The 239,577-nt window shown below is 48.3% G+C and overlaps 7 protein-coding genes and 2 long non-coding RNA genes across 17 annotated transcripts; 6 read left to right on the forward strand and 3 right to left on the reverse strand.

Moving 5' to 3' along the window:
• The first annotated feature begins 1,831 nt into the window (after positions 1-1,831).
• On the forward strand, positions 1,832-4,683 carry LYRM2 (LYR motif containing 2). The gene is made up of 3 exons (XM_064169436.1): positions 1,832-1,939; positions 2,323-2,463; positions 4,278-4,683. Exons 1-3 carry the CDS (start codon positions 1,895-1,897, stop codon positions 4,356-4,358), a joined length of 267 nt encoding a protein of 88 aa, XP_064025506.1. The 5' UTR covers positions 1,832-1,894; the 3' UTR covers positions 4,359-4,683.
• A 2,289-nt stretch (positions 4,684-6,972) lies between these two features.
• Positions 6,973-103,922, reverse strand: ANKRD6 (ankyrin repeat domain 6). Of its 5 annotated transcripts, XM_064169432.1 has the most exons (19): positions 103,837-103,922; positions 103,259-103,389; positions 68,060-68,133; positions 62,380-62,516; positions 49,287-49,548; positions 38,644-38,742; positions 30,150-30,248; positions 28,753-28,851; positions 24,046-24,144; positions 21,716-21,814; positions 19,302-19,400; positions 18,996-19,073; positions 18,098-18,202; positions 17,749-17,886; positions 16,908-17,084; positions 13,672-13,824; positions 13,008-13,121; positions 10,367-10,709; positions 6,973-9,218 (listed from the first exon to the last, which is right to left on the reverse strand). In XM_064169432.1, exons 5-19 carry the CDS (start codon positions 49,404-49,406, stop codon positions 8,647-8,649), a joined length of 2,394 nt encoding a protein of 797 aa, XP_064025502.1. In that variant the 5' UTR covers positions 49,407-49,548; positions 62,380-62,516; positions 68,060-68,133; positions 103,259-103,389; positions 103,837-103,922; the 3' UTR covers positions 6,973-8,646. The 5 variants fall into 5 exon arrangements, with proteins under 5 accessions (XP_064025502.1, XP_064025503.1, XP_064025504.1 ...); XM_064169433.1 differs by lacking the exon at positions 62,380-62,516; XM_064169434.1 differs by lacking the exons at positions 62,380-62,516; positions 68,060-68,133; positions 103,259-103,389; positions 103,837-103,922 and adding an exon at positions 54,881-55,244.
• On the forward strand, positions 21,242-28,980 carry LOC135189270 (uncharacterized). The gene is made up of 2 exons (XR_010308004.1): positions 21,242-21,419; positions 28,453-28,980. It is a non-coding gene; the product is annotated as an uncharacterized LOC135189270 (long non-coding RNA).
• A 2,804-nt stretch (positions 103,923-106,726) lies between the features above and the next one.
• On the forward strand, positions 106,727-128,167 carry RRAGD (Ras related GTP binding D). Its single transcript, XM_064169451.1, has 7 exons — positions 106,727-107,024; positions 113,416-113,711; positions 114,313-114,512; positions 115,482-115,596; positions 122,610-122,752; positions 124,526-124,674; positions 127,178-128,167. Exons 1-7 carry the CDS (start codon positions 106,880-106,882, stop codon positions 127,327-127,329), a joined length of 1,200 nt encoding a protein of 399 aa, XP_064025521.1. The 5' UTR covers positions 106,727-106,879; the 3' UTR covers positions 127,330-128,167.
• A 1,128-nt stretch (positions 128,168-129,295) lies between these two features.
• LOC135189277 (uncharacterized) lies at positions 129,296-137,550 on the reverse strand. Its single transcript, XR_010308006.1, has 3 exons — positions 137,374-137,550; positions 134,665-134,818; positions 129,296-130,085 (listed from the first exon to the last, which is right to left on the reverse strand). It is a non-coding gene; the product is annotated as an uncharacterized LOC135189277 (long non-coding RNA).
• On the forward strand, positions 136,695-153,808 carry UBE2J1 (ubiquitin conjugating enzyme E2 J1). The gene is made up of 8 exons (XM_064169452.1): positions 136,695-136,870; positions 141,960-142,033; positions 144,364-144,495; positions 145,225-145,309; positions 146,607-146,712; positions 147,067-147,196; positions 148,198-148,329; positions 152,729-153,808. The coding sequence occupies exons 1-8, from the start codon at positions 136,840-136,842 to the stop codon at positions 152,996-152,998; spliced, it is 960 nt and encodes a 319-aa protein (XP_064025522.1). The 5' UTR covers positions 136,695-136,839; the 3' UTR covers positions 152,999-153,808.
• A 1,384-nt stretch (positions 153,809-155,192) lies between these two features.
• Positions 155,193-178,679, forward strand: GABRR2 (gamma-aminobutyric acid type A receptor subunit rho2). 4 transcript variants are annotated; one of them, XM_064169332.1, is made up of 9 exons: positions 155,193-155,320; positions 162,247-162,353; positions 166,396-166,463; positions 168,682-168,905; positions 172,243-172,325; positions 173,755-173,895; positions 174,143-174,295; positions 174,963-175,159; positions 175,975-176,520. In XM_064169332.1, exons 1-9 carry the CDS (start codon positions 155,208-155,210, stop codon positions 176,281-176,283), a joined length of 1,395 nt encoding a protein of 464 aa, XP_064025402.1. In that variant the 5' UTR covers positions 155,193-155,207; the 3' UTR covers positions 176,284-176,520. The 4 variants fall into 4 exon arrangements, with proteins under 4 accessions (XP_064025402.1, XP_064025406.1, XP_064025405.1 ...); XM_064169336.1 differs by lacking the exon at positions 155,193-155,320 and adding an exon at positions 160,046-160,100; XM_064169335.1 differs by lacking the exon at positions 155,193-155,320 and adding an exon at positions 178,429-178,679 and having other exon boundaries at positions 162,256-162,353; positions 175,975-176,222.
• Positions 178,680-193,044: 14,365 nt separating this feature from the next.
• LOC135189292 (gamma-aminobutyric acid receptor subunit rho-1) lies at positions 193,045-222,044 on the forward strand. Its single transcript, XM_064169487.1, has 10 exons — positions 193,045-193,281; positions 205,485-205,538; positions 207,153-207,259; positions 209,852-209,919; positions 211,703-211,926; positions 213,877-213,959; positions 214,640-214,780; positions 215,920-216,072; positions 216,866-217,062; positions 218,414-222,044. Exons 1-10 carry the CDS (start codon positions 193,160-193,162, stop codon positions 218,699-218,701), a joined length of 1,437 nt encoding a protein of 478 aa, XP_064025557.1. The 5' UTR covers positions 193,045-193,159; the 3' UTR covers positions 218,702-222,044.
• Positions 222,045-223,182: 1,138 nt separating this feature from the next.
• PM20D2 (peptidase M20 domain containing 2) lies at positions 223,183-235,194 on the reverse strand. 2 transcript variants are annotated; one of them, XM_064169488.1, is made up of 7 exons: positions 234,658-235,193; positions 234,426-234,574; positions 231,245-231,387; positions 227,567-227,721; positions 226,890-227,025; positions 225,140-225,247; positions 223,183-223,657 (listed from the first exon to the last, which is right to left on the reverse strand). In XM_064169488.1, exons 1-7 carry the CDS (start codon positions 235,099-235,101, stop codon positions 223,455-223,457), a joined length of 1,338 nt encoding a protein of 445 aa, XP_064025558.1. In that variant the 5' UTR covers positions 235,102-235,193; the 3' UTR covers positions 223,183-223,454. The 2 variants fall into 2 exon arrangements, with proteins under 2 accessions (XP_064025558.1, XP_064025559.1); XM_064169489.1 differs by lacking the exon at positions 225,140-225,247 and having other exon boundaries at positions 234,658-235,194.
• Positions 235,195-239,577: the final 4,383 nt, after the last annotated feature.

Raw genomic sequence — 239,577 nt, forward strand, 5'->3', positions numbered from 1 at the left:
TAAAGGAATGAATTGCCCATAAGCATCCTAGTGAAGATTTTCCCAACTGATTTAGAGCCCAAACTGAACTGATTTGTATGTAGTTGTGGGTGGGGCTTCCCAGAAACAAAATCAACTACATCTTTTATAATTCCTGCCTTGTTAATTACAACTAAATCAGATTCACTGCAATTTATGTCACTTCAGCACCTAGCCTCCTTTTAGGAGAACATGCCAGCACAGGGCTTGGATCAGTGGCCCAGTCTTTTGACTACTGTGTCCAGTTCTGGGCCCCTCAATCCAAGAGGGGTGCTGGAACATGTCCAGAGAAGGGTGACAAAGCAGGTGAGGGGCCTGGAACACAAACCCTATGAGGAGAGGCTGAGGGAGCTGGGGGTGTGCAGCCTGGAGAAGAGGAGGCTCAGGGGGGACCTCATTGCTGTCTACAACTACCTGAAGGGAGGTTGTAGCCAGGTGGGGGGTGGCCTCTTCTCCCAGGCAACCAGCAACAGAACAAGGGGACACAGTCTCAAGTTGTGCCAGAGAAAGTATAGGCTGGATGTTAGGAGTGATTGGCATTGGAATGGGCTGCCCAGGGAGGTGGTGGAGTCACCAGCCCTGGAGGTGTTGAAGCCAAGCCTGGCTGGGGCACTTAGTCCCATGGTCTGGTTGACTGGCTAGGGCTGGGTGCTAGGTTGGACTGGATGAGCTTGGAGGTCTCTTCCAACCTGGCTGATTCTATGATTCTGTACTCAAGTGAAAATCTGAGGGGAAACTTTGTTTAAATGCCCCTGGGAGAGACTCTCTTTAAAGATGTCTTTTTTTTTTCCTTTGCATACCAGAATCGAAGGTGTCTCAAAGTGTGGTGCTGGAGTCAAACAGAAAATGGCTGGAAGTGTTTTTTTTTCCTTGGTGATGGAGTTGTTCTCTTTGGCTTCTCGTTAGAAAAGCCTTACTGGAGGTGCAGCAGTGGCAGGATTCAGAGATGCAGACGTGGATGTTAGAACAAGTTCTTTACAAGGAGGGTGGCTGAGCACTGCACAGGTTGTGCAGAGGTGGTTGAGGCCCCAGCCCTGCAGTTACTCAGGGTGAGGCTGGAGAGGGCTCTGCGTGCCCTGCTCTAGCTGAGGCTGCCCCAGCTGAGTGCAGCGGGGTTGGACTGCATGACCTTGGGAGTCTCTTCCAACCCAGGTAATTCTATCACAGTATCACAGTATCATCAGGGTTGGAAGAGACCTCACAGATCATCAAGTCCAACCCTTTACCACAGAGCTCAAGGCCAGACCATGGCACCAAGTGCCAGGTCCAATCCTGCCTTGAACAGCTCCAGGGACGGCGACTCCACCACCTCCCCGGGCAGCCCATTCCAGTGTCCAATGACTCTCTCAGGGAAGAACTTTCTCCTCACCTCCAGCCTAAATTTCCCCTGGTGCAGCCTGAGGCTGTGTCCTCTTGTTCTGGTGCTGGCCACCTGGCCATTCTGTGTACAACAAAGCCAGGAAGGGACTTTTCACAAGAGCTTGTAGCTCTAGTACATAGGATGAGAAAGAATTAATTGAGGTTCGAGGAGGGCACATTTAGACTGGCTGTTAGGAAGAGATGATTTACAGTTGCGGGGTGGTAGAGGCTGGGAGGGGATCTGCTGGAGAGCAGCTCCGTGGGGAAGGGCCTGGGAGTGCTGGTGGACAGCAAGTTCCGCATGGGACAGCGATGTGCCCTTGTGGCCAAGAAGGCAAGCGGGGTGCTGGGGTGCACAGGAGGAGCGTGTCCAGCACACTGAGGGAGTTCTCTGCCCACCGCAGGCTGCCGGCACGGAGGCCTCGGCCGCCGCCACGGGCACGGCAAGTGGCCGCCGCCGGCGCGCGCCTGTGGCGCAGCCTGTGCGGCAGCGGCGGCAGGGGCGGAGCCGCGCGACATGGCCGCCGGGCGGCTGCCGCCGGGAGCCCTCACGCTGAAACAGGTAGGGGCGGGCGGCGGTGGCGCTGCGCTCTCCCGCGGGCTGCCGCCGCCTCGGCCGTGCCTCCTCCGCAGCCCCCGCCGGCCTCGGTGCCGAATGGCGGCAGGGAAGCGGGCGGGCGGAGCCGTGCGGCGGGCGGGCCTGCGGGCAGGGGGGATCGGGAAGGTGCAGTAGCGCTCGCCGTGGTCGTGCTGCCGTTCGTGAGTACCAGGCCTCGGGCACCGTAACGCGGCCCGCACTTGCAGGGTGCCGTTGTGGGAAATGTAGGAGTCTGGGACTGGGCTCTGGGGCAGTGCTGGGACTTGGCGTTTGTTCAAGTGTCCCTCGGAGCACACAGCCCCGCAGCGGTGTCCTGGGACGGCGCCTTGACTGCCCTCTCTCCTCAGTTCCTGAGGCGGCAGCAGGTGCTTCAGCTCTACAGGAAGATCCTGCGAGCTCTTCGAGAGGTCCCTGCCGAAACAGATCGCCAATATTTGAGGGACTGGGCCAGGGAGGAGTTCAAGAGAAACAAGGATGCTACAGAAGAGGTGAGGCTCAGGAATGCTTCGAGCACTTGCCCTGTGCTCTGTCACTCGGGTTCGTTCTGTGGGTGCCACTGCCAGCCTGGTGAGAACTCTCACGATAACTATTTTCTCCCAAGGAGCAGTTGTAGAATCATAGAATGGTTTGGGCTGGAAGGGACCTCCATAGGTCATCCAGCCCAGCCCTGCTGCAGTCAGCTTGGTTTTAACAATTCACCTCTAAATCTTATTCTCACTGTTGGTGCTTGTAATGTTTCTCTGATTTGCAGAGAATGTAGAAGCTAAAAAAGTAAATTTTGGTTACCCAAACCATAAATCAGAAAAAATACATGGAAGAATGCCATAACTAACATAAACCTTAGCTGTCCAGCTTCCTTCTAGCTTCTCTTTTCATCTTTAGATTCAGTTACATTGAAGCTGGAAACAGTCAAACTGGCTGATAGTGGCTATGAAGCATGTCTGAAAGGCAGAACCATTTACATTGCATGTGTGTCACCTGCCCTTTGCATTCTAGTTTGTTTCTTTCTCTAGTCACTGCTTAAGGAACTGGTGGCTGAATTATGCAGAGAGGTCATTACAGCACATAGATATAGAATCATAGAATTACTCTGGTTGGAAGAGACCTTAGAGATATTTACTCCAACCTCCCCACCATGGTCAGGGATGCCTCTCAACTAGACTCATCTGCTCAAGGCCTCATCCAGCCTGGTCTTGAACACCTCCAGAGGGAAGGCATCCACAGCCTCCCTGGTAAACTTAATTGCAGAGTCTTACCACCCTTGTACTGAAGAACTTCTTCCTAAGATCCAGTATAACCCTACTCTGCCACAGCATCCAACCATTTCCCCTTGTACGGTCGCTAGACACTCTGATACTGGAAGGTGTCCAGAGAAGGGCGACAAAGCTGGTGAGGGGCCTGGAACACAGCTCTGAGGAGAGGCTGAGGGAGCTGGGGGTGTGCAGCCTGGAGAAGATGAGGCTGAGGGGTGACCTCATTGCTGTCTACAACTACCTGAAGGGAGGCCGTAGCCAAGTGGAGGTCAGTCCCTTCTGCCAGGCAAGCAGCAACAGAACAAGGGGACACAGTCTCAAGTTATGCCAGGGGAGATCTAGGCTGGATGTTAGGAGGAAGGTGTTGGCAGAGAGAGTGATTGGCATTGGAATGGGCTGCCCAGGGAGGTGGTGGAGTTGCCATCTGTGGAGATGTTCAAGAAAAGAGCGGACGAGGCACTTAGTGCCATGGTCTAGTTGATTGGCCAGGGCTGGGTGCTAGGTTGGACTGGGTGAGCTTGGAGGTGTCTTCCAACCTGGTTGATTCTATGAAAAGTCCCTCTCCAGCCTTCCCATAGGATCCCTTCAGGTGTTAGAAAGCAGCTGTAAGGTTCCCCTCCATGGTCTTCTCAAGACTGAACAAGCCCAGCTCCCTCAGCTTGTCCTCAGAGCAGAGGGACTCCAGCCTTTGTGGCCTCCTCTAGGCTCACTCCAACACCTCTGTGCATTTGCTCTGTTCATCACCTGTCTTCACGTGCAGTTGTCACTCCTTACTTGCAAAACAATACACACAGAGGCATAAAGAAAACATTATTAGGGGGTCGAGTTTAAAGCAAAGCTATGGCCAGCTCCCCCAGAACATCATTAAGGAACTGGATAAAATTAATTAATTCATTATCCTGTTTTTTAACCATGTCAGTGACAGTAGCATGATTGCACATAAGCAAAGAGGTAAGAGAATTGTGTGCTTTTAGTGTGTTAAAATCTGTGTGCTTGTGTACAACCTGTGCTGCATGCAGCTGTTCAGTAGCTTCCCTTTTGCTTTCCAGGATGCGATCAGGATGATGATTACTCAAGGCAACATGCAACTCCAGGAACTTCAGAGAACACTGAAGCTGGCAAAATCCTGATCTTGATTCCATGGCCACCTGGACTTTCTGCTGTGAAGGAGCAAGAGCGTGGTTACATTTAACAGCCTTTGCTGACAACCTGGTAATGTTTGGCAGTGGAATCAACCACAGTGGGGGTTTTTGTTTGGGTTTTGGTCTTTCCCCTTTCACTTCTTGGTTTGGTTATTCTCCCATGTTGGAGTCACTCCCTGACAAAGGGCTTTAAAGAACTGAGTGTGTGATATAGCTTATGCCATGGGAAAAGCAGAAAGCAGCAACAATTACAACAGCCAAGCTGTGACAGGGAAATGGCAAATAAATAAAAGCCACATTATTTTGTCTTCTATTATGGCAGCTCCTAAGTGCTAACATTCATAGTGGTAGTAGCTCTTTCTGTACTGTGCCAAGGACTTTTAGCAAATACAGGATTATAGCATAATGCAGGATTATAAGAGCAGCTCAGTCTAACTGAGAGGCATCTGTGCCCATGGTGGGGATGTGGGAGTAGGTAATCTCTAAGGTCCCCTCCAACCTAAGCCATTCTATGACCTAAAAAAGACCTAAAATACATAAACATGATAAACATTAAGAAAATGTTTTGTGCATAGATACTGATTTTCAGTTATGGATGAGTGAAACTTAGAAAGAGGTTTACTGCTGAGTAAAACTTGGAAGGAGAGGTCTTTGTGTATGAAAACAAGAGATTTTAGGCCCAGGAATGATTATTGGCAGGTTAACAGGATCTACCTTCAAGTTAATATTTACAAGTATCACAGAATCACACAAAATGGTTTGAGTTGAAAGGACCATAAAGTTTCAGCTCCCCTGCCATGGGGGCAAGGACACCTTCTAATAGACCAGATTGCTCAAGGCTCCATCCAGCTTGGCTTTAGAAACTTTTAGTGTTGATGACCCTCCACAAAGTCTCTGGGCAACCTGTTCCAGTGCCACACCACCCTCGTGTGAAGAATTTTTCCCTCACCTGAATTCCTTCCTCATCCAAATCAATCCTCCTCCAGTTTGAAGCCACTACTCCTGTCTGTTAAAAATCGTGGCCCAGCTGCCCTGTAGGCCTAATTCAAATACCAGAAGGCTGCCATTAAGGTCTCCTCAGACCCTTCTTTTTTGCAGGCTGAACAATCCCAACTCTGCCAGCCTGTCTGGAGGCTGCAAGCGTCAGCTGACAAAAGGCAGCGCGTCCCTGCAGCCAGACCCAGTTTTGATGTTTCGTAGCTACACATAAAAAAGCTTAGAAGCTGAAGTCCTGTTTTCTGTTCCCCTGAGTCAAGTGAGGCAATTGTGTCCATTTTCATAGGTTCCCTGAATGGTTTAGGTTGGAAGGGATCTTAAAGATCACCTAGTTCTAAATCCTCCCTGCTGTGGGCAGAGACAGTTTCCACTGGACCAGGCTGCTGAAGGCCTCATTCAACCTGGCCTTGAACACTTGTAAGGAGGGGGCGTCCATGACCTCCCTGGGCAACCTGTTGCAGTGTCTCAGCACCCTCACTAAAGAACTTCTTCTACTATCCAGTCTAAAGCTGTCTTCCTCAAGCTTAAAGCCATTCTTGTCCTATCACGACAAGCCCTTATAAAAAGTCCCCTCACAGCTTTCTTGAAGGCCCCTTTAAGTACTGGAAGGTCTCCAGGCTGAACAGCCTCAACTCTTGCAGCCTATCCCCACAGGAAAGGTGCTCCAACTCTCTGGTCATCTTCATGGCCCTCCTCTGCACGGACTCCAGCAGTTCAATGTCCTGCTTAGGCTCGGACACCAGAACAGCTGGGATCTCACAAGAGCAGACAGGAGGGGCAGAACCACCTCCCTCATCCACTTCTTTTGACATGGCCCAGGACACAGTTGGCTTTCTGGTCTGCAAGTGCATGTTGCCCACTCATGTTGAGATTTTCATCAGGTGACACACTCAAGTCCTTCTTGAGGCTGCTCTCAAGCCACTCCTCATTGGGATTGTGCCAACCCAGGTGTAGGACCTTACACTTAACCTTGTTGAACTTCATCAGGTTGGCTCAGGCCCACCTCTCCAGCCTGTCCAAGTCCCTCTGGATGGATCCCCTCCCTCCAGCATGTTAACCAGACTGCACAGCTTGATGTCATCTGCAAGCTTGCTCCAGGTCAGGGTTGGAAGGGACCCCAAGAATCATCTAGTTTCAACTGGCCTGCCATGGGCAGGGACACCTCACACTAGATCAGGTTGCCCAGAGCCATATCCAGCCTGACCTTCCAGGAATGAGGCTTCTGCCACCTCCCTGGGCAACCTGTCCCAGCATCTTACCACCCTCATGGTTAAGAACGGCTTCCTAACATCTACTCTAAATCTACTCTAGCTTGGATCTATTCCCCATAGTCCTATCCTTACTTGACACCCTCAAAAGTCCCTCATCAGCTTTCTTGTAGGCCACTTCAGATACTGGAAAGCCACAAGAAGGTCTCCTTGGAGCTTTCTCTTCTCCAAACTGAACAACCCCAACTCTCAGCCTGTCCTCAGAGGAGAGGAGCTCCAGCCCTCCAGTCCCACTGTCCATCTCTCTGACAAGGACGTCCAGCAGCCCTGGTGCCCTGAAGGCCACCGCTTGTCACTGGTCTCCATTTCTCTTGTCTAGAAAGGATTACAACACAGACTTCTGAGCAACACTTAACTTTAATTGCTTGGCAAAACGTTCACTTTATCAAGATGATACAAAACTTGAGTAGCATGCTTCTGCATTCCTACAGTAGCTGAAACAAACCTGTAAACATACCAAAGTGTCTAGATTAGACTATGGAAGGCAGAGCCATAAAACTAGGATAGCTGCAGGTACACTTTTCTGGTCGTGACAGTGCATTAATAGGGACTTCAAAAATATATAATAATACAATTTGCTTTGCTTTATACATCTGCTAAGAAGATGAAAACTTTAATTAGTCAGCAGTGCCTTCAATACTGGAAAAGTCTTTTGTATTGATTTTAGGGCTCTTCAGTACAGGAAAAAAATCTCCTTGGCATAAGAGCACTGCATTGTGTTTGAGTTCTTTTTGAACAGTTAGTTCTACTATCATCATCAGTTCAGTAAACATTTTTCTAGCAGAATCTGATGGAGCCTCCTCAGAGGCATAAGGAGGAAACTTTCAAGGGGGTGCAGAGGCAACAATTTACATTGCCTCAACCTGGACAACAATTGGTCATTGTGAGCTGCAATATGACAACAAAATAAATCTCTAGAACTCAACATCATTTTCCTTTGTGGGACTGTTGGTGAAACCAGTCCTGAGAAGTGCAGACTCACCAGACCTGGCCTCTCTTGCAGAGTTAATTACACAGGAAAAAAAAAGAGAGGAATCCTTCAGAGGAACAAAAGACACTGGTCTGGACAAGGTGTCTGGGAGAAAATCCTGACTCTGCAGAAGAACCATTTGAGTGCTGGGAACCAAGCTCCCACTTGTATAGGGGAAGGGCTTTGTCAAGATTCTTCACTCATCTGTTGCTTGGAGGAAAAGAAAATAATATTCCATTTGTCTCTAACAAGTAGAACATGGTTATGGTGAAATATTTGGCATCCACAACCTGAAGAAAAACCTTCTCAGTCAGATTACTGGAGTACAGCCCCACCACAAGCAGCTTTGCAACCAGGACACCATTAAAACTCAAGACAATCCAAATTTAGTGTTTGTTTTAATCATGTAAAACCAACACAAAAGCAAAGTGGCAACTGAAGCCCCTGTACCTAACGGGATGACTCACCATGGGAACCTGACCTCTCCCAGCTGGAAGCCTGAACTTGTCACCAGCATGGGCCTGTAGTTTGAGTTGGTTCTGTAGCTTCTCTGCACTGAACAGAAAGAGCCCGTGGGGAGTAGCTAAGAGTGTTGATAGCCCTTCATCACTAAGGAATTTCTGTCAAAAGCCCTCCAGCACCCTGCATCTATTCCAGTATTGGTGTGGCCATGTGCTGGCCTGGAGCACTCACTGACATGCTCCAGCCACACAGGAGCTGTGTGGAAACGTGGAAATTCCCTTTTCAGAAAGCAGGTTTGGTTTCTAATGCAGTCTGGTTTCGAGCAGCACCTGGAAATTGAGAGTGCAATATTGAATGGACACTGGGAAGGATCTAATCTGCAGCATCTCATTGTCCTCAGGACAGTCTGCATATGAATTCTCCTCGGTTCTGGAGTTCCCAAAGTTGTTACTACTCCAGAAACAGAGTTCAGTGTGGATGTAACAGGCACTGCAAATACATCTCTGTGTCACCATTTCAGTTTCCCAGACAGCAGGTTCCAGAGTGAGTCCTGGTGCTTGTCTTTACTGCTTGGCAGGTGCTAGCTCTCCTTCTGCACCTTAGTCCTTAGTTTGCTGAGCTCTTCTTCCAAGCTTTTGATATGCTCCTTGAGTGCAGCTTTGTCCTGCTGGGCTTTCTGGTTGGCTTGGCACCGAGCCTCCTCTATCTTCCGTTCATACCACTTCTCCATCTGCGTGGAGACAGCCTCAAAGAAGTACTGCGTTATCTCCAGGGCCTGGGAGGTGTCTCTGGCTGGGGCTGGGGGCTGACCTGCAGGCAGGGCAGAGGGCTGCTGCTCCTGGCTCTGATGTGCCCCACCGTGGTGCAGAGCTTTGTGCCTCGACTGCCCACTCTTGCTGGACTTCTTTGTCTGAGTTCCTTTGTTGATGAAGCAGCCGCTCTGTGGTTCAGCCTTTGCAGGTTCAGTCAAGGGCTGCAAAGCAGCTTGCACCTTAACATGTCTTAATTTGGAGCCCAAAGGCTCAGAGGAGGACAGCTCCTGTTGGCACCTGTGGAAGGTGCTGGCACCAACAGCTTTGTCCTTTGGCCTGACATCTTGAGCAGGGGCAGAGGAGGAGGCTGCTCTGCCGACAGCTAACTGTTGCTCTGTACCTACAGAATAAAACAGACACAGATATATTGAGAAAAGCTCTGGGCATTTATCTGAGCATTCAGAGGGCCTCACTGTTAGGCGGACAAGGTGGTATCTGGTGTACCATGTTGCAGGTACATGGCAGAGGCTTCTACTGGTTCATCACATCTTCACCCTCAGGAGATACAACACAGAGTCATGAAAACAGAAAAGCTGGCACAGGCAGGGAGGCACTGCAGTGCAGCTGCAGCACTACAGACTGACAGCAGCCAAGGGACCTCCTCAGAAGGACACGTAACAAACACCAGGCTGGATTCCCAAAGTCTCCTGGGATTTATGACCACTGCTGTGAGCACTGAAGCCCTGTTAGTTTTGCAGAGGTAACACTTTAGTGCTGCTGAACTGTTCAATGTAGTGTAGTTCACACTCACTACCACAAGATCTCCTGTGTGCTCTTCAGCCTTTCTAGTCTGACAAGGTACCCATGCCCACATCTGTTCACTCTGCACAGTGCTTTGGAGGGCACACAGAAGGTATTGTCCAGAAGCCCTTGGCTTTGCTAGCACTTTCTCTGGATGTGGAGACCTGACCATTCTGCCTGCCTCTTTTTTTAACTCAGAAGTTCCCCTAGCCAAGCACAGAGAGGTGGCTTGAACCCTACTTGTGGGTGGCTTTGATCCCTGAAAGAGCTTGTCAGATGCATTAATTAAACAGACTCTGCTTCAAGGAAAGAGGGAAAAGTGAGAGGTTTATTCTCAGTCTGAGTATTAACAAGTGAAACTAATTCATGTTCTTGCACCCTGCTATGATAGATCCCCTGCATCTGAAGAGCACTAAACACACTTCCTTCAGTAGATTTTGGATAATCTGCACACCTCCCTGACAGGCAACAGGGTGGGAGCAATTTCAGCTGGGAAAGAGGGAAAAATGTCAGCAGAGTTATTCTGAGCATCAAAGGACTTTGCTGAAAGACAGTGACAAGGAAGCACCAGGGAGAGTCAGTGGAACTCCACCCAAACACACCTTAAATTATTCCCAGTGGCTGCCTTGAAGTCTCTTCTAATCCCAAGACATTAGCCATACAGATGGGGGAGAACACTCAGCCAGAATTAGTATCTGTGGTATTCCTCAGTTAATTAGCTGCCTTTGAAAATGACATCTAAGTTACCTGATGAGGTTGTACCCGATGCACCATCTTGCTGAGTGCAAAAGTGCTGCCCAAAGCTCTGCTCTGGCATCTGGACTCTGCTTCTTCCCCCATCTTCTGAGAGGCTATTTGGAAGTGTGATGTAGGAATGCTGGTGGGAGCCCTCTGACTGCAGCCTGGGCTGGTTGGCTTTACAGTCCTTGGCACTGTGGGGGTTGTTCTCAGTATCCAGGGTCTCAGTGAGAGACTCACAAGTGGACAGTGTTGATTTTGGTCTTGATGACCTGGAATCTCCAGAAAGCTTGAGCTCCAGATTCTGAATCTTCAGCATGCACCAAGTCTTCAGCTCATCAACCAAGGAAATCTAGGAGAAAGAGACTGTAAATTACAGGACCCTCTTATGTGTTTAACTCCTATGGTTCCTGGGCCACTGAGGACAGGTGGTGGGGACAGAGAGAAGCAAGCTGGGTATCTGGAGGCATAGACTCTGTACATGCTGCCATGGGAGTATTTAAAGGACTGCAAATCAGAAAAGCTTGAAAAACTATGCATTAGCTTTAGTCCAAGCTACCCCCTCTCAGATTTGAATGTGCTGCTTCAAACAGAACCCTGAACTCCTCTGATCAGGGGTGACTTGGTCAATCATACAGCCAATGGCACTTTGGAAGTGCAGGGAACATCCCATGTGGTCAAAGCTGCCATTTCCTACGAGTGAAATTCAAAGCAGACACTTCTGGGGCACAGCTTTTATACCATCCCCAAGCTCTGTGCCTGTTCATTCTGTGATAAAGGTGAGTGCTGCACTAAATGATGTATCACTGACAGTTTCCAAATTGCAAAGGTGCTTAATAGAAGTCAGCTGCAGAGGCTCTGCCAGTAGCCATTTTGAACACAAGTAGCTCTTTCACTGTCCTGAGATGACATCATGATTTTAGCAAGATAGATTTGGAAACCAACAGAATACTTATGTTCTCTTACTGTGATATTTCAGTATCTGAAGGGGGCCTACAATAAAGCTGGGGGGGACTTTTCAGGATGTCAGGTAGTGACAGGACATGGGGGAATGGTACAAAGCTAGAAATGGGTAGATTCAGACTGGATGTTAGGAAGTTCTTCACCATGAGGGTGGTGAGACCTTGGAATGGGTTGCCCAGGATGGTGGGTGGTAGAAGCCTCATCCCTGAAGGTGTTTAAGGACAGGCTGGATGAGGCTCTGGACAGCCTGATCTAGTGTGAGGTGTCCCTGCCCATGACAGGGAAGTTGGATCTAGATGATCCTTGTGGTCCCTTCCAACCCTAACTGATTGTATGATTCTATGAACTAAAGACCAAAGCTGTCTTACTTTTGCAAGTACTTTTCTTTAGAGAAAAGTGTTCTGTGGCTGTCAGACTACAGTCTGCTGAGCTTAGCACAGCTGCCAGTCTTTTAACACCCATTTGAAACAGCCTTATCAAATATCATGATATGTTACTGCACAAAGTGCACCTCTGAATTCTTAGAATCCCAATAATGAGAACATTGATTGCATTTTTTTACCTGCCTGAGTAGAGAAACACAGATTTCTTAGCATGTTATAAAGGTGAGTCTGCAGAAGCTAGATAGGCAAGAGCTGGATCTCTATGGGAACAGTTATTCCTGGGATGATGGAAACCTACCAGGAGTAATACACAGCTTGGTGATGGTGCACTGCTGCTAAAGGCAGAGGGAAGAACTGAAGCCTTTTAATACATGGGATTAAAAAAAGGTCAGACAGAGGTGAAGGAAGAGATTCCCAGGGCACACAACCAAATGGAGAAGTGAAAGGAGTAACACAGACCTTAGCCTTCATTATTATTTGCAGATATCAGAATCATAGAATGGTCTGGGTTGGAAAGGACCTCTGAAGGTCATCCAGTCCAACCGCCTCTGCAGTCACCAGGGACATCTTCCACTAGATCAGGTTGCCCACAGCCCTGTCCAGCCTCACGTTGAGTATCTCCAGCAATGGGTCCCAACCACCTCCTTGGGCAACCTCTTCCAGTGTTCCACCACCCTCCTGGTGCAGAACCTGTTCCTAACATCCAATCTCAATCTGCTCTGCTCTAGTTTGAAGCCATTGCCCTCGTCCTGTCCCTGCAGGCCTTTGCAATCTCTCTGCAGCCTTCTGGTAGCCCCCTTCAGGCATTGGCAGGCTGCTGTTAGGTCTCCCTAGAGCCTCCTCTTCTGCAGGCTGCACACCCCCAGCTCCCTCAGCCTGGCTTTGTAGCAGAGCTGCTCCAACCCACTGAGCATTTTTGTGGCCCTCCTTCTGGACCCACTCCATCAGCTCCATGTCCTGCTTATATTCCTGTCTTTAAGGCAGCAAAAGCTGAAAGCACAAGTGGTGAAAGTCTAGCAGTAAGAATGTTTGGGGAGCACTACGGTAGAAAGAATCTCTTCTGTTACAGGCCACACACTTCAAACCATGACAGTGGGACTGGAATTTGCATTCCCTGTTCCCAATGCAACAGCTTTGTAAGTCTGGGTTAGAGATTAAGGTGGTGGGTAGGAATCATTTGGTCTTTGAAGCTGTTTTGCCCATTTCACCGGATGAGATCAGTCTCCAGTATTCTCCCTGCCTGTTGGAATGAAACTCTTGAGCTGATCCATCTGGGCTAACAGAGCGGCTGCTCCAAGCCCTACCTGCCGCTTCTCGCCCTGGCTCTTCTCCAGCTCGGCGTGCTGCTGCAGGCGCTGCAGGCACTCTGCTCGCTCTGCCGACAGCCGCTCTGCCATCAGCTTGTCTAAGACGCGGAGCTGTGGAAAAGAAACACCACTCAGCCGAGACAGCCAAGTGAAGGAGCAAGCAAAGCCCCCAGCTGTGAGCCACGCAAGCCAAAGTACCCTCTGCCTTTCGGTCTCCGTTGCTAGCAACCTTCTCGACTACAGGTAAAAAAGGTTTGCTCACAAAATTGCCAATGAACAATTCAAACCAAAAAGTACTGCAGAGGATCTTGGACCTCAGTGCAAACAATTCAGCAAGAGGGATTTCCACAGTTACGAACTGGGCAGCTGCGGGACTGCTTTCTGCCTTCTGGCTTTCCCTCCTGGGGCCTCAAGGCATTCCGATTTATTGTCTAAAGAAGCACTGGAAGGCACTTAACACATTAAGTGTGTTTTTCTCCAGGCCCTGGTTTGCAACATTAGATGGCTGTGGAATGTCACAGTTGGCTAGCCTCGAGCATTAGATTTCAGGCTGGTTGTCACAAGGCCAGAAGCAATAAATGAATCACGACAATGAAAATAGTCATTAAGCTTCACATCTCACAGTCACGTGGGCAAGCACACCTCCGGGTCAGATTCTTACTTGGTGTTGGGTTTTGCTTTCCATCTGGCCCAGCTTAACGTTCATCTTATCTTGTACCGTCCCAAACTCAGCTTTTATCTCCTCCACTGTTGCCTCCAGCTGGTTCTCCAGTTTGTTTATCAGGGGCTCACAACGACATCCATTTATCGGTGCCTGAAAGGAGCAAACATTTACTTGCTGTGCCACGGTGTCCTCCTGGGGCACTCTGAACATTATCACAGCCTCCCTGGGTTGGTCTGGGGCTCTTCCACACCGTGTACTGTACCTCAGCCTTCTGACAACATCTTCCAGTAGCTCAGCAAACAGGCTAATAGTTGGAGAAGCACTAACTAGGAAAGAATTATGGACTCCCTTTGGTTGGAAAAGATGATTACAGATCATCGAGCACAACCATTCTCTAACTGCACCCAGGCTGGTGCTAAACCACGTGCCTCAGCACCACAGCTCTGTTTTAAACACCTCCAGGGATAGGGGTTTCTGTGTCTGTTTTAAACACCTGCCGGGATGGGAGTTCAGCCACCTTCCTGGTGAGCCTATTCTAGTTTTCAGTAACCCCTTCAGTGAAGAATGCACCATGGTCAGAGTGGCAGGTCTGTCATTCCCTAGATCCTCCTGTTGGGTATCACATTTGCCCATCTCCAGTCAACTGGAGTAGCCAAGACTGGCAAAGAATGATGTAAGGTTGTTTGCTGAGCACTTCTGCCAGCTCCTTCAGTACATCCTGAGTGTAAGCCATCCATTCCCACAGACTTGTGTATGTCTAAGTGGTGCAGTAAGACACTAACCATCTCCTCTTGGATTGTGGGGGCTTCCTTCTGGACCCCATCCCTATCTTCCAGTTGAGGGGGCTGGGTATCCAGAGAGCAGCTGGCCCTGCTGCTGAAGACTTGCTTGATCTGATTCCACGGACACACAGTGACAGCAGTGCTGACTTCTGAGCAGCCAAGAGCTCAGCTCACGTGTGCCATGGTGCTGGGTGAGGGGTACCACATCACAGGCCTGTGCCCTGTGTCTCAGTGCTGGAGTTCTGAATCGTACAGAATCACTACACCTTGTGCATGTGTGGGTTTGTGGGAATTGTTGGTTTTTTTAACCTAATGCCAACAATTTGCTCTTTCAGGTTTTTTTTGTGGCAAGGTCTCAGACCTCACATCTGCCTCCACCCTGCATTCAGCACAGGCCACCTGCCTTTGACTCCCGTGACACCATCCCAAGGCTCCTTTGCAAGGGGAGCTGCACTGACCACATGGACATCTCTTGGGGAGGTGGTCAGAAAAAAGCTTGGAGCTGCAGCTAATGAGGATTATCTGTCCTCTGCAGCCCACAGGCAGAAACTGGCTCTGGAGCCCAAAGCAGCCGCTCTGAATCGGTCTGCTGAGGAGCCTCCCTCCCTCCTCTGGCCCTGCAGTGCTGTGCCACAAACTGGAGGTTAGTCCCTTAGGCTGGGGAGGGTGGGTAGTTTGTGGAGCACTTTAGAGAGCCTCAGAAATACAGCTGATTTTAAAATTCTGTGTGATATTCAGGGCCTGAAGGCATCAAAGCAGAGAGCTGAGCAAAAAAAGCAGGGGAGAGGACTGCCATGCATTTCAGGGAATACAGGAAGGGAATCTGGCTCTATTAAGCTCATCTTTGTAAACAAATCCTATCTGCTCCCTCCACCTTTGTTCCTGTTCCCCAGGTCATCCTTACTGGCCCATCCTCCTACCACCTGATCCCAGGGGCAGGGAGATACTGCTTTTAACATATCAAAGGTCCTCCATCCTTTCCTGAAGCCTGCTCTTAGGATAATCCCATAATGCCCCTGTCTGGAAATTCCTCAAGCATCACACAGCAAGATGTTGGAAAATATGGCCAGTAGAACCTTTGAAGTGTGGCCTGAGTGACCTTCAGAACCTGCTGAATTTCTTAACTCCAGCAAGGGACTGAGCAGAACTGGTGGATGGATGTGAGAGGCTAAGGGTTGAACTCCCTGAGGTACAGGAGGGAATTGCAGACATTTGCAGCCTGCACAGGGTAATCTGCTTTTCTGTAAACATGGAATGGTAAATAGCTGCATGGAAAAAAGGACTAAACCACCAGGCCCTGCTGGAATAAAGGATCACAGAGATTTAGGGGTTGGAAGGGAACTCCAGAGATCATAAAGTCCAACCCCACTGCTGAAAGCAGGATTACCTAGGACTGGCCACACAGGAACACATCCAGGTGGGCTTTGAAAGTCTCCTCTCTGGAAATGGGAGACTTCACAACCTCTCTGGGTAGCCTGTTCCAGTGCTCCATCACAAGAAAGTGTCTCCTCATGTTGAGGTGAAGCCTCCTGTTGTTCCTTGTCCTATCACTGGGCATCACCAAAAAGAGCCTGGCACCTTCATCTCGACACCCACCGCTCAGGTATTGATGGACATTGCTCAGATGCCCTCTCAGCCTTCTCTTCTCCAGACTAAACAGCCCCAGGGCTCTCAGTCTTTCTCCATGGAAGAGATGCTCAAGTCCCCCAATCATCCTCGTGGCGCTCCACTGGACTCTCTCCAGCAGGTCCCTGTCTCTCCTGAATTGGAGAGCCTGAAACTGGACACAGTGTTCCAGGTGTGGTCTCAGCAGGGCAGAGTAGAGGGGGAGAAGAACCTCCCTAGCCCTGCTGGCCACACTTTTCCTGATGCCCCCCAGGATGCCATTGGCTCTCTTGGCCACAAGGGCACACTGCTGTCCCATGCAGAACTTGCTGCCCACCAGGTTGGATTTGAGGATCTCCAAGCTGTTTTCCAACCGAAATGATTCTGTGACTCTGCAGCTCTATGAAATGCACATGAGCTGGTAACTCCAGGTTTACTCTCAGTTTCTGTGAGGCAGCTCCTGCCTCCAGTAACCCCAGAATCCCCAAAGACAGTTGCACTAAAGAATCAGACCGGAACGTAACCAGGCTCTCGGCTTGGGTAGCAGCCTCAGTGCTCACACACTGCTCTCTTTCTTTTCCTTGGAAATGTTCTTTGCATTTCCTCCTGAAAGTCACAGGATTTCCAGTGCCACTCCCAATCACTGTCCATGCCTCACCTCCAAACAGGAAGCACTCTGTACACCGGAACTGCTTAAGGTTGCCTCCTTGGCGCACACAAACCCAGCTTGTTGCTCACCAGACCTCAGCCTAAAATGCTGCTGAAACCCAGACAAGGAAAACAGATCCGCAGCCCTGGGAGCACAGGTAACGTTAGCTAACTGTGCCTCACCTCCAGAGGACTCACCTGCATCACCTTCCCATCCTTCCCTCGGTAGAGAGTGTAGAGCTGGTAGGCTCGGACCTCGTGGGGCGGGGGAGGAGAGGAGCAGTGGTGCTTACTCCTGCGCTTAGGCAGGTTCTGCTGGGGCCGAGGGAGTGTCTGCTGATCCGCTGGGGAGATGGGGTCCGAGTGCGCCGACACCTGCAAGACACACCCAGTGCTTTCCCTGTTCATGGGCCCCGGCAAGCTGCTCCTGCTGGGAGCAGGGCAGAGCTGGTGTGACAGTTACAGCAGAGAAGTGATGAAAGCACCCATCCGGCTGCAGCAGGCGGCCACAGCCCTGGGGCGTGCCAGCACAGTCACAGAGTGGTTCAGGTTGGAAGGGACATCACAGATCATGCAGTTCCAAACCCCTGCCACAGGCAGAGACACCTTCTACTAGAACAAGTCACTCAAGGCCTCATCCAACCTGGCCCTGAACAATTCCAGGGAGGGAGCAGCCACAACCTCCCTGGGCAACCTGTGCCAGTGTCTCACCACTGTCACTGCAAAGAACTTCCTAACATCCAGTTTAAATCTCCTCTCTGCCAGTTCAAACCCATTCCTCCTCATCCTGTCATTACAAGACCTTGTCAATAGTCCCTCCCCAGGCTTCCTGTAGGCCCCCTTCAGATACTGGAAGTCACCAGATTGGCACACAAAGCTGCTTTGTGTGACCCTTGGCAGCAGAATGTCCCCACCAGAAATCCATCTTGTCTGAAGACTACCTCTGCCCCAGCCTGCCTTGGCAACACATCGTTGGCACACATGTGCTACTGTTCAGCAACCACCCCTGCTCTATCTGCTGTCTTAAAGCTCCTGATACCTTCTCCTTTGGCTTCTTCTTTTTGCTCTTCTTCCCTTTGGGGTCTGGTGAGGTGGAGTGAGGTTCATCCTTGGGGTTGCTCTTCTGCTGCGGTGGCTGGTCACTGCTGGGCGTGTCGTCAGCAGCTGAGATGCTGCCCTGCTCCAAGCAAAGACAGGGAGCTGAGGGTAGCTGCAGAGTGTGGGAGGGAAGAGCCTTTCCTTCCCTTTGCCAGGTTTAAGCTGCTCTGCACACCTGAGCAAAGCGTGCCTCAGACAGCCATGCACAAGTGATGGCTCCCAAGAGGCCTGATGGGTTTTCTTTACAGACCCTTCTCACTGCAGATGCAGTTGGCAATGCCAGGTTGTACCTTGCTCTGTACCACTTCATCCCGTGGCACAGACTGAGCTCTCCTTTCCTCCTTCAGCCTCTCTCTCTTCTTCCTCAGGCTTCTCCCACGGTTAAAGCGCGAGACCTGACGGCAGAGCACACTGTTACTCAGTGATGTCATGCTCTTGCCTACCACAGAAGCCAAGTACCAGGGCAGAGCTTTCTCACCTTTGTCTAAAAGGCAGTGGGTACAGGAGAGTGCACTGCCAGATGGGTGCTGGTGGGCCAAGCAGTGTTTATAGCCATGACAACACAGCACCGCTGAGCTAAGTCTGCCAGGGCTCTTTGCTGTTTCCCTGGAGGGATGAGCACCAACTCCTGTGTCCTCAGGCTGGTTTCCACACCAAGCCAGCCCTTATCACACACAGGTGGCAAGGAGGAGCTGGGTAGGGATGGCACCTGATCTCACACCAGAATACAGAGCTCTCCCAGGTGCCTTCTGGCCTGAGGAGAGGTGTAGCATTTCACACCCAGCAGCAGGTTACGGATAGGACATTTTGTCCCCATTATCAAAGCATCTGCCAATGTGAGCAACCATACTGGGGACAGGACATGTCTGAGGCAGGCAGCAGAGTGACACAACCCAGGAGCTCGCAGGTACAGAGCAGCTTTCTAATACCAGGGCCAGGTATTGCTGCTTCTGGCTGCTCCAGCCTCACTGGGACCACCAACAGCACTTCAGGCTGAGGCTTAGTCTGCACACCTGGCTGGACTGAGGGCATGAAGGGCTCCATGTCACCAGACCAGAAGCCAGCACACAAAGCAGACACCTTTCAGAGCAGACAATTAAGGACCAGGGCATGTGGTTTCTCAGGGTTAACTGACCTCAGTTCCACATGCATGTGTGTGTGTGTTGGAGAGAGAGACTTGTAACGTACCTGTGATGCTTTAGTGAGGAGAAGTGCAACCTCAGGGTTGTTGTGCTGCCTGGCAAGCTCTAGAGGGGTCTGACCTGCCTGAGAGGAAAACAAAACCAGTATTTCCTTCAAAACATAAGCCACTGGGAACATGGAATTTCTCCACCCGAGGTCAGTGCATGCTCTGTGCACAAGAGTAATGTGACTAACTGCTTTCCTTCACCCAGATTTGACTCAGGTCTAACAGCCAAACATTTCCTGCCAACACTACGGAGAGTGTTGAAGGGAGTCTGCATTAACACCAAGGAAACTCCACATCCTGCTTACATTGTTGACAGCAGATGCATCAGCTCCTGCTTCCAGCAGCAGCTTAACCACCTTCTTGTGGTTGAGAGCAGCAGCCACGTGGAGAGCAGTATCCCCTGCCTGCAAGTTAGAAAGCAGAAACAACCATGTTACACAAAGGCCCTGGGTCTCACCCTGCAGAAACCACCCTTTCCTTTCCTAAAAGATGCTCAGAGGTCAGAAGACCTACACCTACTCATGCAGCATCTGAGCTTAAATGAGGCCTGGTCAATAAACCAGCGTTGGGAGGAAGGGGACAGGAGGGGCCAAGGAGCTATTTCAGCCTGGCTTTGAGAAGCGCAGCTGAGGCCCTGGTGACCTGGCTTAACTAAACCAGGTGACACATGACACAGCTTGGAGACAGCCCAGCTCCACTGCCAGCAAACAGATAGAAGCTCTGGGGGCAGAACTGGTTTCCCCACCACAGCCTTCTCTCTTCCTTTGTCTTTCCCCCCCTGCAGGCTCAGGTCTTTGGCGTGCAGGTGCTCATGGATCACATTACTCAAGAACAAGCAGAGAGCTCGCAGCAGCCAGACACACCAGGTTCTCTTAATGAAATTCCTCAAGCAAAACAGCTTTGGGCCCAAAGCCAGGGGGCAACCTGGGTCCAGCACCAACACACTGCCCCGCCCTTGTCCCACGGCAGGAGGGTGAGGACAGTTGTGATCAGATTTGGGCACCGGTAACAAAGCCAGCAGCTGTTTGAGGCAGAATGGACACGTGCATACGCTGCCCTCCAGGCCCCTTGGCCTTGCATTTTGCCTTCAGAAGATTGCATCTCCCTGAGCCTAGTGGAAATCTATCCCCTGTTCTGGTGTTCAGAATCTATCCCCTGTTCTGGTGTTCAGAATCTATCCCCTGTTCTGGTGTTCAGAATCTATCCCCTGTTCTGAGTGTTCAGAATCTATCCCCTGTTCTGAGTGTTCAGAGTCTATCCCCTGTTCTGGTGTTCAGAATCTATCTCCTGTTCTGGTGTTCAGAGTCTATCCCCTGTTCTGGTGTTCAGAATCTATCTCCTGTTCTGGTGTTCAGAATCTATCCCCTGTTCTGAGTGTTCAGAGTCTATCTCCTGTTCTGAGTGTTCAGAATCTATCCCCTGTTCTGAGTGTTCAGAATCTATCCCCTGTTCTGAGTGTTCAGAATCTATCCCCTGTTCTGAGTGTTCAGAATCTATCCCCTGTTCTGGTGTTCAGAATCTATCCCCTGTTCTGAGTGTTCAGAATCTATCCCCTGTTCTGAGTGTTCAGAATCTATCCCCTGTTCTGAGTGTTCAGAGTCTATCCCCTGTTCTGAGTGTTCAGAATCTATCCCCTGTTCTGAGTGTTCAGAATCTATCCCCTGTTCTGAGTGTTCAGAATCTATCCCCTGTTCTGGTGTTCAGAGTCTATCTCCTGTTCTGAGTGTTCAGGAACCAAGTCATTAGCTGTGCAGGTCTGCAATAACGTTGGGTGGTGCTGGGGAGCAAAGGGAAGCGGTGCCTCTCTGGGCCACATTCACGCTAGTTAATACTCAGTAACCCGTTTTGCAAGTTAAAAAGTCTCATTTCCACATGAAATGAGATAGTCAGTTTGATGTGCTGAAGCCTGTTTTGTCTGCTGCAGTGTCTTACATCTAAGAAATGAGGTTAACTGTGCAGAAAACGTCCTGATGCTGCCCAACAACACATGGACCATTTCCCAGGACCACAAGATGATGCTGTTAAGCACCACAGGATCTGTTTACTGAGCAGGTTTAACACATTTCAATGTGATAAATCAAATCCCTTCTATCACCCAACCAGGCTATGCTGCAAGGACAGCAATCAATGGCTCCCCTATAAGCTAATTAGGGATGATGAATCAAAGGTTAGACTGGTCATTACTTTGGATTTAAACCGTTTTTGAACCTGCTTTCTCCTGTCTTTTTAATTCCCCCTGCAGCACAATGCAGGAAGGAGAAGTATTCCTGAAGAACCTGCACTTCTGGAGAACCTGAAGGTTAGCTCTGCTTCAAAATGTCTCTGTAATGGCCACAGGATCATTAAATCCTGGCTACAAAGGGGAAAATGGGCCCCCATCAAACCAGTGGGTTTCTTGTCCAGCACCATTCTGTACTGAACTGGTAAGGACCTAGGAGCACCAACTCTGACCCCTATGTCCCTAACCCTCTTTCTACCCCAACACACAACTGCAGAACCCCAGAAACAGGCAATGCTTTACAGAAATGATGCAAATGGGATGGCAAAATGACAAAGCACTGATATGTGTCATTACTCTCAGGCTCTCCTCAGAAGCTCAGGCATTTGGTGGTACACTGAAAGACAAGAGTACAATGGGATTGCTTGGGCAGGAATCCCTCTTCCCAACAACTCTCCATCTGCACAGGGCACAGAGTCACAACGAGCTTCATGCACTGACCTGGTTCTTTTCATGGACAGAACAGAAAGCAGTGAGCAGCACCCTAATGATGGGCAAGTGATTATAACGAGCAGCCACATGCAGACAGGTATCTCCTGCCTGCAAACAGAAACAAAGCTCTGAGCATGTAACCACAGTAAGAAAGCTTGTGCTTGTCATGGTGTTCAGGGCTGAAACCAATCCTGCTAAACCAAAAAGAGCAGTAAATGCCACACACATCCACCAAACAGGGAGTGATGCTCTCGTCTCTGCAGGGCAAAACCTGCTCTCAGGGGTGGGAAACGTTAGCAAGAGCTGGGGCCTGGCTAGGTGATGGGAATCATAGAATCAGCCAGGGTTGGAAGGGACCACAAGGGTCCAACTCCCCTGCCATGGGCAGGGACACCTCACACTAGATCAAGCTGTCTAGAGCCTCATTCAGCCTGGCTTTAAACAACAACAGGGATGAGGCTTCTACTACGTCCCTGGGCAACCTGTTTCTAACTTCTTCCTAACATCCAGTCTGAACCTACCCATTTCTAGCTTTGTTCCATTCCCCCCAGTCCTATCACTACCTGAGCCTAAAAATTCCCTCCCCAGCTTTCTTGTAGCCCCCTTCAGATACTGAAAGGTCACAGTAAGTTCACCTTGGAGCCTTTTCCTCTCCAGACTGAAGAGCCCCAACGCCCCAAGTGTCTCCTCATACTGCACTGATCAAATGCTGCTTTACTGCACTGATCAAATGCTGCTTTACTGCACTACCAAACCTAACTTGTATGTTTACATCTGTTACTCTGATCTGCAAACCAAACTGGAAGCTCAACTGAGCATTGCACATAATGAAGCAAAGTGGAGGTGTGGAGGCCAGAGCATCGCCCCCACAAGTGGCAGCACATGTGCAGCTTGGACACTGCAGTGGGCTGCCCAGGGAGGTAGTGGAGTCACCAACCCTGGATGTGTTTAAAGGTTATCTGGATGTGGTGCTTGGGGCTATGGTTTAAGGTGAACCTTGTAGAGTAGGGTTCTGGGTTGGACTTGGTGATCCTAAGGAGCTTTTCCAACCTGGATGTCTCTGTGATCCTGTGACCCCATGGGTTTCCACTCCTGGGGGCATCTGCCCACCTTGACATCAAGTGTGCACAAAAGCATCTTTCTTCCTTCCCTTTTCTCTCCCTTCTGTCATGCCAGATCCATTATGTCCAGAACTGTCTGAAATTGAAGTCACCTTGAAACTCCCTCATTTGACAGACTGACACAGGGTATATGTTATGTCTCAGTGAGGGCAGGGCTGGAGAATTTAACCACTCTGGCGTAAAATCCCTTTAAGAGTTCCATCTTTTGGGGAGAGGAACCCTGTTGCAGAACTGCCCAATGGTGTATGGACCCTGAGAAGCAGCAAAGGACCAGCTGCCTCAGTCTGTGCAAGGGCAAAATCCTCTTTGGCTCCCTCCATCTTCACTCAGCCACAGAATCACAGAGTGTCAGGGGCTGGAAGCGACCTCAAAAGCTCATCCAGTCCAACCCCACTGCCAGAGCAGCATCCCCTAGAGCAGATCACACAGGAACACATCCAGCTCTTGACTGTCTCCAGAGAGGGAGACTCCACAACCTCCTTGGGCAGCCTGTTCCAGGGCTCTGTCACCCTCACAGGGAAAAAAATCCTCATGTTTAAATGAAACTTATGCCTCAGCTTCCATCCATTGCCCCTTGTTCTGTCATCAGGCATCATCCATCAGAGCCTGGCTCCAGCCTCCTGGCTCTCACCTTTACATCCTTATAAACACTGATGAGGTCCCCCCTCAGTCTCCTCCTTTCCAAGCAGCACAGCCCCAGCTCCCTCAGGCTCTCCTCATAACAAATGTTCCATGCCCTTAATCATCTTTGTGGCTCTACACTGGACTCCCTCCAGCAGTTCTATGTCCCTCTTGAACTAGGGGGCCCAGAACTGGACACAGTACTCCAGATGGCAGAGTAGAGGGGCAAGAGTACCTCCCTGACCTACTAGCCACAGCCATTCTAATACCCCCCAGAATGGCATTGGCCCTCCTGGCCACCAGAGCACATTGCTGGCTCATGGTCAACCTCCCAGCCACTAGGACCCCCAAACCCTTATCCCCTTTGCTGCCTCCCAAGAGGTGAGGTACAAGCAGTGCATCACTCAGTCTTACCCAAAGCATTCCTATGGACACATCAGGACATGGATACATGCCTGTGGTTTGTTAGAGGGTGTTTTTCAACAGCATTTATAATCAAAATCACAGCTTAAAGCATTTCTGAGCAATGCTGACAACTGAAAGCAGCACAGCTGGAACAGAGGCAGAGGGAAATGAAAAGTTGTGTTCAAAACTCACATTGTTTTTGAGGTCTGCTCGAGATCCTCCAAGCAGCAGAACACGAGTGCTCTGGGAATGGCTGTTCTGGCAAGCCAGGTGAAGAGGTGTGTTACCTGCCTTAGAGAAACACAGCAGACCAGAAAACAGTCAGAAATGGGATACAGGCATTCACAAATGAAAACCTCACAGGTCTTGCCACAAGGAGATCCACCCCGGGGTGGGAAATGTTGCTGTTATTTTCCCAAAGATATAAGCTGAATGAACCTGGACACTGAAAGCCCTTTTTCATCCTGGAAGTTATTGACCTGGGATATAGGCAAGGCAGAAATGGGACAGTCTAATGATATCTGCACTGGGGAAATGAGTTTGCAGGAAGCAAAGGCTCTAGAAACTGTCTGGTTATAGAACCATAGAATGGTCTGGGTTGGAAGGGACCTCCAAATGTCATCCAGTCCAGTCCTCGTGCAGTCAGCAAGGACATCCTCAACTAGATCAGGTCACCCACAGCTCTGTCCAGCCTCACCTTGACTATCTCCAGGGATGGGGCCACAACCACCTCCTTGGGCAACCTGTTCCAGTGTTCCACCACCCTCCTGGTGCAGAACCTGTTCCTAACATCCAATCTCTGTCTGCTCTGCTCTAGTTTGAAGCCATTGCCCTGCCCTGTCCCTGCAGGCCTTTGCAAACAGTCTCTCTGCAGCCTTCTTGTGGCCCCCTTCAGATACTGGGGGGCTGCTATTAAGTCTGCCCAGAGCCTCCTCTTCTCCAGGCTGCGCTCCCTCAGCCTGGCTTTGTAGCAGAGCTGCTCCAACCCCCTGAGCATTTTCATGGCCCTGCTATGCACCTGCTCCATCAGCTCCATGTCCTTCCTGTATTGAGGGCTTCAGAGCTGGATGCAGCACTGCAGGTGTGGTCTGAGTGTTGGTTGATTGCTATCAAACTGCTCTGTCAAGCAGCTAATTTGAAGAAATGGAATTGTGGTGGTTTAAGTTTCCCTCATGCACACACAAAAAGAAATGTGCTGCCATGGGGCAGCATCTCTGACCTCAAGCAAAGCAGACCACAACTGCTGAAGGGTTGGGCAGAAAAGGCTCACAATGATGAATTAGTTTCTTTATGATCATAACAAAATCCTGCTCCAAGCCTGGCTGGGTCTGTAGGTGCTCTCACAGGGCAGGATATAGATTTTATGCTATCAGGAAGCTTCAACTCTCAAAAAGCCTGCCAGTCCCAGCCGAGATGAGGAGGAGAAAAAACAGCCACCCAAACCCCAGAGAACAGCATCCTAAGGTTCCTGAAAGAAGCAAACCTGCCATTTTTATGGACAGAAATCAAAGGAGAGCTTCCTTGGGCACTGCCTCTCTAAGATTATGAAGGGGTTTATTGGTCTGACAAGTTCTCCTGGCAGCATTTGACTTTCCTTGCCTTGAAAATCTTTGGAGGATTTCAGTTTGTGTGAGCTAGAAATTAAATCACCTCAGGTAAAAAAGGTTTCCCAGGCTCACTGGGCTCTCTGTTCACCTTGATTATGTCCTTTAATTAGTCCCTTGTGCTCTCCAGACAAAGATCAAAGCTGCAGGGTTTGAATTACGAAAAGACAGCTCTTAGATATGGTCTTAGGTCTTGGTTCCAGTCTCCAGACTGGTAGTCTCTAAGATGTAGCAGACATGGACATTTTCTTTCTCATCTAAATTGCATTCAAGGGTTATTTTTTTCCCCTCCTGGGTTTCTCTCTGAAAAGCCTCTGCAATGTCTTTATCATTTGCTGTTTGCAAGGTTGACCTTGGTGAGAAGTCTGAGAGGTCCTCTGCAGGAGGTGATGGGTGAGGACCTCAGTGCTGGGAGGTGTCAAGGTGCTGGTGATGATGCAAAACCTGGGGAGGTGGCTGACACCTGTCAGGCTGTGCTGTCATCCAATTAGATCTGGACAGGCTGGAGAGCAGTGAAGGCAAACCTCATGAAGTTCAACAAGGACAAGTGCAGAGTCCTGCACCTGGGGAGGAATAACAACAGGCACTAGTACAGGTTAGAGGTTGCCCTGCTGGAGAGCACCTCTGTGGAGCAAGACCTTGGGGTGCTGGTGGGCAGCAAGTCCTGCATGGGCCAGCAATGTGCCCTTGTGGGCAAGAGAGCCCACAGGCATCCCCTAAGCAATCCCAGGAGATACTAAGCAGGACTCACAGAAAATGGGACAGCAGTGTTCCCTTGTGGCCCAGGAGGTTTGGGGTGCATCAAGAGGAGTGTGGCCAGCAGATCCAGAGAGATTCTTCCCCTCTACTCTGCCCTGGTGAGACCTCACCTGGAATATTGCATCCAGTTTTGGGCTCCCCAGTTCAGCAGGGACAGGGATCTACTGGAAAGAGTACAACAGAGAGCTATGAAGATGATGAAGGGGCTGGAGCACTGCCTGATGAAGAGAGGCTGAGGGACCTGGGGCTGTTTGGTCTGGTGAAGAGGAGACTTAGAGGGGATCTAATCAATGTTTACAAATATCTGAGGGCTGGGGGTCAAGAGGGAGGGGACAAACTCTGCTCAGTTGTGCCCTGTTACAGGACAAGGGCAATGGATGTAAGCTGCAGCACAGGAAGTTCCACCTCAACATGAGCAAGAACTTCTTTACTGTAAGAGTCCCAGAGCCCTGGCACAGGCTGCCCAGAGAGGCTGTGGAGTCTCCTTCTCTGGAGCCTTTCCAGCCCTGTCTGGATGTGTTCCTGTGTGCCCTGAGCTAGATTGTGTGGTCCTGCTCTGGCAAAGGGCTTGGACTCGATGATCTCAGGAGGTCACTTCCACCCCCTGACATCTTATGATCCTGTGAAAATAGAGTTAAATTCCTTCCATCTGCTGCTGCTTAGCAGGGCTTGGCAAATCGAGCAGCCTGTGTCTGGCCCAATGGCCAGGTGTAAGGCGACAGCCTGCGGAGTACTTCTGCACATGGCACTCAGCCCTGGCAGCCAGAAAAGCTGCCACAGATTTTGCTTTGTTGTCTGCCACATAAAAAGCTGAGAGACCAGAGAAAGCATTTTGGGATTAAGGAGATTTAAGCTCTTCATTTTTCTGGAAATCAAAAGGGTAAAAGCATGTCTCTGTGTGTGTGTGTGTCTGTAATTCTATTTTTCAGCAGGTCCTGAGAAAAGAATCCTGCCCTTTAAAAACCACCCTGACAGTGAAATGCAAAGGGAGAGAGGACTGTGTTGGTAGCACATCAAAGAGCAGCACAGGAGATGCTCATGCAGTATTAAAGTCTGCCAATCATCTTTCAGACGTCAACCCTGCTGAGCTATTCTCAGCAGCTGCTTTCCAGGAGAGGCTGTCTCCAGTTGACAGCCGCTGGATTGTGAGCTAAACCTCCTAATGCCCTGAGGCACCCGAGCATGCAGGGCAACCAGACTTGCATCTTAAGCCCACACCTTTGTACAGAGGCACAGCCACAGACAAGCCTGTCCAGAGACAGCAGTGTAATGGTTCACAGGAGCAGAAAGATGAGCGTGGGAAGTTGTCTAAAGCACCTTCAGTACAGACCCAGGTCAAATGCACAGCAAAAGCAATCACAGACAAGAAAAACTGCAACTTGGAACTAAAAGAAGAGATGATGTCATTCCTGAGCACAGTGACCATCACTGTGCCAAGGGAGGTCTGGGCTGGATGTTAGGAGGAAGTTGTTGGCAGAGAGAGTGATTGGCATTGGAATGGGCTGCCCAGGGAGGTGGTGGAGTCACCATCCCTGGAGGTGTTGAAGCAAAGCCTGGATGAGGCACTTAGTGCCATGGTCTGGTTGATTGGCCAGGGCTGGGTGCTAGGTTGGACTGGATGATCTTGGAGGTATCTTCCAACCTGCTGATTCTCTGGAGGTATTCCAATCCTGCCTGGATGTGTTCCTGCATGATCTGCTCTAGGTGATGCTGCTCTATCAAGGGGGTTGAAATGGATGAGCTTATGGTGAATCCCAGGTGGGGGAAGACAAGGAGCTGCAATAAGAGCCTGTGCTCCTATAGTTAGGCAGAACTTTCTACTGTGAGATAGACTTTTTCCACTCTCTGTGACTTTTTGTTGCTTAATTGCAAGAAAGAAAAGAAAAGGGGGGGAAAGGAAGAAAAAAAAAGGGAAGGAAGAAGGGAAGGAAGAAGGGAAGGAAGAAGGGAAGGAAGAAGGGAAGGAAGAAGGGAAGGAAGAAGGGAAGGAAGAAGGGAAGGAAGAAGGGAAGGAAGAAGGGAAGGAAGAAGGGAAGGAAGAAGGGAAGGAAGAAGGGAAGGAAGAAGGGAAGGAAGAAGGGAAGGAAGAAGGGAAGGAAGAAGGGAAGGAAGAAGGGAAGGAAGAAGGGAAGAAAAAAAAAAGGGGAAAACTGGTGAAAAAAATGAAATAAAAGAGGGGGGAAAAGGAGGGCTTTGGATGCTATTTTCTCATTAATACAATTAATTTTCACCTTAGATCACACCAGCCACCATGAACCTGCTTGGTATAAACGAGAGCACCGTGGAGCTTTGCACAGGAACACCAGGGTTCCTCAGCTGTAATTCCTGTATCATTCCATGTGCTCCTGAGCTCCTCCTGCATCAGCTGTCAACACATGAAGTTCCTAATGCCTGGGGAGCAATCATCCAGGCATAATAAAAGGAAGATAAAAAGACCCACTAGGAGCTGGTCCCCCACCCACTGAGAGATGCCACGGCCAGAAATCTCCAGCCACCTTAACACCATCACTGAGAGCTTCTCCTGCATGGGTCTCACCTTGTTCTTGGCCAGCACATTGGCTCCTGCTTTAACGAGCACTTTGGCAGACTGGCTGAATCCATGCCAGCAAGCTTCATGGAGAGCAGTGTTCCCATCCTGAGGAGCACACACACGTAGGAGGAGGGGGTTAGAGCTGTGTCCACACGCACAGGAATGTCACATTCAGAATGCAGCAGCTGCAGGCCCCACTTGCCCACTTCAAAAATAAAACCTTTTCTCTTCCTATTTGTTTTCTACTTTGTTTTGGGGAGTGGGGAAAGACATTGTTATTCCTTTTGCTTGGAACTTGGAATTCCAGTTACATTTACAGCCTGAGAGTCTCCAGTTCTGGGATAATCAAGGGAAACTGCTCAGCATCTTCTGTAGAGTACAGCATGCTTATAAATGCCTTCATTTTTAACTTTCATAGACTGAGAGCAGACTCCTCAAGGTTTGGAACTGTTACCCTGATATACAAACAAGCAAACAAATAATGATAACATTGACTACAACTACAACACAAATGATAATGCTGATACTAACAAGAATGCTAATAATGCTAATGATGGTGGTTGGTGGTGCTATTGTTATTGTTATTACTTCACACCTTTTTTTTCCAGTGTAATTGTTCCAGTAACTTTCCAAACATCAGGCACTCAGGCCTGTAAGATATCATTTATCTCTGAGACCTTAACACAAAGGGACCTGGGGGTAGTGCTCGACAGCAGCTAAAGATGAACCAGCAGTATGCCCAGGTGGCCAAGAAGGCCAGTGGCATCCTGGTCTGTGTCAGGAACAGTGTGGCCAGCAGGAACAGGGAAGTCCTTCTGCCCCAGTACTCAGCACTGGTTAGGCCACACCTTGAGTCCTGTGTCCAGTTCTGGGCTCCTCAGTTTAAGAAAGATGTTGAGGTGCTGGAAGGTGTCCAGAGAAGGGCAGCAAGGCTGGGGAGGGGCCTGGAGCACAGCCCTGTGAGTAGAGGCTGAGGGAGCTGGGGGTGTGCAGCCTGCAGCAGAGGAGGCTCAGGGCAGAGTTCACTGCTCTCTATGACTACCTGAAGGGAGGCTGTAGCCAGGTGGGGGTTGGTGTCTTCTCCCAGGCAACCAGTGACAGAAGGAGGGGACACAGTGTCAAGCTGCACCAGGGCAGGTTTAGGCTGGATGTTAGGAAGGTCTTCACAGAGTGATTGGAATTGGAATGGGCTGCCCAGGGAGGTGGTGGAGTCACTGTCTCTGGAGGTGTTCAAAAGGAGCCGGGATGAGGCACTTGGTGCCATGGCTTAGCTGATTAGATGGTGTTTGGTGATAGGTTGCACTTGATCTTGAAGGTTTTTTCCAACCTGATGGATTCTATGGGCTTCTGTGCCTATGGCTACCAAGGCTGCCACCCCACAGGGCACTGGTGCTGCCTGTTACCTTGTCTTGCCTGTCCAAGGCACAGCCCTCCTGAATCAGCGTGGCTATGACATCGGTGTTGCCTACAACGGCTGCCCGGTGCAGCGCTGTCTGATCGCCCTGCAAGAGAGAAGCAGAGTTGTGCTCAGTGCCATTCCCCCTCACTGTGACTCCATGCAAATGCATATGACACACAGGCACTGCATCTCCACCACACCTACTGTTTAAATCCTACCTTGTTAATAACTACCTCCCTCTCTTGGAGATATTCCAGACCTGCCTGCATGTGCTCCTGTGTGATCTGCTCTAGGTGATCCTGCTCTGGCAGGGGTTTGCACTGGTTGATCTTCCAAGGTCCCTTCCAGCCCCTAACATTCTGTGTCTCTGTGATTTTGCAGAGGCCCTGGCCCTTAAGATACTCAAGGTCAGGCTGGACTAGGCTCTGAACAACAGTGGAGGACATCCCTGCTGACTGCAGGGAGGTTGGACTAGGTGACCTTTGGAGGTCCCTTCCAACCCAGACTATTCTATAACTCTATCATTAAAAGTTCAAGACTAATGAAGATACTGAGAGTATCAGAGAACTACAAACCAACTCTACAGAAGCTTGCAAGTCATCACAACCCCAGAAGCATCACTGAAGCATTCTGAAAACATAGTGAGAGTAGAGTGCTGGGAATGTAACCCATTGGACACTGTGTCCGATCCTCAACAGTATCTGTAAGGAATTGAAGGGAATTACAGGCTGTTGTAACTCATCACAATGATCCTCCAGTACTTAACACTAACTGGATGAGGCTGTTCTGGCTCGAATTGCTCCATCAGCCCTGCGAGATCACAGAATCACACTGGCTGGAAAAGACCTCTAAGATGATCAAGTCATCACCATCTCTAATGAATCTACCAACTAGTGCTAAGAGTGGGGGCAATTTTGTGATGAGGAACACAACAGTAAGACCATCAGCTTCTTTCAGTTAAGCAACTGAGCAATCTTGGGGTCAAAACAAGTGTTCATTTCCAACTGACCTGCCACACAGCACCAATAAGCAAGTTTCTTACCCTGATTTATTTCCCTTATGAACAAGTTTGCCAGAGAAAGGCTGCTGCTGAAGTCATCTTGTCTGACTGCCCTCGAACAAGTGTTGAACTCATTTGCTGAACTGGAGAGCCCAAGATTAATTTTCTGCAAGCCTTCCAGAAACTGAAGACTAGGGAATCATAGAATCATAGAATCAACCAGGTTGGAAGAGACCTCCAAGATCATCCAGTCCAACCTAGCACCCAGCCCTAGCCAGTCAACTAGACCATGGCACCAAGTGCCTCATCCAGGCTTTGCTTGAACACCTCCAGGGATGGCAACTCCACCACCTCCCTGGGCAGCCCATTCCAATGCCAATCACTCTCTCTGGGAAGAACTTCCTAACAACATCCAGCCTAGACCTCCCTGGGCACAACTTGAGACTGTGTCACCTTCTTCTCTTGCTGCTTGCCTGGCAGAAGAGATCAATCCCACCTGGCTATAGCCTCCCTTCAGGCAGCTGCAGACAGCAATGAGCTCTGCCCTGAGCCTCCTCTGCTGCAGGCTGCACACCCCCAGCTCCCTCAGTCTTTCCTCATAGGGTTTGTGTTCCAGGCCCCTCACCAGCTTTGTTGCCCTTCTCTGGACACCTTCCAGCACCTCAACATCTCTCTTGAATTGAGGAGCCCAGAACTGGACACAGCACTCAAGGTGTGGCCTGACCAGTGCTGAGTACAGGGGCAGAATAACCTCCCTTGTCCTGCTGGCCACACTGTTCCTGATGCAGGCCAGGATGCCATTGGCTCTCTTGGCCACCTGGGCCCTGCTCATAAGGGAGGTTCTGTACATTTCTATGTGTCAGTGAGACTGTGACAAAAGAGGAGGAAGGTTTATGCAGTAGTCTGTAGGCTGTAAGACTCCAACTGAAGGGAAAATTGGCTGCAGTAGCTCCACTGCTGCCACAGCTCACCTTGGTTTTCCTTTGACCTCGTACACGTGCAGCCCAGAAAGCCAACTCTATCTTGGGCTGCATCGGGAGAAGTGTGGCCAGCAGGTGGAGGGCAGTGACTCTGCCCCTCTGCACCACTCTGGTGAGAGCCCACCTGGAGCACTGTGGCCAGTTCTGGAGCCACTATTAGGGGAAAGATCTGGAGGTGCTGGAATGTGTCCAGCAAAGGGCCATGAGGATGACTAGAGGGCTGGAGCTGCTACTTTACAGCCTGGAAAATTGATCATGGAGAAGAACAAATTGGACACAGGACTGCATTGTATTGGACTTAGTCTGCAATTAAAGGCCTGCTGAAATCAAGGCTGTTGTTGCCATTAGCCCAACCCCATCACAGTAATTACAGCAAGGTGAGAGGTGATTTAGCTTCTCTGGATTTGTCAGTGTGACAGCTACTCCTACTGGCACCCCAGTTAAATTAAGAGCAAGCACACATGAGGGATGCACACCTCACTGCTGCAGGAGCAGCTCTCTCCCTCAGGGAGCCCAGCCCATGTGGTAGAAGACCATTCATCAGGACTGCAGGGAGGCACCAGGACAGCTCTAGCCATGTCTGGGCTTTGTCCCATACTATACTGAGGTCTTCAGAATGGAAGCTTGGAAAGGTAAAGGAGCATTAGGCTTAGAGATGGCAGGTTCAGGTACCTCCTGCCCAAGGTATGGGCTTTGGTGTTGGCATATTCCCCACACAGCACAGGGAGAGCCACGTATCTAAGAGTAAGGTCCAGCCAGCACCCTGACCAGGTGAATAAATACTTCATCGTGTAACAGGGAGTGCCAAAGAGCCTCTCAAACCCTGCCTCAACTGGACTCAGGCACTTTCCAGTGAAGAGGTGCTAGGTACCAATATCCTGGTGAAGGTCACTACCACCCACAGGCTTCTCAACCAGCATGGCAGGACCTGATCATTCCCTTAGCCCTTGAACCTTACCTGTCTTAGGGTGCCGTGGAAGCTGGACCACCAGATGGTGATGGCCTCTACACAGGAGTCACCCAACAACCAAGCCACAGTGACATGGCCACCACACTGCCTGCACTGCTGTGTCTCTAAGCTGTCTTGCCTTGCCATCAGCAGAGGAGCCTCTCATGGAGTCAGACAAAACAGGTGAGATGTATTTTTTTCCCAGTGTAATCACCAACTCCTTTATCTTATTAATTGCTAAAATCACTGTCTCTGAAAGCACTCTGCATTAAGGGGGCTGCTCCAGAGGCTTGGAGAGCAATTACATACTGGCAAATGCACATTAACTGCTTGGACTATTATGTTGGGCACAGTTTATGATCCTATTTGTAAGTGATTTATGCCTTAAGAACAGGCCACAGATCAGCAGCAATGAAGAAGGAGAACTCCAGCGCTGTGTCACTCAAACTGACCTCTACAGAAACCACAGCTTACCTAAATGCAGATGTGGGCTTGAAGCCAGAAAGACACTTAGCTGCTCGAGTGGGGCTTGGTAGAATCATAGAATCATTGAATCATAGAATGGTTTAGTTGGAAGTGACCTCAAAGCTCATCCCCTTCCAACCCCCCTCTATAGGCAGGGACCTCCCCCACTAGAACAGGTCGCTCAAGGCCTCATCCAACCTGGCCATCAGGGCCAGCAGCCACAACCTCCCTGAGCAACCTGTGCCAGTCTCTCACCACCCTCACTGAAAAGAACTTCTTCCTAACATCCAGTTTAAATCTCCCCTCTGCCAGTTTAAACCCACTCCTCCTCATCCTGTCATGACAAGACCCTGCCAATAGTCCCTTCCCAGCCCTCCTGTAGCCCCCTTCAGATCCTGGAAGGCCACTCCAAGGTCTCCTGGAAGCCTTCTCTTCTCCAGGCTGCACAGCCCCAACTCTCTCAGCCTGTCCTCATAGCAGAGCTGCTGCAGCCCTCTGAGCATCTTTGTGGCCCCCTCTGGACTGGCTCAAACAGTTCCATGTCCTGCTTGTGCTGGGGGCTCCAGAACTGTACACAGTAGAAACAAGGCACTTGTCTGCACCACTGTGTCTTCAATCCCCTTTCTCAGCTGCTGAGAAGCAACTCAAACCCAGGCATTGCCACTCCAGTGCCCCAGGCATCTCAGCCTGCACACTGCCACAGTGCACTGCAGTCATGCTGGCACTGAGGTCACGCAGCTCCCACTACAGCCATCTCCTCCCTTGCCCTGCAAGTGCAGTTGTCACATGCTTGCTATAGGTGTGCCCTACAGCACTTGAAAGGAGGCTGGTGAAGGAGGTGGCCACTGGCTCTTCTGCAGCAGCCCCATGGTTCTGGTACTCTTCCAGCCTGTCCTGCCATGAGGATACTGCTGTGCTGAAAGTGCTCCATGCTTAAGGAAAAGCTCATCATTCACTGGGCTAGACAGATGGAGCAAAGCTGGAGGTGAGGAAATTCAGACTGGACGTGAGGAGGAAGTTCTTCACCATGAGAGTGGCGAGAGCCTGGAATGAGTTGCCCAGAGAGGTGGTTGAGGCCCCATCCCTGGAATTGTTTAAGGCCAGGCTGGATGAGGCTGTGGACAGCCTGATCTAGTGTGAGGTGTCCCTGCCCATGGCAGGGGGGTTGGAACTAGATGATCCTTATGGTCCCTTCCAACCCTGACTGATTCTATGATTCTGTGAGATGCTAGTGCAGAGGATGCAGGACTGCACGTCCTGACAGATCTACCCATAATGAGACTATTCCTTAGCAAGGCCCAGCACTAGCAGGTAATACATTTCCAAAGGGAGAAACCATGCTTTGGAGAGCTTAAACATCTGCTTTCAGATGAAGGTTACAGATTGGTAGCCTTGAAGAAAGGCATATACCAAAATCTTTAGTACTTCTGCACTGCCTAGGCCAGTGGCACTTGATGAGCATCTTGATGCTTGCAGTTTCCTCCTTTGCTGAGCAAGCAGTTGATGTGGCCACTGGGACCAGGCACCCAGGCACCACATAGGGCATCTATTCCACACCTGAAGTTCACCCCAAGGGAAGGGAAGGGTTTCAGGTAGGTATTGGTACTAGTGCCAGCTCCCCTGGGTTACTGGAGTCTCTGTTACAGACTGCTGCTCCAGTGCAATAAGATGTGGTTTTCACTAACTGTCACACATGCTACCCTTTTAAAAAAGTACTATAACCACTGTACTTTGGCTTCCTGTTCCCCAAAGCATCCACCAGCTGTGCAGACTCCTTTGCAGCCTCTTCCCAACGGCATGGCATTGCCTCCTCGCTGTCTTTCCATGTGTGCAGGAATCACCAAACAAACTGCCTCGCTGCGGGAGAACTGCACCAAAATAACCAGCAAAGCCTCATGCCCACAACGTGCTGGGCAGCAACTGTAGTCATACTATGAAAACACCCTCCTAAATTCACAGCAGAAAGTTCACAAAGCTTTAAACCATAACCACATGCTAAATACTTGCAGGAGTGTACGAGCACACAAGGATATCTTCAAGCAGCTGTACACAAAAGATACTGAATTGTTACTGTGCTGCTCTCCTCCTCTCTGCTAAAGAAGGGCACAGATCATCATACACAGCAAGAAGAACTTCCCTCTGAACAATGAGGATGCATGACCAGCAGCAGTGAACAAGGCATGAAGAACAAAACAATCACGAATTCAACAAACCAGATCCCAAATAAGCCTGAAATGGGAATGCAGGAAGAAGCTGCTTTGCATACTGACATTCAGCTAGAGGTTATGATGGGATCTGGGTTATTGTTCTATTGGAAATTTACTCTCTGCTTCTTAAATTTCCAGAAAGGAAGCCCTGGGTCTTTGGTGTTGTTTTCCCAGTTATGCTTTCAGAGCAGACATCCAAGCAGAGCCCCCAGCGCCAAGCCTGCCATGCAGTCATGCAGCACAGCTCGGTCACACCAGCCTGTTAGGTCAAGGTTTTGCAGCATGCAGCTGTGGGGGGCAGGGTGATGCACAAGATTTCTAACCTCCTTCTCTCTTTCTGATCTTCTAGGTTCCTTCCTAGCCTTTCTCTTCTGGTTTCTCTTATCTTTTTCGTCCTTGATTTCCTTCATGGGGATAACCTTCTCCTTGACTAGCTCTGAGGTATGAGCCGTGTGGATGCTCATTGACCACTCAGAGATGGCATTGGGATCCCAGTAAGAGTTGTCAGTGTTGGCAGGGAGAAGGAAAGAGTTAGCTCCCGGGGTGGCGTACTCTACAGAGCTGGACTCCATCGGTTGAAACTCATAATAATCCCACTCCAGGCCACTGGAGGTCATTCTTCAACTAGTTCCTAGTGTGTTTTACAGAACGCATCTGCAGAACATGAAGTGAGCCTTTTAAATCTCTTCACAGCATTCAGCAGCTTCTCAGTTCCGACAGCGTGCGGCAGATGAAAAGTTAAGCCTCGCATTGGTTCATCAGCTCAACAGCTAATTAACTAATGAGTTGTACTTGGAGCTGAGAGATAAAATGCATTTAGATTTCTCTTGGTATTTAGAAAACAGAGAGAGAGAGAGAGTAATATTTTTTAGAACCTGGAGACAGAACAAATAAGCTAAGTCATTTACTTTCCCCATTCAATATGATGCCCACCGCTCTCACAAGCGATTTGCTCTCTGAAGCTAAAGCTGCGTTCCTGAAAGCCAGCAATAAAACATACAGGTGTAAATCACCACTTGAAACTAAGAGGCCTCCACTGCCAAAGGAGCACACAGTGAAAGTCAGCACACAGCAAAGGCACAATCAATAGATTGCGACTCAGAGAACGTGAAGATATTGTGGAGCATAAATAAAGCGTAAAAATGAATTACACAAGGAGAAAGCCTAAACAGAGAAACTTCTTTGAAGACCTATGTAAAAGGAAAACAGAAATATTTTTAGTTAATACCTTTCACAAGCAAAAATCTTCACCTGGAATTTTAGCATTCCTTCTCCTCTGAGACAAATCCAAACGCACCCTCCGAGACTCGCAATTCCCGAGGCTCTCCTCAAGCCCAACCAAGTTACCAGCACTGAATGCAGAGCTCAGATCAAAATCCATTTTAAAGACACAGCATCTGTGAACCTGTTCAGCTCAGTCCCCGTGTTTCGAATCCAGCTGCTGTGCACACAGCCCCTGACAAGCTTGCAAGGCAAGTGAAACTGCTCTTCTGTGAGCTGAATACTTCCCTGGTGCAGGAGCCTTTGCTGAACTGAAATGAGACCAAAGGACTGTTGCCAATTTGCCATTATGGCTTTCATGTTCACACACCAACAGCCTAGATTTCAGTCCCCCGGGATTTCAAGAGCCCCAGATTTACTCCAAAGCCAGTTTTCAGAGAAACCCAATGTGACCATCTCAGAAGGTCTTGCATTCCCAGAGCAGTGACCTGCTTTGCCCAGGCAAACTGACTGCACCCGTAACCTACCTGCGATTTAGCCTGAAATACCTGGGGAATCATTTCTGCTGGGAGAAGTCAAAAACCACATGCAGGATAGCTCTGCATAAAGTGGCACTGCCAAGACACCTGCAAATCTGCTCCATTTCACAGGTGGGCTTAGGGAAAGAATCAAGAGCAGAAAAAAGGCAGAGTTTCTCCCTAGGAAAAGGTTCCCAGCAGGAAGCTGGCTGCAGCGGTGCTCCAGTCCTAGGCTTGTCAGACAGACTGCTCGTGTCTCACAGGGAAGCAGCTCCTCATGCAGAGAAGGAAACCAGTTTTCCAGTTTCTGTAGGTGTTTAAGACTCTCTAGATGCAAACAAATGCCTAAAGGGATTCTCAGAAGGCACCTAGACATTTCCAGTGTGCTTTTAATAGTCATACAGGTGCCTCTATTAATCACCTTTGGACCTCAAGGTCCTTTGAAGAATCTTCACCTTATTTATTAGAGGGGGAAGCAACAAAAGCAGCCTTTCCTCACACTTGTTCCAGCATGCAATCAGCAGTCAGCAATGAACCCACAGAAGCTGTGGGTATCCAATGAACTCACAGAAGCTGTGGGTATCCAATTGCTGCTGCACATTTCAGCCTTACACCTGTGTTCACCAGAGTGAGGTACCTCAGACTGTCACTCCAACATTAGAAAGGAGAGGAATTCCAAGCTCTCTATTTTACCAAATGCAATCAAACTGCCATTTGCTAAATTCAGACCTGCTGATGCTTCACCAGATTGCCTCACAGATTCAACCACCCCACACCAAATGCAGCTGCCAACAGGAGGGTTTCCCTCTGATGCTGCAGGTTGCCCCAGAAAGTTGCTGCACGTCTACATGAGCAGCAAACATCGCAGTGGATTGTGTCCAGACGGTTCCCATAGAGCACAGCAAACTCTTGTGCCATTTCTACACCCAGTGGCAGGCAACAGCTCTCACTGCTCCTCTCACTTGCCTGGTGCAAGCAGAGCTCTTTTTAAAGCAACCAAGCTATCTCTTAAAAGTCACCACATTTTCCATTGTCTCCTATGCAGTTTTGCATCTCCAAATTAGAAAAGAGCATAACTGATTTTAATTTAATCCTGAAGGGCTACTGCTACTTGCAAATTACCTTCCCCCCCCAAGCAAAAAGGTTGTATCTACTTACATCATCCTGAATATCCAGGTCACAACCTGCCTTCAGCAAAACCTGGACAACGTGGAGGTGACCCTTGTGGGCAGCAAGATGCAGGGGGGTCCGGCCATGCTGTAAAGGAGAGCAGTAATACCTTCAGGTTCATTCTATGCATGAGAGTTAAACAGAACTTTAGCTGGTTTTCACAGGGTCACAGGATGTTGGGGGTTGGAAGGGACCTCTGGAGATCTTCCAGTCCAACCCCCCTGCCAGAGCAGGACCTAGCACAGGTCGCACAGGAACTCATCCAGACAGGGCTGGAAAGGCTCTAGAGAAGGAGACTCCACAACCTCTCTGGGCAGCCTGTGCCAGGGCTGTGGAACGCTTACAGTAAAGAAGTTCTTCTTCATGGTGAGGTGAAACTTCTGGTGCTGTAGTTTACATCTATTGCCCCTTATTCTGCCACGGGGTACAAGTGAGCAGAGGCTGTCCCTGTCCCTTCCCTCCTGGCCCCCAGCCCTCAGATATTGATAGACATTGGTTAGATTTCCCCTCAGTCTTCTCTTCAGACTAAACAGCCCCAGGGCTCATTCTTTATCCATGCCTTGCTCTATGAAGCCTTCAGTAGCAGCAAGTGACACATATTAGTGTTACACAGCTTCTGCCTTAGATGTGCATATGCTGAATCCTCCTCCTCCTCCTTCTGCAACATTTCAGCTTACCCCAATGAGTCTATGAAAGGGTTGATACATTCACATAAGGATTCACTCCCTTACAAATTCAGGTCCAGCTTTGTGTCCTCACCTAGAGAGAATTCATGACCTTTTTGTTTCTATCCCTCTGGAGCACAGAGCTGACAACCACTTTGAGCTTCACCCCGTGTGACAAGGTGACAACAGAAAGCTAATGCAGTGTCCTGGGTAGGGACCACTTTTGCAACAGAAGAATTACTGCACTGCTGGGGATGACAAATGCTCCCCTTAAAAGGAATGCAAGGCTTGTAATCAGTCCAAGTGACTTAATGTGTACGACAACCAACCTCACTTTGCCAAAGATCTGTCAGGATTCTTCAGGCACTACTTATTTTTAAACATTACCAAGCTCTAATGCACATGGAAGTAAGAGTATAAAACACTCATTAGACACCCAATCTATTGTGTAATCAAGGACAGTTCCCCAGGCAGAAGAATCATAGAATCAGAGAATCAACCAGGTTGGAAGAGACCTCCAAGATCATCCAGGCCAACCTAGCACCCAGCCCTAGCCAGTCAACCAGACCATGGCACTAAGTGCCTCATCCAGGCTTGTCTTGAGCACCTCCAGGGACAGTGACTCCACCACCTCCCTGGGCAGCCCATTCCAATGCCAATCACTCTCTCTGACAACAACTTCCTCCTAACATCCAGCCTAGACCTTCCCTGGCACAACTTGAGACTGTGTCCCCTTGTTCTGTTGCTGCTTGCCTGGCAGAAGAGATCAACCTCACCTGGCTACAGCCTCCCTTCAGGTAGTTGTAGACAGCAATGAGGTCTACCCTGAGCCTCCTCTTTACCAGGCTAAAAAACCTCAACTCCCTCAGCCTCTCCTCACAGGGCTGTGTTCCAGGCCCCTCACCAGCTTCATTGCCCTTCTCTGGAAGGACAGAAGTTGTACTTAGTGAGGTGGATACCTAATCTGTGGTTTAGGAGAAAGAAATTGAATTTTTAGTCTTTTTAACTCCATCAAAAAGGCTCCAACAAGTTCTTTACTATGAGGGTGGTGGAATGCTGGAATGGATTGCCCAGGGAAGTGGTTGTGGCCTCATGCCTGGAGATATTCCAAGTGAGGCTGGACAGAGCTCTGGGGCAGCCTGATGTAGTTGAGGATGTCCCTGCTGGCTGCAGAGGGGGTAGGACTTGATGATCTTCAGAGGTCTCTTCCAACCCAGACCAGTCTATGATTCTTTATCTAAGTGAAACGACAAGAGGAAAACAATAGTGACCTGTAACTGAGCCACACACATCATCCTTACACAGAATTTAAAATGAAACATTGAAGGAAAAGGGGAAGAAGCTGCTTCTAAAAGAGACACCAGAATCAACATAAAAAGGTCAGAAAGGGAAGAGATTGAACTCTTGCTCTAGAAAGTCTGTGTGTGTACACATACATATATATAAAACACATATGAAATCTCAAAGCATCAACAAGAAAAGCAAGTGAAACACCTCAAGAACTGTGACTAGTTATGCTGTGCTTCAGAATGGTTCAACTCCAGTTGGAGGTCTCTTCCAACCTGGTTTAAACCCTGACTAATTATCCTACACCATTCATCTTGAAGGGCCAGATCTAAGGAAGAAGTCCTCACCCACTCTGACACAGGGATTTCTGAAAACAGCTCCTTCCCACACTGGGAAACATCCCATAGTGACCCACTGAAGGCAGGGGAAGGGCTGACTTTCAGCTGTCACTGCTGCCCGTGGGAGCCATCCAGCCTGCTTACCCGGGCACTTCTTTCTCATCCCTAAACGCCTGCCCCTACAGCGAAGGGCACTCAGCTGCACTGAACATCACACAGACTCACAGAAGCTGAGGGGCTGCAAAGGACCTCACAAGCTCATCCAGTCCAACCCCCCTGCCAGAGCAGCAGCACCCAGAGCAGATCACACAGGAACACATCCAGGCAGCTCTGCAATATCTCCAGAGAAGGAGACTTCATAACCCACCCTGGGCAGCCTCTTCCAGGCTTCTCTCACCCTCACACTGAAAAATCTCCTTCTCCTGTTTCCATGGAACTTCCTAGGCCTCAGCTTCCACCCACTGCCCCTTGTCCTGTCATTGGGCATGACCAGGCAGAGCCTGGCTCCATCCTCCTGGCACTCACCCTGCACATCTTTATAACCATGCATGAGGTCACCCCTCAGGCTCCTCTCCAAGCAGCAGAGCCCCAGCTCCCTCAGGCTCTCCTCATAAGAGAGGTGTTCCACTCCATCATTTTTGTGGCTCTGCACTGGACTATTTCAAGCAGCTCCCTGAGGTTCTTCTTGAACTGAGGAGCCCAGAACTGGACACAATATTCCAAATACTTCCTTATCATCAGCCTGGAGGACAGCCAGGCCAATGTTGCTGTTCCAGGTAACTCAATAGCAGGAGGCATAAAAGTCTCCAGGCAACACAGAAAGAAAAACAAATAGAAAGAAGAAGAAAAAGCAAACCAACAAGGTAAGAAGACAAAGAAGCCAGATTGATAAATCACACCTGGCTATGAATGATGTCTGCATCATGAGTATGTGCTTCAGCATGCTCAGGTTTATGGGTTCCTTCTACATTACTTCATGGCAATATATAAATCACCCACTCTGGCCACCTCACTTCCCGGCAGGTTACTACACTATCAGCAAAACAATTTATTGCAGTCTTTGCATGGAGCAGGAAAAACAAATCCCCAACTCAACCTGAAGCCAGCTTGTGGACTTCAAAAGGAAAACAGCATCTGGTTGGATATATCCCAGCAGGGCAACTTTCTGATAAGATAGCCATATCTAACCGCTGAAAAAAGGCTGAGCTGCAGCCAAAGGTGCTGTGTGGAAAGTGAACTGCCAGAGTATGAGCTTACTGCAACACAAGGGATGTGTTTTCCTCAGCCATGGCCACACAGAGTATGCCCAGGGCCTCCTCTTGCAGGTCTGTACTCCATGGTCCTTAAAGACATACAGCTCAACCCAGGACACTGTGGAAGACTTCACTAATTCAAAATGGGATAGTGTAGGAAATGGAGGTAGCAGCTTATGGAGTGAGCCGAGGCAGGGTTTGGAGCTCTGTACTGATGGAATGGTCACAGAGCCACAGAAGGTGAGGGGCTGGAAAGGACCTCAAAAGCTCATCCAGTTCAACCCCCCTGCCAGAGCAGCAGTACCTAGAGCACATCATGCAGGAACACATCCAGGCAGGTCTGGAATACCTCCAGAGAGGGAGGCTCCACACCCACCCTGGGCAGCCTCTTCCAGGCTTCTCTCACCCTCACACTATAAACATTTTCCTCCTGTTTCCATGGAACTTCCTATGCCTCAATTCCCACCCATTGCCCTTTGGCCTGTTGTTGGGCATCACCCAGCAGAGCCTGGCTCCAGCCTCTTGGCACTCACCTTTACAAGCATTCACAAGGTCCCCCCTCAGGTTCCTCCTCTCCAAGTAGCACAGCCCCAGCTCCCTCAGGCTCTCCTCATAAGGAAGATGTTCCACCTCCTTCATCATTTTTATGGCTCCCTTAGTAATTTTCTGTTCTCAGTAGCTAGGCAGGCTCTCAGTGCTCCCAGCCAGCCTGCTCACAGGCAGAGGGCACTCTCTGGAAGGGGCACTGTGGGGCCAGGAAGAGCTGTCAGCAAGGGTCTCCTGGCTCTCCCTGTCACTCAGGGAACACAGATTCACACTAACTGTGCATTGCTCTCCTACCATCATCTCCTAGCATGCAAAATTTTCAGCCAGGTCCTGAAAACTCAGGGTTTTGTTTAAAACTAAAATTAACAAATGGATAAACATGGAGTTACTGATATGGAAGATGAGAGGATTCCCTTTGGTTTAGAAGGTTTGTGTCTTCTGAGATTTTTCTATCCCATTTTCCTCCTAACATCCACTCTGAATCTACTCATTTCTAGCTTTGTTCCATTCCTCCCAGTCCTATCACTTCCTGACAGCCTAAAAATTCCCTCCCCAGCTTTCTTCTAGACTCCCTTAAGAAGGTTTGGGTTCAGAGACATCCTTAGAGACGGACTGAGGGATCTGGGGCTGTTTAGTTTGAAACAGAGGAGGGTGAGGGGTGACCTCACTGCTGTCTACAGCTACCTGAAGAGACATTGTGGAGAGGCTGCTGCTGGTCTCTTCTCACAGGTAGCTGGAGGCAGAACAAGGAGGAATGGCCTCAAGCTGAGACTGGGTAGGTTTAGATTGGACAGTAGGAAAAGGTTTTTCATGGAGAGAGTGGTCAGGGATTGGCATGAGCTGCCCAGGGAGGTGGTGGAGTCAACCAGCCTGGATGTGTTTAAGGGTGGTTTGGATGTGGTGCCTGGGGATATGGTTTAAGGTGAATCTTGTAGAGTAAGGTTATAGGTTGGACTTGGTGATCCTGAGGAGCTTTTCCAACCTGGATGTATCTGTGATTCAGAAAGCAGAGCTACTGCATGCATGCAGTTGTTGAGTTCTTCCTACAACAAAGAGACACTATAAATGAAAACCAAGATGGGAAAGTGGGAAGGAGGATCAGCTCCTGTACATTAAACTGATTAGAGGGTAGGGCTTCTGGAAGCCCCAGGTGATCATCTCAAGACGAATCATGATGCTGCAAGAAGTGGCAATGCCAGATTTTCTTCTTCTTCCCAGTAACACCAAAAGGAGAGCGGAGCTGGGCGATACAGCTGGACAGTGTTCCGGCGTGGGAGCACAAGCACTGGAAAAGCACTCCCACTCAGCTCCCCACACAAGTATGTGCCTGCATATGCATGCACACACCAACCCAGAACAGACTGGCAGGGGGAGAGGAGGCAATTTGTGTTCCACTCATTCTGTGATGACAAACTTGGAGCGCAGCAAGATACTGCAAAGAAGCAGAAGGCTCCGAGGTGACCTTGTTGTGGCCTCTCCGTATCTGAAGGGGGCTACAAGAAAGCTGAGGAGGGACTTTTTAGGATGTCAGTGATAGGACTGGGGGGAATGGAACAAAGCTAGAAATGGGTAGAGTCAGACTGGATGTTTGGAAGAAGTTCTTCACCACGAGGGTGGTGAGAGCCTGGAACAGGTTTCCCAGGGTGGTAGTGGAAGCCCCATCCCTGGAGGTGTTTAAGGCCAGGCTGGATGAGGCTCTGGACAGCCTGATCTAATGTGAGGTGTCCCTGCCCATGGCAGGGGGATTGGAACTGGATGATCCTTGTGGTCCCTTCCAACCCTGACTGATTCTATGATTCTATGATCCAAGAGGGTCCATGCCACAGCAGAAGCCCCAGCAGCAACACTCAGAGCTGCTCTTGCCTTTTGTTTTTAGAATCAACCAGTTTGGAAGAGACCTCCAAGCTCATCCAGCCCAACCTAGCACCCAGTCCTGGCCAATCAACCAGACCATGGCACTAAGTGCCTCATCCAGGCTTTGCTTCAACACCTCCAGAGGTGGCAACTCCACCACCTCCCTGGGCAGCCCATTCCAATGCCAATCACTCTCTGGCAACAACTTCCTCCTAACACACTACCCTGGGTGATCCTGCTTGGCAGGAGGGTTGGACTGGCTGATCTACGGAGGTCCCTTCAAAGCTCTAAGGTTCTGTGATTTTGGTTGTCCACTTCACCTTGCTCTTGTGCTGTGCAAGCACTGTTAGTTTATCCATGCCCTCTGCACCTCACACAAACCCAGGCCTATTTACCTGTTATTAGAGAGCTTGAAAACAAAGCCCAAGCCTTGTCTGTGCTGCTTTAAGGCTCATGGAATATTCTAACATGAGAAATTAGTTCATTGGTTGCAAAAAGCAAATAAAGTCTCTATCATTCTTTGGTTTGATTAAAGGTCTAAAAAGCCAAAGTATAAAGAGTTGTTTCCTCTTTGCTTTTGGGCACAGGATCACTTCGCTTCTCTCTCTAATCTCTTCCTTAGCTAACCTTAGCCTTGCTGGCTGTTTTCTGTCTGGGGAGAGAAGGAGGGTGGCATGGGTCCTTTCTGGGCTTTGTCCAGGAGGAAAGTTTGGATTTCTGTATCGTTTCTAAATTGTATATAATTGTAAGTACAAGGAAATATATCTTGTCTATAGGCTTGTAAATTTAGCTTTGCTGTAAACGGAGTTTCATCTTACTTCCAATCCATCTGAGCTGCTCTGGTAAATTTCAGTTGAGGGAGGGGAGGAAACTTCTCAACTCGTTCCATTGTCACATTGTTCACACTGATGATTTGTTAAAGACTGTTCTCCATGAATAACCTGCTCACTCAAGTCAGCAGAATGCTTCTGATTGACCTCAATAGTCACTCAGCAAATCCTCCAGTGTTTGCCAGCCCTCTTTATTTTCATTTATTGCTTAAAAACTGACACGGAGTTTCAAACTGAAGGAGCACAAAAATGTGACAGTACCAACATTTTGTTTGCTTGTTTCTCTCCTGCCCAGAGAATCAGAGAATCAGCCAGGTTGGAAGAGACCTCCAAGCTCACCCAGTCCAATCTAGCACCCTGCCCTGTCCAATCCACTAGACCATGGCACTAAGTGCCTGAAACCTAAAAAGCAAGAAAAAAATAAGTTGGTTTTAAAGAACTCAACGTGCTCTGAAGTTGAAATGACAGAATGGTTTAGGTTGGAAGGGACCTCAAAGATCAGCCAGTTCCAACCCCCCACCACAGGCAGGGACACCTCTCACTAGAACAGGTTGCTCAAGGCCTCATCCAACCTGGCTTTGAACACCTCCAAGCAGGGAGCAGCCACAACGTCCCTGGGCAACCTGTGCCAGTGTCTCACCACCCTCGCTGCAAAGAACTTCTTCCTAACATCCACTTTCAATCTCCCCTCTCCCAGTTTAAACCCAATGCTCCTCACCCTGTCATTACAAGACCTTGTCAATAGTCCCTCCTCAGACTTCCTGTAGGCCCCCTTCAGACACTGGAAAGCTATTCCAAGGTCTCCTTGAAGCCTCTTCTCCAGGCTGATCCTGATGCAACTGCAAGTATCCCAGCATTAAAAAGTGTTACCATCTGGCAGGTGTATAACACAACTAGTTAAAAAAAAGATCACAGGATCACAGAAACATTCAAGTTGGAAAAGACCCTCAGGATCACCAAGTCCAACCCATAACCAGGCTCTACAAGGTGCACCCTAAACCCCAAGCACCACATCCAAATAACTTTTAAACACATCCAGGGCTGGTGACTCCACCACCTCCCTGGGCAGCTCATTCCACTCTTCCTATGGGAAAAAAAAAATCCTACTGTCTAATCTAAATCTTCCCAGTTGCAGCTTGAATTGAATCAAACTCAGGGGAATTACTGAATCAGACCAGGAGGATTGCCTCTTGCATCTCTCTGTGTTTTCAGCAAATGCCCTCCCTTCTCTGCAGAATTCAATTGTATATCCATGATTCCATCGTTACGCTCTGCAGAGATCCTGCTGCATTCTGCATCCCTTGGAAAAACACATCCACAGAGCCCATGGTGCTACACAGACTGCTTTAAAGCTGCCCATGCTACCTTCATGACTTCCTCTGGCAATCTGTGGTGGTTTTGCACCTCAACTCCCTCAGCCTCTCCTCACAGGGCTGTGCTCCAGGCCCCTCACCAGCTTCATTGCCCTTCTCTGGACACATTCCAGCACCTCAACATCTCTCTTGAATTGAGGAGCCCAGAACTGGACGCAGCACTCAAGGTGTGGCCTGACCAGTGCTGAGCACAGGGGCAGAATAACCTCCCTTGTCCTGCTGCCCACACTCTTCCTGATCCAGGCCAGGATGCCATTGGCTCTCCTGCCCACCTGGGCACACTCCTGGCTCATGTTCAGCTACTATCTACCAGCACCCCCAGGTCCCTCTCTGCGTGGCTGCTCTCAGCCGCTCTGTCCCCAGCCTGTAGCACTGCTTGGGGTTGTTGTGGCCAAAGTGCAGAACCCTGCCCTTGGCTTTGTCCAATCTCATCCCAGTGGCCTCTGCCCACCCATCCAGCCTGTCAAGGTCCCTCTGCAGGGCTCTCCTACCCTCCAACAGATCAACACCTGCTCCTAGCTTGGTGCCACCTGCAAACTTACTGATGCTGGACTCAATCCCCTCATCTAGATCATCCATAAAGATATTGAACAGCTCCTGGTCTCAAAACAACAACAACAACAAAAAACCCTAAGGTACATCTCTGCAAGTCAGTGTTCCCTGATCTGTTCCTGACCACCTTTAGCAGCTGTTCATCAGGCACAGAGCTGCTTGGCAAACAGAGCCAAACAGGCACCCTTCTGAGGCCAGTCACATTTATTACATCTGTGCTTTGTATCCACCCACAAGAGTCCACTTAGTTTTGGCAAACAAAACTCACAAATACAGGTTGTCCTTGGCTCACTCCAACTTTCAAAATAAGCACTCAAACACAGCAAAGGGACTGAAAACAACTGTCCCTGACAGATAAAAACAGGGCAAAGCAGATTGCTTATCAAATGTATTCACCTTTGCTTTCTATCTGTAAATATTAGCTCTGACACATGTGGTGCTCCAAACAGAAATGGAAACATCAGTAAAACTAGATATGGTGGAGAGCAATAATTCATCTACACAGGACATCACAAATGTTATGTCACAGCTCTTAACCTAGTTCTTTTTAAAGGTTTCTGCTGATCAAACCTTCTCTGCAACAGCCAATTCTAGCTCCTCTTTGATATGCTAGTACTACTTATGACATCTTGAGAGTTAGGAGAAGGTGAGTATCAGTTTAAACTCTCTTAATATCTAGGCAGAAATGTTTCAATGCTGACATTAGTTCAAGGTTCAGGGAATAAAGTTTGCCACCCCCAAGTTTAGAACTGACTGGGGACTGCACAGCACAAATCAATGAGGATGTTGAGTGTAAGTGAGGCAGCTGTCGCAAGGGACTTCAGTGACAGAAGACACTTTCAGTGTGCTTTTAGCCTACCGCAACAGGTGGCCTTCCCCTATGTGCTCACCCAGAAAGATGGGCACTCTGAACCGCCTTCCCTCGACAGCCATGAATGGCTCCGTTCATTGCTTCCCAGCCTTCGGAAGGCAGCGCACACCGAGAACTGCAAGTGCCCCCAGGCAGCCACACTGCGCTGCACAGGCACCGCGGCTGCCTCCGCCGGCACGGGCAGGCGCACAAGACATGCACTACACCCCAGGCACAGAATGGCAGCGGCTGGAAGGGACCTCGACAGCTCATCCAGCCCCACTCCCCTGCCAGAGCAGCAGCACCTAGAGCAGAACACACAGGAACGCACCCAGGCAGGTCTGCAATACCTCCAGAGAGGGAGACTCACAACCTCCCTGGGCAGCCTCTTACAGGCTTCTGTCACCCTCACTCCTGTTTCCATGGAACTTCCTCTGCCTCAACTCCCACCTGTTGCCTCTTGTCCTGGCACTGGGCATCACCCAGCAGAGCCTGGCTCCATCTTCTTGCCACTCACCCTGCACATCTTTATAACCATCCATGAGGTCTTCCCTCAGGCTCCTCCTCCCCAAGCAGCACAGCCACAGCTCCCTCAGGCTCTCCTCATGAGGAAGATCTTCCACTCCCTTCAGCCTTTTTATGGCTCTGCCCTGGACTCTCTCAAGCAGTTCTATGTCCTTCTTGAACTGGGGGGCCCAGAACTGGACACAGTACTCCACATACAGCCTCCTCATGGCAGAGCAGAGGAGGAGAACCTCTCTCCACCTACTAACTACAGCCCTTCTAATCCACCCCAGAAAGGCAATGGCCTTCCTGGTCATAAGAGCACATTGCCAGCTCAAGCCAAGCCTCCCACCCACTTGGACCCCCAGGTCCTTTTCCCCTTTACTGTCCCCAGCTTACACTGATAGCCCAACCTATGGTGTAAATTCACACGAGCTGCTAAGCACAAACTTCACAGCAACGTAACCACTAAGCTCAGCTATCCCCAGGCTGGTAAAGGCACAAGGATAATTTCCCAGGCAGTGCCCTAGGAGTCCTGTTAGTTCGCAGGGGTTGCACAAAGCGTTTCTCTTGCGTTACCTTGGTAACTGCTACCTTGGCACCCCTGTTGATAAGCTGCACCACATTCTCCACTTGGCCTTTGTAGGCCGCTACGAGCAGGCGTTCTGAAAGCACGGCGACCACATCCTGCTGGCTCATGAATTAGGGAAGGAAGGTTTTCAGGGTCCTTCAGTCCAAAATCAAAAGGCTCGGGACGGGTTCAAGCAGCAGGCAGGGAGGCAGGCGAGGAAGGACCCCAGCTCCCCGGACGGTGACGTTGCTGCTATGCCATCCTCTGGACCTGTGGATCACAAAACAACGCTGCCGTCAGCGAGGTGTCAGAGACCGAAGCACTGCAGCAGCTCCTCCCCGAGCGTTTGTCTTCACATCGCTTTGGGAGGTGGTCACAAAACACCCTCGGAGCCTCCCGAAGACGTTGCACTTCTGTTGCAATGCAGAGGGATACAGACAGCAGCACAGTTTCAATGCACCCTCATTCCCTTGCTCTGGGACAAAACCCTTTAAACTTTCTGAGGGCTTAACTCTCTTCTGGACTAATCTGTGTTTGTGTGGCCCCTTTTCATTCCCTTCTTCTCCCCAGGTTTCCTGAACTTCAGTCCACAAAGGAGGGGTTAACCACCTCCACTGCTAACAGTAGCTCAGCCTGTGTTGGCCAAGGGAACAAGGATAGGTTGTAGTTACAGAGCTCTGCCCTGGGAGGACTGAGGGCAGTCAGCAGTTAAAGGCACCTGACTGTTTCCTCACAAGTATACACTCTGGATGCTTCACAGCCTCCCCAGACGTGCCAAGGACACCTCTGGAGTGGATCACAACCTACAACGGGGAACACTCATCTCTGCTGTCAGTGAGAAACGATGTTCCCCTCACAGTGCTGACATCACAGCTCACTGACCCCAGAAACAATTCAGGCTCACCACTTCTCATCCAAACCTGTGAGCATATTCTCCTTCCTAGGCTTCAATGAGCCACTGGAGCTGAAGAGATTTCTGACATAATTCCAGGAAATGTAGTTGCAAATCACAGAACCACAGAAACACTCAGGTTGGAAAAAACCCTCAGGATCACCAAGTCCAACCCAGAACCCTACTCTACAAGGTGCACCCTAAACCGTATCCTCAAGCACCACATACAAACGACTTCTAAATGCATCCAGGGTTGGTGACTCCACCACCTCCCTGGGCAGCTCATTCCAGTGCCTGACCACTCTTGCCCTGAAAAAAAATCTCCTCATGTCCAGTGGCAGCTTGAGGCCATTCCCTCTTGTTCTATCACTATTTACCTGTAAGAAGAGACCAGCACCAACCTCTCTGCAACCTCCTTGCAGGTAGCTGTAGACAGCCATGAAATTCTCTCAGCCTCCTCTTCCTCAGACTAACCATCCTCAGCTCCTTGAGTCATTCCTCATCAGATTTATTCTCCAGGCCCTTCCCCAGCTTCCTTGCCCTCTTCTGCACTGGCTCCAGCACCTCCACATCTCTCTTGTATTGAGGTACCCAAAATTGAACACAGTATTCAAGTGTGGCCTTGCTCCTACTGGCCAAAGCATTTCTAATCCCAGTCAGGATGCCACTGGTTTCTTGGCCACCTAGGCAGACAGTGTTGTGTTGACAAATCAGTTGTTAAACATAAACCCAATGTGAATCTCCTGGATTTAGAAGACTGAAAACTAAGAGTTACAGCATCAGTTATCAACATTGCCTACCCTTACCAGTCTTTGCTTTATAACTCACTGTATTTGCCAATACCACTTACAATACCTGTGGCCTGTGAACAAGTTAATTGATGAAGCTCAACATTAGTATTTCAAAGGTAGTGTTTTGCACTTTATCAACTGGATAGATAGATAGATAGATGGATGGATGGATGGATAGACAGGTGGATGGATGGATGGATGGATAGACATTGGCTTTCTTGGCCACCTGGGCACACCTTATATTCAGCTGTTTGTCGATTAGAACCCCTTTCTGCCTTGAGCTGTTGGATCCAGAACCTCTCTGCTTCCAGAGGACATTGGCTTTACCTGTACTTTCCACACGTTGGTATTTAATTGGTTCAATGCAGAAAAGCACCTTCAGGGATCCAGCGTGTATAGAGGTGATTTATCTTTTCTCTCTCTGCACTGCTCCTTATCAGCTACCAGTATGGAAGGCTTTGCATAGTCTAAGGGTGATTGGTATGTGGTCTAGACGATCTTGGAGATCGATAGTGGAATACACTGCCTTTCACCCTTACCTTATCCCTTTGAATCCACCTCAGAACAGCAGTAACTAAAAGCTATTAGTGCTTAATGGCTTTGCTGACCTCTGAATGGATTCGTCTGTTTAGCTGATAGTAGAAAACCCTCCCCATCATAATCCCACCGCACACAGTACTGACATTTTTGCTAACAGCTTCGACAGGCAGATTTAATTTCCATCCTCGTTCCAAGAGGACACTCTCAGCAACAAGGAGAAAATGCATGGGTGGTTTTGGCACATGAACTTTCTGTCTTCTAAATTCTAGGGGCAACACCTTTGGATGAGTACCAGCCCAGTGTTAAAAAATTGTATCCCCTGGTACACCTCTGCAACAAAAAGATGCTGTAGTCCAGTATAATTAAGTGACTAATAAGAGCACTGTGATCTCCTGTGTCACCAAAGAGATACCCAAAGTCCCTGGATACTGTTTTGGGTTTTTTTATATTAAAGCCACGTTGGTTAATTTGTAGCAAAGATGATCCAAGACGATTTGTAGCAAAGATGATGCCACAGCGAAGATGATCCAAGCAGAATTTAATCTGTGCTCCTACGGTCATTTGTATTAATGAATCTTAAAACACTTTTTGGGCATTAATTCTTCTACCAGCCTCAAGAATTTTACATTCAGGTAATAAAATGGACCTTGAAATCACAGGAAAGTTACTGGTTTATCTAAGGCTAAAACAGAATCAGAGAGTGATGTCAAAACCAGGAGGTTATCTCCAGGACTCTTTGATTTCTAAGCATAAAGTCATACTGTTTCCAGGTAAAATATTCCAGTCAGCATTTCCTCACCTTCCTCTTGCTTTCTAAATGCAAACATGTATGAAGCAACATGGAAATAGCTGCACATGGATTCAGAGAAACAAGAAAAATCCTTCTGGGTCTCAAAGGGAGCACAAGGGACAATAGAGAAGCAGCAGTGTACCCTGTGCCACTGGGGTTTTCTCACCCACACTCTGAAGGTGCTGGGGGCACTTGGACATCTCAGTTACACAGAAAAGACAGAAGAAAAACTCCTTTGTGTCCTTCAACAGCACTGTACACATCACACCCTGCTCCTCCAGCAGAGTGATGTGTACAGTATAGTGCAAACCACACAAAAAGGCCAAGAAACACAGATGGTCTACACTTAGTAATTTGCTGTGCACAGAACTGCAAAGCAACACGTTTCAATCACAGTATCAGCAAGGCTGGAAGAGACCTCATAGATCATCAAGTCCAACCCTTTACCACACAGCTCAAGGCTAGACCATGGCACCAAGTGCCACGTCCAATCCTGCCTTGAACAGCTCCAGGGACGGCGACTCCACCACCTCCCCGGGCAGCCCATTCCAGTGTCCAATGACTCTCTCAGTGAAGAACTTTCTCCTCACCTCGAGCCTAAATTTCCCCTGGTGTAGCTTGAGGCTGTGTCCTCTCGTTCTGGTGCTGGCCACCTGAGAGAAGAGAGCAACCTCCTCCTGGATCCCCCTGAGTACTTTCTTTCCAGTGATTTGTGCTGCTGGAGCAAGCTGAATCCCCTGAGCCAGACCTCGCTGCTCCCAGCACATCCCTGACACTCCCATCACACCCCAAAGCAGCACTTCTGTAACCCATGAGCTGCACTTTCGACTCCTTCCCTCTGTCACCAGTACATAGTGCAGGGCAAGTCCTTCTCTAGGAGCTTTTCAGGTCACTGGGTGGTTTTCTTCTGTGCCAGCCCTTGCCTGCGCAGCAGTGGCTTTCAGGTGTACTCCACTGTCACTTGTTTGTCCCCATCCTTACATCTGGTCTCATTGCACAGGTAATTAGTGACAGAACAAGAGGGAATGGCCTCCAGCTGCCACTGAGTAGGGTTAGACTGGACATGAGGAAATTTCTTTTCATGGAAAGAGTGGTCAGGCATTGGAATGAGCTGCCCAGGGAGGTGGTGGAGTCATCAACCTTGGATGTGTTCAAAGGTCGTTTGTATGTGGTGCTGGGGGCTACGGTTTAGTGTGACCCTTGTGGAGCAGGGCTATGAGTTGGACTTGGTGATCCTGAGAGGCTTTTCCAACCTGAACGTTTCTGTGACTCTGACCTTATCTGTCTGCCTCTACTTTAGATACAGTCACACACGAAACACTGACAACTCGGCACACCTTAAAACAGCTGTGGTCAGACTCTGTTTGGCTTTCTCACCCCTTAAATTGAAAAGCAAGCAGTCACATCACTGGCAGAGAAACATTTTCATGTGCACTGCAAGAAGCTGAATGCAAACATTTTCCTGACAGGCTGTCCCTTCTGAGCAAATTCCCAGAAGCTGTGGATGCTGGCTACGTCTCAGCTGCACCACTGCTGACACACAGCAGCACCTCAAAGGACTCGTGACAATGCAGAGTTCAGGGGTGCCAAGGAAAAGTCTGGTTAACAAGTAGTATCTACATAAAGTACGTGCTGGAAACAGTGCTCTCTAGTTTGGTTTTGCTCTCTCTCTCTCTCGCTGCCTTCCCCTTACTGCAGAAGACCTTGCGCCTGCTCAGCCTGCCATGTCCTGCCATGCTGGAGTGACAGACTGAGGTGGCATCGCTGTTATCTTGTCTCTTCCACTGCTTGGATCAGGTATAAAAAGCATGGCAAGGAGCTGATTCAGCTATCAGTCTTTCATGGGTGTCTCCCGTGCTGCCCAAGCCTCCAGCAGCCGCTGGTCGCCCTTCCCGGAGGGCAGTGAGGCTGGTTCCAGCTGCAGGCTGTTTCACAGAGGAGCATTCACTCAACAGGTCACATTCCCGGTGTCGGCTGCTTTACATCTCCCCAGCTAGCATTATTTGCAACTCAAAAAAGCGCATCTGATCAGGAAAGAAAGCCCAGACATCTGAAAGCCCAACTCCCCTTTTCTGCCGAGCTGGTAGGAAAAGGCGATGGGTGACCAGAGGCAGCACAAAGGGGAACAACCTTACTCCTCTCCCCACAAACTCCTCAACCGGCAGTGGCACCGCTCCCTGCCGCCTTTAACCCTCTGTGTACCTCAGGTACACAAAGCAGCTTTCCTTGAGCACGTCTGCACCCGCAGCAGGAGGAGGAGGAGGAGGAGGAAGGTAGCAGATGCCCAAGGACTACAATTAGAGGCTTGACCGCCCCTTTCGCACCCAGATGGTGCAAAATGAACACGACAAGGCGATTACAGGCGCTGCATTGCATCCCTGCTGCCAGCACCTGCTGCCCGGAATCAAATCCCTCATTATTATCCTCCAAACCCAAGATCTCGGGGGAAGCACAGAGTAGAGGAACACTCAAACCTTCTGCCTCCGAAGCAAACAAAAGCCGCCAACAAATCAGCTCTACTTTGAGGTATTTTTAAACCAGAAGCAGCTCCCTCTCTGTGTTTCTTTGTTTAAAAATCAGGTTACTTACTTGGGGCAGGCTGGGAAAGCAACACTTACTTCCCAAGCATCTCCAGGGAAGCTGGCCGGGTGTGATGCCCACAGGTTCAGCGGCTCTGTCGCTGGACAATCCCTTCCAAGGATAACCTGCTCGCCCCATCGGCAAAGCACGGAAAAGGGCCAGGCTGGCCGTGGATTAGCATCCCCACTCGGCAGCGGTGAGGCACCGTCCCCAGGCGCCGAGGTCCAGCTGCATCCCGCCGGATGATGCTCGTGGCTCAGTATGTCACACTGCCCCAAGGATGCTCTAGGAGATGTCTGGGCAGGACAGCACGGCGCGGGTGGGCAGCTGGCTGCTCGGTGCAGGGTCATAGAGCTCGCAGCTCCGGCAGCTGGTGGAGTGGGTGAAAAACACTCCAGGCACCTTCCCCTCCCAAGCTCCCTCCCCTCCGAGCTGCTGCCAGCCTGCTCTAGAGGCTGCAGCTCCTACGCTTCAGTAACAGAAAAGTGGAGGAATTAGGAGTTTTGTAAGTCCAGGACACACCAAACGTCACAGCTACTAAAGGGCCAGGCAGTAGCCTCCCCTGAATTCACAGAAAGGATTTAAAGCAAGCAGCTTCTTCTCTGAGCGAAGGGAAACAGCTGAAGGCTGTGGAAGGTCTAAGAGCGATGGACTAAGCAACTTTATAGTCACTCATGCTAAAGAGATGCGGCACCAGGGCAGAGCTCACTCCCAGTACAATCACCAAGTGACATTAGGAGCTGAATGGAATGCTCACGTAGCTAGCAAAAGGCTTCTGTGTGTGCCAGAGAAAAGGAGGAGAGGGGAAAAGCGGGGGGGGGGGGAGGAAAGGAGGAGAGAGGGGGGGTGGAAAGGAGGAGAGAGGGGGGGGAAAAGGAGGAGGGGGGGGGGAAAGGAGGAGAGAGGGGGGGGAAAAGGAGGGGGGGGGGAAAGGAGGAGAGAGGGGGGAAAAGGGGGAGGGGGGAAAGGAGAAGGGGGGGGAAAGGAGGAGAGGGGGGAAAGGAGGAGAGGGGGAGAAAGGAGGAGAGGGGGGGAAAGGAGGAGAGGGGGAGAAAGGAGGAGAGGGGGAGAAAGGAGGAGAGGGGGGGAAAAGGAGGAGAGGGGGGGAAAAGGAGGAGAGGGGGGGAAAGGAGGAGAGGGGGGGAAAGGAGGAGAGGGGGGAAAGGAGAAGGGGGGGGAAAGGAGGAGAGGGGGGAAAGGAGGAGAGAGGGGGGAAAAGGAGGAGGGTGGGGAAGGGAGAAGAAGAGGGAAAGGAAGGAGGGGGGAAGGGAGGAGAGAGAGACAAAGAGTCATTGATAAATAAAAAGGAAAAGAAAACAGCAACAAAAAAGTGAAACGCGGAAACAGCAAAAGAAAACAAACCCAAAGTTTACTGCAAGGAATTCTCTTTTCTAATTTATCACCAGAATTTATGGTGAATAGCCCAAGAAAAACTCTCAGCACCTGGGAGCCTCATTTTATGCATCACGAGAAATGAATAAAATCATGCTAGATGACATTTGGAACAGCCCAGTGCTAAGACATGAAGTCAGACCATTTTGTTATGGAACATAACAGCTATCAAAAAGAAACCATCTTTCTAAGAAAACTTCCCATGCCTAAACACTGCCCATCTCTGCTTGGCTCTCAGAGCAGAAGGTGTTTCTTTGCTTTGGCAGCCTGTTCCAGTGCTCAATCAACCTCAAAGTGTTTTTTCCTTGGGGTTTAAGTGAAACCTTCTGTGTTCTGGTTTGCACACATTGCCTCCTGTCCCATCGCTGGGCACCACTGAAAAGAGGCCAGCCCCAGCCATTTCCATCCAGAAGTTTAACAGCTTTCCTTTGCAAAGGAAAGAACTGAAGTAGTCGTGAGCAATTGTTTCAATACTTAGTCTCAAGCTATTGTGCAGTTGTCTGCTTAGGAGGGGCACTGCCAAAGTATTTGAATCAACTAAATGAGTTGCTGCTACTGGAAAATCATCTCTGTGTGCTGGGAAAAACACACACCAACATAGTTAGTTACTCCTTCTCAGGTATTGGAATGGGAGGTGGATGTGTTTAAAAGTCATTTGGATGTGGTGCTTGGGGCTATGGTTTGGTGTGAACCTTGTAGAGCAGGGTTATGGGTTGGACTTGGTGATCCTGAGGGCCTTTTCCAACCTGTGTGTGTTTCTGTGATTCTGCTTATTAGTATCACAGAATGTTAGGGGTTGGAAGGGACCTCCAAAGCTCATCCAGTCCAACCCTCCTGCCAGAGCAGGATCACCTAGAGCAGATCACACAGGAACACATCCAGGCAGCTCTTGAGTATCTCCAGAGAGGGAGACTCCACAACCCCCCTGGGCAGCCTCTGCCAGGCTTCTGTCACCCTCACAGGGAAAACATTTTCCTCCTGTCTCCATGGAACTTCCTCTGCCTCAACTCTCACCCCTTGCCCCTCATTCTATCACTGGGCATCACCAAGCAGAGCCTGGTTGCATCCTCTTGGCACTCACACTTTACATCTATATAAACATAACAGCATACTAACAGCTAAAAACTGCTCATTTTCTAGTCCAGCTGCTATGTGAGCAGCCTGTCATATTTAAAAGATGACATAAACACAAAGATTGTACTCCAGGATAACAACATTTCTCAGCAGAGTGGATTACTGCATTAGAAGGAGTGAGTTTCCTGGCACTCAGGTTCTCATTCACTGCAGGCTGCAGATGTATCTGTCGTTTCTCTCCAATGACTTTAAGAGGTATTGTCACAGAAGCATAGAATGTGTTGGGCTGGAAGGGACCTCCAAAGGTCATCCAGTCCAACCTCCCCTACAGTCAGCAGGGATATCCTCAACTAGATCAGGCTGCCCACAGCCCTGTCCAGCCTCACTTTGAGTATCTCCAGCAATGGGTCCCAAGCACCCCTTGGGCAACCTCTTCCAGTGTTCCACCACCCTCCTGGTGCAGAACCTGTTCCTAACATCCAATTTCAATCTGCTCTGCTCTAGTTTGAAGCCATTGCCCTCGTCCTGTCCCTGCAGCCCTTTGCAAACAGTCTCTCTGCAGCCTTCTTGTAGCCCCCTTCAGGTACTGGCAGGCTGCTGTTAGGTCTGCCCAGAGCCTCCTCTTCTGCAGGCTGAACAATCCTAGCTCCCCTAGCCTGTCATTTTCCAGATCTGCAGCACTGCTTTCCTTCAAGTGATTTTTCTCCATTGCCAGCATAGATCCAGTATAAAATACTTAGGAAAAACGAATATGTTTTGCTAAAGGGAGGGAGGACTCTGCTCTCACCCCCTTCTGCCTCTAAAGGCAGTTACAAATCTGCCAAAGGTGGCATGAAAACCACAGCAGAGGCAATTTCTGGGAAGCAGCAAAGCCCTATCAAGCCATGAACAATGAGCTTTTGATTCTTAGTTTTCTTCACAACGACATCCACACAACTATTTTTGGAGTTCTAGCAGTCCATATTTTGAACTGGATGCTGGCAGAGGTGTCTGGTGGCTCAAATGTTGGCCTCTCCTTTGTTCCCTGTTGTCCTCATTGCTTATTTTATTGTACTGAATAAAAATATTCCCTATTCACATGGGCAGTAGTGGAATTCATCACCCTAAAAATCAGCAGGGTCTGGGACATCTGAAAATGTTTCATCAGCCTTTTTTTAACTTGTTGATATTAATTACTCTAACAATGACTATTTAGCAGCCTCCCAGGGAGGGAGGAGGACAGCTGCTCGTCACACATCCCACCACAATCGGATTGGACTGACTGATGGCCCTGGAGCACTGCAGCTGGTGGCCACCTGCAGCCAGACCAACAGCCAAGCCCACATGGCAAAGAACATGGGGAGCTTCCCCAGCTGCTTTTCTTGAGTGCAGCTCTGTCAGCCGACCTCCACCATCAGCTTCACTGAATGCAAACCCTCAGCAGCTCTTGGATGATGTCTTGTTACGACCAAGGCTAACCTCCAAAATTGCATCTGCTGTGCAGAATGATGTTGGAGAGAGGCAGAGATGCATGGAGACTAATGGTGAGGGTCAAAGAGGCAATTTCAAGGCACTAGTTAGACATCACTCATCTCCTCATGGGAAGACAACTGTTTTTCTTCCCCTCCTAGTTTATCTCTTTGCCATGTAACCCAGACCTCTTCTGATTCAATAAGCACTTTTCCTACAACACCATTTGGAGTTTTTATTTGGCTTATCTCATGGAAGCTTCACAAAACTCTCCCAGGCCTCTCTTGCCACACCTGCACTCACATACATGTGTCAAAAACACTCAGCGCCAGCAGGCTAAACAACTCTCAGCAAGCCTTTTGGCAGTTGAGCACTATTTGCATAACAAAACAATATCCATTGTTTGATAGGGGACAGTGTCTGTCTGCAAACACACAGGCAGGAGATGTCCTGCTGCCATTTGCATAAAACCAGTTAGGAGGTCTTTCCAGCTCACTGCTGCTTAACAGAAGTGCTAGAGCCCAACCTTGGGAACCAAGCAGGCAAAGCGCTGCACTCGTGGGAGAGCAGGGGTTTATGCTGTGCTCACACACAGTGGGGCTTCTGGATGAGAGAACTGTTCCTCACCATCATCTTCTGTGCAGAAGCCACCTGCCAATCAATTAAAAGGTGGCACAGATCCCCCCCAGGCTGACTGAAGAACCTCACTGGGAGCCAAAATCCTTTCCATAGCTCTGTTTCATCTTCCACCGCTCTTTCCTCCTTTCTTATCCCCAAAGGTATGTTCTCCACTGCCAGGAAAGGCCTTCCAAATTCCCAGCTCCTCCTTCATAGCAGAAAGATTATTTCAGAGACATCACTTGTCAAATTCCCTACAGGAAGGGCAGAATTTGCCATTCAGTTTGGGAATCCTGTTGCCACCCAGGTCAGTGTAGCGTTGCAGAGGTGTCTGCCACCTTGTATTTGCTCTGAACCCACTTCCTTGCCAGCACAAGTAACTCCACACTCTCCCAACCAGCAGTCAATGGCAACTCAAGCACATATTGGACATGCTGGAAAATGGCAAGAAGAATTTCATTCCTACATTTCTAGACTTTTTTCAAAGCCAGAAACCACCATTATGATGGTTTGAGCTAGATCCTATCTTCTACAAACAGAAGCAAATATCTGCAGGCAGGCAGCAACCAGAAAATACCTGGACTGACAGAGCAGGGCAGAAGAAAACACACAGTTCCCAGCTGTGACATACTGTCCAAATGACAAAAGATCTTCTTCCTCTTCAAGAGAAACATGACTTAGGAGCTGCCACAGTGATGACACAATCCTTCCTGTACTGTTACACCTTGGGAGAGTACTGGGAGAGGTGGTGAGGTAGTTGGACCATAATGCAGAATCACAGGAGCATCCAGGTTGGAAAAGCCCCTCAGGATCACCAAGTCCAACCCAGAACCCTACTCTACAAGGTTCACCTCAGACTATACCCCTAAGCACCACATCCAAACGACCAAACATCCAAACGGCAGGGGGGTTGGACTGGATGATATCTGGAGGTCCCTCCTCCTGTTTCCATGGAACTCCCTATGCCTCAATTTCCACCCACTGCCCCTTGTCCTGTCACTGGGCATTACCAAGAAGAGGCTGGGCTCACCTTCCTGGTGCTCACCCTTTACATATTTATAACCATGAATGAGGTCAGCCCTCAGGCTCCTCCTCTGCCAGCAGCACAGTCCCAGCTCCCTCAGGCTCTCCTCATAAGGAAGAAGTTCAACTTCCTTAATCATTTTTGTGGCTCTGCGCTGGACTCTCTCAAGCAGCTCCCTGTCCTCCTTGAGCTGGGGAGCCCAGAACTGGACACACTATTTCAGATGAGGCCTCACAGGGCAGAGCAGAGGGGAAAGAGAACCTCCCTCGACCTACTAACTACAGCCCTTCTAATACACCCCAGAATGGCATTGGCCTTCCTTGCCACCAGAGCACACTGCTGGCTCATGGCCATCCTTCCATCCACCAGGACTCCCAAGTCCCTCTCCCCTTCACTGCTCTCCAGCAGGTCAGTCCCCAGAAATAATCAGGTTCACTCTAGCTACAGGGAAGTCTGAAACATCTCCACAGAAGGATTAAAGCCAGAAACATTGGAATTCATCCCAAAAGAGCTGTATCTTCATAATATCCAAGTTGTGTTTGGCACTACGTCTGCTCTGCCTGCTCTGACCACAGATGACTGAATGCAAAATTTCCAGACTCCAACAGCCAAAGGCTCCCCGGAGAGCACTCTGACATCAGAGGTAATGAAAAAGGTTCACTGGCCAGTGGAGACATCTACCACTGATTTACTCAGCTGGGCTCTCTTTATGGTCAACAAAGGGCACAATCCATGTCAACCAAAAGTACATTTCAACCATTAGATGAATTGCACTCTGAAATGACTTATCTCATTAAGCATCATCTCAGATGCTGCACACTAAACATCCACAGCTGGATTATATGAATCCTACCCACAGCAGCTGTGAGAAACACTCCATTTCTGCAGTTTGCTGGGGGACTTTTATCTGCCTGACTTCACCAGGACATTTCCTGCCCATGGCAAATCACTGTGATTTATTCAGAATTGAAACACACAGGTTGGAAAAGAAATGCAGAAAACAAGTGGTGCAGAAAGTATCACAGTAATGACTTGTCTTCTGCAGGGGCTTTAGGAATCAAATCATGCTCTCAGGTTTTATTTTCTAAGCCCTAAGCTGCTTCTGGCCATGATCCCACAACCCTGGCTCATCCTCCAAGATCAGGACCTCCTTCTTTTTCCTCAGAAACAATAAAACAGCTTGACACATGGGAATTACTTCCCTCTGTAGAGGTTGGAGCTTTCTAGGGGCACAGTCTCTGACTTTCTCTTGGAAAACCCACAAATACCATAAACTGGCACTGCAGGTAAAACTCTGAGCTCTTCTCATTGCTATTCACCCAGGAACATTTCCAAATGCATTTCATGGAATCATAGACTGGTTTAGGTTGGAATGGACCTCAAAAATCATCCAGTTCCAACCCTCTGCCATAGGCAGGGACACCTCCCATCAGAACAGGTTGCTCAAGGTCTCATCCTTGTAGCCAGGTGGGGGTTGGTCTCTTCTCCCAGACAACCAGCAATAGGACAAGGGGACACAGTCTCAAGTTGTGCCAGGGCAGGTCTAGGCTGGATGTTAGGAGGACGTTGTTGGCAGAGAGAGTGATTGGCATTGGAATGGGCTGCCCAGGGAGGTGGTGGAGTCGCCATCCCTGGAGGTGTTGAAGCAAAGCTTGGATGAGGCACTTAGTGCCATGGTCTGGTTGACTGGATTGGGCTGGGTGCTAGGTTGAACTGGGTGAGCTTAGAGGTCTCTTCCAACCTGGTTGATTCTATGATTTTATCCAGCCTGGCCTTGAACACCTCCAGGGAGGGAGCATCCACAGCATCCCTGGGCAACCTGTGCCAGTGTTTCCCCACCCTCACTGTAAAGAACTTCTTCCTAATATCTAGTTCCAATCTCAGCACATTATTTTTATACATTTTAGACAAAGGGAAAAAATTAAGTCAGACTTTTTTTTTTTTTACTCACTCTTAAGGATCTACCATTCAGTGTCTTCTGCTGAACATTTTACAGCTGTGTCTTGTCGTCCTCTGGCTGAGGACAGCAGCGATGCCAACTTCAGCCTTGCCCAGTACTGATAGCAACAAGAAGTCTCTGTACTGCTCCTGCATGAGAAGAAACACCAGAAATAGGAGTCTAAAGCAGACTGAAGGGTACAGAAATTTAAGACTGGTGTTTCCTGCAGCATTCAGCTGCCTGAATACACCTGGGCAAACCCAGCCACTTCCTCCAGAGGTTTTCACACCCACTTCCCACCACAAACAAAGCAAGTTCAAATCGTGGCTCACTGGTTTGTTTCCCACTAACTGAAAATACAAAGCAGTGAGAGCTGCACAGTTACACAAGCAAGGGCAGTAAGACAGAAACTTTTGTATCTTCCCACAAATCACTCCACAAGTCGACAAAATCAAGAAGAGGACTTGTTCTGCTTCCCTCTCTGCTACCTTCCCCCTCACATCTTGCTGTCACCACAGCCCAGGGTTCCCCTTTCAGCCGTGGAACTTAGGTGGACAGGAGGGAATAGATTTTTCTCTGGCCATGGCGACTTCTTAGATTTCCATTTTAAGTCTGTATCATAGAATCAAGCAGGTTGGAAGAGACCTCCAAGCTCATCCAGTCCAACCCAGCCCCATCCAATCAACCAGATCATGGCACTAAGTGCCTCATCCAGGCTTTTTTGGGGGAGGTTTTGTAGTTGTTTGGAGGGGAGGTTTGGTTGGTTGGTTGGGGGGGTTGTGTGTTGTTGGGGTGGGGTTTTTTTTTGGTTAGTTTTGTTTTTTAAGTATGATGCCTTTTCAAATGAACTTTTTCATTGAACAGAAGTGGTGAAGTGGCCACTCCCAATCTCATCTCTTCCCTTCACACTGAGAGAAGACAGCAAACAGTCTGCCCAGCAGTGCCTGACTGCACAGGCTAGAAATGCATCCCCCAGGCTTGATGCAGTGTCACTGCTGGTTCAAGGCTGTTCCCAAGTGATGAAAGTCACTTGGCCTGCTTGAACTTTTGAGAGCTGCAGACAGAAAACTGCCAAGAATACATAATCTCTCTTGATCTCTGAAGCAGAAATCATTGCTGAAATGCCACTTCAGTGACTTCAATTAGAAAATGCTGTTGGAAGACCTTACCATCCTTCTTTCCTTACTAATTAACACCTCTGCATAATTCATCTGCTTTCCCTATCCCATTTCCTAATGCATTCAGGTCAGCAGATGTGCCTATGTCCAAAAAAACCTGACAATATAGAAAGGCATTGGAAAACTAATCACCAGTTATGCCTGTGTCCTGACCTTTGGGTACTGCTTTGCTGACTATGTGGTCAACAATAATGTCATTGGCTTGCAAATATCCCTTTCTGCTTCACTTTAATTAGGAATATCAATGGAAAGGCAAATACAAAACCAACCAAAAAACCAAATAAACCAAACTGTATCTAAAATAGAGGTCACAGAATTAGAGACTGTCAGGGGCTGGAAGGGACCTCCAAAACTCATCCAGTCCAATCCCCTTGCCAGAGCAGCATCACCTAGAGCAGATCACACAGGAACACATCCAGGCAGCTCTTGAATAGCTCCAAAGAAGGAGACTTCAACCCCTCTGAGCAGCCTCTTCCAGTGCTCTGTCAACCTCACAGGGAAAAAAATCCTCCTCATGTTAAAATGAACCTTCCAATGCTTCAAAATAGGCACAGTACAACTATGAGTCATAGAATCACAGAATCAACCAGGTTGGAAGAGACCTCCAAGATCATCCAGTCCAACCTAGCACCCAGATCTACCCAGTCAACCAGACCATGGCACTAAGTGCCTCAGCCAGGCTTCGCTTCAACACCTCCAGGGTTGATGACTCCACCACCTCCCTGGGCAGCCCATTCCAATGCCAATCACTCTCTCTGGCAAGAACTTCTAGCCTAGACCTCCTCTGGCACAACTTGAGGCTGTGTCCCCTTGTTCTGTTGCTGGTTGCCTGGGAGAACAGACTAACCCTCACCTGGCTACAGCCTCCCTTCAAGTAGTTATAGGCAGCAATGAGGTCACCCCTGAGCCTCCTCTTCTCCAGGCTAAACAACCCCAGAGTCATTATATTCAAAATGATGTGCAAAAAAAGGTAGCCTAAAGTTAGTCACAGAAGTGGAGATCAGAGAAAGATCTCTGGAGCTCATCTACTCCCTTCTCACAGCCTTAACCATAGTTATGGCTAATACAGATTCTCTAGGAATTTATTCCAGTCTCACAGCACTGAAGGCAAAACTTGAAACTGCCTTGTTTAGTTTGAAAAAGAAGAAACTGAGGGCAGAGCTCATGGCTCTCTACAGCTACTCAAAAAGGGGTTGTGGAGAGGTTGGTGCTGGTCTCTTCTCACAGAGAATTAGTGATAAGAACAAGAAGGAATAGCCTCAAGCTGCCACTGGGTAGGGTTAGACTGGATAGGAGGAAATTTTTTTCATGGAAAGAGTGGTCAGGGATTGGAATGGGTGGCTCAGGGAGGTGGTGGAGTGAACAATCCTCGATGTGTTTCAAGGCGGTTTGGATGTGGTGCTTAGGGATATGGTTTAGGGCACACCCTGTAGAGTAGGGTTTTAAGTTGGACATGGTGATCCTGAAGGGCTTTTCCAACCTGGATGTTTCTGTGATCATTATTCCTTTCTCAAAATCCTTATTAGTCCCATGGGTTATTAACACAACTTCCTTAAGTTTACTGAAATTAAGCCCTGACACTACAAGATGCAGCAACTCTGAACCCAAGCTGTAACTCCATTCATGGACCTGAAAAGAAGATTAACATAACAAGACCTGAGTTTGTCTCCTTTTAGCCTTTGCCTGGCGACTTGTCAGTACTAATTAGCCATGCCTTTAAGGAGTTCTTGCAACTAATCCAAATGTTGCTTGTTAAGTTGCTGTTTATGATTCAAGATTTAAATCATGTTTCAGTTCCCTTACCATGCTGTAAGCAGCTGTGGATTGGTTTACTGCCATAGGACTAAGTGATGGAAAGCAAAGTCCAGTCCACCTTCACACATCAAGCAGAAAAGGATTATGTCTTGTTAGGAATTTATTCCAGCTCCTTTACAGTGCAGCACATGCTATTTTAGCACAACAGGAGCTGATGCTGGCACTTTGCGAGTAGGAAAGATAAATTTTACCCTGAGGTCCCTGAATTACAATCTTAGTGTTCTGAGTTTTGGTAATCACTGTACAAAACAGTGACTGCTCTGGCAGAGCCTGCTTACCTATGCCTTGCTGAACCTGCTGCTCCTCATTAACAGAGGGAGAAGACAACCCACTGACAGATAACTCAGCCCATGGCCACATCCAGATAGCCCAAGCTATTCAGCTCCTTTCTCCATTTGGGCTCTATCTGTTGCCAGATGCCTATGCGTAGCAGCACAGTTTGGGAGGGACAGCAGTAATTAACAGCAGAGGAGCAACAGGACAAGGATTGCTTACAGAGGCTGAACTACTCAAATCTATGGGGTCAGATTCACACTGGACATTAGGAAGAAATGTCTTACTAGGAAGATAGTGCAGCAGAGGAACAGGCAACAGAGACATGTTGAAATCTCAACACTTGGAAATATCCAAGACCCATTTAGACAATGCCAGGGCAGATCCAATCTGGTACAGTGATAGGTAGGCCTGCTTCAAACAAGAGGCTGGATGAATTAAATGACCTCAGAAGGTCCTGTCCACTTAACATCCTATGAATCTACTGTAGATGAAGCCACCCTTATGAATGCAGGAACATTCTTGCAGAAGGCAATCACAAGGAGGGGGCAGCCTCTTCTCCTCGATGACAAGTGACAGGACTAGAGGAAATGCTCACAAGCTCACCAGGGGAAGTTCAGTCTGGATATTAGGAAACATTTCTTCTCTGAAAGGGTTCTCCAACACTGGAATGGTCTGCCCAGGGCAGTGGTGGAGTCACCATCCCCGGGGCTGTTCAAGCAGCCTGCGGACCTGGTGCTTAGGGATGTAGAGAGTGGTGAGAGCCTGGAATGGGTTGCCCAGGGAGGTTGTTGAGGCCCCATCCCTGAAGGTGTTTAAGGCCAGGCTGGATGAGGCTCTAGACTGTGTGATCTAGTGCAAGGTTGGAACTGAATGATCCTTGTGCTGCCTTCCAACCCTGCAGTTCTGTGATTTTGTGATGCAGTGTCTGTTCTCACAGTGCCGCTGCTGAGAGCACTGCAGCTACGCCAGCAAATAAGCTACAGGTGCACACAACAGCACTGCTTCTGCAGCACTCTGCCACAGTTAGAAAGAGTTGGAAGTTCACAGGATTTAGGGGTTGGGGGTATTTAAGTCCAACCCCCCTGACAGAGCAGGACCATATCATCTAACGCAGGTCACACAGAAAAGCATCCAGACAGGACTTGAAAGTCTTCAGAGAAGGAGACTCCACAACCTCTCAGGGCAGCCTGTGCCAGTGCTCTGGGACACCTAGAGGGAAGAAGTTCTTGTTCACGTTGTGAAACTTCCTCTGCTGTAGTTTACATCCGTTGCCCCTTGTCCTATCCCAAGGCACAATGAGCAGAGGTTGTCCCTGTCCCTTCCTGACCCCCAGCCCTCAGATATGGACCAACATCGATTAGATCCCCTCTCAGCCTTCTTCTCTGCAGAGTTAATGTCTGTCAGTAAAGTATGACCCTCACACCAGAAAGACATTAGCTCTGCAGGAGAAAAAGGATGGTACTTCTGCATTGTTTGCAGGGCAGAGCTCCACTCTATTTTTAGATGAAAAGATTCTTCAGGGATAACTGCTGAACAAAGTGCTGCAAAGAGACCCAAGGATTAGAAGTGAATAATCTCTGATACCAATAAAATGCCAGCTCTTAACTATGAGTAATGATCCCTCAGCATTATCAGGTCTCAGCACAGTCTTAAAATAACTCTGGGTTTCTACTGCAGTGTTTGCCAATGGCTACCAGCAACTGAAAACACTTAAGTGCTTCCTCAGCACAGAAACAAAGAGAAAATACTGAATCACTTCACCTGCACCCTCAACACCAGGTAAAAACTCACCATTAAAACCAGGCCTAACATGGTCACTTTTCTCAGGTACACAAAGCTGTTTGCTCCAAGCTCCTAACGGTTTCTCCTCCAAAGTCCAACCAAAGTTGCTACAAAAGCTTTGCAGCTTTTATTAAACCCATATTGGGAGCTTACACCAGGGCACAGAAAATCAAAACATGTAGTTGGCAGTTAATACTTCAGTGTCTTCTACTGGACAGTTTAACAAACACAAAGCACAAGCTGTTTGGAGGATCACCTCTAAGCTTGACTCCTACACGGACAGCTAATTATTTTGCTTCTTTAAGCACTTCAGGAGTAAGATTGAAGACATCCTAGACCTCAGGTCTTGTAATGCCAGGATGAGGAGGAATGGGTTTAAACTGGCAGAGGGGAGATTCAAACTGGATGTTAGGAAAGGATTCTTCGCAGTGAGGGTGGTGAGACACTGGCACAGGTTGCCCAGGGAGGTTGTGGCTGCTCCCTCCCTGGAATTGTGCAAGTTGAGTGGACTTGACTGTGTATAAAGCTGTAGCATCCCTCAGTAGTGGTGACCAGCTGAGAGCACAGAGAAAACTCTCTCTGGTGCTGGGGCAAAGCAGAGAGCCAGACCCTGCTCAAAGACACATGGTCATGCCTCCTACCTGTTTCCATGCAGCAGCATCCAGAGGGGGGAGATGGTAATTTGGTCTCTTTGTTCATTCAGTCCTTAATCTCTCTGTTGAGACAGACAAAGGGGGAGACCATTAGTGTCAGCTCTGCTGGGGCTTTCTGTTATTAAGGCTACTTAAGCTTTTCCAAGTAAATTGCATGTGTCAAACTAACGTCACACAGTGATGGGCGAAAAAAACCCCATTACACAACTGCCCTTCATCTCTACTGATCCCCTCAGGAGCAAAGGGGAAGGGAACAGTCACAACCCTAGAGACTGTAGCCAATTCTTTGCAGTTCTCTGTTCCTCCCATTCATTATGCTCCTATTTTACACTATTTCCAGGCAATACAATAGCCATTCCTTCAAGTTCTTTCCCTTAAACTGGAGGTTAATGACTGGGCATAGAAGTAATTTTCAAAGCTTTGCAACAGTCACCATGCTGGATACACCTCAACTTACTCACATCTTACAGAAGAGTTGATTTTGACTGTTCCCAGTTTGCTTCTAAACTCAGTGAAAACAGAGAAGCAGCTGCAATGCAGTCACAGGCTGAGCATCCCAGGTCATTTCTGGCCCCTTCCTATGAGCACAGAAGGAGCTCACCACCAATTTTCACCCACCTCTGCTTAGATTGCATGCTCCATACATTAACAACGAACTGGCCATCCTTTAAAGCACTTTGCTAAGTCAGAGCTTCCATTTTCTTAGAGAAACACCTAGGAATTGTTGCAGGCTGTCTTGTGAGCTGTAATTATAGCTGTGAGCTCCCATCCGAGGGTTAGAGGATTCCTGGCACCTTTAAACTGCTCCTCATTTCTCCATCATTTAGCCTTTTTAAGCAGCAAAGGCATTCCTTGTGCCACTTCACCTAATCTTAGAGATGCAAAAGCTTAAGTAGAAAATAAGTATGACTCTTGACCCTACTAAGTCCCAGGGAATTTGCTGTTAACTTTGACAGGGTTTGGATTTCACCGGGTTTGCATTTCACTCCAGCTCCTGCCACCCAGAGGGCTGTTAAGGCTTGTTCCTGTTTGCCAATGGATTGAAATCTTCAGGATATTTTTCTGGATCACTGTATATAGTCTATAGATCTTTTGGCTCTCAGAACACTTACTCCGTGGATCTTCTCCACACCGAAGAACTGTTACAGTTCCTGCAGGAGGATACAGCTTTATGTTTATGAACTTGCTGGCTGAGGTTATTCTCCGCTGTTTAAATTCTCGCTGATGAGCATAACTAGCTGTGTCATTCTCTCATTAAGTGCCCTGCCCTTTTAGCTAGCTGTTCCGAAGAGATTTATGCCCCTCTATCCAAAAGGGGCAAAAAGGGAGGCAAAGATGAACAAAGGGCTGTGGAGCATTATGACCGTGGGAATGAGTTGCCCTCCGGCATGAAAACAGAAGAGCTCTTTAGACAACAATGGAACGGCTACCCTGTGAGATGTCACTTGCTCGCCTTGCTCCAAAAGGTGGGGAGCTTCAGGAGCACCACGTACGGGAATTAACCCACACGAATGGGCAAGTTGCCAAATTACTCCTTAAACTACACCCCACAATTAAAGAACCTGATGTTTGCACTGCCCCAACTTCTCTCTCTTACTGCCACACCAGAGTGCAAATCACCACTCCTCAGGTATTCCAGCTTCATCCCCTTCTCTCATTGCGGATTACACCTACGGAGACAGAAGGCAACCCAGACCAGGCACTTCATCTGCAGCTCTGCAATGTTCCTCTGGAGAAAACACCTCTCTTTACCTTCACTAGAATCATGGAATGTTCTGCTTTGGAAGGGATCTCCAAAGGTTATCCAGTCCAACCGCCCCCTGCAGTCAGCAGGGACATCCTCAACTAGACCTGGTCACCCACAGCTCTGCCCAGCCTCACTTTGAGTATCTCCAGAGATAGGGCCACAATCGCCTGCCTGGGCAACCTCTTCCAGTGTTTCATAATGCAGAACCTGTTCCTAACATCCAATCTCAATCTGCTCTGCTCTAGTTTGAAGCTACTGCCCTCATCCTGTCCCTGCAGCCCTTTGCAAAGTCTCTCTGCAGCCTTCTTGCAGCCCCTTTAGCTACTGGCAGGCTGCTATTAGGTCTCCCCAGAGCCTCCTCTTCTGCAGGCTGCACACCCCCAGCTCCCTCAGCCTGTCTTTGTAGCAGAGCTGCTTCAACCCACTGAGCATTTTTGTGTTCCTCCTCTGGACCTGCTCCATCAGCTCCATGTCCTTCCTATATTGAGGGCTCCAGAGCTGGATGCAGCACTGCAGGTGAGGTCTCAGCAGAGCAGAGCAAAGTGTCAGAATCCCTTCTCTGGCCCTGCTGGCAACACTGCTATGGATGCAGCTCAGGCTTGTCCTGCTGGCCACACTCTTCCTGATCCAGGCCAGGATACCATTGGCTCTCCTGCCCACCTGGGCACACTGCTGCCTCATCTTCAGCTACTACCTACCAGTACCCCCACGGCCCTTTCTTCCTGGCTGCTCTCAGCCACTTTGACCCCATTCTCAGTAATTTGAGCAAGGAAGACCTCTGGGCTGCAGTGGGGGTGGGGAAGAAGTGCCCATCTCCCAGCGTGCCTCATCCAGCTTTAAGTATACCAACTAATCCCCTTTTGAACCACTTGAGTCCTCCAATGCAATTATTTCAGAAGATGGACAAAGACATCAGCCACAGCCAAACAGATCCTCGAGGCTCTTGGATAAACTCACAGATACTTCTTTTTATGCCCTCACCTAATGCACAGTCACATCTCGGGGGGTGCAGGGCTGCACACAGGTTTGGCCAGCACCAGCAGCAGGAGCCAGCAGTCCCTGGCTGCACCAGGCAGTTGGCACACACAGCAAGCACCCGGCACGAACAGCAACAGAGAGAAGGAAGATCACAGGGAAACATCATAAACCCAAGGAGCATTAGAGGTTCTTGATAAACATATGGCACCTCAGGAGCTGCAGAGGTGCAGATCTCTGGTGTTCCCCTTGTCAAAACCTTCAGCAGGGTCAGGCTTTTAAGACGGCAGATAAGAAATTTGCTTATAGCTGCTGTTCACCAAGCCCCAGCATCACCAACGCAGACAAAGTTCAGCCCCCCAGATTAAGTCCTGTTTTTGAATTTCAGTCCTTTTGTATAGCACAAAATCATCGGAAAAGGAGGCAAACAACTCAGTTGCCAAAGACTTGACTAATTAGCAGGAATTTGTTTGCTTCACATTTCTTGAATTCCTTTCTCTTGGCAAGACAATTGACTAAGAACTTCTCCTTTCCTCCAAAAAGCACCCAAGCAGAATAAATAGAACAACTAATATAAACTGGCAGCTGTAAATTAATCTATAGCAGGCAGTCCGGAAGGCTTTGCTCATCCCGACGGATGGAAGGAAACAAAAACAACCCCAAATACTCATTCACATCCACAAACTGTTCATTAAACGGCAGTGCTAATGCTTAATCTCACCAGATGCTGGGATGAAACAAGCAGCGCAGTCTCAGGGCACTGAAGTGGTGTTGTGCCAAACAAGAGCTGTTATTAGGCTGGCACAGTCATCTGAGAAACAAGCAGATGTGCACACAAGCAAGCAAGTCAAGTTCTTCAATGCTTAAGTTCCTTCCAAGGCTCTCATGCACTTTGAACTGGCATCACCTGAGTCTGTGGGACACAGATTGCAGACTAACTTTACATTCTGTTTCTCTGAACCGACCTCTCTGCCCCCAGGTCACACTCATGAATTCTTAACACAGAATTTTGAGTGGCTATACCTGTTTTGTCCTATTTATTCTCCACTTGCTGTCAATTTAGTCAATAGATTGTCAATTTAAACAAGAAAAAGGCGAGTTTGCAGAGCAAAATTGAGATCCTCTTTGGTTCTAACCTCCAGCCATTCTGGAACAGCTAATACAGCTCTGTGTTATCAAGTGCTTTTTTTCCCCCCTCAAGCTTATCTCCAACAAATTATTATATCTTAATCACTCTGCCAACCATAGGAAAAAAGTATTTATCAGGACCTCTGATGAATGGGTTTTTTAACTATGTCTTTAACTCTGAGCTGGGAGTGAGAATAAGCCCAAAGAAGGCTATTTCTAAATGTTGATTAGACCCAAGCGATGATATTTGCCTCACAGATCCATTAGCCAGCACAAAAATGCCTTGCTGTATTCCACACAAACAGAGCATAAATGTTCATCTGAAGCTCTTCCTGCCTTCTTCAAAGGAAATGTTCCTAAAAGCAATTTTATTATGTTTTTTTTAAAGCTCTCTCTAAATTTATGGTGTCATATGGGAGGAAAAACCCCAAACAAAAGCATTATGTAGAGCTGCTCAGTTCACACACTGCAGTATGCAAATATCATGGGAGGGGGGAAACAATCCAACAAAATCACAGCCCTCTCCTTCACTGCCATTTAAATGAACTTCATCCAGGAAAGTAACCTCTAGCTGATTACTTGCAGCAGCAGCAGCAGGAGCATGTCACAGCTCATTTGCCAGAGCTGCAGCTATGAGGCTCATTCAGTGCTGGAGATGTCCCTCCATAAACAAAGTGAACAGGTGCTTGTGGACACATCTTCTTTTTGAGATCTGACTTTCTGTTTCTTGATCTGTCTGTAGCACCACTGTCAAAGAAAGCTGCCAGGTTCAGGTACCCACAGAAAGCTGCCAGTTTCAACTTAAAGTATTAAATCACAGAATCACAGATCCAGAATCACAGAATCAGTCAGGGTTGGAAGGGACCACAAGGATCATCCAGTTCCAATCCTCCTACCATGGGCAGAGACACCTCACCCTAGATCAGGCTGGCCAGAGCCCCATCTAGCCTGGCCTTAAACATCTTCAGGGATGGTGACTCCACCACCTCCCTGGGCAGCTCATTCCAATGCCAATCACTCTCTCAGGCAAGAACTTCCTCTTAACATCCAGCCCAGGCTTCCCCTGGCACAACCTGAGACTGTGTCCCCTTCTTCTGTTGCTGGGTGCCTGACAGAAGAGCCCAACCCCACCTGGCTACAACCTCCCTTCAGGTAGCTGTAGACAGCAATGAGCTCTGCCCTGAGCCTCCTCTGCTGCAGGCTGCACACCCCCAGCTCCCTCAGCCTCTCCTCACAGGGCTGTGCTCCAGGCCCCTCAGCTTTGTCGCCCTCCTGTGGACACGTTCGGTACTGCAACATCTCTCTTGAATTGAGGAGCCCAGAACTGGACACAGCACTGAAGCTGTGGCCTGAGCAGTGTCAAGTACAGGGGAAGAATATCCTCCCTTGTCCTCCTGGCCACACTGCACTGATCCAGGCCAGGATGCCAGATGCATGAGATATAGTTCAGTATGTGTCTCAAGTATGCTTTGGTTCAGATGCCTCAGGAAGGAAAGAAGAAGAACCTGTGCATGTCCACACTGCAGCTACGTGGCCGCAAAATCCCTCGGTGCCATCACCTGGCACCACATAAAGCCAGGGTTTATTTTGCCCAGAGAATACCAAGACAGGTTCTCCCAACTGGCACCTAAAACTATGCTACTTCATTTCAAATACATCCAAGTATTACATGGCTCCTATCAACTACTTTCTTTTCTGACCCATGGACATCTGAGCTTATTCAGTACTTGCGGAAGGAAAACTCTGTCCCTTTCCTGCCAGCCTTATTCTCTTGCTGACAGCTCCCTCCTTCCTGCTGCATCCTCTGCTGCCTGGAGATAGAAAGTTCTCAATTCACCGCCACTTAGGTGAAGAGAAGACTGAGAGGGGATCTAATCAATGTTTCTAAATATCTGAGAGCTGGGGGTCAGGAAGGAGAGGACAGATTCCCAGTTGTGCCCTGTGATAGGACAAGGGGCAATAGGTATAAACTACAGTACAGAAAGTTCCACCTCAACATGAGGAAGAACTTTTTTACTGTAAAGGTCACAGAGCACTGGAACACGCTCCTGAGAGGCTGTGGAGTCTCCTTCTCTGGAGTCTTTCAAGCCCTGGATGCATTCCCGTGCAACCTGCACTAGATTCTAAGGTGCTGCTCTGACAAGGGAGTTGGACTTGGTGATCTATGGAGGTACCTTCCAACCCCTAACATCCTGTGGTCCTGTGATATCTCTCTTCAAGTTGAATTTACTCATTATGAAGCATATAAGCATGTGTATATATGTTTATATATATATGGTTTTGTTCACATTCTTTTTGCATGCTACATTATGGTTTAGAAACATCTAAGGAGAGTTTTCCCCTCTTGTGTTCTGCAATATCACCTACCACAATGGATCTGCTAACCCTGCTTCCTGCATCTCTGATCTGCACCTCTGTGGCCACTTTCTGGCTGGCTCCAGACCCTGTGACCCTAAACTCCAGCAGCTCTGTCCCCTCTGCACCTGGGGACAAGCAATCCTTGGCCACACTGTTCTCACCACCAACACATCACATAACCATCTCACTACTGAAGAAGAAAAGCTTTTGCTTCTAATCAAAAACCCTTCAGGTAAGAGCTGAGCCTGAAATGTGTCTGCTCTGAGCTGTCCCACCATTCTGTGTCTGCAAGTCCATCCACACAGCTGGACCTGAAATGTGTCTCCTCTGAGCTGTCCCACCATTCTGTGTCTGCAAGTCCATCCACACAGCTGGACCTGAAATGTGTCTCCTCTGAGCTGTCCCACCATTCTGTCTGCAAGTCCATCCACACAGCTGGACCTGAAATGTGTCTGCTCTGAGCTGTCCCACCATTCTGTGTCTGCAAGTCCATCCACACAGCTGGACCTGAAATGTGTCTCCTCTGAGCTGTCCCACCATTCTGTGTCTGCAAGTCCATCCACACAGCTGGACCTGAAATGTGTCTTCTCTGAGCTGTCCCACCATTCTGTGTCTGCAAGTCCATCCACACAACTGGACCTGAAATGTGTCTCCTCTGAGCTGTCCCACCATTCTGTGTCTGCAAGTCCATCCACGCAGCTGGACCTGAAATGTGTCTTCTCTGAGCTGTCCCACCATTCTGTGTCTGCAAGTCCATCCATGCTGCCATTGCAGCACATCAGCATGTGTCCAAGCCAGCTTGTCGGCTTGGGCTTTGCACCACAACTCTTGAACCTCTGCTCCCACTCAGGCTAAAGGGAACTGCAGCAAGCCCCAAATGCCAGCCCTGATGTGGCCATCAAGCAGCTCGGCGAGGAGGCAGCAGGGATAGGACTAGAGAACTGCACTTGAACTTTAAACCCAGGTGAACTGCTGCACAGATTGATACCATCTGTGTCTGGAAGGTCTGCATCACTAAAAAGTGGAGAAATCCCTGGATAAAAGTGCTAAAAGGGTTACAGAAAACTATCAAGTTCCTAACTCAGTAAATTGCACAATTCATTACAGGAAGGATTATGTCCCCAGGGCACTGTTCCCTGGCCAAAACACACCCACACACCCCTCCTTGCCACTCTTCTCTGGACCAACCCCAGCAAACAAATACTCCCTCCCCGCTGACACGGTGCCAGTCAAGTGCTAACGGAAACACTCAGCAGCTTGCAGGAACAAAACCATTTCCAGCCTTCAGAGGGGAAACCAAACCAACTCCAGAACACCACTCGCTTCACTGAAATGTAAACACAAGCCTAAACTACATCTAGAAGAGCAAGTGGGCCCAGTGCTTCTCTCTGCATGTGAACTGCATGCATCTGGACATATATACAAGATACAGGATGCCAAGGGTTGGAAGGGACCCAAAGAGATCATCGAGTCCCTCCCAGAGCAGGATCATACAATCTAGCTCAGGTCACACAGGAATGCATCCAGGATGTTAGGGGTTGGAAGGGAGCTTCATAGATCATCAACACCCCTGCTGGAGCAGGACTATAGACTCTAGTGCAAGTCACACAAGAACACATCCAGACAGGGCTGGAAAGTCTCCAGAGAAAGAGACTCCACAACCTCCCTAGGGAGCCTGTTCCAGTGCTCTGGGACCCTTACAAGAGGGAACCCTCTTGTGTTGAGGTGGAAACTCCTGTGCTGCCGTTTGTATACACTGCTCCTTGTCCTATCCCAGGGAGCAGTGAGCAGAGCCTGTCTCCCCCTCCTGACCCCCATCCCTCAGATAGTTATAGACATTTATTAAATCCCTTCTCAGTCTTCTCTTCTCCAGACTAAGCAGCCCCAGGTCCCTCAGCCTCTCCTCATCAGGCAGTCCTCCAGTTCTCTATCATCCTTGTAGTCCTCTGCTGGACCTTCTCTAGCAGATCCCTGTCCCTCTTGAACTGGGGAGTCCAAAACTACACTGCCTTCTGTCAGTGGCTTCTCCTAGCAGCTGCAGGAGGCAAATGCACTTCCAGCTTAATCCCCTGTCCACGTGGGAAAACAGCTCCTTTGACTAGCTGAATGCATGCTATGTATTTCCTTTATCTGCACGTATCATTAGGCATTCTTTTCTCTGTGGCATGAATGAAGAGTCACTGATTTCTAATGAGGAAGAGCAGAAAGGCAGGGTGACAATAAAGGGACTCTGCATTAATCAAAGGTCCAGTCCAGACAGCAACACCAAGGCCTTAATCTCTGCCTGGGAGAAGTGTCACTTAAAGCTTTCACTCAAGAGAGAAACAGAAAGATTTCAGATGACAGGTGCTGCACTTGCTGTAGAAGTGAAAAACTCCACAGTCCCACCTTTGGTGAGCATTAGAGGAGAAAGAGGGAAGACATGAAAGGAAACAATGCAGGCAGCAACCTCAATGCAGATGGGAGTGGGAAGGAATAAGTTGTTTTCACTGAATTCTCACATTATTATGCATTAACAAATTTAAACAGACTAAACATGGCCCAACACACTTACTCCTCACCTGCAGGCAGCTCACACGAGGCCACATTTTGTTCCAGTGCTGCTCTAATTGACTGGTGGTACCCCCACAGGATAAAGACAAGGCACATAAAACACAAACCTGTTTGTCTCTGTGGCACAGCTCAGCCTTTGCATCCCTTGTACTGGGATCCTGCTCCCATTTCTTCCCTAAAGGATGTTCCTGCCCCTTTGCTCAAGCAATACAGGCCCTTTTTTTAATCACACAAACACAGAATTAATCAGGTTGGAAAAGACCTTCAAGACCATTGAGTCCAATCTATCACCTAACACCTTCTAATTAACTAACCCATAACACTAAGGTGCTTCATTCAGCCTCTTTTTAAACACCTCCAGGGATGGTGACTTTTCACCCACCCAAAACCAAGTGAGCACTGCTGCTGCAGAACTGTTCTCTATGCTGCTCATGTCACCTGGAAAAGCCTTTACACACTTCTCTGGTGGGCTGAAAAATTACCTCCCAATAAAATCACCAGACTAGCTCAGAAGACTTGGAAGCAAATGAAGCTCTGTATTTACAGCAAGCTAAAATCTAAAAGCATATAATACAATGCAGATGCACAAAGTATATTTACAACTCTTTACAACTTTGAAATGGCACAAAAACATTTTCATCAATCACGTTCATCACCCTACAATAATGTTGCAGTTGTTCAGTTCTCATACAAGATGTTAACAGTTTGCCTTAACCATTCCCAAATCATGCCACAGTTTATGATAACAACCCCACCATTATCAGCAGCTACAGCCCTAGTTTAGATAGCCTCACAGAAGCTTAGAGGTCGGAAAGGCCCTCCAGAGGTCATCCAGTTCAATCCCCCTGCCAAAGCAGCATCACCCAGGGTAGTCAGCACAAAAATGCATTCAGGCAGGGCTTGAAAGTCTTCAGAGGAGACTCCACAACCTCTCTGGGCAGCCTGTTCTAGGGCTCTGTCACCCTCACTCTGAAGACGTTTCTCCTCTTGTGGAGATGAAACTTTCTCTGTTCCAGTTTGGAACCATTGCTCCTTGTGTTATTTCTGCACACCACCAAAAAGAGCTTGGCTGCCTACACTTGAATCCCACCCCTCAGCTATTTGTACACATTGATCAGATGTCCTCTCAGCCTTCTCTTCTCCAGACTAAGCCCCAGGGCTCTCAGTCTCTCTCCATAGGGGAGATGCTCAAGTTCCCCAATCATCCCCGTGGCTCTCCATTGGACTCTTTCCAGCAGGTCCCTGTCTCTCTTCAACTGGGAAGCCTAAAACTGGACATGGCCAGGAACAAAAAAAGTTCTGCTGAAGACATAAACAGATCTCTCCACCTCAGCAAGGGCCAAAGTGAAAGATAACCATTGACATGTATCATTTTTCATTGAAATCACTTTGCATGTGATCACCAGGCAGTATTAAATCACAGCAAACATCACCCTCTCCACACAGGCTACACAGAGAGCTGAGCAAAAGATAAGGGCTGTTTATTTAACTTCTATTCTCCAGGATTCTTCTGTTGACTGATCACAATGAATCAGGACACATGTTCTAGGAAAACAGCATATTGAAATATATATATATAAGAAATTAAGGGCAGCACTTTGGCAGCCAATTTGCTTTCTGAAGGTTTATTTAGGACACGTTATAAAATTGTTCTTGTGGCAAAGACTCCTGTTGGCTGAAAGGCATCTCCAATTTTCCCCAATGCTTCAGTTGCTTGTTTTCAGGAAGAAAGGAACACTGTGTGAACATCCTGAAAACTGGCTTTGTTGGCTCAGTCTTCTGCTGTGAATGGAGCAGAGGTTCACAGGCAAAATAATACCAGAAATGACTAATGCTACTCAAACTAACATATGCCTCTATTTTTACTCTGTCCTCTGTTGTGCCAGATGCCTCTCTTCATTTACTTCATCTCCTTAATGAAGCTGGGCTATTTAGGCCCCAGTGCTTTGATTTTAGAAAATGACATAAGATACTTCACAAAAATACATTATCATTATTATTAGAAGATGAGTGACTGACACCAGCCAGCAATGTGCACCGGCAGCCCAGAAGGCAAATCGCATCCTGGGCTGCATCAAAAGCAGTGGATCCAGAGAGGGGATTCTGCTACTCTGCTCTGGTGAGACCTCACCTGCAGTACTGTGCCCAGCTTCCATGACCTTATCATATACCCTGGTATGTGATTCATTTTTAATTTGCTTTAATTGAAACACTAAAGCAGCAATATAAAAGCCAAAAAGCAATACAAAGACAGTGTTTTGTACTCATATTTGTTACTACTCTCAAGGGCAAAAATCACCTGTCTTGAGGAAGACAGAAAAGGGTTGAAGGTCTGATTTGGATGATTTCTGGCAGAGCAAGGACCACTACGATAAAAGCAGTTCCCAAAAGTCTCTTCTTAAAATGAGATCAAACCTTGCCAAGCAATGACATGCTGGAGCATGTCCAGAGAAGGGCCACAGGATGCTCAGAGGGCTGCAAGAGCTCTGCTATGAGGACAGTCTGAAAGAGTTGGGGCTGCTCAGTCTGCAGAAGAGGAGGCTTTGAGGTGACCTTCTTGTGGCCTTCCAGGATCTGAAGGGGGCCTACAAAACAGCTGGGACTTTTTAGGCTGTCAGGGAGTGACAGGACTGGGGGAAATGGAGCAAAGCTGGAGGTGGGGAGATTCAGACTGGACGTGAGGAGGAAGTTGTTGAGCATGAGCATGAGAGTGGCGAGAGCCTGGAATGGGTTGCCCAGGGAGGTGGTTGAGGCCCCATCCCTGGAGGTGTTTCAGGCCAGGCTGGATGAGGCTGTGAACAGCCTGCTCTAGGGTAGGGTGTCCCTGGGCATGGCAGGGGGGTTGGAACTGGCTGATTCTTGCAGTCCCTTCTAACCCTGCTTGATTCTATGATTCTATGCCCTGGTGACTTTGTCCAATCACTCTCTGAATGACTGACCTCCTGACAAGAGCTCACTGCATCACCTATGAAGCTGAACACCCAACATAAATCTTTTAGTGCAAACTCCTTGCTGCCTTTTTTTGAATGGTTACATTTTCATCACTGCCATCACCTTCACCACATCCTCACTGGTCAAAAGATCAGTCAAGGGTGAAGGACAAAAACATGGCCATGATGTAAGGGCAACTCTGAAGTTTTTACTAGAGACAAAAACAACAGTGGTGTGCTACTGTTGGCAGATCAGCAATGCATCTGCAAGCACCTGAGCTGCAAGCAGTGCCACCTGCAATCAGAACAGCATGGTGCAGGATGATGTAGCTTCTTTCAGGTCTTTAAAGTGCTGTTCTAATACCCAGAGTACGAAGTTTCCACAGATTTCCAGAAGACCCTTCCAAACTCAACTACTATGTGATAAGAATGAGGTTAAATATATTAAGTACCTACACTGGTACAAGATGAAAAGACACTGCCACTTTCAAAAGAAATTAATCTGTGCAATGAGCGCGGTAAGAATTCACATCAAGGCTTATGTTACCTGTATTCTACTTGGCAGAATCATAGAATCAACCAGGTTGGAAGAGACCTCCAAGATCATCCAGGCCAACCTAGCACCCAGCCCTAGCCAGTCAACCAGACCACGTCACTTAGTGCCACATCCAGGCTTTTTTTGAGCATCTCCAAGGATGGCAACTCCACCACCTCCCTGGGCAGCCCATTCCAATGCCAATCACTCTCTCTGACAGGAACTTCCTCCTAACATCCAGCCTAGACCTGCCCTGGCACAACTTGAGACTGTGTCCCATTGTTCTGTTGCTGCTTGCCTGGCAGAAGAGACCAACCCCACCTGGCTACAACCTCCCTTCAGGTAGCTGCAGGCAGCAATGAGCTCTGCCCTGAGCCTCCTCTGCTGCAGGCTGCACACCCCCAGCTCCCTCAGCCTCTCCTCACAGGGCTGTGCTCCAGGCCCCTCACCAGCTTTGTCGCCCTCCTGTGGACATGTTCGGTACTGCAACATCTCTCTTGAACTGAGGAGCCCAGAACTGGGCACAGCACTCAAGGTGTGGCCTGACCAGTGCTGAGTACAGGGGCAGAATAACCTCCCTTGTCCTGCTGCCCACACTGTTCCTGATGCAGGCCAGGATGCCATTGGCTCTCCTGCCCACCTGGGCACACTCCTGGCTCATGTTCAGCTACTATCTACCAGCACCCCCAGGTCCCTCTCTGCCTGGTTGCCCTCCAGCCATTCTGTCCAGACCCAGCCTGTAGTGCTGCTTGGGGTTGTTATGGCCAAAGTGTACAACCCTGCACTGTTAAATCTCATCCCATTGGCCTCTGCCTACCCATCCAGAAAGAGAGGATACTAATGGGCCAAGGTGTGGTTTCATATGGGGATATAGTTACTTCCAATGATGTCTGCATTGTCCTTCAGCAAAGGAATATTTGCAATCAGGTTTTTCAAATACCTATAGATAATCTGACAGAAGGGAAAACAACCAATCACAGATATTTTCCTCTGAAAGAATGGTAGGCTGCTATTAAACTCACTTTGAGAAAGCCTTAATGGCTCAGCTGTGCAAGGCAGTAACTGGCAGTGTGCTGTTTCAATCATAACATCGAGAGGAAAGCTCCAAACCAAAACTGATCTTTAAAGACAGGAGAGTGAAGCTACTTTTCCCCATGGGCTCTGCATGTTCTTTGGCAGAGACTTTTACGGCGCATGGAAATTACACATCCGAAGAGCACAGATTTCATGAGCCACAGTTTCATAAAACAAAGAAAATGTGTTCAGGTTATTGAACTTGTCCACAAAATGATGGATGTGGCTTCCAAGAAGCACTTAAGAAACAACAATTGGATCAGTCCTGCTTTATTGGTCTGCCTGCCATAAAAGACATGGCTGTAACCAGTGCGGGGCTCGCTTAGCCTAAAACAGAAGGTGAAAACAGAAAGGGCAGGAATAGCTACATCAGAGGACCTGACCAGAAGACTAAAACCACATCTCATAGTAAAACTTGGCCTTCTTCATTCCCAAGGGGCCAGAAACAAAATCATCCTGATACCTTTATGTGATAACAGATTTGCCCATACTTCCCTCATGAAAAAATGTGGTCTAAAGTTGGATCTTTTGGGGATTCTTTGTGGAATTTCACATCTGTTTGTTTGGACAAACCAGAGGTTTGTGAGATCCAGCCCCATGTTCACCTCTGTTCAGGCACTGCTCCTCCCTCTAGATGTTAAGAGAGGCCTAACTCAACATCATTCACATCCACTTGCATACCCTTGGGAAGGCTTCTGCTGCACAGACGGTGCCACACAAGGGCATCCCCAACCTGCCTTCCCTTACTGTCTAGGAGCTGTGTAAGACTGAAGCCAGCTACAGATCTCCCTTAAATAGAAAACACCAAACACCTGATAAGGACCACTCCACCAGCTCCCCTGCAACACTATCACATTACATTGTGAGCACCATACAATAAAGAACTCTCTGTCTTCATTCAGTGGATGAGGAAATGGCAAGCTGGGGTCAAGGAGAGGAGGGCAGCAAGCAGAGAGCAGAGAAGCCTGCAAAACATGTTCTGTCCTGGATGCTAGGTCTTGGAGGTCTGTAGCAACACCTGGCAACAAGCCCAATCCTTAAAAAATTAATTTAGAATCCCTCAAACCCCAAAGTTTGTGGTTTACAACTCCCTGAAAGGAAGCTGTGGCCAGGTGGGAGTTGGTCTCTTCTCCCAGGCAACCAGGGACAGAACAAAAGGACACAGTCTCAAGCTGCACCAGGGGAGGTTTAGGCTTGATGTCAGGAAGAAGTTCTTCACAGCAAGAGTGATTGGCATTGGAACAGGCTGCCCAGGGAGGTGGTGGAGTCACCATCCCCGGAGGCGTTTAAAAAGAGACTGAGTGAGGCATTTGGTGCCATGATTTAGTTGATTAGATAATGTTGGGCAATAGGTTGAACTGGATGATCTCAAAGGTCCTTTCCAACCTGATTGATTCAGTGACTCTGTTTTACACTGGACAGAAGATTCCTCACCTCCACAGCATTCTGCTGGAAGCGCAACAGACAGCTGTAACTTTTCCTGGGCGAGAACAAACTGCAGTTCTCACAGCATGCAGCATCTTCTGACTTGAAGCAAGACTTCCTGCGAGCCCACAACAGAACAAGGACAGCACTGAGGATAGCAGCTCCTACATCCTGCCTTAAGAACAGAGCATCTTGGCACTCTTGCAGGGAATCGAGTGCCTACAGCTGTTTTCTGCACAGCTCTGCTATCTGCCCCCCAAGGAGCCAATACTGTGCTCCCCAGCAGAAGGACAGACTCTATAATGAACTCTCTCAAATGAGCAAAACAAGCACTGGCAGTTTATGACAGGTTACTTGTTCCCTTAAAAATGCTTTATGCCCATAGCAGCTTTTGCAGGGTGGAGCACAAATCTTGTCACAGAAAACAATCTGAAAAGAGAAACAGGTTTTGTCTTCTCCCACTCCACACCAGTCTGCAAGGTTTCATGCAGAAAAGCATCAGGCTAGAATTCTAGAGCAAGTTCACCATATACAACTTCCTCATCTGCGGTGGGTGAGCCTGGCAGACCTGCACTATCACCATAAATGTGGCATAGGGGAGGGCAGAAAGTGCACCTGTCAGCCCATAGGGAGAAGGGAGGAGGCATTATCTTAAGGCAGTATCTTAAAGGGGCCTACAAGAAAGCTGGGAGGGACTTTTTATGATGTCAGGTTGTGACAGGAGTGGGGGAAATGGAACAATGCTAGAAATTAGTAGATTCAGACTGAATGTATAGAAGAAGTTCTTCACCATGAAGGTGGTGAGACCCTGGTTGAAGCACCATCCCTGGAGGTGCTTAAGGCCAGCCTGGATGAGGCTCTAGACAGCCTGATCTAGTGTGCGGTGTCTCTGTCCATGGCAGGGAGGTTGGAACTGGATGATCCTTGTGGTCCCTTCCAGCCTTAACTGATTCTATGATTGATGCTATGATTTGTGCACTCCTGCATCAGGTGTAGCTGGTGGCATAAGCTATTAGGATGCCATTCCTAAGTATGGGGAGAAGAGACTGCCTTGCCTTTGAGTCCTTTTACATTCACTTCTGGTTTCTCTCCTTCCTTGCCTGGGGAGAGATCACAAAGATGAGAAAGAGATTCACTCAAGCCATGTATCTTGCTACACTCCTCAAAAAGCATCCTGCCATGGCAGGTTCTCAGCAGCACTGAAAAGATGTTTGCCACTGTGTTATGAGACCCTTCCCTGAGATCTGAAAGGATGCTGGCTGCTGCACCTGTTCAGAAGGACAAGCAGCATGGAGAGGCAGGGCAGACCTCCCAGCCAAAGCCCTTGTACGTTTTAACACGGAACTTGGACGCAGTCCGAAAAGCAGCAGCCTAATTCCAGAGTTAAACGTTTTGTCCAGAATACTTTCATACAAAATGAGGATTAGATTCTTCTGAAAAGCTCTGCCAGAAGAGAGTGACTGCCAAGCCAATGCAGCAGCAGCCAAACACAGAAAGCTGGAAGGAATCTGTGGAGACAGGGCAGCTCCCTTGAAGCTAGAGACTGAGGGCTCCGCTGGTGATGCTGGGTGGATGCTGCAGTCTCTGCTGCAACAGAACTGTACACTTCAACTCAGAGACAGGGAAATGTCACAAATGGACACAAAAGGAGCTCCTGTAATAACTGAAGGGACAAAAGTAATGCACAACTAAAGTCTTCCTGTAAGCTCCCTTCAGATACTGGAAGGCTACTACAAGGTCTCCTCGAATCCTTCTCTTCTTCAGGCTGCAGAGCCTCAGCTCTTGTAGCCTGTCCTCATAGCAGAGATTCTCCAGCACCCTGAGCATCATCGTGGCCCTCCTCTGGACTGGCTCCAACACTTCCATGTCCTTCTTGTGTTGGGGGGCTCCAGAACTGCACCCAGGACTGCAGGTGGGGTGTGAGGAGAGCAGAGCCAAGGGGCAGAATCCCCTCCCTTGCCCTGTGCCCACACTGCTCTTGCTGCACCCAGCACAGGGTTGTGTCTGGGCTGCACTCACACTGCAGGCTCCTGTGGAGCTTTTCATCACCCCAGACCCCCAGGGCCTGTTCCTCAGGGCTGCTCTCAGCCATTCCCCACCCAGCCTGGAGTTGTGCTTGGGATTGTGCCGACCCAGGTGCAGAATCTTAACACTTGGCCTGGGCCCACCTGTCCAGCTTGTGCAGGTCCCTCTGGATGGATCCTTGCCCTCTAGCAATCCAACTGTGCCACACAGGCACAGGATGGAAACTACAGTACAGGAAGTTCCACCTCAACTTAAGGGGAACTTCTTTACTGTAAGGGTGACAGAGCCCTGGCACAGGCTGCCCAGAGAGGTTGTGGAGCCTCCTCTGGAGACTTTCCAGCCCTGTCTGTTCCTGTGTGACCTAAGCTAGATTCTGTGATCCTGCTCTGGCAGAGGGGTTGGACTGGAAGATCTCCAGAGGTCCCTTCCAACCACTACCATCCTGTGATTAGCAAAACAGATACCAGTGTTGGAAAATAGTTTCAAACTGAAAAAAAAACCCAAACCACTCAGCTTTGAGAGTGATTTATTCCAAAGGAATGGGAATGAACATGATCAGAATGGCCAAAGCTGTGCCTTTAAAACTGAAAATTCTCATTATCATCTTTCAGCTCAGGTCAATACAGTTCAGAATCAAACTTCCCCAAACTGTGTAGTTTTAGCAATGGATTAACACCATTGCTCCATCTTCAGATTTAACAGAGTGAACCAACATCCTCTGCATTGCCCTCCCCAGCAAAACAATTCAGGGAGGGTGGAGGGAAGTCTCACAGGACAGCACTTAACATCTCTTCCTCTCCTTTCCAATTCAAAAGGCAGCAACAAAAGACTCAGTAATGGAGAACCATTCCCTGAATGAAAAGGTCCAATTTTGCAAGGTTCATCACAAAGTCTCTTATTCATCAGCAGCTTTGGCACTCCTCCCTCACACAGATATTTCTGGAATGCGTTTCAAGATACTGACAAAAAAAAAAGGTAGTTCAGCAGGAAGCAGCAGAGGCTAAAGAAATGAAGAACCTGAAATCGATCCTGCTCCTGTCCTACAAAACACAGTTTCTCTCCTGGTGCAACTTGAGGCCACCTCCTCTCATCCTATCATTTGTTACTAGAGAGAAGAGTTCAACACCCACCTTGCTACAACCTCCCCTCAGGTAGCTGCAGAGAGCAATAAGGTCTCCCCACAGCCTCCCTTCTCCAGGCTAAACAACTTCAATCCCCTCAGCCACTTAGGACTTGTTCTCCAGACCCTTCACCACCTTCCTTGCCCTTCTCTGAAGGCACTCCAGCACTTCAGTGTCCTCCTCCTAGTGAGGCACCCAGAACTGAGCACCGTATTGGAGAAGTGGCCTCAGCAGTGCTGAGAACTGGGGGACAATCACTCCCTTACTTCTGCTGGCCACAGTATTCCTGATCCATGCCAGGATGCTGCTGGCCTCCTTGGCCACCTGAACACATTGCTGGCTCTTGTTTCAATGGCTATCAACTCCTGCTTAAACTGCAGCACCAGACCCAGTCACACCCTGGCTGAGCTCCCACACCCTGTTTGCCAGCTCAGCCCTCGAGGGCTCCTTTTTAAAGGAGTGTGTGTGGCCACCATTGCCCTGGCAGTGCCCACACCTCCTCAGCCTGTCCCACGAGCTCCTGGTGGGTCTCTCCACTTCCCTGGTGTTTCCTTACCAAGGGGAAACTACAAGAAACCCCCTGTGCAGCAAGATCCATCACTCCACTGCTGGCCGGGCTGCTTCCAAAGCAGCTGCTCTCAGCAACTGGCTACCTTATAAGCCATTTGAGATTTTATATTCACTAGATTTGGAGACTATCTGCTTAGGGAAAGTTCTACTAGAAAAGCTTGCTCCTTGCCAGACAGCATGTTGCTTTTCTAAGAGACCTGCTAGCATGAGGATACACAGCAACTTGCTTCAGAAGCTTCAGGATGTTTTGCCATTATTACTCTTGAGAATATTGCTCCTGCTTGCTCTGATTCAAAGCTCACAAAAAACAATTAAGAGATTGAAGTTGAGCTTGACAGAACCAACAGGAGCAAGAAATTTCTTAATTGAGTATTGGACTTGGCATCTGGGCAGCCTTTGCAACAGGGTGCCAGTCTTCTCTCAAATACCTTCTCTGTACTTGCAGAGGCAGATGTACTCGAGATCATGAGGAGCATTTCAGTCTTATTCTGTTCCCTGGGTTTAAACTGTTTTCACAGAATCACACAGAAAAAAACAGGCTGGAAAAGATCTTTGAGATCATTGAGCCCAACCTTTCACCTAACACCTTCTAATCACCTAAACCATGGCACCAAGTGCCACATCCAGGCTCTTTTCAAACACTTCCAGGGACAGCAACGCCACCACCTCCCTGGGCAGCCCATTCCAATGCCAATCACTCTTGCTGGGGAGAACTTCTTCCTAACATCCAGCCTGAACCTGCCCTGGCTCAGCTTGAGACTATGTCCTCTTGTTCTGTCTCTGGTTGCCTGGGAGAAGAGAGCAACTGCATCTGGCTACAGCCTCCTTTCAGGTAGTTGTAGACAGCAATGAGCTCTGCCCTGAGCCTCCTCTGCTGCAGGCTGCACACCCCCAGCTCCCTCAGCCTCTCCTCACAGGACTGTGCTCCAGGCCCCTCCCCAGCCTTGAACTGAGCATCATGAGTATTGTGCAAAGAAACTTCCCAGAGGTCTAACAACCCCTTGGTGCAGTACTACAGTGACAGGTATCACAGAATCACAGATACATCCAGGTTGGCAAAACCCCTCAGGATCACCAAGTCCAACCTATAACCCTACTCTACAAGATTTACCTCAAACCATATCCCCAAGCACCACATGCAAACCACCCTTAAAGACAGCCAAGGTGGGTGACTCCACTGACTCCCTAAGCAGCTCATTCCAGTGCCTGATCATGAAAAACTTTTTCCTAATGTCCAATCTAAACCTTCTCAGTCTCAGCTTGAGGCCATTCCTTCTTGTTCTGTCTCCAGTTATCTCTGAGAGGAGGCCAGCAGCAGCAGCCTCTCCACAATGTCCCTTCAGGTAGTTGCAGACAGCCATGAGAGGTCTGCCCTCAGCCTCCCCTTTTTCAAACTAGACAGCCCCAGCTGCATTGGAACATAATCCTGAAACACTTTTCCCCAGCTTTCTATGCAGTGTGAAACCACCCAACAGAATCGAGCCAAACAAATGGACAGGCAGAAAGCGATCTTAGTTTTGCTGTGTGTGTGGGTTTGGGAGTGCAACGAAACCCCTAAGGAATGCCTTTGCCTCGAAGGAGTTAACAGAACACTACAACTGAGAGGCAAACCATAGAGCAGTAAGGAACTGCCAGAATTAGTCAACCGTTGTTGCCGGTGGTGCGAGCCTGCTCTTGGGTTCCAGGTCACAGCTTCCACACAAAAGCAGCTCCCACCTCTGCAGCGCCCTGAGCAGCGGCTGCTTGCCCTGCGCACCACACCAGGCACATCTCCCGCGGAGGGCAGCACACACACGATGACGTCTCCAAGGTTTACACCACAACATTCTTTCCTTTTTAAATAAAGGCCAGAGAAAACGAAAACAATCCAGCAGCACCCTGTGCCTCTGCATCCTCTCCTCCTGCTTGCTGATGCGAACGATCCGCAGCACTTACACCCAGGGTGTTTAAAACCGCAGTTCCACCTCCTCCGGGACTTCACTGCAGGGGTAAGTGCTGGAGGAAAGAGTATACGAGATGGCATAGGCAGACTGGCTGGCGGTGAGCTTCCTGCCAGGGGTTCAAAGAAGCATTTGTAAGACGTGAGAGGAATGTTGGGAAGCAAGTTGGTTTGGGTTTGGTTTTCTGTTGTGGAGAGGGAGAACTAAGGGAGCAAGAAAGGTGTTACCAAACAGGGAGAAGTGCTGTCTATTGGCTGGGGGCAGCACAAATGAGAACAGGTTTAGCACTTTCTGAAAGGCATTTTAGATGCAGAAAAGACTCAGGGCACCTGCTCTAATTACACAGAATCACAGAACTGTCAGGGTTGGAAGGGACATCAAGGATCACCCAGTTCCAACCCTCCTGGCATGGGCAGGGACACCTTGCACTAGATCAGGTTGCCCAGAGCCACATCCAGCCTGGCCTTAAAAACATCTAAGGATGGGACAACCTCTTCTGGGGTCTCACCATTCTTAGAGGGAAGAACTTCTTCCTAATGTCTAACCTAAATCTCCCCTCTTCTAGCTTGAATCCATTCCCTCTAGTCCCATCACTACCTGACACCTTAAAAAGTCCTTCCCCAGCTTTCTTTTAGCCTCCTTCAGATACTGGAAGGCCACAATAAGATCTCCTTGGAGCCTTCTCTTCACCAAACTGAACAACCCCAACTTTCTCAGCCTGTCTTCATAGGAGAGGTGCTCCAGCCCTCTGGTCATCCTTATGGCCCTTCTCTGGACATGCCCTCGGCATGGGCTGCAGTGTTTTTCTGTACACACAAACATGATTATGACTATAAATTGGTGTTATGAATGTATGAATATAAACAATGCAGAATTATTGCACTTGCCTGATTTCTATGGCTGCAATGCAAAACATGGCTGAAAAAAACAACCAACCAACCAACCAGACAAAATGCATACATCAGACAGTGGGGCTGCTGAAGAGGAGTTAAAGGGAAAGACCTGCTGCCTTGTTCATCTCACCTTGTACAAGTTATAAAAACCTCCTTGGGATAGTACAGCAAATTAAAAACATTTCCAGCTTTATTTCTTGGACAGAAGTCACAGGAAAAAGTTGCAGGAAGCAGCCAGTGCTGAAATCCTGGAGGTTTGAGGTTTGCTTTTTCCATCATTTAGAACAAAGACCTCTAATCCTTTACTTTTCCACTTCCCTCTCTCTGGAACTGTCTTGTGTACACTTCTAAGTGGAAAGCAGGTAAACATTTGGTTATTCAATCTGCATCTGCAGAAGTTAAGCTGATGTCACCATTAAGTCCAAGGCAAGCATTTTAATAGGTAAGAGGATACTGTTTCTGTGGTGGTGTTTCTTTTCCTCGTAAATCAAGCCCGGGATTCTAAAGCTATTCTCATTAAACATGCCCCTCGGTTTCTCTAAAGACATGCACTGACAGGCCAGCAGGATCTTTGCAAAGGCAGATTTTGGAAGGGGGGACACACTTGAGAAAAGGAATGTGCTGGGACAGACCCCACAACAACGACAGGCAGCAGGGTTTGGTGCAAGATCTTTTCAGGACACATTTCACTGCTGTTAGAACCTGAGAGTCGAGGATTAAGCTTAGTTTATGCAATACACACACTTATTTCTGAAGGCAGTCCCAGCAGGGAGTGAATAACCTCACCAACAGAGGTCTGAAGAACTATCAGCAAAAGGCCTTTGGCTGCACTGACCCAGCTCACACCATGCCCATTCGAGCTACACCTTCCCTGGGGGATCAGCAAAACTGAAATTCTTGGCTCGGTACTAACTCCTCCACATTCAAACACTTCAGATATCAAGCATCAGAAAACATCCAAAACTGTGAAAACCACACATTGCTTGTAGAATTGCTGGATACAAATCTCTCCCCAACTCCCTTCCAGCTCCAGCCTCATCACCCGTGCTTATGAACCAAGTCTGCCAAATCAAGCCATCCACAGACCCATTATCTGCAGTTTTTATGATGTACAGTGCCAAAATTGGCAGAGAATTGCAACACTGGAACAGGTTGCCCAGGGAGGTGGAACCTCCCTGTGCTGCAGATTGTACCTACTGGTGCTTGTCCTATCCCAGGGAGCAGTAAGCAGAGCCTGTCCCCCAGCCCTCAGATATTTACAAACATGTATTAAATCCCCTCTCAGTCTTCTCCAGCCTAAACAGCCCCAGGTCCCTCAGCCCCTCCTCATCAGGCAGTGCTCCAGTCCTCTAATGATCCTCATAGCCCTCCATTGGACTCTCTCAAGCAGATTCCTGTCCCTCTTGAACTTGGAAGCCCAAAACTGAACGCAGTACTCCAGATGATCCTGCTCCTTTTACATATTCATTCTGTCAGTGAGGCTTTTAATACACCAGCCTGAAGGACCTAACAGTGAGCACAACAATGATAAGCACAGTAGGGCTGTATTTGTAGTTTTGAGTCCAAGGGCGGGGGAATATCAGCCAGGTAACAAAAACCTGATTTATGGTTCCCTATCCAACAGCTCTTTTGTTCCAAGCCATCAAACAGCCCAGTTCCCAAAACCTCTGTTACGGTAAGGCCACGCAAGGCAACGGCTCAGTACCTTCAGCTCAGCGTTTGACTCATGAGGAATGTCTCCACACCAAGGTCAAAATAAACAAATGCATATGTTCCTCTCCTTTCTTACACTGTAAATTAGGATCTCAAATAATTAATTAAAGAAAGCTGTGTGTCGACACAAATTACTTTCAGGCCAAGGAACTGAAGTTAATCTTATGTAATCTTACATGCAGGCTACAGCTCAATTAACACAACTTGCCTTGGATATCACTTTGCTCTTACATATATCTCTTGAGAATCTTGCCAGCTGTACAAGCACAGGAACACAGAAGAAAGTAGGTATCACAAAACCTTGGATCTTGCATCAGGTGACCATAATGAGCATTGCACAAGGGCGCTTTGATGTTATAAAGGACCTAAGAAAATACCAACTGGTTAGGGTTTATTCCTGCTACATTTAGTCCCTTTCCAAAGGGCATTTGTCAGGTGCATGCCATCTGCTGCATCAGAAATGTGATACCCAAAGAGGTAACATTAAAATTTCCCATACTAGAAGGCTCTCCACACAGATAAAAAGCAACACCACTAACATCATTTCAGATGATTCAAGAGTCCATGCTACAAAGGATGCATCTCTTCAAAGCCGTTCCTCTTGCAGGAGAGAATCTCAGCTCCCAGGGAGGACTCTGCACAAAAAGTCACAGATCATCATCCAGACATATTTGTACTTGTGTCTAGTGCAGGGAGCTGAGAGTGCAATGGAAACACAAATGCCCCCACTTCCTTTCACCACTGCCTTTTCTCTCACCTTTTCCTGTGTGCCTATGGGCCCTGCAGGAACTCAAAGGAGCAGCCCTGACATGTAAGCCATCTCTATGGGAACTGAAGCTAGATTTAAAGAGACTCAGCCTCATAATGCTGGTGGAAGTTTCCCACAGCTTGGAAGAAGGTAAAATCTGAACAAGCCTTACTAGACATGCTTGGCACCTTGTGAAAGCCAGGATCCCTTAATGCAAGCACCTCTTTGATCACCACTTCTAGAAGCTCGAGGACAAATATGTTACACCCATTTCAGTTTCCTTATGTTTCTCATTTCTCTACAGTGAAAAAGAGAGACTTTGGCCTTGAGTATTGAAAAGGACCATGCAATTTAGTTAACCTGCTTTAAAGTTGATAAATAGTTTGAAATTTCAGCACCTCTCAGTCTCCTTCACACCTTACAAGAGGCCAACTTGTGCAAGATAATGTTAATGTATAAAGAATACTCACATTACCTACAAAGGCAGCCCAGGTCTACTGACTGGAAAGATGAAGAGAGAAGGAAAAAAACCCAACAAACTGATAATGGAATAATGCAGAAGGACAAGCTCATGCTACAGGAATATCATGTTTCTGGACAACACTCCCAGAAATAGACAAGATTTGCCTCCTGACCTCCTGCTTCCCTCTCTTTGTTAAGCTCAGCACTCCTGTGCCTCTTATATTCCTGGACATTTTTCCCAGAGAGATCCCATTTTCACTCCTATAACTTATAGGAAAAAAACCCCAAAGCATCAATAACAAAAACCTCAGGAGGTGGCAACTGCTGTCTGCTAAGAATGAAATGATAGGCCTTCACCATCACCCTTACCAAGAAACGCAGCAGAGTGGTGCTACAGAAAAGAAGACTGCACTGCTAAGGACTGGAACCCTAACAAAGCTGCAAAAGCAACCTAAAAAGCCACAAGCTGCTGCAGTAGACAGAACTGAAAGAAGCCAGAGATGGAAAAATATGCACCAAGACTCAAACGTTACTAAAGCTGAAGTGAAAGCAGAAAAAAGGAGATGGCAAACTCGGACAGAGAAAAGCTAGAGGACAGGATGAGGAAGAAACCTGGAACACAAAGCTTTCAAGAAGCCTCAGATGAACTGTCACAACAACCAGTCTGGCAAGGAGCACCGGGAAGGGTATCAGACAGAGAGACACAAATCCTTTCTCACTCTCACCAATTCTTTTTCAAAGGTTTGTTAAAACTACCTTTTGCTCTGCTCATAGCTTGTCTGGGTGCAAAGTGCTGACTCAGCAGCCATTAACCACTGTCAGTAGCACAACCAGCAAAACAACAGGAGATTTGTAAGGGGTGGGGAGGGGATCAAAGAAAACCAGACTGTTCTTCACAGAGGGAGTGGTTTGCCATTGGAATGGGCTGCCCAGGGAGGTGGTGGAGTCACTAACCCTGGATGTGTTCAAGAAAAGACTGGATGAGGCACTTAGTGCCATGGTCTAGTTGACTGGATGGGGCTGGGGGATAGGTTGGATTGGATGCTCTTGGAGGTCTCTTCCAACCTGGTTGATTCTATGACTCTCTCAAGCAGTTCCCTGAGGTCCTTCATGAGTTGAGGGGCCCAGAACTGGACACAATATTCCAGATGCAGCCTCAGTAGGGCCAATTGAAGGGGGAGGAGAACCTCTCTCAACCTACTACCCACTGCCCTTCTAATCCATCCCAGAATGACCTCGGCCTCCTTGGCCACCAGAGCACATTGCTGGCTCATGGTCAACCTCCCATCTACTAGGATCTCCAGGTCCTTTTCCCCTTCACTGCTCTCTAACAGGTCAGTCCCCAAACTATACTGATGCATGAGGTTGTTCTTTCCCAGGTACAAGAGTCTACACTTGCCCTTGTTGAATTTCAATCTATTTCTCCCTGCCCAGCTCTCCATCCTAAGTCTCCTGGGACAAAAAACAAGGAAGAGGAGGACCTGCTCTAGTGTCATTTTCTTTCTTACAGTTAGTTTTCTCATTTATTTTTGGCTTATGACAAGGTGGCAGAAAGGAAGGGAAGCAAACTAAGGCAGGAATATTATATAGCTGTGCTCTTGTTTCCCAGCCCTTCCAGAAGGGCCAGTTTTGTAAACAGAAAGCAAGCTGAGATCTTCCTTATCTTGTTTCCTATTCCCATGATTGTAACACACCATGCAGAGCTGACGGGCAGCAATCTCCGTGCTGAACATTCTCCACTGAGAAGGCAGTGCAGCCTCTTTTGCAACACAGGTTATTTCAGTCAGGCTATCTGCACCTCCAAACACTCAGGCTGTTGTTTCAACGTGCTGAACTGTAAAGCCTGGCCAATATCATATCATCTTGGCTGCAGATTTCATGTCCTGCAATAGGAAACTTCATTGAAAAATCATTATACAATGAGACAAGGAAATGTAGGCATTGGTTTCTCCTTTCTTGTTGTGGTTTGTTGTTTGGTTGTGGGTTTTGGTTGGGTTTTTTAATGAAGTGTAAAGTGTAACCCTCCTACAGCTCCCTCTGGCTGGATATTTTTCATACAAAGCCACATTCTTTGGATCTTACGCAGGCAAAGAGTTGTTGAATTAAATGAAATCTGTCACACAAGCAGGGAAATCAAGTTTGGATCCAGCATTACTGTTATAAAAGACAGCATGAAAATTACCTTCTTTAAAGCCCAGGATAATAGGCATACCATCTTTAAACTAACTAATGCAATGCTCTGATGGTTTGGGTGTTACCCACCTCCCCACCCCCCCTAAGTAAAATCACCTAGACTAGACTCAGCAGCTCTGGAAATGGAATGAAGCTATATTTACAGCTTAGCATAATATAGAAGCAGATATTTACAATAGATACAGGAATAGGCAAGTTAAAAAGTAATACAGAAACACAACAGCCCTCCCAGAAACCTGAGTCCCCAGGAGGGGCTCCCAACCACCCTTCCACCTTCTTCCCACCCCTCTACCTTACCCAAGATATTGCCTTGTGTTTAAGGTAGCTTTGAGGGTCGGCCAGGGGAGTTAGGAAGCAGATGGATTAGTCACACAGACAGCAGGTTAGGTTAGAGAGATGTAGCCCACAAAGCCCAGAGAGTGACTCTGTTACTTATATTTATGCTCTTGTTCATCTCAGCAAGCCCCTCACATTCTGTGATTCTGTATCACTCTACTCTGCTAACCCTCCTGTGGCTTAGCTTACTTGTAAAGTACCTTTCGAGGTTTTTTTTTCCCACCAAGACAGAGTAACTTTGTATTTAAAGAGAGCTACAGAGTAAAGACAGAGCAGGATCTCCATTTCACTGATGCTTTTGTTCCATCTCCGGGAAACACTCAAGAGAGTACATTCAGGTAAAACTGGCTTTACACCCCAGCCCACTGGGTTGACCTCATCCTGTCTTCAGCTATCTGAAAGGACTTTGTGGAGAGGTTGGTGCTGCTCTCTTCTCACAAGTAATTAGTGATAGAACAAGAGGGAATGGCCTCAAGTTGCCACTGGGGAAGTTTAGATTAGACATGAAGAAAACTTCTTTCACAGCAAGAGTGTTCAAGCACTGGAATGAGCTGCCCAGGGAGGTGGTGGAGTCACCAACCCTGGATGTGTTTAAAGTTGTTTTGTATGTGGTGCTTGAGGCTACGGTTTAGGATGCACTTTGTAGAGCTGGGTTATGGGTTGGACTTGGTGATCCTGAGGGGGTTTACCAACCTGAATGTTTCTGTGATTCTGCTGCTCAGCACTTGCTTCATCATAGCCACAGACTCTAAATTTCAAATTATGAGAAGGAGAACAAATAAGCATTTAAAATGTGTTGGGTTTTTTTATTTGTCTGCGTTTTGGTGTTGTTTGGTTTTTTTTTTTCCAAGTGCTGTGCTCAGTTCTACTAAATGCAACACTACCTGCTTGGGAGCTTTTTTGTTTTCCTTTGCATTACCAAAGCCAGTTCATCCCATGTAATTCTATTCAGATGCTTGCTGGATGCACAAACCACACAATACATAAATTCATATTAAAACAACACATTAAAAAACATAATTATCCCTATAAGCTGGAAATTGGGCATCCAAATTCTGCATGCTACATTCTGAATAAATTATGCTTCTAATTTCCATGCCAAGTGGTAGAATCATAGAATCAACCAAGTTGGAAGAGAGCTCCAAGCTCAGCCAGTCCAACCTAGCACCCAGCCCTGGCCAATCAACCAGACCACAGCACTAAGGGCCTCAGTCAGGCTTTGCTTGAACACCTCCAAGGATGGTGACTCCACCACCACCCTGAGCAGCCCATTCCAATGGCAAATCATTCTGAGGATTAAAAATAAAAAGAAGAAGAAAAACCCAACATGATTCTAATAACAGAAGCAGCAACATCCTCATTTGTATGCCTGCAGAGTTACAGACATGAAAGGCTGGATCCTCTGAAAGAGGAATGGAGTGTGGAAGTGAGAAGTTTGATTTGAAGCTTGTCAAGCACATGGGTTAGTGGCTAGGGAGAAGATAAAACTGAGAGGAAAGCAGGGGGAAAAATGAGGTTTGGGTTTGCTCCTGTATGCACAAAGCTGTTCTGGAAATCAGTTTTGAAAAACAGGGTTGGTTTTATTTTCCAGTTAAGAAACTCTGCCATGGACAAGAGTTTAAACCTATGAATTTAGCACTGATTTATTGAAGTGGCATGATGCTTGGTGGAAATATTCACAGAATCACAGAAGAAGAAGAACTGCAAGGAATCTTTACAGACCTGTCCTAGTCAGTGAGAGATGTCCACTTCTCTACGACTTCAGGTTGGCTGAAGTGATGTGATACATGAGGATGGTCATACAGAGGAGCAGCTAACATTAGACACTGTTGTTCCAGAGCATGTCAAAAGCATCCATACTGCTTCATAAATTACTTTAAACTCTTCATGTTATTAGAGTTTAAATAATGTGGATTTGCTCTTGCTTGTTTTGAGGCCAGTGACAGCTAACATCAATGTCCTTTACTGACCTATCCTGACTGCATTCACCCCAAATGCAGTCCTGCTTTAACAGGCATACCGTAACTAAGCTAATCATCTGCAGAGCTATCTCCACTTGCCCATCAAGACACCAGAGAAAGTGAAATGGATGACATGCCAGGTCAGGATTTCTTAAATCTAGGCTTCTCCAAACTGCTTAAGTGTAATCTTACAGTGAAACAAGAGTCCAACCTGGTCGCTGACTGTTTATTAACAAAAGGCTGTACCTTAAATTCATGGTTCATTGTGATGGTTTTGGTGTTTCCTGACACCCCCACACACTTTGGAAATCACCCAGACTTGACTCAGCCAGCTCTGGAAATTTGAATGAAGCTTATATTTACAGCTTAGCTCAATACACAAGCAGATATTTACAGTATACACAGTTATAGACAGAAATAGACAAGGGAAAAGGCAATACAGAAGCACAGCAGCCCTCCCAGAGACCTGAGTCCCCAGAAGGGGCTCCCAACCACCCTTCCACCTTCTCCCCTTCTCAACCTTACCCCAGTCCCAAGGGAGAATGGAGGTTCAGCCAGGGGGTTAGGAAGCAAAGTGGATTAATCACAGAGACAGCAGAGAGGCTAGAGAGAAGTGCAGCTCAGAGCTCCCAAGAAGTGCCTTATCTATGTTTGGATTCTTGTTCTTATACCTTTCAGCAAGCCTAAGAGTGAAGCAGACATCACCCTTGTTTGTCTTTCACAGCCTGTAATCTAGTTCTTCTCGCCAAACCATTCTAGCTAGCTTCAAACTAGCACATTCAGCTTACTCCACACTGCAGCCTCCTATTCATATCAAGAGGCTTAAGCCTCAGCTGCTACAACTCAGGGCATCCAACTATACTGAAGAGCTGTCCCTGGATGAAACCAGTACACCCCTGGAAGAAATCATCACACATTATGACTGAGTTAGAGCCTCCTCTGATGAAGCAAATTTATAACTGCTCAAGGGCTGGGATGTGAGGCTCCACAATCTCTTTTCTGGGGGTCCATGTGACAGAACTCTGTCAAGTCCAGAGACTGGATTTCAGTATGCCTAAGAGAAGCTAAGCCTGTGGAAAAGAAGTGGATATTGCAGGCAGTGTAACACAGGGGCAGAAGGAAAAATTATTTCCAAGTACATCTTACCTCTGAGCTTTTTTCACGCTACCAAGTTTCCTAGGCAGAGATTCATATTGTAGGGCACCATACAGCAGCACACCAAAATTACAACATGAAACAAGTTAAAGCATAACATTTGCTCCTATTCTAACTACCTTCAGGGTCTGAAATGAAAAAGTAAGCATCTACTGTGACATCTGCTTGCAACTCCATCATCCAGCACCCTTCTGAAGAGAGGTAACTCAGCACTTCTGTTGCTAAGTCTATCCAAAATTGTGTTTCCATATGTATAGATTTTAGATCTTAGAGGCTAGTCAAAGCCTGAACTTGCATCACAGTATAACAAAAGAGGAAGATCAATACTACTTAGAGGGGGAAAAAAGAAGAAAAAGGAAAAGCATATTGAAAGAGCACAGCCTGACTTTACACAGAAGCTGTGAAAAGCCAAGGGATAAAAAACCCCATTCTTGCAAAAGAAGCTGCTGTAAAGTCTGGAAAAGACAAAATGATAAGAAAGTGCTGTACTTTCAAAATCTGGAGCTAACCCAGCAAAATAGTGTCAATGAAATACTGCAGATGGCAGGCAGATAATTCCAGTCAGAAGACAGACAACTCCCATTCTCCCCCTCCCTAAATCCTCTCAATAGACTTTAGCCAGACACGGTCTAATAACAAAAGTGATCAGAGAGAAAATGAAGCAAAATTACTGATATGTAAGCTCCACTAATGAACTGACTTAAGCAGTGTGCATGCCCTGCAGATTAATTAGTGTGATTATTTGAGACAGTAGTGATATGGTGAAAGCATCACATCCTGCCCCAAACTCTGAAGCAGCTGCAACTTCTGCAGCTACAGCACACATACAGACACCAAACTCTTAATACAAGGGAAATACATCTAAAATTATTCACTATGATCACAAAGTGTTACTCAAATCTTGAGCTGATATACAACTACCACACACTAATGCCTTCTTCAGTGACTGACCAATCTGAGCCAACTCAGGGACTTACAGAATGGTCTGGGTTGGAAGGGACCTCCAAAGGTCATCCAGTCCAAACCTCACTGCAGTCAGCAGGGACATCCTCAACTAGAGCAGGCTGCCCACAGCCCTGTCCAGCCTTGCCTTGAATATCTCCAGGGAAAGGGCCTCAACCTCCTCCCTGGGCAACCTGTTCTAGTGTTCCACCACCTTCATGGTGCAGAACCTGTTCCTAACATCCAGTCTAAATCTGCTCTGCTCTAGTTTAAAGCCATTGCCCTGTCCTTTGCAAACAGTCTCTCTGCAGCCTTCCTGTAGCCCACTTCAGGTACTGCCAAAACTCCAATTAAGTCTCCCCAGAGCCTATTCTTGTCCAGGCTGAATACCCCCAGCTCCCTCAGCCTGTCTTTGTAGCAAAGCTGCTTCAACCCCCTGATTATTTTCTTGACCCTCCTCTGGACCTGCTCTATCAGCTCCAAGTCCTTCCTATATTGAGGGCTCAAGAGCTGGACATAGTGGTCCAGGTGAGGTGACTTAGAAGCATATCAGCATGACATAAATATCCTAGCAACTGGTCTTGCTAAGCTGTCACATTGCAGATGCTGTTAAGTCCAACAGAAAGTATTCCTGACTGGCTTAAAGCAATGGCCATCTCAAAGTGGAAAAAAATAACAATTCAACAGCAACATGGACACAGCAAAGAGGCACATCCTTATGGAATTCAATTCCACAAAGCAAACAAAAATGCTGTTGTCCAGCACCATGCCAGATGGTGGTGGTTTCAGCGGCTCACTGCTCAAAAATGCACAGTGTTTGGGCAGGTAAGAAGGCAAGTCATGAGAAAGTCTATCCCTTACTTTCCCTTTCTCTTAGAAGAAGCTTGTTTTAAACCAGGATTTCATTATTTTAAGAGTAGTCCAAATACAATTTTGATCACAGCATAAGACAAAAAAACCTTTTGAGGCACAGGGCCAAATAAAGTTTTCCTCAGGATCAGGCCAAACTCATTGGGGTGTCCAAAACTCAGCACATTACTCTCCAGCTACCCCACAGCCCCAGTATCTGGCATCAACACCAGATATTTCCACCCACCACTTCCTAGAGATGTGCCAAAATCCCATCTCCAATCACAGCCCACTTCCCCCGTGGCCATGGCTTGGCTAAGATGCACCTAGGGCTTGGAGGACAAGCAGAGGGGCCTGGGGAATGGGAAGGAGAGAGCCACAGAGGAGCAGGCACGCAGAAACGTGTGCTGGCAGTAAGAGAGTGCTCCTATTGATTAGAGAGATATTGAATTTCATGCCACACACGGCAGGACCACTGCCAAAGGATCAAAGGCAAAATCCTGCACGAACGAACCAGCAATCCACTGTCCTGCACCACACTGGGAGCCAGCTATGCACTCAGTATTCCTTTAGAAGTACATCACTGAGGCTACCAAGACAACCCCTCCACAACCAGCTAACACAAGAATTCAAGCTGTTGTACTGTGTTGGTTAGGCCACCCAAAAAGAGATTCATTTTATCACAAGAGGACTGCTTTTACAGGATCTCTTCCTCTTTCAATACTCCAGATTAACTATTAGAGGTAATGCAATAGATTTATTCTAACCTCAAAGTCCTGTGCAGCCTTAATGCTTATCACAGGCATCTCAAAAAAATGTGCTAAATAGACACTCATTTCATCCTGGTTTTTTGATTTTTTTTAATATCATTCTTTCACTGGCATCAAACTACTGCACATCACCCATATTCTTCCCTGCTTCACTATCAAGACCTGCACATCTGCAACCACACCTCAAGGATCTTTTGGAGAGCAAGGAAAATATTTGTATGACCAAACTAGCACCACCTTGGATACCAGGCATCACTTTGTTTTGTCCTCTGGGGAAGTAATACACAGAGAAAAAAGACTGAGAGGGGATCAGGGCTAGGTGAGAGGTTGGACTGGATGATCTTGGAGGTTTCTTCCAACCTGGCTGATTCTATGATCTAACAAATGTTTTTAAGTTTCTGAGGGCTGGTGTCAGGAGCAGGGGGACAGGCTCTGCTCACTGGCTCCCTGAGATAGGACAAGGAGCAATGGACCTATGTTGCAGCACAGGATGTTCCACATCAACACAAGGGGGGAACTTCTTTAGTGTAAGGGTCCCAGAGCCCTGGCACAGGCTGCCCAGAGAGGTTGTGGAGTCTCCTTCTCTAGAGACTTTCAAGGCCTGTCTGGATGTGTTCCTGTGTGGCCTGAGCTAGATTGTGTGGTCCTGCTCTGGCAGGGTGGTTGGACTCAATGATCTCTTTGGGTCCCTTCCAACCCCTGACATGTTGTGATCCTGTGAAAATCCCAACACACATGCATTTGAAAGCTATGCATCAAACAAGCTAGGAATTCTCATGTTTAATCCTGCTCTTCCTAAGTTTTGCACACCTGCCTTCACGAGCCAAACAGCCTTTTTCATGGCAGCATCAGATAAACCAGAGACAAGAGGAAAAGAAACAGTTTTAGAAAGAAGTCATTACACAGAATTCAGTAAAAGCTCCCAGCAAGACACATGAGATTGCAGGATTTCTCTTTCCCCTCTCACAGCTGCTATCAGTATACTGTGACAAACTATTATTCAGTAGCACCTGCTAACAGGGGAAGTAGAATCATGGACTGGCCTGGGTTGGAAAGGACCTCCAGAGATCATCTAATCCAACCTCCCCTGCAGTCAGCAGGGACATCCTCAACTAGACCAGGCTGCCCACAGTCCTGTTGAGCCTCACTTTGAATATCTCCAGGGAGGGGCCACAACCACCTCCCTGAACATTCCACTCCTCTAGCTCTTTCTAAAGGCTCCACAAGTCAGCAATAGCATGCAAGAATATTTGCTACTACTGTACTGAGAAATTATCCAGCTGGACAGGAGGAAGGCAAGAAAATGAGCCCCTTGCTAATTAATCTCTGGTACAAACAGAGGTCTTTCCAAAGTGCAGTTCTTAAACCTTCTATTTTTGGATGGATCAATTTTAAAGCACTCTTCTATTTCGTTCTTTAATAAATAAAATGAGCTAAAATGACTCATTTCAATTTTTTATTTGCCCAAAGCAATTATAACTCTTTTATGTCTTTGACAAATATCTCCCTGGGTCAATTTTGCCAGTGAAATATGGTGTCTCATTTGTGGTTTAAAATAAAACACTTCCACCAGAGAAATGTTGCACTGACCTATCTCTAAGAAAAGGCAGAACTGTGAGTTCTCTGCAAGTTCAGTGGAAGTCTTAATTGTTGAGGGCAAAAGAGGAATTGCAAATCTGAAACTAGAAGAGAAGAAATAAAGCACAGTTGTCAGATGGTAAATATTATTAGTCTTACTACATAGATTTAGAGACCAAGGGGCAGCAAGGGCAAGATACTAAGCCTGCAAACACTGGAACCCCATTTAAGCCACTTGTGAAATTTACTACATTTTCTTTTCAAACAACACAGAGAGAAGCAATGAGACTACAGAATTCCCACCCATTCTCACAGACCAACAGGTCCTCTGTGCACAAAGATGAATGTATCATCTACATAGCAGGCATCAAAAGAAGGATCCCTACAGACCTCCCACTGAAATCTAGAAGCAAGTACCTAACACTTCATGTAGCAAATCAACTGTAGTTTTGGTAACTGGTATTTTCTGATCAGCCTGAAGCTCTGGATCAGCCTCATTACACCATGTCTTGTGCTCTGCAGCACAACAGCAGATCTCACAGGTGACCACACATCCCCAGAAACACGGTTTCCCAAGTATCTAGAGAAGGAAGATTAAGCAACACTTGGAACTCGAGCCTGCCAAAATAAGTTGTTATAAAACTAGCAGCACACCTGGACATACCATGTTGAAAGCAAGCAAGTTAGGTAAGTAAGCATTCTCCTCAGCATAAGCCATGCACTCAGTCCTACCAGAGGATCTGGATCAGGCTTAAGTAATGCTGTGGAGGAATTCAGTCTTTGTCACATTTCCCCAACAGATTGTTCCTTCAGAACTGGTGAGACATTCACTTAAACAACTAACAGAGGGCGCAGATTCACTGCTCCACCTGCCAGTAAGACATTTTTACCCTTCTCAGTGTTCCCCCTGCGAATTAAAAGTACCCAGTAGCAGAGAACACCCTTCTTTCAGTCAGCATGGCAGAAACACCAAACAACCCCCCAAATAATCACTTCACACACACTTACAAAAACATGAAGGTGCTGACTGTGCCTTTTAAAGAACCAGAGCACTGTCTGCAGCCTGTGCTGCGATACCCACAACGCCCCGGGCAACGATAAGCGCTTTCCTACGGCTTGCGAGAAAAGGAACACTGCAGAACCATGCACCATAGCCGTGGATTTCTAACAGCAGAGAAGCTCTACCCGCAGCCAGTGTGTACTCACAGGGCGTTGGACCTCAGGGAAGCTGATGTTTGCAGTGAACTAGTGGAAATATTTCCAGTGGAGTTTTCAGGTGATGTCAACCACAGGAAGGATGACTTCGAGCCAGATTTCCATTTCTCATCAGATGCGGCCTTAAAAGTTGGAATAACAGCGTTAAGGCTCCTCACTTAGACCTCTAAACCTTCAGTATCTCCCTCCGGGATCGGTGCAGCAGCCCGGAGAGTTTGTGCGTGTGCATGAGAGGGGAGTTCTCTCCCTGCACCCTGCCCCGGGGCCGCAAGAAGGACGCACTGGAGTTACTCGAGCACTGCGCGCTCCTTGTGCAGGGCCCGCACCCAGCCGCAGCCCCGCCACGGCGCGGCCACCTCCCATGGCCACCTGTCCGTCCCCCGCCACAAGTGCCCCCGCACCGGCCCGGCCCATACCTCCGTCGGCCTGGGCCCCGGCCCCGGCCCCGGCCCGCCGTCGCCCACCTCGACGCGCTCCCCGGCTCACCACAGCCACACGCAAGGCCGGCGGGTGGGCTCAGGGTGCGGGCATGGGCCCCCCCGTGTGCCGGCGGCGCCCCGCTCACGTACCCTCGCCCCCGCGGCACCACGCTGCCCGTCGGGCCGGAGGTCCGGCACAGGTCCACCGCCTCCAACTGCGCCCCGGCCGCCGGCACAGTCCCACTGCCTCCAACGGCGCCTCGGCCCCCAGGCTGGGCTGCCCCGGAGGTGGCGCCGCCGCCGTGCCCGCTACGAGGGCGACACCCAGCGGTCGCGGGTAGCAGGAGCGTAGCTCCCCCCGGCCCGGGCCGCCTTTCTCCCGGCGAGCAGCTGAAACGGGACAGGCTTCCGGGCCCGGCCCGTGCGCTTTGTCCCCCTCGCAGCCATTTCCCACCGAGGAAGCGGGGAAGGGCACGCGTGGAAGTTGGGGGCCACGACCCCCCCTGCTTCGCACTAGCGGGCAGCGGAGCCAAGAGAGAGCAATGTGTATGCTAGTGAGAGCGCGGCCACCAGCTTGGCCTCCAGCGCGGCTGGAATGGTTGCAGAGAAGAGCAACAAAGCTGCTGAAGGGTCTGGAGCACAAATCTTAACGAGAAAGGGCTTGGGGAACTGAGGCGTTTAGCCTGTCAAAAAAGGAGACCTTCTCACTCTTTACAGCAGCTGCGTGAAAGGAAGTTGTAGCAAGTTGTCAGTCTTTTCTCCAAGGTAGCAAGAGATAGGACAAAAGGCAACAGCCTCAAGTTGTGCCAGGGGGGGTTTAGACTGAATTTTAGTGAAATTTTCTTCACTGAAAAGGTTGTCAAGCATTGGAACAGGCTGTCCAGGGAAGTGGTTTAGTCTCCATCCCTGGAGGTATTTAAAGATGTGTAGATACGGTGCTGAAGGGCATGGTTTAGTGGTGGACTTGGTAGTGTTAATGGTTGCACTCAACATTAAAGGTCTTTCCCAAACTGAACAACGCTGTGATACTATGAATTATGCTCTGGTGGCCAGAAATGCTGGACTTAGACTCCTGGAGAGCTTAATACTCTCCTGAACCTAAGCACCTTTGCAACTCATGTATGAAAGCTCATAATAATTCGTGCAGGAGAGTAAAGTGCCAACTAAACCAATTTCGAGGATGACAGATGCCCTTCCCTCCAGCAGGGAGCCAGCCAGCAGGCTTTGAAGTCTGGGCAGAAGGTCAAAAGGGGTGGACTTGAGAGCTCCCTGTGCCTGCTCACAGCCTCACCCACCCCTCGAGCTAACGCAGTGTCCCGGGGACCTTTGGTTCACCCAAGTCATGTGTGTGTGTGTGGGCAATTAGGTGTGTACGTCAGTAACTCACAAACTGGTAGGGAGGCAAGTTAGACAGGACCGTCTGTAGGCACCAGTACATGAGAAAGGAGTTTGTGTAAGCAGGCTGAGCACAATGATAAAAGCAAGATCCGAAGGAGAAAGAGAAAGCAGGTGTTCACCTCGTCCTTGCTTTCAAAGGCTGTTCCTGTGGCTTGAAGGCATTCCCAAGGTGATGCCCTAAATGACCCAAAGCTTTTAGTACCACTGGCACTACCTACTTCCATGATGCATATATTCCTTTGGATGTATTTCCAGATGACTCCACTTACAGGTACTTCACTAAGCAGTTGCGATGATAGTCGTTGTTCTGTGGCGATAGTCATGGCAGAGGTTCACATCCAAACCCTCGTCGCTCTGCAGGGAAGATTTCCCGGCTGAAGTTTATGTCCTGACACCTCTCTGATCTCAGCAAAGTTGTGTAGCTTTGTCGATGCTACAGCACTAGTCTGAAACCTGGTGCCATTACTGACATTAGAATGTCATTGCTAAAATACACAAAAGTGGTTCCCCACACAGTAATTTTGTCTGCCTGTTCCCATATTCAGCATAAGCCTGCTCCATGGGGACTTCATGTTACTTGCTATTGTGTGTAATTCTGACGTAGGAAGTATTTGTGTGATAGTTTAGCTGTATGATAAATTAGTTCCACGTATGTAAACGTTTGCAGCTATGTTGGATCATGATGACTGAGAAACACACTGCAGAAAAAGGCTTTCCTGGCACTGATCTGCCACCACTCCATATAAGGGTTATCTTCCCCCTTTAACAGAGGCAGGATGAGATGCCATCATGATTAACATTTTGGGCCTGACCGTATGAGCACATGGCCAGCATGAGATCATAGAATCATAGAACCAAGCAGGTTGGCAGAGAGCTCCAAGCTCAGCCAGCCCAACCTAGCACCCAGCCCTGGCCAACCAACCAGACCATGGCACTAAGTGCCCCAGCCAGGCTTGGCTTCAGCACCTCCAGCCACGGTGACTCCAGCACCTCCCTGGGCAGCCCAATAGAATCATAGAATCACACAGGTTGGTAGAGAATTAACACCAGGCAGGCCACCGTTTGGTCCCTGAGCAGGCACAGTGCATCTGCGAGCTGAGCAGTGCTGGGCAGACATGGGCCCTGCCCAGCTCCTGCGCTTTGCCACATGCCGAATGCAGAGGCTTATAGGGACGACTCAGGAGGGTCCCAAAAGCCCACTTCTGGGCTCCGTGTGGGCATGAGGCTGCAGGATCTGACCGACTTCGAGGCTCTAGCAGTGCTGCCTGAAATAAAACCGCCAAGAGTCGTTTTGGTGCCGTGGAGTGATGCACCTGGCCGCAGCGGCTCCGTTCAGCCACCCCAGCAGAAAGCAGAGGCAGCATCTCGCCTGTACACTGGTGCCACTGCTGTCTCTAGGCCAGTGTCGGACGCCGCGGGACGGCAAAGCCGGGGTGGTAGGCGGCGGCGCCCTGCAGGGCCCGCAGCCCGCCTGCGAGCACTGCGGCGCCCGGCAGCCCTTGTCAGCGCTCGGTGACAGCGGCGGGGCCGAGCCGGGGCCGGGCCTGGGCGAGCGCGGAGGCCCTGCCGCCCGTGACCGGCCGCGTCAGGTGACGCGGGTCACGCCGCCGCTTCCCCGCCCGCTGGGTCCGCGCCCCGCCGGCAGGCTGCGCCGTGCGCTCCGCCGAGCCTTGTGCGGGGGAGGGAAGCGGCGACAAGGAGCAGCGGCGGGGCGCGGCGCCAGCGCGGCACCTGGGCCCCCCGCGCCCCCCGCAGGCTGAGGGGCCCTCGGAGCCCCGTCGGGAGCGTGGTCGGCATGAGCCAGGTGCCGAGGAAGCTGCCGGAGGAGGAGGGGGACGAGGAGGAGGAAGAGGAGGAGGAGATCGTGGGCTTGGCGGGCTATGCCGACGGGGCCGAGTCCTTCTCGGACGGGGACGCGGAGAGCGGCGGCGATGAGGCGTGTGAGTACCACCCGCGCCATCGCCCGCAGCGGCATCTGCACCGGGAACAGCCGGGAGCGGCGTCGCGGCCGCCGTGGCACTGCGGGGGGCAGCGGCGACAACTCCCAGAGACCCGGGGCGCAGGCACCGGCTTCGGAAGGTGGCTGTGGGGCAGTGGCCGGCAGCGAGTGCGGTGTGGGGTGACGTGCGGGGCAGGGCCGGCCCCGTGTGCACGGTGATGGATAAGGCGGGGCAGGGGCCGAGGTGAAGCGGGGCTGGTGGCTGGTGGGAACGGGGCCACCGTGGGGAGGTGAGCGTTTCTGCTGCCGGGGGTCTGGCCTGGCTGCCTGCGGATGTGGGTCAGGGAGGAGGCCAGGCTTCCCGCGGGATCTGGGACTCGGCGGGTGTGAACGGGGCACGAAGGGGGACTGGGATAGAGGTGTGGGGGAAGCAAGGCATCCGGAGGGAGGGCAGGCCTCGCTGGCGACGGAGGTAAGAGGCCAGGTTGAGCGAGGATGCTATGGAGGGGACAGGGTGCTCTTGGGCGCTACGCGGGGTCAGAGAGAGCAGGGAGCTCTGAGCCAGAAGCAAGGCGGAGGCTGACAGGTAGCAGGAAGGGTCAGGAGAGAGGAAAAGTCAAAAGGAGTCCAGACAAAAGTGGTGGTGAGGGCGATTCCCTATCAGTATTTTCCATGTCTGGCTTGAGAGTTACTAGTTATCACAGCCTGATGATGTGACTTGAGTGTGCCAAGGAGGTGGGGTGGTTGGGTGTCAAGCTATAAAAGGCAGCGGCAGTTTGCAGCTCTGTGTCCAGGGCTGCTCTGCAGCTGTGAGTGTCAGTCCCCACAGCGGCAGGCTCTGCTGCCTGTCTCTTGTCCGGGCAGAGGAGCACCCGCCTTACTCGCTGGCTGGCTGTGTCAGTATGGATGATGATGTAGCACAGGCTTACCGGGGAAAGAAGGCTCATTCAGTACAAAAACAGCAATGCCAGCTCGGAGCCTGTTGCTTTCATTCAGAGCCTGAATTCATTCTTCTAAGATGTATTTCACAAACGAGCTCGGAGAACTTTGAGTATCTCAGGGTGGAAGAATAATGTTTTGTTTTGATTTTTTTGGGTAAGAGCATAATCAAAGGCCACATTTTAAGGCTGGTTTGATTACTAGCACACAGCACCCTTCTCCTCGAAGGCCCAGTCCTCGATACCACATTGACTAATGCAGTTTTGGGGAGTGCTTTAAATATAAGCTTTCATGGCTGAAGGCTGTGGGCATGCTGGCATGTAAGAGCTGTGGCTAAGAATTGCCTTTATTTCAGTGCAAAGAGAATACATTGTCGTGTGTTTCTTTTGTGGTAAATTAAGTTAGCATTTTCTGTAGAGAAATAGTCCATATTCTGTTCTCAGAGGAACTTACATGGAAAATTTTCAATAGGAACTTCGTCAGAGTGCTAATAAATTCAGTTTCATCTTCATTGTAATACCAGAATGTTGTACTTATCAAAACCAAATCTTTACATCTTGAATAGCAGGAGAAGGCAGCTCATGCAGAGACCTTTTCTGTGCAGAATTAAGACAAAGGACCATTTAAACATTTTAAGTCAAATCCTGTGGCTTTCTGTTTCATTCTGAAGTCTGGAGAAAGAGGCATAGAGCACCTGTAATGAAGGGGGTTGGGATTTGGGTCTGCATTTTGTGTATTGAACACTAGACTGCAGGGCAAGGGGAAGAAACTTTCCCTGGTTTTTGTCCTCTGTGTTCCTGGATCTGTACAGTAAGTAGTACATAAATCACTGTCACAGCCTCCACTTCTCTACAAGGAAAGAATGGACAGAGCACCATAAGAACAGCTTCACTGCATGGCTGCTGAGAGTGAATGGAGCAAAGGCTTAAAAGTAAAAACAATGTGCTTGTAGACATAGGGAAGATTGCAAAACTTCACCCTGTCTCTCACCCCATACTGGTTCCTTGTCTCCAGCCTGAATGCTGAAACCACAGCTCTTGTCTTCTTCTTAATAGTTTAATTTTGCACTTGGAGTCACATTCAGAGACCTTAAAGTGCTTAGTTTGCATAAAGCCCAGTCATGTTTTTTGATGTATGCAATTAAAGTATTTAGGAGCAGGGAAACTCTCTGCAGAGTGTCCAAGGAAGTAGCTTTAAGACATACCATTGCAGAGTACTGCACTTGTGGCAAAGTGGAACCAGGTCTTCTGGTTCTAAGTCTTTTCTTTAGCCACAAGAATTTCCTTCCACCAGGCATTTCTGCAATGTTTATGAACCCACAGTAGCTGAACGGTTTGCTTGGTTGCATGTAAGCTTTCTGTGTTAACTCTCTAAGCTCAGGCCATCTGTCAGCTTTGAAGATGTTCGCTGTGTGTTTTGTAAGGCTATTGTCTTGACAGCACTCCAAAGTGCAGCAGATATTACACAGTAGTACTGTGAAAGCTACAAGATCAACGGGCTTGAAAGTACATAAGTGAAAAGTTTGGGACTGTTAGTTCTTCATTATTCAAAAAAAGGTTAAAACTTAAAATAACACAATTGCATTAGTAGGCAAAAGTAATCATTAGTAGCTGTTTTAGTTTAAAAGGAAACTCAAAGGTTTCTTAGCTTAGGGATGGTAACATGAGCAAAATAATATACTTTGGCTTGACATCACTTGAGCAGATGAACTGCAGTGCTTTATTTCAGTGTTTGAAAGCAGAGATCTACAAATACATGTTCCAGAGTGGCATCCCTGTCACATATGTCTGTGAAGCACTGATAGTCACCTTCGACAGTTAATTACAATTGGTATGGAATTCATGGTAGGCTTCAAAAACTATTTTAGTATCAGTTGATATTCTCTAATAGTGTGAAGGAGATACTAAAGTATTTGCTGTGTGCTGTTGTGTATCCCGGTGGGACAGGTCAGTCTGCTGCCTGCACTTCTCGGAGTAGAGCTTGGCTGCATGTTGCAACACATGCGACTGGCAGTCCATAACCAAGGAGAGGACTTCAGTTACAGAAATTAGTAAGGAATTGAGTGCTTCTCTGTGCTGAAAGTGCTTTGGGGTTTATCAAGCTTAACTTGTGAATATTTGGATGGGTATGGCCTCTAACCAGGCTTCTGTTCTTTTAGGCTGCTTAGAAAAGTTGAAATATAAAGGACTGTTGATACATGTTAGAAGCTGGCATTTGCAGCATTCACTCTTTGGAAAAGTAAATGAAATGGGAAATGTGTTGCAGATCACAATGGAGAAAATTATCTTTCCCATTATGGAATAGAGGAGAGTTTAGTGTTTCTTTTGTATGATCTCACTTGGTAACCTAGTCAGGGAAGTCACAACGACAGATCTACTGGCGTTTCTGTGGCACATTAAAGGAGGAGTTGTCATGTACTCTGCAAAGGAATGTGGGCAGGCAGCACATGGTCCAATTCCTTTACATATAAGGTAATCTCTTAACTCTCTCTCAAAGGAAAGTGCTACAGCAGCCTTGCTATCTAGTCAGATTTGGATGATACTCATTTACATTTCCCTGTCTTTGAACTGGCAGGATTTCAAAAGCTAAATAACAGTCTTACTAGCAGAAGAGCTGGTGTTCATTCTTCTCATCAGTAACTCTGCACTTGCAACTGTAGTATTTTTTAGTATGGCTTTAATATAAAGAGATTTCTTTCCAGTATGTATTACAGTCCATAAAAATCTAACAGCTTGGAATAGTTTAATATAACAATGTAAATGCTTAAGTTGTTGTAACTATTTTTTAAAGATACACTTGAGTTTTTAGCCTATTTGTTAAAGGACTTATGTAGATAGCCAACCTTCTAGTTAGAATCATAGAATCAACCAGGTTGGAAGAGATCTCCAAGATCATCCAGTGCAACCTGTCCCCCAGCCCTATCCAGTCAACTAGACCACGGCACTAAGTGCCTCAGCCAGTCTTTTCTTGAAGACCAATTAGAACCTTGGAAACTGCTGCCCACCTTCAACCAAATTTGAAGGAAAGACATCTATGCTGAAGTTTCCACAGTTTGGATGCCCTCAAAGGCCAGCAGTGACATGCATTCTCTGTGGCAGCAGCTGGCAAACCAACGTTCATGTGTATGGTCTAGCCAGTTGGCATGGATTGAGTTCCAGGTCAGCCACAGCATGTCATATCTGTTAGTTGGAGGATATGTCATAAGACACACAAGGGGAAGTTGGTGTTATTTTAGTGAGGAGAGGAAGGGGACACAAAGTACACATCCATACTGAATTTGACTCAGTAAGTTCAAAGAGTATGAGCCTTGGGTTTGTTTTTTTTTTTCATGTTTTTGAAACATTCAAAAAAGCCTCATCCAAAAGACTGTTCTTTATATGCTTTTATACATTAAACTACTTCTTGTAAAGCTTTGAATGAGTGATTTTTTTTTAACCTTCTGATGGCCCAAATGCTAATTACATGATATATGGATATATGCACATTAATGACACTGCAGCTGTCGAAGATGTGTACATTAGAGAACAGCAGGGTGGGGAAACTGCTAAATCCTGAACCTTTGGTTTGCTTTAGTGACAAGACCATACCCCAAAAACATATCATACTGCTACATTGTTCTAGAACAAGATGTTTATTATTCCTCCATAGGTGTGAAGCATTGTAGGCATCGTGTGTTTCTTGCAGCCACAGGAGGTTACTATCAGTGTTCAGCTCGACAGGAACTAGAACAAGACAGCAGTGTGTTGACTGTGGTTTATCACTTGGTAAATTTGTCTGCACATCAGCAGAAGTTGGCCAGCATGAGATTCTTGTGGAGTTACCTGTTGCTGTTCTGCTTGAAGGAGTTTCATCTGCTTGCTGCTTCAGCCTGGCAGTGATAACTGATGAGCACAGTGAGTGGTAGTACCTGTCAAGGCCTTTCAAATGCATTTAAAATGGATAGGATTCCACCAATAATGAGTTTTCAACTCCTGTCAGTCACTCTGCTGGCACGAACCCATGCTGAGAAGCATAAGCAAGTAGAAGCCAGCAGATGGTGCCAGGGGATGTTTAATGCTAACGCCGTAAGACCTTTAGTTGAGAAGCTCTAGTTCTAACTGAGGCTTAGGAGGCACAGACAGACACGAGAAAGCTTCTCTGCCCTGTAGCTGGCTCATCCTGCTCTTGTTTCTGAGAGCTGTGAGTGAGGCTTTAGGAACAGCCCCCCTGTGTGTAAAACATGCTCTCAGACAAAGAATTCCTTCAGGCTTTCCTTGAGTTTTGGCCCACGAGGCTGTGTTCTGGGCCCCTCAATTTAAGAAGGACATTGAGATGCTTGAGCGTGTCCAGAGAAGGGCAATTAGGTTGGTGAGAGGCCTTGAGCACAGCCCTACGAGGAGAGGCTGAGGGAGCTGGGATTGGTTAGCCTGGAGAAGAGGAGGCTCAGGGGAGACCTCATTGCTGTCTACAACTACCTGAGGGGTGGTTGTGGCCAGGAGGAGGTTGCTCTCTTCTCTCAGGTGGCCAGCACCAGAACAAGAGGACACAGCCTCAGGCTTCTCCAGGGGAGATTTAGGCTTGAGGTGAGGAGAAAGTTCTTCACTGAGAGAGTCATTGGACACTGGAATGGGCTGCCCGGGGAGGTGGTGGAGTCGCCGTCCCTGGGGCTGTTCAAGGCAGGATTGGACATGGCACTTGGTGCCATGGTCTGGCCTTGAGCTCTGTGGTAAAGGGTTGGACTTGATCTATGAGGTCTCTTCCAACCTTGGTGATACTATGATACTGTTATTCCTCCCTTGTACTCAACACTGGTCAGGCCACACCATGAGTGCTGTGTCCAGCTCTGGGCTCCTCAATTCAAGAGAGATGTTGAGGTGCTGGGAGGTGTTCAGAGAAGAGCATCAAGGCTGGTGAGGGGCCTGGAGCAGCAACAGAAGAAGGGGACACAGTCTCAAGTTGTGCTGGGGGAGGTCTAGGCTGGATGTTAGGAAGAAGTTGTTGGCAGAGAGAGTGATTGGCATTGGAATGGGCTGCCCAGGGAGGTGGTGGAGTCACCATCCTTGGAGGTGTTGAAGAAAAGCCTGGCTGAGGCACTTAGTGCCATGGTCTGGTTGATTGGCCAGGGCTGAGTGCTAGGTTGGACTGGCTGAGCTTGGAGGTCTCTTCCAACCTGGCTGATTCTACGCTTCTATGATTCAGTAGTGTCTGTGTGCCACAAGGTTTTTGACGTACAAATGGAGCAATGAAACTTTCTGCAGTGTGCCTCTTACAGGTGAGAAGTAGGTTTTCTGGTGCTGTAAGCCTAAGAGGCAAATAATTTAAATTAAATGCCTATAGCACCACTCCCTAAGCTTAAAAATTGGTAACATTTGCCTTAAACCTAAGTAAAAATGTAATGAAAATAAATGTCAAATGCATGTTATCTGGCTGTTGTTAATTATATTTCCTTGGCTTCTTGTGTGATTTTTATTCAGTTTTGGATTTCAATGATCCCTTCAGTACTGAAGTTAAGCCAAGAATCCTGCTCATGGGATTGAGAAGAAGTGGGAAGTCTTCCATTCAGAAAGTTGTCTTTCACAAAATGTCACCGAATGAGACTCTCTTCTTGGAGAGCACAAACAAGATCTGCAGAGAGGATGTTTCCAACAGCTCCTTTGTCAACTTTCAGATATGGGATTTTCCTGGGCAAATTGACTTCTTTGACCCTACATTTGACTATGAGATGATTTTCAGAGGCACTGGAGCACTGATATTTGTTATTGATTCTCAGGTAAAAAGCAGGGGACTTAAAGCTATCTTCTTTTCTTACTTCAGTAAGAAGTGTTGTGCAAATGTGTTGCCATTGGAATGGGCTGCCCAGGGAGGTGGTGGAGTCACTGTCCCTGGAGGTGTTCAAGAAAACCCTGGATGAGGCACTTAGTGCCATGGTCTAGATGACTGGATAGGACTGGGTGCTAGGTTGGACTGGATGATCTTGGAGGTCTCTTCCAACCTGGTTGATTCTATGATAATTTTTTTTTCAAAGCAAGTAAATGGGTTGCATTAAAACCAGAGCTTAAGAGAAAGTCATTACAACTTGAAGACCTGCTTGTTTATTTCTGATTTCCTTCTGTAGTATATTCAAAAATTTACTCATTTGCTTTAACATCTCAAAGTTCTTGTTCAGTTGCCTAAGTGCTGACAGCATGGGATTGGGGTACATGCTGGATGTAGGCTCAGGTTTCTATTATGAAATGGAAGATTCATACATCTAATTAGAAATTCTTCTAATTAGGAAAAAAAAGCTGTTGTTGAACTGTGGTCAGCATCAAATTCCATCTGTGTTTTTAAGGACTGTCCTACAGTTGTAGCTTTTCTTTTTCCTTCATCAGGATGATTATATGGAAGCATTGGCTCGTCTGCATCTTACTGTGACCAGAGCCTATAAAGTGAATCCAGATATCAACTTTGAAATCTTTATCCATAAAGTGGATGGTTTATCTGATGATCACAAGATTGAAACACAAAGAGACATTCACCAGAGGGCAAACGATGACCTTGCAGATGCTGGATTGGAGAAGATTCACCTCAGGTGAGAAAAGCTGCTGTGCAGAGAATACTAAAGAGGAGAGGAGCTTGTTTGACTGACAGGTTACCATTTTCTGCTCTCTTGAAGTAGCAGGCAGCAAGCTTTTGATATATATGATGGAACAAGATAGTTGGACACGTTGCATTTGACCTGTGCTGAGCAAACTATATTATTTCTGTCTTGGAGGGAAAGACAGAGGAGATGTACTTAGAAACAGAGGACAAATATGCCAGAGGTCCTACCAGTTCTTGCTGCTGCTGTCTTGAAATCAGTTGCTTGCACAGTGGCAGCAACCAGTAGAGCACCAGTCAGTATATGCCAACCACATAGCTTTTGCCTTCTTTGAAACCTCTTTGCCTCCCAGTCCTCACTGCTGCAGTCTGCTTGGAGCCATTTGGGAAGACTGGTACTGTGCCTTTGCCTTATGTCTGCTGATAGAGCAGATTATTCTAGCAAATAATGAAAACCAGTGGACTTCTGCAGACTGGGAGCTAGAGGACATGAAGCTGCCATGGCTTTTTTGTCACTTAAAGCCAAGAACAAAGACATTTAAAAGAGAGGCCTGTTCTGTGAACATGCCAGCTTTTTAGAGCTCTTAATTTCTTAACTGCATCATTGCATTGATAAATGGGTCCACAGCTTTCAGAAAGGAGATCACAACAGACATGCTCAATAATATTCCTCTCCTACATCTGGAAAAATAGCTTTCTGAGAATACCAAGGTGGGATTGGAATCATGAAATTCTACATCAAGGTCTGGTTTGCAGTCTCTAGGATTTTTTTTTTGTGTGTATGTGTGTAAAGATGAAGTCCTGTGCTTCAATCCAAACATGTGACTTTTAATCACAAGGGGTAATTGCATAAGTGTAGGCACTTGCTGTTTGACACTCTTTCATTTCACTCATGTTATGAAAGGTACATCATGTTCACAGTATATGGCTAAAAGGAAAATGTGGTGACGTTTTTTTCCAGCTTTTATCTGACAAGCATATATGATCATTCTATATTTGAAGCATTTAGCAAAGTGGTACAGAAACTGATTCCACAGCTCCCAACACTGGAAAACCTGCTTAACATCTTTATTTCAGTAAGTACTTGTTACATACTTTGTCTGTAGATCCAACTGTCCAACATGCATGTTCAGATACTCTGCTTGCTGCCTTCTGAGAGCTTGTGGAGCGATGTGAACTCTGAGAAATGAGCAGGACTTAGCTGGAATGCACCCACAAGCAGCTTGGCCTCGCCTCCCCTGCCTACTGAACAGTGCTGCTGAGCTGCTGAGATGCTCTTGGTATTTCCTGAATCACATGAAGTGGGTTAGCAGTCATCATTTTCCTGCTCATACATTAACCTGAATGCCGTGAAGGGCTGTGCTGCATGCGCTTGTTCAAGTAGTCCTTAAACTTCTTGTAAAGCACTTGTTAAAGGAGCATCATTTAGTCTGACCCTCTATGAAGAGCTGTCTGTAGTGCTTCCTAGAATTAATTCTTTGTGTCAAAGTTTACCTCACTTGAAAGCTTTTCTTGTCTTGAAATATTCAGAGGTAGAGCCCAGGTAGGGAGCTTTATGTATCTAGCGACTTGTTATCACTGTGCAGGTAATTGCTTGCTCCACTGTTCCTGTATGCCTGACCTCTTCCTCTCCTTTATACTAGTTCTGACACTCACCTATTCCCTTTTGGAGCCACTGTGACACATACTGATGCACTTCTGAAGTTAGTTAAAAGCAATTAGTAGAAGAGTGCAACATGCTCTTATTTTGGCACAAGATAAGAGATGGGAACATGTGGCCATGAGCAAAGCGGGAGACACACTGCATAGGTGGTCAGGTCATAGTGGCTTCTGAAACTGCACCCTTTCTCACAATATTCTGGACCTTACAGTCCAGTCTGACAGTGTTTCAGACCTTACATCTAGCATTAATTTGTCCAATTTCAGTTTCCAAGCAAGGTATTTTGTGATTTTTGAAGTAATAAAGTTATTTAATATCAGTCAGCAGCCTGTAAAATAAAATTAGACCCCACAGTTTCTCAGTGTAGGGTGTGAAAATGGTGAAAGAGAGAAAAGTTGGATGTGTTGCTGAAAGGGAGAGCTAGGATTAGAGGAAGGTCTTTCCAAGGCTTGTTCTCTTACTGTTAGGCAATGAATGATCCTGTTTCATTGTGAATGGTTTGCAACACAGATCTGTTTTTACCAACACAGCTGGGCCGTATGCCAGATATCATCCAGTCTTGAACTCCACTTAGGACAGATAGGTAATGACAACAGTTCTCAGGCAATTGGATACTGAACATGCTACAGAGTTTTAAAGAGAAAGCTGTCTGAATGATAGTCCTCCTTGTGTCAGTCACCCCAGTCACTCAGACCTCTGTATGGGGTCTCCTTGCTCTTAGGAGCTGGTGAAGAGTTTGCACCAAACCACCAGATGGCTCAAACACTAGCTGCTTCCTGAATGTCTGATGGCAGCTGCTTGTGTGTCTATAACATCCAGAAGGTAGCTCCAGTAATGTCTAGACTATGAAATGTAGTTTGGAAGGAAGAGCAAGTCTTTAAATAATCAATGGGAAGCTGAAAAAAAGTGAGAGAGATGCTATTTTTCCTGTTCAGTAGGGAAAACAGACTATTTCTTAGCTCTAAATAGAGCAAAATGTAGTCTGTTAATGACCTGGAGCAAGGTGTAGCTGCGTCACTGTGTTCTCAGCATGCTTACTGTCTGTTTGTATAAGTATCTTCTGTGTGTAAACAGAAGACTCCAGATGACTCTCCCAGGAAGACTCCACATCTTTCTCTAGCATAGAATTAGTGGGTGCTTTACTTTAGCAACTTTGTGACAACAAATCTTGACATGGATTTTGGTCGTGCCTTATCTCAGGAAGCCAGTGTGTTGTGTATCAAAGTGTGGGTGTGTTGGTGTTCTAGTTTGGGGTTTGCAGCAATATTCATGAGGATGTGCTTTCATTTATGCCACGAGGGCTTCCAACAGGAGAAGCTGATGACTACAGAAATAGATCTGTGATGATTCTTTAGTTCACAGCAGGTTTTTTGCCTAACTTTATAGTGCAGCAGTGTGTTGTGTGTTTGAGGAGCCATTGGTGTGATACTACTGCTTCTACATTCTTTAATGTAACTCATAAAAGGAACAGTTGGCTTTGCATTCAAACCCCACATAAATCTTGTGTCACTAACACTCTTAGCAGCTTCATGTAGAAGGATGTCTGAGTTTTAATTACTGTGTCCTTACCAAGCAATCAAGTTGTGTGCCAGAGGAATGTGGATTTCTCATTTTAGGGTTGTTGGGGTATTTTTGAGTCATGTTATAAAGTGTGTGTTAAAAAACAGGCAAGGATTGACCCTGGTAAAAATGAAGTAGAGCTTTGTAGATTTAATCATTTACATTTCATAATCTGCAAAATTCAGACACAGTACTTAAAATTAACTGACAAACTCTGGTGTTTACCTCAAGACCTGTTTAAATAACTGTCCAGCATTCATCCCCAACTGTGATTGGTGATAGCCTGTCAGATCTTAGAAAAAATACTTTGTAGGGTGAAGCATTTAGCTTTTCATTCTTTCAAGAAGGAAAAAGTTAGACCTAGGCTAGGACTTGGGGTGATACTGCCAGTTGTACTGAACCCATTCCATTTGAAGATTAGAAATTACTTTATCACACACATTATAGTTGAGAAACATGGTTTGAATTTCAACTCCCTCATGGTTTTTCACCTACCCGAAAGAAAGATCTCACACATTCATCGCAGGAGATTTTTTACAGTGACTCCCTCAGTTCAGATTAGCCATGGAATATTCTTGCATTAATCCAGAGTACTTGGCAGAGCTTTGAGCTTTGTTGCAAATTCTTTCCAGACTATAGTTTGTGGCAGAGATGATGATTGCTTATTCTGACCCTGCTCTCCTTGTGATCAGTGGCAGCATTTCATTCAGTTGCAAAAGGCAGCTGTTGGCCTTTGTTTCTTTCATAAGGAACCTTCCTGCACTAGCACAGAAACAGTTGATTCCTCATGGTCAGTTTCCCTGACTGAGCTTTAATGATGTAATGCCTCTGAATATTATGTATTAGGCTCTCTTTCCTGTTTTTTTTTGTGACTTGTAATTGCTGTTTGTAGTAGTATTTATCTTAGTTGAGTGATTTGGTAAGGTAAATACTCCCAAGTGAAACAAGCTGCACCCAGGAGGTTTAGATTGCAAGTCAGAAGAAACAACTTCACTGAAAGGGTTCTGAAACTCTGGAATAGGTTCCCCCGGGAGGTGGTTGAATCCTCATCCCTTCAGGTGTTTGAAAGACACAGGCCTGGGGTGTGCTGATGGTGCTGGGGTTTTAGCCCCAGCCCTGGTAGAGTTAGATAATGACTGGAGTCCATGATTTTAAAGGTCTTTTCCAAATGAAACGATTCTATGAGTCTCTGATTTCCTTACTAACATTCTGGCAAAGCCTTTTTCCCAGTTAAAGTTGTACTCAAAATGCTGGCAAATGTGATGACAGTTTAGTGCTTACTCTTCCTGGCAGTTCATCCTGTCCTTTTAGAGAGGCTTCTGTCACCAAACAATGTTTGACAGAAACAAATACCCACCAATTTCTCAGCAAGTCCTGCACTGGTGTCTCACCTGAAAAGAAGCATGTTTTAAGTTGACACCAAGCTCTGCCCTTCCCAGCATGCACAAGTGGTTGGCATGGCAAACATCTCAAGATGAAAATCCTTGAAACTGTCATTGCAGGTAAAGGCAGGCTGCAGCAGCTAGAATTCTGAGAGGCAAAAATGACTTCTGGTTGTTAAAACTTATTACACTGTCAATGGCATCTTAATCATTTAAAGTACATCTTAGCTGTACAGCTGAAATTGTCACTGAATCACTCTTTATATAACACATCATTTTCAAATTGATTCCTCATGAATGATGACACTACAGGGCTCAAGTTCCAACTGCTTTTGGTTAAAGTGATGTGTATTTTGGCAGTGAGTTGTGGCTATATATGTAATACATGGCTATAAAGATATAAAGTATTTACAGGTGAATCCTGTGACTTATCTTTTTTGACAGAATCTGTTGAAGTATGTGAGATGCTGCCAGAATTCTTATTGAAAACTGTTTGGCCAGATCAACCAAAATAATTGTGCATAGATTTTAGTTCTTAGTGCTCAAAAAACCATAGACTCACTGAGTCACATAAACTAAAAGGGACCTTTAGGATCAGCTCTTGCTCAATCAGGCTGGGTATCATAAAATCAGACAGGTTGGAAGAGACCTCCAAGATCATCCAGTCCAACCTAGCACTCAGCCCTGTCCAAGCAACTAGACCATGACACTAAGTGCCTCATCCAGTCTTGTCTTGAACACCTCCAGGGACAGTGACTCCACCACCTCCCTGGGCAGCCCATTCCAATGCCAATCACTCTCTTTGCCAACAACTTCCTCCTAACAGCCAGCCTAGACCTCTCCCTGCTCAACTTGAGACTGTGTCCCCTTGTTCTGTTGCTGGTTGCCTGGCAGAAGGGACTAACCCCACCTGGCTACAGCTTCCATTCAGATAGTTGTAAACAGCGTTGAGGTCTACCCTGAGTCCCCTCTTCAGGCTGCGGCCCCCCAGCTCCCTCAGCCTGTCCTCATAGGGCTGTATTCCAGGCCTCTCACCAGCTTTGTTGCCCTGAAGATGGGTAGAGCAGGTTACTCTTTGCTTTGTGTTACTTCCAAGTATGGCAACCTCTCAGGTCAGTGTGCTCCCAGTGCTTCACCACTCTCATGCCATTTTTGTTCTTTTGTTTTCTCATATGAAGTCAAAATTCCATTTTACTCCTCTTGTCCTTCAAAGCTGTAGCTCTGTGAAGAGTTTGTCTCTCTTTTGTGCACTCTTACATTAGGTATTTTCAGATGGCAGCAAACCTCTTTTGCAGGCTGAACAAAGCCAGTTCTCTGAGACTCTTCTTGTACATTGTGAGCTTCAGCCCACATACTTAAGGTATCCACAGCATATACTTGGGTTTGAATATTCCTTTTCATAACTGTTTACTGAAATATGCCACTCTTGAGTTTTTTCATAATGAAATGCAAGAAATTCACCTCTAACACTCTGTTATTATTGATGGATGTTTCCAGCCTTAGCCGTGTGGAAGAATTGAGCCTCTTTAAGAAGAAAATGTCCAAGATATTGCTGTCCATTGTTCAACAGCACACCTAGGGCTGAGATTTTTCTACCTCTTTAAGGAAACTTGGAAAGCAGGAGGGATCAATTTAGTCTCTGAAGTATGTGTTAAGCAGTTGAGCTAGGAAAGAAGGGAAAGGAAAAAGTCTGCAACCCCAGAGGAAGCTGAAGCTATTTAAACTTGTTAGGGATTTTCAGTGCGTTTTTAGATAGTTACAAAACTGCTGTGGCAGCAATCCCAAACCGTGTTAAAAAGAGAAGCCCACATGTGAAGATAACTTGGGTTTATGGGACAAAGTGGCTTCTCTCTTGAATAAGTGGATTCTGAAGCATATTTGAAGCACATTGAAGCTTGAGCTTTAGCAACACTGGGAAATCACCCTTTATGTTCATGCTGGGACAGCTGCCCAGGTGCAATCTCTTGATACCAGCAAGCAATGCCACTATTTTCAGTTAAGCAGTAGACATTTTTTCCTCTTTTTATTCCAGGAAGCCATAGGCAGTTTATCTGCACAGAGTATGAGCTAGCATTCCTGGCTAGCCTCTGAGAGCTGTGAACACGATACATTTCCAGTGTGGAGAGTCTTAATCAGCTTGGCCAGCTGACAAGACTATAGCTGTCATCATGTTAGCATTATAAACATGGCTTTTTAACCAGCAGTGCTACATGGAAACTGCAAGAGCACCAGCAGAATCCTGCTCTGCCTCTTGTCATCCTGAAAGATGTTCTGAGGAACCAGATGCTAAAACAGCTACAGGCCCCAACAGACTAATTCTCAGTCACCATGAGAAATTAATTGCTAAACACTACTGTCTGCTTTTTGTCCATCAGCTTTTCCTTGTTTCTACCTTCTTAACAAGTCATAGAATCATAGAATCGACCAGGTTGGAAGAGACTTCCAAGATCATCCAGTCCATCCTATCCCCCCAGCCCTATCCAGTCAACTAGACCATGGCACTAAGTGCCTCATCCAGGCTTTTCTTGAACACCTCCAGGGATGGTGACTCCACCACCTCCCTGGGCAGCCCATTCCAATGGCAAATAAAGGACAGTAGAATTGTAAGGTGGAAACTGTTGGAAGGGCTATGAGCATGGCACTTTGCTACACAAATGCAGTGGAGCTGTATGCACAGCTCTTTCCAAATGAGCTTGATTCCAGTTTAACTACCACTTCTTGATGGATGAGAAGCTGGACATGAACAGGCAGTGCAAGCTTACAGCCCAGAAGGTGAATCATATCCTGGACTGCATCAAAAGCAGCATTGTCAGCAGACCCAGGAAGGTGATTCTGCCGCTTTGCTCTGCTCTGCTGAGACCTCACCTGCAGTGCTGCATCCAGCTCTGGAGCCCTCACTCAATATAGGAAGGACATGGAGCTGATGGAGCAGGTGTAGAGGAGAGCCACGAAAATGCTCAGGGGCTTGGAGCAGCTCTGCTACAAAGACAGGCTGAGGGAGCTGAGAGTGTTCAGCCTGCAGAAGAGGAGGCTCTGGGCAGACCTAATAGCAGCCTTCCAGTACCTGAAGTGGGCTATAGGAAGGCTGCAGAGAGACTGTTTGCAAAGGGCTGCAGGACAAGGGCAATGGCTTCAAACTAGAGCAGAGCAGATTGAGATTGGATGTTAGGAACAGGTTCTGCACCAGGAGGGTGGTGGAACACTGGAACAGGTTGCCCAAGGAGATGGTTGTGATGCCATCCCTGGAGATATTCAGAGTGAGGCTGGACAGGGCTGTGGGCAACTTGACCTAGTTGAGGATGTCCCTGCTGACTGCAGAGGTGGTTGGACCAGATGACCTTTGGAGGTCCCTGCCAACCCAGACCATTCCATAATTCTTGAACCTAGCTTTTTAAGTACAACAGGCAAATAGGGGAACAAAAAAGCTTGGTATTCATGGCTTCCATTTTATTGTTCTTTCTCTATTTTTTTCCTTTCCCTTAAATAGAATTCTGGGATTGAAAAGGCATTTTTATTTGATGTAGTCAGTAAGATCTATATTGCAACAGACAGCACTCCCGTGGACATGCAAACTTATGAGCTCTGCTGTGATATGATAGATGTTGTGATTGACATCTCTTGTATATATGGGTAAGTAAATTGTTAATGTTTTTCATGAAACTCTGTGTCTAGAACCTGAATGGCCTCAAAATTAGAATGGTGTGAGTATAAAAAATAAGGAGAACGTTGCCAGAGTAATTTGTCAGGATAGGGGAGGAGGAGGAAATGGCAGGTCTCTGAGCTACAGATCCCCAGTCAGCAGCAAGCACTGTTCCCTGCTTTTGTGAACCCCTTCCTCTTTCAGTGCTAGTAGTTTTATTTGGAGGAAGGAGTGGAAAGTAACCAACCTAAAATAAACAGAGATGTTAACATTGTCTTTTTGTTCTCCATGGAGATCAACAGAATGATGCCTCCCATTAGAAAAGAAATGTGGATCTATATATACTTCTTTCTGATAGGTGCTGGCCTCTACTTCAATAGCTAGTGGCCTTTTACTTTGCTCTTTTTACTTCAGTAGCTAGTGGCCTCTACTGGCCTCAGAGGGCTGCTTCACTCTTGCTTCAACTCTGTTCATCCACTTCTCCCTCCGTGATCTTTTCGAGTGTGTTTTTTTTCAGTTCCCCGTCCTCATACATCAGCAGCTGGAGATCTCCTGGCATGCCAAGTCCATCTCCTTGCCAGTTATGCTCTGAATGGCTCAAATGTAGTATCAGCACTTGCTAAGAAGACCATGCTTAGAGTGTGGTAGTCTCTAGTGGCCTTGCATTCTTTTCCACTGGTACTTGCACACTTGGCAGAAGCTATGAAGGAGAATCCTAGTGCAAGTGTGCACTAATTGTTAGAACTTAGAACAAAAAATAGTTCAGTACCTTTCTAAAATGTCTTAAGTTTGTACATTCTACATTCTGTATGTTTCAGATTTTGGAATTGATCACTTCAGTAACTGTACAAGAAGTTGTGTTTTACAGAAGAGATGCTGATTCTGTGGCTTTTTGGTTTGGGTTTTGGGGTTTTTTTGTACAGAAAAGGATGCTGCTTGTAGTCCAAAAGGCCATTTATTTAATTATTATCTGTACAACACCATTTTTGGGGCTCTCTGTTCACAAAATGTCACTGTCTTTGTATAACCATTTAACATTTATCACCAGAAATCTGCTTGCCACGATTTTAGCTGTAGACTGAAGACATGATACAACAATTCATTTCCTATCCTCTTTTCCTGGAGCATCTGTGGAACTTGGCACCTTAATTTATTACTGATACTGATTGTTCCAGTAGGTTGGTGATAACTACTCATTTACCAAGATCTCTATGTGCATTCAGGAATGAGGGTAAAATTACAAGGTATAAAACTAATTCAGTGATCATTGTGACCCATCATCCGTGAAGGAGAAATCTGTTTTCATGCCTACATCTCATGAGGAAGGTCTCATGATGGCTTTAATCTATCAGCCAGCTGCCACTGTTCAAGCAAGGTTATTAGATTTGGAATTAACCAGTACAGACTTACTGGTTCACATGTTTCAGATAAAGTCCAAATATAATGTATTGATTAAAGGAAAACAGACAACCTCATGCTAAGTGGTTGGAGATTAACAGAGGAAAATAAGGTTCTAGTTCAGGTACTTAGCAGTTAAGCAAACTGGATTCTATCCCCAGATCTCAGATTGGATAAATGATTTCATCTCCACATCTTCTTAGTGTTTATAATGTGTACTTTGAAGAAGAGCCTCCCTGAAATATTAACATGAAAATCTCTTGAAGATTGAGATTGTCTGGGGAAAGAACCAATGTGGAAGTACTTGTATTAGCTCATTGGTGGCTTACCTTTTCTCATTTGTTTGTTTGAATATTCCCTCTTAGGCTAAAAGACGATGGCACTGGAACTCCTTATGACAAAGAGTCAATGGCAATCATAAAACTGAACAACACAACTGTCCTTTACTTAAAAGAGGTGACAAAATTCCTTGCTCTTGTTTGTTTCGTCAGAGAAGAAAGCTTTGAGAGAAAAGGTATTTTTTCCCCTTTGCTATCATTTCATTACTTTACCCAAAGGGAGGTTGTAACCAGGTGGGGTTGGTCTCTTCTCCCAGGCAACCAGCAACAGAACAAGAGGACACAGTCTCAAGTTATGGCAGGGGAGGTCTAGGCTGGATGTTAGGAGGAAGTTGTTGTCAGAGAGAGTGATTGGCATTGGAATGGGCTGCCCAGGGAGATGGTGAAGTCCTTGTCCCTGGAGGTGTTCAAACAAAGCCTGAATGAGGCACTTGGTACCATGGTCTAGTTGATTGGACAGGGCTGGGTGACAGGTTGGGCTGGATGATCTTGCAGGTCTCTTCCAACCTGGTTGATTCTATGATTCTGTACTGATCCCTGAGGTTGTTCTTGTCCAGCCATCACCTATACTTGTGTCTTCCATCTTGTGGTACTAATTCAGCAGTGTGTACTTGTGCCACATCTGCTGGGCTGTTTGACAGGCTGGTTAGCTTTTGTTTTGCAGAACTTCAACTGGTTGAATTTCTCTTCAATGTATGTATCACCTTTATTGTCTGTGAACATTAGATGTAGTTAAAAGACTTATTTGTACATTCCTACTGCAATCTGTCTCAGAAAAAACACACCATGTTGAGTAAACACACATTAGGCTTTGTCCACAAATGTAGCAGGCTGTTGTGTCTACAGAGCTGAGAACATTTAGTGCTGTAGCCTTTAACAGTGCGATTTTAGTGTTGCAGTGCAGATTAGCTTTTGGTGCCTGTTGACTGCCACATAAGGTTTTGTCTGAACTCCAGGAAAGGGTTAAGAAATCTTCTGACATTAAGCTTGAATGAGGTCATAAGCTCAGTACCAAACTTCTAAGATTGCACTGCAGTGTTCCACAATTGTAAGACCCAGTAAGCCTTCCAGTTGACTACCAGTATGGCTTCACAGCTTGTCTGTGGGATTACAATCAGCCCACTCACACAGTACTGTTATTTACCTATTACATATGGATGTAACCTAGCAGCTTGTCTTTTGTGTTATTTTACAACTTCAGTGTAAGCTGAGATAGAGCTGGCCGTTACCAGGTAATAGTTCTATCAAGTATCCATTTCAAAGCTTAAGCATTGCCAAAAAAGTCCTTTATTTGCTTACTAGATGCTACTTAATTCCTTCCCAGTTATTCTGTAAGTCACATTTACAGAATGACACTGTAGCTTAGGAAGTATTTTACATTGCTTGTAGGGTACTGAGCACTGCTTCAAACCTCTGTATTAAGCTAAGGCTTTATCTGCCAATGAGCTTCTATTTGCTTTCTCTTAAGACTGATATCTAATATTGGACATCATATGTGTTTATCACAGAATGTTAGGGGTTGGAAAAGACCTTTAAAGCTCATCCAGTCTAATCCCTTGCCAGAGCAGGATCACCTAGAGCAGATCACACAGGAATGCTTCCAGGCAGCTCTTGAATATCTCCAGAGAGGGAGACTCCACACCCACCCTGGACAGCCTCTTCCTGGCTTCTGTCATCCTCACTGCAAAAAAATTCCATCTCATGTTTCCATGGAACTTCCTCTGCCTCAGTGTCCACCCATTGCCCCTTGTGCTGGCACTGGGCATCACCCAGCAGAGCCTGGCTCCAGCCTCCTGCCACTCACCTGCACATCTTTATAACCATTGATGAGGCCCCCGCTCAGGCTCCTCCTCTGCCAGCAGCACAGCCCCAGCTCCCTCAGGCTTTCCTCCTAAGGAAGGTCTTCCACTCCCTTCATAATTTTTGTGGCTCTGTGCTGGACTCTCAAGCAGTTCCCTGAGGCCCTTCTTGAGCTGAGGGTCTCAGAACTGAACACAATATTCCAGATGCAGCCTCAGCAGAGCAGAGTGGAAAGGGGAGAGAACTTCTCTTGACCTACTAATCACAGCATTTCTAATCCACCCCAGAATTACACTTTCTTGGCCACCAGAGTACATTGCTGGCTCATGATCAGTATTCCACCCACTAGGAGCCCCAAGTCCTTTTCCCCTTCACTGCTCTTCAAAGGTCAGTCCCCAACCTGTACTAATGTTTAGCACAGAAAAAAATGCCTGAAAATATTGCTGGTGTGGGTGTCTGAGGCTGAGGGAGCTGGGGGTGTGCAGCCTGGAGAAGAGGAGGCTCAGGTCAGACCATATTGCTCTCTACAACTGTAGCCTCCTTTCAGGAGGCTCTCTTCTCTGAGGCAACCAGCACCAGAACAAGGTGACACAGTCTCAAGCTGCACCAGGGCAGGTTTAGGCTGGATGTTAGGAAGAAGTTCTTCACAGCAAGAGTGATTTGCCTTGGAATGGGCTGCCCACGGAGGTGGTGGAGTCACCGTCCCTGGAGGTGTTTAAACAGAGACTGTAGATGATAGATGAGGATCTCAAAGGTCTTTTCCAACCTGGTTAGTTCTGTGATTCTGTGATCATGACCTCCAGATGGAAAGTGAGGTAGAACAGAAGCAACTTTGCATAAAGATCTTCATTAAGGTGGAAAATCTTTCTGTCTCCGCAGGATTGATAGACTACAATTTCCACTGTTTCCGAAAAGCCATACAAGAAGTATTTGAAGTCAGAATGAAGGTAGTAAGATCTCGAAAACATCAAAGCCACATGCCAAAACCCAAAAGACCCACTCCCAACGGGACACCCAGAATGCCACTGTGACAGAGGTGTTCTGGCATTGTGGCAGGCAAGTTTCATCAAGTTGCTGCGACTTCTGCATCTGGTTGCACTGAGTGAAGTGGAAAACGGATGGGACTGGTGTAAGACTTTCCCTTGAACGTTCAGGAAGCACTGGTTAAATATTTTTATCCAATCAGTTTTTTTGTTTTGGGTTTGTTGTTTGGGTTTTTGTTTTTTTTTTTTTCATATAGTGAGCACTTTGAACAAAAATGTTGTATATATCTAAGCATTGAGGTGAACAACTGTAAGGATTTTCTTAATATATGCTGTAAAGCTTTTTTCATGCCGTACTAAGAAGAAAAAAAACCCCAACCAGCTGTGACAAAGGAATACTGGGTACATAATTTGCACTTTTTCATGTTTTCCTTGTGGAGTTGGACTTTGATAAACTTAATTTTTATGGTGATTTTGATGCATGGTGTCAGGTAAGAAAACAAAACTAAACTGTATGCTGTAAGTTTATTTACCTGCAACAATCCAATTGGTTAGTAAACGATTGAAGAAAAACTTGGTACCAATGCCTTTTAAAATTTGGGACAGCTAATACCTAACATTCATACAGATCTAATTTCATATATTTTTCAATTTGTAAGCTGAAGAATGATTTTGAAGTATTACAGCAATAAGCACCTTACCAGGGGTCCTATCTGGTAGGTAAATATTAGCTTTTGTAACAAAAAACAAACAGGCTTTTGGCCAAATTTCCTCCAGAGTTCACCATAACACTGGTCGTGCCCTCTGTTGGGTCTGGTTGTATTATTTACCTCAACATATGCCACTAAAATACCTTTCTATAAATATAATTGTTTTGTAAAATGGCTCTATGTTGCACTGGTATTTTTATAAAGCTTTGAAGGGACATGGAACTGTTGGAGCCAGTCCAGAGGAGGCCACCAAGGTGCTCAGAGGGCTGCAGCAGCTCTGCGATGAGGACAGGCTATGAGAGTTGGGGCTCTGCAGTCTGGAGAAGAGAAGGATTCGAGGAGACCTTGGAGTGGCCTTCCAGGATCTGAAGGGGGCCTACAGGAGGGCTGGGGAGGGACTTTTCAGAAGGTCTTGTAATGACAGGATGAGGGGTAATGGGTTTAAACTGGAGGAGGGGAGATTTAGACTGGATGTTAGGAGGAAGTTCTTTACAGTGAGGGTGGTGAGACACTGGCACAGGTTGCCCAGGGAGGTTGTGGCTGCTTCCTCCCTGGAGGTGTTCAAGGCCAGCTTGGATGAGGCCTTGAGCGACCTGTTCTAGTGGGAGGTGTCCCTGCCTACCGCAGGGGGTTGGAGCTGGATGATCTTTGAGGTCCTTTCCAACCTAGACCATTCTGTGATTCTATGATGTTGTGTCTGAAAGGCTGAATTTACATCACTAAGTTTGGAACGCCTGCACCTCTGCAGTTGGCAGGGAGAAGAGTCTGCATTTCCACTCTGTACCAACAGGAGGTCCTAAGGATGTGAGCACTGTGTTCCTATTCCCTCTAACAGGGGCACGTTTGTGACTGACATCGAGACGATTAAAACAGAGACTGGACAATGTTATCTGCTGCAGTGATCAAAACACATCAGTACTTTTTAACTTGATATTGAAGGTGGGCAGACTTGCCACAGGATTAGCCAGCACAACAGAGCAATCTCAAGCCTAAAAAGAAGTAAAACTTAAAAAATTCAATTTCTTTTGGTACTGCCACCACCTGTCACCTTAAATCACCTTCTGAACAGCCCCTCATTTAAACTACCACAAACCTGTCTTCAAAGTTCACCACAGAAAGGTTGTATAAGGGTCACTTTTTAACATCTCTCCAGTCCAGAAGACTTGCATTAAATGCTGCCATAATTTCTGCCCACATCTTTCTCTTCTGTTGAGACCCAGCAGTGGGTCAAAATCTCTGTCCTGCTCCTTTCACTCCTTCAGGTGTAAGTGACAGTGTGGGGCAAAGAACACCTACCAGGCTGGACCAGACACTGTTGGGGTTTGTTTATTTGTTTTTTAATAAAGGATGTTATGATATTAGCTGTGGTATGAATCATAACTAAAGGACATAATTTCCATATCTTTGGCCTGATCTCTGTGTAGTCCTGTGTACCTTTAGAGACTATCAATTTGTTTAAGACAAGTGAGCTCATGTTGTCCCCTCCAGAAAGGTTATGGTGCATAATTAAGTGAAGGTGACTTTAGATATCATAGGAATTTTTTAATTGGATGAGTAAGCATATTTGTTATCAGATTACTTAGGTTTCAAATACCACAGTTTCATAGCATGTTAGGGGTTGGAAGGGACCTCCAGAGATAGTGGAGTCCAACCCCCCTGCCAGAGCTGGACCACAGAATCTAGCACAGGTGACACAGGAACACAGCCAGACAAGGGTTGAAAGCCTCCAGAGAAGGAGACTCCACACGACATAGATTCTTTTCAGTGCCATTTTACTCTTTCATGGCATCTGTGTCCAGTGACTCCGTAAAGCTGAGAAGGGAACATGAGTGAGTGGGAAACAGACAGAGAAAACCACTGGAGGAAGACAATGAAAACCACAGCTTGAAAACTGCTTAATAAGAAGAGCCACCTGTACTGGTGCATTTTATTGGTCCTTCCCAGGTGCAGGACTCTGCACTCTTCTTTGTCAACCCTCACTAGGTTCCTCTGCCCTCTTTCTCTGTTCAAGTCTCACTGAACAGCCTCACAGCCTTCAGGTGTCTCAGCTGAGCCTCCCAGTTCAGTGTCATCAGCAAACTTGCTGAGCAGACTCTGTCACTGATGAACAGATGTTGAAATACATTTAATTCTAAAACTGAATTTTGGTAACAGAAAATTTCTGCTTGGGTGTTAGTAGAGTAAGCACAATTTGTATCAAATTATTTATGTTTCCAATACATTTAATGCTGAAACTGAAAGAATGTTTAAAATGCATTAGCTTTACCATTTAACTGTGGTGTTTTCATTTAGGTTGATGGCTTTTGATAATTTTCTAATTGGGAGCTCATATTTCGGCTACAGTGATTGGGTACTGAGAGAGGCATGCAAAGTTGTGGGTTTGTTATGTTTTTAAGGAACATATTGATTAAAATCTCTTCCTTTTTTCTTTTAAATCTCATTTTGAAGGGATACAAGAGATAATCCTGACAAGGCAGCCTTGAAATCATAGAATCAACCAGGTTGGAAGAGACCTCCAAGCTCATCCAGTCCAACCTATCCCCCAGCCCTATCCAGTCAACTAGACCAAGGCACTAAGTGCCTCATCCAGTCTCTTCTTGAACACCTCCAGGGATGGTGACTCCATCACCTCCTTGGGCAGCCCATTCCAATGGCAAATCACTTCCCAACTAGTGCAGTGTTTCCAAAATACGTGACCTGCAAGCTTCCATTTTTATACCTCATCAGAGCTGGGACCATTATTGGACTAGACATCTTGATTTAAAACATGTTTAGAGCAAGCCCAGACCAATTTAGTATCCCATAGACACTTTAAAGTCAGGAGCTAAGTGATTATAAAGCATCGGTTCCAACAGCTTGTTATAGATGAGTTGGAGAAGAGAAGACTGAGAAGAGATCTGATCAAGGTGTACAAATATCTGAGTGGTGGGTGTCAAGTGGAGGGGGCCAAGCTCTTTTTGGTGGTCAGTAACAGTAAGACAAAGAGCAATGGACACAAACTGAAACAGAGAAGATTTCACCTCAACATGAGGAAAAACTTCTTTACAGTGAGAGTAACAGAGCTGCCCAGAGAGGCTGTGGAGTCTCCTTCTCTGGAGACTTCCCAAACCCACCTGGATGCATTCCTGTGTGAACTACCCTGGGTGATGCCGCTTTGGCAGGGAGGTTGGACTGGATGATCTCTGGAGGTCCCTTCCAACCTCTAAGGTTCTGTGATTCTGTGATCACTCAAGTAATTCAATAGGCAGCAGCCCGGAGCACTTAATGGATTCTCTGAAGAGTTAAAATGCATCCTTGACCATGCACTGAAACATCACAGAATCACAGAATGTTAGGGGCTAGAGGGCACATCGAAAGGTCATCTGGTCCAAACCCCCTTGTTGCTCATGCACATCCACATCAGGTTTGGAGACCACTCTGACAACAAACAGAGCCAGCTGAGCCATGGGAAACAATCCATCTTAAGTCCTTTTGCAAACAGAAAGAACAGGGATGTGCCTTCTGGGAAGTCTAGTAGAGACAAATCAAAAGGATTGAGGCGAATTAAGAAGTCCTAGCAGCCAGCATCTCTTCTCTAAATCCTGCAGTGAGAGGTGGAACCGTGGTCTGCTTGTCTGCAGTGCCCTTTTCAAAGACTGAATCATCTTCTGGCAAGCCAAATGGTCTGATCCACAAATTGCTTCTCTTTCAGTACTCTCTTCACAGCTGCTCAAACTGTTTTTGTCTGCCAGTGTGCCATTCATCACGCTGTCTGCTCTCACATCCTAAGTGTTGAACGCGACCTTTACAGCAGAGGCACACAAATCACCTCACTCCCACCAGCTCAGCAATGTTTCCAGTCCTGCACCTTCAGCAATTTCCTATTTCAGTTCCATATTTTCAATCTATAAAGCAGCAGTCATCATCCCAAGTTCTGCAATTCTTCATTATGCAGAAACTTGAATCTTTGCTTTAAATTTACTGTCCTCTTGTCAGATTATGAATGGCTTTCCAGCTTTTCTCAATGCATCCTCTCCCATTAAAAGCTTCCCACTCACACCAGCTGAGTGCATCCTTAAAAGTTCTTCAGGATGGGAGGAGCTTATTCCCTTCTTCTCTCCCCTCTTTATATTGCTGCTATTCATAGTCCCCATAAATCCAAGCTGTAAATCCCTAGTATGAACAGTTATAGAATCATAGAATTATAGAATGGTTTAGGTTGGAAGGGACATCAAAGATCATTTAGTTCCAACCCCCTGCCATAGGCAGGGACGCCTCCCACTAGAGCAGGTCGCTCAAAGCCTCATCCAACCTGGCCTTGAACACCTCCAAGGAGGTTGTGGAGCACAGAAGCACAGAATGGGATCAAAGATCACATCCAGGGTTGGTGACTCCAACACCTCCCTGAGCAGCTCAGTTTCCATGGAACTTCTTGTACCTTTATTTTCACTTTGCACAGTGTGGCCTACCACAGATCCTACACTGATGGTCCAGATCAGGCATGGACTTGCTCGGATGGTTATAGCAATTTGGTGACTCCTTCCCTCATTCTCTTTCCTCCATTTCTGAAATAATGCTAATTAAAAGCCATCTGGCAAAGCTGCCCATTTTGTGAGGCAGTTGCTTTAGAACTGAGCTTTCCTGAGAAGTATTTTCTACAGGGCATCAGTTACACAAAAGGTTACACAATGCCCTGCTTGTTTTGATCAGTGAGGAGGAGGTACACTTGTTGAATCCAGACTTAGCAGGACTGAATCCCCAGAAAGGATTTTAAAAGCTGAGACTCTTAGTCACCAGCAAGCACAATGATGATTTCTCTTTCCAGTGAGTCATAGCTGTTCCCACTGATTACAAAGGCATATTAATATTAGATTCCTTAATTGCACTGGAGTTTAATTCTGCAGTCAACTGTCCATATTGCAAGGGCAGCATTGCAAATGAAGCAAACTGCCCTACATTTTGTGAACTGGTGAAAGCAGGGTGTGAAGGCTTTGTACAAAGCACTGTTGGACTTTCATAAGCTTTTGTGATCTCAAACCTTCCCTAGAAATAATTTGTAGCTGACTTTATTAGCCTACAAACTGTACAGACCTCTCTGAACTGACTTGAGTTAATCATCTAATATATTGTATACACTGTTGAAATGTGCCTTACCTCCCACAATTATATGACCTGCCAAGAGTCATGCATAATAATCCCATTACCTACCTTAATCCCCTTAGGTCTGCAAGAATATACACTGGTACATCAGATCCAAGTGCAAGAAATGAAGCCCTATGTCACACAGGTGACCTCTCTCTAAGAGAAAGGGGAAGGATCTGGAAGTAACTCTCTCTTTATGGGCTCCTGCTGCAGACTTCTTGCTGGAGGCAAGGGAGGTGGTTGAAGCCCCATCCCTGGAGGTGCTTAAGGCCAGGCTGGATGAGGCTCTGACCAGCCTGATCTAGGGTAGGGTGTCCCTACCCATGGCAGAGGGTTTGGAATTAGATGATCCTTGTGGTCCCATCCAACCCTGACTGATTCTATGGGTCTATGTTTCTATGGTTCTGTGATTCTATGATCTCTTCAAATTGGAAATTAAAAACAAGAAAAAACCCACTCCCCATCACCAGAAGTTATGACTGATTTGTTTTGGGGTCACACTGAAATCTTACTTCAGTGTGGGACGTTGCTAAAGCCACACAACTTTTAATATTCAGAGTCGTCCAAATTCCTGATGTTCTGCAGCGAATTGGGTGAAGCTGCACAAAAATCTCTCTTGCAGGGATTCAGTGTGGGGTTAAATAACAACTTCTTTGCTGCAGCAGGGTTCAGGAAAGCTTTCCAGTTCCTATATGCTCCAGCTGAGGGTGTTTATTTTTTCACCAAGTTAGATCATCTGACAGGATACACAAGACACACCAAGTGCTGCCAGCATGTAGGATTCGACTGCAAGTTTGCTACTATACTTGGCACTTGGCTTTTAAACCCTGACAAGTTCTAGCACAAAATGGCTTCTCTCTGCAAAAGCCCAAGGAAAAGGCAGACAAAAGCACTACCCAAAGGGCACCTTTGACCAGAGGCAGGAAGAGCAGGGAGGCTTCTTCTCCAGACTGGCAACAGCGTCTGTGCAAGAGCTCTGCAGTGACTGCTCCTTGCCCCCTCTGAGCAGCAGCTGGTGTGGGGCTGCAAATTAATCTCCAGATTTCTAACCATACGCTGACTACCTCTCAATCTGGAGAGGAGAAGGCTCTTCTTGTGGCATTCCAGCATCTGAAAGGGAACTACAGGAAAGCTGGGGAGGGACTTTTTAGGGTGTCAGGTACGGATAGGACTAGGGGGAACAGACCCAAGCTAGAGGAGGGAAGAAGACTGAGATTAGGCATTAGGAAGAAGTTCTTCAGCATGAGAGTGGTGAGACACTGGAACAGGTTGCCCAAGGAAGTGGTGGAAGCCTCATCTCTGGATGTTTTTAAGGCCAGGCAACCTGATCTAGTGTGAGGGATCCCTGCTCATGGCGGGGGGGCTGGAACTGGATGCTCCTTGAGGACTCTTCCAACTCTGACAGTGTTTCGATCCTGTGATATATGTCTCAGCAATTCATGCATTGTTTATTCAAAGTGAGCAGCTTCATACTTAAAGCCCCTGCAAAGACCAATGCAGTATAGTTAACCCTAACTTAAACAGCATCACTATGAAATAGGCATTTACTCACTTTGGATAAGAGCCTGAGATTCTCTGACACTTCTGACTTCTTGGATTCCTTCACTGTCTCCAGTCAGGCTGTTATCTTGAGTAGCTGCAGCTGCTGCTGCTGGTTGTAGCCTTGAAGTCTCCTTACTGTCTGATTTATGCTAGTTCTGGAGGCCCTGTTTTGAGTAAGTAGGTACAGTTCAGTAAATTCTAGTGGAAATTCACAGCTTGCAGCCTAAGGCTTCAGCAAATCTAGCTACTTATGCTAAGTAAATAAAGCTAGCAAACAGCAGGCTGAGGCACACAACATTAAACCTCTAAACAATTCAATCTATCTAAAACTTACTTATTTAAGCTAAACAACTAATACCTCTTAACAACCATCACTTTCCTTCCTCTGTATGTATTACTTATGCTTTGCATTATTCATAGAACCTCATCCCATGAAAAGGAAGATCACTTTGCCCTTTAAAAACATTCAGATACTCGTTCAGGTGGAGCAAAGTTATTAATCTAGTGCTCTTAGCCACAACATCCCTGTGCAACTGAATGGGAAAGAGTAGTGCCTTGTTTTGCAATTCTGAGAACATGAGGAGGTGAAAAAAAAACCCATAACCTTACTCAAAAGTATTGTTTTGCTGACAACTCTTTTTCACTGCTGGTCAATAAAAGAAGGAAAGAGGAAAAGAGAACTAAGACATGAAAACATTAAAAGAAAAATTAGGAAGAATATATATAAGTAGCATAGCTGAAAGTAAGGACAATTCGTGAGGCAGGAGTTTCAAGCCCATGCACATAAAAGCTCAGATGTTATTTACAGCTTGTACTGAGACTGCTGAGATGATGACCACTTTATGTGCATTCCTAGCTATAAAATTAACTTAAAGGTGTTACTCTGAGTGTATTCTGGCTGTAACCAGGCAACAGAGAAACTGAAGATGCAAAGATGGCATCATGGCATGGAAGAGGTGATCTCTCCATCAAGTCAACCTCTTGCTCATCCTTCTTGCCTTGGTGTATGACACCATCTCAGTCTTTCGTGATTCTGAAAACCAAGATGCTGCTAAGTATTAAGTATAGTTAAGTCCTTTAGGTAAGGTGGTAGTGGGTCTGCAGGCTGCTGGAAGCCTCTTTTCTAAGCCACTCATTTTCAAGCCAATCTGCTTATGCTGTGGGGTCTTGAGGCACCTTAGCCCACCACCTTGGTGGTGTAAGGCAGAGGCAAGACAAGGATGTGAAGGATATTTTCACTACTGGAGGGAAGTGATGCCATCCAGAGGGATGCTGACAGGCTGGAGAGGTCCCAGCCAACCTCACGAGGTTCAGCAAGACCAAGAGCAAGGTCCTGCATCTGGGTTGAGGCAATCCCAAGCACCAATACAGGCTGGGCAGGGACTGACTTGAGAGCAGCCCTAAGGAGAGGCACTTGGGGGTGCTGGTGGATGAGAAGCTCAACATGAGCCAACAGCATGCATTTGGCAGCCCAGAAAGCAAATGAAACCCTGGAACGGGTTGCCTAGGGAGGTGGTGGAAGCCCCATCCCTGAAGGTGTTTAAGGCCAGGCTGGATGAGGCGCCACAGTGTGACCTAGTGCAAGGTGTCTCTGCCCATGGCAGGGGGGCTGGGATTAGACGATCCTTGTGGTCCCTTCCAGCACTGACTGATTCTATGATTCCACGACCCTACTGCAGCCACCGTGGAATGGGACTCGAAGATCTTTGTGTTTTTTTTCCACTCAAAACAACTCTGTGATTCTACGACTGCAGCACCATGTCCCAACCCACCCACACCTGGCATCACGGCTCTGCCGTGGGTCCCGAATGCCGTCCGCTGCTGCTATAAACTGGCTTCTATTTGTTCACGCTCGGAGAGAGGCAGCTTGCGAGTTTCGCGTCGTGCAACACAGCCACACAAGGATCCGCCAGCTGCCGGGCCCCAGCCGCCTGCCCACGCCTCGCAGCCGTCCCGGCCTGAGGGCCGAGCCCGAACGCCAGGCCGCGGGGCGGTGTCGCCTGTGCCGGGGGTGGTGCCGGCGCCGCAGGTGCCTCCCTCCGCGATCGCGGCGCCGCTGCCACGTCAGGGGAGTTTCCTGAGGCGAGGCGGGTTGGCCAGGATTCGGCCTTCCTCCTCCTCCGCCCCCTGCCCCGGAGCCGCCACCACAGAGGCGGCGGCAGCGCGATCGGCGGCGGCGGCTGCCATGGAGGCCCGCTACAACCTCAAGAGCCCGGGTAGGCGGCGCGGCAGGCCCGGCGGGAGCCCAGGCCGCGGCCAGGCGGGGGCCGGGCGCGGGGATGCGGCCGCGCTTGCGGGCTGCCCAGGCTGCCCAGGCTGCCCAGGCTGCCCAGGCTGCTGCCTGTCGCGGCGCACGGTTCTGCCCGCCCAGCCCCGGCGCCGCCGCGGTTCGCGGAGGGCTCGGGAGCCGCTGCCGGGGCGCGGCGGTGGCGAAGCTGGCAGTCATCTCCCGGGGCGCGGTTGGGACAGGTGCAGGAGCCAGGGCGAGGCTGCGGTGGGGAGAAGGGATGGGGAGCCTAGGACGGGGCGATGCCCGCGGATGCGAGTCAGTTGCTCGCCGGGGTGGGGAGGCGTTTAGGAGAAGGCCGGCGGAGTGGTGTCCGCTTCCCGGCGCAGTGGTGCTGAAAGCTCTGGGAGCGGTCGTTGGGCTTCAGACGCCCCGGCAGCGCGGTGTGCGATGCGCGCCCCCGCACGGTCTGGCCGCTCGGTGGAAGCTTACCTTTGAACCTCTGCTCAGGCGGCTGTCCGGGGTGTCGCCTCCTTCCCGTGTGGGTGGCTGTGAGCGGCACAGTGCCAGCGACGGCTCGGTCTGTGTGGCCTGAGTTTGCCTTACGCAAGCCTTGGTGTACGCTCTGCCTCTGCACGGGTGCGTGTGCTCACTTACGGGATGCCATGTTAATGCCTTGTAACCGGATAGATTTTCTCCTGGCATCCTGGGAGGGATGCCTGGAGATGGGGGAAATGCCTTAGAAACAGCGCTCGGAAGGGAAGGTTTTGCTGCCTAGGAAGTGCAAGTGCGGCCGGGTCGGGTTCCTCTTGAATGGCTGTGTTGGAACAGCAGCCTGGCACCAGCTGGGCTCGGAGCTGGGCACACAGCGAATATTTGCCCTCTCCACTCAGGATCCGGGAGCATCTCAGAGCACACCACCATTATTTCCAGTGACGTGGCAAACCTGTCACTACTGAAGCCATCTTCCACAGATTGTAAGGGGTAGCTGAGTTTGTGTGTGTTGGGCACTGTCCTGCCACTGTCTTCTCCTCCTCTGGTTTTAGGAAGTAGGTATTAGCAGCTTGCTATTGTGGTGATGAATAAGTGGCTTCATTCTTTAGTCGTACTGACCCATTATCAGCCTGGGAGGTGGAGAGAAGCATAACATTGTGATGAGTTGTACCTCACAGATGCAAATGACAGGATTATTCACCAGATGATGTGTCTGTTGCTAAATTATGTCCCTCACCTTCACAGCCGAGTTGCATAACTGGAAGAGAAGGATCCCAAAGTGCATGACGTACTGGCTGCAGTTCAAACTAGCAGGAAGGAAGACTTTGTTTTGTTTAGGGAGGTATGCTGGATGTGTTGCCTAAGTGAATTTACAAGGCCAGATGAACATGCTTGCTGGTTGTGGTTTGCCACGTCACTGGAAATAGTGGAGGTGTGCTCTGTGGCGTGCCCCTGGGTTTGGGGTAGAGAGGGCAAATGCCCATGGTTTCATTTAGAGATGTTCTTTAGGGTGGATGTTTAGGAGCCCCTCTTGTTTTCAAGGGAAAGTTACCCTTCCTGGAGTTGATTTGCAGCACCTTTGTTGCTCCATAGCAAAAATGAACCTTACATGGCAAAGATAAATGATCTATACAGGGGGTCAGTACTGCTTTCCCAAATTAAATGTACTGTATACATTAAGGTCTTAAATGATTTCTTTTCATGTGGGTGCTAGAGGTCTATAAATTACTTCAATGTCTGTTGATGAAAGGCAGTGCAAATTGGTGCTCTGCCAGCTCTTGGTTCACCACAGGTCGGTGTGGTGCCCACTGCAGATCTAGGCTAGGTGAGAGTCATGTGCCAACCTGTTGCTGACTCTGGTCAGTTGCCTTCTTGTAAGGGCAAGGAGGTATGGAGGCATTCACCTGAGGGTCTCTTCACACTCTCACATGAGTGTGGGTTTTGGTTTTAATTTCTTCCCCAAAAGACCATTCGTTTTGGAAGGGAAGAAATTTCACACTTCAGGCTTCTTTGTATTGCTTCAATAACGCAAAGCCTTTGAAGCTGTTGCTTCATATTTTTATGTCTGGTTTTGGCACTTCTAAAAGGGCAAGCTATTTTCTGTCTTAGGATTTCAAAATGGATTAGTCAATGTATATAAGCCTGCTACCATATGGCTGATAAACCTCTCTCATCAATATTAAAGCTCAGCTGACTAAAGCACAGACTTCATCCTCTTCGTGCTTCAGGAGCATCCCTATTTTCTGAAATTTATAAGACAGCTACTTGGAATAATCTCTGCTTTGTGTTTTTGTTTTCCCCAAGGGCTGTGACCCTTAGTCTGCTGCGGGATCAGTCGATCAGTCACCAAATTGTGTAGCTGTTGTTTCTGTAGTGACAGTCTCCCCCTTTTGTGTAGGCAGTTAGCAGTCTTCTGAGCAAGTGTTAGCACAGACACAAACAAAGAACTCAGAATGGTTATTTCCTTTGGCTCACGTAGAGCCCACAGACAGCAGTGCTTTTTTATTTTGGGAGGGTTTTTTGGGTTGTTTTCAGCAGACCTCGTCTAGAATTTTGTCTGGTGAAAGCCCTGAAGAACTGAGGAGAGCACCTGGAGGGAGGCATGGTGAGATGCTGGAACATGTCCAGAGAAGGGCGACAAACCCGGTGAAAGGCCTGGAACACAAACCCTGTGAGGAGAGGCTGAGGGAGCTGGGGGTGTGCAGCCTGGAGAAGAGGAGGCTCAGGGGGGATCTCATTGCTGTCTACAACTACCTGAAGGGACATTGTAGCCAGGTGGGGTTGGTCTCTTCTCCCAGGCAACCAGCAACAGAACAAGGGGACACAGTCTCAAGTTGTGCTGGGGAAAGTATAGGCTGGATGTTAGGAGGAAGTTCTTGCCAGAGAGAGTGATTGGCATTGGAATGGGCTGCCCAGGGAGGTGGTGGAGTCACTGTCCCTGGAGGTCTTCAAGAAGAGACTGGATGAGGCACTTGGTGCCATGGTCTAGTTGACTGGCTAGGGCTGGGTGCTAGGTTGGACTGGATGATCTTGGAGGTCTCTTCCAACCTGGTTGATTCTATGATTCTATGAATCTGAAGTGATTGTGTGCACAGCCAAAGGTCCTGCACTCAGTTTTGGCCTGGTAGGCTACATACAAACCTCTCTCTGAGTGTCAGTAGAGTTCTGTAGAAAGCTTCTCTTGCTCTGGCCGTTTTCCCTCAGTTCGTGTGGGTAAGTGTACATGGTGCTGGTGCAGAGAGACTTTATTTTTCATCTTGGTCCTTGTCTGGGAATATGAGTAACAGATCTGCCTTGTCCATGACCATTCTATCATCTTCATGCTTTGTTGTGTGAGTTCTCACATGTTCTCATGGTTACCTTTTTACTTCTTGGGGCGTTCACCCTGAATTCACTCATCCTGGTGCATGCCTCTTCTGAAGGCAAGTGTCCAGGCTTCTTGGCTGTAAAGCAGTGCTAGGTCTGAAGCCTTTTCTGGTCTAGGCTGGTTTCCCTATTATTCCTCACTAATGAACTGTTCAACCTTAATGCAGATGAAAGGGGAGCTGTTTTTCAGCAGAGCTCTGACACTGCTGCCTGTGATGTGACCTCCTGGGCTCTGCAGGATGTTTAATTGACACCTCCCCCTGGCAGCACCAGAATTGGGACAACTGGCAACAGCAAATTTCCACATAGTCCATTTGCATTTTGGGTTGTAAAAAGTAAAATTCTCCAACTTTGAGCTGTTGTTTGTGGCTGTCAGGAAGCGTGAAGGAGGAAAACAGCTTTTCACAGTAGCTTGAAATCAGTATTACTCTGCAGGAAGGTTAGAGTAGCTTCCTTCACAGCATCGTGACAGTGAGTAAAGGCCTGGATTCTGAGCATGCTGCACAGCCTACAGTCAGCTGGTGATGCCAGCCTTTGTAAAGCAAAGAAATTTCCCTTTCACCACATACTCATGCTTGCACTGTAAGAATCTGGGCAGTGTTTCTCATTTTTTGTAGTTAGATAATTACATGAGTGGGAGAGATACCCATGGTTTGATCTGAATACGGAGGATGGATTAAGGGATCTTGTTTTGTGATTGCAGTTCCTAGCTGCTTGAAGAGGTAGCTGGTATTAGCAGCTTTTCCAGTAAGTAGGAGGCAGAAGCCTTGAATTTCTTGCCTGTAGTTCTTAAATTTATTCAGCTCTTTGATTTGGCTGAGTTAGGCATTTAATACATGATGCATGTGATGGTACCTGGCAGGACAAGTGCTATAACACAACTTACTAAAGGGAAAAGAAAGGGAGATGCTAGAAATACAGCTGATGCTGGTGGTTCTGAAGCAGGAGACTGGGGAGGGTACCCTTAATTCAGAACAGAAATATAGCTGTGTGTCCACACTAGCAGTAGGTTCAAGTTACAAAGGCCCTGAGTAGCTGTGCATACATGTTTTCAAATCAAGTGTGAAACTGCACCACCTCACACTGCCTATGTGTTGGTTTCTCTCAAACCTTACTGTGACCCCCTTGACTACTCCCTTAATTATTGCAATGAGGTACCAATAGAGGCTGTCAGGATAAAGCTTTTTAGGAGCTGTTTAAAGATGCACATAGTAGCCTTTGTGATTAAATACTGAGGGTATTAGTCTTGTGCTTCTCATATTTAAAGTCTGATAGTCTGTTAATGACACACATGACTAGGTGACCTTCAGAGGTCCCTTCCAACCTAGACCATTTTATGATTCAGAGATCCCTTCCAACCTAGACCATTTTATGACTCAGAGATCCCTTCCAACCTAGACCATTTTATGATTCTATGTTTTTTTCTCACATCTTTGGTGCAATTAATAATGTAAAACTACTTCAGTCAGGGCTGAGAAACTGTCTGACCTGCAACATTTATCATAGCTTTGTGCTTGTGTAATTCATTTAAGATTTATTCAGCATAAGTGATTTACATTGTGCCTTGGACTATAAACTGCAGTGAAGAAGCTGGAATATGCTGGAAAAAAAAGATTAGTTTGCTGAGAGGAGCACTTCAAGATATGTTTATGTATTTTTGTATGCAGTGCATATTGATTTCTGTTTTCCTTTCATGTCTTATGCTTTCTCTTTTTCAGCTGTCAAACGTTTGATGAAAGAGGCTGCAGAACTAAAGGATCCTACAGATCATTACCATGCACAGCCTTTGGAGGTTTGTTTCTCTGTGTTTGTGAGATACTGTGTTAGCAATGTGTACTGAAGTTCACTATATGCATATGTATTTCATGTGTACATATTTGGATACTAGCAGTGCTTAAATTGCCAGTCCTTTTTCTTTCCCCCTGTGATGAAAATCAACAGCAGAACACCACTTTAATGGTAGTGTAGTTCCAGGTTGTTAGCAAAAGCACAAAACAGCAGTTTTGCATTAGACCTGACTCAATTTGTCACACAGATATAAAAGGTTTATTCCTTCTCCCCCTTCCTGAGAACACATAAATGCATTATATTTAAGCTAAGCTTTTGCATCCAAATCTGACATCTGGCTCAGCTGCTGAGCTTCTCAACAAAACACTTAATCCTAAGTGATCTATGAGGATTCACAACTTTTGCATACAAAAAGCATGCAGAAAATGTAAATAGGTGCAATTCTAGCTGCATTGTACAAGAGAATGCTTAGATTCTGCACAACCCCTCTAAGGAGAGGCTGAGGGAGTTGGGCTTCTTTAGCCTGGAGAAGAGGAGGCTCAGGGGTGACCTTATTGCTGTCTACAACTACCTGAAGGGAGACTGTAGCCAGGGTGGGGTTGGTCTCTCTTCCCAGCAACCAGCAACAGAATGAGGGGACACCTCAAGTTATGCCAGGGGAGGAGTAGGCTGGGTGTTAGGAGGAAGCTGTTGACAGAGAATGTGATTTGCATTGGAATGGGCTGCCCAGGGAGGTGGTGGAGTCACCATCCCTGGAGGTGTTCAAGAAAAGGCTGACTGAGGCACTTAGTGCCATGATCTAATTGATTGGCCAGGGCTGGGTACTAGGTTGGACTGGATGAACTTGGAGGTCTTTTCCAACCTGGTTGATTGTATGATTCTTGAAGTCTTCTAAACACCCAGTTAGGATTTTGGACTGAGAGGACAGTGAAGTTATAGTGGTTAGAAGATTAAACAGAAACCTCTTCTGATTTGACTGGAATAATAAAAACAGGCAATGCTTGTGGCCTTCAGTTCAGGAGGTTTTTTTAGCTGTTCAGAGAAATGTGTAGCATGCTTAACATGCTTATAGACAATAGCATATTCCTAGGTGCTCTAAAACACACCTTATGGTCTACTAGTTTTTGTCTCTACCTTGTGTTTCCCCATCCTGTGGCAAAATGTAAGGTTTAACCCATGATGCTGCTTGTAAAGCACATGAAGCTCTTCTTTCTGTGACTCACAAGGAAGAGAACAATGGCAAATGAAAGGAAAATATGGAAATGTTGTTACCTCCCATCCTGGAAATAATTGTAGCTAGGTGGGCAGCCACAGCCCTGTGATACCAGTGAGATCTGTTTTGCTGACAGAAAGCCTCGTTTGGACTCCTGCCCTTAGATCAGGAGTTGCTCTGCTTGTAAATGTTCAGGGAGTTGTGGGCATCATGAGATGTGATACACAAAGCCAAGCATGGAACTTGAAGAAAATGTTGTTTAAAGAGAGGTTCTTTTATATATCCAATGAAAATAACATTCCAGATTTCCAAGTGTGTCTGATGTGTGCAGTAATGCAAAGTAACTGTTTCAAAGTTGTTTATGGAGAGGCAAAAGAGATGGGAATTCTTAGTGAAGTCTCTGTGTTGACTCAGGCATGGAAGGGGCTTTGTTCTTTCTTGGGGTAGCTCTCCCCTTTGTACTCCAAAATTCTTATTCCTTGATCCACTTTTCCCTTAGTTGACTCAATTTTCCATCTATCAGGTAATAAAACTCTTGTCATAATTAGTACAATTCTAGCAAAGGATTTGAATAATGAAATTGAGGATTTCAGTAGGATCACACAATCAGCCAGGTTGGAAAAGACCTTTGAGATCATCCAGTCCAACCTGTCACCCATCACTTTCTAATTAACTAAACCATGGCACCAAGTGCCACATCCAGTCCCTTTTTAAACACCTCCAGGCATGGTGACTCCACCACCTCCCTGGGCAGCCCATTCCAATGCCAATCACACTTTCTTGTGAGGAAGTTCCTCCTAACATCCAGCCTAAACCTGCCCTGGCACAGCTTGAGGCTATGTCCTCTTGTTCTGTCAGCGGTTGCCTGGGAGAAGAGACCAATCCCCACCTGTTTAAAACCTCCTTTCAGGTCAAAGAAGCCCATTGTGTAAGGAAATGACCAGAGAGCTACAGTATTTTATCCTTTTAAGCAGAATGCTTTAGTGTGTCAGTTGTCTGACTCTGCTCTTGATGTTGAATTCTTCAAACTTCTGCTTTGCACTGTCTCTGTAGCTTGTCCTTGTTCTAGAAAATGCTCTTTAGTTGTCTACTTCTTTGACACACTCTTCTTACTATTTCAGGATAATCTCTTTGAATGGCACTTCACTGTTAGAGGCCCTCCAGATTCCGATTTTGATGGAGGCATTTACCACGGCCGAATTGTGCTACCGCCTGAGTACCCCATGAAACCCCCCAGCATCATTTTGCTGACAGTAAGCATCTTTCCTAGATTTGCCTTTTATTTTACAAGATCATTTCAAGTGTAGGTGTCTGAGAGAGAGATTCTTGGCATTTAAGGGAGTGTTGTTTTCATAAGAAAGGCAGTGTAGTCCAGCTGATGCTGCCAGTTTAAGACAAGAAGTCTTCCGAGGTGACTTCCAAGGACAAGGGCAGAGTCCTGCACCTGGGAAGGAATAATAAACTGCACCAGTACAGGCTGGGAGAGCAGCCCTGTGGAGAGGGACCCTGTGTCCTGGTGGCTAACAAGCGTCCTGGGTTTGGGCTGATCCCTCCCCCAGGAAGAAAATTCACAACACAAACCCCCCTACTTTTTGAAAGTCAGGGAAAGATGAAATTGTATTTTCTTATAATATAAGTATAACAATGTAAAGAGAAAATAATAACTAGAGAAGGAAGGAAGGGAAAAAAAAACAATACAATAACCTTAAGGGAGATGGGGAAGGGGTCAAGCGGCGGCGGGTCAAGCGGTGGGTCACAGGAGCAACAGGCAAGCCACCTTATCATATTATGGTGTGTGAGGTATCAGTGATGGACTTCTTTATGTATGAATAGAGGCAGATGGCAGACTTCTTTCTTCAGCAGACTGAATACCATTTTTGTGAGGTTTGTGGTAATGTAATTGTTTGATTTTTACAACGTACATGAAAAAACCAGAGTTGACTTCCAGCATGTTTGATTCTATCCTCTTCCTTTCTTTCAAGGCCAATGGCAGGTTTGAAGTGGGGAAGAAAATTTGTTTAAGCATCTCAGGGCATCATCCTGAAACGTGGCAGCCTTCATGGAGTAGTAAGTAACAGTTCCCCTTCATCAAGCAACTAGGCCTTAAAGTGAAGAAATCATCTCACAAGAATGTTTATAGTGGAAAAGGAGACAGATTTTAAAGGAATGAAAGTGTGGGAGAATTTGAGAAATGTAATCATGAAAGAATGACATAGGAGAGTCTGGGAATGGCATCAAATAAATGCAAGGTGATTGAGGCAGAAAGTGGAGGGGTGATGGTAAGCTATTATTTATTTGGATGTACAAGCATTAAGAATTCTCAATTACTTAAAATAGTCTTTTTTAACTTCATTTTATATTCCAAACCCTATTACTTTACCCCATTTTCCTAAAATCATTAAAATCAGCTTGTGTATGGATAGAGGGAAGTGTGGTCATGAAAAGACAAGAGGAAAGACACCATGGTGTGAGTTAAGAGCAACTGAATGTTTTCTGCCTTTCCAAAGGCTCTCATTATCAGAGAGATTGAGAGCTGGCAAAATTCACCAAAGACAAGATTTCAGTGTGTATATGATTTTAGCTTTGAGCACAGTACATCAGTTGCTTATTTTTTGGGTGTCAGTTGGACTTGTAAAATATGTTGATAAGATCTTCAGAATTTTCTAGCAGACCACTCTTCAACTTTTGTCAAGTCTCTTCAAACAAAGCTAGAAGGCAGAAAATACTGTCTCCTAAGTAGATGTAAATAGGTCTGGTTTGTGACTTACCTTCATGTGATGTGAATCTATTAGCAAAATGTCTTAATTCTTAACTTGCATGACTACATCAGAAGGTACTGTCAAAAGAGATGTTTCAGATGACAGTTCTGTGATTGTTTAAGTAAGCTTCTTTCCCAGCATGGTGACATAGAAGGAATGAATTTAATGGTACATTACATGAAAGAAAACCACTGAGCTTGTGTGCAGTGCCTTGCAGAATTCATGCTTAATAGAAAGCACTCACAAAAAGACTGCCTTATGAATCCTTCTCTTCCCTCCTCTATTTAGATACTATCTCTGCCTTACCTTTTTAATTCAGAGCTCCTTTTTAAAGTCTGGAACCCTAATCTTTATACTGATGCAGTGTTTTTGTGACAACTTCTCTCTAAGGCCTTGCCTTTCATGTATAATATGGAGTGTAAGAAAACAGATGAAGAAGGTCTTGCTGTGTACCACCTCACTGCTTTTATGTCATTCACACTGCTCCCTGGGACAAAATTAAGCTTTGCAGGCAGAACTGCAACTGAGTTCTGAGGGTGAATGTAGAGTGAGATGAAGTAACAGCTCTTACTGCAACTTGGTTTGGATCTGTTTTCTTCTTTTAGTCAGAACAGCTTTACTAGCCATTATTGGATTTATGCCAACCAAAGGGGAAGGAGCAATAGGATCTCTGGATTATACACCTGAAGAAAGAAGAGCTCTTGCAAAGAAGTAAGCAATGAGTTTGTTACTGTGGTTGCATATATATCTCCTCTCTTTTGGAGTAAGATATTGAGTAGAAAGTCACTTCAGTCTGCTCTCTTGCATCTGTTCTCTGGCTACCATTTTGTAAGTCAGTTGTTAGCATTTCCCTAAATGACATAACAGAAAGGGGCTTTATTTTATAGATTGCTCTCAACAGATCTTTTTGAGCTACTGTGATGTGGGGTGGAGAGAAGTAATTTCAAGCTACTGGTCTTGACATCACTTGTCTCTCCATGGATTGTTTTGCAAGTAGCTGGTATAAATAGGCAGCCACTGACATGATGAGAACATGCAACGCTGAGCTATGTCATTTGTGGCCAGGTCACAAGACTTCTGTTGTGAAGTGTGTGGCACATCTATGAAGACAGCCCTCTTACCGCTGGCATCCGGAGCTGTGTCAAGCCAAGCAGACAAGGAAGCTAAGGAACTGGCCAGACAAATTAGCTTCAAGGTGAGATCACTGCTTAAATTAACTCTGTTGTACAGGGTTATAAAAAGGCAAAAAGAGGGAAAATGTGTAAATTGCAGCATTTCCTAAGTGCTGCATTCAGCATTTCATAAACCTGCGTTTCATTAACCTTTAGAGTAGGGTTAGGGGTTGGATTTGCTGATCCTGAGGGGCTTTTCCAGCATTTATAGAGACATGCAAAAAGCAGCATTGTAAGTCTTGGTTTCTTTTTTTCTCCTTTTGCTCTGCTCAAAAGGAGGCTGTAGCCAGCTGGGGTTGGGCTCTGCTGCCAGGAAACTAGCAACAGAACAAGGGGACACAGCCTCAAGCTGTGCTAGGGGAGGTCTGGGCTGGATGTTGTTAGGAAGTTGTTGGCAGAGACTGATTGGCATTGGAATGGGCTGCCCAGGGAGGTGGAGGTGGTCAACCTGGTTGATTCTATGACTGTAATGTCCTTAATTGAAGGCTCTCTGATGTTATTCTGCCATAACATTGTCCTGGATCTTCTAAAGAATTTTCATTTTGCTCTTTACGTCTCTGTGTTTTGAATGTTATATCTGTTATGTGCTTTTTAAACTGATGTTTGCACATAGGCTGGATGTAAGGAGGAAGTTGTTGCCAGAGAGAGTGATTGGCATTGGAATGGGCTGCCCAGGGAGGTGGTGGAGTCGCCATCCCTGGAGGTGTTCAAGAAAAGACTGCATGAGGCACTTAGTGCCATGGTCTAGTTGACTGGATAGGGCTGGGGGATAGCTTGGACAGGATGATCTTGGAGGTCTCTTCCAAAGTGGCTGATTGTATGACATCAGTAGTCTTATTTCTAAAGACTGGGCAATTCTTAAGCCTGCTACTGTGTAACTGCAGTGCAGGTGGCATACTTGATTGTGGTATTTCCACAAGTCTCATATCCTCTATACATTTAAAACTCACATTCCAAAATAAGTCAGATCTTTTTGGGGTAATCTGGACTGTGTTTCTGAAGGCTCCATATCTGTTCCTTGTAGGCAGAAGTCAATTCATCCAGGAAGTCTGGCAGTGGACCTTCAAAGGTGTCAGGACTGACTCACTCTGGCACTTCCCTTGAGCCCCAGCAGGATGGTGCAGCGAGAGCACCACAGGATACAACGAGTAAAACGGTAGGGATGGTCTTGGAGCTTTGTCACTGCAGGTACAGGCTCAGCCTGAACTCAAAATCGATGCTGTTAAGCTGATTAAAGGCTTCAGAGTCTGCAGTTCACACATTTCTTCTAGAACTTCTGCATGCCTTATATAAAATCAATGTGCAAATGTCAGCAAATAGAGCTCTGAATCACTTCTAGTAGTAACGGTCTCTTTGCTTCCACTTCTTTCTGTTGTAGGTTGAAGGAAATGAAGAGTTAATGGGTATAGCCATAAAGGGTTAATTGGTATAACCTCCAAAGACTAAAGGGTCACAAGGGCACAGACATCCTGTCCCAGAGTGGGGGCCCAGGATATTGTAATCTGTTACTCTATTCCATATTTCTGTACCTCCCTAAGGGAATGCACAGCTAATTCTAGGGCTGCTCTTATCTCTGCTTCTAACATGTGTGCCACTGGCTTCTGGTTTGTGGGGCAGAGAGACCTTCTGCCCTTGGCTAGTAGCTAATTTTTAGCTATGGTACTGGGCTTGTTGAAGCCTGTAGTGGGACATTAAGGCCCAGTAGCTTCTGGCTGCCTCCCTCCTCCCTAACTTGCTGCCCAACTAATCCATCTGTTTCCTAATTCCCTGGCAGATTCTCTAAACTCACCTTGAACATAAGGCAAAGTAGACAAGTGTAAGACAAAGGTAGAGGAGTGGAAATGAGATAGAAGTGTGGTTGCGATCCCCTCAGGGCAGAGTGAAGTTCAGCTTCAGTAAGAAAACAGCCAGCACCCATAAGTGACATTACAATGATCATCAAGTCCCTAGCCTACCTAACCGGGGGGCCAACCAGGCCCCCCGGCCTTTAGATCACCTCCACCATACACCCAGTGCACACCACAGGGACTCACCAGTGATGATGGGAGGAGGATCCCTCTGCCCAAATGGGCAAGCTTGAGGCTACTGCTTTCCCTGGGGCTGTTTATAAAGGGGAGCAGGCAGGGAGGGCAAAGTGGTCACACCTGGGGTGGGAGGAGATTCCAAGAGAACCTATATTAAAAAAGGGAGTGGGTAGGGAGGGCAAAGTGGTCACACCTGGGGTGGGAGGAGGAGGTGGTTCCAACAGCACTCAGGTGCTCTGCGTTTGGGGAATAAAAGGGGGGGAAAAAATGCAGTGGGGGTAGGAAAGGGACAAATATAGTGGAAAGGGGGGGGGGGGGTGTGCTGAAAGGGGGGAGATCCCCTGCCTGGGGTACTGTGTGTAGTTGTGGAGCCTCCAACACAAGAAGGATGTGGAACTGTTGGAGCAAGTCTAGAGAAGGCCACCAAGATGCTGAGAGGGCTGCAGCAGCTCTGCTTTGAGGACAGGCTGAAAGTGCTGGGGCTCTATAGCCTGGAGGAAAGGCTTCCAGTGTCTGAAGGGGGCTACAGGAGGGCTGGGGAGGGACTATTGACAAGGTCTTGTCATCAGCCCCTGACTGATTCTCTAAACTCATCTTGAAGGCAGAGGGGTGGAAAGGAGGTGGAAGGGTGGTTGGGAGCCCCCCCTGGGGACTCAGGTTTCTGGGAGGGCTGCTGTGTTTCTGCATTACTTTTTCACTCATATATTACTGTCTGTAGCTGTATAGATTGTAAATGTTTGCTTGCATAATGTGCTAAGCTGTAAATATAAAGCTTCATTCTTTCATTTCCAGATGGGTGAGTCTAGTCTGGGTGATTTTCACAAGAGCTGGGGAGCAGTTAACACTCAAACCATCACAGGGGGGAAGTTCCTAACTCAGCACACCTTCTCTTCATAAATAATGTTCTTCTAGCAGCTTCATTTGCAGTGGTTTTATAGGTTAACACTTCAGTGTGTGAAGTATTACAATTTACCATACACATAATGCATCACAGGTTTGTGCAATAGAATTTGTAGCCAGAGGCAAACTCCTCTGCATTTCAGTCGTCATTAGCTGCTTTTAAATATCAATTAATGACAGAATGTTAGAGGTTGGAAGGGACCTCCAGAAATCATTGACTCCAGCCTCCCTGCTAAAGCAGGATCACCCAGGGTAGTCCACACACAGGAATGCATCCAGGTGGGTTTGGAAAGTCTCTAGAGAAGGAGACTTCACACCCTTTCTGGGCAGCCTGTGCCAGTGTTCTGTCACCCTCACTCTAAAGAAGTTTCTCCTCATGTTGAGGTGAAATCTTCTCTGTTCCAGTTTGGATCCATTGCTCCTTGGCTTATTGCTCCTGACCACTGAAGAGAGCTTGGCTTCCTCCACTTGACACCCACCCCTCTGGTTCTTGTATACATTGATCAGATCTCCTCTGAGTCTTCTCCAGACTCAACAGCCCCAGGGCTCTCAGTCTCTCTCTGTGGAGAGAGAAACTACCTTCCTGGGTTTTATAACCTCTGCAGCAAATCTAGCTCCAGTATTCATAGCCATTTGAAGTGTGACACTTCAGTTTCAACACTGTTAGCATAGGCCTTACATAATTGTTTCGGAAGTGACTGAGCCCTGGTGGTGAGCCAAGGCAGCTGCTGTTGGGACTGTGGCAAATGCAATCTAAATTCACTGATAAATTGCAGGCAAATCCCAGCTAAGCTGTCCTTTTTAGAGAGGATGGGGCTGCAGATGCTTTGGCAAACCCTAAGACACGTCAAATAACATCAGACCATCTGCTGAGTGTTTGCTGTGTAGAAATTTAACCATGCTAATAGCATTGCTCCCCTCCCCCCACCCCAATGAGGATTTTTCCAGATTGTTCAGGATTTAATAAACCATTTTATTTTATTCTTCTTATTACAAATCCTGGCTAATACAGTAGAACTAGCTGAAATATCCAGACATTGTTAGCGTTTTCTTGAGGAAAAAGAGACTGATTTGAGTTGTGAATCTCATTTCTATTTATTTTAATCAATTATGGTTATTTAATAGAGTCATAGAATGGTTTGGGTTGGAAGGGACCTTCTGTGGTCATCTAGTCCAGTTGTCTCTGCAGTCAGCAGGGGCATCCTTAACTAGATCAGGATGCTTAGAGCCTTGTTGAGCCTCACCTTGAGTGGGCATGGGGCCTCAAGTACCTTCCTGGGCAACCTGTGCCAGTCTCTCACTGCTCTCGTGGTGAAGAACTTCTTCCTAACATCCAGTCTGAATCTACCCACTTCTAGTTTTGCTTCATTCCCCCTAGTCCTATCACTAGCTGATACTCTGAAAAGTCCCTCAGCAGCTTTCTTGTAGGCTCCTTTCATATACTGGAAGGCCACAATAAGGTCTCCTGGGAGCCTTCTCTTCTCCAAAGTGAACAACTCACAGCTGTCTCAGCGTGTGCTCAAAGGAGAGGAGTTCCAGCCCTCTGGTCATCCTCATGACCCTTCTCTGTAATACATGACTGCAAAAATCAGATGCAAAAGGTGGTTATAATGCAGCTCTAAGTAGATATTTTTAGTCCATTAAGCCCTCTTCCTCAACACTTCCAGTATGGTTTGGCAGAAAATGACTTGATATTGGGTGGAAATTGTCGTGTGAAGTGTTGTGTTCATCCAAAAATCTTGGGATTTTTGCTGTGGAGAGTTTAAAAACTTGCCTGAAGTTAAGAAAAGAAGATTCTGATTTAGAAACAAACAAAAAAAGAGTGCAACCCATCTGCCATTTTTGTTTCTTAATGCTGAAGTTGTGAAACAAAGAATAATCTTTACCTTATTTTCTATCTTACCTACCATACACTAGCATCTGGTGCTGAATTTGTGCAGGGTAATAATCACTCCTCCCTTAACCTAACTTGCTTCTTCATGCCTGCTAATACATGGTCATTATGTTGGGAATGCTGAGACAGTTCAGCTCTGAGTGAGGCACTCAGTCTCCTGCTGCCCTGATTCATTCAAAATGGAAAGCCTTGCAATTGCCAGGGAGGTTTCTCTTGAGATACAGCTCTGTTCATGTCAGTGTGGGGCTCCTTGCCACTCCCAACAGGGCCTTTCTGGATCATGTTGGAAAGAAAACCAGGTGTGTGACAGCTAGTGCTACTTACTTTACTAAGTATGAAGGAGCAGGAATATGTCTAGACTTTATTTTCCCCTTTTATTGAAAAGCTACTTCAAAAAGAACAAAAAGAACAGGCAAGGTTGAGGTTGAGAGGGGCAGGGGGAAGGCGAAGGGGTGGTTGAGAGCCCCTCCTGGGGACTCAGGTTTCTGGGAGGGGAGTTGTGTTTCTGTATTACCTTTTCCCTTGTCTATTTCTGTCTCTAACTGTACATACTGTAAACAGCTGCTTGTACATTGTGCTAGCTGTAAATATAAGCTTCATTCCTATTTCCAGAGCTGCTGAGCCTAGTCTGGGTGATTTCTAAAGTGTGGGAGGGCAGGGAACACCCAAACCATCACATATTCCCTGCTGATCTTAGACCCTGTCTTGCCTCACAACTCTCCACGTTTCATTTCCAGTCTGAAACTCAGAGCAGCAGTGCAGCAGCTGGCCAAGAGCGTGCCACGCCCGTGCCCACCAACAGATCCTTGAGCCCTCGGCAGCGCCGTGCCCAGCAGCAGAGCCAGCGACGAGCTCCCACTTCGGCTGACTTCCATCGGGTGCAGCAGCCCAGAGTCAACATGAACCACACTGGGTCGACTGTTCTGATTGTCCTGTTGACTTTTGCCTTGGCAGCTCTTATATTTCGTAGGATATACTTGGCCAATGAGTATATTTTTGAGCTGTAAGGTCGTCAGTCCTGACCTCAGCCGCTGGAGCGCTGCGCCGAGCGTTCTGTGCTGGGTAGGCCACGAGAACTGTTTACAAAGATTACTTTTTGTATTTATGCTTACATCCTTAGGAATGTTCATGTCCCTACCCGCAGGACACTTGTGAGAAAAGCAAAAGCTGGATGTGTAACTGTGACAGGTGCCCACTGAGTGCCCACTGGGTACTTGGAGAAGTGGCGCAGTGGAGGAGCGGCATTAAGGCGGGTGGGAGGGCAGGCAGTTGGAGTAATCGATGAGCTAAAAGAAGGCAGGTTTTAGTGAAGTGTCTGACTCACTTTTTTAATGGAACATAAAAGCAGTTAATCACCCCATCTAAGTTAGACACTGGAGAGGGAATTACAGACCGAAACACTACTCTGTGTTGGCGTCCAGTGAACTCTAACTTGGAGGGGATGCAGTTTTGTAACCACTTTTTATTTACCCTGATGCATTTTTAAAGGGGGAACCCACACAAATGGCTTGTGACACTGCTTTGGGTATGTGCTAGGGGAGCAGGAGGAGGGGAGGGAAGAAGGGGCCAGAAAACTACTTGCATTGTTTTGGGGTTTATTTTTTTTTTAATTGGAAGAAAGATTGGATAATCTTATTCAAGATTTGAATGTCTTCTTCTAATCCTCTCAATTGTACATCTTGTTGGTTTGTTTTAATTTGAAGGTTATATAAACCATCTCTATTCTTGCAATAGTTATAAATATGTAATATAATTATTTACCCAGAGCCTATTGTCTTTTGATTATACCAGAAATATATGGAATGTGTTAAACTGAATGTTTCATGCGTGGCTTTATTTACTGAAGAAGACTTCACCCTTATTATGCTTAAAGTCTCTTATCTAGGAACATGCTGATGAGAGATATTTATTAAAACCTTGGCAGTAATAAAGAAATTCAAGCCAGTCTTTAGTTATGTTTGAAGTATCACATAGTCATGAACATGAGCCAGCAGTGTGCCCAGGTGGCCAAGAGAGCCAGTGGCATCCTAGTCTGGATCAGGAACAGTGTGGCCAGTAGGACAAGGGAGGATATTCTTCCCCTGTACTTGACACTGCTCAGGCCACAGCTTGAGTGCTGTGCCCAGTTCTGGGCTCCTCAGTTCAAGAGAGATGTTGCAGTACCGAATGTGTCCACAGGAGGGCGACAAAGCTGGTGAGGGGCCTGGAGCGCAGCCCTGTGAGGAGAGGCTGAGGGAGCTGGGGGTGTGCAGCCTGCAGCAGAGGAGGCTCAGAGCAGACCTCATTGCTGTCTGCAACTACCTGAAGGGAGGCTGTAGCCAGGTGGGGTTGGTCTCTTCTGCCAGGCAACCAGCAAGAGAAGAAGGGGACACAGTCTCAAGTTGTGCCAGGGGAGGTCTAGGCTGGATGTTAGGAGGAAGTTGTTGGCAGAGAGAGTGATTGGCATTGGAATGGGCTGCCCAGGGAGGTGATGGAGTCCTTGTCCCTGGGGGTGTTGAAGCCAAGCCTGGCTGGGGCACTTAGTGCCATGGTCTGGTTGATTGGCCAGGGCTGGGTGCTAGGTTGGGCTGGATGAGCTTCCAACCTGGTTGATTCTATGATAGTCTTTTTGGTGATTTCATTTCAGGGCGATTCTATGTTAAGGGTTGGAAGGGAGCTCTGGAGCTCATCGAGTCCAAGCCCCCAGCCAGAGCAGGAGCATAGCGCCTAGCTCAGGTCACACAGGTGATGTCTGTGTGGCACACGTGTCTGAAAAGGCAGCATGGGCGCTTCCCAGTCGGGAAAGATGCCCTGTGAAAGAAGAGACAATCTGGGAAGCTTAATGAGCAGGGACAGCAGGCTGGTTTTACAGAGTCTGGCAGGAGGATAGCGCTGCCCTGAGATTAGGGGATTGAGCAGAAAGCCGGCACCGAGCTGCGGGCTTTTATATAATGGCTTTAGCGCACAGCCTTTAGGAGCCAGCGCAAACGTTCGCGGAGGCAAAACTTCGTGAGTAATGGCCAATCATTAAGCGGTGATGAGGGAAAAGCTTTGGAGTGAGAAGCTGGTGAGAGCCTGCGTGGAGCACCACGTCGCGGGGACAGCAGCGTTCCTGCCGCCCCTCGCCGACGAGCGGACGGCGCCGGAGTTCCGCTTGAGTCAATGTTCAGCCCCGGGGGCACCTGCACTACGGGAGGTTACTGGAGCGCCGAGTGCCCGGCTCCTCTTGCCAGCAGCATGCCTTATTTTGCAAAGCTCCTCTTAGTGATCTTCTGCTTAGTTCTTCTCGTGGAAAGCAGAAAGCACAGGAGGAGGAGGTGGACGAACCAGCTGGAGGTGCAGAGGGCGAGGTAAGGGTTGCTGAAATAGCTGTACCGGGAGTCTGATGGATGTGTTACTGCACAGCACCCACCCGGCGTGGGTTTAAGGGTCGCTCGGGTGTGGTGCTTAGGGCTACGGTTTGAGGTGAATCTTGTAGAGCAGGGTTCTAGGTTGGACTTGGTGATGCTGAGGGGCTTTGCCAACCTGCATGTTTCTGTGATTCTGTGTCACAGGCATAAAAGTCTGCCCTGCAAGTGCCTTTGCAGGTAAGGTTTTGCTGGTAGTTTTCAGGCAGTACAATCAGTTTTAACCCAGTGAGACACATTCAGTGCTAATGTTAATTAACTCTTAGCGAGGCAAGCTTTGCAGAGAAGCCGACAGTTCCAGCATGAGTCGTGGTAAAAATATTCTTAGCTCTCTATAAGAATTACTGAAAGAATTCAGAGAAGTTGCAATTCAAGAGCAGATTTTAATGTCTTTATTGCTCTAGCCCTGTTTCAAGAGCAGGTTATTTACCCTGCTTGCTGGAATGCCCCTTGAAGTTGTGTTTTGTTCTCTCAAAACGTGAGGTGGAGACATCGCTTAGCATGGGGTACTCTAATTAATAACAAATGCATCAACAACTCTCTGGAAGTTACCCAGGGATTGTAGAATTAACATTTATTTGGGAGAAATACAGGGAAATTTATATATATATATATCTATATAAATAAAAATGAAGCAGAGGCACAAGAAAGAGTTAAAGGTCTTAGTAGAGTTTATTAGATTTAGTGTTGCTGAGATTTGAGTGGAGGTTTACATTAGAAAAGATAATCTTCCAAACCTGTCAGACAGTCCAAAGGATGTTATCCCTTTTTGGAGTGAGGTCATCCAGTGGCAATTGTATCTTGCAAGATTCAAATATATATAGCCCATTGTTCAAACTATATACATATATATACATATATATGTATATAGTTCGAACAAGGGGACACAGTCCCAAGTTGTGCCAGGGGAGCAGGGGAGGTATAGGCTGGATGGTGGAATCGCTGTCCCTGGAGGTATTCAAGCAAAGCCTGGATGGGGCACTTAGTGCCATGGTCTAAATGATTGGACAGGGCTGGCTGCTAGGTTGGACTGTATGATCTTGGAGGTCTCTTCCAACCTGCTTGATTCTATGATGTTGTTCGAAGGGCTCAGAAGTAAAATAGGGTTAATGGCTTGGCTGTGGTTGGATACCTTCAGCTTTCCATTTGTGTTCTTGGGTGTTTGGTTGTTTAACACAACACTTTTATAGGGAGCATTGTTACTTGAAGACTTTACAATGAGATGTGGTGGCATGACTGGAAGCAAAGAACACCTGATAGGCACTCAGATGTATGCTGCTTAATGAGAAAGTGCAGTGCATGTGCTTATAGATATAAGGCCTGATGCTGGAATGCTAAAGCCAGTGAAGTTTTCCCACTGACTTCCACAGCATCTGCATTACTGAAAGTCTTTAATTTAACTTTGAAATCCAATTTTTCCAAGTCTGTGTTCTGGGAAACGTGGTGGCTTCAGCAGCAGCATATTCCTGCAAACTCTTCTCATGTAGTACAAATCAGCTATGTTGAAGTGACTACATAAATCAATCTTTCAAGCACGGCTTTGCCCCAAGGCAGTGCCAGTCTCTGGGTTAAAAGCCCATTGTGAGAACAATTTACAATTCAGAGTCATAGAACGGTCTGAGTTGGAAGTGACCTCCAAAGGTCATCTACTCCAACCCCCTCTGCAGTCAGCAGGGACATCCTCAACTAGATCAGGTCACCCACAGCTCTGTCCAGCCTCACTTTGAGTATCTCCAGGCATGGCTCCCAACCACGTCCCTCAACAACCTCTTCCAGTGTTTCACCACCCTCATAGTGCAGAACCTGTCCCTAATATCCAATCTCAATCTGCTCTGCTCTAGTTTGAAGCCATTGCCCCCATCCTGTCCCTGCAGCCCTTTGCAAACAGTCTCTCTTCAGACCTCTTGTAGACCCCTTCAGGCACTGGCAGGCTGCTATGTGCTCTCCCTGGAGCCTCCTCTTCTCCAGGCTGGGGCTCCCTCAGCCTGTCTCTAGCAGAGCTGCTCCAACCCCCTGAGCATTTTTGTGGCCCTCCTCTGTACTTGCTCTATCAGCTCATATCCTTCTTAAACTGAGGGCTCCAGAGCTGGGTGCAGCACTGCAGGTGAGGTCTCAGCAGAGCAGAGCAAAGTGTCAGAATCCCTTCCCTGGCTCTGCTGGCAGCGCTGCTTTGGATGCAGCCCAGGCTGGGATTTGCCTTCTGAACTAAACTGATTTATATAAATGAATTGACTGTAAAGAATAACTGATGCTGTTTGGTTTCCTATGGAAAAATGGCTTTAATGAAGAGTTTTCCAGCAAGCTAGAACTTGGGGAACGAAATGCCTTTGCATATATGCCTACAATCCCTATGCAGCATGTATAAGAAGTATGTGAGATCAAGTTTCGAGCTCTATCGAATGTGAGTGACATTTAGACACAAAGAATTTAGGCCCAGAGATTTCAGCACAACTGAAAGAGAAAAGAGTGCATGGAGCAGCAGTGTGGGTGTTTCATATCTCCAGCTGCATATAAACAGTTGAGTTGTTGCTGAACAGTGACTGAGGGACCTGGGGCTGGTTAGTGTGAAACAGAGGAGGCTGAGGGCAGAGCTCATGGCTGTCTGCAGCTACCTGAAAGGAGGTTGTGGAGAGGTTGGTGCTGGGCTCTGCTCACAGGGAATTAGGGATAGAACAAGAGGGAATGGCCTCAAGCTGCCACTGGGTAGGTTTAGACTGGACATGAGGAAAAATCTTTTCATGGCAAGAGTGGTCAGGCATTGTAAAGAGCTGCCCAGGGAGGTGGTGGAGTCACCAACCCTGGCTGTGTTTAAAGGTGGTTTGGATGTGGTGCTTGGGGCTATGGTTTAGGGTGCACCTTTCAGAGTAGAGTTCTGGGTTGGAATTGGTGATCCTGAGGGGCTTTTCCAGCCTGAATGTTTCTGTGGTTCTGTAAAGCAGCAATGAATATTGGACTCTTCTGAGAGAAGGAAAGTCCCACTCCTAGGCTAGTTTGCTACTGATGGAAGAGAAATAAAATGAGTGTCATTTTTATCACAGTTTCTGCTTAGCATTTCTCTTGCTGACTTCCCATATGAAACACAGGAGATTTTACACTAAGTGCATTGGCCAAGAAATTTTCTTCCTGTGTCTTTTTAAGGTACATCAACCTGATCTAAAGATTTTTTAACTGCTTTTAAGAAGCTAGCTTGGCTTGTGCAAGCACAGCACAGCAGAATCATAGAACCACAGGATTAATCCAGTTGGAAAAGACCTCTGAGAGCATCGAGTCCAACCTATCACCAAACCCTTCTAATTAACTAAACCATGGCACCAAGTGCCTCATCCAGCCTCCTTTTAAACACCTCCAGGGATGGTGACTCCATCACTTCCCCAAGCAGCCCGTTCCAATGCCAGTCACTCTTGTTGTGAAGAACTTCTTCCTAACATCCTGCAGGGACACCTCCCACTAGAACAGGTCACTCAAGGCTTATCCATTCAGGGCTCTGTCACCCTCACTCTGAAGAAGTTTCTCCTCATGTGGAGCTGAAACCTTCTCTGCTCCAGTTTGTATCCATTGCTCCTTGTCTTATTGCTGCTGAGCACTGAAAAGAGCTTGGCCCCCTCCACTTGACACCCACCCCTCAGATACCTCCTGTTTCTCTTGCTCTTTGCCCTCCCTGCCTGTCTGCTAGCACCACCCTTGCTCCTGCTGCTGCTGTGTTGCCACCTGGTACCACATGGTGGCGCCACCACTGCCATTGCATCCATCCATTGCCATCCACCTGGTTGTATATATTGTTGTGTCTTGCTTCCCTTCCCTATACCTCTTTGGAACTCCCCTTACCTTAAATACCTTCACACTCCACCTGCTTCTTCATTGCCCCCCCCTCCATCTTCCTCTATTAGGAAGATCATAGAACAGTTTAGGTTGGAAGGGACCTCAAAGATCATCCAGTTCCAACTGCCCACTAGAAAAGGTGGCTCAAGGCTTCGTCCAACCTGGCCTTGAACACCTCCAAGGAGGTTGTGGGTCACAGAATGTGATTGTTGATCCGCAGCCTTCCTGGGCAACCTGTGCCAGTGTCTCACCACCCTCACTGTCAACAACTTCTTCCTAAAATCCACATTCAATCTCCCCTCTGCCACTTTAAACCCATTCCTCCTCATCCTGTCATTACAAGACCTTGTCAATAGTCCCTTCCCAGCCCTCCTGTAGCCCCTTTCAGATCCTGGAAGGCCACTCCAAGGTCTCCTCCGAAGCCTTCTCTTCTCCAGGCTGCAGAGCCCCAACTGTCTCAGCCTGTCCTCATAGCAGAGCTGCTGCAGCACTCTCAGCATCTTGGTGGCCTCCTCTGGACTTGCTCCAACAGTTCCACATCCTTCTTGTGTTGGTGGCTGCAGAACTGCACATAGTATTCCATATGGGGGTCTCAAAAGAGCATCACCCACCTTTCAACACCCCCTCCCCTTTTCCACTGTATCTGTCCCTTTCCCACCCCCCACTGCATTTCCCCTTTTTATTCCCCAGACCACCTGAGTGCTGTTGGAGTCTCCTCCCACCCCAGGTGTGGTCACTTTGCCTTCCCTGCCCTTTTTGATTTGAGTTCTATTGCAGTCTCCTCCCACCCCAGGTGTGACCACTTTGCCCTCCCTGCCCTCTCCCCTTTATAATCAGCCCCAGGGAAGGCAGTAGCCTCAAGCTTGCCCATTTGGGCAGAGGGATCCTCCTCCCATCGTGACTGGTGAGTCCCTGTGGTGTGCACTGGGTGTATGGTGGAGGTTCTCAAAGGCCGGGGGGCCTGGTTGGCCCCCCGGTTACACAGCAGTAGGTCAGGTCCAATGCTTGCTCTGACATCACCCATGGGTGCTGGTTGTATTTCATTGCATAGCCTGAGCTCCTCTCTTCTAGCTGCTTCTTTTTTCTGAATTGAAGCTGAATCACTTGCTGGTAACTGGAAGCTCACAGGTAAGTAATATTGTGTTGTCATAGAATTGTTTTGGTTAGAAAATCCCTCCAAGGTCACCAAGCCCAGCCTTCAACTTGCACCACCATGTCCCAAAGTGCCATGGCCATGCACTGCTTGAACTTCTCCAGGGATGGTGATTTCACCACCTCCCTGGGCAGCCTGCTCCAATGCCTGACCACTTCTGCTTTGAGGAAATTGCTCCTCATGTTTGACCTGAACATGAGCCAGCAGTGTGCCTGTGTGGCCAGGAGAGCCAGTGGCATCCTGGCCTGCATGAGGAGCAGTGTGGCCAGCAGGACAAGGGAGATTTTTCTGCCCCTGTGCTCAACACTGCTCAGGCCACAGCTTGAGTGCTGTGTCCAGTTCTGGGCTCCTCAATTCAAGAGAGATGTTGCAGTGCCGAACGTGTCCACAGGAGGGCGACAAAGCTGGTGAGGGGCCTGGAGCAGAGCCCTGAGAGGAGAGGCTGAGGGAGCTGGGGGGGTGCAGCCTGCAGCAGAGGAGGCTCAGGGCAGAGCTCATTGCTGCCTGCAGGGAGGCTGTAGCCAGGTGGGGTTGGGCTCTGCTGCCAAGCAAGCAGCAACAGAAGAAGGGGACACAGCCTCAAGCTGTGCTGGGGTGGGTACAGGCTGGATGTTGTTAGGAAGTTGTTGTCAGAGAGAGTGATTGGCATTGGAATGGGCTGCCCAGGGAGGTGGTGGAGTTACTGTGGCTGGAGGTGTTGAAGCCAAGCCTGGCTGGGGCACTTAGTGCCATGGTCTCTTGCAGCCTGCTTGATTCTATAGCTGTATGACTTCAGGGTTTTCCACACTGTTTGGATTCCAAGCAACACAAAGTTTTGCTAGATTTTTGATGTTGTCTTTTTCTCCCTTCCATTCTCAGAGCAGAGAGGTTTTACTGAGCACTCACAGGTCCACAGGCCCTCTCCCGATGGTCAAAGCCAGGCAGGCACAGGAAGATCACCCTGCTCTACATGCAGTGTTTTGGGCATAGAGGCAGTGCTGTGGTCAGCAACTCAGACCTTAACACAACCTCCCCCTGCAGCAAGCAGTTCAGAGCTAAACTTTTGCCTCCAACCACTCCTGTTAATGGCTGTGCTTGGGTTTATCCCCCTGCCCTGTTGGGAGTGCACTTGCTCCAGCTGTCTCACTCTTCATATCTAGCAAGGAGAGAGATGCTCCAACATTCTGGTTTGAGCAGGAGATGCTGGTGAGGTGAGGGGTCCCCCGAATTTTCCCACGTGGTGTGTGCCCTGAAGGACAAGAGTTTATATCCCTTCAAAACATCAGTTTGGTAATTAAGGAATAACAATTGTGTTGCTGCTGTCTTCAGCTCTTTCCCTGAGCAGACAGGTTGCCAAAGTTAGCAGCCACACCTCAGTGCCCCTTAGCTTCTGCCGCTTCTTTTCTGCATTCAGTGTTCTGGTGAAAGATCTTTCTTCTGCTATGCAATGTAAGCTCCCTTTGCTCACACTCAGCATGATTTGCATTTCAGTGACCCTAAGGCATATTCACAGCCCCACTTCTTGGGACCCAGCCAAGTCCTGCATGAGTAAGATGTTGGACAGGGTCAGCTGTTTCTGCTGTTGTTTGCTCTGTCTCTTTTGCTGTGTCCTGGCTTCTCCAGGAGGTGTTGTGCTCTGGGAGTTGTTGCACAAGGTGGAGAGAGCACTGTGTCCACCTTGGAGCTGGCTGAGGTGGCAGAGAAGCCTGCAGAGAGGAGCAGGTCTGAGCTAATGCTCTGGAGAAGCAGTGCTGGGGCTGCCATGCTGACCTATGCCGTGGTGCTGGCACCAACCTTGCTTCCCTCCCTGGAGTAGTACCTGCGAAGCTGCAGCTCTGGAATCAGGTCAGCAGAAGTCAGCCCCTGGCTGAGGCTGGGCACGGAGCCATCAGTTGAATGCTGTTGCTGTCCTTTGCAGCCACATCTACAAGAAGAACCGAGATGTGACCAAGTCCTGGAAAGGGAAGACCGAGCAGCTTCTCAGGGTCGATGACCACGACTTCAGCATGCGGCCAGCTTTTGGAGGTGAGAAGGAAATGATCCCTTGAGTTCACACTCAGCTCATTTCAAATGATCTAATTATACTAATAACCTAATCAAACAAGGGAGGAAAAAAAGCCAGAGAAAAAGAAAACAAGCAAAAAGAGCAGAAGCCTCTGGCCAGATGCACCAGTGTGAAAGGAAAGGATTTGAGTGATCTTAAGAGATATTTAGGGCAACTCAGAGAGGCCTCATCCTCACCTCGCAGCCTTCTGTGCTCTGTACAGCTCCAACAGTTCTTTCTCTAACTGAAGTTGACTCTTTCTGGGGTGTTGTTTCCCAGAGCTCAGGTTAGGCCCTCTCAGTGAGTGTTTTGCTCTGCTGAGGAGATGAACAAGCTGCAGGTTATGATGTGAACAACCTGCAAGGTAAAGAAGCCTCTTGGTGGATCCCATCCTATTCTTGCTGGGAGTGAATGGAGTATTTCTGTCCAGCTGAAATCTTGTTTCAAACTCTCTAAAACAATTAAGAGAACAAGAGAGGCCTCCATCACCTTATCTCCTGTCCTTTGTCAGATCCAGTTACAGAAATGTGCTCTCCTGATCTTTCCAGGCTCATTAGTGCAGAGGTAGGAGAGCATCTGAATACAAATGTGCTGAAACACCCTCATGGCAATCCCTCTTCTGGCCTGATCAATAGCCAAGCCCCCACAGAGCAAGGGACAGAGATTTCTGCTGTGTTCACTGCATGACTAATCCTGCAGCCTGTGTCAACTGGCCTTGTAGGACATGGTGCAACATCTGCCCATCCAGTGGGTCACAGAGGGGCTTTGCACCTGGAGCTTTTCTGACCTGACCCTTCCTGGTGTGGCTGGGAAGATATTTCTCACCCTACAGTGTAATTGTGCTCATCTGAAGATCACAGAGTCAAGCAGATTGGGAAAGACCTCTGAGATCATTGAGTCCAACCTATCCCTTGACTCTTCTGATCAACTAAGCCATGGCACCAAGTGCCTCATGCAGTCTTCTTTTAAACACCTCCAAGGATGGGAACTCCACCACCTCCAAGCTGCAGAGCCTCAACTCGCACAGCCTGTCCTCACAGGAGAGCTCCTGCAGCCATCTGAGCATCTTGGTGGCCTCCTCTGGACTTGCTCCAACAGTTCCATGTCCTTCTTGTGTTGGGGGCTCCATGTAATTAGGCTGTTACTCTTAGACTTCTAATCTAACTGCCTTTTAACTTCCCTCCCACCTTGTTTTCCTAGGCTACCTCCCAGCACAGTATTAGGATACTCCTAGAGCCTGAAAACAGAGTAAGATTTATATAAGTGGGGAGGAAAAAAACATCCTTTGGTGGTGAGATGACTTCACTTATCAAGCAGAACAGTGCTCTACAATTTTTGCCCAGCAATCTCCTTGCCTTTCAGAGCTACCAGGGCCAAAAGTGGAGTCTTAATGAAGCAGTGCTGCAATTGCATGTGAGAAGGAACAAAACAGAGCAATGGCTCTGAGGTTCCAGCTAGCTTGGGTGCTGCAGGCTCCTGCACAGCTGCAGAATTGTGCAGCATGTTTTCAGGGACAGGTAGAAAAAGAAATGTAAAGGCAAGGAAACAAAAGCCTGGTGAGAGAGGCTGCTCTGGTTGTCTGCTGTGACATCCTTGTGCAGGCAGTCAGAGTGATTTGCCATGCACTGTGAGCCCTGCCAGCTGCTTGCTGCGGTGATGTCAGACTGATTTGGTCTGACTTGCATAGCATGAAGAGGCTTTGTTGCCACAGAAGCAGAGTGACAAGGTCTTGGCAAGCATGTGGCTTCAACTGCTTGCTGCCCTGAGACCTTCCCTGCTCTTTGAGAGCAGCTGAAGGGCCACAGTCTAGTGGAGTGCCCAGACCCATGGTGCTTCACTGGGCTGTGATGTTATGAGGAAGTCAGCTCATCTCTAGAAACCATAAATGATATCCTAGAACCAACCAGGTTGGAAGAGACCTCCAGGATCATCCAGTCCAACCTAGCACCCAGCTCTAGCCAGTCAACTAGACCATGGCACTAAGTGCATCATGGCATGGAAGAGGTGATCTCTCCATCAAGTCATCTCCCCTGACATTGTGTGGTTGTGGGCAGAGCAGGCTGGGGTTGTGGAAGGTGAAGTCAAAGGAGAACCATTAGAGAAAGGTGGAGATGGAAGCAAAAGTGTCTTTGAAAGGAGCAAGTGGGCAGATGACTGTTGTGTAAGTGGTGTTAGTAACAGCCCAGTAAGCACGGCTGCCTTGCCTGCTCTCAGCCCATCAGAGGCAAACCACTGCATGCCCTGGCAGTGACAAAGGTTTTTTTGCTTTGCTGCTGTTCAAAGTAGCCTCCACGAGCTAAAATAGACCTTGTTTGTGATGCCCCTTTGGGAGTTATCTCCATGTCAGTGACCTTGTTCTAGCTAGCAGATGTTCAGGTATTATTTACAAATATGAATATTTAAAGCTTATGTAAATGTTTGGTTTGCTGCCTTCTACCAACATCCATTTGTAAGCATTTCATCTATTACAGCTCATATTTTACAGGCAGCCTGTGAATAAGCAGCTTTAGTTGATACTTAAAATAGCTGTATTTTCTTTGCTGAGGAACAGCCTCATGCTGCACTTGGGTTATATTTCTTCATAGCCTAATAGCCCAGTGTCAGCTGGTCCTCACTGCCCTCCCTGGGCAGTGTTTTTGTCAGGATGAATGAATATTGGGGGGTGAATGAAGCGTAAGTAGTTCACTAAGGGCTGGAATTAAAGCTTGCTTCTCCCTTGATGGTCAGCTCTAAGCTTGTCTGCTGCCAGCTGACTGCAGATTCTGGTGCCTGCAAGCTGCCCGCACCTGAGAGGTCCCAAACATATATGCACCCAGTGGAAACAATATATATATACACATTAGACACTGGAAGATAAGCCAGGGACAGGAAAGTGTGCGTGGGCTCAGAAGTACTGAGTTAAGGTGAAATAGAAGGTTGGGATGACCTTAGAGCCATAGAATCAAGCAGGTTGGAAGAGACCTCTGAGCTCACCCAGTCCAACCTATCCCCCAGCCCTATCCAGTCAACCAGCCCATGGCACTGAGTGCCTCATGCAGGCTTAGAGAAGAGTGTGACAAATATAAACAAGTGTAAGGCTGCAGCCTGTGGTTACATCTTTGTAGGCATTCATGTCCTCAGTGCACCAGGAAAGGAAAAAAAGCTGTGTGAAGACACTCTGGGCAATGTGGGGAACCTCAGCAGCTCTTGATCCTTAGTGGGCAGCAGGGGAAGATCACAGAATGAGAGGGGCTGGAAAGGACCTCCAAAGTCCATCCAGTCCAAGCTCCTCTGCCAGAGCAGCAGCACCTAGAGCAGATCACACAGGAGCACATCCAGGCAGCTCTGGGATAGCTCCAGAGAGGGAGACTCCACAGCCCCCCTGGGCAGCCTCTTCCACTGTTCTGTCACCCTCACAAGGAAATAAATCCTCCTCATGTTTCCATGGGAATTCCTCTGCCTCAAGTCCCATCCAGTGCCCCTTGTAGATGAGTTTGCATTTATTATGGGATGTTTTCCATTTCTTTAGTCTGGGTGAGTTCTGTGGTGGCCAATTTCAAAGCTACTGTGGAAAACTATCAGCAGCATCAACACATCTTAGGAATGAAAACAGTGATAGGCTTTTGTATACAGCCTGTCTGCTTGAGAAGAAGTGAGAAACCCATGAGAAAAAGCTCATTGCTTGCAGTTTCTTCTCAGTTGCCTGTTCTTGGGACCAGATTTGTTCCCAAAGCCTTACATTTTGTGATGGGATGGATGTCTTCGCTTTTAAAAACATCTGCAGATGTTTCACTCAAGCTCTCTGGATTTGCTGGGCACTGCCAATGCTGCAGCACACGCCAAGGGGAAGATAATTCAGTGTGTCAAAAGGGGCCTTGCATGGTTATTCACTGCCTCTTCCCCCAGCCCACTCAGGAAGAGTCATGGATAGAAAAGTATAGCACAAGCTCAGAAATATTTGGCATGCTGCCTCTATAGTGCTAATTAAATGCAGAGGATGTAAACCATCAGTTGTTTACACATCTAAATCTGCTTCTCCTGCAGGCCCTGCAATTCCTGTTGGGGTGGATGTGCAAGTTGAAAGCCTGGACAGCATTTCTGAGGTTGACATGGTATGGAATCCTCTTTTAAGTCTCAATTATTCCTGCTCTGAAAACGTTCCTCACACTTGGAAGCTATGGGTTGTGGATTATTGGTCAGAGGAGAGCAATGGCAGAGGCTGGCATGTTCAAAGAGGCTGATACTTAGAACTGGAGACTTGATGATAACCAGGGGATCAAAGGCTACCCCGTGGATCTTCAGATAAAGGATCACACAACTGTCAGGGCTGGACAGAACTGTCAAGGATCATCTAGTTCCAACCCCACTGCCATGGTCAGGGACACCTTCCACTAGAGCAGGTTGCCCAGAGCTTAGTTTCATGGTCTTGGCAGTGCTAGGCTGATGACTGGACTCGATGGTCCTTAAGTTCTCATGAAGTCAGAACAGTGATGATTCATGGAGGCCACTATGGCCCCTTTGAAAATGAATTTCTGTGAGACATGTCTGCAGAGCTGCTGCTTCCTGTGCTGTGGTCTGTCTTGCTAACAGGGCCTGGGCTGCACTGGGAGCAGTGTGGCCAGCAGGACAAGGGAGGTTCTTCTGCCCCTGTACTTAACATTGCCCAGGCCATACCTTGGGTGCTGTGTACAGTTCTGGGCTCTTCAATTCAAGAGAGATGTTGCAGTACTGGAAGGTGTCCACAGGAGGGCGACAAAGCTGCTGAGGGGCCTGGAGCAGAGCCCTGTGAGGAGAGGCTGAGGGAGCTGGGGGTGTGCAGCCTGCAGCAGAGGAGGCTCAGGGCAGAGCTCATTGCTGTCTGCAGCTGCCTGCAGGGACATTGTAGCCAGGTGGGGTTGGGCTCTGCTGCCAGGCACCCAGCAACAGAAGGCACAACCTCAAGTTGTGCCAGGGGAGGCACAGGCTGGATGTTAGGAGGAAGTTGTTAGCAGAGAGAGTGATTGGCATTGGAATGGGCTGCCCAGGGAGGTGATGGAGTCCTTGTCCCTGGAGGTGTTGAAGCCAAGCCTGGCTGGGGCACTTAGTGCCATGGTCTGGTTGATTGGCCAGGGCTGGGTGCTAGGTTGGTCTGGGTGAGCTTGGAGGTCTCTTCCAACCTGCTTGATTCTATGAACTGGCAGCATCCCTAGGGGCAGTAGAGATGAAGGCTGAGAACAGTCTGCCAAAGTAGGGACCTGCAGGGGGGTGAGCAGAAGTGTCCCTCCAGCAGGTCTGTGCCATGGCTGGGGAACGAGGTGTCCAGCATCTCTGCCCTGTGCAGGGCAGCAAAGGGAAAGCTGCACAGGAGGCTGCTTTGACAAACAAGTGAAAAACCTGGTGCAGGGCAAGCCTTTCATAGAATTAGCCAGGCTGGAAGAGACCTCCAAGCTCATCCAGTCTAACCTAGCACCCAGCCCTAGCCAGTCATCTAGACCATGGCACTAAGTGCCCCATCCAGGCTTTTCTTCAACACCTCTAGGGATGGTGACTCCAAAACCTCCCTGGGCAGCCCATTCCGAGTTGAAACAGATCTGGGTTCACAGATGCTTTGTCCTCAGCAGAGCAAAATGAGGTGGAGGTAGCATTAGAAAGCAGTTGCTGAGTGGTTAGGAAGAGTTTGTGCTGCTGCCTTCCTGGGCTTGGCAGCTGTGGCTCCTGTAACCACATCTTTAGTCAAGAATGTAAGGCAAAGAAATGTATTTGAGCTCTGGGCACCAGAGAGTAGGTTCAGCTCTGAGAGCAGCAGCTGCCAGGTGGGGATTGACAAACAGCTGTTTCCCTTGGTGTGGCTGAAGCTCCTTTCCCCACAGAGAGCTTTATTTTACCCTTGTGTAACAGGAGAAGCAGTTCCCTCGCTTCTTGTGAGCTGTTTGCAGCAGCGTAGCTGCTTTGGCACAAATTGCTTCGTGTTTGAGCTGATTTTGAAAGCCTTTCCTCTTTCTGGAAGTTTCCCCCTGATTCCTGTTGATCCCACAGTCTTTAAGGTCACTTTGTCAGCACTGAAGAATCAGTTCTGCAGGGCAGTGCTTCTCTTGGGGCATGTTTTTATCCCTCTCAGGTGTTTAGAGCTGAGCATGGGAGTTAATGTTTGGTCTGGGCTGAAAATGCTTTTTGTTGGGAACATCTCTTCACAAAGAGCATTGGTGTAGAGAAGAGACAGGAGGTGAGAGGGGAGGGTTTGCACCTGTCTGGTAGGAGTGAGTTTTCTCCCTGATGGTTACTAGGCATAGAAAGCAGCACTGACAAACCTCCCCCTGGTTCTCTTCCCTTGTTTTTGGGGTGTGTGTGAAGGATTTCACCATGACCCTGTACTTAAGGCACTACTGGAAGGATGAGCGTCTCTCCTTTCCCAGCACCACCAACAAGAGCATGACCTTTGATGGCAGGCTGGTGAAGAAGATCTGGGTTCCTGATGTCTTCTTTGTGCACTCCAAGAGGTCCTTTATTCACGACACCACCACCGACAACATCATGCTGCGAGTGTTCCCCGACGGCCACGTCCTCTACAGCATGAGGTAGTGCTGCTGCTCTTGACTAACCCCTGGGCCTCACTGTTAGCTTTGCTCCCAGCATGGCTTTGTGACCACCACAACTGCCACTGCCAGCCCTCCTACTGCCACAGCTGATGCTGAGCTCTGGTTTCCAGCATGTCCAGGGCTGCCACTGCCAGCCCTCCTACTGCCACTGCTGATGCTGAGCCCTGTTTCCAGCACATCCAGTACAAGATGCACAAAGTTCACAGGCTCACAGGATGTTAGGGGTTGGAAGAGACCTCCAGAGATCATCCAGTCCAACCTCTCTGCCAGAGCAGGACCATACAATCCAGCACAGATCACACAGGAACACATCCAGACAGGGCAGGAAAGTCTCCAGAGAAGGAGGCTCCACAAGCTCTCTGGGCAGCCTGTGCCAGGGCTCTGTCATCCTTACAGTAAAGAAATTCTTGCTCATGTTGAGGTGGAGCTTCCTGTGCTGTAGTTTCCATCCCTCATGCCCTGGGATAGGACAAGGGGCAAGTGAGAAGATGCTGTCCTTTCCTCCATGTTCTCCCAGGTGACAAGTCCCTTCTTCCATGAACTGTAAGTGTCTTTCTTCCACGAGGTTTCCTTCAGAAGCTCCTTGCTCATCCAGTTGCTGTGGGCAGTAACAGGATCATCTCCTCCCAGGGGAAACGTTCCCCTAATTCTTTGCAGCCAGAGAAAGGCTTAGTTGAGGGGGAATGTTCGTCCCGGGGTCAGTGTGTGATTAAAGTGGAAGCTGCTGATCTACCAGATGGTGACCTCTATAATTATCCTATTTGGCTTCCTGTTTGTCCACCAAAACTTTTGCTGTTGTTGTTTTGCATGTTGATGTAACCCAAGGGAGAATAGAAGCTGTGTGGTGTTCAGGCCTGGTGGTGTTAGGACACCTGGGATGTGATCTGAGTGCCCAAGTGTGGGGGTCCATTTGCACTGGAAATGCCTTCAGCTGTCTTGAGCTGTCTGCATGGGGCTGGCCCTGGTGTCACAGCTTTAAGACTGGAGTCTTAGCTGTAAACTGCAAATGCACTTTTGGAGAGAGTTTGAGGCACATCCAGAAAGGGGCTGGAGAGAACACAAGAGAGATATTTATTTCATTCCATTAGCCTTTGGTTTTTCTGTGTAGTTGGGAGTTCAGAGTGGCTTTTCTCTCTTGCTTGCTTGCTTTCCTCACTGTCTCTTTTCCTCTGGCCTTGCCTGCATCTCTGCATCAAGCATTGGTTAGGCTGTGGTAAGGAACAGCAGCAGGATAGAGGCAACTTGCTAGCTGCACAGTCCAGATGGGGCTGGGTTTGTCCAGGGGGATTGCTGGGCTGTTTTCCAGTGGTAGAGGTACATATCATGGTCTGGTTGGACTGGATGACCTTGGAGGTCTCTTCCAACCTGGTTGGTTCTATGATTCCCTTTATATTTAGCCTGCCTTTCATTTTGCTTCCAACTTCTGAGCAGTCTAGTAGCTTACCTTGGGGAGGGGGGAGTGTAAATCCCAAACTCTAAGTGGTGTAAACCCACCACACCTGGGCTGAGGGACATTTCATTCCTTGTTTGGGCTTTCAGGTCCAGCTGAACACCTGCACGCTGCTTGAGGAGTATCTTACTGATGAGCAGAGGTTTTGTGCTAGCCCTGACGAACAAATTGTTAACACCCAGAGGTTGTGGCACAGTTCAGGTGATCCTGGGGGGGATGAAAGGTCACATTGTAAATGAGACTGAGTTATACAATGCTTAAGTGCCACACACAGACAGGGGAGGTCATTGTCACTGTGGGTTAGTTACACAGCAGGTTAGAGAGAGAAGTGCATGCAGCCAGAGCCAGAGAGCAACTCCTTTAGCTGTGTTTGTGTTCTTGTTCTTACCCATCTCAGCAAGCCTATGAGTGAAGTAGCCATCACCATTGTTTCCTTTTCACAGCCTAGCATCTAATTCCTCTCACTGAAATATCCCAGCTAGGCTCAAGCTAGCACAGTCACACTACACCTTCTGGAGCATGTCCCCAGAAAGCTTCTTTACCTGCTGGAGACAGTCCAGTGGAGAGCCAGGAGGATGAGCGGGGGACTTGAGCACCTCCCCAGAGGAGAGAGCCTGAGAGCCCTGAGGCTGTTTAGTCCAGAGAAGAGAAGGCTGAGAGGGGATCTGAGCAATGTGTGCAAACAGCTGAGGGGTGGGGGTTAAGGGGAGGAGGCCAAGCTCTGTTGGGTGCTGCACAGCAAGAAGCCAAGGAGCAATGGATGCAAAGTGGAACAGAGAAGGTTTCAGCTCAACAGGAGGAGAAACTTCTTTAGAGTGAGGGTGACAGAGTCTTGGAACAGGCTGCCCAGAGAGGTTGTGGAGTCTCCTTCTCTGCAGACCTTCCAAACCCCTGGTGGATGCATTGCTGGGCAGACTGCCCTGGGTGATGCTGCTTTGGCAGGACGGATCCCTGCAGGTCCCTTCCAACCCCTCGTGTTCTGTGATTTTGCTCCTAGGGCAAGATGTTGCCCTAGTTTTGCAGCCCAAATGAACAGCATGTGCTTTTCAGGGGGTGGGGGTGGCTGTGTAGGTCAGAGTGGGATTTGGAGCACAATCCCTTCTTCTTTATCAACATCTGCAATGAATCTAGGAGATGGCCAGAGCCAGCGTCAGGCAGCCCTGAAACGATGACTCACAGCTGATGTGCCCCTGGTAAATGGAGTGCTCCGCTGCAAATCTGCCCACGAGAGAAAGCTCAGTGACCCACAGCAGAGCTCCTTACGTAATGCTGTGCACAACTGGCCCCCTGGAAGGGCTGCAGCTGTGCTTGCTGCAGCTCTGCAGCCGAGACGGGGACTTAGCAGAGGCAGCTCTGGCTCACTGAGCGATGGCTGCGCCCCTTTGACCTTCCCCTGGCCTGGAAATGCACTCCCCAGGTTAAGAGAGTTGGAGCAGAGACCGAAAGAAACTGCTTCTGCCTTAGGCACTGGGGGAAATGTGTGGCATGCAGTATGGGTGGTCAGGGAGCCAGAGTTAGCCAGGCTGGAAAAGACCTTTGAGATCGGGGAAGGTCTAGGCTGGATGTTAGGAGGAAGTTGTTGGCAGAGAGTGATTGGCATTGGAATGGGCTGCCCAGGGAGGTGGTGGAGTCACTGTCCCTGCAGGTGTTTAAGAGGAGCCTGGATGAGGCACTTAGTGCCATGGTTTAGTTGGTTAGAAGCTGTGAGGTGTTGGACTGGATGATCTCAAAGGTCTTTTCCAACCTGCCTAATTCTGTGATTCTCCATAATTTCTGACTTTGAAGCTGCAGAATGGTTTGTTTGTGCTAATATTCTCCCTTTTACTGCTCCTCATAGAAACCAACCTTTCTCTTTTTGCCTCCTAGGATCACAGTGACAGCAATGTGCAACATGGACTTCAGCCACTTCCCCCTGGACTCCCAGACGTGCTCCCTGGAGCTGGAAAGCTGTATGTTGTCACAGGATCCCAGGATGTCAGGGGTTGGAAGGGACTCAAAATGATCATTGAGTCCAACCCCCTGCCAGAGCAGGACCATACAATCTAGCTCAGGTCACACAGGAACACATCCAGCCAGAGCTGGAAAGGCTCCAGAGAAGGAGACTCCACAGCCTCTCTGGGCAGCCTGTGCCAGGGCTCTGGGACCCTTACACTAAGGAGGTTCCTCCTTGTATTGAGGTGCAACCTTCTGTGCTGCAGCTTCCATCCATTGCCTGGAGGCATTCCTGTGTGATCTGCTGTAGCTGATGCTGCTCTGGCAGGGGGGCTGAACCAGATGATCTTTTGAGGTCCCTTCCAGCCTCTGACATTCTATGATTCTATGCTTTTTGATGCTTGGTGCTCAGAGAAGTACAATCCTAGCTGTAATTTCAGCAGTATGGAGTAAGATATGGATGTGTGTTCTTGGATCTTTGCTGTCATTCTCATTGTTGCCATGGTATATCACAAGGCAAGGACTTTTAAACTCACTCTGTGCCATGGACACCTCTGTGTTTGTTCATTTTGGCTGAATCTATCAACTCTTGCTTCCTCTCCAGGGAACTTGGACAGACTCGAGAGGTGGGCACAAGCCAACCTCATGAGGTTCAACAAGACCAAGTGCAGTGTCCTGCATCTGGGTTTGGGGCAATGCCAAGCACAAATACAGGCTGGGCAGTGAGTGGCTGGAGAGCAGCCCTCAGGAGAGGGACTTGGGGGTGCAGGTGCATGAGAAGCTTAACATGAGCCAGTAGTGTGCACTTGAAGCCCAGAAAGCCAACCAGAGCCTGGGCTGCAGCAGGAGCAGTGTGGCCAGCAGGGCCAGGGAGGTGATTCTCCCCCTCTACTCAGCTCTGCTGAGACCCCACCTGGAGTACTGCATCCAATTCTGGAGCCCCCATTGCAAGAAAGATGTGGAGATGCTGGAGTGTGTCCAGAGAAGAGCCAGGAGGATGCTCAGAGGCTGCAGCAGCTCTGCTGTGAGAACAGACTGAAAGAGTTGGGGCTGCTCAGTCTGCAGAGGAGGATGCTCCGAGGTGACCTTCTTGTGGCCTTCCAGAATCTGAAAGGGGCCTACAAAAAAGCTGGGGAGGGACTTTTGAGGGTGTCAGGGACTGCCAAGACTAGGGGCAATGGAGCAAAGCTGGAGGTGGGAAGTGTCAGGCTGGAGGTGGGGAGGAAGTTGTTGAGCATGAGAGTGGTGAGAGCCTGGAATGGGTTGCCCAGGGCCCCATGCCTGGTCTGCAGGTCAGGCTGGATGAGGCTGTGTGCAGCCTGCTCTAGGGTAGGGTGTCTCTGCCCATGGCAAGGGGGTTGGAACTGGCTGATCCTCGTGGTCTCTTCCAACCCTGCCTGATTCTGACTCTAAGCCCCATCACACTGTGTTTCTCCCTTCTCTAAGATGCTTACACTGACGAAGATCTGATGCTGTACTGGAAAAATGGGAACGAGTCTCTGAAAACTGATGAGAAGATTTCTCTGTCTCAGTTTTTGATACAGAAGTTCCACACTACATCCAGACTGGCTTTCTACAGCAGCACAGGTACTGGCCTTTTCTGACTCAGTGCTACTGCTGAACTGAATGCTGTATTAAACACCTGTGAGGGAGCCCTTGGGGTTATAGGTCACTGCAATGTAGTCTCTGCTTGGTCTGGACAACACAGGTTTTGAAAGAGCAGTTTCTCTTTTCACTGCCCTGCAGAGAGAGAAGATCAAAGGACAGATCTGGTCTCTCCCTGCCTGCCCCCCAGGCTGCTCTCACTGATTCTGCTTCTCCTCCTCTCTCCAAGGGTGGTACAATCGCCTCTATATAAGCTTCACCTTACGCCGACACATCTTCTTCTTCTTGCTGCAAACCTACTTCCCTGCCACCCTCATGGTCATGCTCTCCTGGGTGTCCTTCTGGATCGACCACCGAGCAGTCCCTGCCAGAGTCTCTTTGGGTGAGAGGAGCTGCAACAAGGCCTGACTCTGCAAAGCTCTTTGAATGCAAAAGTTCTGGCAGGAAAGGGAATTGTTCCTTTTGCTGGTTGAAGACACTGGGCAAGAAGAAGTTGGTTTTATCTAACGGTTAATGTAATGTAAAGCTTGCAGTTTGTCTCCAGCCCTTCAGGACTAAGCAGCCCTTCTGATCTGTGCTTAGCTTGGGGCAGAAAGGGCTGTGGTTTTCAAAAGAAACTTGGGCAGAGAGAAGAGGTTTCAGTGAACCAAAATTTTCCCCTGCCTCCTTTCCAGCCCTGTCTGGCTGTGTTCCTGTGTCACCTGTGCCAGGTTCTCTGGCCCTGCTCTGGCAGGGGAGTTGGACTCACCTTTCCAGCCCTGTCTGGCTGTGTTCCTGTGTCACCTGTGCCAGGTTCTCTGGTCCTGCTCTGGCAGGGGAGTTGGACTCACCTTTCCAGCCCTGTCTGGCTGTGTTCCTGTGTCACCTGTGCCAGGTTCTCTGGCCCTGCTCTGGCAGGGGAGTTGGACTCACCTTTCCAGCCCTGTCTGGCTGTGTTCCTGTGTCACCTGTGCCAGGTTCTCTGGTCCTGCTCTGGCGGGGGGGTTGGACTCACTGATCTCTGGAGGTCCCTTCCAGCCCCTGTGAAGGTTTCTCTTGGTTCTCCCCAGGGATAACCACTGTGCTGACCATGTCCACCATCATCACCGGGGTGAACGCCTCCATGCCTCGCGTCTCCTACATCAAAGCAGTGGACATCTACCTGTGGGTCAGCTTCGTCTTCGTCTTCCTCTCGGTCCTGGAGTATGCAGCAGTCAATTACCTGACGACGGTGCAGGAGCGGAAGGAGAGGAAACTTCAGGAGAGAGTGAGGAAAGAGAAGTGTTTTGCTCATCCCTTTCTTTCTCTTTTTCTTACAGCTGATCTGGTCTCTATGTTGATGGCTTGTGTTGGTAAATGGGAGGACACTGCCATCTGTGTGTGCATGACTGGAGCCCTTTAGGCTGCTCCACCTCAGGCTGATTTGCTGTATTTTTAAGCTAAGGATGGTGTTCAAAGCAGATTCATTTCCTCACTTTACAGCCACCAGTAACCCAAATTCAGTGGACTTGAGCACCTCCCCTGTGGAGAGAAACTGAGAGCCCTGGGGCTGAGAAGAGGAGGCTGAGAGGGGATCTGAGCAATGTCCATCAGTATCTGAGGGCTGGGGGGCAGGAAGGAAGGGACAGGGACAGCCTCTGCTCACCTGTGCCCTGGCAATGGACAAGGGGCAAGGGATGGAAACTGCAGCACAGGAAGCTCCACCTCACCATGAGGAAGAACTTCTTTACTGTAAGGGTCCCAGGGCCCTGGCACAGGCTGCCCAGAGAGGTTGTGGAGTCTCCTTCTCTGGAGCCTTTCCAGCTCTGTCTGGATGTGTTCCTGTGTGGTCTGAGATGGATTTTCTGGTCCTGCTCTGGCCACAGGGGTTGGACTTGATGATCTCTTGGGTCCCTTCCAACCCCTGACATCCTGAGATCCTGTGGTCTTCAGGTGATCCTGCTCTGCAGGGGGTTGGACTCGATGATTTCTTTGTGTCCCTTCCAACCCCTGACACAAGCTGTCTGCCAGCAGAGAGGCATCACTTCTGCTGCCAAGGTGCTCCTGCCAGTGTTCAGCTCTGTGTCTTGTCTGTCTCCCCAGTTCCCGTGTACGTGTGGAATGCCTCACTCCAAAACCATGATGCTGGATGGGAACTGCAGCGAATCTGATGCCAACAGCCTGGCAGGGTACACGAGAAGCCAGATGGTCCCAGAGGAAGACAAACAAGAGAAGATGGTTGTGCACTTAGCTCTCAGCAATGAGTCGAACTCATCAAGGAGGAGAGGCCTGAAGGGCCCCGTGGGCTTGCGCATCATCCAGAACAGCCACACCATCGACAAATACTCCAGGTTCATATTTCCAGGCACCTATATCTTTTTCAATCTCATCTACTGGTCTGTCTTTAGCTAAGCCTGCTGCCACAGCAGTGACTGAGGTGAGAACACATTTGCAAAGCTCTCTTTCTGCTGGTTCCTTTTCAGCCTGACCTAGATACAAAGCCAGAAAAGTGGTTATTTATTGCTTCTTTGGAGGGCAAAGAGGAGGACACATCTTTAAGAGACCACTCTATGGAGAGGCACCATGGCAGAACCTGCTGTGCCAGTTGCTGTTCTTTGTGAAGCCTGATCTAGATACAAAGCCAGAAAAGTGGTTATTTATTGCTTCTTTGGAGGGCAAAGAGGAGGACACATCTTTAAGGGACCACTCTATGGAGAGGCACCATGGCAGAACCTGCTGTGCCAGTTGCTGTTCTTTGTAGAGCCTGATCTGGATTCGGAGCCAGAAAGCTGATTATTTATTGCTTCTTTGGTGGATAAAGTGGAGGATACATCTTCAAGGGGCCACTCTGTAGAGAGGCACCATGGCAGAACCTGCTGTGCCAGTTGCTGCCCAACTCATGCCCTGGCTCCCATGTGCTTTATGATGCAAGTTGTGTCTGGCACTAGTGAATGTGTTCCCACCCTTTGCCCAGAAGGTGCTGTATGCTCCTTTGGGGCTGACCATGCTGGTGGGGGCTGCTATGCTATGGGAAATCAGAGCTAGTGGACACAAGGGCTGTCAGAGGTTAGGCAAAGGCAAGTTGCAAGGGCAGGTCTGGGCAGTGTCTCTCCTGTAAGGGATGAGGCCTTTTATTCTCCCAATCTGCTTCCCAGCAGTTCCTTTTTCTGTGGTCTATGAGCACTGTGCTCTTCCCATTGGGCTATGAAGAAGACCTCCTTCCAGGGTCCAAATTCTGTTTTTTCTCAACATGACCTTCATGATACCATTAGGACAGTTGAGTGGCCAAGCCCAGCAGGGTTGGCTGCAGAGTGCAGATGGTGTGTTTGAATCAGTGTCTTTCTTTCCAGACCACAAATAAGATGTGATGGTGAAGCAGGGCCAGGAAGCCCACAGGCTCTCAGAAGGTGGCTCCCAGGGCACATGAATACCAAAACCAGGAGAGTAATAGGAAAAAAACAGGTTGGAAGAGACCTCCAAGCTCATCCAGTCCAACCTAGCACCCAGCCCTGGCCAATCAACCAGACCATGGCACTAAGTGCCTCATCCAGGCTTTGCTTCAACACCTCCAGGGACAGCAACTCCACCACCTCCCTGGGCAGCCCATTCCAATGCCAATCACTCTCTCTGCCAACAACTTCCTCCTAACATCCAGCCTAGACCTCCCCTGGCACAACTTGAGACTGTGTCCCCTTGTTCTGTTGCTGCTTGCCTGGCAGCAGAGCCCAACCCCACCTGGCTACAGCCTCCCTTCAGGTAGCTGCAGGCAGCAATGAGCTCTGCCCTGAGCCTCCTCTGCTGCAGGCTGCACACCCCCAGCTCCCTCAGCCTCTCCTCACAGGGCTGTGCTCCAGGCCCCTCAGCTTTGTCGCCCTCCTGTGGACACCTTCCAGTACTGCAACATCTCTCTTGAACTGAGGAGCCCAGAACTGGACACAGCACCCAAGGTGTGTCCTGAGCAGTGCTGAGCACAGGGCAGAAGAGCCTCCAGTGTGGCCTCTGGCAGCAGGGCAGCACAACAAAAGAACCTTTGCTGTGGTTGAGTGGCATAACTGCATCACAAAGTCAGCAGTGTGGGGAGTGAGAAATCTGTGCCCCCTGCTTTGCCAGTCTTCCTGCATGCCCCATGGCATGTGCCATTTACCTTCTCAGTGCCTCATCTCCTCCAGCTGGCAGGTGGAGAGCACCACATTTACCTACCTCGTGAGGTGTCAAGGGGCAGCACTTGCTTAAGCAGCACAACTTGGGGGGGGGGGGGGGCACGGTTGTGACTTCTGGGAATCCAAATGCTTCTTGTCCTAGCTACCAGGGAGCTCTTCAAATGTGTCCTCTGAATCAGTCCAGCTGGAAGAAAGCAGCCATCTCCCCTGCCTTATGATGATATTAAGCCAGATCACTCCCCTGCATTATAAATGACACTAAGGCAGACAGAAATGTAGCCCAGGAGCCAAAACAGCTAAGCCCTGCCAGGGAATAATGCCTCCTGACAGACAAAAATCAGAAAGTCCCAGAGCTTTACTTTGCCCTAAGTCTCTATTGTGTCTCTTGTTCCCTTAGGATGTGATGTTCCCTTAGGTGATGACAGAGACAGTCCTTGAGAGCCTATCTTTGTCCTGGCACTGCCTGTAGGTTAAATGCTGGCTGATAAACACGGCTTGGAGAGGCTGCTTCACTGCTGTTCTATATGCATGTGGGCATAGCTGAGAGAGGTTGGTGTCTGCTTCCACCAGCCACAGTTACACAGCCTATAAAACCAGAAAGGAAGATGGCTTTTTTCTGTTAAAGAAAATAAACATAACTCCAAAGAATCCATCTTGGCAGCATTTTGACTTCTTATTCCTTACAAGCACAAGTAAAAAGTGCAGCTGAGCCTGGGACTTCTCCTTCAGACAGTCTAGGGATGATCTCCTTTGGTCCCTCCCAACCCCTAGTATCCTGTGATCCTGTGTGATTGGATCTTCCTGCTTGTTCAGAGGAGAGTGGCATGAAGAAGCAGCTTGAAGCTAGAAGAGATATCTGTGTCTAGCATCTGCTCAGCAAGTTTGCTGATGACACCAAACTGGGAGGCTTGGCTGAAGGCTGTGCAGTCATCCAGTGAGACCTGGAGAGGCTGAGAGGTGGGCACAGAGGAACCAAATGAGGTTCAACAAGGATGAGTGCAGAGTCCTGCACCTGGGGAGGAATAATAAACTGTACCAGCACAGGCTGGGAGGTGACTGCTGGAGAGCAGCCCTGTGCAGAGAGACCTGGGGGTCCTGGTGGCTAACAGATAGCCATGGCACAGCAATGTGCCCTGCTGGCCAAGAAGGCCAATGGGATTCTGGGCTGTATTAAGAAGAGTGTGTCCAGCAGAGCAAAGGAGGTTCTCCTCCCCCTCTACTCTGCCCTAGTGAGACTCTTGAATATTGCCTTCAGTTTTGGTCTCCCAAGTTGAAGAGGGACAGGGATCTGCTGCAGAGGCTACAAGGATGATGAGGGGACTGGAGCACTGCCTGATGAGGGGAGGCTGAGGGACCTGGGGCTGCTTAGTCTGGAGAAGAGAAGACTGAGAGGGAATTTAATAAATGTTTATAAACACCTGAGGGCTGGGGGTCAGGAGGGGGGGACAGGCTCTGCTCACTACTCCCTGGGATAGGACAAGCAGCAATGGATGGAAGCTGCAGCACAGGAGGTTCCAGCTCAACACGAGGGGGAACTTCTTGAGTGTAAGGGTCCCAGAGCCCTGGCACAGGCTGCCCAGAGAGGTTGTGGAGTCTCCTTCTCTGGAGCCTTTCAAGGCCTGTCTGGATGTGTTCCTCTGTGTTAAATTGTGTGGTCCTGCTCTGGCAGGAGAGTTGGACTGGATGATCTCTTGGGTCCCTTCCAACTCCTAATATCCTGTGATATCTGAGGTGTGATATTGAGTGTGTACTTCACCTTTCATCTCCCCTGGTGTACAAGAGACTCCATGAACACTGTCCAACTTGTAGCTGCAAGACCCAACCAATGCCTTGAGGCACATTGCCTGAAGCTAGGCTCTGAGTATTGTTTGGTGGCTACAACCCAGTTCTGCCAAGCACCTGGACAAGTAACCTACTGAAGGGCAGGGTTTTTTCCAGGAGTGCACGAGGGATTTGGGCAGCAGAAGCCCACTGGTGAGTATGCCTTCCCCAACACTCCCTGGAGGTGTTCAAGGCCAGGTTGGATGAGGCCTTGAGTGACCTGTTCAAGTGGGAGGTGTCCCTGCCTGTGGCCGTGGGTTGGAACTGGATGATCCTTGAGGTCCCTTCCAATCTAAGCCATTCTATGATTCTATTCTCTACCTGCAAGCCCAGTTGCAGGGGATTTGACTGAACACCTCATTTGCAATTGGTTTCAAACCCAAAGCTTCTCAAAGGGTGGAAGAAATGTAGTGGAAGCATGGAAGTATGCAAAGCTCCTTGGGAAAACCGAGGCGTCAATCACAGCTCTAAACCACAGAGACCTCCTGTGAGGACTGCAGCTCCCACCTGGAGAAATGTCAGTGATTCCTTCACATTTCAAGGCACATTTTCACCAAGCCAAGTGGCAGCTGTGTGTCTCTATGTCCCTTTGACTGCAAAGGAGAACTTGTCACTTAATTCCTCCTTTGTGCCTTTGAAAAGATTGTCTCCACCTTTGCTTATGGAAGATCAGTCTGGAGAGCAGAAGGACCCCAGGAGACCTTATTGTGGCCTTCCAGTAACTAAAGGGGGCCTACAAGAAAGCTGGGGAGGGACTTTTTAGGATGTCAGGTAGTGATGGGACTGGGGGGAATGGAGCAAAACTAGAAATGGATAGATTCAGATTAGATGTTAGGTAGGAAGAAGTTCTTCAGCATGAGGGTGATGAGGCACTGGAACAGGCTGCCCAGTGTTGGAAGCCTCATCCCTGGAGGTCTTTATGGCCATGCTGGACGTGGCTCTGAGCAACCTGACATAGTGTAAGGTGCCCCTGCCCGAGGCAGGAACTGGATGATCCTTGAGGTCACTTCCATCCTTGACAATTCTATGATTCAGTGACCAAGGCTCTCTGAGGTCCTGGCTGCCCAACCTCAGCTGTTATCCCTAATGCAGACAACAAGGACCAAAGTAAAGCTCCCAGGGGAGGCTGATAGCCAGAGCACTGAACACTGGCTGCTGTCTGTCTCCATCTCCATGCTGGAGAGAGCACAGCCAGGCACAGGCTATGTCAGCTAGTGCCCTGCTCAAATTTAAGGGACAGAAAAAACCCATATTAAACCCCAGCAAGACTTTAGCACTATTGAAAATGAAAATGTAATCCTGTCTCACACTAAGCTGATTAATTCCTTTGCAAAAATGACATCTGAAATAATGTATCAGGGTCATTACTCTCCTGGTCAGAGGAATTACCAATGCAGGTGCAGTGAGAGGGATGGAGAGGGAAGTGGGCACAAGCAGGGGGCAAGGTGCTGCTTTTGGCTGCTGGCTTTTGCAGCAGGGCAGGGGTGAGCGCGGGCTGAGCAGAGCCCACTGTGGATGTGAAGATCAGAGTGCTCAGCTTTTCAAACACACTTGCTGCCTGGGCATTACACATCACCTCGTGGCACTCTCTGATGTGCACAAGAAAAAGCATATTCTGCTGGGAGCTAGGCTTGGGCTGTCTGTGGGATAGGGTCTGAGTGGGGACCTTAGGAGGCAAAGCAATAGGTGCACCCACAGCTGGCCGCAACATCTTCTTTCAAGGCACTGCTTCTCAGGCCACACCTTGAGTGCTGTGTCCAGTTCTGGGCTCCTCAATTCAAGAGAGATGTTGCAGTACCAAATGTGTCCACAGGAGGGCGACAAAGCTGCTGAGGGGCCTGGAGCAGAGCCCTGTGAGGAGAGGCTGAGGGAGCTGGGGGTGTGCAGCCTGCAGCAGAGGAGGCTCAGGGCAGAGCTCATAGCCAGGTGAGGTTGGGCTCTGCTGCCAGGCACCCAGCAACAGAACAAGGGGACACAGCCTCAAGTTGTACCAGGGCTGGATGTTGTTAGGAAGTTGTTGTCAGAGAGAGTGATTGGCATTGGAATGGGCTGCCCAGGGAGGTGGTGGAGTTGCTGTCCCTGGAGGTGTTCAAGCAAAGGATGAGGCACTTAGTGCCATGGTCTGGTTGATTGGCCAGGGCTGGGTGCTAGGTTGGTCTGGGTGAGCTTGGAGGTCGCTTCCAACCTGGTTGATTCTATGATTCATGATTCTAAGCCATCCTCTTCTGACACTAGCCTGTGTTGCATCCATAAAACAGGACCCCTGAAGCAGGAGAGCCCTGCAGTTCCCACTGTCAGAGCAAGCAGCAAAGGTCTTGGCAGATATTTTGAAGACTGATTGTTAAGACTTCCTACCTTGGGGAATCAAAGAATCACAGAATGTCAGGGGCTGGAAGGGACCTCCAGAGCTCTTGCAGTCCAAGCCCTCTGCCAGAGCAACATCACCCAGAGCAGATCACACAGGAACACATCCAGGCAGCTCTTGAATATCTCCAGAGATGGAGACTCCACAACCACCCTGGGCAGCCTCTGCCAGGCTTCTGTCACCCTCACAGGGAAAACATTTTGCTCCTGTTTCCATGGAACTTCCTCTGCCTCAGCTCCCACCCATTGCCCCTTGTCCTGGCACTGGGCATCACCCAGCAGAGCCTGGCTCCAGCCTCTTGGCACTCACCCTGCACATCTTTATAACCATTGATGAGGTCCTCCTCTGCCAGCAGCACAGCCCCAGCTCCCTCAGGCTCTCCTCCTAAGGAAGATCTTCCACTCCCTTCAGCATCATTGTGGCTCTGCACAGGACTCTCTCAAGCAGTTCCCTGAGGTCCTTCTTGAAGTGAGTGGCCCAGAACTGGACACAATATTGCAGATGCAGCCTCAGCAGGGCAGAGTAGAGGGAAAGAAGAACCTCTTCCAACCTACTGACCACAGTCCTTCTCACCCACACTCAAGACTTGCTCTGACTTCCAACTGGCCCTCTCCCAGGAGTCTTTTAGGGAGCTCTCAGAGTGGCTATGCACACTTGCAACCACAGAAATTAGCTTAGGGAAGAGCCTAGCAACAAAGCCCATGCAAGATGAATAGAAATGTGTGTGTTGGGGGGAAGCAGAGATTGTACTGCTCTGCTTGTCAGGCAGATTTATAGAAGAAAATTGTGTGCTTAGCTTAGAGGGAATTCAGAGAGGGAAATGAAAGGCCAAGTTAATTGTAACGACAGCTTGAATTACTTGGACAAATATATGTTGGGAAATGGGACAGAACATTAGAGCTGTAAAACTCTCTGGCCTCCTGGCTCTTTCTCTTCTATCTGGGTTTTTATTAGCCTCCAAATTCATTCCAACCATGACAGTTTAAACCTTTCTTATTAAGGTACATTATGAAGGCCAGGAAGATGCTCAGAGAGCTGGAACACCTCTCCCACGAGGGTAGGCTATGAGAGTTTGGGCTCTGCAGCCTGGAGAAGAGAAGGCTTCCAGGAGACCTTGGAGTGGCCTTCCAGGATCTGAAGGGGGTTGGAGAGGGACTACTGACAAGGTCTTGTCATGACAGGATGAAGAAGAATGGGTTTAAACTGGTAGAGGGGAGATTCAAACTGGATGCTAGGAAGAAGTTCTTTAGAGTGAGACACTGGCACAGGTTGCTCAGGGAGGCTGTGGAGCACAGAAGCACAGAATGGGATCAAAGATCACATTGGGTGATTCTGTGCTCCACAACCTCCCTGGAGGTGTTCAAGACCAGGTCAGATGAGGCCTTGAGCAGCCTGTTCTAGTGGGAGGCATCCCTGCCTATGGCACAGGGGGTTGGAACTGTCTGAGCTTTGAGGTCCCTTCCAGCCTCAACCATTCTGTGACTCTGTGATCTCTTTTATCAGTTCAGTCTGAGATGCTCTGAAGCCACATCCTGCAACTGGGCAGTGGTAAGAGAAGAGGATGGCAAAGCCTCTGCCCTGCCTGGCTGCAGCAGCACACAGGTGGGCAGGCAGAAAGCTTAGCCTGGGCTATGGATAAGTGCATTTTCATATTACATCTAATGTAATAAGTCAGTTAAATGCCCCTAGTCCGGGCAGGGCAGCATGTTAATAACTGGTTGTTAGCAGCAGTTGACAGTTGGTTAGCACAGATTAATTCCTAATGAAGACACACACACACAAAAACCCTCCTCTTTATGTAATGCAATGCTTCTGGCTGAGGATCAGGGGTTGCAATCATCCACCCACAGCAGACCTTTAAATCCGGCTTTGTTCCGCTGCGGGGAGAAATAGACCAAGAGAAACGAAGCTGCTGGTTTTTAAAGGTTGTGATTCAGCCAGCAGCACTCAGATCCCTGCTCCAGAAGCACTGAGCCTGGCTCCTAAAGAGTACAACATGCTGCCTGCTGATGCAGATGTGGTGGAGGAGGTGGGCGGGATGGAGATGGGCAACTCGCGGAGCCCAGGGTCCAGGCAGGGATGCAGGAGTTGGCCTTGTGCATGCCAGGGCTGGCAGAATGGTGCTGGCTCCCTGGCTGCAGCCATGCTGGCTTGCACAGAGCTGTCACAGCAAGGTGTGAGGCTGATCAGCCTGGAGAAGAGGGAGCTCAGGGCTGACCTTATTGCTCCCTCCCTGGAGGTGTTCAAAGCTAGGTTAGATGAGGCCTTGAGCAACCTGCTCTAGTGGGAGGTGTCTCTGCCTATGGCAGGGGTTGGAACTGGATGAGCTTCCAACCTAAACCATTCTATGATTCTACAACTACCTGAAAGGAGGCTGTAGCCAGGCAGGATTGGTCTCTTCTGCCAGGCAACCAGGGACAGAGCAAAGGGACACAGCCTCAAGCTGTGCCAGGGCAGGTTTAGGCTGGATGTCAGGAAGAAGTTCTTCACAGCAAGAGTGATTGGCATTGGAACAGGCTGCCCAGGGAGGTGGTGGAGTCACCACCTCTGGAGGTGTTTAAAAGGAGGCTGGATGAGACACTTGGTGCCATGGTTTAGTTAGTTAGAAGTTGTTAGGTGACAGGTTGGACTCGATGATCTCAAAGGTCTTTTCCAACCTGGTCAATTCTGTGAAGCTGTGAGGAGCAGGTGTGTGGCTGTACTGGGCTGTGCTTGCACTTGGGACCAGAGTAGCCAACTCTTACCTTCCAGAAGCCATGAGGAAACAGGCTGTGAGAAACAGAAGGTCAAACCCAGCTTAAGCAGCAGCAGTTCTAGCAAGGGACTGTGCAGCCACATGGATCCTGGCAGCTGGTGTCTGGTAAATGCACACAGCAAAAGGCTTTCACCCTCACAGCCATCAGGAGGCTCCTAGGACCTGATTATGTGACCGAGCAAGGGGCAATGGAAGTGGAGGCACAGGAAGTTTCATGGGAATATGAGGGGGAATTTTCTCCCTGTGAGGGTGTCTGGCAGAGGCTGCCCAGGGGGGCTGTGGAGTCTCCCTCTCTGGAGCTATTCCAGACCTGCCTGGATGTGTTCCTGTGTGATCTGCTCTGGGTGATGCTGCTGCAGCAGAGGGCTTGGACTGGATGAGCTTTGGAGGTCCCTTCCAGCCCCTGACACTCTGTGATTCCCCACCATAGGCAGCTTTATGGGCTGTGAGGATCTACCCAGTCCTCTCCCTTCACCAGAGTGAAGGCTTCCTTCTAGATACAACCCCACAGCTGCTTCTGGTCTCTTTTTCGTGCTGGGCTAAAAGTCCTTGATACTCCTAGGTCCTCCGGAGTGGCACACACAGTGACTTTCTTCACATGAAACAAAGAGTTCTTCTCCTTAGGCCATGCTTTCTTCACATGAAACAGAGAGTTCTTCTCCTTAGGTCGTGCTTTTTTCACATGAAACAAAGAGTTCTTCTCCTTAGGTCGTGCTTTTTTCACATGAAACAAAGAGTTCTTCTCCTTAGGCCATGCTTTTTTCACGTGAAAAAGAATGTTCTTCTCCTTAAGCAGAGGTTTGGGGTTTTTTCTCATTGCTTTTTTGCTCCACTCCCTTTTCCACTCCAGCCTCTACTTGCTCAGGGTGACCTACGCAGGACCAGTCCTGGCCCTACTCCACACCAGCTGCTCCCAAAAGTCCCTTCACATCCTGCCCGAGCCACCCTGGCCCTGGAGGTGATGCTGGGATGCTGTGTTGTGGACATCCCTGCCAGGCCCCCATCTGCTGGCAGCCTTCTTGCCAGGCATCTGGAAAGTGGCTGTGGAGCTGCTTGTCTCCAGCAGGTGGGAGCCTGCCCGCACCACTGCTGCCGCCTGCCTGGCCCTGCTGCCTGCCTTCATCGCTGCTGGGACCATCTCTTTGCTGCTGCCCGCTCGCACCACTGCTTGGCCACCTGCACCGCTGCCCACTTGCTTGGCACTACCACCTACATCGCTGCTTGTACTGCCGCTCACTTACTTAGGCAGGTGCAGCGCAGAGCCACAAAGATGCTGAAGGATGAGGAAGATCTTCCCTAGGAGGAGACCCTGAGGGAGCTGAGGCTGTGCTGCTTGGAGCCTGAGGGGGGACCTCGTCAGTGGTTATAAAGGTGAAGAGCGAGTGTCAAGAGGACAGAGCCAGGCTCTGCTCAGAGATGCCCAATCACAGGACAAGGGGCAAGCGGCGCAAGCTGGAGCACAGAAAGTTCCACGTGAACATAAGCAAAAAGTTCTTCACTGTGAGGGTGACAGAACTCTGGCACAGGCTGCCCAGAGAGGCTGTGGAGTCTCCTTCTCTGGAGGCAGTCAAAACCCATCTGGATGTGTTCCTGTGTGCCCTGCTCTAGGTGATGCTGCTCTGGCAGAGGGGTTGGACTGGATAAGCTTTCAAAGTGCTTTCCAACCCCTGATGTTCTGAGACTCTGATTACCTGCTAGCTAGCCCTGCACTTTTGCCTCCTACAAAATACCTGCAGTGTTTCTTACTTGCCCACAACACTGCCTGCACTGCTGTCTGCCTGCACCACTGCTTGCCTACCTGCGTGGCTGCCTCCACTCCAGCCCCATCCACTGCCCACCTGTCTGCCTCACTGCCCCCTCTGCCTCTCATGCCACTGCCTGCACCACAGCCCACGCTGTGCTCCAAGAGGCAGAGAGGCAGCCTGGGTCAGTGTTGTTTCCCAGTGCAGCTGCTTGTTGCAGAGCTTGAGACTCTGGCAAAGAAAAAGTATTGTTTTGGCATGCCAGATAGCAAAGCAAAAGACAGTGAACAACAGCAAAAATCCCCTCTCCCTCACACAGAGGCTTTCCTCTGTAATGGGAGTGTTTCATAGAACCATAGAATCAGCCAGGCTGGAAGAGACCTCCAAGCACATCCAGCCCAACCTAGCACCCAGCCCTGGCCAATCAACCAGACCATGGCACTAAGTGCCCCAGCCAGGCTTTTTTTGAACACCTTCAGGGAAGGCAACTCCACCACCTCCCTGGGCAGCCCATTCCAATGCCAATCACTCTCTCTGACAAGAACTTCCTAACAACATCCAGCCTAGACCTGCCCTGGCACAACTTGAGGCTGTGTCCCCTTGTTCTGTTGCTGGTTGCCTGGCAGAAGAGCCCAACCCCACCTGGCTACATTCTCCCTTCAGGTAGCTGCAGGCAGCAATGAGCTTTGCCCTGAGCCTCCTCTGCTGCAGGCTGCACACCCCCAGCTCCCTCAGCCTCTCCTCACAGGGCTGTGCTCCAGGCCCCTCCCCAGCCTTGTTGCCCTTCTCTGGACACCTTCCAGCACCTCAACATCTCTCTTGAACTGAGGAGCCCAGAATTTATGTGCAGTGTGTTTTAAACACTAGAACTCTGCCAGCATGCCAGTGAGGAAGTGTGCATCCTTTCCCTTCTGTTTTACCTGGAAACAGAGCAGTGCAAGACAAATGCTGCCTCTTCTATCTGTTCCCCCTCTGTGAGCTGCCAGGGCCATCCCAGCAGCCCCTTTGTGGCTGTGTCCCCTGGGCACTGCCTTGTGCTGGCTCACACACTCCAGTGGCTCTGTTGAATGGCCTCCACACGTGACTGCAGTGCTGGGACGTGCACACATTCATACAGCTGCCATTGGCCTGCTTTGGGAGAGAGAAGAAGAAAGCACAGTGAAACCACGTGGGTTAGCTTAAAAAAGCCCAGCCTGGCTTCTTCTCTAGTGCAGCTCACCTGCCACATTGCAGCCCCAGTGTCACAGCCCTTCCCTGTCAACATCTGCCACACTGCTTTTATCCTGAGCAGCTTCTGCTGGCAGCAGGTCAAAGGCTCTCTCCCCTTGCTGAGCTGCATGTCCCCTGCTTCATCACTGCTCCCAGGACAGCACTACAGGCTGGGGACAGCGTGGCTGGGAGCAGCCAGGCAGAGAGGGATCTGGGGGTACTGATGGACAGCTGAACATGAGCCTGCACTGTGCCCAGGTGGCCAAGAAGGCCAATGGCATCCTGGTCTGCACCAGGAGCAGTGTGGCCAGCAGGACCAGGGAAGTCCTCCTGCCCCTGTGCTCAGCACTGGTTAGGCCACACTTTGAGTCCTGTGTCCAGTTTTGGGCTCCTCAGTTTCAGATGTTGAGATGCTGAACATGTCCAGAGAAGGGCAGCAAGGCTGGTAAGGAGGCTGGAACACAGCCCTGTGAGGAGAGGCTGGGGGAGCCTGGAATAGAGGAGGCTTAAGGCAGACCTCATTGCTGTCTGCAACTACCTGAAGAGAGGCTGTAGCCAGGTGGGGTTGGGCTCTTCTGCCAGGCAACCAGCAACAGAACAAGGGGACACAGTCTCAAGTTGTGCCAGGGGAGGTCTAGGCTGGATGTTAGGAGGAAGTTGTTGCTAGAGAGAGTGATTGGCATTGGAATGGGCTGCCCAGGGAGGTGGTGGAGTCACTGTGCCTGGAGGTGTTGAAGCCAAGCCTGGCTGTGGCACTTAGTGCCATGGTCTGGTTGATTGGCCAGGGCTGAGAGCTAGGTTGGACTGGATGTGCTTGGAGGTCTCTTCCAGCCTGGCTGATTCTGTGCTGCTATGATTGGCCAGGGCTGAGAGCTAGGTTGGACTGGATGTGCTTGGAGGTCTCTTCCAACCTGGCTAATTCTGTGCTGCTATGATTCTATGAAAGCCAAGCGCTGGGTCCTACACTCCAGTCACAGTTGCACTGCTGCAGTGCCTGGTGAAGCTTTAACACTTACACTCATATTCAATAAAGCTTTTTCTTTTTTTAATCCAGTTTTAAAATGTAACAAGAAAAATTAAATGCTGTTCTCTTGATCCTGTGTTGTTGCAGTTCCTTAACCAGGATGCCATGTGGTGCAACATCTAATGCCTTCCAAAAGCACTCTGCATCGCTCTGCTTCCTCCAGCACACACATTTTAAACTAATCAAAAAAGGATTAGCTTGGGAAGATCTATTTTTCTTTAAATCCCTGCTAATTGACATTAATCAAATTAGCTTCTCTTTATTTATTGAGTGTCATATCAGCCATTCCAATATTTTGCCTGGCATCAGTGTCGGGCTGAGGACTGTAATTACTCCAGTTGCTGCCTTAATCCCCTCTGAATATTGGCAGAACAACTCTCTTATTAAGCACTTCTGCTTTCTCTGAATTGCCATTGACAGCTCAGTAGCTGTTATTTATACCTCCATCAGCTTCTGCCTCGAGATGTCCCTGCTGAAGTCTCAGGCTCTAAGAATTTCTGACTCATCACACTTCTCTTTGACGTCTTATGTGATTGCTGCCTTTTGAAAAGCAGTTTTGGGCCAGCAGGCACAGGCCCCTGGCATCCTACTGATGAATTTCCCTGTGGTAGGTGGGCTGTGAGTACAGCAGAGGAAAGTGGGGAATTCTTTTTTAGCTTGGGCTGTATGTGTAAGGTGAAATTGCAAACAAGGGGAATGGTGTGGGCTGGATAGCAGGGCCAGAATTCACTAGTCAGGAGAGGCTGAGGGAGCTGGGGTTGCTCAGCTTGGGGAAGAGGAGGCTCAGGGCAGACCTTCTTGTTCTCTACAACTACCTGAAGGAAGGCTGTAGCCAGGTAGGGTTGGGCTCTTCTGCCAGACACCCAGTGACAGTGCAAGAGGACACAGTCTCTAACTACACCAGGGGAGGTCTAGGCTGGATGTTAGGAGGAAGTTCTTCACAGCAAGAGTGATTGGCATTGGAATGGGCTGCCCAGGGAGGTAGTGGAGTCATCACCCCTGGAGGTGTTTAAAAGGAGGACTGGATGAGGCACTTGGTGCCATGGGTTAGTTCATTAGAAGGTGTTAGGTTGGACTCAATGACCTCAAAGGTCTCTTCCAATGCTGTGATTCTGTGCAATCAGTCCCATCCAGCAGGTGCAGAACACACCTGCAGCCCAGGCTGAATGCATTCATACCATCTTGTCCTGGACCTTCCTGCAAAGCTCAGCTCCCATCCGTGAAGGGAGCAGCCTGTCCTGTCTGCACTGCCCACTGGTGTGCACATTCCAGGGCTTGAATTCAGCCCTCTCACCCTGCTGGGAGTAAAGCAGCCTTCTCCAAGTGTCTTTCTGTTTTTCATTCAACTTTTACTTCCCACTTCTAGTAGCAGAACCTGAGCACAGAGACATCAGGTGCTCCACGCCTGAGCAGACACAAAGCCTCCTAATCCAGCTCCGGGGAGCTGCAGAAGAGGCTGAAAGCAAAGGGCACAGCCAGGCACGCAAGGCACATAATCTCACATAACCTCAAAACGCCTGTGAGCTCAAATGTCTGTCCCCGGGCACACCACCACACCGAGTGGGGAGCAAAAGAGGCATTCAGTGGGCAAAGACATCCCTGAGGAAGGAGCTCTAGCCACAGCAGTGCTGTCAGAGCTGGCCTTGCTGGGGCACGGTGGCCCTGTTACTCCTTTCAGCTGCTGAATGCATTAGTCCCGAAGCTCTGCAGCTCACTCCAGCTCATTGTTCGCTGCAGCCTTTCAGGTTCCTGCCCAGTGGGGGCTTGGCCTATTTCCCTTTCCCTTTCATACAGCTCACAATCCATTTAGGGATTTATAGCGGCTTAGAGGCACATGTACAGTCCCTTGCCTCTATCTGATTTTTATTCTGTGATAAGAAGGCTTGGGGTCATGGGTTCACTGCCACTTCTCTCCTCCCTGCCATTCGTGTTGCCTGGAAATCTGCTTATTCCTTAGTGTCTGGGATTTCCTGAGGTCCTCCTCAGCACCTGCAGGTGTCCCAGGGCTTAGCACAAAGGGCAGGTGAAGGTGCTCTGTGGTGATACCATCACAGAACGTGAGACGTTGGAAGGCACCTCCAGAGGTCACCAGTCCAACCTCCCTGCCAAAGCAGCATCACTCAGGGTAGTCCCCACAGGAATGCATCCAGGGGGGTTTGGAAAGTCTCCAGAGGAGACTCCACAACCTCTCTGGGCAGCCTGTGCCAGGGCTCTGTCACTCTCACTCTAAAGAAGTTTCTCCTCATGTTGAGCTGAAACCTTCTCTGTTCCAGTTTGTATCTGTTGCTCCTTGGCTTATTTCTACTGACCACTGAGATGAGCTTGGCCCCCTCCACTTGACACCCACCCCTCACATATCCGTACACATTGATCAGATCCCCTCTCAGCCTTTTCTTTTCCAGACTAAACAGCCCCAGGGCTCTCAGTCTCTCTCCATAGGGAAGATGCTCAAGTCCCCCAGTCAACCTCATGGCTCTCCAGTGGACTCTCTCCAGCAGGTCCCTGTTGCTCCTGAACTGAGGAGCCCAAAACTGGACACAGTACTCCAGGTGTGGTCTCAGCAGGGCAAAGTAGAGGGTTAGAAGAACCTCCCTTGACCTGCTGGACACACAAGCAAAGAGTGCAAGAGAGGCCAGAGAGGAGTACAGGTGAAAAACCCCAAATACAATACCAAAGCCCAAAAGCTATTTGTGGTGAAATGCTTAGCCAGAATACAGTGTTGTGATTGCTATCCTGGTGCACACTTGTGCCAGCTCACACACTGATCAGGAACATGGCAAAGTAAAACACTGCTGTTTGGCTATTTCCCCTGTCCCACTCTTGGCAGCAGCTGCTGCTGGTCTTTGCTCTGCACAAACACAACACACTGAGTTACAGATTGGAAGGCTTTCCCTGTCTGTGTGGGCTCCTGTAGTTGCAATCATCTCCGTGTGAAGTCATGCATTAACCCTTCCCTCATCCTCTCAGCTTCCTGGAGAGTTTGATTTGGAGTCATCCAAAGAGCAGAGCTCTGGCAGGGGAGTTGGACTTAGTGATCTCTTTGGGTCCCTTCCAACCCCTGACATCTCGTGAGGCTGTGAGTGCTGTCTTGTTTAGTGTGACTGCTGCCAACCCCTCCAGCCAGAGCATCATTGTAAATTAACATACATATGAACATAAAACCCCCACACAGAATCATAGAGTCATAGAATCAACCAGGTTGGAAGAAACCTCCAAGCTCATCCAGCCCAACCTAGCACCCAGCCTTGGCCAGTCAACCAGACCATGGCACTAAGTGCCTCATCCAGGCTTTGTTTGAACACCTCCAGGGGTGGTGACTCCACCTCCCTGAGTAGCCCATTCCAATGCCAATCACTCTCTCTGGCAACAGCTTCTTCCTAACATCCAGCCTATACTTCCCCTGGCACAACTTGAGACTCTGTCCCCTTGCTCTGTTGCTGGTTGTCTGGGAGAAGAGACCAACCCCACCTGGCTACAATCTCCCTTCAGGTAGCTGTAGACAGCAATGAGGTCTGCCCTGAGCCTCCTCTTCTGCAGGCTGCACCCCCCCAGCTCCCTCAGCCTCTCCTCACAGGGCTGTGCTCCAGGCCCCTTCCCAGCCTTGCTGCCCTTCTCTGGACACCTTCCATCACCTCAACATCTCTCTTGAATTGAGGAGCCCAGAACTGGACACAGCACTCAAGTACAGGATCAAAACACTGCTTGCAGAACCAAACAGAAAGGAGCCTGGAAACTGCTACATGTTTATTAACACATCCCAATCTACTGCAATGCCTGGAACCAACTGCACTGCTCTTCAGGTTAAAGGACCACTGCTCACACCTGCCTGACCAACCGCACCGCTTTGGTTACGCAGGCAGAAATAAAGCCACATGCCCCAAGCCCACAGGTGCTTGAAAAGGCTTCAATTTAAACCAATTAATAACCCATCCTGTTCAGCCACACCACAGAATTGTTCTCTGAGAACAGAGAGACTGCAACCCTGCTAGAAAATCCCTGCCAGCTGACGTAGAGGGATTTATAGGTTTAGTGGGAAATTGCTTTCCCCACTGTCCAGATTAAATACTGCAGGATGATTTTTGGTATGAGTAAACATCCTTCCCATAACCAGCAGGCCGAGAATGTCTTAAAAAGAGGAGCAAGATCCACGCTGGGGGGGGGTTCTGCTTCTGCTCACACGGACTATTTCTGGAAACAGACTCCCCAGGTAACATGTTGACTGCCCCAAAGCTGCATTTTAGCATCTTCCTCCTGTTGTGGGGATGGGTTTTGTGCGCTGAATGCAGAGGCCACCGACAAGGGAGAGAAATCCACGAGGGGTACAAAAAAGGCAGGTGAGTCTCGTTTTGCTTTTGGGTTTCTTTGGGTGGTTTGGGTTTGTTTGTTTGTTTTTTTTTGCTTGAGTTCTGTCGTTGCTGTTTGATTGACTTTTAACATTGAAACAGCTGCGGTTTGGCCAAATGAAATGGTTGCAGCTGAGGATCTAATGCCTGGCAGAGAAGTTCAGTTTGCATTGGCAGATTGTGATCTCTCAGCCAGAGAAGTGGTGTTTCTGTGGCTGCTTTTGTCAATGAAGACCTTTTGCTGCCCTTTGAATGCTTTTTGCTGCCCTTTGAGTACCTTTTGCTGCCCTTTGAGTACCTTTTGCTACCTCTTGCTACCTTTTGAGTACCTTTTGCTGCCCTTTGAATACCTTTTGCTGCCCTTTGAGTACCTTTTGCTACCTCTTGCTACCTTTTGAGTACCTTTTGCTGTCCTTTGAATACCTTTTGCTGCTCTTTGAACACCTTTTGCTGCCCTTTGAGTACCTTTTGCTACCTTTTGCTGCCTTTTGAGCACCTTTTGCTGCCCTTTGAGTACCTTTTGCTGCCCCTTGAGTACCTTTTGCTACCTCTTGCTACCTTTTGAGTACCTTTTGCTGCCCTTTGAGCACCTTTTGCTGCTCTTTGAACACCTTTTGCTGCCCTTTGAGTACCTTTTGCTACCTTTTGCTGCCTTTTGAGCACCTTTTGCTGCCCTTTGAGTACCTTTTGCTGCCCCTTGAGTACCTTTTGCTACCTCTTGCTACCTTTTGAGCACCTTTTGCTGCCCTTTGAGCACCTTTTGCTGCCCTTTGAGCACCTTTTGCTGCCCTTTGAGCACCTTTTGCTGCCCTTTGAGCACCATTTGCTGCCCTTTGAGTACCTTTTGCTGCCTTTAGAATACCTTTTGAATACCTTTTGCTACAGCAGAAAATAATTACTTGGCTCAGCAATCCCCACCTCAACCAAAAAACAGAGTGGGGGGGGAGGGATGTTGTGAGGTATCTCAGAGTTTGAAAGGGAGCAAAATTAAAAGAGAAGCATTTGCTTCTATTTAAAACGTGGTAGAATAACTGCATGGAAATGGGGGGGAAATTGAGCTGCCCAGGGAGGTGGTGGAGTCACCATCCCTGGAGGTGTTTGAAAGGATGGTGAATGAGGCACTCGGTGCTGTGGTTTAGTTAATGAGAAGGGTTAGGTGACAGGCTGGACTCGATGATCTTGAAGGTCTTTTCCAACCTGATTGATTCTGTGAGGTCCATGAGGGTTGCTGCATTGGCTGGAGATCAGTTTGCCTTGAGACCTCAAATGAAACCCTTCAGAAAGTATTTTCTTGCTCCCCAGACTGATTTGTTTTAGAGAGCTTTTGAGGGGGAAATGGGAGTCTCTGCAAACTTCCAGGGGCAGGTAGCAGAGAAAACAGAAAAGGCATTGGGTGTGTAGTTAAGACACTAGAAGTATCTTAATTACTGTCTTTCTCTTACCAAAAAAATAAAGGCTATGGGATGTTTTTCTCCCTCTGCCTTGGAGACAGCTGTTTCAGGAGGGTTGGAGTGGAGGAAGGGGTTTTGCTACAGCTCTATTTGTGTTTACTCACATTCTGATTGGGTGGGGGGGAACCTTTGGAACTTTGAATGAGGATTTTTATGCTCTGGCACATAATGGTGGGGAGGAAAAAAAAATCCTTTGAGGCTTTTTGAAGGATAGAGCTGGCACTTTTGTGTACAGATGTTGTGTGCTTCTCCTTGTGACAGGCTGCACCCAGGCTATTGCTTTGCTTCGGGCACTGTAAGGACTTCTCTGTAACGAGTGTCATAAAGCGATGGGGATGGAAGCGCAGGCATCTCGCAGTCCTGAAGCACCCAAACCACTCCTGTTAGCCTTCAGGAGAAATGACTGAAAGACAGAAGGGCTGGGAAGTGCAGTGACTCTTTTTGCTTCCTGATAGCAAGCCAGGGCTGTGTCACAGTGTCCTGGTTGGCACTTGGGAGCCCATGAGCCATTTTATACATAGGCAATAGCTTTAACGGCGACGTCAGCTTCGTGGAGGTATAACTGGCAAAATGGATGCAGTGGCTGTGTCTGTGGTCACACCCCAGGGGATGTGGTGCCACAGACAGTGCTGATGCAAGGCAGCCACAAGCCCTCTGGTTTTGCTGGGGCTTCATGGCAGTAAGGGTGGAGGGGATGTGCTGCCTGTGGCAAAATAAAGGAGCGAGACCCCTGCTTGAGTACTGCGTTTGCTTTTGGGCTCCCCAGTTTAAGAGGAATGGGGATCTGCTGGAGAAGATCACAGGATCACAGCATGTTAGGGGTTGGAAGGGACCCAAGGAGTTCATCAAGTCCAACACAGCGGAGTGGAGGGCTACAAGGATGATGAGAGGATGGAGCACTGCTGATGAGGAGAGGCTGAGGGACCTGGGGCTGCTTAGTCTGTGGAAGAGAAGACTTAGAAGGGATTTAATCAATGTTTAACTATCTGAGGGCTAGGGGTCGGGAGGGGGGGACAGGCTCTGCTCACTTGGTCCCTAGGATAGGACAAGGAGCAATGGATATAAGCTGCAGCACAGAAGGTTGCACCTCAACACAAGGGGGATCTTCTTTGCTGTAAGGGTCCCAGAGCTCTGGCACAGGCTGCCCAGAGAGGCTGTGGAGTGTCCTTCTGTGGAGCCTTTCCAGCCCTGTCTGGATGTGTTCCTGTGTGACCTGAGCTGGATTCTCTGCTCCTGCTCTGGCAGGGGGGTTGGGCTCAATGGTCTCTTTGGGAGAGCTACAGGCCTCAGTGGAGATTGATGAGGAAATCTATTTGGAGTGGGAAAGGCTGGATCCAAGCCACAGTAGGATGCTCAAGGTGGCTTGATTTGCACCCATGGTCTCCCTACCCTCCAGAAGTCCTTTAGGGGCACCAGACCATCTGCTTGCCCCACTGCCAGGGCTCAGTGCCAGGCATCATTGTTGGCAGGCAGTGCAGGCACCTGCAGTAGAGACCTGCCACCTCAGGTGTGCTGCCAGCACCCTGCTGCTCCTGGCAGACAGGGCTGACTTTGATGGTCACAGTGCAGCTGATGGAGGAAATACACAGGCTTCTAGCTGCTTGCTTTGGACAGTGCTGCTCTGCAAGGGGTGATTTCTGCCAAGGAGACTCACTTGCTCTGAGCTCTGCTTTCAAACCAAAAGCAGACATTTGCTCTCCAAGTTTTGACAGAATCACAGAATGTCAGGGGTTGAAAAGGACCTTGAAAGCTTATCCAGGCAGGCCAACCCTTCTGCCAGAGCAGGATCACCTAGAGCAGATCACACAGGAAGACATCCAGGCAGCTCTGGAATTTCTCCAGAGAGGGAGACTCCACACCCTCTCTGGGCAGGTGGTTTCTGATGCTCTACCATCATCTATCCACCTGGTTATGTCCTCATCAAAGCCTCACCAGGCTTCACCCTGGTAAAACCATGCTGACTGCTCCTAATGACCCTCTTGAACTTGATACACCTAAGGACAATGCTGAGGATCATAGAATCATAGAATCAACCAGGCTGGAAGAGTCCTCTAAGCTCATCCAGTCCAACCTAGCACCCAGCTCTGTCCAATCGACTAGACCATGTCACTAAGTGCCCCATCCAGGCTTTGCTTCAATACCTCCAGGCACAACAACTCCACCACCTCCCTGGGCAGCCCATTCCAGTGCCAGTCACTCTCTCTGCCAACAACTTCCTCCTAACATCCAGCCTAGACCTCCCCTGGCACAACTTGAGACTGTGTCCCCTTGTTCTGTTGCTACTCCATTGCCTTTCCAGGATGAAGATCTTTCCTGAGTCTTCCTTCTTACCCTTTTTGAAGATTGGGGTGACATTTGCCTTCCTCCAGTGCCATGTCCCAGGGCTTGTCCTGTCAGCTTCTCAAATCCAACTGAGCACTCCTGCTGCTGTAGAGGATGGTGTGAATGGAGGGGCTGCAGGGTCAGACACCTTTCCTAGCACAATTTTCAGCACTGCAGGGCAGCCCAAAGCAGCCCTGAAGAAAGGTGAGCAGACAGGCATGGTTCTCCCCACAGGAGCTCACACATCACAGTTTGCATGACAGGAGTTCTGCAAAAGGTCCCCAAATAATTCCTTAAAGGAAGCTGATGAGGCTTTGGGACACAGTGCATTGTGTGACAAGGAAATGTCACACAAGAGCAGGTCCAAGCACATCTACAGGCACAGGAAAAGCAGCCAAGTAGACAGCTTTGTGGTGTGGGACCTGTTACAGAGCCCTCCAATACTGTAATTCACTGCCAAAACGTCTCTGTGCCTGTCAAAGATTCAGTAACTTACTGCTGCTAATCTCCAGGACAAAATCACCTCAAAGGGATTGAACTTCAAAGAGCAGCAACACAAAAAGAAAACCTTCCTCACCTTGCAGACCTGTTCACAGTTTGCAGTCAGCTGTCTGCAAATCCTGCAGGGTTTGCAGGGATCTGTGCTCCTGTTAAAACCCACAGTGCCGAAGCTCCTACAGGAAGGGGCTGAGATCTGGAGCACCAGCAAGAGGCATGTTTGTCACCATCCCAACTCCACAGGCTTTTGGAAAGCCACCAGGCTGCCTGGGGGTCACTGGAAGTGTACAAAGGGTCACTGAAGGTCACCACAAAAGGGCCAAAGCTTGTGCTGCTAATTAGACTTGCAGAATCTGCTGGAGAGGATAAGCAATAGGAAAAAGAACTGGCCTGGAGCTGAGCCCAGGTTGTTCTGGCAGAGCTAACTGCTGGGAAAGGAATCTCTTTTAGCACTGAAATCTCCCTGGACAGTCTTGGAGCCACCTTCCAGACAAACAGCTCTCAGCAGAAGAGGTTTCACTGTGCTAGATCTATGGACCACATTGGTTTAATCTCAGCTAGGAGAGTCGTTTCATGTGCTTAGTGATGTCCCTACCATTCCCTGGCCACGTTATAATCATTCTGCCTCGCTCTGGTCTCCAAGCAGCAGCTCATTTTCTCTCCTGTCGAGCTCCCTGTCCATGCCTCTGTCAGCAGGAGCTATCTTTTCCAGCACTTAGAGTGATAGAATCAACACGGTTGGAAGAGACCTCCAAGATCACTTGAATGACATCCTCTGTGATAAGCCTTGGGCTTGTTATCACAGAGCTTCTCTCGTGGCCCAAGACCTTTGTCTTGATGACATTTTCAGATGTCATTGCAGTTAGTGATACTCTTCCTTCTACTCTGCCCTGCTGAGACCACACCTGGAGTGCTGTGTCCAGTTTTGGGCTCTTCAGTTCAGGAGTGACAGAGACCTGCTGGAGAGAGTCCACTGGAGAGCCATGAGGTTGACTGGGGGACTTGAGCATCTCCTCTATAGAGAGAGGCTGAGAGCCCTGGGGCTGTTTAGTCTGGACATGAGAAGGCTGAGAAGAGGTCTGATCAGTGTCCATCAATATCTGAGGGGTGGGTGTCAAGTGGAGGGGGCCAAGCTCTTTTCAGTGGTCAGCAGCAATAAGCCAAGGAACAGTGGATCCAAACTGGAACAGAGAAGGTTTCAGCTCAACAGGAGGAGAAACTTCTTCAGAGTGAGAGTGACAGAGCCCTGGAACAGGCTGCCCAGAGAGGTTGTGGAGTCTCCTTCTCTGGAGACTTTCCAAACCCTCCTGGATGCATTCCTGTGGGGACTACCCTGAGTGATGCTGCTTTGGCAGGGAGGTTGGACTGGATGATCTCTGGAGGTCCCTTCCAGCCTCTACCATCCTGTGGTTCTGTGATTCCTAAGAGTCACCCTGCATCATTATTCCTGTGACTCCTTTCTGGTCCTTTCTCAAAGGCTCAGCACCAGGCTGAACATTTGCAACATTAAAGTTATTACTCTTTACTTCTGTTGGATCTGGATGAGCCTCCTGTCCTGCCAGCTCCTCCCTTCCCTGGCCACACTGTGTGTGAGGTCTGTCTCTTACACATAGGGCAGCTCCTATTTCCTCTGCCTCCTAATGCTTTCTCTGAACTTATAAATCCATCCTTAACAGGACCTCTTCCTTTACCTGCCAGCAGTCTTTAAGCTGTTTTCTCTTGTCCTGGAGTGTTACTCCTGTATCTTATCTTCAGAATTCATCCCCAGAGCATTTATTTGCCTGAACAAAGCTCACTAATGCAAGCTGTCTTTAGATCAGATCTTCAGAGTGCACACTAAGCCTGTGAAATGCCCACTGAAAGCATTACCCAGAGGAGCAGGTTATCAGCAGTCAACCAGATCCAGTGGAGCACTGAGCACCCCTGGCCCCCAAGGCACTGCTTTTAACCATCAGCAGTTCACACTGTGACCTCATACCATTTCTACCAGCAGTGCTGGGTCTCAGGAGAGCAGCAAGAGACCCAGTGTGGACTACAGGACAATGCAACTAGAGTTCCTTCATCTCTCCTGTTGTTAACTTGCATTTCCCTTTCCTCCTTTCACCTTCATCACTTCCACTCCTTTTCTTTCCCCCATTCAACATTCTTCCTCTTCTCCAACTTGCTGTATTTCTTTCACTGTCCCTGACTTTCTCTGCTCTCCTCTTCCCTTCCTTCATTTACTTAGAATCATAGAATCAACCAGGCTGGAAAAGAGCTCCAAGCTCAGCCAGGCCAACCTAGCACCCAGCCCTGGCCAATCAACCAGACCATGGCACTAAGTGCCCCACCCAGGCTTTGCTTGAACACCTCCAGGGACGGTGCCTCCACCACCTCCCTGGGCAGCCCATTCCAATGCCAATCACTCTCTCTGACAACAACTTCCTCCTAACATCCAGCCTAGACCTCCCCCAGCACAACTTGAGACTGTGTCCCCTTGTTCTATACCTGGTTGTCTGGCAGCAGAGCCCAACCCCACCTGGCTACAGCCTCCCTGCAGGTAGTTGTAGCCAGCAATGAGCTCTGCCCTGAGCCTCCTCTGCTGCAGGCTGCACACCCCCAGCTCCCTCAGCCTCTCCTCACAGGGCTGTGCTCCAGGCCCCTCCCCAGACCATGCTCAGCACTGTTTGCCGGCATGGCAGTGCTGTGTGGCAGTGTTGGTCCTGCCTTCACTGGGCTGGCAGCTGTGGGGGGTCAGGAGTGGGGGGACAGGCTCTGCTCACTTGCTCTCTGTGACAAGCAGCAATGGATGGAAGCTGCAGCACAGGAGGTTCCAGCTCAACACAAGGGGGAACTTCTTTACTGTAAGGGTCCCAGAGCCCTGGCACAGGCTGCCCAGAGAGGCTGTGGAGTGTTCTTCTCTGGAGCCTTTCCAGCCCTGTCTGGATGTGTTCCTGTGTGACCTGAGCTAGATTCTCTGGTCCTGCTCTGTCAGAGGGGTTGGACTGGATGATCTCTTTGGGTCCCTTCCAAGGGCTGACATCCTGTGATCCATCCTGCCAGCTGAGGCAGCCATGGTGCCAGGGCTCAGCTGGGTGGAAAAGAAATGCAGGAAAGGAAGGGGAGAAGCAAATGGGGCAAGGCAGAATATGCTTAAAGGTTTTGCCTCTGCCCCTAACTTCAAAGAAAATTTGACTTCTAGGCAGATGTTAGCACAGCACAGATGAGGGAAGGGCATATTAAGGAATATTTGTGTAAAGATGGAAGTTTTTTGGTGAACAGAGGTTGATGACACTTCCCCAGGAGCACTCAGAGTAGCAGCTGTTACACTCTCTGCAAGCAGCTACCTCCAAGAGCTCACTGCAGACAAATGATGCCCCTGAGGAGATGCCCTGTGAGGAGAGGCTGAGGGAGCTGGGGGTGTGCAGGGTAAAGTTCTTCACGGCAAGAGTCACTGGAATGGGCTGCCCAGGGAGGTGGTGGAGTCACCATCCCTGGAGGTGTCTAAAAAGAGCCTGGATGCAACACTTGGTGCCATGGTTGATTAGAATCATAGAATCATAGAATGGTTTAGGTTGGAAGTGACCTCAAAGATCATCCAGTTCCAACCCCCTGCCATAGGCAGGGACACCTCCCACTAGAACAGACTGCTCAAGGCTTCATCCAACCTGGCGTTGAACAGCTCCTGGCAGGAAGCAGCCACAGCCTCCCAGGGAAACCTGTGCCAGTGTCTCACCACCCTCACTGCAAAGAACCCTTTCCTAACATCCACTTTCAATCTCCCCTCTGCCAGTTTAAACCCATTACTCCCCATCCTGTCATGACAAGACCTTGTCAACAGTCCCTCCCCAGCCTTCCTGTACCCCCCTTCAGATACTGGAAGGCCACTAAAATGTCTCCTGGAAGCCTTCTCATCTCCAGCCCCAACTCCTGCAGCCTGTCCTCATAGCAGATGGTGCTGGGTGGTAGGATGGACTCGATGATGTCAAAGACCTGATTGGTTCTGTGACTCTGTGACTGAAGCTCCTGAGTGCTGCTGTGTACCACAGACACTCAGGGACAGCAGAAGCACGAGGGGAAGCTGCTGTGGTTTGCCATTGATTCACAGCCTGAACAGGCAGGCTAATAGGGTCCCGTGGTGAGCTGCCACTGATCGCTTAGCCAGCACAGCACACCCCAGGAACTGGACCAGAAAAGCTGTTTATTGAGTAGAAAGAAATGAGGCTTCAACTGCAGCAACTGGAGGATGGTTGGTGACAGATAAAAAGGTTTTTCTGCCCCAGGGGGAGGCAGGAAAATGGAATGGGCTGAGTAACCCCACAGCTGTTACTAGGGGAATGGGACCAGCCAAAGGAAAGAGCTGAACCAGAGCATGAATGAACACAGTGCCCTGTGGTGGCTGGAGCATGGGAGGCAGTTTATAGAATCATAGAACTGCCAGGGCAGCAAGGGACACCAAGGATCATCTAGTTCCAGCCTCCCTGCCATGGGTAGGGATACCTCACACTACATCTGATTGCTCAGGGCCACATCCAGCCTGGCCTTAAAATCAGCCAGGGTTGAAGCTTCCACCACCTCCCTGGGCAACCTGTGCCTGTGTCCCACCAGCTTCATGGTGAAGAACTTCTTCCTAACAGCCAATCTGAACGTACCCACTTCTAGTTTTGCTCCAACCCCGCCACTCCTATCACTACCCAATGCTCTCAGAAGTCCCTCTCCAGCTTTCTTGTAGGCTCCCTTAGCTGGTTTATGGTAAGAAAATAAAGATTAGTCTAGAGACAGTGAAGAATGACCTGGAAGAACTAAGAGGAACTACTCAGGGTTGCTGGGGGGCAAAGGATGGGGAAGACTTGCCCAAGAATCCTTGCTGGGCATGTCTTGAAGGCTCTCTTCATAGGCATGACAGGCCCAGGGCTAACCTGAAGCATTAGATAAGCTCTACGAAGAGAAACAAAGAGAAATTGCAAGAACATGGCCTGCTTCACCCCTGTTTGAATACCAGCATTATTCCTGAGCAGCCAAGAGTTTACTAGGGCAATTTAAAGTCATGTAAGTAGGTCAGCTGGCTGTCAGAATCTGCTTATCCCCAAAACACATGAAATTACTTCCTGACAGCCAGCAGATGAGAGGCAGGCAGCAGTGTGAGAGAGAGACACACAGCAGACTCCACAAAGTGCATTTTGCTGTGTGCTGCTCAGGACCAAGCAATGCCAAGGACTCTGCTCCTTGCAACAGCAATGATGCTGCATGGCCCAAGGCTCCTCCACAGAGTGGATTGCTGTGGGCTTATTCCCAGCCCTCTCTGGGAAGCAAAGGGCAGATGCTGGGGAAAAACCAATCCCACTCAGCCTGTGCTTTGCTTCAGGGTGAGACAGTGACACAGCTGCTAGGCAAAATTAATAATCAATATTAATGGTGATATCAATATTCATGGTGATATCCAGGCAAAGATGGTTAATAACTATGAAAACTCTTCATTAACATTAAGACTCCCCAGAAAACTGATTTACAGTGTTTGAAACACACAGCTGGGACACACAGAGGGAACACCAACCCACAACACTTCAGAAATAACTAGCAAATGCAGGCATTGAACTTGGAACTGGAAAGAGGTTCTTAAGAGGTTCTCGTGGTCAGTTCCACTGCTTGCCCAGCAGAGCACTCGAGAGGCTCCTTTCTGCTGCTGAGGCAGAAGGCACAATAGAGTCTGGTTAGGGAAGTTCTAAACAAGGAGGTTTTGAGTATTTACTCTCAGACAGTACCCAAACACTTGAAAGGAGATCTGTCGGTGTCTGGAAAGTCCTTGCAGGCAAAGCAGAGCATGGTGTGGCAGGCAAAAGCAGCAGCAGGCATGTGAGAAGAGCCTATTCTGTTGCTTGCCCAAATGTAGTGGCCCCTTTGGCCACAGAGATTCCCCACAGAGTGGCACCTTGCCAAACCTGACCATATTAGCTGAAGTCAGGAGCTTGCTTTCCTTTCTTTGGGAAGGAGAGGTCTGGGCAAGTCTTGGACCCTCAAAGTGGGTGTTTCCAAACCTTTTGTCTTCTCCCTGCACTCTGCTTCCCCCTCCCCAGCAGAGGGAGGGGACCATGGGATCATGCCTGGGCAAGCCAGGACATACACTAGGTCCGTTCTGGCCTTCCATGACAACAGTCCAGAGTGTTCACCCCTACTCTGGGCAGAGCAGACGTGGTCCATTCTCTGTGGCAGCAGGAAGATGAATTTCCCTCCATCACTCTTGGCTTGCACAGACCTCCCAGCCCAAGGTGAAACCCTTCTGCACAGCCTGGGGTTCAGCCACCTCTAACCAAAGGTCTGCTCAGGCGTGGAGCACCTGATGTCTCTGTGCTCAGGTTCTGCTACTAGAAGTGGGAAGTAAAAGTTGAATGAAAAACAGAAAGACACTTGGAGAAGGCTGCTTTACTCCCAGCAGGGTGAGAGGGATGAATTCAAGCCCTGGAACGTGCACACCAGTGGGCAGTGCAGACAGGACAGGCTGCTCCCTTCACGGATGGGAGCTGAGCTTTGCAGGAAGGTCCAGGGCAAGATGGTATGAATGCATTCAGCCTGGGCTGCAGGTGTGTTCTGCACCTGCTGGATGGGACTGATTGCACAGACTCACAGCGTTGGAAGAGACCTTTGAGATCATCCAGTCCAACCTAACACCTTCTAATGAACTAAACCATGGCACCAAGTGCCTCATCCAGTCGTCCTTTTAAACACCTCCAGGGATGGTGACTCCACCACCTCCCTGGGCAGCCCATTCCAATGCCAATCACTCTTGCTGTGAAGAACTTCCTCCTAACATCCAGCCTGAACCTGCTCGCTGCGAAAAGCTTTGCTGCTGTAAATCTCCATGGAGGGGTCTAAAAGGTGTCTTAACAGGCAAAAAGCCTCATTGGCAGAGCTCAGCAGAGCTAGTGCATAGTGCAGAGGGGAGCTGTGACTTTATTTAGCTTGTCATTAAAGATGGATTATTAAATGGTTAAAAATGTTACTTTTGCTCAAGCTTGCTAAAAGCAAGATTCTTTCAACGGTGAAATAAGGCCCAAACACCTGACAGGAGCTGTCTTGACAGCCAGCTGGGGGACAGGACGAGGCAAGAAACAAATGTCAGGTTCTAACCTTTTATTTCTCCCCTTCTCAAGAAAATATTCAGCTGTCTCTGTTGAGGTGATTGCTGTCTGCAACTACCTGAAGGGAGGCTGTAGCCAGGTGGGGTTGGTCTCTTCTGCCAGGCAACCAGCAACAGAACAAGGGGACACAGCCTCAAGTTGTGCCAGGGCAGGTCTAGGCTGGATGTTAGGAGGAAGTTGTTGGCAGAAAGAGTGATTGGCATTGGAATGGGCTGCCCAGGGAGGTGGTGGAGTCGCTGTGCCTGGAGGTGCTGAAGCACTTAGTGCCATGGTCTGGTTGACTGGCCAGGGCTGGGTGCTAGGTTGGACTGGCTGAGCTTGGAGGTCTCTTCCAGCCTGGTTGATTCTATGATTCTATGATTAGTGCCATGGTCTGGTTGACTGGACAGGGCTGGGTGCTAGGTTGGACTGGATGATCTTGGAGCTCTCTTCCAGCCTGGTTGATTCTATGATTCTATGATTAGTGCCATGGTCTGGTTGCTTGGCCAGGGCTGGGTGCTAGGTTGGACTGGCTGAGCTTGGAGCTCTCTTCCAGCCTGGTTGCTTCCATGGTTCTGTATCAGTCTTCCCCTCACTGGTGATTCCTGTTCTGTGTCTTACCTCTGCCTTCGCTCACCTTTTACTCCAAGTCTCTGGAACATTCCTGTCCTTACCTAGAGTTAGGACCCAGGCCAAAGTGTCAGCTCGGAGGCCCCACGAGAGGTAAGCGAGGCGAAGCGCGGCAGCAGCGCCGCCAGCGCCTCCCCCCTGCTGCCCTCAGCTCCACCCGTGCCCTGTCTCAGCTCTCCCTTTTGCTGTCCCCACGCAGCCGGCCGCAGCGGCAGAGGCGGGAGGCCCACGGCGAGGCGCACAAGCAGGGCAGGTAGGTGAACTCTGCTGCAGCTGCTGCTGGCCCAGGCCCTCCGGCCCAGCCCCCGCGGCCAGGCCGAGGCTGCGGCAGGGGCAGGGGACAGCACTGAGCACCCGGGGAGTGCTCAGGTAGGAGCTGGTGGGATCCGGTGCCACCTGCTTGGGCTGAGAAGATGGTTGAGAGGTTGGAACACTGCCCTGAGAAGAGAGGCTGAGCGACCTGGGGCTGCTTGGTCTGGTGAAGGGCACACTGAGAGGGGACCTAATCAACCTTTATAAGTGTCTGAGGGGTGGGGGTCAAGAGGGAAGGGACAAACTCTGCTCAGCTGCACCCTGTGACAGGACAAGGGCAATGGATGTAAACTACAGCACAGCAAGATCCACCCCAACATGAGCAAGAACTTACTGTAAGGGTGACAGCACTGCAATGGGCTGCCCAGAGAGGCTGTGGAGTCTCCTCAGGGTGCCAGAGCACTGGCACAGGCTGCCCAGAGAGGCTGTGGAGTCTCCTCAGGGTGCCAGAGCACTGACACAGGCTGCCCAGAGAGGTTATGGAGTCTCCTTAGGGTGCCAGAGCACTGGCACAGGCTGCCCAGAGAGGCTGTGGAGTCTCCTCAGGGTGCCAGAGCACTGACACAGGCTGCCCAGAGAGGCTGTGGAGTCTCCTCAGGGTGCCAGAGCACTGACACAGGCTGCCCAGAGAGGCTGTGGAGTCTCCTTAGGGTGCCAGAGCACTGACACAGGCTGCCCAGAGAGGCTGTGGAGTCTCCTCAGGGTGCCAGAGCACTGGCACAGGCTGCCCAGAGAGGCTGTGGGGTCTCCTCAGGGTGCCAGAGCACTGGCACAGGCTGCCCAGAGAGGTTATAGAGTCTCCTTAGGGTGCCAGAGCACTGGCACAGGCTGCCCAGAGAGGCTGTGGAGTCTCCTTAGGGTGCCAGAGCACTGACACAGGCTGCCCAGAGAGGCTGTGGAGTCTCCTTAGGGTGCCAGAGCACTGGCACAGGCTGCCCAGAGAGGCTGTGGGGTCTCCTCAGGGTGCCAGAGCACTGGCACAGGCTGCCCAGAGAGGCTGTGGAGTCTCCTTAGGGTGCCAGAGCACTGACACAGGCTGCCCAGAGAGGCTGTGGAGTCTCCTTAGGGTGCCAGAGCACTGACACAGGCTGCCCAGAGAGGCTGTGGGGTCTCCTCAGGGTGCCAGAGCACTGGCACAGGCTGCCCAGAGAGGTTATGGAGTCTCCTTAGGGTGCCAGAGCACTGGCACAGGCTGCCCAGAGAGGCTGTGGAGTCTCTTCAGGGTGCCAGAGCACTGGCACAGGCTGCCCAGAGAGGTTGTGGAGTCTCCTCAGGGTCCCAGAGCACTGGCACAGGCTGCCCAGAGGGATTGTGGAGTCTCCTCTGCAGCCTTTCCAGTCAGCCCTGTCTGGATGCGTTCCTGTGCCTCCTGCGCTAGATTCCCTGGTCCTGCTCCGGCAGGGGGTTGGACTCGGTGACCTCTGGAGGTCCCTTCCAACCCCTAACACCCTGTGAGCCTGGGAAGGGTAAATGGTCTCAGGGATAACAGAGCCAAGCAGGCAGGTACCTCTCGCAGGCACTGCTCGGGGGCTCACGGCTGCGCTTCTCTCTTCAGCCCAATCCTGAAACGAAGCCCTGACATCACCAAATCTCCCCTGACAAAGTCCGAGCAGCTGCTGCGAATAGACGACCACGACTTCAGCATGCGGCCAGGCTTCGGAGGTACGCAGCGAGCGCAGCTGTCCCTGCTCCGCTTCGCACCGGCGCTGCTTTGCCCCGCGGCACAGGCAGGCTGGCGAGCAGAGCCCTCCCTGCCTCTGACTCCTTGTTACTTCGTCTTCTGAACCCGTGGCATCTTTGGGGGGGCTGAGGGTGCAGGGAAATGGCAGAGTCAAAGGCATGGAAATGTCATTCCAGGCAGTGTAACATTCCAAGCATTCCAGGGACACTTAAACCTGACAGGAGTCCGCAAAACACACACGGCTCTAAGATTGCAGCTCACCGTGGTGGCCTGTGTGAACAGCCAAAAGATGCACCATGCTCACTGGCCCTGCTTCTCTCCTTTCCAACCTGCTGGAGGTTGGATTTGCACTCCAACAAACTGGGAAATTCACCCCTGCAGTGCATTATTTTGCCCCTCCAGTGAATTATTTACCCTTGCAGTGAATTATTTGCCCTTGCAGTAAATTTGCTCCTGCAGCAAATGATTTCCCCTGCAGTAAATGATTTCCCCTGCAGTAAATATGCCCCTAGAGTAAATTATTTACCCCTGCAGTAAATTTGCCCCTGCAGTAAATTTGCCTCTGCATAAATTATTTGCCCCTGCAGTAAATTATTTCCCCTGCAGTAAATTATTTCCCCTGCAGTAAATATGCCCCTAGAGTAAATTATTTACCCCTGCAGTAAATTTGCCCCTGCATAAATTATTTGCCCCTGCAGTAAATTTACCCCTGCAGTAAATTATTTCCCCTGCAGTAAATGTGCCCCTAGAGTAAATTATTTACCCCTGCAGTAAATTTGCCCCTGCAGTAAATTATTTACCCCTACAGTAAATTTGCCCCTGCATAAATTATTTGCCCCTGCAGTAAATTTGCTCCTGCAGTAAATGATTTCCCTTGCAGTAAATTATTTCCCCTGCAGTAAATATGCCCCTAGAGTAAATTATTTACCCCTACAGTAAATTTGCCCCTGCATAAATTATTTGCCCCTGCAGTAAATTTGCTCCTGCAGTAAATGATTTCCCTTGCAGTAAATTATTTCCCCTGCAGTAAATATGCCCCTAGAGTAAATTATTTACCCCTGCAGTAAATTTGCCCCTGCATAAATTATTTGCCCCTACAGTAAATCTGCTCCTGCAGTAAATGATTTACCCCTGCAGTAAATTTGCCCCTGCAGTAAATGATTTGCCCCTCTGTTTGCTGATGCTTGCTCAGAGTTTTGTGGCAGGGAGATGGAGTTAAGGGTTAAAGGCTTCCTTTCAGCCCTGGAATTAGAGAGGCTGTCCTTTATCCCCCCTCTCTGGCTGACAGATGGTCATTCAAATCCAGGGGAACGTTTGAAACTCGGATGGGAAAAAAAACAGCCCACACCGAAAAAAAAAGGTGTCTGGGTTTGGTGGTTTTTGTTGCTAAATGCTCACTACACCAAATACCAGCAGGGGCTAGTAACCTAAAGAGGTTTCAGTTTCGGAGCAGTCTGCTAAGGTAGGCAGCGCTTGTCTCTGCGGATCTACCGCCTGGTCATGGCCAGAGGTAGGTGAGGGAGGGTTAGGCAAAGCCTGCAGGAGAGGGGAATTGCCACAGGTAGGTGAGGGAGGGTTAGGCACAGCCTGCAGGAGAGGGGAATTGCCACAGGTAGGTGAGGGAGGGTTAGGCACAGCCTGCAGGAGAGGAGAATTGCCACAGGTAGGTGAGGGAGGGTTAGGCAAAGCCTGCAGGAGAGGGGAATTGCCACAGGTAGGTGAGGGAGGGTTAGGCAAAGCCTGCAGGAGGGGGGAATTGCCACAGGTAGGTGAGGGAGGGTTAGGCAAAGCCTGCAGGAGGGGGGAATTGCCACAGGTAGGTGAGGGAGGGTTAGGCACAGCCTGCAGGAGGGGGGAATTGCCACAGGTAGGTGAGGGAGGGTTAGGCAAAGCCTGCAGGAGGGGGGAATTGCCACAGGTAGGTGAGGGAGGGTTAGGCAAAGCCTGCAGGAGGGGGGAATTGCCACAGGTAGGTGAGGGAGGGTTAGGCAAAGCCTGCAGGAGAGGGGAATTGCCACAGGTAGGTGAGGGAGGGTTAGGCAAAGCCTGCAGGAGGGAGGAAAAAAGACTGAAATTGCTGTTACAGGAGGTCAGCTGAGCACTGGGTAATGTGAAACCCAAATCCACAGAGTAGCTCTCGGGGACGTTAGCAGCCTGGGAGGGGAGCAGAAGGGAGGGGAAAATTGAAAGTAGCTCTCCCACATTCCCTCAGCTGTGTCACAGCTGCTCTCCAGGAGCATGAATGTGCTGCTGGGCATGTGTCTTGTGAGCCCTCGACTGGAGTGCTAGAGCCAAACCCAAGTCTTTAAGCTTTGGAAGAGGCACACAGAGACTGGCCCAACAAAGGGAGGAAGTCACAGGTCAGCCTCGTTGCTGATTTGGATTATTATCAGAGGGCTTTTGTTATGAACTGCCATTGCTGCTACTTGGAATCGTTCTGCTGCTGCTTCTTTTTCTGACTGACCTTACATTTTTATCTCTAAGACATGAAGGTCAGAGAGTTACTATGTCTTGCCAGCTTTATACTTGGTTAACTTTGTTGGTTGTTTCTTTCCCCCCCCCACCCACCCCAGGCCCTGCAATTCCTGTTGGAGTGGATGTCCAAGTTGAAAGTCTGGACAGCATTTCTGAAGTGGACATGGTAAGAGCCACAGAAGGTCAGATGGGACTTGTAGAGAACATCTCTCCCAAACCACTGCTGAAAGCAGGGCCAGCTAGAGCAGGCTGCCCAGACCTGTGTCCGTGGGGCTTGAATACCTCCAAGGACAGACACTCCACAGGCTCTAGGAGGTAGATTCAGGTTTGATCTGAATCTGCCAATGATTAGTTCTATCGACCTCATGCTAACATTTCACATCCCTTGAAGCAGAAGGAGGGAATCTGACATTTCCTTTTCTCCTGGAGTAAAAGGATACAGCACTGCCAAGACTGTTCCAAAGGGATCTGGGTGGTTTAGGTTTGTTTAAGAACTGCTAACATGTTAAAAAGCTCTGGGGAGAGCAATTACAAGAGGGATATGGAGGGATGAAACGTGTGCAGAGAAGGGCCACGAGGATGATCAGAGGGCTGGAGCTGCTCTGCTATGAAGAGAGACTGGGGGAGTTGGGGCTGGAGAGGAGAAGGCTCTGAGGTGACCTTGTTGTGACCTTTCAGCATCTTAAGGGGGCCAACAAGAAAGCTAAGGAGGGAGTTTTTAGTCTGTCAGCTAGTGATAGGACTGGGGGGAATGGAACAAAGCTGGAAATGGGTAGATTCAGCCTGGATGTTAGGAAGAAGTTCTCTAGCATGAGGGTGCTGAGAGCCTGGAATGGGTTGCCCAAGGAGGTGGGTGAAGCCCCATCCCTGGAGGTGTTTAAGGCCAGGCTGGCTGAGGCTCTGGACAGCCTGATCTAGTGTGAGGTGTCCCTGCCCATGGCAGTGGGTTTGAACTGGCTGATCCTTGTGCTCCCTCCCAACCCTGACTGACTCCATGAATTAATGTGTTGTGAGTTTTAAGGCATTTTGATACACTGCAGGCAAATTGTCACTTTGGCTGTGTTCTGAGGTGGGCAGGGGCCAGCTAGCTCCCAGCCACAAGTCCTGTAGCCATCCTGAGAGCAACACTGGTCCAGGCTGGTAAATGCTGCTCTCCAGAGCAGCTAGGCTAAGCCTGGAGGGGAGAAATGGCCAGAGAATTCTCCCTTGGCACGTGGGCAGTGGCATCACCCTGCTGTGTGCTGCCAACCGGCACAAGGCTGTGTCAGTGCTGCCTTTATCTTCACACTCACGCTGAAGGAGGATCCCAGGGGCACGCAGGACTGATGCCAATGCTCCCTACAGGTGAAATTCCTTCCTGAGTCTGTGTCCTTCATGTCCTCCCACGCAATTAATAATGTGGAAATGGTCAACTTTCAAACACCCTCAAAGTACAGATTTTGGTCTTGATATTTGCTGGAGAGTGCTGCTGAAAGTGAGGTATGATTTCTGCAGGAGATTTCCCATGGATACTTGATACGTAGACAACAACTGGAGGAGGCAGTGCCATGGTCTGGTTGATTGGCTAGGGCTGGATGCTAGGTTGGACTGGATGAGCTTGGAAGTCTCTTCCAACCTGGTTGATTCTATGATTAGATAGGGCTGGGTGTAGGTTGGACTGGGTGAGCTTGGAGGTCTCTTCTAACCTGGTTGATTCTATGACTGGACAGGGCTGGGTGCTAGGTTGGACTGGATGAGCTTGGAGGTCTCTTCCAGCCTGCTTGATTCTATGAGAGATGGGGAGGGTGAACACAAAACTTGGTTTTAATCAGAGAGCCAAAGAAGGATGGTGGAGTTCTGACACTTGGAGAGAAACTGGGACAAACTTGTGATCTGGTTTTCTGCCCCACCACTCCCTCACCCTCCAGTGAGTAACGAGTGTGAGTTGTGACCCAGTCTGTCTGCTGCAGGATTTCACCATGACGCTGTACCTGAGGCACTACTGGAAGGATGAGAGGCTCTCCTTCCCCAGCACCAACAACCAGAGCATGACCTTCGATGGCAGGCTGGTGAAGAAGATCTGGGTCCCAGACATGTTCTTTGTCCATTCCAAGCGTTCCTTCATCCATGACACTACCACAGACAACGTCATGCTGCGGGTCCAGCCAGATGGGAAGGTACTTTATAGCCTCAGGTAAATCTGCATTCAATCAGGGAGAGCTGTGAGAGGCTGAATTCACTCCTGTGTTGTGTTTTTGCACCACTTCATACTGGAAAAAACACCCAACCAAAACATAAAACCAGAGTGAATGTGCAGGGACCTGAGGCCCTGTGCAAGTCCAGGAAGTGTCTGTTGCAGGAAACAGTCTCTCTGCAGCCTTCTTGTAGCCCCCTTTCAGGCACTGGCAGGCTGCTATGAGATCTCCCTGGAGCCTCCTCTTCTGCAGGCTGCACACCCCCAGCTCCCTCAGCCTGTCTCTGTAGCAGAGCTGCTCCAAGCCCCTGAGCATTTTTATGCCCCTCCTCTGGCCCTGCTCCATCAGCTCCATGTCCTTCCTGTGCTGAGGGCTCCAGAGCTGGATGCAGCACTGCAGGTGAGGTCTCAGCAGAGCAGAGCAAAGTGTCAGGATCCCCTCTCTGGCTCTGCTGGCAGCGCTGCTTTGGATGTAGCCCAGGCTGGGATTTGCCTTCTGGGCTGCAAGCTCACACTGCCTGCTCCTGTCCAGCTTCTGGTCCATCAGCACCCCCAAGTCCTTTTTCACAGGGCTGCTTTCTCTCACCTCCTTCCCCAGTCTGTACTGATCGTGAGGACTGTTCCGGCCAGGGTGCAGAACCCTGCACTTGTTCCTGTTGAACCTCCCGAGGTTCTCCTCTCCAGCTTTATGGACGCTTCCAGTACAAACAGGACATGATGCTATTAGAGGCGAGATAACCAAACCAGGGCGAAGCAGAGCCGCTGACTGGCGTGCAGAGCACTGCAGGGGCAGCAGCGAGGCGCTGCGTGCGCCCTCTGGTGGCTGCTGGCCATGGCTCCTCACCAGCTGCTCAGGCAGCAGCAGGAAGCTCACGGCGGGCAGGGAAAACTGCCTGCATCCCTTCACGGGGCACTAGGATGGCGTTGATAAATGCCAACGATTACATCATGCAAAGCATCCACCGAAAGCAGAGATCTCTGCAGAGAGATGCTAGCCAAAAAAAAAGAGGGCAGGAGCTCCATCTCTGCCCTTGCCAAGCTCCATCTCTGCCCTTGCCATTTATTCCTCCAGTACTTTTGTCACCCAGCAGCCATTTGTCATGTCCTTTCTGGTCATCTTTAATTTTTTCATTTGCTGAGAAGAAATGGCTTTAGCTGGGTGGAAGGTGTTTATCTTCCAGTGGACTACAGCTGGTCAGTGGGATGGTTTGGGTGTTACACTTAAGAAAATCACCCAGACTAAACTCAGCTGATCTGAAAATTAAAGAATGAAGCTTTGTCTTTACAGCTTAGCACAATGTGCAGGTGGGTATTTACAACAGACACAGAAGTATACAAGTGAAAAAGTAATGCAGAAATACAGCAGCCCTCCCAGAAGCCTGAGTCCCCAGGAGGGGCTCCCAACCACCCTTCCACTTTCTCCCCACCCCTTTACCTTACCCCAGACTTTGCCTTATGCTCAAGTTGAGTTTGGAGGGTCAGCCAGGGGGGTTAGGAAGCACAAGGATTAGTCACACAGACAGCAGGTTAGAGAGAGAGAAGTGCAGCCCCAAAGACAGAGAGAGACTCTGTTATCTGTGTCTGTGTTCGTGTTCTTACCCATCTCAGCAAGCCTATGAGTGCAGCAGCCCTCACCACTGTTTCCTTTTCACAGCCTAGCATCTAATTCTTCTCACCAAAACCTCCCAGCTAGGCTCATACTAGCACAACCAAGCAGCCATTTCTCATGTCCTAACATTCTGGCCATCTTTGATTTTTTTTCATTGCTGAGGAGAAACAGCTTAGCTGACAGGGAGTGGCTTTAGCTGGGTGGAAGGTGTTCCTTTTCCAGCAGGCTGTAGCTGCTCAGCTATTTGGTTAACAAGCCCCAGCTGTACAGTGCTGCTATTTTTTCACTCATACCAGAAGCCCAGGTGTTGATGGAGCTGTTTTATTTGTTGCTCTCCCTAGAGTTACAGTGACAGCAATGTGCAATATGGATTTTAGTCGCTTCCCCCTGGACACACAGACTTGTTCCCTGGAGATTGAAAGCTGTAAGTAAAGCAAAGGGGTGGTGGAGCCAAAGGTGGCACCTCGTGGGCACCCAAACTGTGTTTGTGTGTATCAGTAGAGTCATAGAGGCAAACAGATGCGGACCAATGTGTTTAACCCACAGCTTTTCCTTTGTTTCTGTGGGTTCTAGATAAAGAGGATGGATCCTTTCTGGGTTTTGAATGGAAATCTGCTCTGTCAGCATCAAAACCAGGCTTTACATGGCTGCTCAGTCTTGATTTTAGGCTGGTCAGGCATTGGAATGAGCTGCCCAAGGAGGTGGTGGAGTCACCAACCCTGGATGTGATCTTTGGATCACATTGGGTGATTCTGTGCTCCACAGTCTCCCTGGAGATGTTCAAGGCCAGGTTGGATGAGGCTTTGAGCAACCTGTTCTAGAGGGAGGTTTGGAACTGGATGAGCTTTGAGGTCCCTTCCAATCCTGACTGCTCCTATGCTTAGAGAAACAGAAGGGTTTAGAGTACAGCAGGCATCAGGCCCGAGGGCTGTGGCAATGAGTCCACTTCTTGCCACAACCATACCCACCACTGGCGTTGTTCTCAGCTAGGTGTTGGTACCTGGAACCTCATGGGCAGCCTGGAGGATGTGTGGGCACACTCTGGGCTATGCATGAGAGCAGCTGGCTCAGTGCACCACACCAAGGTTCGCTCTGCTTCCCTAGATGCCTACACTGAAGATGACCTCATGCTCTACTGGAAGAATGGGAATGATTCCCTAAAAACAGACGAGAGGATATCGCTGTCCCAGTTCCTGATCCAGGAGTTCCACACCACCACAAAGCTCGCCTTTTACAGCAGCACAGGTGGGTACTGCAGTGCCTGCCAGAGTGGGCTGGGGCAGGAATGGGTGCTTACTGTCTCTCTGGACCCTGACCATAGAGCATTATCCATTGGGGGGTCTCCCTGTGGCCTGTCAGACCTGCCCCTGTGCCGTGCTGAGGCTGCTGTCCTTGTCACAGACTTCTGCCTTGGTGGTGGTGTGATGTGGAAGGATGCTCCCTCTGCATGATCACACCACACCCGCACATGAGTTCCTCTGACTGCATTCACTTGTCTGGAAGGTATGCTGATGAGAACTGCTTGGATAGTTGTTTCCTTGGAGCTGCTTGACTTGGTTAGTCACAGAATAACACAATTAACCAGGCTGGAAAAGAACTTCGTGATCATTGAGTCCAACCTATCACCCAGCATTATCTGATCAACTAAACCATGGCACCAAGTGCCACATCCAGGCTCTTTTCAAACACTTCCAGGGATGGTGACTCCACCACATCCCTGGGCAGCCCATTCCAGTGCCAATCACTCCTGCTGTGAAGAACTTCCTCCTAACATCCAATCTAAACCTGCCCTGGCATAGCTTAAGACTGTGTCCTCTTGTTCTGTCTCTCCTTTCATGTAGTTGTAGAGAGCAATGAGGTCTGTCTGAAGGGAGGCTGTAGCCAGGTGAGGTTGGTCTCTTCTGCCAGGCAATCAGCAATAGAACAAGGGAACATAGTCTCAAGATGTGCCAGGGGAAGTATAGGCTGGATGTTAGGAGGAAGTTGTTGGCAGAGAGAGTGATTGGCATTGGAATGGGCTGCCCAGGGAGGTGGTGAAGTCACTGTCCCTGGAGGTGTTGAAGCAAAGCCTGGATGAGGCACTTAGTGCCATGGTCTGGTTGATTGGATAGGGCTGGGTGCTAGGTTGGACTGGATGATCTTGGAGGTCTCTTCCAATCTGGTTGATTCTATGATTCTATGCCCTGAGCCTCCTCTTCTCCAGCCTAAACACCTCCAGTTCCCTCAGGTGCCCTTCACAGGGCTGTTCTCCAGCCCCCTCACCAGCCTTGGTGCCCTTGTCTGGACACGTTCAGCACTTCAACATCTTTCTTAAACTGAGGGGTCCAGAGCTGGACGCAGTACTCAAGGTGTGACTCCTCTTTTTCCCTCCCTCTCTTACACAGGGTGGTACAATCGCCTCTACATCAACTTCACCTTACGCCGACACATCTTCTTCTTCTTGCTCCAAACCTACTTCCCTGCCACCCTCATGGTCATGCTCTCCTGGGTGTCCTTCTGGATCGATCGCCGAGCAGTCCCTGCCAGAGTCCCCTTAGGTAAGACCAGCTTCATAGTGAGCAGAATCATGGAATGGTTTATGTTGGAAGGGACATCAAAGATCATTCAGTTCCAAACCCCTGCCATAGGCAGGGACACCTCCCACTAGAATAGGTTGCTCAAGGCCTCATCCAGAATCATGGAATCATAGAATTCTCCAAGCTCAGCCAGTCCAACCTAGCACCCAGCCCTGGCCAAGCAACCAGACCATGGCACTAAGTGCCTCATCCAGGCTTTGCTTCAACATCTCCAGGGACAGTGACTCCACCACCTCCCTGGGCAGCCCATTCCAATGCCAATCACTCTCTCTGCCAACAACTTCCTCCTAACATCCAGCCTAGACTTTCCCCTGGCACAACTTGAGGCTGTGTCCCCTTCTTCTGTTGCTGGGTGCCTGGGAGAAGAGACCAACCCCCACCTGGCTACAGCCTCCCTTCAGGTAGCTGTAGACAGCAATGAGGTCACCCCTGAGCCTCCTCTTCTCTAGGCTAAACACCCCCAGCTCCCTCAGCCTCTCCTCATAGGGTTTGTTTTCCAGGCCTCTCACCAGCTTTGTCGCCCTTCTCTGGACACATTCCAGCACCTCAACATCTCTCTTGAATTGAGTGGCCCAGAACTGGACAGAGAAATTTGGGCTGCCTGCACCCTCCTCAGGTGGTGAAGCCCATGGCCCAGATGTGAACCACAGTGCAAGGCACTTAGAGCCATCAAGACACGGTAGCAACAGTTGTGCTTGTGATGAAGAGTCTGGTCTGGAAGTGTCTTATGGTCTCTCTGCTGCTCTATTGCCAGGGATAACCACTGTGCTGACCATGTCCACCATCATCACCGGGGTGAACGCCTCCATGCCTCGCGTCTCCTACATCAAAGCAGTGGACATCTACCTGTGGGTCAGCTTCGTCTTCGTCTTCCTCTCGGTCCTGGAGTATGCAGCAGTCAATTACCTGACGACGGTGCAGGAGCGGAAGGAGAGGAAGCTGCGGGACAAGGTGAGGTGTCCCAGCTCCAGTGCAGCTTTATTGCCCTGGGAAAAAGTGTAGACTATGTCTCCAAAGGGTCCAAGATTTGCAGCCAGAGTGTGCTGCTCCCAGCTGCCTGGGGAGAATGCAGAAGCTGCAAAGAGACTCGAGCAGTGAGGCACTCTGGGCTATGCAGATGTGCTAGGCCACCCACCCCCACGCCCACTGCTCTTTCTTCAGAGCCTGAAGATGCTGTGTCCAGTTTTGAGAGCACCAGTTCAAGAGAGACAGAGACCTGCTGGAGAGAGTCCACTGGAGAGCCAGGAAGATGATTTGGGGACTTGAGCATCTCCCCTATGGAGAGAGATTGAGAGCCCTGGGGCTGTTCAGTCTGGAAAAGACAAGGCTGAGAGGGGATCTGATCAATGTGTACAAATAGCTGAGGGGTGGGTGTCAAGTGGAGGGGACCAAGCTCTTTTCAGTGGTCAGCAGCAATAAGCCAAGGAGCAATGGATACAAACTGGAACAGAGAAGGTTTCAGCTCAACATGAGGAGAAACTTCTTTACAGTGAGGGTGACAAAGCTCTGGCACAGGCTGCCCAGAGAGGTTGTGGAGTCTCCTTTATGATGGAAGGTTTATGTTGGAAGGGACCTCAAGGATCATCCAGTTCCAATCCCCTGCCACAGGCAGGGACACCTCCCACTAGAACAGGTCACTCAAGGCCTCATCCAAGCTGGCCTTGAACACCTCCAGGTAGGCAGCAACCACAACCTCCCTGGGCAACCTGTGCCAGTGTCTCACCACCCTAACTGCAAACAACTTCTTCCTAACAGCCAGTTTAAACTTCATCTCTGCCACTTTAAACCCATTACTCCTTGTCCTGTCATTCCAAGACCTTCTAAATAGTCCCTCCCCAGCCCTCCTGTAGGCTCCTTTCAGATACTGGAAGGCCACTCCAAGGTCTCCTTGAAGCCTTCTCTTCTCCAGACTGCAGAGCCCCAACTCTCCCAGCCTGTCCTCATAGCAGAGCTGCTGCAGCCCTCTCAGCATCTTGATGGCCTCCTCTGGACTGGCTCAAACAGTTCCATGTCCTTCCTGTGTTGGGGGGCTCCAGACCTGCACACAATACTCCAGGTGGGGTCTCAGGAGTGCAGATTAAAGGGGCAGAATCCCCTCCCTTGCCCTGCTGGCCACGCTGCTCTTGAAGCCTTCTCTCCTCCAGGCTGACAAAGGGGATGCTAAAACGGCTGTCTGTGCCCACCTGGCCACAACCCCCAACCCACCCTGTGCTTGTGCCCACCTGGCCACAACTCCCAACCCACCCTGCGCTTGTGCCCACCTGGCCACAACCCCCAACCCACCCTGCGCTTGTGCCCACAGATCCCCTGCGCCTGCAGCCTCCCCCAGCCGCGGGCCATGATGCTGGACGGCAGCTACAACGACGGGGACGTGAACGAGCTGGGGCACTACCTGTCTGAGAGCGGGGACAAGCAGGACCGGCTGATGGTGCAGCTGGCGCTGGGCAGCGAGAGGGGCGCGGGCAGGAGGAAAGCCCAGCGGTACGTCAGCATGCGCATCGACACCCACGCCATCGACAAGTACTCCAGGATCATCTTCCCGGGAGCATACATCCTCTTCAATCTGATATACTGGTCCATCTTCTCCTAACTGCCAGCCTCTCCCCCGGCCGCACAGCACCGGGGCGTTCCAAGTCACAGTCATAGGCTGGCAGAAAGAGAACAGGCAATTGGTCTAGCTGGAAGATGCAGGTCTGGGGGGGCTTGTCTGGGGGGTTAACTGGAAGACTGAGGTTTGGGTGGGTTATTATGGGCTTTAGTTGGTTTTTTGATTAGCTGCAAAACTCATCTGTGGCATAAATAACTGTGCAGGTGTCACACTTCAGCAGAAGTAGAGGGTACACAAAGTCAACTTTGATACTTACCTGAAGCTGTGCTATGTTCCTTCTTGTGCCTCACGGGCCACTGGAAACTATTTAACAGGTGACTACAATTGCCAGTTGCTTTTATATACATATATATGTATCTACACACACATATATACACTCACACACACACACATGTACACATATACACTCACACACACACACACATATAAACACACACACATATATATATACACACATATAAACACACACATGTACACATATACACTCACACACACACACACATATAAACACACACACATATATATATACACACATATAAACACACACATGTACACATATATACTCACACACACACACATATATATACACACACATATAAACACACACACATGTACATATATATACTCACACACACATATATATACACACATACATATATATATACACACACATATAAACACACACACATATACATATATACACAGCCATATATACATACACACACATATGTACACTCAAACACACGCATATACACATATGTACACTCATGCACATGTATATACACACATATGTACATTTAAACATACATATATATACACATATACACACATATGTACACTTAAAACACATATATACACACACATGTGCACACTTAAAAACATATATACACACATATGTACACTTAAAACACATATATACACACACATGTGTACACTTAAAAACATATATACACACATATGTACACTTAAAACACATATAGACACACATGTGTACACTTAAAAACATATATACACACATATGTACACTTAAAACACATATAGACACACATGTGTACACTTAAAAACATATATATACACATATGTACACTTAAAACACATATAGACACACATATGTACACTTAAACACACATATATATACACACATACACGCATATGTACACTCACACACACATATACACACACATATGTACACTTAAAACCACATATATACACACAAATGTACACTCATAGACACACATATGTACACTCACACACATATACACACACGTATGTACACTTAAACATACATATATATACACAAACATATACACACATATGTACACTCACACATATATACACATATATATACACTTAAACATATATATACACACATATGTACACTCGCACGCATATATATACACACATATGTACCCTCACACACATAGACACACACATCTATACACACATATGAACACTTGCACACACACACACACATATATATACACATACATACATATATATGTGTGTGTGTGTGTGTGTATATATATACACACACATAAAAATGGTGCATGCTCCATGTTGTGCCCCTGAAGCCTCGTTCTTGGAGCACACCTCGGCAGACTCAGCACTACAGCAGCAAGCAGAAGAATGTGCCACTTCTTGCAGCTCTGCAGGATGAGGTTGGAAATAAGCAGAAACACAAAACACAAGTCACGAGAAACACTTTGGCAAGGTTATTGGTGACTGCAGCACTGCACTGACAGCTCCACCTAGGAGTGCTTCAGACTTGTGCTGTCTTGATCAAGGAAATATTTCCAGGCTGTTTTGGCTATCTTCTTAAAACTTGGCTTGCAGTGGATATTTATCAGCGAATGAACAAACCCCCAATGCTAACCAAAGCCTCTGGGAAGCACAGGAGCCCTCTTTGAGTCTGTTTATTCGCAGAATCAGAACCATTCCAGTTGGAAAGGGCCCTCAGGATCACCAAGTCCAACCCAGAACCCCACTCTAAAAGGTGCACCCTAAACCATAGCCCCAAGCATCACATCCAAACCACCTTTAAACACATCTAGGGTTGGTGACTCCACCACCTCCCTGGGCAGCCCATTCCAAGGCCTGAACACTCTTGCTGTGAAAGATTTTTTCCTCGTGTCCAGTTTAAACCTACTCAGTGGCAGCTTGAGGCCATTCCCTCTTATTCTCTCACTAAGTCCCTGTGAGCAGAGACCAGCACCAACCTTTCCACAATGTCCTTTCGGGTAGCTGCAGCCAGCCATGAGGTGTGCCCTCAGCCTTTGTTTCAAACTAAACAGCTCCAGCTCCTTCAGTTGATGCTTGAGGTCCTTTCCAGTCCTGACAATTCTGTGTTTCTCCAGGAGATTTTTTTTCCCAAGAGTTAACAAAACCCAAACATCCAAACAAACCCAACCTATTTTCTTAGGCCAGAAACATTTCAGACAGAGGAAGGCAGAAAAGGTGATGCTAGAACAAGCAGCTGATAGGGAGGGCATAGATTGGTTTAGGTTGGAAGGGACCTCAAAGCTCATCCAGTTCCAACCTCTTGCCATGGGCAGGGACACCTCCCACTTAGAACAGTTCACTCAAGGCCACCAGGTTTGGCCTCTCTATTCTTTATTCCAACAACATATTGCCCCCCTCTTATGGGTCCAAGATTTCTTGGGCCCTCCTCGCACAGGAATGATTTAGAGTCCCTTATTGTACCAACCCATCTATTTCTACAGTTTTAAGGACAGCACAAAGAGGAGTGCCAGATTTCCTAGTAAGCTCTCCAGCTTCCTAAGAAGCTTACTGCTGTGTCGCTTGCTGCAGCACTGCACATCCCCTTTCTAGACTCATTAATCTCATACTTACATACATTTATCAGCATCTGACCAGTAATACTAAGGGAGCTTTGGAGGTAGAAATGGGAGCTGGACTTTTGAACGCTCTGGCTATTCAGTGGGAGACTGGTTTCTAGCTTCCCATGGGATTTTCAGTGCTGTCCTCCCAGCACATCTCCCAGCCTCCACGGTTGGTTTGGCATTGCTGATTTGCTTTCTTTGGGAAACTCTAGTGCCTTTTCAGTCTCATGTAAATGTGTATATAGATGCAGTCTCCAAGTACAGGAGATGTCACACACAGTCAGTTTGCTACCAGCACCTGGACTCATTAAACACTCACACACACACACTGGGTTTTGGCTTTTAACCTGTCAGTGTCTGGGGTGTGCATCAGATTTATTCACATTCTGCTCCATTCCATTTCCACAATAAAACAGAGTGATTGGTTTGGTTTGGTTTGTTTCTAGAAACAACTCAGCATCACAATAAAAGTTCACATTTGTACAGCCCTGTGTGTTTTCTACCTTCAAAAGAATGATCGAGGGAGGTGATTCTCCTCCTCTACTTCACTCTGGTGAGACCCCACCTGGAGTACTGTGTCCAGTTCCAGAGCCTCTATTACAGGAGAGACCTGGAGGTGCCAGGAGATGTTCAGTGAAGGGCCATGAGGATGGTCAGAAGGCTGGAGCTGCTATGCTATGAAGACAGGCTGAGAGAGTTGGGATTTTGCAATTAGGAGAAGAGAAGGCTCTCAGGAGACCTTCTTGTGGCCTTCTAGAATCTGAAAGGGGCTACAAGAAAGCTGCTGAGAGATTTTTGTTAGGGTGTCAGGTAGTCATAGGACCGAGGGGAATGGAGCAAAATGAGAAGCCACAGGTCACAGAGTCATTGAGGCTGGGACAAAAATGAGACAACATGAGACAGTCCTCTCAGCACCCTTGGGTGTATCCCAGCAGGGCCCATGGACTTGTGAATGTTCAATCTGTGTAGCTGATCCCTAACACTTGCAGCCCAGAAGGCAAATTGCCTCCTGAGCTGCATCAAAAGAAGCACAGCCAGCAGGTCAAGAGAGGTGATTCTGCCACTCTGCTTTGGTAGGACTTCATCTGGAGTACTGTGTCCAGCTCTGGGGCTCCCAACACAAGAGAAACATGGGCCTGCTAGAGCAGGTCTAGAGGAGCTCCACAAAGACCATCAGAGGGCAATGAGCTCTGCCCTGAGCCTCCTCTTCTGCAGCTCCCTCAGCCTGTCCTCACAGGGCTGTGCTCCAGGCCCCTCACCAGCTTTGTCGCCCTCCTGTGGACACCTGCCAGTACTGCAACATCTCTCTTGAATTGAGGAGCCCAGAACTGGCCACAGCACTGAAGGTGTGGCCTGACCAGTGTTGGGTACAAGGGAAGAATACCCTCCCTGGTCCTACTGGCCACACTGTTCCTGGTCCAGGCCAGGATGCCATTGGCTCTCCTGGCCGTCTGGGCACACTGCTGACTCATGCTCCTACTCTATAAGGCTCATCCTAAACCATACCCCAAAGCACCACATCCAAACCACCTTTAAACACATCCAGGGTTAGTGACTCCACCACCTCCCTGGGCAGCCCATTCCAATGTCAAAACCAAGTATGGAAAAAGCACTGCCAAGGGATCTAAACACTATCATTTATTCCACGATGCAACTTAAAACCAAGGTATTTGAGATGCATCTCTGAAGTTCATCCCCTTATTGAACACAGCAAACGTTGCAGCAGGACTAAATTTCACATTTCTGAAAGCAATGAAACTACTTTCATTTCCTAAAGTCCAAAATAAAAAGAAAATAAAAGAAACATTTCTTCAGCTCTGTTTAGCCAATTCCTTCTGGGACATTATTACAGCATCTCCATTAAGTTGATCCTACTGAGAGAAGTTTAATCAAGTTTAGCATGATGCACACGATCCTGTGTCAGTGCCAGACTCCTTGTTAGGTTCTGCAGGATATTTTTGCCCCTCTTCTTTTAGCTTCACCTGTCTAAAATCTTCTCTGACTTCTTCTAGCAGATCTGGCTTAAAAATGACATCCAGTGCTGTCATAGCCAAAGCTTTAGCTGTGCGTAAAGCATAGAACTGAGCATTCTGGGACCCTGCAGCAAAGAAAAAGAGGAATTTCAGGTTAGATTACTGATATGAAACCACTACCTTCTGGCATAAGGCATATCCTAGAAAAGAAAAGCTTCCAGTTTCAACTGTAAGGCACAGTTTCTTCATCTGCTTGCATGATGTCTATTTCATGGTGCCTCAACACAAATTTTCACCTGCAAGCATTTAACTATTTGTTACTGCTGTAAACAGCTAAGACTGAAGAGAGGAAAATGACTGCTCACATTTTCCTCTGTAGAAAGTGCAGTTTTGTACTATTACCTCTATTACATTTCCTGAATACTTTGCTTTATGAGTAAAAATTACTCTTCTCTTTTGGCTCATGCTTATGAGCTCTTCTGAATGTGCTGCTATAGGGATAAACCTTCTAATTCCATCTGCCTTCAGTATGAGGAGTGGTCATGCTTCCCATATATATTTGACTTCAAATACAAATAGAAGCTTTGCATTTGGCAGCTTTTTATCAGTGCACCTCTGCAATTAACTAAGTTAATTGCTTCAGGGTCTGTATTCAGCTCAGATCCCATTATGCTTGCAGAAGGCTACTCCATTTCTACAGAGGTATTCACATGCAGCCACTTTTGGATCTAGTTCTTACTCTTGTAGTTGTTCACTACACAGTAGCTTTGAATATCACCGAATCACAGAACAGTAGAGGTTGGAAGGGACCTCCAGAGATCATTAAATCCAGCCCCTCTGTCTAAAGCAGGATCACTTAGGGTAGACCACACAGGAATGCATCCAGATGGGTCTTGAAAGTCTCCACAGAGGCATATGAAAGCTTTAACCCTCTGCTCTGAAACATCTGTAATTTCTACAGATGCCAGTGGCATCCTGGCCTGGATCAGGAACAGTGTGGCCAGTAGGACAGGGGGGCTTACTCTTCCCCTGTACTCAGCACTGGTCAGGCCACACCCTGAGTACTGTGTCCAGTTCTGGGCTCCTCAATTCAAGAGGGATGTTGAGGTACTAGAGCGTGTCCAGAGAAAGATGACAAAGCTGGTGAGGGGCCTGGGACACAAAGCCTATGAGGAGATGCTGAGGGAGCTGAGGGTGTTTAGTCTGGAGAAGGGGAGGCTTGGGGGTGACTTCACTGCTGCCTACAACTCCCTGAAGGGAGGCTGTAGCCAGATAGGGGTTGGTCTCTTCTGCCAGGCAAGCAGCAACAGAAGAAGGGGACACAGACTCAAGTTGTGCCAGGGGAGGTCTAGACTGGATGTTCGGAGGAAGTTGTTGGCAGAGAGAGTGATTGGCATTGGAATGGGCTGCCCAGGGAGGTGGTGGAGTGGCCTTCCCTGAAGGTGTTTAAAAAAAAGCCTGGCTGGGTGCTAGGTTGGGTTGGATGAGCTTGGAGGTTTCTTCCAACCTGGTTAATTCTATGATCCTATGCTGTAGTGAAGAGTCAGTAACCAGTCCCTACAACACATAAGGGTTCCAAATCTCTAATCCTTTTCACTTCCACTCACCTGCAGCTTCTGTGTACTGCTCAGTATGATTCAATGCATCAGAGCCGATATAAAAATAAGGATGAAGCCCAGGGACTACAAATGTAACATTGCCAAAGTCTGTGGAACCTAGAAACAGCACAGACATTTGCTTATTAAGTGTTGAAGAGTTCTGAATGCTGTAAGAAAATGTATGATAGGTTTTATTTCCAGCCCACATCTAAACCAGAACATTCCTTTGCCTCAAAGAGTAAAACAAAAGCATTTCTGATCAGTCATTATCATCCACACAAGAAGCTCCCACACCACTGAAATGGTTTCCTTAACTAACCATCTTCAGATACTGCTCTCCACTGATCAATAATCAGTGACTGGAGTGTAAGGAAAACATACCAGCATGTTTATATCCCATTTCTTTACTGAGCATCTCCTGACAGTAAGCTGTTAATTCAGAAACAAAGGCAGCTGCAAGCTTTCACAAGCACTTGTACTCCTCTTGTACTCAGCTGTACTCCTGCCACAGCCCTTAGAACCACACCCAGCAATTCCCACTTCAACAGCATTAGCTAGGGGGCCCTGAAGCACGAACAATCTGACTTTAAACAAAACCAAAGAGAGGGCAACTGTTTTTTTCCTGTGTGGGTTTGTTTTATTATTGTTCTCAGTTATGGAAACCTTAACAGGAAAGTACTTCTGAAATTACAGTATCAAACCAAACTCCAGACAACGTTAGTGCTTTGTAGACAAAACACTTCATGCTGCAGATGTTAGTGATGATTCTTTTGTGCCTGACTAGCACTTTCAGTATGTTAGTACCCATCTCATAGCACTGCCTTATCCTCCTCATGATACCACCCAGAGGCATCATCCAGTAGATCCTTCACAGTAAATCATCCAAGAGTCTGAGACTACTTCTTGAGGTTTGTTTCCTTTTGCCACCCAAAGAAGCAATCCACTCAGTCTTTGTTGAAATGACATTTAGAAGCTGGAGAAATCAACATATCAGCCATTGTGAAATTCAGACCCCAGAGGAAGTATAGATTTGTAGCAGAGGAAAATAGGGATCACCAGCTAGGATATCATTTAACCCTTTCTCAGGCCAGTCAGAGCTGCCAAGTGCTTCTTTCTTTAGCAATGCAGCAAAATGCCTGTTCCAAAGATCTGAAGTTATTTGTAGCCTCCATATCATGACACTTTATGGAGAAAATGTATTGCTAATGCCTTAAGACTTTGCAGTTCAGTGACTGAAGAATTTTCACTTGGAAGCATACAGTGATTGAAGGCAAGTCCCCACAGCCTACACTGTGATCCAAGAGGACAAGACAAGCTCTGCCTGCTTCCAGTATCTAAAGGGGGCTTATGGGGGGGCTGAGGACAGACTACTGACAAGGTCCAGTAATGGCAGGATGAGGAGGAATGGGTTTAAAGTGGCAGAGGGGAGATCTAAACTAGATGTTAGGAAGAAGTTCTTTACAGTGATGGTGGTGAGATGCTGGCACACGTTGCCCAGGGAGGCTGGCTGTGGCTGCTCCCTCCCTGGGGGTGTTCAAGGTCAGGCTGATGAGGCCTTGAACGACCTGTTCTAGTGGGACATGTCCCTGCCTATGTTGGGGGGTTGGAACTGGATGATCTTCGAGGTCCCTTCCAACCTACCTAAACCATTCTACAATAAACTACATTTAACTCAGCTTTATCCTTTTATTTCATACACTTAAGAGTTGATCAACCTAAGCTTAAATGAGAACAACCAAAAAACCTCAGATAGAGTTACCTGACAAAGCATTCAAGATAGAGTCATCCGATACAAATTCTATTCCAAGCTTCTTCCCATTCTCCTTGTAAGCCTTCTGCAGGCTTTTATTTGGAAGCACATTGTAGTAATCATTTTCCCCACCTTTTATCTCCACCTAGACAAAAAAAAAAACCACCCAAATGATTAGAAATTTCCTCCCCTTGACTTAAGGCAGCTTAATGTGAGACCAGAAAATAAAGTAAGCAGATGCTCAGACTTCAGGCCCCTGTCAAAACAGACCCAAGTGTTGAGATTCTTTCAAAAATAAACCACTCTGCCAAATATTACTCTTGGCCAAAACATTGCATGCACCAAATTGCAGAAGTGTGGATGGCATGGGGAGCACCTCCAAACCAGGAAACAAACACTTCCTGCAACAGCATATGATGATTGCCATTTCAGGTGCCATTAAGCTTCAGAGAAACCAGCTGACCTCTGGAGGTCTCTCCCAACTTGTATTACTCTATGATTTTGTGGCATCCTATTTATAAACCAAAGCCTTCAGGAACACAAAGCAACAGAGCAGCCTCTGGAATCAGAGAAACTCAGATGTGTTTCAGCTCAACACCATCCTGCAAGCCTCCATTTCCTGTTCTGGTTATGTGTTCTGTATCTGGTTCAGTGTTACAGAAACATGCCCATAAACAGGTTCTTACTTTGCATCCTGTGGCCAGTGCTGCAGATCTGAAGCAGTTCTCAACCTTTTCTGTCAGAAGAGAAAGATCTTTCATGGAAGGGGCACGCAAGTAAAACTCCAGTTCAGTGTAGGAAGGAATGATGTTAGGTTTCACACCACCATTCTTTATTACACCTGCAGAAAGGGAAAAGTCATTTAATCAGTGCTGAATGCAACTTGCTTCATCTTCAGCTGTGCCATGAAACTCCTTGCTCATGAGCTAAATGTAAACAAAACCCAGCAAAACAAAACCTGAGCATAAAATCCAAAGAATGTCAAAACCACAGTACACGGACAAAGTTTCTTCATCACACCAGCTAAATGGAACATGCACATGGTTTCCATCAAAACTTCACTGCATTTTGGTTATAAACCAAAGAGCAGTCAAGCTAGCACTTGTAATTAAACCCCAGAAATGAAATCCATCAGAGTCATGAAGCAATCTGGCTGCCACTGAAAGAAAAAGCTTTATCATGATGGCCACTCTGCAGCCCAACTTTTAAAGCTTTCCTCAACTAGATGGTTTCCAACTTACTTTGCCACCTTGGAGAGAAAGAAGTTGCATTTCTCAGCAATGCTGGAGTAAGGTGTGTGCTGCAGTGCAGAGAAAGTTCATCAGATTCCTCCTGCTAACTCTTTAGGAATATTGGAATGTGTAATACATGGGTTTGTTCAAGAGTGGAGTTTGAGTGGAAAGTGTTCCCTCAGGAAAATGAGCTGACAGCTACACAGCTTTCAATTATGGCATCAGAGGCATGTGGGGAGGAATTGTTTCAGTGTGAGGGTGACAGAACACTAGAACAGGCTGCCCCGGGGAGTTGTGGTGTCTCCCTCTCTAGAGATATTCAAAATCTGCCTGCATGTGCTCCTGTGTGATCTGCTCTGGGTGATCCTGCTCTGGCAGGGGGGTTGGACTGGATGAGCTTTGGAGGTCACTTCCAGCCCATGATTAGCACAGAAGACATTAATATTTAGGCATTTCAGCAGCAAAACATTGTAGACCTCAGTTCTACAGTAGATGACTTTCAATAGCCTGTTTGTTTCCCTGGCCTCCAGCCCTCAATTTATATCATAGAATCAACCAGGTTGGAAGAGACCTCCAAGATCATCCAGTCCAACCTAGCACCCAGCCCTGTCCAGTCAACCAGACCATGGCACTAAGTGTCCCATCCAGGCTTTTTTTGAACACCTGCAGGGAAGGCAACTCCACCACCTCCCTGGGCAGCCCATTCCAATGCCAATCACTCTCTCTGCCAACAGCTTCCTCCTAATATCCAGCCTATACCTCCCTTGGCACAGCTTGAGACTGTGTCCCCTTGTTCTATTGCTGGTTGCCTGGGAGAAGACCCTAACCCCACCTGGCTACAGGCTCTCTTCAGGTAGTTGTTTATTCCATATATGTGGACTAAACTTTGCTCTCTGTGGAATCTGAGAAACTATCTGCTGCATGAAGTTACTGATGTATGTCACTGAAACCTGCAAAAGACACCACTGTCAGCATTGCAAACAGGCAGCAAATCTTCACTTTTTGTTCCAATTTAAGAACAGGGTCCTAAATTGTAAATAAAATTAGAGAGCATTTGAGAGTACATCCCAGAAGGGGCTGAAGAGAACACAAGAGATCAATTTATCCCACTTCAATGGTTTGTTATTTTTCTCTATAGGTGGGAGTTCAGAGAGTTCTTTCTCTCTTGCTTGCTTATTTTTCCCACTGTCTTTCCCTTTGGCCTTGCCTGCTCTGTACTAATTATTGTTTGGGTTACTGATAAGAAGAGAGAGATGATATTGTGGTGCCTGAGCTTTCTGCCTAGTTGTGTATGTATAAATCTATTTGTATATGTTTATTACCTTTTATATTTAGCCTGCTTTATAGATAATCAGTTCCTTTTACTTCCAAATTCTGAGCAGCATGGTAACTTACCTTTGAGGGGGAAATCCCAAAGCCTTAAGTGGTTACTCAAGTAAGAGTTTTAGGCTGATGAAACACTAACTTACAGAAGCCCACAATTTAAAGTACAGTACTGCATCATTGCACTGAAGTAGTGTAGTCACTTAAAATACTACAAAATAGCATCATTTTGTTTAGTTTTTAATCTTTGACATCATGGCAGTGGCCAGAACTAACTGCTGGAAATAGGCTTACAGGAGAGATTCTAAAGAGGGCATCAATGCCTAGGTAAAGGCTGCCTGAATTTTATGTCTTTGCACTTGAAGTTACAGTTTAGAAAGGGGGAAAAATTATAGAACCATAAAATGGGTTAGGTTGGAAGAGACCTCAAAGATCATCCAGTTTCGACCCCCCACCACAGGCAGGGACACCTCCCACTAGAACAGGTTGCTCAAGGCCTCATCCAGCCTGGCCTTGAACAGCTCCAGGGAGGGAGCAGCCACAACCTCTCTGGGCAGCCTGTTCCAGCATCTCGCCACCCTCACTGTAAAGAACTTCTTCCTAACACCCAGTTTAAATCTCCTCTCTACCAGTTCAACCCCATTACTCTTCATACTGTCATTACCAGACCTTGTCAGTAGTCCCTCCCCAGCCCTCCTGCAGCCCACTTCAGATATCAGAAGGCTACTAGAAGGTCTCCTTAAAGCCTTCTCTTCTCCAGGTTGAAGAGACCTAACTCTTATAGCCTGTCCTCATAGGAGAGGTGTTCCAGCCCTCTGATCAACTTTGTGGCCCTCCTCTGCACTCACTCCAATAGTTCTCTAAGTTCTAAGCTTACTTTGGTCCATGGCCTTGATTTCCTTAAAGTCAATGTATGTGTTTTTGCAGAGGTGTAAAATTAAATACCTCTGAAAAATGAAGTATTACTTACTGCATCATGTTTGTATTACAGAATCAGAATTGCAGAATCAGTCAGGGTTGGAAAGGACCACAAGGATCTTCCAGTTCCAACCCCCCTGCCATGGGCAGGGACACCCCACCCTAAATCAGGCTGGCCAGAGCCTCCCTCAACCACCTCCCAGGGCAACCCATTCCAGGCTCTCACCACTCTCATGCTGAACAACTTCCTCCTCATGTCGAGTCTGAATCTCCTCACCTCCAGCTTTGCTCCACTCCCCCTAGTCCTGTCACTCCTTGGTAGTCTAAAAAGTCCCTCCCCAGCTTTTTGTAGGCCCCCTTCAGGTACTGGATGTGTTAGGCATTCTACTAATTGAGTGGCACTTGTTGGAATGGTGCAGTGATCTACAGTGACTGAAATTTATCTGCTCAGGTACCAAAAGAAAGACAGACCCCCATAGTTCTGGTTAGCAGCCCATGTCAAATAGATACTTGCTGGATTCTGATGTTTAATATCTACTACACATCAGAATAGGAAGGTCATTTTGCTTTTGCACTAAGACATGTAAACCACTAAGCTTGACTTACAGTCCTTTGCCATCATGCATGTCTTGTTGTACAGTGAATTTCAGAAGCTGAAGTTCACAGGATCCCAGGATGTTGGGGGTTGGAAGAGACCCCTGAAAGTCATCAAGTCCAACCCCTCTGCCAGAGCAGGACCAAATAATCTTGCTCAGGTTGCACAGGAAACTGCCTTTTAGCTCTGAGCTCAGGTTTCCCTTATTACACCCAACAGAAAGGCTTTTCCAAGTTAAGATTGAGAAACTTTGCCATTTGCCTAATGATGGACATTAGATTTAATGAGGATCTCACCATGAACTCTCCAGGTCGGTTTCATTTGCTGTCTTAAAACAGACAGATTGTTGTATGCAAGAACAGCAGCATCTAATGCATTAACTCCTTCCCAAGGATAAGCAGCAGCATGAGAAGCTTTTCCATAGTATTTCACAGTCACACTAGGAAATAAAAGGCATTGCTTTATTTGGTTTTCATTCACTGAAAAAATAAGAAGACTTCTAAAATGTTCCTTTTGTTCACACAAATACTCTGTGTCATTCAAATTTGGTGCAGAACAAACAATTTGCCCAGCAAAATTGAACAATCTCTGGGTGTGAGAAGATGCTGAAAGACTTCTAAGAAAATCAACAAAATGGGATGAAACCAAGAGCCAGTCAGGCAAAGAGTTACCAGCTCCATAGCGCTGTGCAGCCTTTCCTGAGAAGCACGTTGCTGTCACCCAAAAATGCCTGTTGTTAAGACTCAAAGTTACTAACATTCTACACAAAGGAGAGCAAATTATTTCCCCAATTCAAATTTAGAAGCTGATTGTTCCAATTCTTGTCAAAGAAAGAAAACATTTACAGTATATAAGGACAGCAAAGTTCATATACTCATAAGTTCATAACCCATGCCTAAATAATCAAAGTCAGGATTTACAAGTGTGGCAGAGGCATAGATTAGTGTAAAATATACTTTACTATGCTACAGCAAAAATGTTCTTTTCCTGCTGGTAGAAAGGCTTGCAACAAGGAATAAATTTAGTGCCAAGGTTATCCACCAGCTTCGTAGAAGTCAAAATACTGCACCTGAATATATCCAGTAAGAACTAATGCTCTGCTTCATCTGAGAGTCATCTACATTAAGACTTACAAAATAATTTAGTATTCAATATTATTTGGAAACTGAGACAAATGTTAAATACCAACTAAGGGATTGTTATTTATCAAATACACAAACACTGTTTTTTTCCCAACAGTAGAGACTTTTACTCTGGTGACATTCAACATTCAGCTCTTCGCATAAAAAAACTCCATCCTCCAAAAAGCTCTGCCCTGAGATGCACAACTTCTACTCTGCCAGGCCCAGCCTAACTTGCTTGTCCCTTTGCCTTGCACAAATGGCAACTTAGCCACTTATCCTGAACTGATCCCCAATGCTCTGAAGCACACCACAGCTGTAAGTTAATACCAGACCTTAAATACTAGATAGCAAAGAAGGACACAACAGAGTGCACTGCTGCATCAGAAAACATCTGCTTTTGCCCACTACCCAAATTACAAATACCCTTCTGCACTCCCTCTCATCCTCCAAAACAATCACACATTCATTTCTGTAAGGGATGAGTTGTATTTGCAATCTATTATCACTATGAAATAAAGAGAAGAAAACTAATTCAGTTGCATCCTAGACTGCAGCCTTTCAAATCAACTCAGAGAGAAGGCAGGACAGATCCTTGGACAGTCCCTAAAACACAGAGAGAAGGCAAAAGTGGAGCAGCAAGTCATGCTGTAGTGTTGGTCTTTTCCCTCACAAGAAACATGCACTCCTTGATAAAAAAAATATTCTTTCAGCATTCTTTTTCTTGTACTTCTATTGCTACACAAATGCCACCCTCTCAGAAAACACTCAGTGGATTTTGGTGAATACCACCACCCTAAGCCAGCAGAAGGTGAATCCTGCTTGTCCAACAAGAAAGGGAAGGATAAGTGAATAAAAATCAGCAGATCTAGGCATGTTAGCCCAGTACATTAGTTTTATTTCAGCTTTTAGAGCAGCCATTCAGTGATTACCACTCCTTAAATTCCTTGGAAACAACCAAAAGTCAATTATGAATTATCAAAACAGTATTTGTACCCTTGGAATCTTCTAATTACACAAATCACAACAAAATTTGGTAGTTCAGGCTTTTGGAGGTAAGAAGCTTCTGCCCTCTTCTTCGACTCCATGCCTCCTCCATATTCAAGACTTAAAGGCTCTCTAGGACTTGCACTCTACAGCAAGCTATGGTGTCTGAAAGGAGGTTTCCAAATCTTACTGTCCCAAGCTCAAGAGGCTGTTGCAAGAGCTGAAATGCATAGACAAAGCTATCATTGAAGATTGTATCTTGAAGATTATAGTCTTAAGGCACAGAGACTTGGCAGGGTAAGATCTCAGGATCAAGAATCATTAGTAAGTATGACATAAAACATAGTAAAGAACCTGTTGACAATACTGATGGAATACCAGGAAACCAGAGAGGGGTTACATTACAAGAAGAACACTCTGGTCTTACAGATTGGCAGAGGAAGAACAGAATGAAGCTCAAAACCGTTTAGAATTACCATGCATTTACAAACCAAGCATTTGTCTAAAAGTTGACTGCTTGAAAACGATTAGAAAGGCAGCCTCAAACACGTCAACTGTCTCCAAAATGATTAAGAGGCATCAGCTGAGTAAGGTGTAAGGGTAAAGTCAACTTCATGGACTGTGTGCAAGCCTGCTTATGCACACCCAGAGAAAAGTACTTCAAGGTCCATCAAGTCACTTCAAGTACAAACGAACAAGGGCTGTGACTCAACAACAGGGCTCACCAAAAGATCCCAAGGCTTCATTTCTGTCGCTGCCAATGGCTAACTGGAAAGAAAGAGCTGAGTGAGGCTCTGATTACTGTCTATACTTATACTGGGGGGAAACACTAAGGAAAGGCACCAAGTACTTCGAAGACAAAGCTGATGTGGGAGTTAAAAAGATATAAAATGGTTGTAATTAAATTTAGCCTGGAAGTTAGTAATTAACCTGAGCAGCAGTCATGCTTAGCTGCCTCTTTCAGAAGTGGTCATCAGAAACACTTTCAAAACTGGCTAAAACACATAGAAAGAACTAAATTACTTTGTGCCTATGAAAGAAAGGATCTACGATGCAGACAGATTCCTTCTAGGTGCATTTTGGTCTTTCTCTTCCCAGACAGGCCACATTTAAAAGGAAATGTCTGAAAACCTCGGAAGAACGAATGGGGTTTTGGGACACATCTGAGATGCTCACAGAGCAATCGAAGGTCTTTAACGTTGCGCTCTGGAGCGTTCAATCTCAAGAGTGTCCTGAAGACTGAGCTGGCTCAGCTGGCTGCAAATGCCTCTTCTGAAGGACGCCTGCAAGGTCCTGGGCTCTACGTTCAGCCCCTTCTTAAGAGCAGAGCAGTGACAAGCCAGCCCTTCCCAGCTAACCCCTCACTCACTCGTGCTCGGCCACATCGGGCAGGTAAGCGGCGTCTTCTTGCGAAGGGTGTGCCATGAAAACCACATCCAGGCCGTCAAACGCCCCAGCCTTTATCAGCTCTATTTTGCCTCCTCCTTGTTCTTCCGCAGGCGTCCCCAGCACGGTGATCTGCAGCACAAACGCGGACAGTCAGGACCCGAGTGGCCCGCGGGGGCCCAGGTGACCGCCTCCGCCCTCGGGAGGGCTCTCACCTGGACGGCGACGGACGGCGGCTGCGGCAGGCTCTCCAGGGCGGCCTTCAGCCCCAGCGCGGCGCCGGCTCCCACCTCGGCGATGAGGTTGTGCCCGCAGGCGTGGCCGATGCCGGGCAAAGCGTCGTACTCGCAGAGGAAGGCGAGGCGGCGCGGGCGGGCGCCCTGGGGGGCGGCGGTGCCCCACTCGGCGCGGAAGGCCGTGGCCAGCTTGTAGCGCGGCTGCACGGCCCAGGAGGCGCCCGGCAGCTCCCCGCTGCCGAAGAAGCGGGTCATGGTGTCGTGCGCCCGGCGCTCCTCGTAGGCCAGCTCGGGCCGGCTCCAGATGTCGCGGCTCAGCCCGCCCAGCCGCGCCGCGTTCAGCTCCACGCTGTCGCACGCCCGCTGCTTCAGCACCTCCAGCGCCACGGCGGGGCCGCCCTGCGGCGGCTCCTGCGGCCTCATGAGGCAGCGGCCAGGCGGCCCCAGCAGCACCTACCCACGCAACAACCACTCCCACCCCCACTGCCCCCGGCCACCTCTCGCCACCGCCGTGTGAGCCCGGCGCTGCCGCCACCACCCCCTTTTATCACCTCCTCGGTGCCAAGCGGCACGCCGGGAAGCGTAGTTCGTCGCCTGGGTTGGCCTGTGGGCAGCGCCCGGCTAGAACTACCTGTCCCAGCGCTCCCGGGGGCCCGTCCTGCCCCGCCTGGGCCGCCGGGGGAGCTCTGCAGGCGTCCGCCGTCGGAGAGCCGCCGAGGGAGACATGGAGCGGTTCAGGTTGGGAAACACTTTTCAAGGTCATCCAGTGCAGTGCCCCTGCAGAGCGCAGGGACGTCTCAAGTAGGGTTAGGTTGTTTAGAGTCCTGTCCGACCTCGCCTAGAATCGCAGAATTGGAAAGCCCCAATAAGGACTCCCTCAAGCCTCCTCTAATGCAAGCTGAGCGATCACAGAATGCTGGAGGTTGAGATGATCCTCCAGACGCCATTGAGTCCAACTCCCCTGCAAAGCAGGACCACTTAGGGCAAGTCACAGAGGAAGGCGCCCAGGCAGGTGAAGATCTCCGGAGAAGGGCACTGCACAGCCTCAGCCCATTCCACTGCTCCAGCACCCTCACAGTAAGAAGGTTTTTTCTCACGCTGAGGTGCACTTTCCTGTGATTGAGTTTATGTCCATTGCCCCTTGTCCTGTCACTGGGTGCCACTGAAAAGAGACTGTTTCCATCCTCTTGGCAGCCTCCTTTCACAGCTCTGTAGACAGCGATGCGTTCCCCTCTCAGCCTTCTGTTCTCCAGACTGAACAGCTCCAGGTCTCTCAGTCTTTCCTTGTAAGACAAGGGCAGAAAGGAAGATCCAGGAAGCTATAGACCTGTCAAGTCTAACCTTGGTACCAGGGAAGGTCATCTCAAATCCATCATAGGTCATATAGACAACAACCAGGGCATCAGGCCAAGTCAGCATGGCTTTAGGAGGGGCAGGTCCTGCCTGACCAGCCTGATCTCCTGGCTACTGGATGAGGAAAAGGCTGTCAACTCCTAGACTTTGGAAAAGCCTTTGATACTGTTCCCCACACAATTCTTGTAGGCAAATTGGCTACTCATGGCTTGGCTGAGCACACTGTCTCCTGGATAAAGCACTGGCTGGAGAGGAGGGCCCAGAGAGGGGTGGTCAATGGAGTTACAGCCAGTTGGTGGCCAGGCACTACTGGTGTTCCTTAGGGATCTGTATGGGGACCACACAGGATAGGGGGTAATGAGTTTAAGCTGAAATAGGGTAGAGTTGCATTACATTGAAGGAAGAAGTTCTCCTCTGTGAGGATGGTGAGGCACCGAAACAAGCTGCCCAGAGAGGTTCTGGACGCCTCATCTCTGGAAGTGCTCAAGGCCAATTTAGATAGAGCTTTGAGCAACTTGGTATAGTGGAAGGTGTCCCTGTCAAGTTCCAAGGAGGTTGGAACTACAGGGTGTTTAAGGTCCCTTCCAGCCTAAACCATATCTATGATTTTCTCCAACGTCTCCTTTAGTTTTTTTTCCATCCAGAAGTTCATCTGTCCACCTTGTCCAGGTCCCTCTGCAGAGCCCTCCTACCCTGCAACAGATTGAGACTAGCTCTCAACTTGGTGTCATCTACAAACTTACTAATGGTGGACTCAATTCCCTCATCCAGATCATCACTAAAGATATTAAACAGGATCGGGCCCAGCACTGATCCCTGAGGGACACTACTAGTGACAGCTGCCAACTGGATGTGGCACCATTCACCACCACTCTCTGGTCCCAGCCATCCATTGAGTTCTTGACCCAGCAGACTGCACCTGAGACATGAAGTGCAGTTTCAGTGCAAAGTCCAAGAGCTTAACTCAAGCTGCTCCCACCCTCCCTTGGCATTTTCTGCTTTAAACACAGCTTTATCCTGAAGCAGCTTAGAATTATCTGCATTTCCAGCCTGCTGGGTCTGCTGTGTGGGTGGTATCCTCTGGGAGAGAGGCAGCAATATTTCAAATGGATGCAGTTATTTTCCAAACAATCACTCCCATGCACCATTAACCACAGAGGCTGGTGTAAGCTTTGCTGGGTTTAGACTGGTTTGACAAAACAGTGCTTTTCTATCTGGTGCAGATTCCCCTTTGCACTCTGAAAGCTGCAAGAATGCAGTGAGGGCTCGGTTGTGATCTGTACTTATGCTTTATGCTGTTTCATTTTTCCAGACAGGGTGAGAGGTTTTTTTTTAACAAGGAATGTCAGCTGACTCCAAGAAAAGTCCAAAAGTTGCCTGGTGTAAGCATTGCCTACCAGGGAACTGTTTAAAAGACAAGCCTAGATAAGCTCCCATTTCTTTATTTGGTTTGGCTCTCTGAAGAGTTGCATAAAACTTACCAACTATTATGGGGCACCTTGAAGTTTGCACAGCAGTATGTAAACAGAGAATTAAATGCCTGATAGCCAATACTCTTAACACATAAACCTTACTGTCTGCTTGCTCTTTCCTTCATCCTTGATCTTTACTTTTGTAACAGCAAGAAAAATGTCAAACATCAGGGATCTTCCCTTGGAGGATAAGGGCTTGAACCCCTCTCAGTCCTCCAGTATTCTATGATCTGATTCTGTGATTCTGCAATACAGAAGTCTTGCCCAACGATGCCCTTTTATTTCTCACAGTATTAGATTTACTTATGTATTTTAACATCCAATATTGTCATGCATTTTGCATTATACTATTGCTCAGTTGCTATATTTGTACCATCTCTAGAGCAGCAGCAGCATTATGGCTATAATGCTATCTCAGCTCTAAAGATTTGTGATGGAAATGGCCTGATCACATAGGTGTCTGTCCCATTGAGACACTTGGTGCTAAAACAGCTCAATTACTGACTCCATCAGCTGTTATTTGTCTAATTATTATAATGCCTGATACATTATATTTGACCATATCTTATATGTCTAGTTCCTTTCTCTCTCTAACAGGCAGATTTTGCTTATTTGAGGTCAGATAAATTCAGTGATTGATTTCATAACATGACTTACTAACTGGGCAATAAGCACAAACTGCCCAGAGTGGAAGGAAAAAGTGATCCTAAAATCACAGAATCACAGAACATTAGAGGTTGGAAAGGACCTCCAGAGATGATAGAGTCCAACCTCCCTGTCAAAAGCAGGATCATCCAGGGTAGTCTGCACAGGAATGCATCCAGGAGGGTTTGGAAAGTCTGCAGAGAAGGAGACTCCACAACCTCTCTGGGCAGCCTGTCCCAGGGCTCTGTCACCCTCGCTATGAAGAAGTTTCTCCTCCTGTTGATCTGAAACCTTCTCTGTTCCAGTTTGGATCCATTGCTCCTTGTCATATTACTGTGCACCACCAAAAAGAGCTTGGCCCCTTCCGCTTGACACCCACCCCTCAGGTATTTATAGACCTTGGTTGCATCCCCTCTCAGTTTTCTCTTCTGACTAAACAGTGAACAGCTTAAGTCTCTGTCGCTGTCATCTCTCTACAGCCTAAGCAAAACCCTGCATCACTTTTGGGTAGGACAGGAGCCTGCACAACACCACTTAACTGCTGGCTTTACCACTGCTCATTTAGTGACTGACTCATGCACCACTTGTGGTGTGGACAGCACAGGAAATAAACACACAGAGAGCAGGCTGCCATAAAGTCACAGAGTCACAGAAACGTTCAGGTTGGCAAAGCCCCTCAGGATCACCAAGTCCAACCCAGAACCCTACTCTACAAGGTGCACCCGAGACCATAGGGTGCCCCAAGCACCACATTCAAATGACCTTTAAACACATCCAGGATTGATGACTCCACCATCTCCCTGGGCAGCTCATTTCAATGCCTGACCACTGTTTCTGTGAAAAAAAAACAAAACAATTCCTCATGTCCCATCTAAACCTACCCAGTGGCAGCTTAAGGCCATTCCCTCTTCTTCTATCACTAACTCCCTGTGAGAATAGATCAGCACCAACCTCTCCACAACGTCCTTTCAGGTAGCTGTAGACAGCCATGAGCTCTGCCCTCAGCCTCCTATTTTTCAAACTAAACTGTTCCAGCTCCTTCAGTCCTGCAGAAACTTTGCCTGTTGTTGTTAACTTCACCCCTCACTACCTGTAAAAGAGGAATAACCCTTCTCTGTATTGAGATCAAGTGTTTGCCTTGGTAAATCTTTATAGAGCTAAAGTAAGAAACTGAGATGCAAACCTCAGAACAATTATTTCTCTCCTCTGCCAATCTGAAAAGCAGTTGATAGTATTTTTAACATTTATTGCAAGGCAAATGTAAAATTAAACCTAGGCTGTGCTAAACCTTTCAAAGCAATGGAAGAAGCCAAACAGACCAGATCTTTCCTGATGTTTAAATGCCCCTTTACTAACATAGGCATGCCACTAGTTGTTTACAATGACATCCTATGCTGTTAGAAATAAGGTTCAGCTCTGATAGTGATTC

Source organism: Pogoniulus pusillus, chromosome 31 (assembly GCF_015220805.1).
Source record: "Pogoniulus pusillus isolate bPogPus1 chromosome 31, bPogPus1.pri, whole genome shotgun sequence".
Taxonomy (NCBI): Eukaryota; Metazoa; Chordata; class Aves; order Piciformes; family Lybiidae; genus Pogoniulus; species Pogoniulus pusillus.

Excerpts from the sequence above, each read along its gene's own strand:
- LYRM2 (XM_064169436.1), top strand. The coding sequence starts at position 1,895 with ATGGCCGCCGGGCGGCTGCCGCCGGGAGCCCTCACGCTGAAACAG. Across the intron at positions 1,940-2,322 it reads GAGCCCTCACGCTGAAACAG|TTCCTGAGGCGGCAGCAGGT; the intron begins GTAGGGGCGGGC and ends CTCTCTCCTCAG. Across the intron at positions 2,464-4,277 it reads ACAAGGATGCTACAGAAGAG|GATGCGATCAGGATGATGAT; the intron begins GTGAGGCTCAGG and ends TTTGCTTTCCAG.
- ANKRD6 (XM_064169431.1), bottom strand. The coding sequence starts at position 36,363 with ATGACCTCCAGTGGCCTGGAGTGGGATTATTATGAGTTTCAACCGATG. Across the intron at positions 17,085-17,748 it reads AGAAGAAGCCAAAGGAGAAG|GTGTCGGCGCACTCGGACCC; the intron begins GTATCAGGAGCT and ends TGTGTCTTGCAG. Across the intron at positions 13,825-16,907 it reads AGGATGGGAAGGTGATGCAG|GCACCGATAAATGGATGTCG; the intron begins GTGAGTCCTCTG and ends TGCTCCTTTCAG.
- RRAGD (XM_064169451.1), top strand. The coding sequence starts at position 106,880 with ATGAGCCAGGTGCCGAGGAAGCTGCCGGAGGAGGAGGGGGACGAGGAG. Across the intron at positions 107,025-113,415 it reads GAGCGGCGGCGATGAGGCGT|TTTTGGATTTCAATGATCCC; the intron begins GTGAGTACCACC and ends ATTTTTATTCAG. Across the intron at positions 114,513-115,481 it reads TTGGAGAAGATTCACCTCAG|CTTTTATCTGACAAGCATAT; the intron begins GTGAGAAAAGCT and ends GTTTTTTTCCAG.
- UBE2J1 (XM_064169452.1), top strand. The coding sequence starts at position 136,840 with ATGGAGGCCCGCTACAACCTCAAGAGCCCGG. Across the intron at positions 144,496-145,224 it reads CCAGCATCATTTTGCTGACA|GCCAATGGCAGGTTTGAAGT; the intron begins GTAAGCATCTTT and ends CTTTCTTTCAAG. Across the intron at positions 147,197-148,197 it reads CCAGACAAATTAGCTTCAAG|GCAGAAGTCAATTCATCCAG; the intron begins GTGAGATCACTG and ends TGTTCCTTGTAG.
- GABRR2 (XM_064169332.1), top strand. The coding sequence starts at position 155,208 with ATGCCTTATTTTGCAAAGCTCCTCTTAGTGATCTTCTGCTTAGTTCTT. Across the intron at positions 162,354-166,395 it reads CATGCGGCCAGCTTTTGGAG|GCCCTGCAATTCCTGTTGGG; the intron begins GTGAGAAGGAAA and ends CTTCTCCTGCAG. Across the intron at positions 172,326-173,754 it reads CTCCCTGGAGCTGGAAAGCT|ATGCTTACACTGACGAAGAT; the intron begins GTATGTTGTCAC and ends CCCTTCTCTAAG.
- LOC135189292 (XM_064169487.1), top strand. The coding sequence starts at position 193,160 with ATGTTGACTGCCCCAAAGCTGCATTTTAGCATCTTCCTCCTGTTGTGG. Across the intron at positions 193,282-205,484 it reads GAGGGGTACAAAAAAGGCAG|CCGGCCGCAGCGGCAGAGGC; the intron begins GTGAGTCTCGTT and ends GTCCCCACGCAG. Across the intron at positions 213,960-214,639 it reads TTCCCTGGAGATTGAAAGCT|ATGCCTACACTGAAGATGAC; the intron begins GTAAGTAAAGCA and ends CTGCTTCCCTAG.
- PM20D2 (XM_064169488.1), bottom strand. The coding sequence starts at position 235,101 with ATGAGGCCGCAGGAGCCGCCGCAGGGCGGCCCCGCCGTGGCGCTGGAG. Across the intron at positions 231,388-234,425 it reads CCCGATGTGGCCGAGCACGA|TGTGACTGTGAAATACTATG; the intron begins GTGAGTGAGGGG and ends TTTATTTCCTAG. Across the intron at positions 225,248-226,889 it reads TATCTTGAATGCTTTGTCAG|GTTCCACAGACTTTGGCAAT; the intron begins GTAACTCTATCT and ends TGCTGTTTCTAG.